The following is a 284,737-nucleotide window of genomic DNA, read 5'->3' as shown; positions in this document are numbered from 1 at the left end:
CACTTCTCACTTTACTGCGCACTGAAGTTTCACAGCCCTTAGCTGTCTTCACACGCATCGGAGAAGTGAATCAACAGCAGAAGAGTTGTGTCTTTGTAATTGTTCCTTATTGTTTCATTAAATGAAAATACAAAGTTGCTTCCCTCTTTTACTTCCAGTTTTCACTTGTGCTGAAATGGTCCACTGTGCTTTTCTACCTGTTAGGGTGGCTGAAGCTCTGCAGCATTCTTTCCGGAGGTGCTGGTGGAGATGTGTCAATGAACTGACTTCCCTCGAGGCTGATGGAGCTTATCAGCAATATTGTTCTTGTAGCTAGAACAGGAGATTCGACAGAACCATGGTTTTGTAATTTGTATTTCAGAAGCCAGTGGATGAGTTTGAGGCACTATATTTTCAGCCTACTTTTAAAAAAATTCGTGTACAGAGTAGCATGCCCTTCCCTTCGGAACACTTTATTATCCAACCTTTACTCTTAAAGCATGCTAAGGTCTCAACCAGGTTATACCATGTTTTGCTAGTCGTTGCAAAAAAGAGTATAAAAATCCGCAACAGTCCAAATCTGAATCTAACTGTTCTATAGAAGAGGCAAAGAAAGCAGGCTAAATGGGAAGAAAGGCAATGGAGAAACAAATCTGATATGTGCAATTAACTGATCAGGAGTAGAGATCATAGCTGGCCACCTGCTTAGTTGTTATCAAAACACATGTTTAGAACTATTCCCTCAAGGGAACTCCAGCAAAATAATTTCTAAGATCATGAAGTTAGTTTCAACCAAAAATAATGTTCTTATTTTAGACAAAATGATGTTTATAAATACTTATGTCTGATCATAGAGACACTGCAGTCACAGAATCACGGAATGGTAGGGGTTGGAAGGGACCTCTGTGGGTCATCTAGTCCAACCCCCCTGCCGAAGCAGGGTCACCTACAGCAGGCTGCACAGAACCTTGTCCAGGTGGGTCTTGAATATCTCCAGAGAAGGAGAATCCACCACCTCCCTGGGCAGCCTGTTCCAGGGCTCCGTCACCCTCAGAGGGAAGAAGTTCTTCCTCATGTTCAGACGGAACTTCGTGTGCTTCACTTTGTGCCCATTGCCCCTTGTCCTGTCGCTTGGCACAACTGAAAAGAGTCTGGCCCCATCCTCCTGACACCCACCCTTGAGATATTTATAAGCATTTATTAGGTCCTTTCTCAGCCTTCTCTTCTTCAGGCTGAACAAACCCAGCTTCCTCAGCCTTTTCTCATAGGAGAGATGCTCCAGTCCCCTCACCATCCTTGTAGCCCCCTGCTGGACTTTCTCCAGCTCCTCCAGTAGCTCCTCATCTTTCTTGAACTGGGGAGCCCAGAACTGGACACAGCAATCCAGATGAGGCCTCACTAGGGCAGTGTAGAGGGGAAGGAGAACCTCCCTCGTCCTGCTGGCCACACTCCTCCTAATGCATCCCAGGATGCCATTGGCCTTCTTGGCAGCCAGGGCACACTGCTGGCTCATGGTTAACCTGTTGTCCACCAGCACTCCCAGGTCCCTCTGCACAGAGTTGCACTCCAGCAGGTCAGGCCCAAGCCTGTACTGGTGCGTAGAGTTGTTCCTCCCCAGGTGCAGGACCCTGCACTTGCCCTTGTTGAACTTCATCAGGTTCCTCTCTGCCCAACTTTCCAGCCTGTTCAGGTCTCGCTGAATGGCAGCACAGCCTGCCGGTCTATCTACCACACCTCCCAGTTTTGTGTCATCAGCAAACTTGCTGAGGGTACACTCTGTCCCTTCATCCAGGTCATTGATGAAGAAGCTGAACAAGGCTGGGCCCAGTACTGACCCCTGGGGGACACCACTTGTTACCAGCCTCCAACTAGACTCAGCGCCGCTGATGACAACCCTCTGAGTTCTGCCATTCAGCCAGTTCTCAATCCACCTCACTGACCACTCATCCAGCCCACACTTCCTGCGCTTCCCTAGGAGGATGTTATGGGACACAGTGTCGAAAGCCTTGCTGAAGTCTAGGTAGACAACATCCACTGCTCTCCTCTCATCTACCCAGCTGGTCACATCATCGTAGAAAGCTATCAGATTGGTCAGGCATGATTTCCCCTTGGTGAATCCATGCTGACTACTCCTGATAACCTTCTTTTCCTCCACTTGCTTGATGATGACCTCCAGGATGAGCTGCTCCATCACCTTTCCTGGGATGGAGGTGAGGCTGATCGGCCTGTAGTTCCCTGGGTCCTCCTTCTTGCCCTTTTTGAAGATTGGAGTGACACTGGCATTTCTCCAGTCCTCGGATGACCACACTTCTGTCTTCGAACATTTGCTCAGTTTTGCCCTTTATTTTCACTTTGTAGTTCAGATTTTTCCCCATTTAAATGAAACACCCTCAGTCTGTCTGATCTTATACCACTTTTCCCTTCCTCTTCCCATTTTTCTGTCAATTTTAACCAGAGTTGGCCCTCTTTCCCAATCTTTTTTTCCCCTGCATGTAATCAAGACAAACAAAGAATGAATTTTCTTACCTTTTTTAGTCAGTGCTTTATTTTAAATTGTTTTCTAAAATACTATTTTATGCCAGAGCTTTGATTCAGTGGCCTATTTAGTTAAGGTATAAACCCATAGAATTGTAGGAGTCAAGATCCTCGCTAATATTTGTAGTTTCCTGTGAGTTATATCAGTACAGACCTGCTAACGATACCATTCTACTTTCCCTAATTTGTCATTACTTTGGCATCTGGGAGCTCACTTCAGTAGGCCACATGTGAAATCACATACTGCCTGTATCAAATCCTGTACTCCAAAGAACACATACTACAAACATAAATCCAAGTTGCTGTGCTGAGCAATTTCAGTTCCTTATGGAACGACTGCAAACTGTGGGTACTAACTCCCTTTGCAATTAAGATCCTAAGAGCCTGAACTTGGTCACTCAGAAGTTGATAATCATGTTGAAAAGTGCAAAAGGGGTAAAGAGGTGAGGTTTCTTTCATTCCATCCCTGTAGCAAGGTGCTTGTATGTCCATATCTTTAAGCAGGAGACAGTCAGTAGGACTGAAGTGCATGCATATTTCTGAACTGGGGCTTAGCCCATGTGTTATTTTTGGAGATTCAGGCACAAAGAGCCTTTCCTCAGACGATGATATAGTAACTGACTTGTAGAGCAGCATTGGTGTAATTATTTTTGACAAGTTTCACCTCCTAGAGAAAAATAGGCTTATTCGAAGAAGTTGAAGACAAGAAGATGTACAGATTGTTACCACTCTTATACAGGCAGCTTTAATAAATAGTGCTATCATTAAGGAGGCATCTGAACAGAATCAATGTCTCAGAAGAAATAGTAACTAGATCTAATCCCTAAGCAATTGTCCGCAGCCCCAGTTGCAATACATCATTTTTTTCACATATTCTACTTTGAAAGGGTTGACAGATTTGATTATTTTTCTTTTTTTTTTTTTCTTTTTCTGGTTATAGATGTTAAAGTATACTTTCCCTGTGTGATGTGATAGCAGCTGCATCCTACTGTCTATAAGAAAATTTCCATATTAGCTACAGCCATAAAAATGCCAAAAGAATAAGGAAAAAGATAAACAAAAGAGCATAAGCTATAAAAAAGATCAGGCTCAGCTGATACTTGCTGCCAGCTTTTTTAAAGCAGATGTCCTTCTGACAATCTGTTTTTAGTCTGGAGTTCTGTATCTAGTTTGACACACATTTCCTAGCTCATGATTTGTAAAGCTTTCATATATTCCCCCTAGACATATTATTGCACTTTTCCTCACCTTAAAACTCTTTATGCTTTTCTAAAAAAACAGAGAGCTATGAAAAAATGGTTTAAAACAGCCTAAAAATAAGAGACTATAAAGACTAAATGAAGATGACTCAGGAAAATCAATCATGAGTTCTAATAATATCTTCAAAGTAATAATATAAGTGATGAGAGGCCAGCTTTAAGATTTGATTGGAAAGGGTTATGAAGGTATAACAGATTTTTTTAATCAGGAAAATACTGTTTACCTTAGGAAAGGTAACAAAAAAAAATCATAGTCAAGGCTGGTGACTATCACCTAATGCACATTAATTCTTTACTGAAATTCCACAGAAAAATCACTTCTTAGAAGCCTGTTTATTCTGTGGAACATGACCTTGCATGACAAACTGTTTTATTTCTTGTAGAATCATAGAATAGTTTGGGTTGGAAGTGACCTTTAAAGGTCGTCTAGTCCAACCCTCCCTGCAACGAGCAGGGACATCTTCAACTAGATCAGGCTGCTCAGAGCCCCGTCCAACCTGGCCTAGAAAGTTTCCAGGGGTGGGGCATCTACCACCTCTCTGGGCAACCTGATTTATTCTTGATTTATTTTTGTGTGATGTGCTTGCTCTCTCTCAAAAAGTTGAGCTGCAGAAATGTGGCTCCATTATTTGTATGATATATTCCAGCTTCTGACCTATTCTGTGTACTTTGGTGTCAAACACATACTTTTATCAAGGAATGAATGGAACTTTACAGAATGGCCAAAACCATCAGAAACATGATAATGCCCCTACTGTTCTGCAGCTTAACATCATGCTCTATGAAGCAATTCCTCCTTTGTTTATTCTGGACCTGGTGACCTGTTTCCTTCAATACCCTCAAGTTCTTGTAATAAAATATACAGGGAATATTGGTTCCATGCCCACATTTGGGATTTTATTTTAAGTTTTCAATAATCTTTGCTTTTGCACTATAGAAAATACTGATATGAAACTACTATTTCATTTGGCACTCAGTATTAATACCTAGCGATTGAAGGGCTCCATGGTTGATAAGACATTGGATCCCTGGTATGCTCCGCAAGATCAGAGCAAATGCTTGGCCTAAGCCTTATGCCCCGTTGGACTCCTGCCCAATTGCATGTTCATGCAGCAGTGTCAATCTGAAAGAAAATCATCTGGAAGCAACAGACATAGGTAGGTGTGAAAAAACGGAGATATCAAAGGGATCAGATTCAAAGGGATCAGAGGCCTGTGTGGGAAGTGTCAATAGGTCGAAGATAGCAGCCTGGTAGCCTGCTGCAAAGGGAAAATCGGTTATTTGGGGAGCTGGAAATTTTGTAAGCAGGAACTGTGTGGAGATGCAGTCTACAAGAGGCTGCAGAATGGGAATGGCCGGCGATGATGGGCTAAATACTGAAATCACCATATCTCATGAGCAAGGGTTTTCAGAAATTTTAGGTCCACTGCTACGACAGCCTTAACAGTTTGTGGCAACTACAATATAGATCTTGTGTTCAGCTCCTCCTGGCTCTGCAGCATCTGGCCCTACACTGCCCTGGCCTTTCTCCTGCAACGCAGAACAGACGTTACTTGCACAGCCTCCATTCTCCAGCAGAACAAAGAGCAAAGGCTAGAAGCTCTCTGTGTTCTCAAGTCCTTTTCTCTGTCCTTTGAAACACCTGCTTCTTCTCAGAGCAGACTGGAGTATTCAGCAGGGAATCTGTATGTCCGAGAAGGGGAGAGGATGATGAAATGAGGTGCTGTGGGACAGTAGAGCCAAAGGAGGTGAACACAGAGGAGATGTCAGTGCTCTGAGAACCAGCTTGCTTTGCAGTGTCCACTCTGTTTTGAAGGAGAGGTCCTGGTTCCTCAGTGAGACCAAAGTGACTGCTCTGGAAGGGCACTGACCATTTGTGCAAAAGATTTAGCAAGACTGAAACACTTCTGACTTCATGATAACTGTTTGGTACTGGTATCACTGAATGATTCAAAAAGTATCATTCATCACTACTACTGGAAAAACATGTATGAAGGGATCTCTGACAAAGGTTTCTTTTTATTTCTTAATGATCTTTGCCGTATTTATTTACTTAACGTGAAGAAAGCCTATTATTTTATCAGCTTCTATATGTCTGTCCCCAATACGTTTGTTCAGATAAGGAAAACTAAGTCAGTCAAACCAGCTATAAGTACCTGCTCTGCGCAGCTGTGCCGTCCTCATATTCTGGTGAACTGCGGCTACGCTGATTTCTGCAACCCTGGTTAGGCACTAGGCTTCCTACAGCCATACCTTTTGGTCTGAAGTGCCAAAAAAAATTGTGCCACTATTCAAATTTCTTCACAGATTCTTATGGAAGAACCTGTTTGACCTTCCCTTTCACATGCTGGAAACTGTTTGAAACATGCCAACACCTAAAGTTAAGTAAAGCATGTAAGGCTATGCCCAGTCTTACTTGACTCCATGACCTGGGTTACAGCTGGTGTTGAAGAGCAGCACTTTCTTGCGGTGCCTCTTTCAGCAGGAGGCAGAAGGTCCAGAAACAATGTCGAGAGCTTTGAGTTCCCCTCCGGAGGACGCAGTGAGTGGCTGATGGGAGAACATGCAGATTGTGTATGAACTTGGCGTTATATCGACACCAGGTGCTGATTTTAATAGCTTTATAAACTCCTGTACTAAACTGTAATCAGAAGCAGGTTTGCTGATACAAAGTTGTCAGACTACGTGCAGGCGGCCATCAGTTCTGTCTTGCAGAACAGGGCTGGCAAGCATTACCTGGAGATATCCTGGCTGGAGAAGGAAAATCTGTGTTGCTGGGCATTTGCAAGGCAATTATTCCTGTGATTTATCCAACCTGCGTGAGCAGTGCTGATGAGCAAGCACCTGACTGGGACAAGGGAACAGCTAGGACAATCAATTTTATATATGTGCTCTTTGTTTCCCTTCCTAGCTCTGCTTGGTAAATATATATAAATAATTAAAAAAGAAAGAATGGTTATTCTTTCATTTTATACCTCTTCATCAGCCACAGAAAAGAATGAACTAACACTGGTAAGGATACAATGATAGGTCATCTGATATCTCTGAGACTCATCTGTCTGAGGGACAAGGGGGGATCTTCCTGCCTCCAGATGAACATACAGGACAACTGTTCTTTGTTAATTCAGAGAGCCCAACCCATTTTCCAGTGCTGTGCCTCACAAAGCTGTATGCTGTACCTGGCAGAAGATTTAATTACTCGAAGGCTTGTTGCTTGACGGTGCTGGAATTTTGGCTGACTAAAACAAGAAGGTTTTGTTCTCTAAACCTGTCTGAATGGTGATCTGTCTAGTACTTTTTGTGCTATTCATGCTGTCGGGAAAGAGCATTAACCAGAAGTGGGTTCAAGATAGTACCTGATGACAGGTGTGCCTTCAGGAACCCTCAGGATGCCACTACTACCTGGAGGAGTGGAAGGTGCTTTCTATAAAGAAATAGAGGTGGAGATGGGATGGATGTATCAAAACCTAGGAATCTGAGGCATTTTTATATGATTTCAAATAAGCTCTTATTTCCTGGGCTCTTTATGTTGACGGAATGTGCAGACAGAGGCCAAAAGCCATTACCTAGAGAGTTTAGTTTCAAGAAAGCTATCTTTTCCTGTCCTCGTATTATTTTAGGAACAAATGCCAGTGGAATATGTTAAATGGCTGGAGAAGGCCTCTAGCACAGAGGAAGTCAGTGGGCAGAATGGGAGGTGAACACAAATGAACGTGTTGAGATTTGCATGAAGGTGATGATAACCTGCAGTTAAGAGGTATACTGTGGTATTTATGAAAATACACAGAAGTTTACAAATTATTGCTATATTTTAATGCAAAACTTGCAGCAGAGCAACCTTGAAAAATATCTATAAGACCTTGCACAGTGTTAGTTACTGAAAGAGAGAATTACAAATAATAAGTGCTATAAAAGTTACTCTATCTTTTGCAGCGTAAAATGAAAGCTTCTGATGTTTCAAGAATCCCTCAAGATCCTTAGCGCTGTAACTAGCAGTGTATGTGATTGGTACTGTGATTTACTGCAACTTTTTCATACTGTTTTGAAAGTTTGTTTGTTAGGCAGCTATGGAAAAGTGACTTAATAGATTAACTCTGCACATCTGCTGTCCTTCAGCCCTGCTTGTTCAGCCCCAGTCAAAGCTCACTGATGCTTGGCCAAGACCTCACTAGGAGATTTGTGGGGGTGCTGGCTCTTTTGCCAGGGAACACCTAGCCTGCGTGTTGCACTCAGCAGGAAGATCTTCATCCTTCCCCTCCAAGCCACAACCTGTGAAGGCTCCCTGAGGTCCTGCCTGGCCGTGCTGGTGTTGCCCCGGAGTCATGGGGTTGGTGAGCATTGGCTGTCTTTGGTTTGGGATGTCTGGTGGGCCAGTGGTCCCCGCTGAGTCAAGGAGCAGGTGCTGCCTTTCATCCCGTAAAAAGGCAATATGCAGCATATTATGCGCTGCTTGGTTCTTTCTGCCTAACACATGGGGAGCAGTGTGGTACAGCACTGGGGGCACCACTTTGACTTGGACTGAATCAGTGTAAACAACTATACTATTTTCTGAGTCTCTAGTTCTTTGAAAATCATGTAACACTGCACATGTCTTACTGTTTTGATATTCACAGCTTTGGCGTGCCTCTTCCTCAGCATACATCTTTGAAAATAGAAATGCGTGTTGGAATAAGACTGTATAGAAGAAGGACAGTATAAGCTTAACATTTTGGTAACCGGTAATCTCTCTGGTTTAAAAGGCTTTGATAGCTACCTTTTAATTAAGGATCTGCAAACAGCAATTTTCATCCCTATTTCACAAGAAATGTAGTTGTGTTCAAAGCTGTCCTTTATGGCATGATACAATTACCCCAACTACTCTTTACAGCTAGGCTCTTGCTCCTCGTGCTGAAATCACACAGATATAGTTATTTTGAAAGACAAGGTATTGCGGATATGATTCACATTTGCCTGTCATTATGTCTATTTCATCTTCCTCCTTTGTGAATGGTATTTTATACTTCCAATAAGTAGTTTAACTTAACCACTGCCTTCTGCAGAAGCTCAGACTTAAACTCTAAATGTTATTTACTTCCCTTTCATTATAGAAATGCATTGGGTTAGTTTATAATTAAAGATAATGAGAACATCATTTGATACCTTGTGGTAAGAAGTTTAAATATTCCATGACCAAGGACCTGGAGGAAGGAGGGTAGCAAAGATGGCAGAAGTTTCTATTTTTCTCTTTCTCCTGGAATGGACAGTAAAGATAATAAACCCTCTGGCAAATTCAGTATGTAAACCAAACGTAGGAAGATGGTAGCAGTTGTAGATCCACCTCACGTAAGAGAAGAGAGGGAGCACTGAAAAGCACAGCAATAAGCTTATGTAGATTTCGAGGCCCACCTTCAGGACATCACCACCCCTACCTCACTGCTTGCACCCTCCCAGTGGAGACAGCAGAAAAGGGGCATTGGGAGGTTCAGGCCAGATCCACCTGTTGAAGCTGCAAGTAAAAATGGGTTATGTGAAGATGCCAAACTTGACACAAAAGTGGCCAAGGCCTTGTTGCAGGTCCCCTTGAAGGACTCTTCTACGCAGGAACTTCTTTCAAAGAGGTGGAAGAGGCATTTGGAGAGCCTAATTTTTTTAAGCCACCACAGAAATATACAGAAGTGCCTTGTCAGCACTCTTGAGTAGAAAGGGCCACTGCGGAATGGCATCTGTGCAGCCTCATGAGTGAAGTCAATATTGTTATAGACAAATGTGTATATGTGAGGAGGATTGTTAATAAATGGGAGGTTTGTCAAGCTTGAATATCTCTTGAAGAGATTGCTTTATGCCTGATATTCAAGTATAATGAAACTTTTATGTGTCTTTGCTAATTGTGTCTTCAAAGAAGGGGAAGGAATAAAGCGAAGGAAGGCCACTATAGTGCTACTCATTCACAGCTAATTATCACTGTATTGAAAAGGCAACATATCCCCCCACCATATGAGAAAGAATGTACATCAGGTGTTCCTGGTGTTTCAAACCATGAATTCTCAGCAATGTGACTAACGTGTATGTCACTCAGGAGGTTTTAAATTCCAGCCCATAAAACACTGTGCATAGGGGTGACTTTCCTTCCCTACCCAGTTAGAGGAGGATAAACCTGACTTGGCATTTTGAAGTTTGCTGCTATTTCATCTCCTTCCTGCTTCATATGTGCATGTATTAGTAACAATCTCACGCAGGAGTCAATCCATTTCAATGGAGTTCTTTTTACATCTGAATTATGCTGACATATGTCCAAGAGTGCTGGTCGCTCTTTAAACGTCACTTTCTCCATGCTCAGGAGCGGTGCATCCCCCTGAGAAAGAAATCGAGCAAAGGAGGCAGGAGACCTGCATGGTTAAAAAAGGAGCTTCTAGCGGAGATCAGGTGGAAGAGAAAGGTCCATGGAATGTGGAAAGAGGGACATGCCAACTTGGGAAGATTACAGGAACATGGTGAGAGCGTGCAGGGATGCGACGAGGAAGGCCAAGGCCCACCTGGAATTGAAGCTGGCAAGGGATGACAAAAACAACAAGAAGGGCTTCTTCAACTACATCAGCAGCAAAAGGAAGGCTAGGGACAATGTGGGGCCACTGCTGAATGAGGCGGGTGTCCTGGTGACGGAGGATGCAGAGAAGGCAAAGCTACTGAATGCCTTCTTTGCTTCAGTCTTCAGTGCCAAGGCAGGCCCTCAGGAATCCCAGGCCCCGGAGGTAAGAGAGGAAGCCTACAGAGAGGATGACTTTCCCTTGGTCGAGGAGGACTGTGTGAGGGACCGCTTAAGCGATCTGGATGTCCACAAATCCATGGGCCCCGATGGAATGCACCCACGAGTGCTGAGGGAGATGGCGGATGTCTTTGCTGAGCCACTCTCCATCATCTTTGAGAGGTCCTGGAGGACAGGAGAGGTGCCCGAGGACTGGAGAAAGGCCAATGTCACTCCAATCTTCAAAAAGGTCAAGAAGGAGGACCCAGGGAACTACAGGCCGATCAGCCTCACCTCCATCCCAGGAAAGGTGATGGAGCAGCTCATCCTGGAGATCATCATCAAGCAAGTGGAGGAAAAGAAGGTTATCAGGATGTCCTGGGTTTGGCCAGGACAGGGTTAATTTTCACCGGACTCCAGGAAGGGGCACAGCCGGGGGGTAGGGGCTGACCCCACCTGGCCGGTATTCCATACCATGTGACATCACGCTGGGTTCCGGTGGGGGGGGGTGGCACGGCGGGAACGCACTCGCGGCTTGGGGGGGCACAGCGCCGGTCCTGTTTCGGGAGAGTGGCTGTCTGGGTCGTACGGTTCGTTGTTGTGTTTTCTCCTTATTTGTATCATTGTTGTTCCTCTTTTCCCTCTGTTTGCTGTTCTGTTAAACTGCCCTTATCCCGACCCACCAGTTTCTGCCTCTTTCTTTTCATTCTCCTCCGCACGCTGGCGGGGGGAGGGGCGGCCGCGTGGTGCTTTTGTTGCTGGCAGCAGCCGAAACCAAAACATTATATTTGGCGCCCAACGTGGGGCAGGGATAACGGCAGGGCTGAGCAGCGGGTGTTAAAACTGCTTTCTTAGATTTTGTTAAATTTTGTTGTAGGCATTTTTTCTGTTACTTAAATAGTCGCTGGTAAAAATGTTTCTGTCTTTCATCAGATGGTTGTGGTTTTTGAATCCGTACTTGCTGTACTTGTTCCCTGTGGTGCTATTCATCGTCACGGGGAAAAGGATCAGGATTATGATTTTACTGTACTGTACGATATCGACGTATGACATGATAACGTCAATGTGCATGAAATTAGTCTTGTATTTGCATGCGGCACTGCAGTCATTTCCGTACCTCGGACCCTATGTCTTAGAATTTGTGAATAATCAAACCCAGCCTGTGGGGAAAACCGAAGGGGATACCTCCCCCCACTCTTTCGCCCCCCCTCTCTCCCTCAGGCTGGTCCTAACGGCTTTTGAGAATTTCGAGTACCCGTGGGATGCTCAGGCCAGCACTCTCCTTTTGTTCTGCCTCCTGAATGGGTTTCAGCTTTTGTTTAGGGTTAAGCAAGCAGTTAAGAACATCGTGCAGAGACCTGCCCCGGGGCCAGATAGCTGTGAGTGGCTGGGTGTGTGGGACAGCATGGGCAAGTACCTAGGGCAGTGGGCACCACTGGTGCTTTTTCAAACTCACCCTGAACAAATACAGAATCCAGACAGTCTAGTAAAATATCTGCAAAAAGTGTGCTGCCACCCTGGGAACTCCAGAGAGACACAAATCACTGCAACATGCTGGGGTCTGGCCCACGCCTACCGAGCTGCCCTGTTCAACACTGTTCAGTGCCCTAAAAGGGAAAAGGGGGAAACGAAGCGGCAGGCACTGCGACTGGTGCTGCCGCCCCAGCCGGCCCTGCAGCCCCTCCAGCGCAGCAGGCAGTCACAGCCCCCCCGACTGGCACCACGGCTGCTGCAGCCACAGCTGCAGGGTCTGCCTCGGTTTCCCTGGCAGGCACAGCAGCTGCTCCAGCCCCAGCTCCAGCTGCAGGCAGCGTGGCTAAGCCCAATGACCAACCTGTGCCGGTAGCAGTCGCCCCCGTAAAATTAAAGAAAGACGCAAAGAGAGCAGATCGCTCCGGGAGGGATGACGATGAGCCAGGGTCATCGCGGGAGATAGAGACAGAGATCATCACCCGGTCCCTGTCCCTGGGCAAGCTGCGAGACATGCGGAAAGATTTCAGCCGCCACCCAGGCGAGCACATTGTCACCTGGCTGCTGCGGTGCTGGGATAACGGGGCCAGCAGCTTGGAGTTAGAGGGCAAGGAAGCCAAGCAGCTGGGATCCCTGGCCAGGGACGGGGGCATTGACAAGGCCATTGGGAAAAAGGAACAAGTCCTCAGCCTCTGGAGGAGACTTCTCTCAGGGGTGAGGGAGAGATACCCCTTCAGTGACGATTTTGTATGTCATCCTGGCAAGTGGACCAATATGGAAAAGGGTATTCAGTACCTGAGGGAATTAGCTGTGCGGGAGCTGGTTTATAATGAACCAGATGATGACCAGTTACCCACAGACCCAGATGAAGTCCAGTGCACAGCATCTATGTGGAGGAAGTTTGTGCGGAGCGCACCCTCCTCATATGCCAACTCACTGGCAGTTGTAAACTGGAAGGGTAAGGAGGCACCAACAGTGGATGAGGTGGCTGTCAGACTCCGGCAATATGAGGAAAGTCTCTCTTCCTCCCTTGTCTCAGCTGTAAATAAACTGTCCCAGAAGGTCCAGCGACTCGAACAGAGTATGTCCTACTCCCCACCTGTACGGGCCAGTGTCTCAGCTATTAGGGGCAAGCGTTTCTCTGCTCAGGAGAGGGAATACAGAGGCTATACACCCCGGGGCACCCTGTGGTTTTACCTGCGTGACCACGGAGAGGACATGAGGAAGTGGGATGGAAAACCCACCTCAAGTCTAGAGGCACGAGTCCGTGAGTTGCGAGGTAAAACAATCACAAAAGGGGATTCTGTTAGGAAAAGTGCCGCTCCAGTTTCCAGAAGCCAGCTCTCCAGACCAGGTAGACAGTTTGACCTTGATTCCGATCCTCTGGAGGGGACCTCCAAGTCATTTTTACAGCAGGTGAGCAGCAAATTCTCTGACGAGGATTAGAGGGGCCCTGCCTCCAGCCAGGTGGAGGAAAGGGACAACTGTGTCTATTGGACAGTGTGGATTCGGTGGCCTGGCACGTCAGATCCACAAGAGTATAAAGCTCTAGTGGATACTGGTGCACAGTGTACTTTAATGCCATCAGAGTTCAAAGGGTCAGAGTCCATTTGCATTTCGGGAGTGACAGGGGGGTCCCAAGAGCTGAGTATACTGGAGGCTGAAGTGAGCCTCACTGGGCAGGACTGGCAGAAGCACCCCATTGTAACTGGCCCCGAGGCTCCGTGCATCCTTGGGATAGACTATCTTAGGAGAGGTTATTTCAAGGACCCAAAGGGGTATCAGTGGGCTTTTGGCATAGCTGCTGTGGAGACGGAAGAAATTAAACAGCTGTCCATTTTGCCTGGTCTCTCAGAGGATCCTTCCGTTGTGGGGTTGCTGAGGGTTGAAGAACAACAGGTGCCAATCGCGACCACAATGGTGCACCGGCGACAGTATCGTACCAACCAAGACTCCCTTCTCCCCATTCATCAGCTGATCCGCCAGCTGGAGAGTTAAGGAGTGATCAGCAAAACTCGCTCACCCTTTAATAGTCCCATATGGCCAGTGAGAAAATCTACTGGAGAGTGGAGACTGACAATAGACTACTGTGGCCTGAATGAAGTCACACCACCGCTGAGTGCTGCCGTGCCAAACGTGATAGAACTTCAATATCAGCTGGAGTCAAAGGCAGCCAAGTGGTATGCTACAATTGACATCGCTAATGCATTCTTCTCCATCCCTTTGGCAGCAGAGTGCAGGCCACAGTTTGCTTTCACCTGGAGGGGCACCCAGTACACCTGGAATCGACTGCCCCAGGGGTGGAAACACAGTCCCACCATTTGCCATGGACTAATCCAGACTGCACTGGAAAAGGGTGAAGCTCCAGAACATCTGCAGTACATTGACGACATCATTATATGGGGCGACACAGCGGAGGAGGTTTTCGAGAAAGGGGAGAAAATAGTTCAGATCCTTCTGAAAGCCGGTTTCGCCATTAAGCGAAGTAAAGTCAAGGGACCTGCGCAAGAGATCCAGTTTTTGGGAATAAAATGGCAGGATGGGCGCCGTCAAATCCCAATGGATGTCATCAACAAAATAGCAGCTATGTCTCCACCAACCAGCAAAAAGGAAGCACAGGCCTTCCTGGGTGTTGTGGGTTTTTGGAGGATGCACATCCCAAATTACAGCCAGATTGTAAGTCCTCTGTACCACGTGACCCGGAAGAAGAATGATTTTGAATGGGGCCCTGAGCAACGACAGGCATTTGAACAAATTAAACGGGAGATAGTTCATGCCGTAGCCCTTGGTCCAGTCTGGTCAGGGCAAGATGTTAAAAACGTGCTCTACACCGCAGCCGGGGAGAATGGCCCAACCTGGAGTCTCTGGCAGAAAGCACCAGGGGAGACTCGAGGTTGACCTCTGGGGTTTTGGAGCCGGGGATACAAAGGATCCGAGGCCCGCTATACTCCCACTGAAAAAGAGATTCTGGCAGCATATGAAGGCATTCGAGCTGCTTCAGAAGTGGTCGGCACTGAAGCACAGCTCCTCCTAGCACCACGATTGCCGGTCCTGGGCTGGATGTTCAAAGAGAGGGTCCCCTCTACGCATCATGCCACCGATGCTACGTGGAGTAAGTGGGTCGCTCTGATCACCCAGCGCGCCCGAATGGGAAACCCCAGTCGCCCAGGAATTCTGGAGGTAATCATGGACTGGCCAGAAGGCAAAGATTTTGGAGCATCACCAGAGGAGGAGGTGACACGTGCTGAAGAGGCCCCACTGTATAACCAGCTGCCAGAAGATAAGAAACAGTATGCCCTGTTCACGGATGGGTCCTGTCGCATTGTGGGGAAGCAGCGGAGGTGGAAGGCTGCTGTATGGAGCCCTACACGACAAGTCGCAGAAACTGCCGAGGGAGAAGGTGAGTCCAGCCAGTTTGCAGAGGTGAAAGCCATCCAGCTGGCTTTAGGCATTGCCAGTCGAGAGAAGTGGCCAGTGCTCTATCTTTACACCGGCTCTTGGATGGTGGCCAATGCCTTGTGGGGGTGGCTGCAGCAATGGAAGAAGAACAACTGGCAGCGCAGAGGCAAACCTATCTGGGCTGCCCCATTGTGGCAAGATATTGCTGCCTGGCTGGAGCAGTTGGTTGTAAAAGTCCATCACGTGGACGCCCACGTCCGTAAGAGTCGGGCCACTGAAGAACATCAAAACAACCACCAGGTAGATCAGGCTGCTAAGATTGAAGTGGCTCAGGTGGATCTGGACTGGCAACATAAGGGTGAACTGTTTATAGCTCGGTGGGCCCATGACACCTCGGGCCACCAAGGAAGAGACGCGACATACAGATGGGCTCGTGACCGAGGGGTGGACTTGACCATGGACACTATTGCACAGGTTATCCATGAATGTGAGACATGCGCTGCAATCAAGCAAGCCAAGCGGGTAAAGCCTCAGTGGTATGGAGGACGATGGCTAAAATATAAATATGGGGAGGCTTGGCAGATTGACTATATCACACTGCCACAAACCCAAGGCAAGCGCTATGTACTCACAATGGTGGAGGCCACCACCGGATGGCTGGAAACCTACCCTGTGCCCCATGCCACCGCCCGGAATACCATCCTGGGCCTGGAAAAACAAGTCCTGTGGCGACACGGCACTCCCGAAAGAATCGAGTCAGACAACGGGACTCACTTTCGCAACAGCCTCATAGACACCTGGGCCAAAGAACATGGTATTGAGTGGGTGTATCACATCCCCTACCATGCACCAGCGTCGGGAAAGATCGAACGTTACAATGGGCTGCTAAAAACCACTTTGAGGGCAATGGGGGGTGGGACTTTCAAAAATTGGGATGCGCATTTAGCAAAGGCCACCTGGTTGGTTAACACCAGAGGGTCCACCAACCGGGCTGGTCCTGCCCAGTCAAAACCTCAGCGCCCCGTGGAAGGGGCTAAAGTTCCTGTAGTGCACATGCGGAACATGTTAGGGAAGACGGTTTGGGTTAGTCCTGCCTCGGGCAAAGGCAAGCCCGTCCGCGGGATTGCTTTTGCTCAAGGACCTGGGTGTACCTGGTGGGTAATGCGGAAGCATGGGGAAGTCCGATGTGTACCTCATGGGGATTTAATTTTGAGTGAGAATAGTCCATAAATAAATTGTATAAAGTTAGTTGTTAAATAGCCCTGTCACTGTCTGTTATCACTGTTATAATTGTTATATTTTGTACCAGTAGTAGCATAGTAAGAATTCTCCAGATTAAAGAAGGACGGACTTTTTCGATGAAAACCTAGCAGAGCACGGCAATGATGGAACTGGACCTGGTTTTCAACAACTGCCATCCAGCAGCTTCATCAAGATCAACATCTCCTGCAGAATGTGGGCACGGGCCGCACCAGATACATCAGCCGTGAGCTCCGGATGCAGCAAGTGACCGCCCATCACCACACATCACCTCTCCTGCCACGGAAGACCATTACGACAGATGGAGCCTGAAGTCATGGATTAAATGAACTCAACGGACACTTTAGAGTGATGATCCATAGACTAAGGGAATGATATCTGGAGACAGGAGAAGTGGTGGTGATCAACTGGACAATGGGGGACCTGGGCATGACGTAGATGGTATGGGCTTCTTCAACTACATCAGCAGCAAAAGGAAGGCTAGGGAAAACGTGGGGCCGCTGCTGAATGAGGCGGGTGTCCTGGTGACGGAGGATGCGGAGAAGGCAGAGCTAATGAATGCCTTCTTTGCTTCAGTCTTCAGTGCCAAGACTGGCCCTCAGGAATCCCAGGCCCCGGAGGTAAGAGAAGAAGCCTACAAAGAGGACGACTTTCCCTTGGTCGAGGAGGACTGTGTGAGGGATCGCTTAAGTGATCTGGATGTCCACAAATCCATGGGCCCCGATGGAATGCACCCACGAGTGCTGAGGGAGATGGCGGATGTCATTGCTGAGACACTCTCCATCATCTTTGAGAGGTCCTGGAGGACAGGAGAGGTGCCCGAGAACTGGAGAAAGGCCAATGTCACTCCAATCTTCAAAAAGGTCAAGAAGGAGGACCCAGGGAACTACAGGCCGATCAGCCTCACCTCCATCCCAGGAAAGGTGATGGAGCAGCTTATCCTGGAGGCCATCATGAAGCAAGTGGAAGAAAAGAAGGTTATCAGGAGTAGTCAGCATGGATTCACCAAGGGGAAATCATGCCTGACCAATCTGATAGCTTTCTACGATGACATGACTGGCTGGGTAGACGAAGGGAGAGCCGTGGATGTTATCTACCTTGACTTCAGCAAGGCTTTCGACACAGTCTCCCATGATATCCTCCTAGGGAAGCTGAGGAAGTGTGGGCTGGATGAGTGGTCGGTGAAGTGGATAGAGAACTGGCTGAATGGCAGAACTCAGAGGGTTGTCATCAGCGGCGCTGAGTCTAGTTGGAGGCTGGTGACAAGTGGTGTCCCTCAGGGGTCAGTACTGGGCCCAGTCTTGTTTAACTTCTTCATCAACGACCTGGATGAAGAGTTAGAATGTACCCTCAGCAAGTTTGCCGACGACACCAAACTGGGAGGTGTGGTAGATACACCAGAAGGCTGTGCTGCCATTCAGCGTGACCTGGATAGGCTGGAAAGCTGGGCAGAGAGGAACCTGATGACATTCAACAAGGGCAAGTGCAGGGTCCTGCACCTGGGGAGGAACAACCTCATGCACCAGTACAGGCTTGGGGTGGACCTGCTGGAGAGCAGCTCTGCGGAGAGGGACCTGGGTGTCCTGGTGGACGACAGGTTAACCATGAGCCAGCAGTGTGCCCTGGCTGCCAAGAAAGCCAATGGGATCCTGGGGTGCATCAAGAAGAGTGTGGCCAGCAGGTTGAGGGAGGTTCTCCTTCCCCTCTACACTGCCCTAGTGAGGCCTCATCTGGAGTACTGTGTCCAGTTCTGGGCTCCCCAGTTCAAGAAGGATGAAGAGCTACTGGAGAGAGTCCAGCGGAGGGCTACAAGGATGGTGAGGGGACTGGAGCATCTCCACTACGAGGAGAGGTTGAGGGAACTGGGCTTGTTCAGCCTGAAGAAGAGAAGGCTGCGAGGGGACCTTATAAATGCCTACAAATATCTGAAGGGTGGGTGTCAGGAGGATGGGGCCAAGCTCTTTTCAGTGGTGCCCAGTGACAGGACAAGGGGCAATGGGCACAAACTGAAGTATAGGAAGTTCCGTCTGAACATGAGGAAGAACTTCTTCCCTCTGAGGGTGACGGAGCCCTGGAACAGGCTGCCCAGGGAGGTTGTGGAGTCTCCTTCTCTGGAGATATTCAAGACCCGCCTGGACAAGATCCTCTACAGCCTACTGTAGGTAACCCTGCTTCTGCAGTGGGGTTGGACTAGATGACCCACAGAGGTCCCTTCCAACCCCTACCATTCTGTGATTCTGTGATTCTATGTGTGATGCAGCACAAGAATAAGAGAAAAAGTCTTTTACACAGCTGTAAAGAATGAATGAAAATCAGTGTATTCTGGCTATGTGGGTTAAGTAAGTAATTTGATGAGCTTGTGGGATATACTGAAGAGACTGGAAAGCTTTTGTTGAGTTTGAAAGACTTTATTTTGTAAAAATATTGCTTTATGAGACATTGCAAATCTGCAAAAAATCTGTTACAGCATTGTTTTATCTACAGATTTTAGCTATTTTAGAAGGCAGTAAAGTTTACAGCTGTGATCACATTTAAACTCATATTTGTAATATTCTCTGCATTGTTTTTTAAACATTTTTGACAGGTGTGGTTGGTCCTTTGTGAATGCTTTCAGGCAGGGGAAGCAGGGCTATTAGTCATACTTACATTCTTTAAGTTCCCTGAATACCAAGAACAAGAAAAATACAATTGCACACTGACTCTAGAGAGATTGGAGAGGGCAAAGGAACTCAAATAACCCCTTATCTGAAAATGTCAAATCCTCTCCTTTGATGTGGGTTTGCCCCAGCAGATTCAGCTAGAAGTGCTCTGGGGGATTCCTGTGAGGCTACGTCTTAGCTCTGCCATCCTCAGTACAGGAAAACTGCACAGTAAGTAATGACAGCACATGAACAGTCTCTTTTCAAAATATAAAGGTCTTAAATAACGTAAGAAGTGAGGTTATGTATATGTTGCCACTGGGAGGTGTGACTGCAGTACGTGTGGGCATCCTGAGATAACTTTCATCTAGCTAACAGCAAGCTCCGGTAGCTGTATCAGTGAGTTAGCAGCACCGGCTCTACACCAGCCTCTACGAAGACATACGAGTACTTGGTTCGAAGTCAGTGCTGCCACACCGTTATTGATGTTGCTCCCCAAACTGGAGAAATTAAAGCTATCTAGGCTCTGCTTATGTAAGCTATAATTGCACCTTGCTGCAGTGAAAGCATACCTAACACTGCGAAAAGTAGTGAACTGAAGTTTTAGACAGGGGGGAAGTGAATAGTCTTCATTCTGTGTGTAGCATAGCCATGAAAACACTTTTAAATGTCTGTATTGGCCTTAGACAGTACTATTATTTAATGTTATCTGGCAGAAGACTCAAGCACAGACCCACCTTTTCTCTTTCTGGCAGCTGCAAAGAACCTTATATGTATCTCAGTGAATTGCTGCAATGGACAGAAGCGCTCTGAGAAATTTAGAGGACACAGTCCACAAAGGTTTTCCATATATTTGCAGTTGATGCATTTCCACTGATAGAATGGAGACTACTGCAGGTATTGCAGAGACCCATTTGCCCTTTATGCCATGTTGAGGGTAGGACCAGCTTTAATTGCCACAAGGTATTGTGTGAAGTACCAGTATTTGTATTTAAAGCTTGTGGTGTGTCTTCCAAGTAATTATAAATCCCTTTGTAACTGTTAAGCAGCAGCTGCTGCTGCTACAGTTTTCTTTATCAGGGACAGCTCTAGTAACTGTAATAGGTTAAGTCTATTTGAAGCTAGTGGCTAGGACATTTTAACCTACTACATTCACAGTTGAAACAGAATTATTTTCACTGTGCATGCTCCTACATGATAATATTATGACATACTTTGACTTACATTATTTTATTTTGTTGAAGTTTGCATTTACAATGGGCATAAGCAGCTGACATAGCTTAGCTAAGAAACAGCAACTTCTCTCATCTCTCAGCCCCGAGTCTAATGAGAGCCTTCTTTTACAATAAGCGTCAAAGAAAAAGGAATGCATTTGGGTCAGCTATCTGGAAGACCAGAAAGCATCTGACAGATGTTCCTCAGTATGAAGAACACTGGGCATGTACAGGAGAGTCTATGTTTGATGACAGGTACAACAGTATCACAGAATCATAGAGTATCTCAGGTTGGAAAGGACCCATAAGGATCACTAAGTCCAACTCCTTGCTCCTCGTAGGACTACTTAAAACTAAACCATATGACTAAGAGCATCATCAGATGCTCCTTGAATGCTGACGGGCTTGGTGTCATGACCACTTCCCTGGGGAGCCTGTTCCAGGGACCAACCACCTTTTCAGTGAAGAATGAAAAGAGAAAGACCAAAAAAGAAAGACTGAAGCAACTCTAAACAAGTAGCAGAAAGCTGGAACAGAATAAACAACACTGTAGTACAACACTGCAGACAACTATGTGGCAAAAAGCTTTTAGGCTAAGGGCAAACTGGTGCAGGATTTGCAACTATACTTCCCGTTGTTGAATGATATCGTGTCAGAGAACCGAGACCTTGCCCACTGTTTGTATCAATAAAATACCCGAATCTACTTCATAAATTCTTCACCTGAAAAAAGTGGCAACCATCAAAACTAGCTGGTAGGTATAGCAATATATAAATATTGTATGTTGTTAATAATATAAAGTATATTCCTTTTTTGATACCTGGAAATAATCTTCAGTACAATAGCGAGAAAAGGAACAAAGGAGTCTCCTCGTATGATGATTTTGTTATTTTTAGAAATAACATAGAAGATGGAGTCATAGTGACTTGTCTGAAGGATAATTAATTCTAAAACCTACTTCTTAAGGTTGCCTTACTCTTCTTTTCGTCCTTTTTACTTCGGGGGAAAAAACAGATCCTGATATTTAAAAACTCCACGTACTTGCAGAAATACATACAAGTTCAGCAAAGTCTGGACTTGTTTGATTTTGCTGGAGGACTTGTTTTTTTCCACTTTTCTCAGCAAATTATACTGTGTAGTCCCCCACTGTACTCAGTGACAAGACTACTGAGTTTTCTTCAAAGAGTTCCTTTCTCTGACTTCTAACTGTTCACTGAGTATAAACAGGTGATAACTAAAACAGCCTCTCATCCCAGCTTCTTAGTAGTCTGATGCTTCCTCGCTCACTGAATAAAAGTAGAAATTCTTACTTGGTTTAAATGCTTCTCTTCATAAATGAGAGCCAGTGAAGGACGTAGACTGAAAATAAAACAAAACTAAGATGTTTATGTTTATTACTCGAGTGACAAAATGTTAAGAGTGAGCAAGAAACACAGATGTTGGAAAATAAAATAGAAGTGTTTTAAATTTAATGACTTAAGACATTTTAAAGTATTTACGTTACAAAAGCTAGAAAACAGGCAATTTTGAATTTTCGTTGTTTTTGTAGCCACATATGCTGGTTGGGGTAAATGGAACTATTTGTTTTACTGGAAAGTAACATTTTATTTACCTGCTTTGAACTGTAGATTTCCTAATGTAAATTTTAACTTCAAAGTATTATGTGTGCAGTGTACTGAAGCACGTTTTCACTTGTTTCCCAGTAAGTAGCTGCTGCTCTCAGTAGGAGGGTGAGATAGAAGATACTGTGAGCAGAATTAGAAGGCTTTTCAATTAGTATGAACAATCAGGCCTGTTCCCATAATTTAAGTCTTGTACTTCCTGATGGATTTCAAAGTCTATTTTGTTCTGCCCACCCATACTGCAACTTGAGCTCTTACTAGTTAGAATTTCTGAATATTACAATTGATTTGTGTGATTTATGTTCTGTAAGTGCTGCTATCTGTTAGCTGTCATTCGTCTGGCAGGAATTTGCAGCCATCTGTCATGGCGTAAATACAGTTTGCTACACTGTCTTATGCTATGCAGCCTCATTTAATCTGAAGTGTCATGGTTCCATGTTTCATCTTTGTATTTTAGTTTACTATTCCAAGTCTCGTGCCAATGTAATTTCCTGAATCTTGACTCTATCTTGATGCAGACAATTGTAGTTCTCTGTTTTACATGTAGCCTCCCTCTTTTGCATGCGTATATAATTTCGTAGAAGGTGGAAGTGCATATAATCTGATGTAGTTGTTACACGCATACACCTACCTTTTAAGAATACTTTACATGCACATGCAGATGCCTGAGCTCAGAATTCTTAAACAGGTTTTTCTGGGTTATCAAAATGCCTTAGGTTTCTCCTTCCCATGGTAAAATATATGTGAGATATTCTTGGTTAGGAAACGGGTGTGAAAATCCCCTAAAAAAGTCTGTGAAGGTGAATAATACTTTGTTTGCCCTTCTGTTAGCTCAGAGACTCCCTCTCAAGCTGGTCAGATGTCCCACACCCTCCCTGGTTCATTTGGAATCCCTTCAATGCCCACCACGCATGTTTATTCCCAGGTCCAACTGAGTGCCCACCCTGCAGTGAGTGCAGGAGCGTGCCAGCTGGCTCAGATGCTGGAAACCATCTGAATGCTCAGCCTGGGGCAGGGACCAGCACAAATTAGCCTGGACTGAGCACCGTGCTGTCACCCTATGTTGCTGTTGGTGTCCAAAGAAGTTCTCTGCAAGCGAGATGGGTTATCTTCATTTCACATGTCAGTCTGCAGTGCTGGTGTACCCACTATCCACTGAAACACAAGGGCATCCTGGCTCTGTACTGACGAGAATGACCTGCAGCTCTACTGCATCTTTTTGGAGGATGCTTCTTGGCCAGTGGAGGAAGCCCAGTGTGCTCCCTTAGTCCTGAGTCTTGCCGTGTCAGCCTTGCCTTCTGCCGCCTGCGATGTGTTCTCCTGGGGGTGGCTGGGAGAGGGGTTAGTGGCAGAGATGGCCTCAAATGTCTCTTTTTCCAGAGGAGGTGGCAAGTGCTTCAAGCGTGGAGAGACGACAGCCACATGTGAGAAGTTCCCTGAAGGTATTGAGGTGGGCCAACAGTTCAAGCATTGTAGGAGATGATGTTCATTTAACAAGATCTTGGCTAGTTTGTTATTCACAGTGGTTTAATTTCTTCTGCCCTTTCCCACCCTACCAAGGGGTAGGGATTAAGAACTATTTTTTAGTTGATTGCTTTTGAATTTTACTGCTTTCAGTGGTGAAACTGGATGAGATATATGAAATGCATTATACTGCTTGCACTTTATGGCTACTCAGCTGTCTAGAGTCACACTAAAGCCAAACGGATGAGGACAAAAAATGCCATCTGCCTTTTGAAACCAGGTTTGTTTAAACACTTCCATATATCTTGTAGCCTGGGATAAGAAAGATTGTAGCCTTTCAGCTGTGACTTGCAAGCAATTCAGATGCAGTTCTCATGCCAAGACTACAGCACACGGCTGTCAGCAGTGCTGTCCTGGCATGGGACATTATCCTGGCTGGATAATGTGGCCTCTGGCTGCAGGCGGAGGTGAAAAAGCAGGAGATGGGGAGACCCAAAATCAGCAGGAAACATAACACAAACCTCTGTGCTCTGTGCTCCCCCAGATTACAGCAGGATAGGTGAATTCCCATTGCACTGTTATTACCTTCATCCTCTGAACAATCCTGGGAGCTTCCCCTGCTCTGCAGATCTCAGGCTATGTGGTGTGTGTCATATGGCCTTTGGTGCTGTGAATATTTTAAATGCTTTTAGGAAAAGGAAAGCCAGCTTGATGGCAGGTCCATAAAATGCTTTTACATAAAGGAATAAAAGCTTGCCTAGAGAATGAGTCTTGCGAGGAGCGACTGAGGAAGCTGGGGCTGTTTAGTCTGGAGAGGAGGAGGCTGAGGAGGGACCTTATTGCTCTCTACAACTGCCTGAAAGGAGGTTGTAGTGAGGCAGGTGTTGGTCTCTTCTCCCAAGTAATTAGTGGTAGGACAAGAGGCAATGGCCTCAAGTTGCGTCAGGGGAAGTTTAGATTGGATATTTGCAAAAATTTCTTTACTGAAAGAGTGGTCAGACATTGGAACAGGCTGCCCAGGGAGGTCATGGAGTCACCATCCCTGGTGGTGTTCAAAAAATGTGTAGATGTGGCACTTCGGGACATGGTTTAGTAGGCATGATTACTTGATGATCTTAGCGGTCTTTTCCAGCCTATGATTCTATGATTCTATCTCACTGTGTCTTCTATAAGTGCACTACCAACACTGCTTCCTTTTGATCATATTTCCAGAACATCACGTTTCACTTATTTCGCTGCTCTAAGTGACCCCTGTGTAAACGATTTTCATTTGGTCCAGTGGTTGACTGAAATATCAAGTCGTTTAAAAGGAAAATATTCTTGAGATGTTCTGTGCCTGCACAGCATTCTTGAAACTAACATTTGTGATGCTGGAATTGTAAAATGTGAAAATTGCCAGTGTATACACTGGCAAATTCATACATGCACATACAGACATGTGCACACTTGCAGACAAAAATACCATGTGGGAGAATATTACTATCATTTTTTTGCTGCATACTTGTCACATTGTTCTGTTTATATACGCTTATGCAAATTTCAGAAATAAAAAAGTTGTGTCTGATTTTCTAATGTATTAATCTGCTGAAGAGGCTTAGAAAAACATCCAGAAAGAGTGGAAATTAACGTTATGATAGGTGAGCACGCTGGGTGTGTGTTGCAACAGGTTAGCAGAAGACAGCTAAACTATTTCCAAAGTAACAGAAGTGCTAAAAAGTAAAATAATTAATGTAGAAGAATAGCACACATCCCTATTGATATAAAAATAGCAAAGAGAGCCAATTTGTTCTTGTTGGTATGCAAACAGCAAATAGAACTTCCCAATTAAATACAAGAGTAATTATGATAATAATGCTTCAAATTGGTGAACCTTTTTAGGTGAGGATTCTCAGTTTTACAAAAGAATAGGTCAGAATTATTATCGTAGGAACAACAAAGGAAGAAAAAAATCCCCCTCATATCAAAAATATCCATTCAAAATCTGCTGGCGGATACTAAAAACAAGACCAGATGTGCAGATGTAGAGGAATTGCTATATCCTTGCTGGGGTGGTAATTTATGGAGAGGATTTATTGTGGAATTCACCTCTTGCTGTAGAATTGTTGTCTTCATTCCGAGGGTGTGTTCACACTTGTGAAGCTACTGGAATTTATTGAAAAAATTATTCCAGAATAATTTGGTAAAGTTCCAGAGAAGCTCCCAGCCCTAGTTTAAAAATGTTTCTGGCCTTGAAGTTTGAGAAAAGATGTGGTTTTATTTGTATGGTTGTATGGAAATAGAGTTGTCTTCCTGAGCTCACAGAGAAAGCCAGAAATAATACAGTTGAGAGATGGGATCTTCCCTGTACTAGGCTTGTTTAAACTTTAAAAGGCAAGTCCACAGAGTAGTGCAGATGAAATGCAGATTGAAAGATGAAATAAAAACAATTCACTATCAGATAGCACAGAAGCAGCATTATTGAATGGTACAACTGCACGTAGCATTGTTTTATCTAGGGCTATTTTATTCTTTAAATATTAGTGCTAGAATCTCTTAATGTCTTTGTTTTCTTCTATACATTGCATACATATTGATCTCAAATGTGTTCATCTCTTCATCTTCATATTAAAACAGTAGCCTGAATTTTAAGGCTCTGTGAAGTTGTAGATTTCTGGCAACTTACACTCATGAACCGTAAAATTTGGGATCCTTCTTGAAAAAAAATAATACCCAGCTTTCTGCAGAGCACATGAAAGCTCCAACAAAAGCAATAGATTATGAATTGCACTTCTTGAGGTTTCAGTAGGAAGATTATCTTACTGGATAAAGCTACACATCCTTCCAAACCCAAACTGCTGTAGCTCTGTGTAAGAGCCTTATAACCTACAAACACACGTGAGTAACTCTTGATAAAGGCGACATACTCATGCAGGGTCAGTCAGGTATGAGGAGAAACACTGGACAATTCAACAGAATTCCTTAGGATGTAGAATTTATATTAGATTGGCATCATGTAGTCTCCAGAAATATTTGTAATTTCTATTCCACTTCAGTGAAATAAATTGTTTGATTTTAAACACATGCATATGTGGGAGAAGTTATAAAAAAAAGCTTAGTGTGTTGAGGTGGGCAATAGTGATTTACTAGTAGAATCGATTCTGATCTGTGGGATGGGGAATCTGCACTCTGTAAGAAGAATATCCGTCTCCTCTTTCTCACACCATGTTTTCTTTTATAAACTCTCTTATGTTCACTCTACCTGCTTCTTTTTTAAAAAATAATAGTCTTGATTTTTATAACATGCTTGATGTAGAATTTTTAATGCTGTCATTAGGTTCATTCTTTTCTCCTTAACCTATATCTTTTTTTAGGTAGATATGTAAAATATAATTCATCCCTCAAATACTCCGCATAAAACCATTGTTTTATCTAGGGGAATTTTATTTTATTCTTTAAAAATCAGTGCTAGAATCTGTTAGTGTCTTTGATTTCTTCTATACATTGCATACATGTTGATCTCAAATGTGTCCAACACTGTCCTGAAAACCTTTTTGTGGAAAGTTGAAGTTAAATTCACATCAAAATATATGAAAACTCAAAAAGTATGTTTTCTTCCAAAGGACATTAGCTTGTACAAACCTGCAGGAATGCCATTTGCTCTCCTTTTGCCAGCTGTCTACCTTCAAATAGCTCCTTCTGAATGCTGGGGTAATCACTTCTTGTTGGAAGGATTCATCTCATCTAACTTCCACTATCCAAAAGTTAGAGGCTAAACCCATAATTTACACTTTCTTAGTAGCCTGAGGAGGCAAATAAGGGCCTTCAGGAAGGGTTTCATCCTGCCTTCAGCAAGGTGCCCAAGACGAGTGGGGTGACCCAACCTCCAGTGGTACTGATCTTTGTCTACCACCTGCATGTAGGCTGTAGGGATGACCTGTGTAGACACCTAAGCTACTGAAATCCCAGAGAGTTTTGATTAGGTGAAGTGAGTATGTTCTGAGAGTCTAAACCAATCTAATGAGCTGTGTGCCTGCAACACCCTCAACAGCATAGCTCTTACAGCAGAACAGTGGGATCCTGCCTGCTGAAAATTCTCTTTTTCATTTTTTTCCTTTTGTTTTTAGCAAATATATATTTTATGGTTCATATTTTTTTTTAGTTCTATTTTTTGTTTTAGTGACAACAATACCTCCCTCAGACACCTTTCACACCTTTGAAAGTACTAGTACTTGAAAACAAGTCCTAGATAACCCAAAACCAATCCACTGTAAGTCAGCAACAGGGAGAAGGGGGTCACATGTCTGAAGGCTATTACCAGGAAAAATACTGGCTCTGGAGTAAATTTTTCAAAATACTACTACTCTGCTTACAGAGACCCTAACCGTAAGCATGTTGTAAATATTTAACAATGTAGCCCCTTTTACTAAACTTTTATGCCTCTTATGACAAATTTGAATGCTGCTGTTCTACTTGTTCTGTTCTAAAGAGTTCAGTGAGATCACGGGCCACTATTTATTTATTTACATATTCATTTTCAGAGGGCCAGTTCTGATTTGGTTATCCCAATTTCATGACAATTTTTAAATTCTCATGAAAGAAATGAAATACCATTTTTTAAATGACAGCTGCTAAGTAAACTTTTTGGCCGCCATTTGCCAAGCTCAGCTCTTCTGATTTGGGGTGGGGTTTTTTTGTTGTTTTTTTGTTGGTTTTTTTTTTATTAAACTAACAACTTTTGATCATCAGGCAAAACAGCTAGCTTGTACAACACTGAATCATTTTGTTTATCCATTTTAAATTATTTCGAAACCTGTGAATGAAGCAATCCAGTCCTAGTTTTAAGGGACTGACGCAAAGACATTGAAGTCACTGATTTCAGTAGACTCTGAGGATCTAAGTGATTAGTTTGTCTTAACTTGTTCCTGTCTAAAGTGTTTAAAATTAATGGAAGTAGCAGAAAGTTACTGCTGGGGATATTTATGTTTTTGTTTCTAAATTTAAAGTTGCTTTGATGTACAGATATAAAAGAATATAATCTAAAATATTCTACAGAGTACGTTATGAACTAATGATATTTTTCAGTTCAAAAAACCATTATACACTATTTAAAGACAGTTTTGATATATTTCAAATGTCAAAGTTTTTAGAAGTTCCAAGGAGTTATAGATAAATATGATTTTTTTTATACTCATGATTATCTTAATAGATAAAGATAAAAGGAGATTAAACACCTGTAATAGACTCAGAAATATGTAAAGCTCACTTCAACTTCTTTTGGGGGAAGGAAGAACATTTAAAATAAAAAAAGATCTTTAAATACTGAAACAATAGTGTATTTTTCTGTGCTATTGGTAGGCATATTTGAATATTTAGCATCAAGATAGTCTGTGTGAAAGATAATGTAAAAAAATTCTCAGAGCTCTTATATGAAACTTTGTACTGATATTGAGATGCATGGAGAAGAAGTAAATTATGATAAGGACAGATTGTGAATGCAGGATCATTTGAATAATTTGGGAAATTTACTATAAAGAAATCTTTGGGGACACTGAAATGTCCTTATGCTGAAATGGGTGTTCAGGCCATAATTACAGGTGAGGGACCTGGGAAGGAGAGACTCCGGAAAAGGCTTGAGCATCATGATGGGATGCCATGAACACCTCCCCCGGGTGAATTTGTGTGGATTGTCTCTGTGTGTGGATGCAGAAATAGTGACCTGAAAACAGCAGGCTGCAGAAAGAAAAATTATGTGTTGAGAAGTAGCATGTGAAAGTCTGTCAGGATCTGGGAAGATCTGGAGATTCCTGGTCCTGGTGAATCCACAAGAACAGATAAACTCAGGCCACCAAGAGCCTGTTCAAGGCTATCAGCACATGCCAGCACCTACAATGGTTATACAACACAGAACGTATTGAGGCAGGCAGTGGCTGCTGCGTGCAGCCTGGCGAAGCACAGGACCACGAGGGACTTGCGGAGCACCTACCTGAAGCTCCCAGAGCCTCAGTATGACCCTCTGTTTCTGAGCAAACCACCAGGACTGGCCTCCCAACGGCTGCTCCAGCTGGGTAGCGAGGAGTGATCGCAACCGTGTGTCTGGATGCTTGAATGCACCATTGTCTGCTGTTAGTGATAACAGCTTGATGCTACTGGTAGTTAAATTCATAAATGGTGTCCTGATAGACGTTGATTGTGATGTGTGTTGACCTGTCTTGGTCCCCTATGCAGAAAGTTTTCAAGAGGATTATCATCTGAAAATGATCCTTTGATTATCAGCTCTGGAGCCCCCAGCATAAGAAGGACATGGATGTTTTGGAGCGGGTCCAGAGGAGGGCCACGAAGATGATCAGAGGGCTGGAGTACCTCTCCTACGAGAGCAGGCTCAGGGAGTTGGGGCTGTTCAGCCTGGAGCAGAGAAGGCTCCGAGTGACCTTATAGCAGCCTTCCAGTACCTGAAGGGGCCCTACAGGAAGGATTGAGAGGGACTTTCACAAGGGTGTGTAGTGACAGGACAAGGCGGAATGGCTGTAAACTAAAAGAGGGCAGATTAAGATTAGATATTAGGAAGAAATTCTTCACCATGAGGGTGGTGAAACACTGGGACAGGTTGCCCAGAGAAGCTGTGGATGTGCCCTCCCTGTCAGTGTTCAAGGCCAGGTTGGATGGAGCTCTGAGCAACCTGGTCTGGTGGAAGATGTCCCTGTTCATGGCAGGGTGATTGGAACCAGATGATCTTTAAGGACCCTTCCAAACCAAACCATTCTATGATTCACAGAATCACAGAATCACAGAATCACAGAATAGTAGGGGTTGGAAGGGACCTCTGTGGGTCATCTAGCCCAACCCCCCCGCCGAAGCAGGGTCACCTACAGCAGGCTGCACAGGACCTTGTCCAGGCGAGTCTTGAATATCTCCAGAGAAGGAGACTCCACAACCTCCCTGGGCAGCCTGTTCCAGTGCTCCGTCACCCTCAGAGAGAAGAAGTTCCTCCTCATGTTCAGACGGAACTTCCTGTGCCTCAGTTTGTGCCCATTGCCCCTTGTCCTGTCGCTGGACACCACTGAAAAGAGCTTGGCCCCATCCTCCTGACACCCACCCTTCAGATATTTGTAGGCATTTATAAGGTCCCCTCGCAGCCTTCTCTTCTTCAGGCTGAACAAGCCCAGTTCCCTCAACCTCTCCTCGTAGTGGAGATGCTCCAGTCCCCTCACCATCCTTGTAGCCCTCCGCTGGACTCTCTCCAGTAGCTCTTCATCCTTCTTGAACTGGGGAGCCCAGAACTGGACACAGTACTCCAGATGAGGCCTCACTAGGGCAGTGTAGAGGGGAAGGAGAACCTCCCTCAACCTGCTGGCCACACTCTTCTTGATGCACCCCAGGATCCCATTGGCTTTCTTGGCAGCCAGGGCACACTGCTGGCTCATGGTTAACCTGTCGTCCACCAGGACACCCAGGTCCCTCTCCGCAGAGCTGCTCTCCAGCAGGTCCACCCCAAGCCTGTACTGGTGCATGAGGTTGTTCCTCCCCAGGTGCAGGACCCTGCATTTGCCCTTGTTGAACCTCATCAGGTTCCTCTCTGCCCAGCTTTCCAGCCTATCCAGGTCACGCTGAATGGCAGCACAGCCTTCTGGTGTATCTACCACACCTCCCAGTTTGGTGTCGTCAGCAAACTTGCTGAGGGTACATTCTAACTCTTCATCCAGGTCGTTGATGAAGAAGTTAAACAAGACTGGGCCCAGTACTGACCCCTGAGGGACACCACTTGTCACCAGCCTCCAACTAGACTCAGCGCCGCTGATGACAACCCTCTGAGTTCTGCCATTCAGCCAGTTCTCTATCCACTTCACCGACCACTCATCCAGCGCACACTTCCTCAGCTTCCCCAGGAGGATATCATGGGAGATTCTATGATTCTATGATTCTATGAAAAAGACAATTTCCATCTTCAGATGCATCAATAGGCAAGTATAGACTAAAAGTTTAGACTGAAATATTGACTGTGGCTTCAGATGGCCGTGGAAGTCAGAGAAAAAAAAAGTGCCAGAGTCTCACGTCTACATGTCAAGAAGGTGAAGAACTGTAGGAATGACCAGAGTCCTTGAAAACTTGCCTCACGGGCAGAGTCAATGAATGTGTAAGTACCTATATCAAAACCAGAAATTCACTATGAAAAGGCTTTTTGAACTCTTAAACAAACTAGCCTTTAATAACATCCAGTTGGTGCAGGATGAAGCAGATAAATGTAAACTACAAATAAAGCACACATTTTTAATAGAGATGTTAATTAAACTCTGGAACAGTTTATCATGGGTTGTGGTAGATTTACCATCACTGAAATCATTTAAATCAAGTTCATATGTGTTTCTAGAGGTCTCCTCCACTTGAAAGAGGAGTTAATTCAAGGCAGTCCTGTGGCCATTATTATTCAGAGTTAGGTCAGATGATCTCAGTAGTTTCTGGCCTGGTTAAATATTAATCTAACAAAAACCACTTTGTCTATGTAGAATGAGAAGAATTAGCTATAATCAGAAAAAAATAAGACATCACAAACTATTTGAAACATAAGGTAGCCTCAGAGAGGGAGCAGGGGCTGGACAGGTAGCTGGGGATCTTGCAAGACAAACAGTTAAAGATGTAAAAGAAACTAGGGATGTAAACCAGCCAATTCAATAGCATGAAAACGGAAAGCAGTAAAAACATTTATCTTCTGGAAAAAAACCATTGTTTTTTTACATGCTTATAAGGCACGATTGGAGGGAAGAGGGTAACTGTACATACAAGACAGATGAAGACAGCATGGTCATAGATTATTTATGGTATGTGGCAATGGGGGAAAAAATCAACATATTAATCTCCAAAATCACACTCCCTCTGTCTGAGTAAGGTGAAAATTAGTTGCACTAGTGTTGAAACACGTAGAGGTCTAAATTATATACATTTGAGCAGCAATGATCTTTCGCTCAGCACAAGTCACTGATGTCTATAAACTACTGCAAATGGTATTTATAGAGGACTAACAGATAACAGTAACAGGTTTTAAAGATAAAATTCCTGAATGGTTCCTTAGCTCAATAGCATATGTAAGACTTTTTAGGGCATATGTACTCAATTAGATTGTAAGGTTATGCAACCTTTGAGTTATCTTGTGTGCCATCCTTTTCTTTTTAATGATGCATTTTCCTAGGAATATATTCTAATACATTTTCTTTTGTACACATATATTTATTAGGCGTAAATTGTAATGTCCTTATTCTAATTCGGCAGGTTGCTTCCCAGTGATTGCCGTTAATGTAAGAGTTATCAGTCATGAGGATTTACAGAGCTGGCATAGCAATGAAACAAGGCTGCCTAAGTGTCTGTAACCAGAGCAACTGCACAAGTACCCCAAAACAATACTCCAAAATAGTGCAAAGAATCAAGTTTCCTATACGATTGGTTAATTGCTCTGCTCTGTAAAAGAGCTGCTTAGGACCCTGGGCTGTATTTGACACTCATGGAGGGGTGGGTTTAGCCCACCTCGTGGGCACCAGGCTTATGTGCAGGAATCCCTGCGTGGACTGGTCGTGGCTCCGTGTTGTCCATCTGACCCCAGTTCCTTGTGTGTGTGGGGGGGTGTTACTTGGGAGAATAATTTTCAGTCTGTACCCTGGGGCACACCTGAGGTGTCCTGAGGTAAAATGTAGAAGGGGATATCCTATATCTGGAGGTTGCAAAGGGATCCTCCTCCAATCCAAGCTTCTATGAAGGAGGTCACAACAACAAAGCTGTGGAGCTTGGAAATTCTCTTTCTAAGATAATTGTTGGGTCTTTAAATTAATTTATAGGAAAGCTTTAAGTGTAAAACCAATTAGCAAATCTTCAAAGTTGGATTTTAATCCAGGCTCTGGGTCAAAAGCACTTCTGCTTTGTAAAGGAGACCAGATTATGTCTCTGCACAACAGGTAGACTGGTGGGTTGCAGCCGGCTGCGGCAGCAAACGTAGCCCCAGGAGGTGACCAGCCTGCCTGTGAACTGAGGATGGGTAGCTTTATTTTTCAGTCTGTGAGACTCCCATGCAGTAGCAGGAACTCGAGTTCTGAGCATGGCCTGCGGCTCTGGCAGCTGGGTCACCTCTGCAGGGAGGCGGCAGCCGGGGAGGGTTGTGGCTGGCTGTCGCTCCCATTTCTCTTCACCACCCAACTGGGCTCTGCCTCGAGGCACACGCAGTTCCTTTCTCCTAAAGAAATCAGATGGGGGCTTAAGTGGCATAAACCCAAACCGGGATTAATTCCTTTGATCTTTGCTTCAGCCTTTGTGTATTAGCAGGTAGCATGTGGTGCTCAAAAAAGAGCTACCTGGGGACCTCCATAGCATGAAGAAATGTGTGCCCCTCGGTGAGGGGGTCCTAAGGACACGGGACAGCTGGAGTGGCACCTGTCCTTGGGGTTTTGCTCTAGCTCTGTAGAGTTAGACTTGCTCACATGTGATACTGAGGGCTAATTTGGCCACCAAGAAGCTTGGGGTAAAGGGACTGAAAAAGCAGCTGATACCCATTTTCTACAGCCATGTCTCCTCTGTACCAAATGTGACCATTGTACAGCTTAGTTTTATACACTGACACACACTCACACACACACACTCATCACCTTAAGATTGTATTTAGCAAATGTTATGGAGGCAACACACAAAGCCCTGGGTTTTTTTAATAATGCCCAGTTGTGCCTGCAGGTAGTATCCCAATAATTTAGTTTCTCTTGAAGATTGCATTTTTGGACACAGGAGTGCCAGTGACTCAGTTGTCATAAATTCTCTGTTATTCTCCTGGGACAGCAGCATAGCTAGCAGCAAAACGCATGCAAAATGAGAGCACAGAGCTTTCACTTGATGGCTGGCTGAGGACAGGAGAATGTACTTACCCCAGAAACATAACCTAGGATGCAGGTAGGGAAGTGCACAAAAAAATGTCGATTCTTTTTAAAATTGTAGATTAAAGTTGACATCCAAAGCGTTAAGTATCATACAGCTGATTAACTATTTATTTATTGCAGCTGCTTGCATAAACTTTTGTCAGAGAAAAAAAAAAAGTAACAAATGTTCATTTTAAAACCTGTTTTCTTTGGCCTTGGCCTTTGTGCCAGTTTTCAGGGCATAATGAAGATATCCTTTAAAGTCTGAGGTTTTAAAATTAAGTAATTTTTAAAATTACAAACACAAAAAGTCAGGCACTTTAAAACATGTGAAAACAGATGAAATTTTTATTTGCATCTCACTTAGTTTGATGTTTTTTCCTCAGAAGGGGCTGGGAAAAAAAATTCCTTAAAGACCTTTTCTGCATTCTGGCAACAAACAAGGAAGAAGAGACTGCGTGGTGGAGGGTGCAGGGGCAAGGAAGACTGAGAGAAGAAAAGAAAACTGAAAAGCGGAAAGAGGGAAACCTCATTTCATTGTGAACTTTGCTTCTGCAAATGTTGACACAGATACCGAGTTTCTTCTAATTCAGGTTTTCAAGATTGAGTCTTTTATAGATGCATTGCTAAGCTCTTAAGAAGCATTATTTTTTCCTACCTAGATTGTGGAGATGAAGTTAACATTGCTTATATTTTTCATGACACCTTGTATTTTTCTCATTACACTCCACAGATTCTTTACTAATTCCATCTTTCCTTTTGTTACAAGTTTTTATACATGGCAAAAGGTCTTGCATCTGCAGTAATTCATTAAGAGATACTAAATCTACCTTCTTCAGTCACTGACATTATATAAATCTGATCACTGAATAGCATAATTTGGATCAGTTTCCCAAAAGGAAGACGAAATAGTAGGAGACTTTGATCTAAGAAGAGATAACATTACGTTATGCACAAAAATATAAACATAATTGTGAAGGAATCTGGGAAATCCAAACTTCCAGCCTTTGTCCCGCCATGGTCCAGATGTAGGACTCCTCTGGTGTGTGCAGGGGCCACCTCCATGGCATTGGCCCTGTGGCTGGGGCTGGTTTCTTCTGCTCCCTGCAGAAAGCTCCCGTGTACCAAGAGGGAAGAGGGGAGCATGTGGAAATGGTCTGTGAAGCCTGGAGAACAGCCTGCGTCAAGGAAAGGTGAAAGCAGGGTGCTTTATGCACCACAGTCTGCTGCAGATGATCCACTTTCTGCAAAAAGAAATCCATGAGGGTTATAAAAATTGCAATTGGATTTCCCTTCAGAAACTTGGCAACGCTTGTTCCCTGGGAGAAATCTATGTCAAGACCACAGTAATTTATTCTTTCCTGGCCTGAGTTTTCTTTAGCTCTCACTGAGTTTGTCCTACAGTATTCTCTCTATTATAATAATAGTAGGTATGAAATTATCAAGAAATCTGTGGTATATTTCTTGGTGCTGTCAATTGTCAGTCTAATTTTTGTTAAAATAATTTATGCACAAATTCTGCACCACCTTCTAGCAAATTAACTTGTTTCTAGATGTCAAAGGTGGCTATTTTGCCCCCCTATTTAATGTGTGCTTAAAATGATCAAGATATTTATCTTTACTAAAACATGTAACTACCGTTCTGGGAAAATATTCAGCTCCCTTTCACCACCTTGTTAACAAGTTATAAATGGTTTTGAGTGATAGCAGTACATGACAGGTTGGAGAGTGTCATATAACATTGAGAAATAGCTACATATCTGAGACGGAGATTGAATTCAGCTCTCAGGAATTTTTGTTGCAGTTTCTGTTTCATTTCAAAACAGTGGAATAAGAGGCTAAGGGCTAAAATGAGTCTTCATAGTGTTTGTGCTTGGTACTGTTTATTTTCTGTGTCCTAAAGCCTGTGAGATGTTCTGTAGTCAGAACTACGTTGTCTCATATTAGAGTGGCACCTGAGTCCTCAAATGCATAAACTGCAGCTTTATTTCTGCATCCTTTCATCCCGCTCTTGACTGGCACCTGGTGGTGCAACCATAAAATGAGTATTACAGAAAAAAGGAAAAACGTGGAGAAAACAAATAAACAGATGTTTCAGCATATTTTCTGGGTTTGGCTCCCATTGCTTCTTCTAAGGCATGCATTGTCTCCATTTTCGATCAGTTTTAAGGCAAAGTTTTGAGATCTGCAACACGGAAATCATGTGAAGATATCTGAGCTAGCTTTTTGTAGACATTACGTTAAGTTTATAATTTATGTTTTTTTCCTGCCCTAAAAGCAGAAGAGACATCCTTTCCCGAGTTCACCTCTGCTGACCCATGAGATTGAGATTACACCTACTTGTGCCAGCATGGGCCAAGGGAGCCCTGGAGGGATTCACCTGAGTGCTCCTGCTGCCTTCCCACCTCCGATATTTCTGGATGAGTGGAGCAGCAGTATTTGATGAAAACTCCTTAACATCCTTCCACTGAATAAAGAGTGAGGAAAGGGCTAAGCCTCTTGCTTTCCAGCCACCCCACTTACACCCTCATCATAGCCATAATAGAGGATATCACGAGTGATGGTTGTTCTCCAGCAAGAGCAAGCCAGTCTCCAGGCTTCCCCAGCAGGGTAAATTTAGGCAGAGAATCAAAGAGCTGTAACTAGTTTCCCAGAGTTTCCAGCTCTGCTTCACTGATGGTAGGTGAAGCAGCGAGTCTGGCCCAGGATGCCCATTCCAGCTTTTAATCTTTCTGCTCTAAAGATGGGATAATCTGATTTGACATTCTCATGAAATGCAAACTACTATTTTTTAATAAAAGGACATCCCTATAAGTTTTTGGTACTAATTGTGGGAACACCTCATTCACCAGATGTGCAGTCTGGGGGTGAGGTTTTTCCTGTGAGATGAGTGTGTTCAAATGCCCTTGGACTGGCGGACACTTGGGAGATGGGTCTCACACCTCCTACGGAGCGCATCAGTAATTTTACAACATGATACAAAGCTGTACAAAAAGGACATAATAGCGGCATTTGCATAAAGCATTAATGCAGAAATACGTAACAGCTTTATCTTGCAAAAGCTGTGTATCATCACTTATGGGTTTTTTTTTGCTGAAGTCTTTACTCCGTGGGAGGCTTGGGTATGCTCTTCAGCAAAGGGTGTGCGCTTTACTCCAAAACTGTGGGATAGGGCCATGGGGCAAGGGACATACTTAAATAACACCAGACAGAATAAAGAAGTCGAAAAGCTCTCGTACTTCTTGGAGGAGTGCTCTGTTGCCCTGTTATTGTACAGAAGGCTTCATTTGGGGGATTTTTTTGAGATTTCACAGTGTTTTTGAGATGGCACATCAAGGAGAGATTTAAGGTTGGACCAGCTGGGTCTGAGACGGAGCGGTTTACGAGCAGATCGGGCAGCAGGGTGCTGTGTCCTCAGGCCCCCAGGGAAGACACTAGGACGTTCCCTGCTCTCCGGATTTCATGCTGGTTTGCGTATTTGGCTACGCAGTCAGTGCGCTGCCATATAAAGATCCCATTTGTAGATGCTTCATACCCCACCAGGTGGTATGGACACTTCAACATCTAATTTTGGGTAATGAATTTGAACTGTGCCTTAGCACCTAAATGTTCCTGTGGCATTGCTCCACAGCGGTGCTCCAAGCATTTCTCTCTTCTGCAGAGTTTGACATCAATGGGTATTAAAATGACATAGTCATGACGGAAGTGAAGAAGATCCTGATGAAGTGTGTTATAAGCAGTCCTACATAGCTAACATCCTTCCCAATATGATTTTTCAGTTAAGACAATTATTAATATTGCTTTGTGTTGTGTAGGACAAGTATTCTTCTCACAGTTGTGGGCTCCTTTTTTCTCAAGCAGAGGGGCTGTACATTAATCACAGCAATAAAACCATGAACTGAAAAGTCTAATACCATCATTAGATATATCATATTTGATTTTATATTTTATTTTTCAAAGGAACTGTATTTACAATTTTTAAAGCCTGAAGGCTGAATCACAGTATAGAGTATCTAGTTTCATATACCAGATAAGTGCTTAGAAAAAGATTAAGATCAATTATGCTATTGTAAAGTTTTAAAGTTCAAAGGGCTTGAGATCTGTAAGAAATGTTCAGGTGTAATCTTAAGGCAAAGAATTACGCACTTATGGCTTCATTTGGACATGTGCTCCACAATCACAAGTTATTTCATTCCATCAGTCTTAGCTTGTGACCCAGTACTGGAGTGTGTTAACAGGGGATTTGATAAACGTCTTTAGTGCTGAATTGTAGGAACCTTATAGTTGAAGTGGCAATGCAGCAAACGCCCTTTTACTTCCATTTAGTCAGCTTAATCCACAAAGAGATTGAAATATTCTATCGTAAAAGCCTCAAAAACTGTGGTTTTTTTCCTTGCAATATTCTACTCCTGTGAGCGGTGCTACTGAAGTCCAAGGAACAACATGCTGGGGAGCACACAGATCGCAGATATTCCTGCAGCAGCGTTAGAAGTACAGCACAGAGAGTTTGAGGGAGAGCAGCCCGCAGTTTAGCATTTGCAGACTTAGACCTTCACGTCTGCTGCTTTAGTCTGCCAGGCAAGCTGCGCAGCTGTGGGGATCCCTGGCTTCACAGACACATGCATCTCAAAGGTCGCCGCTTGAGGCTGTAGCACCATGAAGCAAGCTAAGCAGTGGAGCTGAGACCTTTCTAAGTCTGGGAGCTATTTTGAACACAGGATCCTGCAGCCCCTCTTACTGCAATCTTTTCATCTGGGACAGGATGATATATACAGCCATCTGTGCCAGAACTGAATTTCATCCATAAAGACTAGAGAAAGAAATAATGGTTTGCAGGTTTATATCCATATTCATCAGGAGAGAATTTGTTTTAATGAAAAAGGAAAAGGCTAAGGCTTTATCTTGGAGCCAGCTGTGTGAAATTCATTGGAAAAATAGTTCTGAGAGACTAAGAAGGAATGTATCTACATGTATATGGAGAACGGAAAAACACAGAATTCTATGCTGTGTATATATGGGTAGGCGTGGGCACTTGCAGCTCTGAACTCGCAAGACAAGGGCCAGCTCAGGGCTAACATCCATACAAACACGCTCGTGTAGTATAAGCTACTTAATTCTGCTTTGCAGGAACTTTTATTACCTGAAACTCGGGGCTCTGTTAATATAGCTTCATGGCTTGCCAGGCTTGGGCGATGGGTATGGCAGATGTGCAACTACTGGTACCAAAGTACATAGACATGCCCCCAAGCCTCTGTACAGCTGTAGGGAGAGGAGTGGACTCAGTTTCCTTTTAACTTTTTCATGGCTACCTTTTAAAAAAATTTTATTTGGTCCCTTTTGTTATTGTATCTCTATTCCTAGAGCAGTTTGCACCTCCGAGGATGCTCCCAGCCCTGCGAGTGCCAGAAAGCACAGTGTTGAGAGGCAGAGTGAGCCTCGAGCAGCCAGGTTGCATGGAAGGTGCGAGGGAGCTCAGAGGAGAGTGCCTATGGCTGAGCACCGTGCATGCTGCAAAGCCCAGCAACCTTTTCTCTTTCCTTCCCCAGAACCAGCTGGAGTGAAGTCATAAGGAGTAGACTTTATCCTGGGAATGAAGGCAAAACTACAGAAAAGTACAAATGAGACAGTAAAATTTGTGTTTTTTTTTAATAACCATTCTGTAAACCTATTTGTTATAGGAGCCTTCCTCCTCATATTTTTAATCTCCACTCTTCTTTCCCACAGCAGTTGCCTGGTTTCTGGTCTTGCCTGTATTCTCTGGTTTGGGGCATAAGAAGAGCTGGTGCTGTTCTCTTTCTGAGGCTCCCAGTATTAGACGGGAAACTTGTCGGGGCATACTCATACATTGCTCGTTTCATGTGAGTACACTTTGCTTCTGTGTTTGCAAAGTAGCACTTAAGAGAGTTTATTATTAATAGTGGTAAATTATTCTACATTTTCTTATCAGATAATACGAGATCAAGTAGCTGTCAAGGCATGTTGGGCAGATATCTACAAAAACAGTGATATCTGAAGATCCACAACAAAAAGGAAAAATTTGGAAGGTCTTCAGTCAGCTCCTAGCAGCTGCAAATTTTGCTTTGGATGAAATAAAGAACCCATCTAAGGGTCTCTTTCTGAAAACAGTCTCGCCAAATTGTACTTGTCAGAAGTTGTATTTGGTTTCTCACTTTGATATGTTCCCAAAAAAGGAATTGGAACAAGCACCAAGAACTGGGTAAGTCAGCAAGACATCTACGTAAGATTAGAGTGTATAAATAAGAAAAAAATAGTGCCCCTATATGCAGCTGGTTTGCAAAAATAAGACACTGGAGAAGTTGCTGAAGTTGCTTTGGTGTTACTTATCTAATTCTCTCTCTCACTATTTATATTCAAATTTTACACTATATAATATGATGTGCAAGATAAACCTCCAATCTGAAATCAGCCAATGCCCTTAAGGCCATGATACAAGTGCTTCTATTTGTAAAGTATTTGATTAACTATTATATTCCTCTTGTTATATTCCTCTTGTTTCATAGTTCAGACTTCTGTAATGAAAATGACTGGTATTGGCAATTAACAATGCAGAAACTAGTGAGGAAAAAAAGGATTAGTGTAGCTGCAAACACAGTGAAACAGAGGCAACTTGTTAGTACAGAATGTTTTATATTTGCCATTTGGATTACTGCTCCTTTTTTTTTTTTATTTGAGGATATTTTTGTGCATGAACAGATGGATTTGCCTTAATTATTATTTTCCTTTTTATTTTTGGAGACAATTGTGTCATCATGTATGACAATGATTTTTTACTTGAAAGTTGTAACCCTTTGTTGAAAAATTGTGATGTAGCAATAAGGATATTCTACTCCTCCATTGTTGTTTTACAGATGTGATTTATTGTATTTTGGGGCAAAACTGATATTAATTTTGCTAGTATTTTAATTATATTTGTATTTACTTATTTTTGCCAGACTTCATGGTTGATATCAGCCATAAGTTAGGGACATCAGCATAGTATGGATGGTGTATGTTAGCTGAAGGAAATGACTATGGGCTGTTCATATAGTGTGTCGTGGTTTAACCCCATAGTGAAAGTTGAAAAATTGTCACATGCCTTTGTGTATGTAAATGTGTGCGTGCGTGCACATATGTCTGTGGTAACCTGGTACCCACTCTTTGCATCTTCTTTCATACATGCCTCATTGCTTCATTTGTAATAAAGCCTTTCTGCATGCAGAGCCTAATGGACTTTATTAGGGTAGCCAAAAAGGCTTTTCCCAAAGTAAAAGACTCTAATGCTGTGTTTTGTATATATTCCAAATCTCGATTTATCATTATGAAAGGAGTTCATGCCCTGTGCACACGTATGGTAAGTGATCAGGGAGGTCTCATCTGGCCCTTGCCAGCTCACAGTTCATTTCTCGCTTGCTGAGAAAACCAATGACATACTGACTATATGCTACAAGAGCCACCAAGTCAGAGAGTTCTCAGGTAGAAAAGACACTATAAAATTTCGATGGCCATGGAGTCCTCATATTGACAGCATGAAAACCAACTGTGTTTTGTCCTTTTTCTTTCTGGCCCAGTAAGCACTGAGCTTTGAAAACCATATTCACGTATTAACTGGGAGGCTACTACCAGTTCAAACAGTCAGCTTTCTTGTATTCAGAAGGGTGCTGAGATGTGTTGCTGTCTAAATGAATAAACATCAGTTTGCATTGTGGAATGGGTGGCAGGCCAAGTTAATCAATAATTTAATTACCAGTGACCCATTTTGCTTACTTCTAGTTGAAAGGGAATTTCTGCATTCTTGCATAAGTTATCATCTATTCAACTTCTTACAGATGGATTCAGATGATCCTTTTCCTGCCTTGAGGATGAGATGAACTTAATCCAATATTATAAATGAAAAACAGGTGTCTAGATACACATTCTTTTCCTCATAGCTTGCATTGCATTTATTTACCTAAAATAATTCCTAACTCAAAATTTGCTGCCAAAAGTTTAACTTGCTTTCACTGAAGGTGAGTGTGGCTGTGGATGCGATTACAGCAACAGAAAACAACAATTAGCAATGATTTTTAAAGTTGCAAGCCCTTGTGAGAAGGCCAGTGTTCACATGTTGTAGCTATTATTATTATTCATTTTTACTGGGAAGGCAGCTGGCTGGAGCTCCAGAAATAGAACAGGTTTAAAGTGAAGCAGAAATTCTCATTTGTCTCTAAAAATAGGTCGTCTTCCAGTACGGAATTTGAAACTGCCAGTTTTTATGCTTTTGAATTCCCAAAGTTATTCTTCCTGGATTTCTCTACATACAATTTTAGTATGAACCCTTTGAAATTGGACACTGGCTGAAGTGTTTCTTTGGCTCAAAGTCTGCATTTCACTTGCAGTTGTTTTAGTTAAATAAAGAAGTGAAGCTGGATGAGAACAGGTGGTGCGACATATGTTTTGTTATAAGCATTCTGGATTTATGTGGTGTGTGGCATCGTAGTCATCACCACAGTCAGGTGTGTAGCAAAGAAGCATGTATCCTTGAGAGATTAAACTATTTTATCTGCTCTTTTGACTTCTGATACTATTATATTCTCTGTATAGATGCCCTAACACTTTGCAAGAAATTATTGTGCATGTATTAATTATTATACTGGCTAGAGATCTAAATAGAAATCAGAATGTTCGTGTCTTAACTCTCAACAAGGAAGTCAGGAGGCTGCTCTTACTCCAAACAAGCAACATGGACAGCACAATGGTCACATTAATACCTTCACTATGCAGATGAGAAACCTATGTGCAGGAAAACGTAAATTGTTGTCACAGAAGCACTAAGCCTATGTCTAGACACCATAAGCTGGGAAACATCTTAGTTTCTGAATCAAGATGTGCACGAATGCCATGTCTGGATCACATTTTGGGGTGAAACCCATGTGCATGACAGCCATCCGTCCCCAGATCCCTGGTTTCCATAGGAAGGACATCTGCGGATGCGAGCCAGGCTGGAGATACAGTGAACCCCAAGAGATGCCCAACCCGGCCGGTCAGGGAGCCAGATGCAGACGATGGAGTGCCTTGGTGCTTAGGTGTGCTTCAGGCAGAGCCACAAAAAATGAAAATAAAAACCTCCAACTTTTACCACACTAACTCCAATTCTTAGGTGCAGATAAGTCCTCTACAGGCCCAAACAATTACCAGGATTAAAATGTTCAAATGGTTCCCAGTGCACAGGAACGGTTTTTAAACAGAGTGATGGGGAAATGGTTAGAGTAGTTCCACTATGGTCAAGAGGCCCTTGCTGGATCCCGGGAACAGCACTTCTGTGCAGGCCCCCTTTTCAATGTGCAGAGATACAGAGGAGATTCATTAGACATTTTGGATTGTGCAATGTTTATTTAAAAAAAATAGAATGCTACATCATGGGTGGGTTACTGATGAACTGCTAGATATTTTAAAACTTCTTGAGTGTAAAGAAGAAAATAGATACTTCAAACTGAGAATCCTGCCTGGGAGCAGTGTGTTCTTCCTTTGCTGCTGCAGTAGCAGTGACCATTTAAGGTCATAAGCAAGTTCAAGTTTACGAATAGAGGTAATATGGTCTATATTATCCAAATATGGTCTTTATTACCTCTTCCTACAAATACTGTCTTTATGTATTTATTTCTGATCTGTGCCACTTTTAACATGATGGTCTGTAGCTTTTCCTAAAAGCTTTTATGATAAAGCTACTGCCCAGTGTAGCCTATATTCTGAAAAACCTTGTGAGCATTTGAAGCCAAGGCTTTACTGTTATTTGCATCTCAGCCTCCAGTATAGCTGCTGGATTTATGCCTGCTCAACTCATCACATCTTCAGAGAGCACATTACTTTCATTTAGAAATGCGCCTCGAAATGTGTAAATTCACAGATGTTAGTGATTACGCACATGTTTTGCCTTATTGCTTCAAAGCCAGCAAAGGCCAAATTCCTGTGTAATTTGTACTGCAGTGACGAGATTTGGATTCATATCTTTGAAATGAAAGACCCGATTCAGAGTCTCGATTCTTTTTGCAGATAAGGGGACATTTCTGGAGAAGGGAGTCCTACACTTTAGGTGATAAGGCAGCAAGAGGTTTGCTGCGAATGTAAAGTCAGAGATGTGCAGAGTGTCAGGGCAAAGACAGAGGACAGCAGGCAGCTTCTCTACCAAGTGACAGGACCTGGGTGTTGGAACCACCGTCTGCATGTTACAGAAGAGAAGGCAAAAAGCACAAATAAAGTGGCGGGTGAAAAGCACATTGATATCTAAATGTCACAGCACTGGTGATGTTTGCATACTACACACGTTCTGCTACTGAGACTTCGGCCATGCCCTCTGTATCTGTTTACATCATTTCACGAGTTTCCATGCATGAATATTTGCTGACACATACATTTTAAACAACACATTTTCGCCATTTCTATAGTAATTCTGACACCAACCATCACAAGGTAAGACACTGAAATACAAAAAAAATAAGAAAAAAAACCCTTTATACAAATACATGTGATCATAAATAGTTTAATAACAAGTAGAAAAGTGTGCCCTATGAAGAAAATTTTCACATGCTTTTCTTTCTTCGAACCTGACATAAACATATGGGTTTGTTCAAGTTCTTGCTACATAATTGCTAAGATTTTTAGAAAAAGCTAGGCTTCAAAACCCTTATTTGTAGTTGTATATAAGCCCTCTATTGCACTTTCCATTCATATTAGAAAGACCCACTAGACACTAACAATTTTCAAAACTTTAAATTATGTGTTTAAGTACAAAACAGCCAGACACAAGGCATGTGCTTCTGAAATTTTTGCTTTCTTCTCTGCAATAGCCCTTTTTAAGGGGTAGTTTCTATTTTCTGTAAGTAGAATTTAATCTGTGTATGAATACATATGCACACAAATATTTTTCCTGTCTCTGATATCAAAACAAAAAGCCGCTGCCGTGGTTAAAGCCACTCCTGAAAGGCATCAAGCCGGCACTTCACAGACGTAATAACTTGCTGCGTGACTGAGCTCCGACACGAGTCCGTGCAACCAGCGTGCTGTTGCCCTTTGGGAAGGGCACTCCTCACCCACTCCTCCGCAGTGACAGTTACGCGACGAACATGACTCCTGGCTCACTGCACAGTAGTTTTGCAGTAATGGCCACAGTCCAAATGCCTGATATACTTAGCATCAGAAAGTAATTCAAATTCTTTTAGTTCATGTCTTTGGTCTGGAAATTTATTCCCCACTTCAGTCACTCTTTAATGACAGGAGAACATTTTTCCTTTCTAATCAGCCACTTGCAAGGTTACTTCATTTCCCCCCTAGGTCATCTAGTACTAGAGCATAAGCGTTTATGACTAGCTGCATGCAAATACATGCATTCTGCTTTGTGTCTTGCAGCACACTGCTGATGTATGTTACTGAGGCATTGTACATTCATATTCAGGCTAATTCAGCAGTTTCAGTCGGTAACAATCTATCTACTTACAGAACATTTTCCATATGGGAACTAAGCAAGATTTTTGGGAAGCTTAGGAAAACAAACATTTAAGTCTACTGGACAGTATTCTTACAGTGTCCTAATCAGCAGTCACTTACGGAATTTTGGAGGCTGTGAGTAAACAGGGCATTTTGTCACAACAAGGCACCGCAAAAGTTTTATGCCAGCTAAAGCTGTTCCCCTGATGCAGCAATGATTGTAAATTACCAGGCTGAAGTTGTTTTGCCACAGTCTGAGACTCAGTTTGATGGGGGAAGAATGCAACAGGAGCCTGGATTCATCATCACTGCAGTCGGTGCAAACAGGCTTTGAGAGGCTTGGGTTAGAGAGACTCTCTACGGCTTTGACGCCTGACGAAGCGGAGCTCGCAGCAGGACTGGGCCCAAAGTAACCTACCTGCTTCTCATATCGTGCAGTATCACTGCAGGCAAAGGAAGCTGAGGAACCAGGTTTTCAGACACTACAAAGGGCACTATTGTGTGAACACTGAGGGTATTGAAGGGAGAGGTCCAATCCTGCACGGCATTTTTGCAGGTGCTTAGTTTCAAGCATGAGAATAACCATACTGATGTCAGTGAATCACTTATGAACCTAAAATTAAACACATGCTTTGCTGGATTAAGGCTAAAGCAGAGTCTTGACATATTTAGCCCCCGGTTCTTTCTAACTGTACAACTAGGCCGACCTGTTCCTCGCCATTCCCTTCTGCAATGCTGATTAGTGTGCAACCAGTTGGTCTCTCACATGACTTGTTTTTTTTTTTTTTTAAAAGATGTGTGACAACTGTTGAGAGGCAGTGTTGACCAAAACTAACAGAGAGGCTAATGTGCTGCCACCTGCACCATCCTTTCACGTTGACGAGTATCACGCAGATAGGTGTCGCTTTCACTACTGCAAATCATTGTTCGTATTAACAATCCGGCTGGAGCACACCCGTGCCTGAAGTCATCTGGATGCCTACCAAAATGCAGCTCAGAATAAGCTTCAGTGGAAGTGCATAAGGAAAGCGCTGTGTGAAAAGAAGATATAACGCACGTCCATTTGCTCAGGGCACCCGCTGGCACCCAGAAATTTGCACCGCCATTATAATTTTAAAAGTAACTTTGCGGGGAACTGACTGTAATTGGGTTTATCTGAAGGCTAGTGAGAGACAGAACATTTTTCCGAATCGTTCTGAATATTTGGTCAATGCCATTTTTTTCTCGTTCTGGTTTTGTTAGGTTTTTTAACTCACTGCCTATTCAAAGAACAACATCTATAACGTCAGTCTTTGAAACACAGTCATGTATAACTGCAAACATGAGACTACGAGGCAGGAATCTGAAAATGCCGTCATTTAAAACACCTTGTCGTGTAAAGGAGCTCCAAGCACAACCCCACGCTTTTGCCGACAAGCTGCGAGCAGACTCTGCTCTCCGCTGGGTCTTATTCCCAGTGGGATTCATTTTGGGGGGGGGGGGGGGAACAACGCCCTCGGGTCTCAGAGTCAGCCGCTGAGATTTAGCCGTCCCGAGCGCGACGGAGCGGTGCAGCCCCGGTGCGGGGCGGGGGGGACCTCTCGTGGTAGAAACCGAGGGAGCACCCCTCGGTCCCGTCCGCCCCGACACCCACGGCGAAGCCCTGCCCGCTGGTGAAGCCGGGCGGAAATGAGAAACGGGAACGCGAGCGCGGATGAACAAGAAGAGATTAAACGGCGCTGTGGCTGCTGCTTGGTGGTGTTGCTCGTTTAAACTTGGTCACCTGGCTGCATTTTAGAAAAACACTTTGCGTGAAGATTCATGCTTTTCTGAGTAATTGGTGCCTATATTCATTGTGTACATATAATTTTCAGTCGTTTCGGTGACACAGTCCAGACAGAAGAGATTTTCCATCCCAGTTTGAGGGACATGCTCCTTCACCCTTCCACAGGCAGTAACGCTGCCATTCTTTATCCCTTCCTGCCATATTAGTTTCATGGAGTTAAGAAAAAAAAGTGGTTTTATACTTATATAACTTAATATTTCTCGGTTTCTTCACTGCATTCTGGATTCCCCCCCCCCCCCCCCCCCCCAAACATACCTAAACTATGAGTTTGAAGAACAACACTTGAAGTACTTAGAATAGTCCAGTTGGAAGGGACCTACACCGATCATCTAGACCAACTGCCAACTACCTGATTCCAGTTTTTTTAAAAATCATGAACAATGGATTTGGTCCGGGAATAAAACTCCTTAGCCCTGACCAGAACTAGCCTTGAGGCAATCCAAGAACAATACCACATACAAATGTACACTCACAGACTACTCATAAAGGTTTGTTTATTACCTTCTAAGAGATCTTAGGGAAATGCACCTACAGGTGCATCTTCAAGGCAGATAGCCAAGATTCCCATCTGAGCTTCCCAATGGAGAGATAAAGGGGTTCTCATCATTGTTTTTTGACCTTTTTATGTGAAAGTAAGATAAAAGTGCAGTGGTTTGTTTGGGTATTTTTTTTGGTCAAGAACTACTCATAAGAAGGGACAAAGAAGCTACTCCTACTCTGCTTTCCAGAGAAAGCTATTTCAGCTGTCTTACAGGCAGGTACGTGGTACAGCAAGAGGTAGATCTGCATGCACGGTGGGAGGGAAGTGGAGCCTTTGCTGTGATGTCTGCCCAGAATTTTAATGGACTAGAGGGACAGGATGGTCATGGAGTATCACGGGATCACAGGACTGTAGGATAATTTACACAGAAGGCCTCTGGTCCAAGCTTCTCTTATGGCAGGGTCAGCTCTGACATTAGACCAGGCTGATCAGGGCTTCATACAGCCAGGGCCTGAAAATCTCCGAAGAAGGAGACTGCACCACCTTTCTCGGCAACCTGTTCCTCTGCTTGGGTGTTTTCATGGGGAAAAAACTTCTATCCAGTGGTGGTTTAACCCCAGCTGGCAACTAAACACCACACAGTCACTCACTCACTGTGAGGGGAAGAATTGGAAGGGTGAAAATGAGAAACAAACTCACAGGTTGAGATAAAAAGAGTTTAATAATTAAAAAGAATTTTTTAAAAAAAACGTTGTCAATAAAAAATCCCACCAAAACAACAAAAAGAATGGAAAATAAAACCCAAGAAAAAAAACCCAAGCCATGAAAATGAAAACAACTGCTCACCACCAACCGACTGATGCCCAGCCAGTCCCCAAACAGCAGTCCCCCGCCAGCCTCCACCTGTGGGAAACTATATAACTTGAGACAGAACAGCACTGTCTCATGACCCTGAAGAATCAGTGCATCCTGTGCCTCCCTTCTCTGTTCTCATGAGATAAGTTGTTTTCACACATCCAGCTGCAAAAGATCCCGGAAAACAGCAACCGTGAACTGGCACTCGCAAAGCCACGAATCCAAAGCTGATTGGCTCTAGTAACTATTGTATTAGTATATAAGGTATTCATTTGAGCAATAAAATGCTTCTGATCGAGCACGAGATTGGGATCCATGAAGTCATTCACCACATCCACTCCCAGTTGCATTGCTGAGCATGACATCAGATGATCTGGGATGACTCTTTGGTCTGGTGGGGTCAGCTGTCCCAGCTGTGTCCCCTCCCGACTTCTTGTGCACCCCCAGCCCACTCGCCGCTGGGGTGGTGTGAGGAACAGAAGAGCCCTCGACTCTGTGCAAGAACTGCTCAGCAGTAACGAAAACATCCCTGCATTATCAACACTGTTTCCAGCGCAAATCCAAAACATAGCCCTGTACTAGCTACTGTGAAGAAAATTAACTCTATCCCAGCCAAAACCAGTACACCAGTTTTAACCTCTCGTGTTTCAGCTTACACCTGCTGTCTCTCATGTTTCTTTCCTGCACTTCTGTGAAGTGTCTGGCTCCTTCTTCTCATTGACCTTCCTGTTGGCACTGGGAGCTGCTGTCAGGTCCCCTGCAGCTGTCTCTGCCCAGGCTGAACAAGCCCACTCCTCCAGCCTCTCCTCACAGGGCCAGTGTTCCAGCCTCCACCGTCTTGGTGGCCTCTGCTGAACTCAATCCAGTTAGTCAGTGCCTCTCCTGTATTCAGGCCCCAGGCTTGGACGCAGTAATCTAGATGCGGTCTAAGGAGTGCTGAGCAGAAGTACTCGGTTTCCCTTGGTCTCCACTGTTCACACAGCCCACGATGCTGCTGGCCTTCATTGCTGCCACGGTCACCGTTGGCTCACACTCAGCTTGCTGCCCACCAAACCCCAGGGCCTTCTCCACAGAACTGCCTTCTGTGCTCGTGCCAGGGGTTCTTCATTTCCAGGAGCAGGACTTTGCATTTGTCCTTGAATGTCATAAGGTTGGACCACTCCTCCAACCTGTCTAGGTCCCTCTGAATGGCCTGCCCTCAAGTGTATTCACTAAGCCTCCCGAATTGGTGTCATCTACAAAATTTAATTAGAAATAGATCCATGCATGTAGGCAATAGATACGGCTACGTGATTTCTTTGCAGACCAACATGAGCTCACTCTTTCCCTGCTCCAAGTGTTTATGTGGCATCCAGCCTAAGCTAATATACTTTGCCTCTCAGCAGAGCTTAATAGGTTGGGATCAGGATTGTGCTAATCACAGCTAAATAGCTTTTGGTTCAGAGCACAGGAAAATTAAGCTGTGTCTGCTCCAGCATCCCATGTGAGTGTAATACGTAAGCTCACCAAAATGCATGTTCCATTAGCTCTGGTGGAGCTCCTGAATGAGGAACTGGCAAGCCTGAAAGATGCAGTGCTGTGATAAAGTGGATCCAAACCCAGGAATGCCGTGAAAACTGAAAGTGAGAGTATTAATTAATCTGAAGTCACTTACAAAAACGCTGAAAAGAAACCATTATCTGTCACTAAAACTGAGGGCATGTTATCCTAGTTTTCTGATAGAACAGCATCATTGTTTGTGATGTCCAGTATGATTTCTGGCATACTGAATAACGTGCCTTCCAGCCACCCAGCAACAATTCCCCTCACTTTTGGCAGGCTTTGGGCTGTGTGAGTGCTCATGGGCATTGAGAGCGCTGTGCACGACAGAACTTCCAAGCACGCTGGTGTTGATGCTGATGGCAGCCTTGCTTCAGCAAGGAATATGCCAAGGAAAGGCATGTCAGGCTGCTGATACCAGCCTGTGATAACCTAAACAGATGTTGGAAGTGCAATGTTGGGAGCCAGGTGTTACTCAGGCCAGAGAGAAGCTGAGGCTTAGGTGAATTGATACTCCCTGAAGAGATGCCTGTTGGCTTCCAGAGGATGCCAGTTAGACCCAGAAATGGAAGGTGACTAACAAAATGCACAGATGTGAAGGGAATCCATATATTTATAGGAATGACCAGGTTAAAGGTAGAACTTCTGCTCACGCTTACCTTGCAACCCCGACAGTTTATAATAAAGAGTGGGCATTATGAAAAGTCAGTAGCTGATGTTGTAAACAGTCAAAAATTTAAACAAATACAGCAAGCACCAGTCTTAAAGTTTCACATTCATATGTAGCAGCTAGAAATGCAGTGCAGTGCTGCTAGAGGAGACATAGAAACAACTCTGGTACAAAGCCATCAGGCAATCACTGCCTAAGAGACGCAGGAATGAGAAGATGGAAAGAAAATATTGGAGTACCTATTAGAGATGGCACCCTGTGAAATCAGTTTTTTCTTGTACACCTCTCAGATAACTGACAGAAAGAAAGATTTTGGGTCTAACATTTTTGATGGGATAGGTCTGCAATGCTCACTTTGAGTCAAATCATAGGCCATTAGGTAACATCAGGAAGCAGCTGTAGAGTGCACCTGAGTACAGTGCTACCATTAAGCCTGAGGGCTGTGACAGCAGCGGAGGTAGGGGTGATGCTACGGCCATCATTTCATTCATTGTTTTATTTATTGTTTTGTTTATTGTTTTATTTATTATTGTATTATTTATTTATTTTATTTGAGTACTCCATCTAACATCTAATCCCTTAAGTGAGTCTACACTTTCTGGTAAATAAAAATATTCCTTGACAATGAAAAGGAGACAGATAGCATCACTATAAGATTATCATGGAAAATTGTCCACTACTCAAAATCCTCCCATTATCTCTGTGCATGTTTTGACACGCGTTGCAGCCAGTTTGTGGGTACGTGTCTCGGTGGCAGACTGAACGCAATGTAGGTGCAGAGGCACCTGGGGCAGCTCTGTTTTGGGAGCAGCAATACCATGGCCAGGCTGTGCTGAGCTGCTGGCAGAGGTCAGCGTGTCTTCAGGGCTCTCTGTGGCCCATGGTTGTTGTAGCCATTGACCGTTCCTTTCTGTTTTGCCTCCTATGTGTTTGTGTAGCCAGATGGTGAGTAGGAGAAGAGAAGAAACAAGGCCGGTTAGAAGCAAAATCCTAAGAAAAACTCTGCTTAGGACTGAGACATGTCTGCAGATCATGGAGAAACATGGTCTTCAGCCCCATTGGAATGACCTCCTGAAATGATTGCTTTGGACCCTCTAACTGATTTCAGGGGAAGGCACAAGGGGAGATGGAGGAGGAAAGATGGGAGAAGACCTCCATTTATACTTATCTAGTATGAAATACCAGAGGTCAGAAATAAAAGGCCGCTGATGAGGTAGAGCTCAAACACAATAAAACATGAGAGAAACTAAAAAATGGGAGGGAGTAGCTCTTGATCCAGACAACAAACAGATAAGGGAAGATGAACAAGATTTTCCCCATGAGTGAATTTTCTGATAGCGAGACCAATACACTGGTAGGCGACAGTGATGAAACAGAAGGTAAAAGGTGAAGCTGGTTATCAAGAAGGTTCTGAAAACTGATTTAGGATGGTTGTTTGAGGAGGAAGTACTTCTTAACGTTATGCTCAAGGGCCAGGTTCTTCTAAAAAAATGTGAAAATGAAATGTGGAATAGCCACACAAAAAAGGAAAAAATGCATGAAAAAATGAGTAGAGCATTTATAAACAAGAAATTAGTACTGTCCAGCAGCTTAAAAATATCTTCTGCTTCCTGGCTAGACACAGATATTGCTGATGATCAGTCATATTTTTAATTCACCTTCATCTGGTAAACAAAGAAAGCAGGTTTAATCTCTTCTTTCAAGGTGAACGTTGTTTTTCTAACTGTATTTCCAGGGCTTCTCTGAATCTGTTCTCTGTCTTCCTGGCACCCTGCTTAACCAGGGTTAAATCAGAATCACATAGAATCTTGCAAACAGCTCTCACTCTAATAACTTCCCATTTTCTGTCTCCAGTAGATCATACTTTCCTTCTTCATGGCTGTACCACACCAGCAGACAATGGTTATCTACAACCTTTATGACAGTGATTATGATTATCAAATTAATTTATAGATTTTTTAAAGAAACATAGTTATAAATAAAATACATAAAATTACATTATATATATATTTATCTATAATATACACGTATAATAAATGCACATTTTATATATTATTTTATTATTATTTATTATAATAATTAATAATTTTTCACTGCAGGATGGAGGCAGGGTGCAGGCTTGTTGACACTGCAGTCTGAACTCACACTACCTGTCTGTCTTCAAAACCCAGTTTAACACCTCTCATTTCACACATATGGCTCTTCTGTCATGATCCCCGGAGAGCACGTACAAGAGAAAAAGATAAAAGATCCCTGAAATGTTTTCCATAGCTTTACTTATATCTGTTGGGGTGTCTGGAAATTGTTACATATGGGTCTTTTAATCTTTCTCTCCTGAGTGTACTTCTTTGGCATTTAAATAATGGCAAATAATGCGTTAAACATGATTCCACACTGACTGCTGAACATAATGATTAATGCTAGCTGATGCTTATCTTACACTCCATGTGATACCATGTTTAAGAAGGTATTAGCTACAATTGCGTAGGTGAAACATCTTCTCATGCAGGAAAATATCCTTTCATAAATAAACCAAGAGTGGAAGTGACACAGCTCTTAGCTGATTACTGAGGAACAACCTGCAAAAGCACAAAACTAATTCTATGTAGTTTTTCAAACACTTCCCATAAAGCTCTTCCATGGTAAACAAAGAAAATAATCCAAATAGCAGGAAAAGCTGAATCAGTTATTTGCATCTATGTTCACCACAACAAAGTGCAAGGAAATCTCCATGCATGCATTCTTCCAGGTGAAACTACACAGAGTAGCTGCCTTGAAGCGAAGTATGTGTAGAACAGTAGATAAAATGAAGAGTAAAAAGTTACCAGAGTCAGATGTTTCACCTAGACATTTTCCAGAAGTCTATTTAAGAACTTGGGAATGAAATACCTGAATGACTGTCCATGCTTGTAATTTTTGCCTCAAACGCTGGAAAGTGACTGATGAGACCATTTTTCAGAAAGGGTTCCAAGAGAGAGCTGAGGAACTACAGACTGGTATGTTCAATATCTGTACAGGACACTTCCACGAGATTTCTAACAAAGAGTAACATTAGAGGACCATGAATAACTATGCCTTTGGGCAAAAGTCAACATCAATTTTATAAATGCAAATCAAACCTCACATACCTACTTGAGCTGAGAGAATCACCATATAGGGATATCGGAAATACTGTCTACCTAGATTTCCAAAAGCATTTGAGTTCTCTGTCAGGTTTTTAATGAATTTGAAGCGATCACAGGATAAGACCGCACGGATAACTGGATAGATGGTTATAAGACAGGACATAAAAAGTAGCAGTAATTGGTCAATATGCATGTATATATAGCTGCATATATGAATATATATAGTAGATAGTGTATATATATATATGTAGTTATATGAATCTTATCCTGTTCCTAAGAAGCAGTGTAGGTCCAATTCTGAGTTTTACACTCATGCTCTGAGCACTACATCCCAACTATCTACTGTGACATGGTTTCAGCCTCCTGTAAATAGCTGCTTCTGCATCCCTAGTTCTTCATGGCTGCTGTGGTTTAGCCCCAGCTGGCAACAAAGAACCATGCGGTTGCTCTCTCACTCTTCCCCCTCAGTGGGATAGGGAGGAGATTTTGAATTTTGCTTCATATTTCTCATAAAGGCTGGATCACCTCTTCTGAGATTTTCCACAAAGTTAAAGCAGTCAAAGCTCCCTTACAACTTCTGAACTGGGTCTGTTACGTCAACGCAGCACGTGGCCATTGTAGGGAGATTTCAGTTCCCCTCATTATGGCGATGACTGTGGGCTGCACGTGGATGATGAAACCATTTGCTCAGCCTGGAGTGCTGCAGTGGCCCAGTGCCTTGCACGGGTGGGTGACGGCGTGGGTTTTTGGCTGCCTCCAGACCAGTGGTGCCTGGTGAGAGTCCAAGGGGTGGCAGGGGTCGTGGGTTTGTGCCTCTCCCTCTGTGGGCATCCTGCAGAGGCTGCTGACACCGACACCAGGAGTGTGGTGTGAGAGGAGGTGCCCTGCTTGAAGAGGAGGGAGGTGAAATAAAAGAGGCAGAAAAGTAGGAAGAATGGTTCTGGCTGAGGGAGGAGGTGGGTGAACTTTATAAGGCATCAGCCTCGTGGGTGACCCATTTGAGTACCTGGCTGCACTGCACCAATAAAAGTTATACCAAAATCAACAGTGGTGATGAGCCTTCTAGTTTTACTTGTTTTTCACAGCTGGGATAGTGAATTCATCAATCAAATACTTATTCTTGCCTTTGTTTTAAAATGTCCCTTGGAGGGGAAATTGGCCCTTCCCCTGCTTCACTTGCAGGAAGCCCAGCTGCTCTTTCAGGCTCAGTTTCCAGACATAGGGCTGCCCTCAGCTCACGTTCTTCCGTAAGAAGATTGTTAATAGTGCTAGCCATTCCCAATACATTTTTTCAGTCTAGGAAGGGAATTTCAAGTGACGACTCTTCATGCCTGCTGCTTAAAAAGAATTAGAGCAGTTTGTGAGACAATATATTTAAAGCGCTCTCTTTTCAATGTCCTGTCCCTCCCATTGACTCCTCTCCTTGCGATGCTTTCCTGTGTCATCTGTAATTTCATTTCAACTCCCCTATATGGATTTTTTCTGCTTTCAGGGTATGATATTGATAAATAGGACTAATGCCACCCTGCTGATCTACGTGGCCAGCACGGCCCCGGGCAGTTGCAGCCAATACGCGTGCCCAGCTCGGGAATCGAGGCGTCATTCTCAGCGTGCCACCGCATTGGAGCTGACGCTTTCAGCAGCTAAACTTAGGAGCAACACAACAGCTGTGTGAGATCATTGTGCTGCAGGAGCTTATCCAGCAGGGCAATGTTTTGGAGACTGGCACTGCGTGTTTTCCTGGCTAAACCGTCTGCTCTGCCTGGTTACAATGCCCTTCTGTTTACTTGAACTCAGTGAGGAGTTCTCACTGTGACTGTGGTGAACTTTGGTAAAGCTGAGATGTGATGGCCAGAAAAATGTGTTTTCCCTGATGTCTGTGCTGCAAAAAGCAATCTTGTAGGGCCAGATTTGTTGCTTACTTATGCTCGATACCTCCTGACCTTTCACGATCAGGACTCTAAATATGGGAATGTTGGCCTCCTCTGATAAATTGTTTGTGGTAACACAAATAATTTCACTGACTATCAGATATACTTTAACATGAAAACAGGCTTCATTTCCTTGGAAGATTAATATATCCTTTTATAAAGTGCTGCAGATGCCTCTTAGTGTTTGCTGTGTTATTTTAACCTTCAGTATGAGAGAAGTCAGCCTCAGCTCCTTGGCAGGAAACCCTTTTTTTTAACCAAAAGCAGCAGAGTCATAGTAAAGTCCAGGAGTTCTCTAAGGAACGTCCTCTGTCTGTATGAAGCTGCAATAGCACTGTGTTTTCTTCCTGTCAGTATTTGTTTTCTGTGCCTCTGCAGGCGTTACCCTGTAGGCAAGCTATTTCTAGCGCATCTTCTGTGCAGCCAAGGACTGCAGAGGCAACAGAGAACTCCAGATTCTCTAGAAATCCCTCATTTCATACTTTTGTCAGTCCTGAAGCTCTTGTGAAGTGCTATATTAATATAGCATTTTAAATGAAGACTGACAGAGGTTGGAAGGGTGTGTTTGTGGTGGTGGGTTGCTGGAGCATGGGGAGGGACAGCACTCTGCACTGACAAGTCCCCGAGGACTGGCAAGATCAGAAGAGCTCTCAAAGGAAAGGTTTCTTGGTTTTGCTTGGAGGACAACCTGACAGGTTAACGTGTGGCTAAGGTGAGAGAACAAAAAATCTTGGAAATGCCTTAAATGGTCCAGTCTTTGTGTCTGCTCAAGGCTGTATTTGAGATCGCTGATTCTTCTGAGGTCTGCTTTATGCAGAGTTGATAAAATGAATAGGAATATGAATGCGAAGTACATAAGAAGCTAAATTTTAAAATGCTAAGTGCTAACAGCTACCTGTGCCAACTTGGAAAAGAGAAACCAAACTCAGGATGCTACTGGTAGCACACAGACTTCTGAGCCTTGATGTAATCAGCACCAAAGAGATTAATCTAAGGCAGTCCTAAAGAGCATGAGCATAGCACACTGTTGGTAAAGGAGAGAGGCAGAAGCAGAACAGTAAGGGTATTTACTAAAGGTGCTATACAGACAGATGTTTCCAGAGGAGACTTCAGATTGTGAACATTTTAAATGTAAACATTCTTTGAGACGGCTGGATAGTTCAAGCTCAAACTAAATAGACAGAAAATCTGTTATTTCTAGTGTATAAACTGAAAGAAATGCAAAAAGTGAAGAAATAATGCAACATTACGTTAGGAAGTAGGTTTGAATGAAACAGAACAAACCACAAAATTGGATCTGTTACAGGAGATACTTACTTCAAATGCAAGTTATGTCGGAATAGCAGCTCTTGAAAATGTGCTATTTTGGCCTTCATTCTGTTCGATGACCACCCCGTGCCTGGAGTTTGTATTGTGCTCCTGAAACCCGAGATTAGTCGGGACCATATCTCTTTAAAAAAAAAAAAAAAGCCCACACAAAGAAAGAAGAACCCACGCTGGGAAGGGGGAGCTAAAGCCTCTGCTGCATTGGGCTGTGTGGATACATCGTGGCTGCAGCAGCGGTCACGCATCCTTCTGCAGCACAGAAGAGGGGGAAAAGGGTCACTTTGCAGTCCAGATGCTGTCAAACACAAGCAACCAATGGAAGAAATGGCACAATGAGCAGACAAGCATGTGGAAGCAGTTTATGAAGAAATAGTTCAATACCGAGCTAATCCCAGCCGATGCTGTAAGTACGAGCTCAATGGCAGATCCTGTGGTCACTGCAGCTGTTTGTGGGAGAGGTTTTATGAGTGTCGCGATGCTTTTAGCACTCCCAGCTGGAGGTAGCGTTGACTGTGACACGTTTAATAATGTATTTAGGCAAATAACTGTATTGTCGGTGTCTCTACAGGATTTTTGGGTGACCCACGAGCTGCAGTGCGCTGGCAGGGTGGGTGAAGCATGAGACTTTGCACATGAGCTGGGTCTCCTTTCCTGACGGCTCATCTGGGCTCCGCTCTATAGACGTGCTAGCAGACTGCTGCAGTACCACCCTCCCTGTGCAAAGGCATCTTCCTGAATTTCAGCTCTGCCTTCAAGCTCTGGGATACACAATACAATTTTTCACGCTACACTGGCTGATTTATTTTACAAGAACCCTAGAATTACTTGTTACACAAGCTTAGTTCATGTCAAATGCTCTATTCTTAATTTTTTCTTATGCATGCCATTGTAGAAAGCTTATGAAATTCCAGTAGCTTTGCGTGTTACTATTGGGAGACTGGTTCTTAACATAGCCCTTCCAAAGAGAGTGCCAAGTATGATTATTACTCAAAGGAATGAACATTTTCCTGTCTTTGGTCTGCCTCTAGCTGAAGTAGATGTACGTATTTTTAAACATAAACATTTGTTCTTCAGGAAATCCCATGTCTTGTTCTTTGGCAAATGATTTGATGCTTTTTATTCTGCATACACCCTAATGATCTGGCACAGCTTTAAAACCAAGTAAAAAAGCAGAACTAGAGCAAATTTATGGCACTTAATTTCTCAGCAAATTGTTTTGGTAATGAGGAAAAATTTTTTATTGTAGCTAAAACTATGCATGTCAGAAGAGTGAAAAACTAAGTAATGAGTATTATTTTCCTCATTGTTTTAGAAGAATACTGATTTTGCTTTCATCTGTCTAAGTACTGCATAAGACCATGGTGATTCGCTCTAAAACAGAGTGTATCACCTAATTGATGGCCTCTGCGGTTGTACCTTGGTATTCACCCAGCTGCTGCAGAAACAGCTGGGAGATCTCACTCCAGTAGCACGGGAGGTAACAGCAGGGTAGCTGTGATGAGCAGCCTGTGCTGGCACGTTAGGGAGGATGAGTAGATGATGCAAGGAGTTGTCTTCCTTTGTGCATCTCTCTTGGGACCTGGTAGAACTGCAGCTCCTGATGCTGATGCCTGCAGATCACTACACGCTTCTGCCCCCTTCACACTGATCGCCTCAGTGGGGACATAAGGCAGAGCCTCCCTTACACAGGGAAGTTTTCCCATCATTTCTTTTGGACTTGCCCTCACCTCACATTCTCAGAGGTGTTACAGCTCTGTCAGCTGTTTATTTGCAAAACAACTTCTTATTGCTTGCTACTAGAAACTGAATTATAAGAGGCCCAATTCAGCCCTTAATCAGCTTACAAGAAAATACTGTTACCTAGGGAGTGCTCCAGCAGTGAATGTGAATGCTGAGGCTGTGGTATCATCAGTGTCCATTCTGGTCCCTTCCTTTCCTGTGTCAGGACTGTCACCCTCCCAACACCAAGCAGCATCTCTGGTTTGAAACAGTATTTCCAAAGACTGAGAGAGTAATCATTTGCATTATCATATGAGGGTTACAAGAATACAAAAAGATGACAAAAACCCAATCCCACATAGAGAATTTCTGTTCCCATACTGAAAATGTGCAGGACCGTGACACAATTTAATTAGATAAAATTGTTTTATAGGCTGCCTACTGTTGTGTGAAGACAGTGGGAAAAGTTCAGCTCCTGTGTACTTCCATTGTTTTCAGCAGAATTACACTGGGGTCAATTTGGCATTTTCAGGGCCAATTTGAAAACCTTTTCCTTCTCCATCCGTCTTTCTTAATAGCTTTCCCGTTTCTCAGCCATGATTTCTTATGGCCTTCAGGGCAACAGGCCCAGATTCATAAAAATATAGTATGGAGGACCTAAGATGCTCAAGTGAGGATCACACTTGCCTGAGGCTCCCTGTAAAGTCCAGGGAAACCCAGAGGCACTTCCAGGAAAACTGATATACCACCTACCTAAAATTAGCCAGTGGTCACTGTGCTTCACAATGTTTGGGGCTGCTTGGACCCTACTCTCAAAAGCACAGTTTCTAAAATACTGGATGAGTTTTTATGTTAAAATATATTAGTGTAGCTTTTTATAATCCAAAGTAGCATTTTCTTGAAGAGTTTAAATGGTGTATAGCTATGCAGTTTGTATGAACCCTTGGAAATACACATGGAATTGAAAAAATGTATGCTAGATTTTGAAGTATTTTATCTTTTGGAAGATTTAATCTTTTCTGAAATAAGTGTTAACTAGTTCAGCAACATTTTTTGTTATTCATACAATCATGCAGCAATTATTTCTGCCTCAGCTAAGAAATATAAAAGTCACACATTAATTTGGTACAGTAGGTTTTCTCTGTAGAACATATTCAGATTTTTCTTGTAAGTGTGTGTTTAATAGATATATTTGCATTTTAGCAGTCTTGAACTAAAGCTTTAAATGGGGTGGTCTCATTTATTAGCATTTTTCATCTTTTTGACCAGCTCAATAGAAGATGGTCATTGTTTGGAATTTTTAACAAGTATGTTGTTGGTTGTGATGGAGGTACACCAGAGCTGTGTGAGGAAGGAAGGTTTCACACTGCCTGTGAAGACCTATGTGTGTTTATGTACAAAGAAATGTGCAGCCATGAAGGTCAGACTAGAAATGAAAGAGACTTAGTTGTCTTCCCTGAACTTACCTATAGAAATTGCCTCCACCCAGGTGAAACCAAAGTCAGGCAGCATTTCTGGTAGGAGATGACCACACTCGGGACATGATGGGGCAGGTGTTTTTGAGCTCCTCTGGTGACCTCTCAGGAGGGCGTGAATGTGCCCCAGGCTCTCTCAGCAGTAAGGTTTAGAATCTTTTTTCTTACAGGAGAATGATACAGCTGGGTGCATATCCCAGTCACCAGCTATTTGAGATAAGACAGCTGGTGGAAAATCGTGAACGTCAGAGCTTTAACTCTCTGGTGTCCCATGAAGAAGGAAACAATAATAATGTTAGTATTTAAATTACCAGTTTTAGTGAAAGCTTCAGTGAAGCAAAAGGAGCAGCTTGTACCTTGTTTTAGGACAGGCTAATTTACCTGGCTGTCTCTTTATTAGTTATATACGGTACATGGTGGAGCTTTGCAGCATTAACAGCAAAATTATTGTCAGGTTTTAACTAATATAAGCTGAGATCCTGGAGAACATGATAGTAGCTTCATAGTGGTCTCATGTGCTTTACAAGCGGGCACCAGCTGTCGCCAAGTCCTGTTCCATAAAATCATTCGCACTATGAAAGAAATTGCTAATGTCAGGAGATGTCTACAAACCCTTTGGGAGTGAAGGGGAATTGCAGTACTGTGCTCTCAAGCCTTGCTTATGCTACCTGCCCTTTCCCGTAATCTGCCCTCTGTAAACCTCTCCCTTCCTTCTCAAATTTCTCCCTCCATATTTTTCTTTTTCTCCTTCCCAGGCCAATTCCTACATGAGTTACCACCTCTGATAAACTCTTATGAGGTTTTTTTGTAACAGCAGTGTCCCTGGTCTGCCCTAATCTTCCATCAGCATCTCGCATTTCTCCTACTCCCTAAGGGTGAATTTGGAGGCCCTGGCCATATATGTGCTGCTAAATAAGAGAGCTAGGGAAGAAAAATCTGCTCAGGTCCTTAGCTCTCTCCTTTGTGCTCAGAGGTGCAGCCAAGCTCATGCCTGCATGGGACCAGGATAAGCACATGCTGAGCCAGGCTCTCTGTCTGGAGCAGTCCATGGACGAGAGATGGAGCAGGCTGTGCACTAGAGGGTGATTTGTACACTGTAGAGTGACGTGGAATCTCTTTCCAGTTGCTGACAAGTAATTTTGATCTCATTACCTTCATCTTCTTATTGGACTGGCATTGGAAACACTTCCCTGGCTCTTGGCATAGGCTTGTGTTACCCCAGCAGTCCTGTGCCATGCAGTGTCTCAGCCTAACAGTGTTGATCCACCACAGCGAATTAGGTTTAAGAGTTGAAGAACTTAAAGTGCTTTCTGGTTTCCTTTGGTTACTTCTGTCAATGTTAAACACATCTCTTTAAATCATATTGGTTGTTGGATGTTTTTACAATGTGGACAGCTCATCACTTTGGGACATATACAGCTATATACAATAAATTATTTGGCTGCCTATGTTAGAAAGCACGCTCCTACTGCAGAAAAATGGGTCATTAGACCTGAGGGAGCTTTTTCAACTCTTCTGTGATGCCGTAAAACCTGATTTATTTCAGTTTCTCATTAGCTGTGACAAGGATGATGTCAGACAAGTTGTGCATGCCCTGTCTTATAAATAATAAATGAGAAGAACCACGTCTCCTTTTCCTCTAATGGATCAGTGCTATAGCAGGATAGAAAAGGCACCACCTTGCTTTATGTGGAGTATATTGCATAATGGAGTAACAAAATTGCTCAGACTCAGTTGAGCGTATTGATCCCAGGAGCTCCTGCTTGACCCTTCATCTTGATCTCTAGCATCTCCCTCCTCATGTTGTAAAATACTGTGATTAAGAGGAATAACAATAAGCTCTGAAAGTTTTAGAAAAGACTAGAAATACTAGAACAAAGTGCATGTTCAGTTTGGTCAGCCTAAAAAATCTTCCAAATATCCTTTCTGTAGAGCTTCATTTATTAATTTAGCAGCTCCAATCTGAAATGTGCTTCTTCTTTCTTTCTTTCTATTGCAGTGCCTGCAGAGAGAGCTTTGTTGTTATAAGCTTCTCATTAATCATAATTTTCACTAATAAGGTGCTGTTTAATCAAGTAGTTCAAAACACTCCACAAACACTTGTGAATGCAGCTTTATGATGCCCCTGTTGCTTAATATAGCTGTTTGTGAATAACGTTATTTCTGTTTCACATGTTGAAATGTCCATATTTGGTCTCTTGGTCATCTTCTTTCAGTGTTAGGCCACCTTTTTAAACTTTTTAATGAGGACAAAAATAGACCATTGAAATACGTATTCAGAAAGTAACATCTAGAATTAGGTATGTTGTGAAGCAATAGAAGAAAAGGAAGAGATGTCAAGTCATGGGCACACCAAATCTTGGCAGAGTTCGTCTAAGAATCTTTTCAACAGTTGCTGTGGTGAATGACACCTGCTAAACAAACAGGCTACATTTCACACTGGTTTGCAGCATCAGCAAAGGAGTTCAGTATGTTCAGCTTTCAAAAAGTTTTCTCCCCACTGTTTTGGTATGCTCTATCAAGCCAAATCTCTACGTTAATCTTGCTTCTGCAACAATTGGCATTCCTAGAAGAAAATTTTCAGCATAGCATGTCCCAGTTTAGAGACAAGCCCTCCTACTTATGAAGAAGAAATTCATATGGATAAATTCCCTGTTTAAAAGCATACTAGTCATGGACAGAAAATCCCACACCATTTGTCATCAATTTTGGCTGACAAATGCCATAGAGTTGAAAATACTTCTGGCCATGTCTGTCAAATTCTATCCATACTTGTGTAAGTACAAAGTGATCTTAAGAACCCCTTCTTGCTGCTTTTATAAAAATGTAGGCTTGGAGGAACTGAAGAGGATAAAGAAAATTTATTTATTTATTATCAATATTAGTAACTGAAAATAAAATTTGGCCTTACAACAAACACTTCAGAAGTATTTATCTGTTAATCTGAACAACATCCTTTGCCAGGTAGATGAACAGCACTCATCGGAGCTCATCTCACTTTTGAGTCTATTTCTGAAACAGCTCCCTGTATTTTGTGGGAAGATTTGTCTGGCTGCTATGTGGAATTGTTCTGGAGAAAGAAGACAGCCGGTAAGATATTCCCCACTTCTTTCTTATGGACCTGTCTCTCTCCTCAACATGAGTTATGGAGGCATGCAGCATTAAGTCTGTGGTAGTGACCTTATGCTATCAAAGCAGCATTTTTACACAACATACCCATCATTATTTCAGGCCTTTTGACCTAAAAAGAACCTACTGTTCCTTCAAAGTCCCCACAAATCTGCCAAGACCACAGCGATGTCACATGCGGCACAGAGACCCAGGAGCAGGGGTGCACACTGGGTGTGGGGCCCAGATCTAGCCTGGTTCTGACCTTGAGCACGTCAGCCAGTATGCACCATTTACACTGGGGACCAATTGCTGCTCTTGGAGCACAGGGCTGTAGTAGTGTAGGCACAGTCCAAGCACTGCATACGTTTCCAAGACAGAAAGCGAGACAGCGTCCAGCTGGTCTAAAGGCTATATACATTTCTGTAAATAGAAGTGGTCTTTTATGGGTGGAATGCGAACTCTTCTTAACCCGTCTGCTCTGCCCTGTGACTGTCTCTGATTTTCTCCTGTTGCATAAAATGAATTTTCTCTCTGTCCTGGATCTTAAATATAACAGCATCCTTTTCTGTGCTTTTCTAGTTACAGTCATGCCCTGCTGATACTGAGCCAGATGCTGTTGTGCAAATGATTTTCCTGACTTGCCGCTGGAGTAAGGCTGCCCTGCTCTATACGTTTCTTGATTTCTCTCTTTTCCTAAGCATCAAGCATGACCTGCCTGTCCTTACTTTCTAAGCCTTTGCAGCCCTTGTGCACACTCTTCTCCAGCACCATGAAGCTGACTTCCTTTTTTGGTTGGCTAATAACAACTGTCTCTAATGTTCCTGTGTTATTTTTCCAATTGAACCTCTCAGTATTTTCTCCCACAAAAGTCTGGAGGTTGATATGTGCTGATCTGAATCAAGTGAGGATGATGAGGAGGCACTGGGCATCTTGTGTCTGAAATGGCATTGCATAATGTGACCATATGTCGCTACTGGCTGGTGCTAATGGGAAGGAACAAAATTGTGGTTGCCTTTATCTGCTTGCTGCCTTTCCTCATTACTGTCCTCTTCCAAAAATATCTTCAAGAACTCTAGTTTGGTAATGAAGTATGAAAAATGGACAGTCTTTCAGCTGCTTCAGTGTCATGGCAACACCGTGTCCTGCTAACAGGTACTGCAGGCTCTGTTTCTAGGACTATGGTTCTGGGGTCTCTACTGGGGTGTTGCAACTGTTATTATCAGGGGATTGGGAATTGCTGTGAAGGAAGTTTTCTGAGAGACCTAGCAAGTCTCCATACTGCAAGGACGCCATTTTTTACTCAAGTATTGTAGCGACTAAATACCAAGTATTAATCCCACATGGCAGTCAAGCCCTAGGTACAAGATACTGTAAATCGGGTGCTGCCTGGTTGGCCCTGATGGCCACAGTCTTTAATGGCTTAGTCTTCGAGGCTGAGATGGCCAGACTCAAGAGCTCTTTAAAGAGGGAAGCCGGAATTAAAGATGGCTGCTTCTGTTATCCTCAAGTGCCTCTGGGTATTGCTGGAGCTTTTATACACTTTTCCATAGGTCAGGACCAGTCTGCTCCAAAATAACATCTCCTCTCCTCACAGGTCTGGTCTATTTGTTCAGCCTATGTATTTGCAGGCTGCTTGCTGATTATGTGATTCCTTCTAATAGCTGTAGATTGAGTACCTTTATTCCAGATTTGATATTGTTATGCAATTATACTAAACAAACAGCTGTTACAAAATATTTTGTTCCTGTCCTAAATCAGGCAGTCCTGTGGTATATCTGGGTGCAAGGCAAAACAGATGTGTTTTCTGCCTTAAACTGGGCAGCCTTGTGATATGCCTGGGTGCAAGCAAACAAAATAAAATCATCAACATCAACAGACTCCTGAACTGACGGAACAACAGAGTGAGCTTCCGTTTTAGGAGACTACACTAAAAGAATTTTTGACTTAATGTATCCATTCATTTTTGGTTTAGACCCATACATTTGACAAATCTGAGATGCACAAGTGAGCATTCTTTAAAATAAAGCTTTGTTGACACTATGTTTACAACAAAAAACTATTCCCAAATCACAAATACAAGATCATTTAATTCTAGCTAGTACTGTGGAAAAATTAGGAGCGAATACAGTGACCTGGAAAGATGCTCCACAGGCCAGCGAACTCAGTTGCTCTCAGGTAAGCGGGTCGATGTGAATTTCAGAGTTGAGAGCTTCTCCCCACCCCTCCCCAGCCACTGTTTTCCAGATACACAAATTCAGACACTGTCAGCTTCAATGTCCCAAGCGATTCCCAGGGCTTGGCTGCATGCAGAGGAGCACTGTGGGGTTGGACGGGATCTCCTGAAAGAGAGCAGTGCTACGATGTCATAGGCTGTCAGATCCCTTTTTGGAAGAAGGCTGACATTTTTCTCTGCTTGCATCTCCTTTTGGAGGGCTGACTGAGAACCTCATGGCTTTTATTACTCATTTTTCCCCACTGTAGGCTAAACTTATTCCAGAGTAATTTAAACCTATATATGTTGGTACCCACTGGACCTAATGTGTTAAAAAGCACTTCTTGCTTTCCTGTGCTCATCCATGTAGCAGATTTACAATTAATAATCTCACCTTTTCTTTGCTATCTTCACTTTCATTCTCCTTGGGTAAAGTCTCTGCTTAGAGGACAGGCTGTTGATTCCCTTGACTGTCTCTGTGGTCTCAAATCGTGTCTGTGGGGAACTCTCATTAGCTTCCTATTATCACTTGCCATAAAGCTAGTTCTGTATCTAACATTGTTGTAATTACTTCCATCTTTGCCTCCTTAACTAATAGTTTTCAACATGTTCAGTGTTTCTAAACTTCAAGAGATGAGATGCATGCCATTTCCTTTATCTGGAAAATATTTTTTCAATGGAAGATACAAGGTTGATTTTGCATATTTTGTTGTTTTTTAACTCATTTTGCATTTGTTTTCATGTGTTTAGTCTTTCCTTTCTAAAGCCTTGCACACTATTGGTGTTGCACAAAGGATCTGTAGTTGCCCAGATCACTTTTTGCCAGTCATGTAGTACTAACCTCAGTTTGATTTATGAAAAATATTTCCTACTAAAACTGCATTTTTGTGTTCCAGAGTTCTTAGACAGAGATAATCTGGTTTCTTCCAACTAGAATGAGTTAACTTGAACTCTGGCCTCAGTTACAATAGTTTCTACCTGTTTTTTTCTGCTAGCCATGTCATCTTGGTCCTCATATTGAATTCTAAGAGTAAATGGGGATGCTGCTTAGCTCTGTGACATTACCTCTGTCATGGGTTGTGCATGAGACTTTCTAAGTAGGAAGGCCATATCTCATACTGTGCCCAGAAATCATTTGGAAGCTGTTGCGGAGTAGGAGATGAATCATTCGGTGAAGTGGTACACTGCACACAGTCTGCAGTCCAAAACTGCTGTGAAGGTCCCCGACACGATGAATCAGAGCTCAGTTTTGTCAGATGCAGTTGTGTCAGCAATACACACTTGTCTCACGTGGAGATCCCTCAAACCAGGGCTGCCTGCAACTCTCCTACCTCCTGAAGGACAGAATGACATGCCAGGCTGATGATGTTATCAAGATTACCTCATCATAAGCTTTCCAGTAATACAACATGAAAAAAATGTTCTTTGCAATAGTAATTGAGGACAGGATAAGTATTAGGAGAAGCCTTGGCTTTTTGAACTTTCCTTCGAGAGCTGCTAGTATCTTCCCCTCTATGAGAGTATTGGGAATATTCTGTAACTGTAGACTTGAAATTTCCTTGTCAGGCTTTTGTCAGTCAAATGCAGATTTCTGAGTTGCAAGTATGAATTTCAATATCTACTTAAACCTTAAAGAAGGAGATACTGCAGAACATATTCATACAATAAATAAATCTATCACATTTCTGTATATCTGATTCAGGTTGTTGTTTTGTGGCTATCAATCTTGCCTGAATCCAAGTGTCCGTAAACAAAAGGGGGAACCTCCATACAATAATAAATATTTATTTAACGAGAGACGAAAAAATGAATTCAGCAGTTGAAACAGCTTTGCTTCTCAAGACTTTCAAATTACTGTGATAAGCAATTCTTTACAATCTTCATTGCATTCATAAGAATACTAATGAAAAAGACCCTGAACTGTCCTTAGAAGACAGAAAATCCAACTAAGAACACAACTGCTCCTAACAGCAGGCTAACATCCTTCCTTCTCGGCCATCTGTGTGGCAAGGTGATCAGCGAGGAAGCTGCTAGGCCGGAGGAGGTAGTGAGGCCAGCTATCATTGTGATAGCCGAGGTTACACTGTCTGCAGGGAATGGTAATGCTGGAACCACACATCAATTCATTTCACTGACTGAAGACAATTTTTTTAAAGATCTGAACCCATCTGCTCTTAATTTAAATGCTGAAGTAAGATCAGTAAGAAGATTTCAATACAGCTAAACCCTTCACTTAAAGGTAAAATAACAATTATTTTAAAAACATTGTGTGAAAGGATAACTTTACATATATATGTGTTAAATTATGATAATTATTTGGAGTTTGATTTACTTAATAGATAAGAAATTTTCCTAAATATATCTTTTTCTGCTTTAGAAATTTGAATTTAGACACAGACTTAATTATTTGTGGTCATCTAAAACAAATAACACAAGCTGTATTCTGATTCAGTACACTTAGCCCTGAAGTGTATGTTAGTAGTTTACAAGGTAGGAGGCAAAACAGATAGAGAATTCAGATACCAAGATTAGGTATTCAGAATTTAGGGCATAACTGACTTTACGGTAAATAAACATTCTTCCTAAGTTAATCTTTAAAATAAGTTCACTTACCGTTTCATCTTAAATGCATTTCTGCCAAGTGCACTTCAGGTGCACTCTTAGGCTTCATGTATCTGTTACGATTGTCTTCCGTATACAGCACTGGAAAGTGCCTTCACATACCCATGAAGGGTATTTGGTTTTCCTCATATTTGAGACAATGGTAATGTCGCAAAACAATAATCAAGGTGTGAGTTTTCCATGTTACTCTTGAAGTGCTCAAGTGAGATATTTTTGTAGCTAAAAGAATAATTTTAGCAATCCAAACAAAATCTAATTAAAATAAAAACAAAGAGAAGGAAATCTGTAAAAGTACTCACCCCACCCTGGGGAATCATATTTTCAGAACACCTGACCAAGTACTTTTCCTTCCAGCCCTGTATCATTTACAGAGACTGACTTCAACAAAAACTACTGCTGGCATAATTATTCTGAAATTTCAGTGTTTTCTGTACAAGGGCTCAGTTCCTATCCTGTCCTTCATCTCGTTTCTCATCAGAGACTCCTGAGACTGACATCCTACTGTCAGATAATTCATAAACTCTTCTATTGGCAAGTCTGCACGGAATAGTGTGTTGCTATGGTGGATGGTCCAGACTAGCTCAGATAGTAGAAATTGTACAGCTGCATTAGTGTTCAGCTCAGACTTAGTGCACCCTGCTTTAGAGCAAGCAGAGCCTATCAATTAAGCTGGCTATCTCTAAATGGCATTGTATTCTGCAATCAAGCTATAGCCCATATTCCTGCTATTTTTTTCTCTGGCTAATAGCCCCTTTGTTCATAGGTTTGTGACTGCAGAGCTCTTTAGGTTTCTGTATCACGGTTCATAGACAGCCTCAATTTCCCATTTCATTGGAAAACCCATTAAATGGTTCAGAATAAACTCTAAGCTCAAACGGTTCTACTTCTGCTTATCCTTTTGCATGCCACCCACTGCTTTCAGTTTCAGAGGAGAGGTCATAAAATCTCCAAGTTTCTGGAGAACGGCAGTGAGGTTTTAACCACATGGCTCTTTCCCTCAGTTTGTTGGGGTTTTTTTATGCCTCTTTCTCCACCTGCTATGTACTATTGAGAAATCACTTTGAGACATTTTCATTAGGTATCTAAGTTTACTTCATTGGAATTTGATGAAAGGATTCTTTATGCATAATTCAACCACGCAGTCCCAGATGGTTACTGTAAGATTATTTGAATATTACAGAATAAAACTGTTAATTAGTCGTATTATTAAAAATAATTTTTAGAGCTTTCGTATTGTTGCATGTAGTCATACTTTGTGAGTCACCTTTTCCATAAGTGAAGTATTGCAGATCTTGTGTCAAGCATATTTATTTGTTGAGAATTGTGCTTTGAGCAAGAAACAGATGAAGCTGGCACAGGACCTATATTTTGGTTTCAATTAACTTAAGTCTTATCCTTGAGAATAAGCATTGTACTTTTTTTTTTTGGCCCTGGAGACACATTTCCTCTACTCCATGGCTTTGGGTAGCAGTCATCTTAGCTGATATATCCATGCAGCATTGAGCTGTGAGGAGATACTGCCTTCATCTTGAGAACCACAGTGATGCCGGCTCTGCTTACTGCGGCGCTGGATTGTTACTGCTCTGCTGCTTCTGGTTTTGGAGCTATCACCTGCTCCGTTTGCTCAGGTAGCTCTGAACTGCCTTCCAGTATGTGCTACAGATGTATCCATACCAAATCTACTACTTACCATTATGGCCTGACTTCACTGTCTGCTGCTGGAGGCTGTCATCTCTCTCTTAATAACAAAGAAGTTTTCACAATTAAAAAATTTCAATGACTGTCAAATGACCACCACACTGTGAGGCAAAGAGCGGGAAAGGGGGTTCACTCAGCTTGAGGGAACTACGTGACCTTGCTGCAGACAACAGACCTTAACGTTGCTTCGAACTTGCCCTGGACTCTGGTGCGTGTTTTGACGAGCAATGTGTCTGCACTCTCACCCACGCTCTTGTTGGTGCAGCACTTTTCTCTGCTAAGTCTTGTGGTTTGAGTAGGTGTTAAAACTGCCTAAATGTAAACCAGCTGCCATTAATTCCTAGAATACCTTCACAAACCAGACTTCTCTCAAATACCTGGTTGGGCCCCTGGTTCATGCAGTCAAGGTTAAACACATTCACAGATTTGTGATTAGCTCGGCAGAGTCTTCTTTTGCCCCCTTCAGTCCCCATGTGGCATATAGTCATCAGTTCAGGTTTAGCTGGGCATTTTCTTTGTTTATCAAACTTTCTGCTATTCAAGGAACCTATGGCAATTATGGAGTTGCTGGTCAGGGATTGTAGTGCTTTATGGGATCTAAGAGGGACAGCTGATGCTCTTTCTCTTGCTGGTGTGGCCTTGGAAGGGGTAGGCACAAACAACTATATTTGGTCAAAAAAACCCAATGACTACAAAATTTGCCCCGTTTTTCATCTGTTAATTGGTCGTGTTTCATCAAAAAGGAACAATGCCTACTGTGCCAAATGCATCAAAATCATCACTGTCTAGAAAAAGAATCACTGTTGTACAGCTACTATCAATCTGTCCTCTATATAAAAATCAACAAGTGTAGCATTTTTATTCATGTTAATCTTAATAGCACGAATAACATAGTATTCATAGTATTGAAGTGTTGGAATTTCTGAAAGCTTTTAGTTTACATTTAATCTTAAAATTGTATGTGATGATAAAGCACGAAAGCTCGTGCAGTGCATAACAGTATAAATGCAGAGCCATATACTTGGCTGATGGTAGTGATTTATATCTGCTCCTGGTCTGGACTACTCTTTTCAGTTGAATGTGCTACACCAAAACTGTCTAGGCAATAAACATATTAAGGACATATCTACTTTACTTCCAGTATTTCTAGCTTGCTGGCACATTATTACATTACACTGTATCAGGTCCATCTCAAGTTTCTGCAGAACAGCTGTCCCTGAGAAGCAACTCTGTACATTTGTGTGGTACCTGCAGTTGTGTGATAGCCTGGAATTTAATTTAGGTTTGTAGAAATGAATTTTGAACCCAGCTAGTATACTTGTGCATTGACAAGAAAATTTGTACTTCAGAGGTGTCTGTCCTCTCAAAATGTTGATACCTGGATGGTCTTTTTTTGAAGGTTTAGCTGCTTCCTCTGGACTGTGCCTAGTCCTTGTTATATTACTAGTGAGTGTGGTCCAGGCTCATTCAGACCTACTGTTGAAAAATCCCACATGGAGTGGGATTTTAATTATGAGAATTAAACCTAGCATATGCTCCTGCCTAATAAATCCAGGAGAAAGCAGAATTTAGTAAAACAGTGGAGCCATTCTGTATCTGTAATGCTATAGAGGAGATTACAAATTAGCCCTGAGATGACCCCATACTACTTGAGATCAGAGCTTACACCTTGGGCATATCTGGTTTCCAGCTTCTTCTGCTTCTCTTGGCACTCACTTGTCAGCCTTCAGTTTTGCCAGATATCCTTGCTTTTTCCATTTGAAAGGGATATTTCTTCCATGCTAACAGGTTTAGAAGAATGAAAGTTTTTCGTTTGTGTCACAAGGCGCATCTCCCTGTATTTGCTGGTAAAACTATTATTGGTAAAACTGAAATGATGTCATATGTGTGAGATACGAGTTGTACATCATATTCATTAAACTTACAGTTTACTAAGAAAGCATTCTGTGGGGAGAGTGAAACATCCTAAAACAAAAAAGTACTTTTCCCTCATCCTATTTACACATGGACTGTTTGTAGCTGCGATACTGCAAGGAGCCACAGCGTGAGGGGATTGCTTGAACCTTCAAGACAAATGCTAGGTAAGCCGAGGCTACCCATGGCTGCAGCAGATGGACATGGTACCTTTGGGCTGTGCACATCCCACCAGTGACCAGCCACGCTGCAGCTCTGGTCACCTCAGCTTGCTTTTGTGCTATGCTGCTCACAACTGCTCTCCTGCTTGAGGATATATACCTCCTGTTGTTGTGGTCTTGTTTATTCCAGCAGAAGTCAGCATAAGCAATAATGGTTTTCTGATCAAATTGTGCTTTTCAATTGTTTAAAACATAAATTGAGGATTAGTGCTGCTGTGCTTTGTTCACAAATTTTCTCATCTAAATTTTGGATTATGTTCGGTAATTCTGATGGTTCTTACATGCTTCCCATGCTGCTGGATGGAGTATTAACAGGTTTGATTTAGTTGTAATTGTTGAGGAAAGAAACTCAGTGCATGTGCAGTTTAGACTGTATGTAGTAGAATGTGAAGTTTAGACTGATCCCAATATTAAAAGGATGGATGAGGAGTGAACAGCTAGATCATCAGATAACCACTACGGGTTTTCACACCAGAAATTTCTGGAACGGTATTAATATATATGTATTTACCTGATTTGCAGGCAAAATTACGTATTTGCATAGCTATGCCTGTGGCTTCATACCTACAACTAATCACAGGCATCCACAAAACTAAAGATTGTTTTTACAGATTGACTACTAAACCTCCTCCACCAATTCAATTAAAGACAGACATAAAATCCTCCAGCAAAGGTGTTTCCTTTTAAAAACTCATAAATCCCACAGTAAAACGTTGTCATAGGCAATGGTTGTAACTGTTTTTTTCCCAGGAGAGATTTATGGTTATGTCTATACTAATAAATTCAGTGACAGAAAGTCCTCAGATGCTGCAGCTCAATATCGTAAAAGCGATAAGGTAACCTGTATGACCACTGCAGGCACTGAAGAAGCGTAAGGTCAGAAAGTTACTGTGCCAGGGTCTGTCTGTATCTGGTATCTGACAGCCAAGCTGGCTCTCTTTCTTACCATGGGAGACAACATAGGGATGACCGTGTCAAAATCTTTCTAGGATTGTAATGTGATCTGGTAGCAAACTGACAACACCTTTGGGTCATGTCCATACCAGCAAGACCAAGCTCCCTCGAGGACTATCAGAATGATTTGCCAGTACAGAGGTGTCACTTCATGCTGTGATATAACTTGCGTTTCTGCTAAGCAAACTATTTATTGAATTAATAATTTTTAGGCTGCTTTCAGGTGCTTTAGACCTGTCCATTTTCTGGACAAGGTATCATTGTCAAAAATCCTAGAAAATACTTGTATTTTCCTAGAGTGTGTCAGTACCAATAGCAAGTAATGTATAAATTCTTTGGAAACAAGGGGCTTTTCTGTGTCCTGGGAGAAAAACAGCATTGCTGAGTTACTAAGATAATGGATTTAGCTAGAGTCTCGTCAGCATGCAAGTCATGTACAGTCCCTATGTGCGAAATCATGCACAAAATTGCAATGACTTAAAAAGCTTCCCCACAGCAACATAACAAAGGACAATCTTTGAAAGGCCAAGCCTAGAAATAGAATGCAGTCTGAGAAAGTGTGTCACTTACTAATTACGGAAAGGCTGTCTCTTAAAGTCATAATTAGCTTTCTATTATAAACTTCTTTTTTCTTTTTCCTTCCCCAAGACAACTGAAGCTTCTCAAATAACTTTAAACATTTTTCATGTGTGATTTTACTAATGATGTTTTAGGGGAAACAGTACAAGCTGGCCTGGTCTTCCAACTATGGCTGCACCACAGAGTGCCAGGAGCCAAAAGGCTTCTCTCCTTGGTGCTCCCCTCCCAACTGCAACCCATTATCCAGTGACTGCTGCAGTGGTTCTGCTCTCTATGGAATCATTCATACCTGGGCAAAATAAGGGTGGATTTGCATGGCTTTTTGCTAAAGTCTGTATTACTAAGCATGACTTAAGTGTGGAACTTCTCTTTGGATTATGTTAGATACAGATCTCTGTATCCGTAGAAAGAAAAATATATGTTGAAGCCACTTAGTAACAAACTATGCTAAGTTATATTCTTTGTGATGCTTCTCATGGTAAACATACGCTCAGAATTCATCTTCAGTCTATATACTCTGATACTTCATTTACTAACTGAGTAGGTAAATTCCTAAGTTTAAAAAAAAAATAAAATCAAGCCACAGATTCTACCCTCCTTTCTTTCATACCATTTGTATTTCAATATCATACCTACATAGCAAACCAATTCACCTTTTGCAATTTAGCCACAGTCTTTTCCATTTCTGGGCCAGGAAAGAATGTCTCTGCTTTACTGTTTGAAGAGGGACATAGGCAACTGCACATTATGAAAAGACTTGCCAACACTGTCAGAGGCTCAGAGGATTTACATTTGCACAGACCCAGAACAACACCGGAATACCACTGTCATCCTCCCAGTTCCCTCAAACAAATTGTCCTTGGATAATAACTTAATGTGTATATTGAATGAAACATTTTCTGCTGCTTGACAGCACATGCCTTGCCTCACTTATAAGCCATTCTGGTGCTACAAAAATTCTGTGTGCCGGCTTGAAGGAAACAGTTCCCGAAGGCATGTGCAGCATAGGGTAGATGTTGACCTATATAGCTGGGAGTGGGGATAGCTGGGAAGACTTTGAATCCTCCCTATGGAAAGTCATTGCAAGCTAGTTAATCTCCTCCCCTACCTGCTAGCCATTTGAATAGAAAGGCAAAATCCTTCTTCATAAATGTTGTGCCCAGACAGTTATTTTCTTTGATGGCATAATTTTATGTTGAGACTGTAGTATATGTCCTGGAGCCTTTTTTTTTTTTTTGAGCAGATACTGATGCAAAGGAAGAAACTGAAAAATTGCCCTTTTATTCAGCATTCTTACAGCTATATGTGTTAGTTACTGTACTGATTGTACTATATTGTACTGGAGGAGAGGCAGGAAACCTCACTGCTCCTTTTCAGTTCTCCATGTGCTTACAAGTACTGTAACGCACAAGGCAGTTTATAATTAGCATCATGACTCACTTAATACTAGTAACTACAACTATGCCCTCAGAGGAAATGACTTTTCCATACTCTTTGCTTCAATTCTGTTTTGTATTAATGACCTACCCATTTTCTCTTGTGTCTCTTCTTCCAGTACTCCTGAGCTGATATTAAAAAGTGGCTTCTAGCAGGTGTGAGGGAGAAGACAAAGCAGACTTTGACCCTCACAAATACTCTTCCAATTGTGCCTGCTTCTAGAAAAAAGGAAGGCAAAGCAGAAACAGCAGCTTCCAGAATTCCACTTCTTCTCCAGAAGAGAAATAAAAATCAACTGCACAAGAACATAGCCTGAATCCAGTTAAAAGACATGAAGCAAGACCTCCTTGCTTTCTGAGACCTCGCCTTTTAAGTCTATTCCTGATTATAAGAGAATGAACTTCTGTGAACAGTTGCGCAAGAGGCTTTAAAAGAAAACTGGAGAAGTAGCAGATGGTGAGGCACACAGACATCTTCGGGAATTCAGGGATGGAGTGAACACTGAGTGGAGTTTCACGTGCTTGGGCCTTCTATTGCCTACTGAAGAGATGATGAGTCACCAAGCAAAGAAAATTAAAAAATAATTTGATAATTTATAAAGCATATATCTGCTTCATGTTTCTATCGAGAAGATATCAAAGAAAAAGAGACAATGGAGATCGAGGATAAGAACAGGTAAAAAAAATTAACTCCTGAAACAATTTTCTGTTAGGCTGACATGTTCTTGCTCAGACTCCCATGGTCAGTAAGTTAAAGACTGAGTCTGAAACTTGCCTAGAATCTGTACAAAATCGCTACTTTGAAAGGTGAAATTAATTTCTTAAGTTACAAAATTGTCCATTGGTGCCAGGTTCAGCTGAATTTACTTATTAATTGTCTCTGTGAAATTAATGAGAACAGCTTGAAACAAGGAATCACTCCTGTGAGTAATGGATTCATAGTCTAACTTTCAATTTACAGGTACAGTCTACATTCACTATAGCACTTTTTGAAAACAAGTGAAAGGGAAAGTTTTCTTCCTGCAGTTGCCTAACTTTGAATACAACATATTGCTTTACTGGGAAGAATGTATAATCTCGCTAACAGCTAAAAAGCAAAGGAAGTTCCTTGTGTGAACAGTGTCTAAAGAAATCTTATGAGATAAAAGCTTATTTGGATGTTAAGTTGTAATTAGCAGTGTTCTTATTTGCTGTCAGTGGGCTTGCATCACGATGACAGCCTCCACCCTCCGCCTTGTAATGGGCAGCAATCCCACTGATGTGCAACTCTAGAATGTGCAGGATCTGCTTTTTCCTGTGGATTAAGAAGGTGGGCTTTGCATCATGTTAGAAAGTTGTTAGCAACACCTGACTATTTCAGGATCTGTTCCACTGGCTTCCTGGGTAATTTTATGATAATTCATGAAAGTTACATATTTCTATTGCAAGATGTCTGTGGGACAGAAAATTTGGTGGTTTGAAGCTCTCTCTCTTTCTTCTAGATCAGTTAACTAGGTCCTTCTAATGCAAATTTTGTACATCTGGAAATCTCTGCAGTTTAGACATTGTGCAAATTATCCACACAGCAAGCTCTTCTATAATCCAGTAAGACATGAAGGTCTCTTGTAAAAGACCTAGTCTGATGGTCAACTTGATTGGCACCAAGGACTGAAATTGAACCAGAGGTGAAACTACAAAACTGTCAGCAGCAAGAGCTGCAAAGTATGGATTGTCCTAGATGGAGCTGCAAGGCTGATATTCAGGCTGGAGATTGTGCATTGGACAGAGCTGGGACTAGATAAATCAGGCTTCAGAGGTGGGGGAGGCAAACAGACTTGACACATACTTAACTTTTACATATGAATGGCTCAATCTGTTTTGCTAAAAGCAGGTTTCTTGCAGTGAGCATTATTCATGCTGCCAACTATTTAAAATTCTATATTTCAATATTGACATTCTTGGATGCTATTAAATGACGGGCTTTGTTCCACCAAGATCATAAATGACAAATATCTTGTCATGTCAGTTACATAGTGATTTCTGCTCATTTGGTTACACAAAGTTTGTTTTTTATGGAAGTCTCAGATAAACTGAGTGTCCATTCTATGCCTATGTAGTGATATTTCAGAATACTCAGTGGAATTTTTTTTTATTCCACTATGAGTCAGTTATAAAAAATGACAGATCTCAAAGATTTTGCTAAAGTATTTTACCTGAGGTTCAACTTTAATATTGATATAATACCTAACTATTTTTAATGGTAGTCGAGTGTCAATTTTCAAATCTGTGTGCAAATTTCAGGCTTTAGATGCCCAACTTGAAGCAAATATCTCAGTTCTAGCAGACTCTTGTGTCCTTGTGATGTTGCACCAAGTTAGTTTGCTTCTTCAATTTTGGTGTAGACCCTTCCTCCAGCATGTCTTTAGTACAGTGCAAATTGATGCTTTTTGGGGCAGGGCCAAGTCTTTATGCTTTTTATTTTTTTTTCTACAGTGTCTCTAATAACAAGACTGTGCTCCCAGTTGGAGCTTCATGGAGTCCGTGCAACATATATAAAGGCAGTAGCTACAGTACCGACTTCCAGTCCAGGTTCTGAATTGAAGTTTTAGAAATTTTCTCTTTACTATATATATTTGATACTGTTAAGTACCTGAGTTAATTAATGGTACTAGGGGTGCAATTCCCTTAACTTCCCATCCTCATTCGTCTTTCTATCAATATGCAGATGCAACATAAATATTTATTAAAAGAAATTTAGCTAATTGTAATGAACTTCTCCAGAAAGGCTTAATTGATTACACTGTAGATAGGTTTTACTGCAACATTAGTTTGTGTTAAGCACATGCTGCCTTTAATCTGGTTACTATGCATCTACAGAAATCTTCGGGTACTGAATGCTTTAAACCGGTCATGATGGGATGGAGGGAGTACAGTCATACCACAGCTTTAGTTACCATGACCCATCAGCTGCTAATCCAGTCTTCACTGACTGTGAAACCCTTTACTGCTGCAATTATTTTTTTTTTTTTTGCAGTGTGGCTGCTTCTGCTCAAGATAGGCACAAGCAGGCTAACTGAAGAGAAGTTAACACAGGCTTAGTTAACTTCGCACTTCAGTTATACCCATATTTCAACAGAGAGTTTACATAAATTACAGTAATAGACATATTATACCTAATCAAGTCTTTCCATAAGTATGTATGTGTAAATATGAATACATATGCATAATAAATAAGCATGCAATCTGTTGTACATTTAAAAATCTAATCTGTAGCCTCTGTAGGTGTCCTGTTTCCCATCTCACTTTCCTTAACCTTTGTAGAAAACTCCCTTGACTTCTACATTTCCTGCTCCTCTTGTGTCCAAACATACAGAGGTATGCCAAGGGGCATACCGTATCTGTTCTGTCACACTGACAGAGATGTAAACAACAATGACAGCATTTTCAAAATCACCCTGCCCCAACTAGTGAAAGTTTTACCATCCACTTCAGTGGAAGCAGTTAGGATGTCTTTCTGTCTTATCCTTGCTGAAGCTACAGGCTAGCATACCCTCCATGCTGAAGATACCACAGCTGCTTTGTGCTTTGTGTCTCAGCTCTGTCAAAATGAGCCAAATTAATTCCAACAGTTCAAGTAAGAATTTATTAAATTTGGTAATACCATATGAAGGGGTAATTATGTAAGAAGTTGCACGAATAAATCGGAAAGAAGAGTGAAATGCAGTGGGGGTGTAGGAGGCTGGAGGTACTTGATGTCTTACCCCACACTACCTTCTGTAGGACAGGACATGGAAACACAGCCTCTGATTTCCAACAAATGATTCTGCAGCTCTTGTGTATGAGCTAGTGTTTGGAGCAGTATTTACTTCCAGCTATTGCAGTTGTGTGACCAGGCTTGCCACGTAAGCCAGGAATCCCTTTCACCACTTCCCTGTGTTTTCCCAGAAGAGGAGCCCCGTGTTGTTTCTTCCCCTTTTCCTCCCTTCCTCTCACTAGGCCTTACATATGGCTCATGTTTCTTCGCCTGTGCCACCCATCTTTCTCGTCTGAAGGATAAATTGTTGCTTGTATTTCTGTATGAAACCGTGTTATGAAGGAGACAGAATGGATACAGAGCTGGTAAAGAGTGAGCACTACCTGAAAGGATATTACTCAGTATCATTCACTATCTGACGTACAGAATCTTGCAGAGGTGCTTGAAATTCTGGCTTTTCATAATTTAAGAAAATTACTTCTTGTATTTACTTCTGTTTGATATTCTAATTTTCTTCATATACACAGGGCTCTGTTCACTGATGCCTGGAAAATATTATGAAACTTTGGAGCATGATTGGATGCAGTATTCAAATGCAATAGCAGTGGAGAAATACTTCTTAAAATGTTAATGCTTGTGTAATCTGGGGCCGCTGATCTCATTTTAGTTATTGAGTGGATTTTTCTCACTTATGTAGGAAGATAATAGCTTCATTAAGTACTCTGGAGTGAAAATAAGAAAAATGTCTTGAGGTAGTATGGAAAAAAAAATCTTTGATAAGCTGATTATTGTGTGTCCTAAACGGAGGCAAAAAAACTGGGCCTGGATTATTTGTGGTATTTAGGAACCTACATTAGGCACTGAAATCAATTTTCAAATTCAGGCTCTGCTTTTTTGATGTTTCAAAGTTAAAGTGGGTGTTCTAAATCTGGCCCTTTTATTGGCACCAAAGGCTGTAAGAAACCACCCCTAGTAATTTAACAAATTGTTTATTAAAAAATGTCTGCCAACAGCAGTGCTTGCAACACTGTAGTCCCTCCTAATGCAATTCTCTAAAGAGTAATTGAGTTTATCTTTATCACTATTTTGGTTCAATCTTTTGCATAATTTGAAATGCCAAGCATTTTGTACTGGTACTTTGTTATTTGTACCATCTGGAATCGAAAACCCTGTGATTCTTAGCAATTTGGATTTGTGGAGTAATGGTTATTGCACTATAGTTAAGCGTAAGGTTAGGTCCTCTCTTTGAGGACTTAAAGTAGTCTCTTCCTAGAGGTAGATCTAAGAGGAAATTTTACTTTGGCATTCGAGAAGATTCAGAAAACTTATGATTTATTTGTGCCTTCTTGCTCTGCTCTTTATTTACAAAGAATAAACTGAAACAAGTCTTACAGGTCTTTTAAGTGCTTTCCATCAGCATTTGCTTAGTGCCATCAAGGAACTGGTTTGAACATTAAAGCAAATAACTGAGAGATCAAAATGGTTAGATGGAAATAAATGGCTGTTCCTGGCCTCTGCGCCCTTAACTCTTTTGTTTGTTTTTGGTAGTATTTCAAAAGTATTCTCTTCTTTTGATAGCTGACATTTAGAAATATATCAGCTTGCAAAATGAATAATACTTTCCTCCAGTTCTTTAATGTTTGACTAAGTCACAATCACACGTCATACAGATATTTTGCTTATAGAAGCTGCCAATAATGGTTTCACATGAGGAGTGCAGAGTAGGAGAACTGATTTAAACTCACTGCATCAATCTATAATAAAATAGTTTCAGCAAATTACTTAAATTGTGTAACACATTTTAGGGCAAAACTAGATATTGTGTTTGAATCAAATGCTTCACAGGCCAGAGGGTTTTTTTTGGTCATTTGTACTAGATAGAACTATAGCCACTTCAGTGATTTCTTTTAAGTAAAAAATAAAAAAAATTGTTTTCTGTTAGTGGAGCTATTAAAAAAAAATAGGAACTTTCTAGTAAGGAGTGGCTTTCCAATGACTAGCACGTGTGTCTTCGGCAAATGGCAGGTTTATCCTCAAAATTCTTGAAAAGGCATTAGTAAGCAAGGGTAAGGCAAGCTCCTGGCAGTGACTACAGACCAATGCAATCTGTCACCTCCGGCTGATGTGGAATATATATAACGTAATGTTTAAAACATCTGTTAGAAACACTTAAGGAATTGATTTAAGAATGAAGGTAAGTGCTTACTGTGTTGTAGAAAGTTTTGATTCGATGTTTGGCATGCACTGCCTCAAATCTAGATGTAGCTGTTGAGTCACTGCCACTTGCCTGCCAGCACTGCAGAATGTTGTTTGCTGCACTGGAAGCTACTGTATTGCAGTGGGTTTCCTCTTGCATTAGTGGCCTAATCATGTTTGTTTCTTATCACACCACACACTCCTTTTGCAGACTCCATTCCATCTTTCTAAGCACACTGATAAGGAAGGAAGGGGCTTGCATCTACCGTTTCCTGATACTGCAAATTTATTTTAAATTATTCATTTAATTTATTACCAATCAAATCAGAGTAGGATAATGAGAAGTAAAACCAAATCTCACAAACACATTCCCCCCACCCCTCCCTTCTTCCTGGGCTCAACTTAGAATCATAGAATCATTAAGGTTGGAAAAGATCTCCAAGATCATCAAGTCCAACCATCAACCCAACACCACCATGCCTGCTAAACGATGTCCTGAAGGGCCATGTCTACACTTTTTTTGAACACCTCAAGGGATGGTGACTCCACCATTGCCCTGGGCAGCCTCTTAACTTCACTCCTGTTTCTCTGCCTCTTCCCCCTGAGCAGCGCAGGGGGACGGGGAATGGGGGTTGCAGTCCGTTCTTCACACGTTGTCTCTGCTGCTTCTTCCTCCTTGGGGGCAGGACTACTCACACTCCTCTCCTGCTCCAGAGTGGGGTCCCTCCCACGAGAGACATTCCACCTCGAACTGCTCCAGCGTGGGTCCTTCCCATAGGTTGCAGTCCTTCAGGAATAGGCTGCTCCAGCGTGGGTCTGCTGTGGGGTCACAAGCCCTGCCAGCAAACTTGTTCTAGCGTGGGCTCCTCTCTCCATGGGTCCACAGGTCCTGGCAGAAGCCTGCTCCAGCGCGGGCTCTCCATGGAGTCACAGCCTCCTTTGGGCACATCCACCTGCTCTGGTGTGGGATCCTCCATGGGCTGAAGGTGGAGATCTGCACCACCATGGACCTCCATGGGCTGCAGGGGGACAGCCTGCCTCACCACAGTCCTCTCCACGGGCTGCAGGGGAATATCTGCTCCAGACCCTGGAGCACCTCCTCCCCCTCCTTCTTCACTGACCTTGGTGTCTGCAGAGTTGTTTCTCTCCCATATTCTCACTCCTCTTTCCCACTGGTGTCATGCAGCAACTTTTTTCCCCCTTCTCCACTATGTTATCCCAGAGGTGCTACCACCGTCACTGACGGGCTCAGCCTTGGCTAGCAGCGGGTTGGTCTTGGAGCCGGCTGGTGCTGGCTCCATTGGACATCGGGGAAGCTTCTGGCAGCTTCTCACAGAGGCCACCCCTGTAATCCCCCTGCTACCCAAGCCTTGCCACGCAAACCGAGTACACGTAGTATTTTAAAATTCTCTGATCAGTCCCAATCCTTTTAGATTTAAAAGATATTTTTTTCTAACTGCCATGGCTACAAAAATCCCCCCTGCTCAGGTCAAATGGATTTTTTTTTTACATTGTCGTGTACAATCATTAATGGTAGTTCTGCATAACAAGTATGTATGTTGATAGCATTAAGTTCACTAGGATTACACAGCTTCCATTGTTCTGTTTTCCAAAGGGATAAACAAGATTAAAAATAAAGTTGGGGTTTTTTTGTTGCAAAAATCTGCAAACTGGAACACGTACTCCTTGTTGGTCAGACAGTGTAATTTCTATACAGTCACCTTCCTAGGATATTATTATTTAGATATCAGGAAAAAAAAAAGGTATACAAAGGTTGCTGTCATAAGCTGTAAAACCAAAAGAATTTGATAACAGATAACAGAATATGTACAAATCACTTTATAATAAAAAAGAGATTTATATTCTACATTCCTTGCCAGATGAATGGCCAGGATGTTGCTGATAGAAATCAGCATTGTAATTAATGCTGTAGGATTGGCTTTAAATTCCAATTAACTTTCTGCAAAGAGGTTTCTACTGAAACTGTACTTGGAATACTTCTACTTTTCGTGGAGTTTGAGAAGAGCTTGTTTTTCCCCATTCTTTGGATCTGCTGTCAGTATTGGTGTTCATTTTCCTGATGAAAAATGAGTGTTCATTAAAATGAACAAAGTCCTAAAGCGAAGAGTTATATCCATCTTGTTTAAGTTAAAATAGCTTTTTTATTATTTCTAGTGAAAGCTTCTAGTGAAGCAAAATTTTTAACATTTTCTTATAATCCCGTAGTATTGAATATACAAATACTGCTGATGAATGAAATAAGATGTTGCAGCACTGGCAAAACTCTGTCTACCTAGATACTGTGTTGGATCCTGATCCTTCTGACCTTTGTGGTTTTTAAGCTTCCTTCCATTTTTAGTGGGCTCATCTTTTCTTAGCTTGATACACTTTCTGCCAACAGTTTCACTGCATCTTTTTCCCCTTCCACAGAAACTCTGCTATCTGTTGCTGCCAAGTAATGGTTTTAACTCCCTGTCACTGAGTAAAGTCATGTATGCTTTAGTTTAGTCAGGGACTGGAACTGAGAACCTTTTGGAATGAAACGGAATTGTTGGCTGGAGGTCTGTAGTCCATCTTCCTGCTGAAAGCAGTAGGATCACCAATACTGGATCAGATTAGCCATGGCTAAGCCTTGAAAATATTCCAGTATGAAGAGTGCCTCTAGACAACCTGTGCCAGTACTGCGCTACTTTCCTGGTGACAGGTTTTTTCCTGCTGTCCAGTGTGAACCTCCCAAGCTGCAGGTTGTTGCCATTGCCTCTTGTTAGTCTTGCACTACTAAGAAGAGTTCAGTTCCATCGCCTTTGTAACTGCCCTTCAGGTAGTTGAGGGATGATACTATACTGCACCTTAGTCTCCTTCTCATCAGATTAAGCAAGCTCAACTCCCCCATCTTCTCCTTGTAGGTCACATTCTTTGGGCCCCTGACCGTGTTAGTAGTCCTCTGCTGGGATCTGGAACTGAGGAAGCCCAAAACATCACATTCTGGTCACAATATCCTAGATCCAGTCTCACCAGCACTGACCAGAGACTCACTTCCTTTGATCTGCTGGTCATCCTTCTTTTAGGGTCGCTATTGCCTCACATTCAGCCTGGTATCCCCCAACTCCTTTGAAGCAGGGCTGCTATTCAGCCCACCACTGAAGCACAGCCTGTAGTCCCAGGTGCAGAACTTTGCACACAATGAAACTTGGAGGTTTCTGTTGGCCACCTCCACAAGTTTCTCAAGGTCCCCTTAGCTCATTGGGATCACAGATAGACTAAAGCTATTAGAATCATAGAATGCTTTGGGTTGGGAGGGACCTTTAGAGGTCATCTAGCCTAATCCCCCCTGCAGTGAGCAGGGATATCTTCAACTAGAACAGGTTGCTCAGAGCCCTGTCCAACGTGGCCTTGAATGTTTCCAGGGATGGGGCCTCCACTACCTCTCTGGGCAACCCGTTCCAGTGTTTCACCACCCTCAGTGTAAAAAATTTCTTCGTTATATCCAGTCTAAATCTACCTTCCCTTAGTTTAAAGCCATTATTCCTCATCCTATTGCAACAAGCTCTGCTGAAAATATTTTCCCATAGGCCCCCTTCAGGTACTGGAAGGCTGCAATAAGGGCTCCCTGGAGCCTTCTCCAGGGTGAACAGCCCCAACTCTCTCAGCCTTTTGTCACAGGAGAGGTGTTCCAGCCCTTCGATCATTTTTGTGGCCTCCTCTGGACCCGTTCCAACAGCTCCATGTCTTTCCTGTGCTGACGGCTCCAGAGCTGGATGCAGGACTCCAGGCGTGGTCTGACCAGAGCGGAGCAGAGGGGCAGAATCCCCTCCCTCGACCTGCTGGCCACACTGCTTCTGATACAGGCCAGGATAGGGCTGGCCTTCTGGGCTGTGAGCGCACATTGGTGGCTCTTGTCCAGCTTTTCATCCACCGGTACCCCCAAGTCCTCGGCAGAGCTGCTCTCAATCCCTTCATCTCCCACCCTGTATTGATAGTGGGGGTTGCCCTGACCCAGGTGTAGGACCCTGCCCTTGGCCTTGTTGAGCCTCATGAGGTCCGCACAGGCTCACTTCTGGAGCTTGTCCAGGTCCCTCTGGACGGCATCTCGCCCCTGAGGCGCGTCCCTCAGGCCAAGGGCAGCCTCCCCCACCAGGTCTGCGGGGCCTCCCTGCGCGGAGGCAGAGCGGGGAGCAGCGGGCCGGGCCGCCACCGGCCCCGGGGGACCCGCTGAGGGCCAGGCGCACCTCTCCCCGCAGCCGCCGCTGCTTCATTCAGGGCGGCTTCTGTCCCCGCTCCCCCCTCACCTCCCTCCCTCCTTCCTCTTCCTCCGCGGCGCAGACCTCAGGGCGAGCCCCGCCCCTTCCCCGGGTGGGGAGCGGCGGCGGCGGCAGCGGCGGGAGCAGCTAACGGTTCTTTGTGTGCCGCGGCCGGCATGTGAGTGGCGGCGGGCCGGGCCGGGCCGGGCCTGGAGCCGCGGGCGTGCGGCGCTGCGGGAGTGGCTCCTTCTCCCCGGGAGAGCGGGGCAGGCGCCCGCCCGCCCATGCCGGTACCCGCGTCCCGGGCCTCCGGGGTGCCCGAGGGGGACGGAGGGCGGGCGGGGCCGGGTCAGGTCGCTGCGTGTCTCTCCTCAGCTGGTGCCTCTCGTGTCGTCGCAGGTTGGCCCGGGTGAGCGTCCTCCATGACTGCCTGGGCTGCAGGACCTTCGAGCTGCCGCCCTCCGCGGCTGTGGGCAACGTGAAGGCGCGGATCGAGGCGGAAGCGGGCTTCCCCGCCGCCGAGCAGCGGCTGTGGCACGGCGGCAGAGAGGTGAGGCGGGGCGGGGCGGGCGGCGCGGGCAGCGCCGCTTCCCCGGGGGCCTCGCCCGGCCGCTTCGTGCGCCTCGGCCGGGGCTCCCGGTGCGCGGGCAGCGCGGTGCGGGCCTGAGGGGAGCGGGGAGGCCGCTGGGACGAGCAGCCAGCCCTCGCGCTCCTCTCGATGGTGCTGGCTTGTGTCATTGGGGTTTTTGTGTCCTTTTATGACATAATCCATATGGCTTACCCTCATTTTTCTGAAGGGGAGCAGAAGATTCACCGGAGAATGCTGATGCGCTTGTTCTGGCTTCCTTTCGATCTTTAATTGATTTTCTACCTGCTCACCAGCTTCAGCAGCAGGGTTGATGCCACCCTGATGGGAAGCTCTTACGGGAAGTTAGAAGTTGAGATCTGGGTCCAGGAGAGGGGAGTCAAATGACCTTGCTGCGCTGAAGGCATCGGCCTGGGGTCACCATTTCGGTACTGCTTGCCATGTTTCTAGCCATGGCCTTGGGAAGTGGGAACCTGGAGATAGTGTTGGGATGGGAGGAGTAGAGGCAAGAAGAGGGGAGGGAGAGGAGGTTGGAAATTAGGGTTAAATAGGGCAAGGGGACTTGGAAATGCATAAAGGAGAAGAGAAGGTTCCGTGGAGACCTTATTGTGGCCTTTCGGTATATAAAGGGGGCTTATAAGAAAGATTGAGAGAGACTTTATACCAAGGCCTGTAGTGATGGGACAAGGGGTAATGGATTTAAACTGAAAGAGGATGTATTTAGGTTGGACATAAGGTAGAAATTTTTTTAGGGTGAGGGTGGTGAGACACAGGAACAGGTTGCCCAGAGAAGTTGTGGATTCCACCGTCATTGAGAGTGTTCAAGGTCAGGTTGGATGGAGTTTTGAGCAACCTGATCAAGTGAAAGATGGCCCTGCCTGTGGCAGGGGGGTTGGGACTAGGTGGTCTTCAAAGGTCCCTTCCAACCCAAGCCATTCTATGATGCTAGGAAAGAACTAGATGTATTGCTCAAGAAGCTTTTAAGAACCTACATGGGGAACACAAGCAGCCTTTAAGGGCTCGGGTTTGAAACAGACTGCCCATGTAGTTTTGCCTGATTGTGTGTGTCGTTAATTTTGTGCTCTGCAGGCCTTCCTGTTTTGTGAGGAAGGAGATCTGTGCATCACTTTCTGAAATTCGTCTGAGATCCAAGCAGCAATCTGTCTGGCACGGAAAACTATCTTTTGGCAGGGAACAGTCAGTAAGCAGACTGTAATAGCTATTCTGATTTTTTTTTTTTTAAATATTAAACTAGAATACATATGGGAATATTTATTCTGTACTGTAGCAATTTTGAAAATCCTCTATCCTTTGAAAATCCATTAAAATTTTTGAACTCCTGTTTATTGAGATCAAATTATTTTTTGATTTACTGAAGTAGTAGAATATTCATCAGTAAATATTTTTTTTTCAATTACAGCTGCTACGTGCAGTTTACAGATGTTAAGTAGAATCCATTATCTCTTTATCTCATAGTTACTTACAGTGTTAAACTATTATTTTGAGTCTATTCAGTCTCCTAGTTTCTGCTGGTGTTTTGGTACAAAAATCCTACCTGAGAAAATTCAGTTATTCTATGGCTTTAATACTTGGTGATGAGTTATGGTGTTCTGTGGATTCTTTTTTATTTTAGTGAGTCCTGAGTAGGTGGTATACCCAGTGTCAGTTATTTTACATCTTAAGACAAGATCAGCTAACGTATAACATTTCTGTAGGAATTTACAGGAAATGCACTGTTGTTGTAAGTACTACTGAAAACTGGTGTAAGTAAAAAGTAATATTTTTTTCTTATTACTGTTTTTAAATTATGACTACATACTGTGGACTAGGACTGTCTTTTGCTTATTAAATGTAGTTAGACTGTAAGTGTCTACGTCTGTGTAAGCACCAACTTCTTTCTGGTGACTTGTATTTACCCATTGAAGTGAGGAGGTAGTCCTGAGCTTTGCTATAAACTGAGACTAATACAATAACATAATTTCACATAATAAAATTTTAATACAGTTTACTATAAAGGAAACTAATTTGAGTTGGTTAAGTTTCTTCTTAGCACAGCGCACCTTCTACATTTGTTATCGCGGTATGCAGGATAACATCACGTCATATATGACTATTTTAGCATCACAATGTATGTGACTGGGACACACATATAATGTGAAACTAGAATTGCAACAAATCTGTTATGTGCTGTGATTACTAAGTAGTTTTCCTGATGGCTGCTAAGGAATTTGCTGCTTAGTTTGCCTCAGTTTCTCTGATGTTCCTGGTGAGTCCATAGGTCTGCATGTAGAGGTAGTGGGGAGATGAGGCTGTCAAATTCTTCAGGGGTGTTTCTGTGACATCTTTTTGTCTCTACTGTATTACTAGCTGATTTGAGCTGATACTGCTTAGTTTAAAACTCCTACGAAATCGCATACCCATATGTACTTTCTGAAGTACATAGACCCTATACTTCCTGTGTACGTTTATTTTCTTTATGGGCATGTACCTTAGAACAATAACTGCTTTAGTTGTATGCTTCCGGAAGTTCCCAGAACATGGGACTTTTCAAATGTAAAAACAGGAGGCCGTGGATTGCTCTTAGTATGCTTCTATAGGCATTTTTTCCACCTGATTTGTTAGCAGCCATTTTTTTGGTCCCGTAACTAACAAACTGATACTTCATCTGAGGAGTATCATTACACAAAGGAGGCCACCCTAGACCCCAGGGACTGAAAGTGCTGCTCAAACCTAATACTGGATGTTTCATGGTGTTTGTATACTTTTAGATGAAACCAGTTTCCATAGAATAAATATGTAGGTAATGAAGCTACAGTAAATTATTTATGCTGCGGAATGTTCTGATGAAAATGTGTTGGTTTTTTTATTTTATTTCAGTTATCTGATGGTATCAAGATTGTGGATCTTCAGAAGTCTCAAAATCAAGTTTTTCTGAAGCTTCGGTCAAAAGGATTGAAAGGAGGAGGTACAAAAATACTTGTCTCTGCCTATAAACTGGAAGGTCAACATGTTTTCTAATGCAATCTGGAGTTAATTGAAATTGAAAATTGAAATTATTCTCTTCTTTAGATGGCGAGCAGTTATTTTTCTTATAAGTCCTAGGTATCACTTCACTTGTTCATTATGCCAAGGAGTAATGGTTTTAAGGTAAAAGAGGGTAGATGTAGACTGGATATATGGAAGAAATTTTTTACAGTGAGGGTGGTGGAACACTGGTACAGGTTGCCCAGAGAGGTGGTAGATGCCCCATCCCTGGAAACATTCAAGGCCAGGTTGGACGGGGCTCTGAGCAACCTGATCTAGCTGAAGATGTCCCTGCTTACGGCAGGGGAGTTGGGCTAGATGACCTTTACAGGTCCTTTCCAACCCAAACTATTCTATGATTCTTTTAATTCTGCTCCAGGAAAATTAAACTTCTCATTTGAAGTGTCTTGGTGTTTAGTTTTTTCTTTGTTGTTTCATGCATAGAAGTTAGAATATTGCTGTCCTTTGGAATCAATAAAGCTTGCCTAGAAGTAGCATTAGTAGCTGCCTTGTCTCGTATAAAGTAATCTGAGTACTTGTATTCAGATACTGAAAGGATATCATTTCCGTAACCACTATGTAGAAAACTATAACACTGATAAAAACCTTTGGATTTCTTCTGATTTTTTTTTTTGATTATTATGTTTAGTCACATTTTTATTACAAAAATTGCAGGTTTATCAGTTTGTATGCTATCTTGAATTAGATAATGATACCTGAATATCTTCAAAAATGCTCTAATTAAAATCTGTAATGATTATGTTACTTGGTTGCTAGCATTAATATTCTTTTAACAATATTTTTAAAGGGGTGAAGTAAATGCTAATGAGATGATAGGATGGAGAAGGAGACCATTCTTTTCATGCAGATATTTTCTTTGGTGTCACAAAATGTTGTATTTCCTAGCCAACATAAGCTGTGAGTGCGTAGGGTTATAATTTTCTAGTGACATAGGGAAGAGAAGCGTTCTTATATATGAGCCAGAAGTTCATGTTCACATTCTCTAGAACCTGCAATGGTTAGAAAACATCTATGAAAATAGACCCCAGTTCTGTTGCATCAAATGTTTTTCTTTCTCTCATTCTTGACTATTTCCTCTGATAATTTTTTGCTGTATGTAGGCTGTGATAGACTAAATAAAAAGAGGGTTTTTTTCTTCTCTGGGCTGTTTTTTTTGCCATGCAAACGTGTGGAGAAGGTAGTGTAGTAGCCCTAAGAAATCTTCCATGGGAAAGAAAAACTGCTGCTGTTTTTTCTGCCTATGAATGGAATATTTGGCTCTGAGGTTTTCTTGGAGATACTGCTCTAAGCAGTCCATGTCTAGATAAAGCACTTAACTTTTTCTGGCCCACAGCTTCTCTGATGTAAGTCTATCTAAAAGATCTGAAGGATTTAGTACCAGCTGTTTGTGTTCATTCTGGAGCCTTTCAGTTCTGAAATCTTTCCTTACGGCAGATGAATCAAGGAAGGCCCTGAATTTCTAACTTCAGGAAGTGCATGGTCAGTAGGGCCAAGCACATTGGTTGCTGAAGTACCCTGAAGATCACCCACGTCACCTTTGTGTTCAGTCATCACTGGTGTCTGTCAAATAATGCATGATCTTTTCATATGATCACAGAATAATTCATGTTGGAAGGGACATCAGGAGGTCTCTACTGCAACCTTCTGCTCAAACCATGGTCAGCTCCGAGGTCAGACCAGGTTGCTCGAGGGTTGATCTGGTCGAGTTTGGAAAACCTCCAAGGATAAAGACTGCACAGGCTCTCTGGGCTTCTGTTCCAGTGCTTTGGCTGCCCTTACTGTGGAAAAAATTTCTTCAGATTTGTGGAACCAGTTTTGTGTTAAATATGATTGACTCTAGTACTCGGAAGGATCAGTTCAGCATTTGATAGCATGCAGTAAGTCATGATCTCTAGACCAAGTAATTGTTTTGACATACATAGAGCAGCTCTGCTCTTAGATGTAAAGAGTTAGAATAATGTCTATCTTCAGTCCTATCACTAAAGTTACTTATCTCTTCTTGTGGTTCCTGTAGTGAAATGTGTAGTTTAAACACTCCTCCTGCCTGCCCAAGCTAGATTTAGAGAAGATCGTTTTCTTGATTTTAGAGAATTTCTCCTAAGAAACAAAACACCCAAAGTTTCCTACTGTTGATCAATTCACATTATTTTGGAAGTTTGCATATTGCTTGCTGACTTTCATATACTTCTGTGTACTGTAAAAATAGTAACAAAAGTTATAAAATACTTTACACACTTTCAGCTGTGATTTGCAGTTTCTTGTTTTTTTTTTTTTTTTTTTTTTTCCCCTCCATTGATGCTATTAAGTTACCTTAAATAAAGCGCGGTTGTAAAGACAAGAAGATGTTTGATGTTTTTACTTGATGTCTTCTCAGCAAATATATCTCTTATCTATCCCCTTTTTTCCACATTGCTGAAGATTCTGTGGTGGAATTTTTTGTGTAATGTATTGTTCCATAATATACATAATGTGTGTGTGTTTTGAATCTGAATACTTCATAAACACATATATATGCAGAAGGGAGGGGGAGAGAGAGAGAATAATTACTTCATTATTAACTTTACAAGGAAGTGATAGATGGGGCATCAGTAGAGTCTGTTTTCCTTGTGTGGATTACATCATTAATATTTGTTTGAATCACATGTTATCGAGGTTTGGATTTGGGGAGCTGTGCTTTAGTCTCAGGCTGGAGTTTGAATTGAAGAGTACTGAACCTTTAATTCTGTGATAGACACTTTCTCTTAGAGCACTGTTCTGCTACTTAAAAAGTAGTAGTCCTTTAGAAGTTGCTACATTTGTACAATCAGTAGTGGCAGTTAGGGTATAACTGATGCAAAGACTTAGCCCCCAAACTTATTTCATCTAGATAGGAAACAGTACATTGACAGTAACATCAAGACTGCTATTTTAATTTTTTTAATAAAAAGATTTATGATGTATTTTTACAGTTGATTTTGGAATAACAAGAGTTTATAGTATCAGGCCTTGAGTTAATTAAAAAAAAAATTTCCCAGTAATTGTTTAGTAAGTATTTTATTTTTTTTTTTTAGTCTGAAATTAAATGCATAATAGATTTTTTTTGTTTGTTTGATTTTAGGTCGCTTTGGACAAACAACTCCACCACTTGTTGATTTTCTTAAGGATATTTTGAGAAGATACCCAGAAGGAGGACAGATTCTTAAGGTATACAATGAATGATAGTTTTAGCAGTCATTGATTTAACATTTTCCAGCAAATCTTGCAGTTGTTGTACCTCATTAGATATTAATTCTAATACAGGAGATACATGTCTGCATGTCTGTGGACAAGGCAAAGTGAGTTCTGCCTTTGTGGTGTTTTTTTGTGTGTGTGTGTTTAAGGTCTCTGAGTTTGCTTGTCACAGATGCCATTGTAATTTATAAAAAAGTAGAGATAAAATGCAGGTATTATAATTAAATCAGAGACTTCATGATGTACGTTGTGTAAGCTATCTAAAATGTTTATTTTGCTTACTATCTTATTGTTCATCTCTGCTATAAGCTATAGTAAAACCATATAATAGTATATAAAATTTTAGGAAGGGATTTTCTTAGTATAAGACTGGGATAAGCTGGAGACTTTAATACAAGAGTTTGCTGTGGAATTTCTTGGTAGCTAAATATATTTTCCTCAGTGAACTGTGACAGTCACAAAGTTTCAGCATTAGATTAAGAACACTTTTGATTGCAGTCTTTGAGTGGCTTTTGTGAGACTTGCTTTAGAGTGAAAAGAATAACGAACCCATTAATTTTGTATGGGCTGAAAAATGTTTTTAGTTTAGACATTGGTTCTCGTAACAAAAGAATGTTACAGGATTTTCTGAACTGTGGTTAGTGTTCCTTATGGTGTTTTACCATTGGTCCAGGAGACTTCAAAGTCTGCAACATCGGCATGTAATATTGTCGTGCTCCAATTTTGAGTGCAGAGTGTTACATGTACAACCCTAACAACGGAACTGACAACATTAAACACTAAAAAATTTTTCAGTAAATAGGATGGTGAACTGGTAGAGTGGCATTCACCTCACCGTACTTAAGACATGGCTGGAAACACCTGTCCTATGAGGAAAGGCTGAGAGAGTTGGGATTGATCAGCCTGAAGAAGAGAAGGCTCCGGGGAGACGTTATTGCAGCCTTTCAGCATATGAAGGGGGTTTATAAGAAAACCCCCTTATAAGAAACATGGAGAGAGACTTTATACCAAGGCCTGAAGTGACAAGACAAGAGGCAACAGTTCTAAAGAGGGTAGGCTTAGATTGGAGTTAAGGAAGAAATTTTTTAGGATGAGGGTGGTGAGACACTGGAACAGGTAGCCCAGGGAAGTTGTGGATTCCCTATCATTGGAAGTGTTCCAAGTCAGGTTGGATGGGGCTTTGAGCAACCTGATCTAGTGGAAGGTGTCCTTGCCCATGGCAGGAGGGTTGGACTAGATGATCTTCAAAGGTTCCTTCCAGCCCAAACTATACTCTGATTCTGTGACTTGAAAAAATACAGATCGTTCTACATTTGTCAAGTCCTACAGGGGGGAAGATAGGTACCTGTAGAAAATTTGTCTGATTTATCATAGCTTCCTATGCTAACATCTGGAAACGGCAGTTTGATTTTTTTTTTTTTTTTTTTTTTGAAAAGCATCTGGGGTGATTAGTTCATAGTTGGATGTTAAGCAACTCATCCAGAAGACTTTATCACATGGATGCTAGGAGATTAATTTCCTTAGTATATGGGAATACTGGATTCTAACTAAGAGGATTTGGTACAGATGTATGTATATATTTATCCATATATATAAAACACACTAATACAAATGGTGACAGATGATGACAGTTCCTGCTGTTTCTTGGAAGGTTTTCTTTGCAATCGTGAAGCTAGAAGTTGATTAGTGTGAATGCTTAAGATAAGCGTACCTTCAGTTATTTTGGCAAACCGCATCCTGGATACGTTCTGAGCAGTGTCTGTTCATAGGATGGGTGCTTGCATTTTTACTGTTTCCTAGTACTAGTTGAATCTGTAAGATACGTTTGAATCGTGAAGGGTTCAGACCTTCTTAATAATTTAAAACCAAATTTTAATTCTAACTTGAAGAAGTAAGATAATGTCCTTGGAAATCAGACAGGTAAATCTAAAAGTAGTAGTGTTTCTCTTTTCATCATTTACAATTTAGAGTTAACAGACTATTAGGGAGGGATTACTACCAGGAATTTTACTGATCTGTTAGAATTGATCTCACCATTTGGATTCTTCAAATACAATGCTGTTACAGCTGAATGTAGCAGACGCTCTGTGTGCCACAGCATGAATGCAAGTCTCTGACTACACGGTGGTTCCATACTTAATATTTCTAGAGGCTTTGGCTAGCTTTCTGTATCTTCTTGAGTGATTGCCATGATTATTCTTTTAGAAGAAAAATTGCATGTTTTTTGTAATTAAATACCTCATGGAGATTCTTCAAACAGTTATTATTTACACTGAGATGTGGGTATATTTCTTGCTCTCATCATGCTTCAGAATTATGTGGAAGTGACAATATAAACAATATGTTTTGTTTACTTGTGTGATGTGCCTTATAGATGGAACATGTTTTTTGTAATTAAATACCTCATGGAGATTCTTCAAACAGTTATTATTTACACTGAGATGTGGGTATATTTCTTGCTCTCATCATGCTTCAGAATTATGTGGAAGTGACAATATAAACAATATGTTTTGTTTACTTGTGTGATGTGCCTTATAGATGGAACATGTTGTCACAAAGTAAAAAATTGAGGGGTTATAGTTTTGAAACCAGATCTTAGATAACAATGAGCTTATTTTACCATCAACAGTATATTAGAATGCAACCTAATCTGAAATAATCTGCTGTTAGTTGATGCATTTTTAAAGTAAAGATTCATCTTGCTAGCAAGTCTTTTATGCCTAACTAAATGAAATTTATGTTGTGTGAATAAATTGGATGTGATGTATCTATGTAGGTTTTCAGTTCGGCTGAGATATGTCCTTATGCCAAACATACATATACCCATACAAACATATACGTGTGTGTGCATATATATATGTATGAGTGTGTACCTTTGGAGCCCTGATACACTTTGATGATTCAGTGTAAACAGAGAATGGGGTGAAGCTCTAATCCTGTAGGTATTTATAATCATGCTTATGTGTCTGCAGAGTATAATGCTATTGATGTAAATGGGACTGGATTGGCATATTTTGTTAAAGGTAGTGTTTACAGAACTAGTTTGTTGACATTTTAATTGTTAGAGTTTTCCATAGCTCTTACCACTACTAATACTATTTGACAAATACTCAATCTTAACATAAGCCTCTTTCTAGTCTACGGGCTTCATTCAACATGTGAGCTCTGTTGGTTCATGATTTACAGTTACTGGTCAGAACTGTTTTGCAGCCCTTTGCTGAAGGGGTATTAGAAGTGAGTGCCGTGGCTCTTGAACAGTTGGTTCATACAGAGCTCAATTGATATAGAGTGCTCTGTATTGCCCTTTTATGACTTGATTCCTCACTGTTCTCTTACAGCTGTTGTGTGGACTTAACAGTAAACTTTTAGGGTTTATTTTGTTATTTTAATTTTTTTTTTTTCTTCTACCATCTTGCATTGTTTTGAGACTTGTATAACTCTGCTTTGGGATAATATAGTAGTAACAGCTTAGTAGCTTATCTCTCAACCTTGTAACTGCTTGTGTGTGGTGTCTGAGCTCCAAATTCAAATCATGTTTGTAGTATTTGTCTGAATATTCCTTTTATAATGATGGCTGTTTTCATTCAAGTAAACTGGATAAAATAATTTTGGTTGAAAATTATGAAAACAATTACGCTTGAGACAATTGCTTACTATTTTCTACCATGTAAGTTGGAAAGCCATTGCTAGAATATGTGCAACATTACTGCATTATACTTTGTTTTTGTTTGTTTTTTTGCTGCCTCAGGAACTGATACAGAATGCAGAAGATGCTGGTGCCACAGAGGTTAGGTTTTTATATGATGAAACTCAGTATGGAACAGAAACTCTGTGGTCAAAGGACATGGCACAATATCAGGGTAAATACAAATTTTTTTTTTTTTTTTTTTAAATTTTGGCCATTATTCTTCAATATGGATGTGGTTCTGTGTTTTTCTCCTTGCTATATGGAGATGACCACCTTACTAGATGTATATTTTGTCTGTGTTCTAACGTTGATGATTCTTTTCCAAAGCTAGTTTGCTTTTGAAGGCCTTACGCTGTAGTCTTGCAGGTTGTCAGTAGCAGCTTTCCAGCTGATTCCAGTTAATGCTATTTGAAAAAGCCTTCATCTTCAGCTTTCTTCTAGGACACTTCTCCCTGCATGACTCTGTATCCTGTTGCTTATTTCATTGTGTTCATTCGGTATCCCAAAATACAAGAGTTTTTAGTAGAGCAAGTGTAGAAGAGTTAATAAGTAAGACCTAGGATAAAATAATGCTTAGGGTATTAGACAGTAACTTTCAGATTTTCTGCATACTGACCTCTACCTTTTGAGAGCTGTCTCCAGTTCTTAATGTAAAGGTAACTGTAGCAAGTTACATTTTAGCATTCTCCAGGCAGTTCTGTTTACTTCCCCATCTCTTATTCTCTCACGCTTGCACCATACTTTGCCTCATGCTGCCTGTATACTGCAAATGTAGTTTCTTGTAGCTTTAAGGTTTTTATATAATCTAATGTGGCTTTACGTGATAGAGGTCAGTTCATCAAACAAATTAGTCTGCATAATCATCCCAAAAGGCATTCAGTCATGATTTGAAGATTTCAGTGATGGATGATCCACTGCTACGTGTTTCTAGCTTTTTTTCAGTTGTTAATCATCCTCATTGTGTCTTCTAATTTGATTTTGTCTGTCTTACTTTCTAGACACAGGTTGCTGTTGTATCTTGCTATGTATCCCCTTCCAGTGGAGGTGGTAATAGACTGTGATTAGTACGTCTTTCAAATATCTCTTTGGTAGGCTGAACAGACAGAGTTTAAGCCTTGCGCCACAGGACACTTCTTTCAGAAGTTTGTTGTTTTCTGCTTTCTGTTCAGTTTTTCAGAATGATTCTTTTAAAATATGGACACCAGAACTAGATACCACATCAGAATATAAATCTCTTAAGTACCATATACAGAGGTAAATCCATCTCCTTGCTTCTGCTTTTGCTGCCACTCTATTCCTCCCTTTCATCACCAAACATAATCTGATTGTCAGCTTGAGTCATAGATTCCCGATTAAATTTGCACATGCACACTTTAAAGAATACTTTCTCAGTTCTGTAAGTTTATTTCCTAGAAATTTTTAACAGTAAATAGTTTTCTTCTGCCTTCTTTTTAACACTTGCGTGTTTAATGTAGGGCCAGCATTTTATGCATACAATGATGCAGTTTTCACTCCCGAGGACTGGCATGGTATACAGGAAATAGCAAGAAGCAGGAAGAAAGATGATCCCCTGAAAGTTGGAAGATTTGGAATTGGCTTTAATTCAGTTTATCATATAACAGGTACACACAAGTAGATATTTTAAAATGAAAATGTTGAAGTTTTAAATTGTTTAATTATTTTAGATACTCATCAAACATTTAATATTTTCTCTATAGTGCATTTTTTAATTAGATCCCCGGCTAAGCGTTCTTAAGAAGTGTTCCTATTTTTCTAAAACCCTATAAGGTATCCTTTGGATTTTGAAGGTTTTTGGAGGAGATTTCTTTCTTCTAGTAACATCATTGTGTACTTAGTCCCTTATATTGAAATGAACATTCCTTTACACTATTACTTCAGTTATGCACTCCTGTGCATATTACAGATTCCCATAATAGCGTGTAGATATGTAAGTAGAAATGTGAAAGTTTAGAATAGACTGAAACTTTTATGTGGGTTCTTTCCATAATAAGCAGTGTTTTTATTTCATGCTAGGAATTATATTGCGTAATAGAGGTATATGCACATTTACATTTGAGAGAGACAGTACATACTCTTTCACAGACTGGTAATGTTCAGTCTTGAAACCTATTATTCTGGCAAAATGTTTTACTTGTGTACAGAAGAAGCATATAGTGTCAATAGTGCTTACAGTCTACACACTTACAACAGTACAGTGAAGTAACTTGTGAAGTGAGTTTGTAAGACACGGGATGTTTTTTTCATAATATTTTACCTAGTAGAGCATCAATAAAAGTTGAGTTAATATGTTCAATGGTTTGATAATTCTGGGAATTTATGCTTCTAAATGTACAAGATTACTGTTTGCAAGCCTTAAAGATATGTAAAGTATGAATGTAATAGAATACATCTTTAGTAAATTAAATTGTTTTTTTTCCTGAAAATAATGGAAAGATATAAGTATGTAGTTGAAAAAAATTATACTTTCTGTTGCTTACTGTTTGCTAGAATTCAAATAGTTGGATGACTGTTCATATATTTAATTGCATAATGGGGGTGTGCTTGTTTCTTCCTGTCAATAAGCACTGAATTATATGTTATCAGAATCATAGAATCATGCAGATTGGAAAAGACCTTTAAGATCATTGAGTCCAACCATAAACCTAACACAGCCTAATCCACCACTAAACCATGTCCTTAAGTGCCACATCTACATGTCTAAATACCTCCAGGGATGGTGACTCAGCCACTTCCCTGGGCGTTACACTCGGTTCATCACAGTTGTGTAACATTTTTTTCTCTTGCCCTATTAAAATTTGTCCCTTAAGACTGTATTTGAAAACTATGTTGTTTTAGGATTATTAATAGTTATTGTTTTTTATGTATACAGATGTCCCTAGTATTTTCAGTGGTGACCAGATTGGAATGCTTGATCCCCATCAAACCCTTTTTGGACCTCATGAATCAGGCCAGTGTTGGAATTTGAAAGAAGATAGCAAGGAAATCAATGAACTTACAGACCAGTTTGCACCTTTCATCGGTGTATTTGGTAGTACTAAGGAAACCTTTAAGAATGGAAACTTTCCTGGTACCTTTTTTCGTTTCCCGCTTCGTCTTCAGCCTTCCCAACTGAGCAGCAATGTTTATGACAAACAGAAGGTTTTGGAGCTGTTTGAATCCTTCAGAGCAGATGCAGACACAGTATTGCTTTTCTTGAAGAGTGTTCAGGATGTTTCATTGCATGTTAGGGAAGCTGATGGAACCGAGAGGCTGATTTTTAGAGTTACCGCTAGTGAGAACAAGGCCTTGAAACACGAAAGACCCAATTCTATCAAAATCCTAGGATCTGCAATAAATCAGTATTGTAAGGGAGTTCCAAGCAATAGCATAACATGTGTGACATACCATGTAAATATAGTTGTAGAAGATGAGAGTGTTAAGGATGCACAGAAAACGTCTTGGTTAGTATGTAATTGTGTAGGTGGTCGAGGAATGTGTACTGAACTGGATTGTTTAGCTGATGACTTGAAATTTGTCCCTACTATTGGAATAGCCATGTCTTTATCAATTAATGGGGAGGAAAAAGGAGCTGTAGCAGACTTTTCAGGAAGAGCATTTTGTTTTCTGCCTTTGCCTCCAGGTGAAGAAAGCAAAACTGGACTCCCAGTTCATGTTAGTGGTTTCTTTGGTCTCACAGACAATAGGAGGAGTATCAAATGGCGAGAGTTGGATCAGTGGAGAGATCCAGCAGCTTTGTGGAATGATCTTCTTGTGGTAAATATAGTGCCAAAGGCATATACCACCCTTATTTTGGAAGCTATCAAACGAATGGAGACTGAGAAGAATTCAGATTTTCCATTGTCAGCTGAAAGAATTTACGGGTTATGGCCGGATGAGAACAAAATCAGGGTACCCTGGAAACCAATTGTAGTACCTCTCTTTAAAGAGCTGCTCCAGCACACAGTTATTTACTCAGTGAGTAATCAGTGGATAAAAGTGGAACAGGTGCACTTTTCTGAAATGGATGAGAGTTTGGAGTACACACAGTCTGTTCTCAGCTACCTCCAGAATTCAGGGAAGCAGATTGCCAAGGTACCAGCAAATATTGCTAGTGCAGTGCATCTTACTATTTCTACTGCGAAAGCTGTGAAAAAAGTGACTCCTGCTGTAGTACGGCAAGTACTAAGGAAATCTGGACACAGTGGACCTGCTGCAGAAAAGCTTCATCTTTTAGAATTTGTGCTTTCTGATGGAGTCTACAGTGAACTGATTGGATTGGAACTTTTGCCATTACAGAATGGGAATTTTATTCCTTTTTCCTCATCTGTGTCAGAACAGGATGTAGTTTACATAACCTCAGAAGAATATCCCAGGTATATTTAATATTTTAAATACTGATACTTTTTTTTTTTTTAGTTTAAATCTGAAAACAGAGCTTTAGACTGTTACTTGCTTATCAACAAACAAGAAGATATGCAGCAGTCTGTAACATAATGAAATAATGCACAGACAGAACTCAGTTTTCTGTATATATGTACATGTTGTGTGCATACTGATTCGAAGATCCGGTAGGAAAAACCTAACAGTACAATGTATACTGTTAAGCAGGTATTCTTCATTGCGGCGCCGGGCACACGGGGCATTTCTCCTCCAAACGTGCGCACCAGACACCCTGTTGCTTCAGGTTAAATACAATCACATATGTAAATATTCATTATATTTCTAAGAACTAATTAGCATATGTAAATATCTTTCACGCATATCTGTTAGCATCTTTGGGTGGTCTTCGGTGGTCCCAAGATGAAGGCCCATCCTCTTCATCACGCTGTTCACTGATTGACATTTATTTCTGCGCAGACTCAGTTCTAGGATCATGTACATCATGTCCTTCAGGTTGTTTGGCTCCAGTCTTGTTGCTCTCTTGGTGCCTCCTTATCTCTGTAGCTTGGCGCATTTGCCCTCCCAAGGCCGAGCTGTCTGGAGTAGAATTATTTAGGAGTCTCTTTTATCCCACAATTATCCCAATTATTTGGTGAGAACCAAGACCACTTTTGTTTCACTTAATTATTTTGTCTAACGACTAAGTGGTAGCTTGTGCCCATGTCCTTCCACTACATTCCTTAATGAGAAAACAGGGATTAATGTAACAGTTACATCGTTAGATCACTACGCATGCAGGAATACAAGTTACAGTACTAAAGACTACTAAAAACTAGAAAATATTAAGGCTTTTTTGTTATAGCTTCACGTTTCTTACAATCCTCTCGATCAATACATCTCATTTGAAAAGTTTGACATTGTAACTTTACTTGCCATTATAACTGTAGAGAATCGTGTGATCTAGGCTTTAAGGGAGTACCTCAAGATACCTTTCAAGTTAGCTCTCCTATGAGAATTATAAACGGAGGAGGTTAGAATCATGCATACTAGGAAGTACATCAAATCAGGTAATGATGAGAGCTTTTATGAAACTTAAAGCTTGAGATGACTTCAGGCTTTTTTTTTTTTTTTTTTTTTTTTCTTCACACAACATTCTTACTTTCAGTGAACGGCTTAGGAAAAGCTACAAGTGTTTAGTAAAACACTTAGTGGTTTCAGGAAGTAAGCAGATACTAGCATGGAAAGAAGTGGGCTTGTCTTTTACATCTGCTCTCCCTTTGTTCTTTCCAGTCCCTCTCCAATTAATTTTTTAACTTGCTTATTTCCCAGCTGCATCAGTGTTCCAATTTGGATTATGTTTCACCAGCCAAAAAAGTTTTCACTGACACTGGGGAGAGGATAGCAAAGAGCAGGCTAGCTGGAATAAGGGACATTCAGGTCACTGGGGAGAAAGCACGACTACTGCTTTTAATGTCTGTACTGGATTCTGCACATATAAAAGATTTATTAAGTTTGGGCTCTTCTCCAAATAAGCTCTTAAAATGTACCACTTGAAGTCACTCAGACACACCAGATGTCTTACCTGTAGCTGTTACCCGTATGGATGTTCACAGTCACCCTTCCTTCTGCTTTCCCTCAGAGTTCCACTAATTTTTAGATCCTCAGCTTCACAGAATGTGACACGTGGCATGTGCTTTGTTGCTTTTACTGCCCTATGGACTATTTGTAAGGGAGGTAGAGGTGGATTGGAGTGTGCCAATATAGGTATTAAGGTAAAAAGTGCTTCAAGTAAGGTCCTTATGTAAATTGTGGTTTGAATATATGTGTAGACAGCACATTGTCAAGAAGCTTTAAGTATATGTATAGACAATAAATCTTCAAGAAAAGCAGTTGGATGCAGGTCTTCCCATGTTGCTTGAGAGGAGCTTGCTTTTTTCCCAAGTCTGCTGCTGTTCTTTTTCTATTACATTCTAAACCCATAATCTTTCTTGTTCTAGACAATTCAGGCTATTTATCAGGGGATTAACAACACTCAGATCCTGTGATTCCAGTGTCTTCTTTAAAAAATAATAATAATAAAAACATTTCTCTAGCATCTGTTGTGAGATGATTTGTCTTTTGCTATTTTTTCACTTTGTTTCTCTTTCCAGAGGTTAAGCCAGTATACTAATACAGAAAACATTCCCATGATGAGACTAACAAATTACAGCCCTGCTTCAGACTAGTCACAAGATACTTTTTTAAAAACTTTATGATACAACTGTATCTTACTCAGTTCATTTTCTGTTGGTAATGGACTTAGTTTGGTTAGTCTTGTAAGACTGATACAAAAGCTTGTTATACCAGGCATAAATCTACTTGCCAGCTGTGATAATACAGAAATTTGAAATAGTAATGCTTTATTTGCCTCTCTTCTTGCCTACAGTAATAGTTTCTAATTCTAATCTTATAAATATGATAAATGTCTTGTTAGATGTTTTAAAATGCATTCAACCTAAGTGTTTCAGTCTTCATGTGTTCAAATATGGAGCCTGTTAAAAAAGCTGAAATAAGGTCTTATGAATTTCTTTCTGTTAACACCTGTGGAAGTAGAAGATTCTGTGTTGATTTATGTATAATTAACATACCTGCTGTCAGAATTAAATTGGATAGTTATTTTTGATTTCAGGAAGAACAAAGCCCTAAAAAACTAAATAGTTTCAAGTGCTAACATAAAGGAAGGGAAGGGCAGGATGGGACTGACTCTTGGCTACAATAATCTTAACCACTGTCTGCAGATCTTTTGGAATCCACAGATCTGTGTGAAGTCCTAGAATTACACGTTGTACTTTTTTGTTTGCTTTCACATAGAATCTTTAAGAGACATAGAATAGTAGGTGCTATTTTACCTTTTTTCTGTTAGAATATAAACAAATGAAAATAATTTTCTAATCACAGTTTTTTCTGTCAAAAGAAAATTTGCTTAGACCTGCTTTGAAAAGAAGAGTAGTTGGAAAAATTAGTTTCATACTACTCTGTGCTTCTAAATGTATGATTTTCTCATTTATAAGAAAACGCCCCCTGAAAGCTCTATTTTACATATGTAAGCAATTGCTTTGCATGCGACCTGTTTTACCATGATGATTACTAAGCTGGTTGTGTCTGTGCAGCAACATAAATAAATTAGATGCTTTGCTAAAGTGTGTTTTGGGTTTTCTTGTTTGTTCGTTTGTTTTATGGTGTGCTAGATCACTCTTTCCTGGCCTGGAAGGAAGGTTACTTTCTGATGACCTGAAGCCTGAGGTTCTAGCTGCTTTGAAAGAAGCTGCCAAAAGCAGAGGTAATATGTCTTTTGTATTCTCATGTAGTGAAACAGCTTTCTAATGATTGAACCCTAATAGTTCTAAACCCAAGTTTAAAGTAATGTCTCTTTCAAAATTGAGTTCACATAAATAATTTTTTCATCTATAAAAATATTCAAGAAACAATAGACTATCTAGTTTGAATTGGAAATAACGCAAATTAAAATTATAAACGAACAAAAAGGCTGAAGGCAAGGGAAGAAGGATGAAAATTTGCAATAAAAGAATAGATATTAACTTAGTAAAGCACATAATCAAGGTTCAGTAATTTTGTTCAAGTAGTATTCCTCCACTGTAGACAGCCTGAATTTTATTTTGCATTTGTAGTATTTGCGTATGCAATAGCTCTGTCATGGTTTTGGTATTGTGGATCATCTCTTACCTCACAATCGCAAGTGATCACATCAGTGCATTTTCTTTTTTAAACCAGATGAAACCAGCTTCAGCATCAAGTGTCAAGCATACCGTAGATCATATAATTTCATCAAATGTTTCCCAGGTCTTAGTTCATAGTTTATGGTTGTGTCAATGTGAACCGACTGAAACACTTCCAGTCTTGATCAAAAGACTTGGTGAAGCATGCTGCATCTGTAGATCAGATGCTTCTATGTTTTGCTGCCTTCACAACTAAAATTTTTTGCCTCTTTTCTACTTGGAGTTTGTCTATGTTTACCTTTCCACCCTTGCATTTCACTATGCATTTGATTGGTAAATTTGAAGTCTGAGTCTCAGAAGTCTTTTCACGTAAACACAAGTTGCAAACAAGTCACTCTTCAGCTTTTAAATAGTATGAATATATGGTGAGCTGTTCTTCAATGCCTATAAAATGTGCTTTTCAGAAAAAGATTCTTGTCTCTTTTTAAATTGCTCAATTCATCAGAATTCTTTTTTAGACTGAAGACATTAGAACCAGACATAGAATACTATAAATCATTGTCTAGATTTGCTTTTCCAGATACCCTTTATCATGGTCTTCAGTCATTCAGTCACAGTCTCTATTTCTTCGGTCTGTTCTGACCTTTATTCTGCTTCAGTCCTTTGTGTTCTCTGTTTATTATTCTTCCTGTTCAGTTGGAAACCTGCTCCTTTCTCCATGGTTTGATCATTGCTTCATTATCAAAAATAATAGAAAAATAAGACAGTTCTGAGGCAAGATGAGGCAAAGCATCTGTGAAAAGATTGAAAGAATTGGGAGTGACTTATTGCACAAACAGTGTAAATATTTAAAATGATACAAATGGTATAGAACATAGGAAATCAGTGCTGGGACTTTAATAGAATATGAAGAACAGCAAGTCTGAAACTATTAAAAAAACCTTTGTTCTAGAAAGCAGAATTGTCAAAGCCTTATGGGCATATTGTATGATGCGTGTTGCGTCTGTTGTTGCAGGCGAATATGCTTCTTTACTCTTTTTTTTTTACTGTTCATTTCTGCCAGTACTGTTTTTAATTTATTTTGTTTTAATACAGGCTATAAACTGTTTACAGTAGTGACTGCCTTAATTTGTGTATCCAGATAATGAATATTCTTAATCTGGGACAGAACCATAGAGAACTACTCCGTCCTCCAGTAGTAATTGCTGGGACTTTACAAGAACAGAAATAAATAGGGATCGAGACAGCCAGAGTGAGATTAGATGGATGGAAGATTGTATGGAAGACAGGAATGTTAGCTTAGAAAAATGCCAGTTCCTCATGAGGATACCTTAAATTGACTTTTGAGATCATAGAATCATAGCGTAGTTTGGATTGGAAGGACCTTTAAAGGTCATCTAGTCCAACCCCCCTGCAATGAGCAGGGATATTTTCAACTAGATCAGGTTGCTCAGAGCCCCATCCAACCTGGCCTTGAATGTTTCCAGAGGTGGGGCATTTATCAGCTGTCTGGGCAACCTGTTCCAGTGTTTCACCACCCTCATTGTGAATGAATTTCCTCCTTCTATCCAGTCTAAATCTACACTCCTTCAGTTTAAAACCATTACTCCTTGTCCTATTGCAACAGACCCTGCTAAAAAGTTGGTACCATCTTTCTTATAAGGCCCCTTCAGGTACTGGAAGGCTGCAATAAGGTCTCCCTGAAGCCTTCTCTTCTCCAGGCGGAACAACCCCAACTTTCTCAGCCTTTCCTCACAGGAGAGGTGTTCCATCCCTTGGATCATTTTTGTGGCCCTCCTCTAGACCTGCTCCAGCAGGTCCATGTCTTTGCTGAGGGCTCCAGAGCTGGGTCTTCCCAGGTACAGAGGTGAGGTTGACAGATCGGCAGTTCACAGGGTCCTCCTTTCTAAAAATGGGTGCAGTGTTTCCCTTTTTAAAAATGGGTGCAATGTTTCCCTTTTTCCAGTCACCGGGGACTTACACCTGACTGCCATGACTTTTCAGGTATCACAGACAGTGGCTTGTCAACTACATCAGCCAGTTCCCTCAGGAGTCTGGGATGCATCTCATCAGGTCCCATGGACTTATGTATGTTCAGGTTCCTCGGGTGGTCACGAACCTGATCTTCTCTTACAGTGGGAGGGGCCTTGCTCCCCTCGTCCTCATCTTGCAATCCGTGCACTTGAGAGGTGTGGAAAGAGAGGTTGCCAGTTAAGACTGAGGCCAAAAAGTTGTTGAGTACCTCAGCCTTCTCATCTGTTGTTACCGTTTTTTCAGTCTTGCCATTGGGGGAGGGGGGGTATGCTGTCTTTGATCTTCCTTTTCTGGCTGACATACCTGTAGAAGCCATTCTTACTCTTTGCATCCCTTGCCGAGCTCAGCTTCAGGTGTGCCTTGGCCTTGCTGAGTCCATCCCTACACAACTGGGCAGCGTCCCTATACTCTTCCCCTGCTTCCACTGCTTTTGCATTTCCTTCTTATCCTTTAGTTTGACCAGCAGCTCTTGACTCAGCCATGCCGGTCTCTTCCCTTCCTTGCCTGATTTATTACACCTGGGCATCAAGAGTTCTTTTGCTCTATGGAAAGCATCCCTGAAGATCTGCCAGCTCTGTTCTGCTCCCTTGTCCCTGAGGACAGTTTCCCAGAGGATCCTATTGACTAACTGCTTGAAGAGCTGGAAGTTTGCTTTTCTAAAATTCAGGGTCCTGACTTTAGTCTTTGACTGACCCGTATCCCTTAGAACTGTGAACTCCACCAATGCATGATCACTGCAGCCCAGGCTGCTTCCAATCTTGATGTCACTGATTAGCTTACTTGCACTGGTGACCAACAGGTCCAGTATGGCATCCGCTCTGGTAGGGCTCTCTGTTACCTGGATTAAGAAGTTATCCTTGATGCATTCCAGGAGTCTTCTGGATTGCCTACAGCTTGCTGTGCTACTTTTCCAGGAGATGTCGGGGTGGTTGAAGTCATAGCCATCGACAGCCATACTCCAGTGATGGGATTTGTCCCACCAAATTTCAGTAATGGCAACTAGGTTGTAGCTTTCTAGCAGTACAGTTGCTTCAAAGTCCTCCTGTTGGTTTTCTGTGCTGTGTGCATTGGTGTAGAGGCACTTCAGCTGGGCTGTCAGCCATGTCACCTTCTTGGAGAAACACCCCTTAATTCCTTTGAGGTATTTCACTGGTGTTTTCCTGTTGGCTTCTATTACCTCAAGAGCCCCTGGCTCATCTCCATAAGGTTTCAAATGTGCTGCAGTGTAGCCAGATGTATTGTCCTAGATCATTTCCTCCAAGTGAATGTCACAAAGCAGTCCAAAATCATGCTTAAATTAAAAAATCAGAGCAAAACAACCAAAACAACATACCGATTTGTCAGACTATATGCTTAAATACATCTTAAACAGTAAAAGTAGACGTGAGCAAAATGAAAAAAACCCCTATGTATTCATAAAGCACTCCCTTGATGAGTTCTTCTAGGACAGTCCTTCACTTCCAGGCTTGGTCTCTGAGTTGCAACAAAGTCTATCTAGTCTTTCTAGTTCCTTGGAAGATTTTTGGTCACATTTAATGTCTTGCTTCTGTGTCTCTTCTTCCTCTGGCAGTTTCTGTGAACAGCGTTTTTCTAGGGACTTGTTCTTGGTTGGTAGTATGCCTCTTATTGATTAGAAGAACATATTTTAGTAAATGAACATGACAAGTATAATTCTTCTAAATCTTCTAGAAATTTGTAAGGACTTCTAGATTATCTTTTGCAAGATGGTAGTGGCCTGCTTTTTGTTCTATCTCCTCCTAAATTATTCTTCATTCTAAGAGTTTGTATAATGGTAAAGTATAACTTCAGTACCATAAAGGTTGTATGTTGTTATAAATAATAAGCATTAGAGGGGTTTTTTTACAACTTTTGAAACCTTACTTGTCAAGAATTTTACTTGCATAGCTGTAGAATCTACATTGGAGAGATTCCTGATACAGTTGCAGAAATAGAAACTTCCTTGTGTTATTTCTTTGAGAAGATGGGATGCAATTTTTTTAATGTGTTGTACAAAGACAACCACATCTTCTTTTTTTGCTCCCATAAGTTGTGTGCTGTATTTTTCTAGTTAATAACTGTTTCTATATTTAGTGTGTTAATGTGTAACTCATGAGATGTTTTCTAAAAATAGATTTGATTATGTTCTAGCCCAACAGCTTCTCTGGGGATTTTCAGGTATGGTTAACTGAAGATGTACTGGTTTGGATTGAAGCTTGATATTTGTGTGAAATTGGTGATTAGCTATTTTCATTACCCCAGCTTTCTTGTAAACAAAACTTGCCAAATAGAGCTGCCAAAAGATAGCTACCAAAGATAATTATGAAAAGAGGTCTGAATGCATTTGAGGGGAAAATGCATATTGATGAAGAAAACCTTGTAGTTATGTTACACTGAAATGATCAATATTTTTTTAATAATTCCCATGCAGGAAGATTTCAAGTATTTTAAAATCACATGTATAGATTTTAAAGCAATATTTCTAAAGTTCTGTACTTAAGTAGTGGGATTTAAGCTTAGCTTTTAAGTAGGTTCTTGTTGGTCCACTGCTGCAAGTATTTCTCACTTTCACAAACCTGCTCTGATTACTTGTGTTTTCTGTTTAGTAGAACTAACAGAATACATGGATCTTTAAGCATGAAATGAAAGGAAAAATTTTTTTTCTGAAGGATGTCTTACTACTGATTTCCAGCAGAGCTAGGACAGTAGATAATGTCTTTGATTTGACTGATGCTTTTAAGGAAATGGCAGTGCTATCTAGATGGAAGAAATATCTGAAGTTCAAATAGCAGTTGTTTCCATTTCAGTCATTGTTTTTGATGTCGCTGGGAGGTAGTGGTGTTTTTATATCTGTACTGTTTTCTTACCCCCAGATGTTCTGCAGTTTTAAAGTATAAACTGTCTTAATGGTAATTAAGACAAGAGTGTTAACATATATTTCTTTTAGTGAGGGTTTTGATAATAAGAATCAAAGCATGTATGACTTATTTTCAGCACTCCTTGCACAACTGAGTTTTGTTGCTTGTCACTTTTAGTGTAAGATTATCTACATCTGGGCTGCTCTTTTCTATATGTAATAAATAATCTTTCAAATCTATTTGAATCTTTGCAATTATAGACAAACAAATAATGGATTAGATTCTTACTTGCTACTACGCAAACAAGTAGTGTAAAGAATCAGCCAAACAAAGATACGTTTGAAGCTTCCGCTTTGATTGTAAATCTGTAGTTGCTATGTATGCCTGAGAACTCTTGTGTCAATTAACAAATGAAATAACATATTGATAATTTCCAATTTGTTTTTATTTTTATACTAATATGGAATGTATTCACTTCTAATTAACCCCCGAAAGCAAGGGGAGCTGGTATCTGCAGTTCTATTTAACAAACAGTTTTTTCCACAAAAAGAAATGGCAGGGCATGAGTGACTTTTTTCCCCGCCCCCCCCTTATTATCCCCCTTAACATCCAAAAGCACTTTGTTATGTAACTCTGCTCTGTGATTTTCATGGCTATGCCCTTTTGCTATAATTTCAGGAAGGCCATGCACTCAGCTGCAGCTTCTGAACCCAGAAAGGTTTGCCCGGCTCGTTAAAGAAGTTATGAATAGCGTGTGGCCTGGAAGAGACATGGTGGTACAGTGGTATCCAGGTTTGGAAGACAAAAATCACCCATCAGTTTCCTGGCTTAAGATGGTCTGGAAGAACCTGTATATACATTTTCCTGATGACTTGAGTGTGTTTGACGACATGCCGCTTATTCCCAGGACGCTGCTGGAGGATGACCAAACATCAGTGGAACTGGTTAGATTTAGGAATCCATCACCTATCGTTCTGGAAGATGAATCTGAGACTCAACTCCCAGAATATTTAGCTGATATTATTCAGAAAGTTGGTGGAGTTGTACTTAAGAAGCTGGATATTTCTATCCAACATCCACTTATAAAAAAATATGTGCATCCACCATTACCAAGTGCTGTTTTACAAATAATGGAAAAAATGTCCTTACAGAAGCTATGCAATCAGGTTGCATCATTCCCGTCAACACATAAAGATGCTCTTAGGGCGTTCTTAGCTAGTTTAACTGATGCAAGTGAAAAAGAGAGACGAATAATTCAGGAATTGCTAATATTTAAAAAAATCGAAAAATCATCTGATGAAAGTGTCCCTGTTTTTACTGGGCTAAAAGGTAGTAAGGTATTACACCACACTGCCAAAATTCCTCCTGGTCTAAGATTTTCTATTCCAATAGTTGACAGCAGCGATGAAGCTACTATTCGCTTAGCTAACCTGCTGAAAATAGAACAAGTAAAGAGCACAGACTGCTTGAAGTTTGTTATACAAGACATAAGAAATGATTTTTATTCGTACGATGAAACAACACAGATAATGCAATGGGTTCTTGAAAATCTGACTTTTCTGAAAAATGAGAATAAAGATGTAATAGATTGGCTGACATCACTAAAGTTTATTAAGATTTCACAGGAAAAAATAATGTCAGCAAATGAACTCTTTGATCCTGAGGTAGAACTTCTGCAAAATTTGTTTTATGCTGAGGAGGAAATTTGCTTCCCCCCTGTTATTTTTACGTCTTCAGATAGTCTTCATTCTCTGAGACAAATAGGCTTAAAAAATGAGGCAAATCTTGAGGAAAGTGATATTATGAGAGTGGCAAATAAAATTGAAAGTTTGCATGCTAACTCTAACACTAATCATGATTTGCTGTTAAGAAAAGCTAGAACTCTGTTGATGATTTTGAACAAAAACCATACACTGCTTCACTCATCTGAAACAAAAGCTGTGCTGAAAAAACTAAAATGGATTCCCGCATGTAAGGAAAGACCTCCAAATTATCCAGGATCCTTAGTTTGGAAAGGAGATCATTGTGATCTGTGTTTGCCACCAGAAATGTGTGATATATCTCATGCAATTTTAGTTGGTTCCTCAGTTCCTCTTGTGGAAAATGTGCTGTTGGATATAGAAAAAGCACTTGGCATCCCCACCAAGCCCAGCATAAAAGCAGTCTTAAAACATTTCAAGGTGGTGGTGGATTGGCACAGTTCTAAAACCTTCAGTGATGAGGACTATTATCAATTTCAGCATATCTTGCTTGAGATCTATGGATTTATGCATGATAATCTAGAAGAAGGCAAAGAAGCTTTTAAAGCCCTGAAATTTCCTTGGGTTTGGACAGGTAAAACATTTTGCTCCCTCACACAAGCAGTAATAAAGTCAGTACCTGATCTTGATCTTCAACCTTATCTACATTATGTGCCAAAAACTATGGCGAAGTTTCACCAGTTGTTTAAATGTTGTGGTTCGATTGAGCAGTTAACAGCAGACCACGTTTCTATGGTCATTCAGAAAATATATCTAAAAAGTGAGCAGTCTCTCTCGGAACAAGAGAGTAAACAAAATCTTCACATTATGTTGAGCATCATAAGATGGCTGTACAGCAATCAGATTCCTGCAAGTCTGCATACTCCCATGCCACTCTACAGTGGCAAACTTCCTTATAAACTTGCAATGAGGCCAATTCATGAGTGCTGTTATTGTGATATCAAAGTTGATGACTTAAATGATTTGCTTGAAGATTCTGTTGAACCAATAATTCTGGTGCATGAAGACATACCAATGAAAACTGCTGAGTGGTTAAATGTCCCATGCCTTAGCACAAGATTGATTAATCCAGAAAATATGGGATTTGAACAATCTGGGCAAAGAGAGCCTCTAACTGTAAGAATTAAAAACATTTTGGAAGAATACCCTTCCATTTCAGATATCTTTAAAGAGCTTCTTCAAAATGCTGATGATGCTAATGCAACAGAATGTAATTTCCTGATTGACATGAGAAGAAATATGGATATAAGAGAGAATCTTCTGGATCCAGGAATGGCAGCGTGTCATGGTCCAGCTTTGTGGTCATTCAATAACTCTGAGTTTTCCGACTCTGATTTCCTAAATATAACTCGATTGGGAGAGTCTTTAAAAAGGAGTGAAGTTGACAAAGTAGGAAAATTTGGACTGGGATTCAATTCTGTTTATCATATCACTGATGTTCCTATTATTTTGAGCCGGGAGTTCATGATTATGTTTGATCCAAATGTTAACCATATCAGTAAGCATATTAGAGATAAATCTAACCCTGGGATCAAAATCAACTGGAGTAAACAACAGAAGAGGCTGCGAAAATTTCCCAATCAGTTTAAGCCATTTATAGGAGTTTTTGGTTGCCAGCTACCACTGACTGTAGAATCTCCTTACAGCTACAAAGGAACGCTTTTCAGGCTGTCTTTTAGAACTCAGCAAGAAGCTAAAGTGAGTGAAGTCAGCAGTGCATGTTACAATACAGCAGATATTTACTCTCTTGTGGATGAATTTAGCATTTGTGGTCATAGACTGATAATATTTGCTCAGAGTGTAAATTCAATGGTTTTGAAATACTTGAAAATTGAGGCAGATGATCCCGGGGTGGCACAAGATGTTGTCACTATCAAAAAAAATTTGTGTTCTTCCAAAGCCTTGACTGCACCAAATGTGAGTGTTTTAAAGGAAGCGGCTAAACTCATGAAGGTCTGCAGCAGCAGTAATAAAAAGCTTCCCACTGAAACACCAAAGTCCTCGTGTATCTTGCAGATAGTAGTAGAAGAATTTCACCATGTATTTAGGCGGATTGCTGATCTACAGTCCCCACTTTTCAGAGGTACAGAAGATGATCCAGCTTCTTTCTTTGAAATAGCTAAATCTGGACAGATAAAAAGATCAGCTGATGAATTGCCACAGAAAACAGTAGATTCAACCACATGGCTTATATGTTCTTGCATGGACATTGGAGATGCTTTAAAATTTTCATTACATGAAAGTGGACGAAGACTAGGTCTTGTTCCCTGTGGTGGAGTAGGAGTGTTGCTGTCTGAAACCCAGGATCAAAAGTGGATTGTGAAACCTAATTGCCACACCATAGGTGAAGTATTCTGCTATTTACCTCTACGAATAAAAACAGGCTTACCTCTTCATATAAATGGCTGCTTTGCAGTTACTTCAAATCGGAAAGAGATCTGGAAAACAGACACAAAAGGAAGATGGAATACGATATTCATGAGGCATGTTATTGTGAAAGCCTACATAGAAGCACTTTGTGTTCTGCGTGACATGGCAATCAATGGTGAGCTAATTGACTACAGTTACTGTGCAGTGTGGCCAGATCCTGATTCAGTTCACGATGATTTTTCTGTTATTTGTCAAGGGTTTTATGAAGACATAGCTCATATGAAAAGCAAAGAAGGGATCAAAGTGTTTTCTGATGGTTTCTCATGGGTTTCCATGAAGAATGTAAGGTTTTTAGATGACTCTATACTGAAACGACCAGATGTTGGACCATCAGCCTTTAAGATCTTTCTGAAGTACCTTAAAAAAACTGGTTCCAAAAATCTGTGTGCTGTAGATCTCCCATCCTGGGTAAAGACAGGATTTGAAGAAGCAGGATGCAAATACATATTATTGGAGAATACTTTCTCTGAGAAACAGTTCTTTTCTGAGGTATTTTTCCCTAATGTTCAGGAGATTGATGCAGAACTGCGTGATCCTTTGATGCGTTATGTTCTCAATGAAAAAGTTGAGGAGTTCTCAGGAATTCTACGTGTTACTCCATGTATTCCCTGTTCACTGGATGGACATCCGTTAGTTACACCATCAAGACTGATCCATCCTGAAGGAAGAGTTGCAAAGTTATATGATGCTGAAGATGGAAGATTTCCTTACGGCACCACTCAGGATTATCTTAACCCAATTATTTTGGTTAAACTTGTTCAGCTGGGAATGGCTAAAGATGATGTTTTATGGGAAGATCTGATAGAACGTGCTGAGTCAGTAGCTGAAATTAACAAGATTGATCATGCTGCAGCTTGTCTCAGAAGCAGTATTATATTAAGTCTTATTGATGAAAAACTGAAATCTAGGGACCCTAGAGCTAAAGAATTCGCTGCAAAATGTCAAACCATCCCTTTCCTTCCTTTCCTTAGCAAACCAGCAGGCTTCTCACTGCACTGGAAGGGCAGTGATTTTCAGCCTGAAGCGATGTTTTCAGCAACCGATCTTTTCACTGCTGATCATCAGGATATAGTTTGCCTAATAGAACCAATTCTTAATGAAAATTCCCACTCCTTTAAAGGTTGTGGTGCTTTGTCATTAGCTGTCAAAGAATTTTTAGGTTTACTGAAGAAACCGGCTGTTAATTTGGTCATAAATCAATTAGAAGAAGTTGCAAAGTCATTTGATGGAATCACATTATATCAAGAAAATATCACTAATGCTTGTTACAAATATCTACATGAAGCAATGTTACAGAATGAAGCAACAAAAGCTATGATAATGGAACAACTGATAAACCGTAGTTTTATTCTGGTTGAGAATGTGTATGTTGATCCAACAAAAGTGTCTTTTCATTTGAATTTTGAAGCAGCACCCTATCTCTATCAGTTGCCTAATAAATATAAAAATAGTTTCCGTGAGCTATTTGAAAGTGTGGGTGTAAGTCAGGCTTTTACAGTTGAAAATTTTGCTGTAGTTCTGGAATTAATAAATCAGGAAAGAGGGATGAAACAACTAACAGAAGACAACTTTCAGCTTTGCAGGAGAATAATTAGTGAAGGAATATGGGGCCTCATTAGAGAGAAGAAGCAGGAATTTTGTGAGAAAAAATATGGTGAGATTTTGTTACCCGATACTCGTCTTGCACTTCTGCCTGCAAAATCTTTGTGTTACAATGACTGTCCATGGATTAAAGTTAAAGATACAACTGTTAAATATTGTCATGGTGATATTCCAAGAGAAGTTGCAGTAAAGCTTGGAGCAATACCAAAACGCCATAAAGCTTTAGAAAGATATGCATCCAACATCTGTTTTACTACCCTTGGAACGGAATTTGGCCAGAAAGAAAAATTGACAAGTAGAATTAAAAGCATTCTTAATGCCTACCCTTCAGAAAAAGAAATGCTGAAAGAACTCCTTCAGAATGCAGATGATGCAAAAGCTACAGAGATCTGTTTTGTGTTTGATCCTAGACAGCATCCAGCTGATAGAATATTTGATGAGAAATGGGCACCACTTCAGGGACCAGCATTGTGTGTTTACAACAACCAGCCTTTTACAGAAGATGATATTCGAGGAATTCAGAACCTTGGAAAAGGTACGAAAGTAGGAAATCCCTGTAAAACTGGACAATATGGTATAGGTTTCAATTCTGTTTATCACATTACTGATTGCCCTTCTTTCATATCTGGCAATGATATACTTTGTATTTTTGATCCTCATGCTAGATATGCACCGGGTTCAACATCAACAAGTCCTGGCCGCATGTTTAGAGATTTAGATGCAGATTTCAGAACACAGTTCTCAGATGTGCTGGACCTCTACTTAGGAAATCACTTTAAACTGGATAATTGCACAATGTTTAGGTTTCCTCTTCGAAATGGAGAAATGGCAAAAGTATCAGAAATTTCCTCAGTTCCATGCTCAGATAGAATGGTCCAAAATCTTTTAGATAAGCTGCGTACAGATGGAGCAGAACTCTTAATGTTTCTGAACCATATGGAAAAAATTTCTATTTGCGAGATAGAAAAAGCAACAGGAGCGCTGAATGTGTTGTATTCTGTACAAGGCAAAATCACTGATGGAGACAGACTGAAACGAAAACAATTCCATGCATCTGTAATTGACAGTGTCACTAAAAAAAAGCAGCTAAGTGAGATACCTGTGCAACAGATTACTTACACAATGGATACTGAAGACTCTGAAGGAAACCTTACAACTTGGCTAATTTGTAATAGGTCGGGCTTTTCTGCCATGGAAAAGGTATCCAAGAGTGTGGTTTCAGCCCACAAGAATGAGGACATTACTCTTTTTCCACGTGGCGGCGTAGCAGCTTGCATCACTCATAATTACAAAAAACCTCACAGAGCGTTCTGTTTCTTACCGTTATCATTAGAAACTGGATTACCTTTTCATGTAAATGGACACTTTGCTCTGGATTCTGCAAGAAGAAATCTATGGCGTGATGATAACGGTGTTGGAGTAAGAAGTGATTGGAATAGTAGCCTAATGACAGCACTGATAGCACCAGCCTATGTTGAACTGCTGATTCAGCTGAAGAAACGGTATTTCCCAGGCACTGATCCTGCAGTGTCAGTACTGCAAAACACACCTATTCATGTTGTGAAAGACACTTTAAAAAAATTTTTGTCCTTTTTTCCCGTCAATAGACTTGATATTCAGCCAGATTGGTATTGTTTAGTGAAAGCAGTTTACAGTTGCATTTATGAAGATTTGAAGCGTCTTTTACCTGTTATGCGCGCTCCAAATATTGATGGTTCTGATTTGCATTCTGCTGTTATCATCACATGGGTTAATATGTCTACTGTGAACAAAGGCAGGCCATTCTTTGACAATTTGCTACAGGATGAATTGCAACACCTCAAAAATACAGAATACAACATCACAACGCGGAAGACAGTTGCTGAAAATGTTTACAGACTCAAGCATTTACTCTTAGAAATTGGATTTAATTTGGTATATAACTGTGATGAAACTGCAAATCTTTACCACTGTTTGGTAGATGCAGATATTCCTGTCACCTATGTGACACCTGCTGATGTCCGATTATTTTTGATGACATTTTCTTTTCCAGACTCTAGTTGCCACATTGGAAAGCTACCCTGTCGCCTTCAGCAGACAAATTTGAAACTCTTCCATAGTCTCAAACTTTTGGTTGACTACTGTTTTAAAGATGCAGAAGAAAATGAAATCCAAATTGAGGGCTTGCCACTCCTTATTACTCTTGACAATGTTTTGCAAATTTTTGATTCAAAGCGACCAAAGTTCTTAACAACATACCATGAACTGATCCCATCTCGCAAGGATCTCTTTATGAACACATTGTATTTGAGATACAACAATATTTTACTTGGCAGTGAAGTAGCGAAAGTTTTTGATATCAGAAGTTTTGCTGAATTGTTATCATCAGTTCTGCCTAGAGAGTATAAAACTAGAAATTGTATGAAATGGAAGGAAAACTTTGCAAGTGAATCTTGGCTTAAAAATGCCTGGCATTTTATTAGTGAGTCTATAAATATTAAGGAGGAGCAAGAAGATATGCCAGCAAAATTCAGTGATGTTGTTGAAACTTTGAAGGACTGGACTTTGCTCCCAGGTGTAAGGTTTACTGTCTCAGCTAATCATCTTGTTGTGCCAGAGTGTGATGTTTTGCTGCCCCTCAGCATTATGCATATAGCTGTTTTTCCAAATGCTCAGAGTGATAAAGTCTTTCATGCTTTAATGAAAACAGGCTGTATTCAGCTGGCATTGAACAAAATTTGCTCCAAAGACAGTGCTTTAGTGCCTTTGTTGTCAGGATGTACAGCAAATATAGATAATCCTTCAAGCATTCTGAAAGCCATACAATATATGGTACAGACATCAACTTTTAGGACTGAAAAGTTAGCAGAAAGTGACTTTGAGGCTCTATTAATGTACTTCAATTGCAATTTATGTCATTTGACATCTGAGGATGACATTAAAATTTTAAAGTCTCTTCCATGTTATAAATCAATTAGTGGCCGATACATCAGCATTTCAAAATATGGGATGTGTTACGTCCTCACAAAAAGCATCCCATCAGTAGAAGTAGACAGATGGGCACAATCGACTTCATCAGCTTTTCTTGAAGAGAAGGTTCATTTGAAAGATTTGTATACTGTGCTTGGATGTGTCTCTGTGGATGATCTTGAAGTGTACTTGAAACATCTTTTGCCAAAAATTGAAAGTCTGTCTTACGATGCAAAATTAGAACACTTAATCTACTTAAAGAATAGGCTAACTAGCATTGAAGAAACATCAGAAATGAAAGAACAGCTGTTTGAAAAGCTTGAAAGCGTTTTGATCATTCATGATGTAAGCAATAGATTGAAACCTGCAAAATATTTTTATGATAAGACTGTAAAAGTGTTTGATGTTATGCTTCCTGAAAAATTCTTTATACCTCCAGATTTTTTTAAAAAACTAGAGCAACTTACAAAGCCGAAAAATCAAGCTGCATTCCTTCCGTCATGGGTAACTTTTCTACGACATATCGGATTGAAATTCATCATTTCACAGCAACAGTTATTACAGTTTGCTAAGGAGATCAGCATGCGAGCGAATACAGAAAACTGGTCTAAAGAAACACTACAGAATACTGTTGATGTCCTCCTCCATCACATATTTCAAGAAAGAACTGATCTTTTGTCAGGAAATTTTCTGAAAGAACTATCATTAATTCCTTTTCTGTGCCCTGAACGAGCTCCAGCAGAATTTGTTAGATTTCATCCTCAATATCAAGAAGTCAATGGGACACTTCCTCTGATACGATTCAATGGGGCACAGGTGAATCCTAAATTCAAACAGACTGATGTGTTGCAGTTGCTGTGGACTTCATGTCCCATTCTTCCTGAGAAAGCAACACCTTTGAGCATCAAAGAGCAAGAGGGAAGTAGTCTTGGCACGCAGGAACAACTTGAGCAAGTCTTAACTATGCTGAATGTTAATTTGGACCCTCCCTTGGACAAAGTTATCAATAACTGTAGGAACATATGCAATATAACAACTTTGGATGAGGACATGGTGAAAACTAGGGTCAAGGTCCTAAGAAGCATTTATGAATTTCTTAGCACAGAGAAAAGGGAATTCCGCTTTCAGCTTCGAGGAGTTTCTTTTGTAATGGTGGAAGAAGGCTGGAAGCTCCTTAAGCCTGAAGAGGTGGTAATAAACCTTGAATATGAATCTGATTTTAAACCTTATCTTTACAAACTTCCTTTAGAGCTTGGTACTTTCCATCAGTTATTTAAACATTTGGGTACTGAAGATGTTATTTCAACAAAGCAGTATGTTGAAGTTCTAGGTCGCATATTCAAGAACTCAGAAGGAAAGCAGTTGGATCCTAATGAAATGCGCACAGTCAAGAGAGTAGTTTCTGGCTTGTTCAAAAGTCTTCAGAATGATTCTGTCAAGGTTAGGAATGACCTTGAGAATATGAGAGATTTTGCCCTGTACCTTCCCAGTCAAGATGGTAGGTTAGTAAAATCTAGTATCTTAGTTTTTGATGATGCACCACACTACAAAAGCAGAATCCAGGGTAACATTGGTGTGCAAATGCTTGTTGATCTTAGCCAGTGTTACTTAGGCAAAGACCATGGTTTTCACACTAAATTGATAATGTTGTTCCCTCAGAAATTGAGGCCTCGCTTACTTAGCAGTATTCTTGAAGAACAATTGGATGAAGAGTCTCCCAAAATTTGTCAGTTTGGAGCATTATGTTCTTTGCAGGGAAGATTACAGTTACTGTTGTCTTCAGAACAATTCATCACAGGACTCATTAGGATTATGAAGCATGAAAATGACAATGCTTTTTTGGCTAATGAAGAAAAAGCAGTAAGACTTTGCAAAGCTTTGCGGGAAGGTTTGAAAGTTTCCTGTTTTGAGAAGCTGCAAACAACATTAAGAGTTAAAGGTTTTGCTCCTATTCCCCACAGCAAAAGTGAAACATTTGCATTCCTGAAGAGATATGGAAATGCAGTAATACTGCTTTACATACAGCATTCTGACAGCAAAGACATTAATTTCCTGTTAGCATTAGCAATGACCTTAAAATCTGCAACTGACAACCTGATTTCTGATACCTCGTATTTAATTGCCATGCTGGGTTGTAATGATATTTACCGGATCAGTGAGAAACTTGACAGTTTAGGAGTGAAGTATGACTCTTCTGAGCCATCAAAACTTGAACTACCAACGCCTGGCACGCCTATACCAGCTGAAATTCACTATACACTTCTTATGGATCCAATGAATGTATTTTATCCTGGTGAATATGTAGGTTACCTTGTTGATGCTGAAGGTGGTGATATATATGGATCATATCAACCAACTTATACCTATGCAATCATTGTACAAGAAGTAGAAAGAGAAGATGATGAAAGCCCCAGTTTTCTAGGGAAGATTTACCAGATTGATATTGGGTATAGTGAATATAAAATAGTGAGCTCTCTTGACTTGTACAAATTTTCAAGACCGGAGGAAAGTTCTCAAAGCAGGGATAGCACACCGTCTACGCCAACCAGTCCCACAGAATTTCCAGCACACGGACCAAGGACAATTCCACCTCTCTTCACTGGTAGAGAGAGCCACAAAACAATGTCCTCAAAACATCACTCTCCGAAAAAGATAAAATCGAACTCGTTGCCAGAAATATTAAGAGAAGTGACATCTGTGATTGAACAGGCTTGGAAGCTTCCAGAATCTGAAAGAAAAAAGATTATTAGGAGGCTGTATCTTAAATGGCATCCAGATAAAAATGCAGAGAATCTTGATATAGCTAACGAAGTTTTCAAACATTTACAGAATGAGATTAACAGGCTAGAAAAACAGGCTTTTATGGATCAAAATATGGACAGAGCCTCAAGAAGACCATTTTCATCCTCTGCTTCTCGATTTCAGTCAGATAAATTTTCATTTCAGAGATTTTACACTTCATGGAATCAAGAAGCAACAAGCCACAAATCTGAAAGGCAACAGTATAAAGAAAAGTGTCCGTCTTCCACGGGGCCATCTTCTTCGCAACGCTTTTTCGTCCCACCTACATTCAGGTCTGTTGGCAATCCTGTAGAGGCACGTCGATGGCTTAGGCAGGCCCGAGCTAACTTTTCAGCTGCAAGAAATGACCTTCATAAAAACGCCAATGAATGGGTATGCTTTAAATGCTACCTTTCTACTAAACTAGCCTTGATTGCAGCTGACTATGCTGTGAAGGGCAAATCAGACAAAGACGTAAAACCAGCAGCCCTTGCACAAAAAATAGAGGAATATAGTCAGCAACTTGAAGGGCTTACAAATGATGTTCAGACACTGGAAGCTTATGGAGTAGATAGCTTGAAAACTAGGTATCCTGACTTACTTCCTTTTCCACAGATTCCCAATGATAGGTTTACTTCAGAAGTTGCTATGAGAGTGATGGAATGTACTGCATGTATCATAATAAAACTTGAAAACTTTATACAACAAAAAGTATAAGAGATTTGAAGAGGTTAGGGAACTGTTGTGTCAAGAGCTGAAGTATTTCATGTGACGGGATACAAATGCGATTGTGCAGATTACTGAACATCCAAGAGGTTACACATGGCCAAGCTGTTCAGAAGCATAGTGTGCAAATGTGGATGGTACCGAAGTACTTAGAACTGAAATGTATTTAAACAGGATTTTTTTTTTAACTGAGCCTGCTGTATAAGCAAACTGTAAAACATGAATATTTTTTAAAATTTACAAGGAAACTGAGCTGCAAAAATGAGCTGTATGTACAATATTGTGATTAATTGGCATATTATTGAACTGCACTTTATATAACCAAAGCTTAGCCTTCTGTTAGATGAAGCCTGTAATTATAACTCCATATTAGTTTTTATTTCATTTAATAGAATGTTTCCAAAACGGTAATGTCAGTTTTCAATGTACTAATCTTAAGACTGGACATACTATGAAATGGGAGTTGGGACAGACATTAAAATAACTTTGGAGGTGTTGCTCCAAAGCATTTCTGTATTCTTTTGTACTCTGTGGACATTCATGTCACTCATAGTAATACTCTTATCAGCTGGATCTGATTATAAATTTGCTGCAGCATCACATTGTGAACGTTTAAAGAATAGTTTAGTACCTCTGAACTGGTACAGTTACTTTAATTCTGAATAATCATACTTGATTTAACATGCAACTTTATGTCATGCATTGATTGCATTTACTTTATTATAAAATAATTAAGTATTTAATTTGCTTTTTTTTTTCTAGAGCCTGTCATCTTTTGTTTAATGAAAAATGCATGTGGGTGATACAAAATTGGTGAATATTATTATATGGTGTTTTATGTTTTTTTTTTTCTGAACACCAAACCTCATTTTTCAGATGTCTAAAACCTTGAGTTTCTTTATTTTTTCCTGTGTGTGTGCCTTTGTGTGTGTACATATATATATTTTTTTTCCACAAACAAACATTGATAATAGTACAATTCAGTAACCCATTTTTGGTGTACACTGAGCACTGTTTTTTGTTACATGTGTAAAGGTGCTGCAATGTAATGCTCTTTTTATTTTGTTGTTCACTACGGCCCTAGGGAAGTCTGATTTTTAGTTTACACTCTTTCTTTTATAGTTCATAATACTTTTGGTAATGTCATGCAATATGTTCAACATTAGCTATTTGTAAAAAAAATAAAAAATAAAAAAATATGGAAGGATAATGCTAAGTGGAACAATTTTTCTTTGCTGGATCAGCCACATTTAACATAAGTGTTAAATATGACATGCTATTACAATTGTTTACTTGACAGCACAGTGAAACTGTAATTTAACTTACAGAGTACAAAGGACAATAAACAACAGTGAGCTTGCAGGGCTGTTACAGCTGCAATAGTATTGTAATCCAAAAATAAAAAATAGTGGTGAAGGCTTCTTCAGTTTTGTGCAAATTATAAATGGATTGTTCTCTTCTGAAAAATCTTGCCAATTGTAGTGGGAAGAAATATGATGTTTGAAAAATGATACTGCTTCTGACTGTGAAGCCCTATTATTATTTCTGCTATTAAGTGCCATAATTTTAATAAAGAAAAATGCAAACATATATTTCGGTCTGTGTTTTGGTTTTATAAAGTATACTAAATTTACCTGTTATTTCAAGCTTTCTTTTACATAGGTAAATACACATTCTCTTTTCAATTCTAAATAATTGTACAAATATTAAAATCCTATTAAAAACAAAAAATGCTTTTTTCTTGCAATGACAAATGTTTGCAATTTTCTCAAAGAAATTGTACATTTTGCTGATTTTTTGCAATAAATAGCATATAAGTAAAAGATAAATCCTGGTGTGCCATGAAATAAATCAGTTTAGTTAACTCCCTATGTTTTTTAAAAAGATTCCTTTGTGGCTCTTAGTTTGTGCATTAAGTCAGATGAATAGTATTCAGTGTTAGCAAAATACTTACAAAAGGAAACAGTTCTTGTGGTTTTCAGTTTAAACAGAGCTAAAATACAAGGTAGCATGGTAGCATGAAAACAAGCAACAGAAGCAACATCAACACTTTCCCATTTTTAGGTGAGTTCTGGAGGAAGGAAATCTTTTAAGGACGTAAATATGTTTTATAAGCAACTTATGTTGCCTTCCCAATATTATTAGGAATCATTAAAATGGTTGGGCAGAACTACTAAACTCTTTTCTTATATTTTTATTTTGTATATATTGTTGAGTGCTGACACTGTGAGAAAGAAAATGGTCACAGTTCTGAGGAAGCTAATGGTCTGAAGTAATTTCAAATATTGAACCAAGCTGAGCAAGAAAATCTGAACGACAGAAAAATTAATTTGTGCTACTATTCCTGGGTTGATACTGTCAATCAGTTACAATAAAATTTACATATGGATGCAGAGAGACAGCGAAGAGTGGTGTCTCAATTGGAAGTCTCTTATTTTCATTTTTTATTTGCTTAACTCAGTGTAACAGATAACCTAAATAAAGAGGCCTTATGAGAGCAGGAAACCATATTGTGATAGAAATTGATTTCATAAGTCCCATTTAATCCCCATTTAAAAATAAATAAATACTTAATTCATGCTTCCTTTTGGGTCAGCTGTGAGCTTTGGGAAATGCGGAATAACATACTTGTTCCTAAGTTGGGCGTGGCAGCCCAGAACAGTTAGTACGTGATGATTCCTTAGTAAGGGTCCGTAGAGGGAAATGTTAGCATGTAGGTTCCACAGAAATACATTTTACGATTAATTCTGCACAGTGCACAAGTTCACAAGAGAGAAAAGATCTTTTCAGCCAGGTATATGTCCTAGTTATCTTCCACAGGTACCAGGAACGTGTCTAGGAAAAGCAGCTTCAGTAGTTCTGTCTCCCAGTGTCATAGCTGTGAGGCTTAGCAAAGCTCAGTGGTACAGGAAACTGATTTAACTGTGCATTTAGTAGCTTAAATCTAAGGAAATGCAGTTGTAACAAGCCTTGGCAGGTTTGTTACTGTTTATCTTCTTGTGGAAGCTTTAAAAGTTTTCCTCTAAAACAATGGCGTTACACCTGTTCTGAAAAGCCCTGGTCACTTGCCTCAGCTATTAGTGACAAGAAGACAACTTTCTGAATTTTTTTAAGGAAAAAGATTTTTGTGTAGCCAATTACCAAAAGAAAAAGAAATGGTTTGTTGTATGAAGAAATGCAGTTTTGCAATATTTGTACTCAAATCATCATCAAAATAAAGTTACTATGGTGATTTGAAAACTAGAATTTAAGAAATATTAGCATAAGGATTGCATTGATTTGGTACTTGGATTGCTATACATGAGGCTTTAATAAAATATATTGTAATTGCTCCAACTGAAGTAAAGGAGGGTAGTACCAACTTTGAGTTTTCCTATTGCTGGATCTAAACACTGAGGATGGCTGGACTGGTATTGTGGAACACAGGCAGAAGTAATAGTTCAACAGTAATTAAACTTGACGGCCAAAGTACATGTTTTCATTTGAAGAAGACACATATTTTTGTCACATGGAGGTGTTTGTCAATGAGTTTTTCATCAAAACTGGTTATCTTTTCTTTGGTTTGCTTTCTGGAGGATTAATTCAGTAGCACTGGCACAATGTTTTGCTTACTTTCATCTACTACAGATGAAGACAAAGGAATTCTAGGTGTCCAGTGAAACCTAATTGCAAAGCATTTTCTAAATTCGGGAAAGTAAAATTTTAGTTGGGGCCAAGATTTTTAAATAATGTACGTTTCACATTCTTAGGAAGATAATTTTGTTTCAAAACCGAAAACATCTATGTAAGCTGTGTTTCCATTGAACACAAAAGGAGAAGCAGACTTTTCAAAATGTATAAAGTTTATTCAAGAACTCAGTTTTTAGTTCTTCCAATTTCCTTTTGCATAAAGCTATATAAATATAAGACAAATGTCAATATTAAAGGACTGTGAAATGGAAACAAAGAGGGTTGTGCTTGGGCAATCACCAATAAAGTTTTGCTACCATTTTGATATTTTTACTCTTCCACTGTGTAACAATCCCAACCAGTTACAAGAACTGCTGTAAATAATTTATTCTGAGGGGACAAAAAAAAATGCAAACAATACAGTTCACTATGCTGGGTAGTGGTGTTTTTTTCTCCATTTGGATAACACTTTTAAAAATAAACTGGAGAATTTCATACTCTCACTTTCCTGTGCCATAATTTTCTGTTAATCTGTAACTTTTTACTAAAGTTTGATTCAAGTAGAAACAATAATTTTGCAGTATTAAAGAGAGATGGAAAGACATCCACATGGAGATACCAAAAAATGATAATTTAGTGATGTATGAACTATATTGAGATTAACAATTCAGATTATTTCACTGGCTGATTACACTATGGTAATTTTCATATAAACTTTGTTTCTCCACTAGCCGTAACTAAAAGAAAAAAACCCCAAAATGTTCTTCAGTGACAAGAAGTTGCCATCCATGCTTTAAAAAACCTTCTAACTTCTGTAATGCAGCTGTATTTTCAATGTGAATTTTGTAATGTAATGAAAAGAAGAATGAAGCTTAAACAACAAAGAGGGGCAAGTTGGTGATCTGGATGATGGCAGAGCTGTGGATACAGCAGACCTGTTTAGTTTTCTGTACTGCTCAGAAGCCACCTGTGAAGTGAGGCACGTCCAAAAGGTTTGTCTCCGCAAGAAAGGCAGTAGTGACTGCAATGTCAAACTGAGGTGCCATAATGCTTAGTAGTGTTACTAGCCAGGAAACGGCACCCCGATTTCCCTGTCTACCACAGCTTTGTAAAAAGGTTAATGAAAACAGAGCAACTTCAATGAAAAAAGTTGCAACAGAAGTGACTTCCGAATACCCACTAGTTCAGGGCTTAGGTTACTCTTGTGATACATGGAACACCTGGATTCAGTCCCTTGCTCTGTATTAACTGGCAAATCACATTTGAAAATGTGCCTCCAGAACAAAAGCTTAACATGCATAACTTGAAATGCTGCGTTTCCACTGCCAGCAGAATAGGCAGACTGTAACTAATGTGCCTGACTAACATCTAGGGATTAGATTAGGTGAGTGAGTAGTTTGGCACCACATGGAAGTGGGTGTATGTTCCTTGATGTCAGAAACATAGGTATGATGACAATTCAAATGCCTTTTAAACTGGATAGTGGCTGAATTCTCTAAGGACTGAAGTCCTGGTTTTGCCGTTATACCCCATCTATAAAGGACTGTAGACATTACAGGCCTCCAGGTTACTTGTAGCAGTTTTTAGGTATCTGGCACACGCAATGGAATTTGCTGTCCTTTATTTTAATACTCCTACTTTCTATCCAATGAATAAGCCCAGTCTGCTCATAATTTGGTCTGCAAAAGCTTGCCCACGGAGCTGGAACCGCCTAAACTGACTTTAAAGGAATGCTGAAGACAGTTTTTTGTTAAAGCCTGCTTCAGCTGAGGGCTTAGCTGTAGACAGAGATATAATTGAGACATACAGAGAGATGCAGTTGAGAGATATAGTTGTAGAGATACATATTCCTCTCTTTAGGGCTAACAGCCCTGGACTCACTCCTGAAGGTAGATGTCTAAGCCCAGGAAAAGGGAATTTCAGAAATGGAAGATGTGTGGCTTCCTACGTCTCCCTTTTAGGTGGTATGTTCACAGTCGGAGCACTCTCCAAATAACACGAGAGACCTTGATTCAGTTGCCTCCTTTGTCTGAAGGGACCCAAAAGCTTGGCTTAAGCACATCTCCTACTTTTCCTATTGAAGCTCTTCCAGTCTGCATTAATTGCTGAGGGCACCACGCTGCTAATGAAGGGCAATTTCAGTACTGCACATTAGACTCATTGGACAAATTACAAAGGCAGCCCTTGAGGCAGACTGCCTGGGGCTTTACTACAATAACAGCGGATACTGTTAACTGGGGGCTCTTTCTCAGCTCAGCCTTTTGTGGGTATCTGGGATCACAACTGAGCGTTGGGTTTCTTTGCTTGTCCACCAGAGCTGAAGTAGCAAGCTTAAAAAATAGCATAGCCTTAGTCATTCTTTTGTTCTGATTCTCCTGCTTTAAGGATTATAATTCTTTTCTCTAAAGGATGGACATTCTGTTGTTTAATAACAATTATGTTAATTATGTTGTTTAATAACAATTACAAGTTAAATTCTTTCTGTAAATAGACACCAAGGCACTATGTGATAGCAGTTCCTACCTGGGTAATAATATAATCAAGTACATACAAAACAGCATCAAAGGAGTTAAAAACCCATGAGGTTTAAACAACAGACTATTAAATACAAATCCTGCTACCCAGAGGTGTGCAAACAATTTATTTGTGTTCAGTGCAACACTGTACAAGGGAATGGGTCTGCAGTTGTGTTTCTCTGCAAGGTCAATAAATGGTTTGTCAACTCTGGTGAGCATTTATTTTGTATCCAAAGTCCTAATGTAAAAACTAATAAAGAGTAGTTTTACTCCCTCCATTTGTGATGGAGTCTTGTTCTGACAGGATCAGAAATATCAGTTAACAGCTGCAGATGAAAATGAAATGGTCCTCCTCTTAATTGAATCCCATGGGCTGCAGAAAAGGATTTTTTTTTCCCACCGCCCAAACAGTTCCTTGTGTCAGACAATCTGGAGCCACATTAAGGATTTTTTCTTTTTACTAGTCCAGCTGGCAGAACAAATTCCCTTGTTGAATTAGCATGTCCTAAAATATAAAAGAGTTTACATGAGTATGATGGTGCAGGCAGTACAACAAACTATTGCTATTATAAAATATACTAACATATTTCTCTGTTGTCTATTGAACAGATTTGAGACACAGGGAGGTGTAAATGACTCTTGGAGCTTTTTGTATAAGTTATTTTTATACGAATCTCAGTAATAAGCCAATCCACATATATGTTGCCAAATTAAAGTAGAAAGCTACTAGCAATTTAACACCTTTTACACAGAATTTATACAAATACCACATTTTTCATATCTTGTGTTATTGCAAGAACAAAATTGCATAGACCATTTGCTGGCACTTTCTGAATCTTCGCAAATAGTTCAAGTAGTTCCCTCAATTTAATTTCACCCACTAATGCAGTAAGTGTTTACATGTAGTGAGAGAAAAAAAACACAGAGCTCAAAAATATTAACAATGACATAATTATGTGACTGAATAATAGTTCAGCAAGGAAACATATTCCTTCTATTTATTTTTTACATGCTCTCTGTAAGGCTGTATTCAAAGTGTCACTGACAGAACATGTAATTTGTACTTCTGAAGTTGAAATGTCATTTGTGCTCTTCTTCCCCTTTCACCCTGTAGTCCAGAATTGTAGATACAGACTTGTTTCCTAAACTGAAGTACTTTTTTTTTTTAAAATTCTACAAATTCTGCTTTTGGTAATGCTCTTAAGCAATAATATAAAACTCCGACTCGCAAGCGGGTGTGTGGCCTTTCCTGGTGCCTCACTGACAGACACGGCTGAATTCTTGGCAAGTGGAGCCCACGCCAGCCACTGACAAGTAGAGTTTCCCATCCGGACAAACGCAGATTTCGTAGAGCCCCTGAGAAATACCGGATCCACCCCTTGTACCCTCAGGCAATTTGGGCAGTCGCACAGTTTCAGCATCGAGCAAAAGCTGCATAGGAGAAAGCAAGACAAGTGGGCTCATTAGAGATAACAATGCAAGAGCGCGCCATAATCCAACATGACTTTGCCTCAGCAGTGGTTTGAGAAGCCTTCTGCCCAGAGTTGTTATTTACAAAGCTGCTCTCAGGCCTGGGCTCTTGCCAGACGCTGGAACGCTGGAGAGGGATGAGCTGGTGCCCATCCTCTGCCTTAGCTCGTAGCTAAGAGACAGGGCGCCTGCCTGTACGCTGAATAGCAGGACATGAGCACGGCTGCTGCTGCTCCATCCCGGACCGGGTGCCGCAGCCTTGCAGCCGTACCAGCTGGTTAAGAATGGACACACAGGTTGGTCCGGAGTTCCTCTGTGGAAGAACGGGCACTGTAGCGCCTTGTAGAGGGGATAAATAGGCTGTGGCATGTAGCGTGCTGTTGCTGACGGTGCAGTTTTCTGCAGAGCTTCACTCCTTCAGTTAGCAAGCTCTGGGGCCGAGTGTCTGCCTCCGGGCCATGGACCCTGCCAGGGTGCCTGGGGATCACGGTGCCCATGGGGAGCCCAGCGCTACCGGAGTTTTATTAGAAAGCATTTCTCTAAGCTAATACAACATTATGTCAATTGGTACTATTATTTAATCTGACCCAAAAATAAAAGTCTTATTATTGGCACCATTAATATCCTGTCTCCTAAAATCTGAGGAATTAAAGTAGCAGAACTTGAAAAAAGACTTGAAATTATTAGTTACACGCAGACAGAGATATCGACCAGAGTTACAGAAACAGAAGGGCTTGTACTCACCACACCATCACTGCTGTGTAGTTTGATATCCATCTGGGAAAGAGCTTCAATATTCCCAGCTTGCGCTTTTATATTAATTCCTCGTGGTGCATCCATGCTCAGAGATCGAGTCGGTGATTCCAGCCTGAAAGCAGGAGCAGGGAATCTGACAGTAGCACATTCTCACATGTTCCTTTAGTTTTTGAAACATAAGTAAACTTTGAACAAGCACTTGAATAATCTCGCCTGAAGTCATATAAAAGATGCAGCTTCTTTTTTCTTCAGGCAGACTTGAAAAAGGAGGTAGCTATTTAAAAACACCAAAGTATCCCAAACGAAAACTATAGATGAATTCATAAATGTCCTGATTTTGGTTACAAACGCAATGCGTTATTTCAGCAAAAACTTCAGATTATTTCAGTATGATTGTAATTTATTCTTTAAAACTGAAACTCATTTTAATATTCTCTAGTTTGAATATATTTTCATTTTTGACATAAAATATTGACATTAATACAATTAGTGCAGTCTGGAAGTCTTTTAATCAACAAGAGTTTTACACTGCTGTCAGTCAATGCACATATGTTTAACTAGATGGCATTTGAAACTTAAAAATCAATAACTTGGTTTGAAATAAAAATTACACAATATAACAAAGCTGCAAACACTCCAGTGCCACAAGATGGCAGGAAGGTACTGTCTTAGCTAGGTAATCACCTCGTCAGTTCAGCTGTGCAGGACTAATGATTTTTATTTTCCAAACATTGCTTTGTTTCATCAGAATTTTGGTATAATTTCCACGGTAAGTAGCAGGGATATAAGTAGTAATTAAAAATCATGAGAAGGAAAGAAAAAGCCTAAGCTCAGCAACAAGCTAGTGGTTATATTGCTTCTTTTGACCATTACCTACAACTGCTTCGTCTGGAGGCACTGGGAACGCTGCAGGATCAGAGTTGATACGTACTGTGTTTTGTTCCTGTATATTGGCTCACCCTTCCTGATGACACCAGCCTGAATTTTACAGTATCAGCCAACATTAAACAGGTGAATATTAAGGCCAGAGAAAATGAATCAACCGGTGGTCCCAGTTTACTTTACATCCACGTTACCTTCCTTATTCTGTATCTTTCCTGGACACATATAAAATAATATTGGCTACGCCCATAACACAGAACTCAGAGGTGTGTCCCCATTCCCAGGTCTGCAGGTGCTCACCCACTGCGTCTTCTGGAAATGCAGGGCTCTCTGTGTGCGTGTGTGTGTGCGCGCGCACACGTATGCGCATGCAGTCCCAGCAGACGCTGCGCTGTCTCCGTGCGTGCTCGACAGCTGCCAATCTGGACGATCTGTGCCCCAGCAGGTCCTTTACTAGGTGTGCAGCCTGCTGTAGGTAACTCTGCTTCGGCAGGGGGGTTGGACTAGATGACCCACAGAGGTCCCTTCTAACCCCTACCATTCTGTGATTCTGTGATTCTGTGTGCGTCAGGTAGGCAGTCTAGACGCTGACTGCTAATCACATGCTAAAGGAATTAAACAATTACCCACACTCCTGACGTAGCACTCGGATGGATTTAATTTACTCAGGCTGCTTCAGTTCTTCCTTCTTTTTGGAGTTACTTCATTAAAAGTAGAATTTCAAAGAAGTCACTATGTGCGTGTGAGAAGTTGTATCTTAGAGTTCTGAAGGAGCTGATATCTTAAAACCTAAACCCATGATATCTGAGCACAGTCAAGCATAGTGACTGAAACATTTTTTTATCCCCAAATCTGAAAATAACTCAGGCAATACTGGCTTATCACTGCTGGCCAGAGGTAGCAGAAGATTTTATCTTCTCCTATCTTCAAAGGTCCCTTCCAACCCAAACCATTCTATGACTCTATGTTTCTATGATCTGCCTCTCCCTGACATTTTCTGGGTTAGTCACCTTCAATTAGTTTGAACTCCAGATTGATAATTTAAATTCCAAACAATGGATAACTGCTTCATGGTTCCATATCAGCACCATATCCATAAAATAATTTGATGCCTTATCCCATGACTCTGATATGGCACAAACTTCTGTCATGAACATGCTGAGAATAAGGGCATGAGTATGAGTCTGTTCTGCATCAGACATCTGATGTAGTACTAGTAATCTTTATTAAGCAGTGTTTGTGATTTAGCAACTTTTCTACGACTTCTTGCTTTAGATCCTTAGATTTACACTTTTATGAAATGGGAAATCAGTTCTTCCCTGATTTACATGGGAGGTCTGCTTCATGGCAATATTTTTCAATGCACATTTGTATGCAATATATAAAGAAAAATTAATCAGAGTTTGTAATTTCAATATTTAAAATTTAACATATTTTCATAAGTTAGTGTCAAGGTAGTTGAATGTAACTGCTGCCACTGTCTATTTTAGCAAAATGCTATAAACATTGAATAGTTCATGTTTTCTTGTGAAAACCTATGCAAGTCATCTATATGCAGACATAAGTTTTTATTTTTAAGCTCTATTGAATATTACAAGAAGGCAGACTGGGACAGATTTTTGAAAAGCATACCAGACCTGGAGTTTGAAAAGCAATCAAACACTGGAGCAGTATTTCTTAATTTCTAACAAAATTAATGTTGGCCAGAAGCCTACAGACTACGGAAGCATTTACAGATTTATGATATGACTTACATATAATTTAAATTACATGGCAGAATTACATTTGCTGTATTAATCACAGTCCTCAATTTCTGCTGTTTATATAGGTCCTATTTCTAGGTTAACTAAGGGTGGATTTACCTAATTAGGTAAGCCATTGGAACTTCCTGGCAATGGGAACTGCAGTGAAGCTTAAGCAGTGATTCTGAAGCCTGCTGGAACTATTATGTGTGAGATTTTAGCAGAAGCAACATTCAGTAACACTAATGATGTATTTCATCATACAGCATTCAAAGGTGCAGTGCCTCAAGTCCAGATGTACTAAAAGGCAAACAGGCACCTAGTGTAGAAATGATGTGACTGAGGTGAACCTTAACTTTGAATGTCCCTTCTCAGTCCCCACTTGGTCCTGAAGGCGTGACTTCCTCAGCCCCTTGGACATCGGCCTTAAAGTCACCTAAAATTCTTCAGTGGTCCAGGCCATGAGACACTTCCAGTTTGTCACTGGTGGGAAGCTATGCACTTCTCCTGTATGCTTAAGGGTCTGGGGACCACAGAACTGCGCTAGCAGAAGAGCTGAGTGATGGAGATTCTTGTGTAAACTCAGGGTGTCTCGGAAAGGTATGAAGAGAGCACTGCAATTATCAACACTGGTGGCGTTTTAAATAGACATTTATAAAGCAAAATGGGCATTTTTTTTACCCGTGACCAGTAGATCTGCTTAAAATGTGATGGGAGGAAGTTGCTCTGCACTGCGAATGCTTTGGGTCAGTCAGGAAGAAGATACACAACTGTGTGCAGATAATGGCTGATAAGAAAGTTTCAAGATCTCTTCCCTAGGCTATAAATGGAGAGAGTAGACTGGGCTGAGCAAAACATTGATGTGCACCCCTCAAAAGTCTTGGAAAAACATGGATTCAGTTTGCTTGCAAATGTTGGAGGGTGCTTGGAGACTCAGAGGACAGAAGTTGATTGTCTTAGGAGTTTTTGGTCATTTTATAGTGTTTCTTTGAATTCAGGCAGTAGAATGATGAGGGCATATATTGTTACCCATCACTTTTTTTTTTTTTTTTTTTTAAATTACAGACATATAAATTACACTGAACAGAATGGAGTGAGGATCTTTATAATCTAGAGGAATTAATCTATGTAATGTGCTGTCCTAAATGAGACATCTGTCACAGCCTGTATCCCATTTGGGAAGATGGATTCTGTACGTACAAGTAGCTTCTAGGTACTGAAGTAGCTGCCAGGGGTCTATTAGCAAGTGGTGTGGTGCAAGAGGAATTAATTGGGACCGCGCAACTTTTGCTGCCAAGGACCTGACAACCCCGTTACATGTGTCCTGAGGAGTACTCTGGACTAGCTGTTGCCTGACCCTCCAACACTGCATGCCCAGAAAGGTTGGAGCATGTCAGGCATTCTGTAGGACAGCACAGCTTTCAGGTTAATTTAATCCAAATGTCATCCTGTTCACGTGCCCCAAACAGTTCCACAATGAGAAGCAAGATGCGGGGAGCTCAGGCAGCTGGGACATTTCCCTCAAAAGCATGTTTCTACTTTTAGTCAAAACACTCATGTACACATATCCATGGAACATGAAGCAACGGAAACCATATCCAGGCCCATTTGCAAAGTAGGAATTTTGCCTTGCTTTCCTTCACCCTGAGCCCTGCAGCCACCTGGAGGTTTGTTGGCAAAGTGCCGGGAAACTGCACAGCGCCAGCTAATGAAGGGCAAGGAAGGGTGGGGGAGTAAGAGGCCCCTGATAATATTTCACAGCTCTGTCATCTGCTGGACGTTGGTCCTCCAGCAGTCCATTGCAACTAAAGCAACTGATTACAAGGAAGATAATATTTTTATGCCTGTCTTCTTCTTTATTGGTAAGAGAGTTCCAGAAGTCGACTATACTGTCTTGGCTGGCTGCCAAGGAAATTTGGTGGTGAGGTGTGCAGAATAATTCATGAAGGACTATGTGAAAGTCTTCTGAAGGAACCTGGGCAGCATCCAGGCTCTGGATCTGAAACCATCCCAACAACCTAAAGGCTTGGAGATTCTCACCTTTTCCTAGAAGCATGTTGCTAATTTGTGGAGACACCAGAGCACCAGAAATTGCTCAGTTGGCTGTTCAGGGAGGATGTGAGGGGAGTGACAGCCTGCTGCGGTTGTGGTAAAGAAGCAGCTGATACTGCCTGTGCATGCCGCAGGAATATCGATCTCTTCTGTCATCCTGTTCTGGCAGGAGATGGAAGGATATCTTGCTGATCCTGTAAGTACCACAATGCATTAGAAAGCTGGTCTTAGTACTGCAGAAGTACCACAGTATTCTGGAGTCCAAGTTTCCTACCACAGTGTGGGGTTCCTTGACTCTCAGAGCAGGACAGAGAAATCAGCTGGCTCTTGCGAATGTGGGGAACAGTTTATTCCTTCCTTCTGGCCACTTTTTGTCCTTTCCGTCTTACATGTCAGCATCTCTCCTGAATTCAGTGAGGACAGAATTCCTCGGTATGACTTTAGATAAAAGTTCCCCACATGTATACATTCCTCCCAGCACCTACATGAGTAAGACCAGGGTTACTGTAACTGGACTGGATAGGTAGATGGACACTGCCTCTAAAATTGTGGTGCACCAAACAACTGGTGTGCCCCTACATACCTACATACAGCTAACTCCTTCCCTCCTCCCTTCCCCCTCCCCTCACCCCCCGCTTTTTGGTTAAAATAGCCTGATCAATTTTACCATACAGAGAAGATTTTATGAAATGGAAACCTGGCACTAAAGTGTTAAAGGTATGGTAAAGAATTTAGCAGTGTATAGTGTATTAAGTATTTGAGTTATATATGTTCTTGTACCAGTAAAACACTTATGTAATTTAGCCCTGACTCAGCTTTAATTAAAAAAGGGCCCTTGTACACAGAAGAAAATAAAATGTCAAATATACTGGACTTGATTTATTTTACTTTATATCAGATTATTTCACAGCAGTATGTTTGCTAAGATCATTAATAAGATATTGGTCTGGTGTTCACCTACATGGTGTTTTCTTTTTTGTGAAGCCCTTTTAAACACTGAAAGAACATGAGGTGGATCCAGGCAGAACCTAAATGCTGGCTAATTCATAATGCCTTTTCATTAAAAGTTTTTCACAAAGATTTCTCGTATTGATTTTTATGAGAGTTCATAAAATATACTAATCCATCACTTCTACTTCTCTAATATGCTCAGTCTTACTCCCATAGTGCTTTAGTATAATTATAATAACAGGATCCATGCAAAAGGGCCAAATATGTATATTAAAAGTTTGATTTAAGAAGCAAATCATATGAGGGGGCAGAAGACGGTGAAAGATCCCACATCGCTTTCTTTCTGCCATTTAGTCTTTGTAGGACTGAAGATGCTGCTTCACACTCCTTCCTAGGCACTGATATGGGAGCATGCATGGAAAATACAGTATTAGAGAAAAGATTGAAGAATATGAAGAAAAAATGGTACTTGCTCCACTGGTGTGTATTTCCATGTTGTTCTTGTTTCCCCTGAACTTCCATGAAGATGCTAAAATTGAACCTGATGACCTCATAAGGATGTCTGCTACTCTTCTGAGTACACAGCTGTTTGACCCACCTCTCAGTAAATCAGAGAATCATAGGTTGGAAAAGACCTCTAAGATCATCAAATCCAACCATCCACCCAACACCACCATGCCTGCTACACCATATCCCGAAGTGTCACATCTACACGTTTTTTGAACACCTCCAGGGATGGTGACTCAACCACTTTCCTGGGCAGCCTGCTCCAATGTCTGACCACTCTTTCAGTAAAGAAATTTTTCATAATGTCTAATCTAAACCTCCCTTGATGCAATCTCCGTGACTTCTCAGAGTTAGAAAACATTATAAAGAAATGAAGTACTTTGACTAAATGGTTCCAAGGCCAAATAAAGCCATCACAGTGAGTTCAGTAAGGTTGCCAGTAATGGCACTGAAGATCTGATCCTGCAAAACTGCATTCCTGTAAAGGTAAGCACTGTGGAACTCTGTCTGTGCATGTGTACTTCTGAAACTAAGCTTGTCTTTTTCTGAGATTATGAATATATATAACTTTTCATTCCTATTTTATTTTCATAGAATCATAACATAGTTTGAGTTGGAAAGAACCTTTAAAGTTCACCTAGTTCAACCTCCCTGCAATAAGCAGGGGCGTCTTCAACTAGATCAGATTGCTCAGAGCTCCGTCCAATCTGACCTTGATTGTTTCCAGGGAGGGTGCATCTACCACCTCTCTGGGCAACCCGTTCCAGTGCTTCACCACCCTCAGTGTAAAAAATGTCTTCCTTATATCCAGTCTACATCTACCCTCTCTTAGTTTAAAAGCATTACGCCTTGTCCTATTGCAACAGGCCCTGCTAAAAAGTTGGTCCCCATCTTTCCCTTCAGGTACTGGCCCCCTTCAGGTACTGGAAGGTTGCAGTAAGGTCTCCCCGCAGCCTTCTCTTCTGCAGGCTGAATAACCCCAACTCTCTCAGCCTTTCCTCACAGGAGAGGTGCTCCAGCCTTTGGATCATCTTTGTGTCCTCCTCTGGACCTGCTCCAACAGCTCCATGTCTTTCCTGTGCTGAGGGCTCCAGAGCTGGATGCAGGACTCCAGGTGGGGTCTGACTAGAGTGGAGCAGAGGGGCAGAATCCCCTCCCTCAACCTGCTGACCACGCTTCTCTTGATGCGGCCCATGATAGGGTTGGCCTTCTGGGCTGCGAGTGCACATTGGTGGCTCATGTCCAGCTTTTCATCCACTGGTACCCCCAAGTCCTTCTCGGCAGGCCCGCTCTCAATCCCTCCATCCCCCAGCCTGTATTGATACCAGGGATTGCCCTGACCCAGGTGAAGGACCCTACCCTTGGCCTTGTTGAACCTCATGAGGTTCATGTAGCCGCACTTCTTGAGCTTGTCCAGGTCCCTTCTGGATGGCATCCTGTCCCTCAGGCATGTCGACCACACCATTCAGCTTGGTGTCATCTGCAAACTTGCTGAGGGTGGACTCGATCCCTCTGTCTATGTCATTGATGAAGATATTAAACAGTACTGGTCCCATTACGGACCCCTGAGAGACACCACTTGTCACCGATCTCCATCTGGACACTGAGCCGTTGACCACTACCCTCTGGATGCGGGATTGCTCATCCACCGAAGAGTCCCCCCATCAAATACATATCTGTCCAATTTAGAGAGAAGGATGTTGTGGGATCATGTCAGAGGCCTTATAGAAATCCAGACAGAGGACACCCATAGCTCTTCCCTTGTCCACTGATGTAGTCACTCCATCACAGAAGGCCACTAGGTTGGCCAGGCAGGACTTGCCCTTGGTGAAGCCATGCTGGCTGTCTTCAATCACCTCCCTGGCCTTCATGTGCCTTAGCATAGCTTCTAGGAGGATCTGTTCCATGATCTTCCCAGGCACAGAGGTGAGGCTGACAGGTCGGTAGTTCACAGGGTCCTCCTTTCTACCCTGTTTAAAAATGGGTGCAATGTTTCCCTTTTTCCAATCACTGGCGACTTCACCTGACTGCCATGACTTTTCAAATATCATTGAGAGTGGCTTGGCAACTACACCAGCCAACTCCCTCAGGACTCTGGGATGCATCTCGTCAGGTGCATAGACTTATGTATAAGTTCAGGTTTCTTTTCTTGAGATAAACAAGAAGGGTTAGGAGAGCAATAGCTACAGGTCTTGTTACAGTCTATAAAGACGCAGAAGCATTGAGGTTGCATAGGGGACAGGCTGTGAAATGGGGCATAGAGCATCAGATACTGTTGGCACATAACCAAAACAGCTTTTTCACATTGTTAAGTAAGGAAGAAACCCTCTATGCCTCTGGCATACAGAAAGGAGTATTGCCTTGACTTGAAGCCTGACTTCGGAAAGGTGAAAGGGGAACAGAAATTAAAATAGGCAGTGATTGGAGGTCATGGAGCAGAGGAAGAATAGAAAAGGTAAGAAATGAAGGAAAAAAAACATGAGGAAAAAAGGTGGAAAAGGAGAATCTTTAACCTGTCAAGGAACTAATGTCTTGAAAGTCAAAAAAGCAACCTAAAGGATTCTGTGGGCTTAATTTGCCTTGGTTCTCTGTAGGCATCTGCTTTCAGCCCTGCTTTTGGAATGCATGTTAACCTTTAAAAGGCAATAGCAGTATATTGGCTTTTTGATTAGTCTGAAAGCAGTCTAATTCACTGGCAATGCGGCTAGACATTGTAAGAGAGTAAACCACAGAGAAAGCATGCACTAGTTACACCGCAAAAAGAGATCGTCAGCATTTATTTATGGTCCAGTATACAGAATTTTAAACCACATTCTCTCTTTGTGACGAGACTGGATTCCTGCTGACATGACCTGAGCAAAACTAAGCTGGAGTTGTGGAGGTGGATAGCGAGCAGCAGGCACGCACTAATGCCGGCTGCCCATTCCTATCCACACTCACTCATCTCCCAGCAGCTTGGTGTTCTGAGGTCAGGAAAGTGGGGAGGGTGATCAGGATGTAGCTAGAAGAATATGACTACCCAAAGCTATGGATCTTGGTGTTCTGCCTTGTGGCTTTTGTTTCTTTGCCAGCAGATCCAAAGGCAAAGAAGGACAAAACAACAGGACTGAGATCTCAGTCTCGGTATATGCCTCATTTCAGGTTTGTTTTGTAAAATTATTTTCTTTGGAACGGCTCCTAAAATTACATCTTCTTGCAAACAGGAAAGATGAGTTTCACAGCATGTTCCAACAACTGTGTATATCTTAAGGACACGGAAGTATTGGTATTCAACAGTAAACTCAGATAGCTCTTACTGAATGTCAAAAAATACAAAATACTAATGAGTCATTAAATCTTCTTTCCTGATCAGTTTCTGCACAGTAATGGGAACATAGCAGTTACTTAGTCAAGCCTTTGTGCAAAATTCTGATTTGACATAACTATCATAAATCCTTCAAATGATGACTGATTTTTCTTTCTAAAATGTACCATTTTGTATCACACATATTGAATTTCTCCATTTAAAGATGGAATAATTGCTTCCTACCTAGATGATGCTGTCTTCCATATTTCTTCTTTCACTTTGATACTCTAAGTCTGAACTTCACTGAGTTAAACTAAATGAACTATAATGAAAAAAAATTGACTGAAAAACAGCATCCCTTTTCCCCTGTCGAGTCCATTAGTTCGTCAATGGTTATATTACATCATCCCAATTTTTGTAGCTTAGTTCAAAGAAACGATTTTCCAAAGCTTATTGCTCCTGGGAGTTGCCTGCACTAGGACACCTATTCTGTTTCAGTAAGACTAATGTCAGTATCTATAGCTCCTTTACACTGAATCCCAAGTTAGTCTATTATTAATGCCACAATAAAATGTAATATGCAAACCAGCATGTTTTTAATGAATCAAAATTAAATAACAATTATTTGAAATTAAAAAAATAACTTTTTTGCATTTTCTTCCAAGTGCATCTGGCTATTTAATTGCAGACAAATTTACAGGAAAACTTACAGTAGCACAAGATACAGCTTAATAGTAAAACTGTGCTTTCAACTTAAGTATGCCAAGGCTAATACCTCTCCACAATAATGTGCCAGTAATAAAAAAGACCACCAGCATCTTGTGAAAATACAGAAAAGTTGTCTGATAATATGAGAAGAAAACAAATAGGGTACAATCGAACTCAGGGAAACATACTATGAGGGTGTCTGTTTAGAGGCAAGCGTACATACATAGGAACTGCATTTAAAAAAATTATTTGGCTGGAATGAAGCAGCTGTACACAAAGCACCTCATTTTTCTAGTAATTCTAAAGCTTTTTTTTTTTAATCTTCAGTGGCACTATGTTGCAATTTAAAGACTAAATTAATGGAGCAATTTGTTGTAATTTGATTTTTAAAGTCACTTTTTTCTCGACTCTCTTCTGCTTATTGCTTAAACGCATTAATGAAAATGTCATTTTGGAAGGTCCATCATTTTGTCTTCAATCACTTGGGAAAGTCTCAAAATGTGCTGGGCTTTGCTGGCCGTTTGTAACATCTCTGACCTCTAAAAAATAGACACAAACGCACATTGTAATGCACTGAAACATCCAAAATACTTCAATAGCAGCAGAGTTACTCTGAAATAATTACACAAGGGTGTAGCAGACTCTGCTTTTCCTGATAGCCTTCCTTCTTGGGACAATAATGTTCTTGACATTTACATATATACATATACTGACCATCCTAATGTGTGAAGCACCAGCAGTTGTTACAAGAGGCCTAGTAATAGCAGTATAGGACTTTTGTATGGCATGTGTAATGTTGCTGCAGGATTCTTTGTTTTAAAAACATGATTCCTTTTGGAAAATAAAAATAAGATTAAGTCAATTATTTTTGTCGGATATCAACAAGGTACAAAGTGTTAATAGTGTATGGTTACTAAGATTAAAAAATAATGGAAATCTGTACTGGATTCTGTATGATCAAAGAAAATAATATCCTTTAAAAAGCTGCTGTTACCTTTACAGCTAGATTTTCTGGAGGGCGCAAAGTTTATTAGATTCCCCTCCGAGATCTCTGTGTTGGTAAGGGCTAGGAGCACTTCATTACTCGACCACTTCAGGGTTGAGTTCTCCATTCTGGAGGGGAAAAAAAGATCATTGAAGCACTTTCATATTTCCCTTTCTGCCAGCTCTCAGGAAGGGGCTGTAATAATATGTGACACAGCTGAGCTTATTGTGCTTGACTGGAATGAAGGGGAGCCACAGTTCAACGACAAAATCCCATTGCTAACAATGGAGTCAACATTTCATGAACAGCTGCTTCGTGGTGGAATGGAGAAACCAAGAAGTCAGATCCTAAGTAATCACTAGGCTCAACTAAGCATAGGTCACCTCTAGGGAATGCATTTTCTAAAGCTGAAACAGCTTATAATGACCTCATAGAATCTTGAGCTACTGCAGTAATGGATTGTTCGAGTTCTTCTGTGTTTTACATTAGACAATCATTGGATAGAAATAAAATAATAATTCATCAGATTCTATGGATAAATTCATATGTCCATAGAGAAATTTATCCATTTATCCATGAATCTTTATTAAAATGATTTTATTCATAGACTTATTATGACCTTGTAACTCAAATGGCTTGGTTATGGAGTCAAGTCTGTTAGTTGCTCTACTGCTGAATCAGGGTGCCTAAGTTTTAAGCACTGGAACATCAGAGCTGAACGACCCAAGAAACCAAAATGGATTGTGTTCCTCTAATGACTTCTCTGTTAAGAACTCCATGAAAGAAAAGCACAAACAACATAAGATTGTTTCATCCTCTGTTATGCTTCAGGCTGTGGCAATGGAATGATCCAGGATTAGAAGAAAAGAGAGACTGTGCTGTTTTCCTGAAACAAATTTGCAGATTTGTAAGCTTTAAGAAAGAAGTAAATTACAGGAAGACACTGGAGATTAGTGGTGCAGAGCAGTACAGAAAATCAGAAAAACCCTAAGAACAAGAATTGCTGGAGTCAATGGAAAAAACTGTAGAAGATAATAAATACACATGTAAATACAAACATTGGAGGCTGACACACAATTACTGAGATTAATACAAAGTAGAAGTCTGAATTTGATGCAGAAGATCTGCAGAAGGTTTTGAAGAAAGAAGAGATTCAGAAAATTGTTAGCAATAAAAACATTAAAACTGTATTTTGAAATTCTCAAATTCTTTAGTGAGCATAAGATAACTATGGATTTTTACCAAGTTAGAAAAGACAGTTATTTTAGGTCAATATGATGGTGTCATGACTTTCTTGAAAAGATAAAGTTCTAGCGTGGCCAGGGCCTCCAAGCTAATTATTAGCTTGGAAGAACTCATTACCTCATGCCTGATATCAAACAAGAGCCAGTAATTGGCAGCATTTGCTAATCCTAGTTACAAGGTTATATAAACTATGATTAATAATTTTGATGAGTTTATGGAATATGGGGTTAGATGTGGAAAAGCTTTACTCAGGGATTTGAACATTTCCCAGGACAGTGCATGGCCTTGTTTTTTAATGATGAATTTTAATTTCTTCAGAGCTTAACCAGAGATGGCACAGTCGATAAGTGCGCGATTCCTCCAAACAAATGTAGTTGCCTATTGTGAGGAGTATAGGTGATCCCCCGTGCACCCTTCAAAATGAATAGAAATAGGCACTCCTAAGGCATAATTAATCTGATCTATTTTACATGTCTCTGTTAGGATAAAATGTAACATGCCCTAACAGTTCCTGTTGCCTTCCAGAAAGAGGTGATAAGATCTGATGTAGATAGCTACACTCTAGATGTCTAAATGAGTTGAATCAATTCCACCTGAACTATCTGCCCGAGCAGTTGTAACCTCCTGGAGCCATGCTCCAGGTATATTAGTCTCTCTGAAAGTGCATCTGTGTGGGTGGTTTGTGGGAGGATCCCTTCCCACTTCAGTGAATGAATGAATGAATGAATGAGTGTTTCTGCTTGTCGAGAGGCGAGTTCTAAATGTGGACGAGCATCTGAGATGCATCTGTGTATTCTGGGCACACAGAGGTCCTCTAGGTTTGGACTCTTGTATGAATGCAGCCTGACTATGTAAGAGTTGAATGGCAACCAGAAACGTGTGCCAAATTATCAGCTCAATCACACACACGAACAACAAAAAAATCACTAAGGACCAGAGTGTTAGGAAGATACAGATGAGGGGGTTTGTTGTTTTTGTTTTTTAACCCTACTCCATATGTATTGGAAGTGTGGTTGATTTTTAAATAAATGTCTGTTGGGGCTTTTTTAAGCTTGTCTTGTCTTATGTTAAAAATTATCAAGGACAAAGGGCAGATCCCTGAGGCACTCCAATCCTTTTGGGTGGCATTCTTAAATGTTGGGAGTCTTTGCTGTCCTTGAAAATGTCTCTGGTATGTTTTTCAGCATATTATCCTTTCCTTTAATTTAAATTAAAAAATTCTCATCACATTTTTATTTCTTGAAACAGCCTGTGTTTCAAATTTATTCCATATTTATGTTCTAAATCTGAAACAAGTGGTAACAGACAATTCCCGTAAAGCTCAGTTATGATATTCTGGATTCAAGGGAATTGTTCAGCATAAGCACAGCAGGCACCAATACTGCTTATGGCTTAGGGGTGATCTCTGCGCACAAGTGCAATTACACAGATATGAATAACAGATGTTTCCAGTTCCCAAGGTTTTGCTTAACAGAACTTGTTTTATGTAAGCAATACAAAAGAAGTGTTCAAAGTTCTAGGACAAATGCACTTACATGTTAGTCTTAAAAAGCAAATAAAAGTGTCCAGTTTTAACAGTACTTTGAAAAGACTATAAAAAAATTAAAACAACATTTATAATCTATTAAAAAAACATAGCAGATAGGATTATTAGTGTAGTTATTTGTTTACTAGCTCTCCATCCATCTTAAATATTGAGGTGTTTTTGCCTGTTTGTCCACTGTCACTCAGTGCAGAGTTGTTGAAGAAACAAAGACTAAAGATCAGAACTGAGATATGATTAAAATAGAAGCTTCTCTCAAGACTGACAGTTGTGATAAAGAGTGGTAAGCAGAGCTAATTCAAAAGAGGTCTCTCTGATGACCTCAATTTTATGATCTGCTGAGTCTCCAGGTAATTAAAAATGGCCAAGGTCCCACTGAATGTGATTGAATCTGGCACATCACAGCTGTTTCCAGCATGGCTATCTTTTTCAAATGGCTTTCGTGATTTTGTAAAATAACCTACTGCATTATACAATTTTACTCTCATATAATAACACTTTGCATCACTGTTGTAAAAAATCTGGTTACTATTTTCATTATGAGTACTTTCATAAAATTATCTTCCAGGTTGAAATTTGCTATGCCTGTCTTTTATATACCTCAAGAAAATTTTTCTTTAATATGCAGAAGCATAGAAAGATTTCAAGTAACTGGAATTCTTCAGTACACGCTGTTCGTACTGTCAACTTGCTCTGCATGGAAAGAAACACTCAAGTGAAGAGGTCTTTGCTGACAAGCAGGTCATGCCCTTCCCTTCCTGTGATTCATCAGTACAGTGGCTGAATATGCCACGCTCTCTCCAGATTCCCCACAACTGAAGTCTCACAGCTGCACACACAGGCGGAGGAAGAGGGGAAAGACAGTGAGCAGTGACAGTGCACAGGTGCAAAAATCTTGAAAGAACTACTGTTATTAGGGAATGCTTCCCTTTCTTCTTCCTCCAGCTTTTTCGACAGGCACATCCTTGCAGTGGGTGACGCCTGTTTCATGCCTCCCCCTCAGCTCCCTTGATACATGTGCAGACAGGTATGTAAACGAAAGTCAGTGTAAGGGATGCTCTACCCAGCTCAACACTATGTCTTAGACCAGTGACAGCACAATCATAGTTTTACAAATAGAGCTCCAGGTGGTCATCTGCAAGGTGTCTGTTTCTGTGACAATCATTAATGAAGTTTTCACGGTAGCTTGCGCTCCGGTGGAGTATGCCGTAATCACTGGTGACAAGATCACTTTCACAATCTCACCAAGCAGTCTGATATTGACGGGTACCCAGGTCCAACAGCGTAGGGGTAGAAATCGTTACACCTTTGGTTTTTGCACTACTGACATAAGCCGCCATGGAAAATACGTAAATGACTGTCCTGTACAAGTGGCAGAAACAACTCCTATTGATTTTAATGTGTTGACATCTCTGAAAAACTAAGGCTTTAGGAAGAACATCAGCCGCCTGACTGGCTTAAGTGAAAGTCAGTTATGACAGTGGGCAGAAACGCGGCACACGTTCTCCAGGATTACCTGGCAAAAAGGCCACCAAGACTGGTGAATGGATTTCCTCTCCTGCTGTGACTGAGGTACCTATGTATCTCTCTCTCACTCACTGGTTTCAGAGACAGGCAGTCCTTCGAAATGGGAAACGTGTTGTAGGTGCTCAGGAGAGCAGCTCTGACTGCCAACACAGGTTCGCTGAGAGACCTGAGGCTCTGTTCCCACTGGTCACCAAGTGTCCCACCTACCACGTCTGTGAGAGCAGGACAAAGGCCCTCTGCAGACTCCAAATTACAGAAGGGAGAGTGATCTAATGAGCAGAGGTAAGTCTATCTCCTAAGGTTATATTGTCCAGATGTACAACCATATATATGCCATGCAGGTGAAGCACTGTAGTTTGTAAACTAAACTGCAATGAACAAGTTTTTGCAAGAGCATGGGTGGACACAAATAGCTAGTAATGCAAGACAGCGAAAACAGACCGTACTTGGAAAATTCTTTCCACTTTAGGATTAATATATCCAAGAAAAATCACTGCTTGAATGAAGATTAGATGTGAAGTAGTACCCAAGCCTTTGCTAGTAAGATATTTTTAAATATCTGAGTCAGAAATGTTTCTGAAAAGTTGATAAATATGTCTTGTACTGTCCGATCCATTTAAACTATGCCTTTTCACAGATTTGAGTCCATCAGATGAACGGACAGAAATTATTTCAGCTTCCAAGAGAAGTATTTGATGGTGTTCTTCGTTAAGCCGAATGCAGTAAAGTATATGAATACAAATTTATATCTAGCAAATTAATGCCAGGGGTCATAAAATTACATTCCAGTAGAAATATCTCACTAGTCAGGGAGCAGAGATGCTTTATAAATACTAAGTCATAACCATAGACTTACTGTTCTGTTACGTAATTAATTCTCTTCTGACTGACTAGGCTTTTGATTTGCATAATGAATGTAAATAAAAATCACTGTACTTCAATTAGTCAAATGATATTTTTAGGCAATTAGCATGTAAGCATTAGTATTACAAATATGATTAAGCAAAGATTTAGAAATATTTTTACCCTATAGGCTTCCATACATCTCTTTCTAGATTTCCTTCATAATTCTTACTCACACCACTACAAAACCCCACAACTTCATTTTCCAGCCTTTCTCTCTGTCTTATTATACAGTTTAACCCTAGCAAATACTTTAAGTGCAAAGGGAAATCATATTATGCATGGGGAATGGAAAGGATAAAAGTAAGCCTTCATAAAGAATCAGAGAGAAGTAGAAGCCATAAGAAAAGTGGAGTTATGCAATGCCACGGAACAGAAGTAAAAATTAAAAGCAACATATTTATTCTCAATATATTGATAGGGACGTCCACCAGCAATCCACCAGTACAGTAATTTACCTTAACCAAATACCTAGAAGGTGTATAATTATGCCCGCTGTAAGGGGTTTGCATGGCAAGGTTTTGGTAGCGGGGGAGACTTCAGGGGTGACTTCTGTGAGAAGCTGCCAGAAGTTTCCCCCATGTCCAATGGAGCCAAGCCCAGCTGGCTCCAAGATGGACCCACTGCTGGGCAAGGCCGAGCCCATCAGTGATGGTGGCAGCACCTCTGGGATAACATAGTTAAGAAGGAGAAGAAAAGAAACTGTGGTAAAACAGCAGTGAGGAGAGAGGAGTGAGACGATGAGAGAGAAACAACTCTGCAGACACCAAGGCCAGTGAAGAAGGAGGGGGAGGAGGTGCTCCAGGTGCTGGAGCAGAGATTCCTCTGCAGCCCGTGGAGAAGACCATGGTGAGGCAGGCTGTCCCCCTGCAACCCATGGAGGTCCATGGTGGAGCAGATCTCCACCTGCAGCCCGTGGAAGGGACCCCATGCCAGAGCAGGTGGATGCCTGAAGGAGGCTGTGACTCTGTGGGGAGCCCGCGCTGGAGCAGGCTCCTGCCAGGACTTATGGACCCATGGAGAGAGGTGCCCATGCCGGAGCAGGTTTGCTGGCAGGGCTTGTGACCCTGTCGGGGGGGGACCCACACTGGAGCAGCCTGTTCCTGAAGGACTGCAGCCCGTGGGAAGGACCCACGCTGGGGCAGTTCATGGAGAACTGTCTCCCGTGGGAGGGACCTCACGCTGGAGCAGGGGCAGAGTGTGAGGAGTCCTCCGCCTGAGGAGGAAGGAGCAGCAGAGACAAGGTGTGATGAACTGACTGCAACCCCCATTCCCCGTCCCCCTGCGCTGCTTGGGGGGAGAAGGAAGAGAAACGGAGTGAAGCTGAGCCCAGGAAGAAGGGAGAGGTAGGAGAAAGGTGTTTTAAGATTTGGTTTTATTTCTCATTACCCTACTCTGATTTGATTGGTAATAAATTCAACTAATTTCCCCATGCTGAGTCTGTTTTGCCTGTGACAATAATTAATAACAGTGATTCGGCAGGGGAGCTGGACTAGATGACCCGCAGTGGTCCCTTCCAACCCCTAACATTCTGTGATTCTGTGATTCTGTGATCTCCCTGTCCTTATCTCGACCCACAAGCTCTTGACCCACAAGCTTTTTGTTATATTTTCTCTTCCCCATTCAGCTGAGGAGGTGGAGTGATAGATCAGCTTTGATGGGCACCTGCCACCCAGCCAGGGTCAACCCACAACACCCTCAAACTATCAGTATTCTATAACATGTAAATCACAACCTAATAAATAGATATTTTGGTGCTTTTTGGGGCTGGACATAGGTATTTCATTAGAATATGAACCAGTGCTTCTTAAATGATATATTTCAAGTTTTGGTCAATGCCAATATTATACTTTTATTTAAAATATGTCTGTTTACCTGGGAAATACTGAAATCTTTTCAGAATATACCCATAAGCTGTTAAATAATATGTTAAATGATAACATTTTATATATATATTTATAACCATAATCTGACAAATGTTGGCGCTCTGGAAGAGTGACATCATTCCTGCTATACTGCTTTTCAAATCCAAGAAGGGTGGAATGATGTGGGTCACTTTTGAGCTTGGATGTAAACCTTCAGTGGAAGACCTGGTAAAATGCCACAAACTGACTTACTAAATGTGATTTCCCACAGGATTTGTGCTCAGAAAGGCACAGCCGCTGGCTGTCGGACATCCATTTATGCCAAATGCGTGAAAAAAGCTAGTACTCATCTATGAGCACTATATTCATTATGCATAGTGTACAGTTAGTTAATAAATGGAAAGATATCACTGAGTGCTCAGTTTAGAAACATTGTTTTGAGATTTACACAGCTTTGCTGATGCATTATTTTCCCTTAGAAAACCACAGGACATGCAGATCACAAGAAGTGAACAGTATTAAAATCACAAAAATATGTATGAGTTATGTGTTATTCCAGGCTATGAAATACAGGAAGAATCGAATAATATTCTAAATAATATTCTAAAGTGCTACAAATTATCAGAAAAATATCAGACTGGAAAAATGTCTAAACTGAGACACTAGGTTTTCACAAAGAGATCATTATTTGATGACTGGGGATAAAAGGGTATGTGTGCTGGCATGAAATTCTGGATAATATCAGAGGAGGCTACTTCCAGTACCTAACATGGAACCCGGGGAGAAGGTGGCTTTTAGGGAATTGGTATAAATGTCTCTGTCTACAGCAGTGAGTTCCATTAGTTATTATTACACATTTCCCACCTACATTTTGGGTCACAAGTTACGTGTCTGAACATGGGCTTCTATAATTCTGTTTAGTTCCTTCTTTCGGAAAGCAAGGTACCTGGCTGCCATTAGAAATTTGCTGTGATCCCATTAGGGGCGGCAGATAAAGTCCATGGAAGCCATCAGGAGATCTGATTGAGGCAAGTTCTCAACATGCCAAATACACACCAAAGCACAAGTGCTGTGACCACTTTCAGGGAAAACCACAGAAGAGCTAACAGTTTCCATCTTTTCATAATATTCTAAATAATATATAAAATATATCTTTTATATAATGTCATATTACATATAATACAATCCTATTGATTTTGCTATTCAGCAAGGAATTATGAAGCATCGGTTCAATTCCCTCCTCATCTTGAGGGGAATGAAACCTTATCTGTTACCTCTATTTACCAGACTACAAAACAGTTTGGCGGGAGTAAAGAGCTGGATTATGGCCATCCCTGGGTTGAATGTCAGTCTTTGCAAAGCCAAGTAATCCATCAACAAACAGAAAAAATAAAGAGGAGATAACCTAGGGGTCAGGACGTTCATCTGGTTCTTCCTCCAGGATTACTTTTTAAATCATAACTGAAAAAACCCTGGTCTCCTCCTGCTTTTGGCTGAATGCCCTAAACACGAGAATAACTCTTGCTTGCTCTCCTGTGGTCCCATGACCATACAGAAGAACAGGTTCAGCCTAAGGGAAGGAGATGTGACCTAGCTGATAGGCACTTGCTGTCAAGAAGCACTCCTGCACCTGGAAGCTGTGTAGGCCCTTGACTATACCAGGCAACTGGATTGCAGAGAGAAGTAGGCGTCTAGACATATTTCTGTTCTTATTAATGGTAATTGGCTATTTTTAATCAGGTACCCCCTCAGCGGTGTTTGTCTGGGGAGGTTATTTCCTGATAGATCCAAATCTTCCTGTTGACTGGAACTATGCCATTGAGATGTTTATCGGACACGTATTACACGAGACCCTTTTTTTAGGTCTCCACTACGTCCTAAAATCTTAACAAATTTTGTAAATGAGAACTAGGTATCTTATGTAGAGATAAGAACTCCAGGAAAGGAATTCAAAAGTGGCAATGTTATGTTAAATCCAGGAATGCTTCTGTTTTGAAATGTAGATTTTGTTATTACAATTCTTCCTACCAGTTGGAAGTCAGTGCAAGCACATCTATTTTTCTTTACAGGTGAGTCATGAATTCAGTCTATTAGACCGAGAAGGACTCTATATACTTCCTTAAAATGACAGGATGAAAAGACAGTTACTGACCACAGTATAATTGCATTGCTCTGTCTCCATTACTTAGCTATAAAAAGGTAAGTTCTAACACACTTCTCTCTTTGTTTCTGGAAAAGCAGTCTATCTTGAAATTTGGCATTTGCCCGGGAAAGCCAGCAGAATGCATAAATCAGAAGGCCATGTGTGTCAGCTTTGTTTGTGATACTGCCCTAAATCTGAATGACAGGAATGAATGTGGCCGCCATTCATATGGCACGAGCCAAAAAGTTATGAGCGTTAACAGCTTTCCAGTTAGCTCCTTGAAACATGCAACTAGATTTGCAGTGGATGGGTTTTCTTGAAGCAGTATTCCCTATATTTAATGTTGTGTACCATGACGTTTTATACCACGTTCACCCAGGATATCACATTAATGTGGCACAGCACAACCACTTAAGGAAAAACAGAGGAAAAATATCATAAGATTAATAAATGGTGAAAGTATGGAGATAAAGCTTGAGGTCAGCAAATAGGTTATATCACCTGTAACTTGATACTCACTATCTTAATCTGGAAAGGAAGCATATTCAAATTTAAAATAGAAAAGTAATACTTAAAATTGCATTTTAAATTTTCATATTGGAGTGCTTTTCAGTAAGTAGCTTCCTTTATTTAACAGCGTGGAATGAAACAGAATATTTCTAAAGCATTACAAAATTGCCATTCATTGGTAAACTTGTCTCAGCCCCTTCACAACAGAATGCATGAATTTTGTTTACAGTGACATTTAAGGTTACCCTTGAAAATAACCTTTTTCCAGCATGAGCCTTGTAAATTGCTCTTCTCTGTCTACATCCTAACTTAGCATCTGCACTGCAGACAAACACATTTGCTTCTCCACCCTCCCTGGAAGCCCTCCATGGAATCACTGTCATCTCTGCTTTCAGATTTGACCCTGCTTACGGATGGCAAAGACAGCAAAAAAAATAATTACAGGAATGAGGCATTGTGGGTAAAGTCCAGGTCTTCAGGGCCAGCCAGGACATGAGTGAGTGCTGTATTCATTGCACAGCTTCATGCCCTGATAGTCAGCATTTTTCTTAGGGTTAAGCTAACTCGGTTTCTAGCATGGCTGTTTGGCAGCTCTGGATTTATGTCAGATATTAATGTCAGTTGCAACTGTCAGTGTTGATGTGGCCACGTAGGTACTTCTTTGACATTATACTAACTATTAGCATAAATTCTGTAAATTCCTGAAGAATCTGTACTTCCCACTATTTTAAGTTAATGGAAGACAGAACTGAACGGGATTTTAACTACTACACTCAAGCTCTGCTAACACATAGCAACATTTTAGATCAAAACGTGCTTATAGTTTGTGTGGTGAAAATCACAAACAGATAAGCTACAACGTAAACTCATCCATGCAGCAGAACTTTAGAAACACTTTGAATTAACCTCAAGGTTTTCCTTTAAATGATATCCTATTTCAAAAACAGATGAAAAATTTATAGGAACAATAGTTGTATGTAGTCTGAAACAGTGTAATTGTTATTAAATGAACTGCAAATAAGAACTTAAAATGTAACACAGCATAATAGCTGTAGGATAAAACTATTAGCTTTAAGCCTATTAAAATATTATTAATTGATGATCCATTTGAAGCAAAGCAACTACCATAGAAAATAATTGATATGTATCCAATTAAAACTGCAGAGAGCTTCTTGGCTTTGTAATTAAAAAATTCTATGTTCTACTTTATCAAAAGTGAGATAATCACAGGAAATAACAAATTTTCAATGTAATGAATGCACTCCCTCCAAACCAGACAATGTTCACAACAATGCAGAATCCTACATATTGGTCGAAGTCTGTCACATGCAAATTCTACCATAGTAAAAGAAACACATTTTTGAAAGTGGAGATCAACATGTAAAACCTAACATCTTAAGCTCATTCTGCCTTCATATGCAAGCACAAGGTACCTTACTGTAAGTAAATCTTAAATATCAAGGAGAAAATTTAAAGTACCCTAATACTCTCCCTCAATTTGAGATTTCAGTCACCAAGATACTGACAATGTTCTTGAAAGCTATAATCATCTTCTGCTACTCTCTAAAAGTTATGCCAATTGGAAGAGAAACACTAAGAAGAGAAATTATGACAGAAAGTAGCAGACTGCCGAGGTACAAAAGGACAGAAGTATAACTGTTAAAGAGATCCTCTTTCATTGCAAATCTTTCTTCGAACTGGCTTATAAAATGAAACATAACATGGTCATGAACAAAACGCAAATTGAGTTTATTACTTCATCATAACCAACATATTATAAACTAATTTGGGATACTCAAAATTACATAGAATAATGCACAAAGAAATGCTGTTCCACAGTTAAGGAGCTCTGAAACATAGAAGGTACTTTATCATGATTTTCTCACCCCAAACTGCTTTTTAGTTATACAGAGCTTTGCATATTTCCAAACTTTTCTTACTAGTCTGTTTCCTCAGATTGATACTAGTTTCTACAAATCTTGACTAATTATAGGTTGATGACCTACTGCAGCAAGCAAATTCTATTGTGGAAAAAGTCATACTTAAATATTTCAAAATGGAAAAATAGAAGTTTACAGAAAAATTTTCCACAGTATTTTATGTGGCTTTAAGCAATAAATCATTAACAATATATTTCAAAATTGCAGAGCAACGTATAATTTTCCTTCAAAAATAGTTCATCACATAAGATACAAAAAAGTTATTAGCAGTTCTGTTCTAAATGCTGTTGAAAATCCCTTGTTCAGAAAAATGTGAACATCTATAGCAAACATTTACTTACTAGATTTATGTGTAAATTCTTACCTAAGCTGTTTAAAAGCTTCTGCCTTCACAAGTGGTGTTTCTACAGAGTGTTCAAAAAGTGCTCCTTCAGGCCCTGAAAAAAAACCAACTATATTGTAAAAGTTCAAATGTAGAAAAAACAGCAACAGTGATTTATATAGCAACTTCAATATCAGAAATTAAGATACAAACCCATATATTAACATTTAATGAGACAACTGAAATGTACACAGTCCTACTATTACAGTATTGACTGAAACAACAGAATACACAGGTAGTGTAAAAGTACAGGTGTAAATTCTTGAAATGAAATCTAAAAAGACTGAAGACAAAGAAATTTTAAACTACTTGGGCAATAAAATAAGTAAATAAGATTTTTACAATGTAACTTCCATTAGAGTTAATAGACATAATTAAAATCCCACAAAACCTTCGCAAATATTACAAACTTAAATAATCATATTTGTTTTAGACTATTCTATACACAGCACAAATTCTGGCATATAGTTTCATCAAAGATTTCCCCATTTTTAGGCAGACTTGCTGAATATAAAATGGTATTTATGCAAGTAAAATGGTAGCGACTGTGGGATCAGCCAGTTTACCTCTTGAAATAAGAGTAATTTCATCCCAGTGGGGAAGAAAAAGTGTGGTGGTCCATGTGTAGGTGGTGGTGGTACACATGTAGGTGGGGCAAAGAAAGTCATCAGCATGAAAGGATTATTTGTGTTTTGCTGCTGCAGGCAAATACGTCTGAAAGCCCAGACATCCAGAACCCAGAAGTTCATGGTTGCAGATCCCTGAACTGTTCATAAGATCCTTCCTGTAAAGAGGCTACTATGTAGCCTCATCATTGTAATATCAGTACTCTCATCTCAAGGAGAGGACTTAAAAAAGCAGCTAAACACCACCGGCAGCAGCAAGGGTGGAGTGTCTCACCTTCAGTTCATTGGCTTTGTGAAGGCACTCATTCAAAATTGGGGAGGCCTTAGTGAGAGATCTTCTACGGTTTAGAAGATTAACGTATCTAAGCACTTTTTGGGTAAATATGTATCATAGAATCATAGAATACTTGGGGTAGGAAGGGACCTATAAAGGTCATCTAGTCCAAACCCTTTGCAATGATCAGGGACATCTTCATACACCAGGTGTCCCTGGAGCTTTCTCTTCTCCAGCCTGAATAACCCCAACTCTCTCAGCCTGTCCTCATAGGAGAGGTGTTCCAGCCCTTGGATCATTTTTGTGGCCCTCCTCTGGCCCTGCTCCAACAGCTCCATGTCTTTCCTGTGCTGAGGGCTCCAGAGCTGGACACAGGACTCCAGGTGGGGTCTCACCAGAGTGGACCAGAGGGGCAGAATCACCTCCCTCAACCTGCTGGCCATGCTGCTTTTGATGCAGCCCAGGATATGGTTGGCCTTCTGGGCTGCGAGTGCACATTGGTGGCTCCTGTCCAGCTTTTCATCCACCATTACCCCCAAGCCCTTCTCGGCAGCGCTGCTCTCAATTCCTTCATCCCACAGCCTGTATTGATAGTGGGGGTTGCGCTGACCCAGGTGCAGATCTTTGCCCTTGGCCTTGTTGAATCTCATGAGGTTCACATGGGTCCACTTCTAGACCTTGTCCAGGTCCCTCTGGATGGCATCTTGTCCCTCAGGTGTGTCACCACTTAGCTTGATGTCACCTGCAAACTTGCCGAGGATGCACTCGATCCTGCTGTGTCATTGATGCAGATATTGAATAACACTGGTCCCAGTACGGACCCCTGAGGGACATCCCGTGTCACCTACCTCCTTGTGGACATTGAGCTGTTGACCACTACCCTCTGGATGTGACTATCCAACCCATTCCTCATCCACCGAACAGTCCCCCATTAAATCATATCTCTAAAATTTAGACAGAAGGATGTTGGGGGGGACCATGTTGAAGGCCTTACAGAAGTCCAGATAAACGACATCTGTAGCTCTTCCCTTGTCGACTGATGTAGTCATTCCATCCTAAAAGGCCACTAGGTTGGCCAGGCAAGACTTGCCCTTGGTGAAGCCATGCTGGCTGTCTCAAATCATCTCCCTATCCTCCATGTGCCTTAGCATAGCTTCTAGGAGGATCTGTTCCATGATCTTCCCAGGCACAGAGGAAGCAAAACTATATATGTATATGCAGCACACATACACACACACACACACACACATGTATGTAGCAAGGCAATATATATTAATATCTAGGGTACTACCCAACACAGCTTTTCTAACTGCTCTTTGAATTAAAGTAGAATGCAATAACTGCCAGAAAAGAATTCTGGGCTGGAGAAAGCCTTAAGTCAGGACTTTTGACTCCATCTAGAGAAACAAACTCTTAAGACGCCTCTTCAGCTGTAGCCTGGTGAATATGCATACATGCATGTGCATGCTTATTTAAATATTAATATTATCATAGTTAACCTAGTAAATGTAAATATATATGCAAACAAAAGAAAACTGGTTTTTTTTGTGTGTTCTGTCTGGAACACCAGATGAGATTGGGATAAAAAAGTGAAAATATATGTAGAATCAGGCAGAAGGAAGGAAAGACGAGGGGAAGTGGATGATTAGAAGGTATGGTGTAGATGGTATAGATGTCGTATTAGATGGTATTAGATGCGGTATATAAGGGAAAAGGGTAATAAAAATTAGTTGGGGAAACCACAGAGTACATGGTAAAAAGAAAAAAAGTGAAACCAAGAGATACCATTAAAAACGAATGCACTGCTGAGCCAGCTGATGGGAAGACTGTCACTTCGTGAGGGCTAGGGGAAAGTTCTCAAGATATCCTAAGAAAGCATGAAATGTACTGCTTTTTGAGAAGAGCTCTAGCTAAAATCATGGTTCCTTAGAATGAAATCTCCTTAGCTTGGATGGAAGAGAAGTACACAAAATACAAAAATTACCATACCGAAACACTTCACCACTTCAAGGAAGCATGAATTTCTAAGCTCCTATTTAAATTTTATTTAGCTGTTGATATCATCAATTTAAACAGATGAGTCTTTCTGGAATCTGCTAACTGGCATGAATATTACAGTGGAAAATATAAAATTCATTAATTCAGCCAGGACTTCAACCCTTCTTCATTACCATTAAGATTATTTTGCAAGATAAAACCTAATGTTTGGCCGGACATAGTTAATCATTCTCCTGTTCCTGTATTTGTTGCTGGTGGGTGTTACAAGGTGGCAACCTTACACATCGGAGATGATGAAAAAAAAACCCAAGGAATTAAATAAGTTTGTCAGAAAATGCTGATTTGGTACAACTAAGATTTTTTGCAGGGATATGCTGATCTGTCAAATCCTCTGATGTAGTTTATTTGCCAGCTAAAGGTGGCAGCGAATTCAAGCTTTTCTTTGCGCAGAGACTGCCTCAAATGCAATTCTTCTGACACGGTGGTGCTTTGAGAATATATCATGCTCCCTCAGTGTCCTTCATCATTCCACTATGTCCTACCTAACAATTCTTAGCAAAGCAAGCATTTAACTGTTTTCCTAGCTCAGATTTTCATCCTGGATTACAGTGAATGAGTTGTAATTTCAGTGAAATATATACTATCATAATGCCACCTGTGCTAACAAAAGACTTGTCAGTAACTTTGAATGACCTCCAAAACCCACGATTTATCAGGGGTGATAGCTTGATCTTAATGTCTTCCAACTGTAGTTCTGGGAAGTCTTTAGATATGTTTGAGGTGCTGAAGCGTGTCCAAAGAAGGGCAAAAAGTTGGTGAAGAGTCTAGAGCACAAGTTTTACGAGGAATAGCTGAAGGAACTGGGATTGTTTAGCCTGGAGAAGAGGAGGCTGAGGGGAGACTCTATCGCTCTCTACAACTACATGAAAGGAGGTTGTAGTGAGTTGGGTGCCAGTCTCTTTCCCAAGTAACTAGCGATAGGTTGAGAGGAAGTGGCCTCAAGTTGCATCAGGGAAGGTTTAGATTGGATATTAGGAAAAAATTTCTTCACCAAAAGGGTTGTCGAGCATTTGAACAGGCTGCCCAGGGAAGTGGTGGAGTCACTGTCCCTGGAGGTATTTAAAAGACATGTAGATGTGGTGCTTGGGGACACAGTTTAGTGGTGTCCTTGGCAGTGTAAGGCTTACGGTTGGACTCAATGATCTTAGAGGTCCTTTCCAACCTAAATGATTCTATGATTCTATGTCTACATTAGGAGGCACTGTGACCTGAAAAGAGTGGATTTATAGTGATATACTTGGTGCTAAAGATGTGCTGCTCATACTATGTACATCTAGGGGATTTTACTTTGTACCAGCTCTGGTCTCATCCTGTAGACTTAAAATATATTTGCAGTTTTGATGAAGTAAATGCATTCTTGGAGCCTGTTTCTCAGTTCAGTTTAATCCAAAAAGAATCCACTGTTTTCACTCCCTGACTCCTCCATGGTATAAACCAGCAGGACACGAGAACTGTCAGAACCATCAGACTTACAGTAAAAGTGCAGTTCTGATGGAACAAAATGCTGCTGTAGATGCATATTTTGGCTTGATGACCTTGAAAGGCATTTTTTAATTTCCTTTTTTTTCCCCTTCCTTTTTCTTACTCTTGCATGCATCTACTATACCTACCCTAAGTTCTATGGTATGCTCTTCCACTTGGGTATGGTTTGGAATCCAATTCCTTTTCCATTAGATGGTTGTTACAATTTTTCATCAATTTTCAGTACCAGCTTAGCTGTACTGTTTCATAGGATGAGGTATAATGAAGATACAATACAAGGGAATTCCCATTCTTAGATAAGCTGCATAGCTTCTTATAATGCCAACTGTATGAAACAGAAGAGTTTGAAATTTCATGTCTTGCTACACTGATGCATGTCCTTACATACAATGGCCACAGTGGTAGCATTTGACTTTGTGCCAATTTCTCGATATCTAAAAAATACTGTCACATAGTGAAGATCTTGGCGCAGTTTCTGGATACAAGATCCACTTCCATCTTGTTTTAAGGTCTGTAGGAAAAGCTGAGCATTTGATAACACTGCTATTCTGGATAGAAAGACACATCAATTATCACCGGGCTTCTTCCAGTTGTCTGAAGAAGGCCTCATCTGCTTCTTCCCAACTAGGTGGTCTGCAGTACACACTCACCATGCTGTTGCTCATCTTGATCTGCTCTCTAATCCTGACCCATAAGCTGGCTCCTCATCCATCCCGAGGCTGAGCACCATGCATTCCTGCAGCTCTCACACATAAAGGGCAACTCTGCCCTTGCCCTTCCAGCCTGTCCTTGAAGAGCCTCTATTCCACTGACGTATGTTGAGTGGCACATTTGTAAAGCACCTTAACTGTTTGTGTATTATAGTGTGTCATTACTGTAGTTACAGTCCTGAGATTCAAAGCACTGAAACAGTCAGTACATGCTGGAGCATCTCCATGGAACTTAATGGTACAACACTGTTTTACTGCTATTAAAAATCTAGTCTTACATTTTTATAGACATTTCCTGCTATGTCCATGTGTAAAAAGAAAAATATGTTTTTTTATTTAGTCCACTTGCTATAGACCATATAGTTTCAATTATTAGAAAGATTAGGGCAGGAAATCATCACTTACATTAATATTTTGCAAAAGTAACATTAATGGTTATTCATAGAATCATGAAATGGCATATCTAGCTATCAGAGTAATAATCAGAGTAATAAAAGGTAAATGGAGCTTAGTAGTTTAACTACATGAACACAGCCTGTTATCTGCTACTGCTGACAAAATAATAAATATTGACTTCAAAAGGAAAAGATGTGTCTCTAAAACTCAGCTGGTGTGTTTTGTCTCCACGTTAGACATCAGCAGGTGGGCAGACTCTCAAAAGCTCTACTCCATGCTCTGCTTGATTTTTATATAATTCCTCTGTCATCTTTAGAAATCCATACAATCACTATAGCTCATCATTATCGATTTGTAGTTTCAAAACTGACTAAAAGTGGAATTAAAGGTTGGAAGTATCTTTATCGGTGGCTTCAGGGAAAAACATGAGAAATGGAGTCCTGCGTCCAGCTGTAGAGCCATCAGCACAGGAAAGACTTGGACCTGTTGGAGCAGGTCCAGAGGATGCCACAAAAATGATCAGAGGGCTGGAACACCTCTGCTATGAGGAAAGGCTGAGAGAGTTGGTGCTGTTCAGCCTGGACAAGAGAGGGCTTCAGGGAGACCTTATTGCAATCTTCCAGTACCTGAAGGGGCCTACAGAAAAGCTGGAGAGGAACTTTTTACAAGGGCATGTAGGGAGAGGACAAGGGGTAATGGCTTCAAGCTGAAAGAGGGTAGATTTAGATTAGATATAAGAAAGAAATTCTTTACTATGAGGGTGGTGAGGCATCGCCACAGGTTGTCCAGAGAAGCTGTGGATGCCCCCTCACTGGAAGTGTTGAAGGTCAGGCTGGATGGGGCTTTGAGCAACCTGCTGTGGTGGAAGGTGTCCCTGCGGATGGCAGGGTAGTTGGAACTAGATGATCTTTAAGGTCACTTCCAACCCAGACTGTTCTATGATTCTATGCTGATTCTATGAAATTCAGTAGCACTCCTTCTCATATACTCACTCTCACTGAGGTGAAAGTCAAGAAACTGAGGTACCAGAATATGAAAGACAAGCACAAAATACTGAAGTTCTCTAGCAGATTAATTAAACATCATCTTCTGTACTTCTCGCACCTTTTTTGTGTGCAGTATAGCACTGGGCATGACATTATTAAATACGTTTATATCTTTGAATTGAAAATGAGGTGCTAAGCTTGGCTGATAAAGGTAATAGTAAGGGTGTAATAAAATTCTATAGGCATTTACTTTGATATCACATCACATTTTGATTAAGAGATTACAGGAACACAAATCAGCCTGGAATCCATTATATGGATTAAAATTGACTGATACATCTTAAAACATTAATTGCAAACAGAGAACTATGAGTGAGGGGATGTGTCACTAGTGGGGCCAAATGTGATGTAACATTTTATCATGGACTTGGAAGAAAATAAGTAATTACTGATGATTTCAGAAGCCAGACAGTGGGAAAGAGGTGATGGGAAAGAAAAGTACAAGTCACTAATAAAGGGATCTCTCAATTATTTGGCAAATATAACTTTATCAGGTCATCCAGGTTTAGGCTTACCTCTCTGTGCATGAGCTCTCTTCTCAATTATTTAAGCTCAAACTAACTTGTCTAGTAGTATTTTCTCATCCTGATTGCTTTGCTTTGACAACATTCGTAAACTTTATTACTCAGAAATCTTCTTCTCTTCTAACTAAAATTCAGAATGCCCTACTGAGTCTTGAGGTCACCTTTAAAGCCATCCTCAAAACTAGGTCTGCAGCCTGCTCATGAGTGGGCTGACAGGCTGCTGGGGGATGCCACGTGCCAAAGGAGCCCTCACGATGTCTTGCTGTGCGATGTGCAGTGCTGCAAGGCACAAGGAAGAGCTCAAGGCAGTGGAGTGAAGTCTTCTCTCTCACAGGCTTTCCTAATTTCACTCTGGGACCTGTTTATATACAGCCTTTTGTATTTCTCCTACAGCACCTTTTAGACATAAGTTCACATTTGGTGATACAAAAACGAATAGTGTTTGTTTGCATTTGAGATGTAGCTTGGTAAGACTATAAAAGAAACTCTATGACCCACTTATCTATGAAAGGGATGTGAGCTGATAAATCAGATGCCTCTTCTAGTCCAACTTTTACATTCCAATTAAGGCTTGGACTTTATGCATTAAAGATGACCAAATACGCACACAGAGATGTCAGCAAGAGGAGCCTGGCAAAACTGATTGGAGCAGGGGAGCGAACATCTACACAAAGAGAGATTTGTTAAGGCTGAGTGCCATGATGGCTGCTGAAGCTCTGTTTGAAATAAATCAGAAACTTGTTCTAGGGATCTGCTCCTGTCTCTCGGTCCTGGATGGCAGGTCTCTTGGTCTAAGCACTACTGTGGCTCAGAATCAAGGCAGAGAGAGCAGAAAGACCAAACTCCCCAAAGGAGCCCAACTGCATCGCTATTTCTCAGCCTGTGCAAACCAAGAGCATTTGAGTCAGCACTTGAACCCAGCAATTACAGCATTTTAATTAAAAAGTAATTTCCAAACGCCTTTATAAAACAGCACTGTCATTGGAGAATTCCTTCCTCACTGGAGGAGACTGAAGCCTATGATTAGCAGTGAACAACTCCGGCGATCTCACCCTCTGCTTCTCTTTCTGAAGGTGAACCATGAAAGAGGAAGACGTGAGGGAGCATGTAGCCAGAGGCAGAGCTTCGTTTTGCTGACAGACATCAAGAGTGCTTGCTCTAAGCTGTCCCCTCACGCTGGGCACCTGACATGTTGTATGGCATTACAGAGCACCGTCCTGGAAGGTGGGACTCCAGGATTGATGTCTCCTGGGCCATGGAGGGAATTCAGCCTAGGCCTCCCACTTTCTAAAACAGACACCCTGCTCTAAAAGACAGGCAGGTGGTAACAGAGATAGCATCACTTGCATGGAAATCATAGAATCATAGAATCATATGTTGGAAGGGACCTTTAGAGGTCATCTAGCCCAACCCTCCTGCAGAGAGCAGGGACATCACTAACTAGATCAGGTTGCTCAGAGCCCTGTCCAACCTGGCCTTGAATGTTTCCAGGGATGGGGCCTCCACTACGTCTCTGGGCAACCCGTTCCAGTGTTTCACCACCCTCAGTGTAAAAAATTTCTTCCTTCTATCTAGTCTAAATCTACCCTCCCTTAGCTTAAAGCCATTACTCCTTGTCCTGTCGCAACAGGCCCTGCTAAAATGCTTTTCCCCACCTTTCCTGTAGGCCCCTTTAGGTACTGAAAGGCTGCTATAAGGTCTCCCCGCAGCCTTCTCTTCTCCAGGCTGAACAGCCCCAACTCTCTCAGCCTGTCCTCATAGCAGAGATGGTCCAGCCCTCTGATGGAAGAAAGCCAACTGGAAACATCAGTGTTAATTGTAGCATGGGGGTATGTGGACGGATGTGGTGTAAGAGGGAATGAAAACACTTATTTACACATTCTAGAGCTGTCACTTCCAAGGAAGCAACCTTGCCTTCCTGTGAGAAAAAATTCTTTATCAAACAGCATGAAGTCTGAACAGTATGACACGAAAAAAAAAATAACCTCAGGGCAAATTTTCTTGGAAAATGGCCCTAAATTGATTTCTTATCTACATTACCTACTTTATCTCTTAAACTGTAAAGGAATAACTTTAATTATGATACGAATATTACTACATTTACTATTTTATATACTATTGTTTATGAATATAATGTAATTTAATCTTAAAATACACAAGATCAAGATATAAATTTTCTTTATGAGAGGATCAAAGTCAGCAAGTTTCATTAACACTGCCCCACACACTATCAAGCAACGACTATCTACCTCTTCAAAGTCTAACAGAATGTTTATTCACATCCTCAAATTCTCTCCTACTTAACTTGCCTTCTGAGCAGAAGTGTTTAAATTAAACACACATCTTCACGTTGCACTTCAGTGTTAGCTACTTAGACTGAAAAACCTTTCCATAGAACAGAGCACTAGAAAATCACCGACAATATTCAGCAAATACTTTAAGAGATTATGAAAGACAAGCAAGCAGAAGGACAAGTGGTAAATTGGAGAAAAGGTGATATAATATGCTTCTGCATAAAGATACTGATCCGCTCTGCCTTGTCAGCTTTTCTTCAAGAAGAGTGGAGGCTAAGCAACTGCCTTCTATTAATTTCTTCTCTACTCATCACCAAAATACTCCCCGATACAACAGTCATGATATATAAATTATTATTTGTACTTGTTAAAAAGTTTTTTTTGTGCAGTGGTTGAGGCCATTTTATAACTGCTGAGTTCTATTGTATATAATTTTATTTATGTGAGCATATTTTCTCCCTTCTGTGGACATCCTTCTAGGTGGCAAGTTGCAGAGCAGGCAAGGGAGTGGCAAAACACGACTCCTACAGGCAGGGACTCTACCTACTTGTGCAGACGAACTTTGTTTCCAGCCGGTGCTGTTACTTCACTCCTTCTGCTACGACAATATTGTTAGTTATAAAGCTATTGGCTCTTTGCCAGCAGATACACTGTTACAAGGTGGGTTTAACTGTCACAAATGCCACCTGTATATATAAAACCCTCCCAGAACAAAATGCTGATGTTTGATACCCCTGTAGCAGCATAACACATTTCTGCAAACGATGCAGGTCATTACTGAAATAATATTAAAGAGGATGTAGCTGGAGTACATGCTCCTTCAGGCAGCATTTACTGTCATGCAGGGTTAAGTTCAGCTTTGGTTTCATAGACTTAAATTTAAGTGTCTATGATGTAGGTGTCACTGATGAGCTAGAGGCAGATTTTAGTTGCCTCACCACAGGTACCTACTGTCATCTAAAATACCCTCGTACATCCTGACTGCCCTTCAGCTGCCAGGATCAAAGCAAGCACATCCTGTAGGTACAGCGATACCATGCGGGGTCTCATACACCTTAAGGTGTTTCAAAACACTGCTGGATGCTTATGTTTAAGCATCTGAACTCAGCCACTGTACTCAAGGGAGCTGAGTGAGCCATTGAGCTCATCCTAAAGTAGACAACCGCATTTGGTCGGCAGAAGAGCTCTCCGCGTGCCAGGACTAGGTGTCTCCTTCAAGGTGAGATGAAGCACGCTCTAGGCTGCAATGACAGTGTTGACTGGGCGTTCAGTTCAGTTGTCTGGACATGGGCATCCAGACCCATCTGCGACCCTGTGGGGTATCTGAGACACTTTGCTGATTATGGGTTTCCCCAGGCATTTGCTATTCTTAGGAGAATAGAGAGAGAGAGTCTGCCACAATTTTATTCTACCACATGGGCTGGAAAATGTCTGAACTGCAACAGTATGAGGTCAAACGCACTAAATTGTGGGAAAATGACAATTCCTGAGGTGTTTGTTGGGTTGGATTAGTTGATTCTTAGACTTTTTCATTTTTCCTGAAATACCATGAATCATAGACATTTGCACTCTGCCGTATTATATTTTAGTTGAAAACTGTCAGGTTGTCTTACAAATTGCTACTGAGCTTTTCATAATTCACATAAATAAGAAGAAGTAAAATCAAATAGTTCACTATACTGTACACAAAAAACTGAAAACTGTTCTTTACATATTTTAAGTCTGAGGTAGTCTGTTTCTTATGGTATGAACTTTTCAAAATTTATTTCACATTGATCTTGTTCTCTATCTAAAATGTTTAAAAAATTGTCTCAGTATGCAAAGTATTACTAATCTATCCTTCATGCTAATAGTATCATTTAAATCACAATTTCAATAAATTAATTTGAAGCAAAGTAGACACAAATCTCCTCTCACTTATATTAATTTTACACTGAAATAACCTCAATGACTTTAATGGGTTTGCTTTTGAATTTCACTACAGTGTAAAAAAGACACAAGCAATGTGTCTTCCTACATCTACTAAAGTAAACAATTACCCTTGCAGTGTAAACATTAATATTGGACGAGTCAGAATACATGTTTTAGCATAACAATTTTAACTCGTGTATAAATGATTTTTACTTACTTTGAGCACAGATAGACCTTTTCTAAATCAGTTAACAATTATGCAGTTTTTCATATCTTTGTTAAACATGCTTTTCTATTAAAGTTTAGCATCCCTTGGGCAAACAATAATTATTTGATATGGTTTCCTGGTTAAATAAAGTTGTAATTTCAATTAGGTTAAAAAGTAAAAAAACTTAAGATAAGACCCTCAGGCATAAACAAAATTTATTAACACATTTATTATAACTTAACTTTGTCTTTGAGACACTAATTGTATAGTTACTACCACATTTGTAGCTTTGCATAGTGAAAAAATATGCATATATCCATTCAGACTAAGACCTCAAGGTTTCAGAGGACCAATAATTAGCAAAAGTTAAACATGATAGTTGCAATCGGGTTAAAAAAATTAAAAATGTATTTGAAAACAAGTTATAGGATAATCTCAGTATTTCCTTTGATGGATTCTTCCACTGAAAGAGAAATTGCACCTTGAGTATCTGTTTTAATGCAACCTTACACCTGGAAAATGAAGGTCATTTGAAAGGAAATAGCTTTTCATGGGATAACTTTGACTTGTTAACTCTGTAAATGAGTACGTTGGTGAGTTGCAGAAATAGCATAAGACAAACTCGTCTTCTGACAGATGACATTTTAAATATACTACAAATACCATCCTGTGATGTATGTGCTACACAAAGAGCAGAAGTACAGCAGCTTTCACTTTGAAAGATAAAACCATATAAAAATACTAGAGAAAGTTTAAAATGTTTTCACAAATAAAACTCAATACCACTCACACTGGAATATCTACAATTTTTTTCAGCCTCAGTTAAGAGTGTGCACTGGAAATGTTAAATAATTCAGAAAAAAATGCACCAGTACAGTTCCAATTACTAATGGCTTTAAAATAAAATACACACATACAGACATATATAAATATTTATATATATATATTATTATTTTACTGTTAAAAGTTCTTTCTGATTATTCATTGAAAACGGTCAGAATATCTTCAGATTTCTGTTTCCTAATGTGGTAAAACCAGAACCTGTGTTCACACACAATTAGGCATTTTAAAATACCATTTTTATTGTGTTTTTCTTGTGGCTGCTATTTGGGCATTTCTTAAACTGTTACAAACCTGTGACTCGAAGTTTATCTGTGCCAATTACAATCTCATTTTCATCCACTGTGAAAAGTGCCTTGCCATCCATTGAGTTGATCTGAAATTGCTGACCGTGGAATTCTACCATTTTAGGACCTGCAAAGCACAGTAGAATAATGGAATAATTACATCAGCTTTCTTCAACCTTCTGTATTAATTGCTAATAATCTGAATTGTGGTCTTAACAATTTAGTGACTCATTTAAGTACATTAAGGATCATGAAGCATGCAGCTATTCTAAGGATAGTGGCCCTGTAAGTACTGAAATTGGATAAGTCTACATGATCTGATTTGTTGTTCAAAACTGTGTCTGGAGTCATGCTTTCAAATTGAGTTTCCAGGGAATTTCGGAAATCCCTCACTAACTGATCCAGGCAAACATTCATGTTCTTGGTGTTGAAACTGCCAAGATTCTTTAATCAGTATAAGTGTATAATTTTTTTTTTTTATTAAACACAGAAACTAATTATTGAAGTCTTTGCAGCATCATCCCTTTTGACTAGAGAGGCTCAAGTGCTTTAAAATTGCAAACATCCCATGTAAGGGCAGGACTCTCAGCTCTTCATAACAAACGCCAGTTTAGCTCCACACATCTAACAAATGTTACTGATCACGTTCTTAAAAGAGTTTCAAAAAGCGGCAAGAGTATTTCCAATTGGATTTAGTACTCAAAAAATTAAAGTAACTGTGTGCAAGAGAGTCTTTATATATGACCAGATCCTAAATTCAGGAAAGCATTCTGTTCTACAGTATTGGCTTGGTAAGCAGATATAAATCAAACCCTTAACATTCCCCTTTCTAACCACCTGATCAATTAAAAATTCACATCACATAAATTTGAATGTCTATTTGATAGAACCACCATCTAAATCTGTGTTCAGCATTAAAATTACAGAGAATGGTCAAAGCAGTTAAGACTCCTTTTCAGCACTAGGAATTTTTGTTAGTTCTTACATTAAAATGGCATTAAGTGATGAATGATTGATTCTGCTAAGAAATACATTCAGTACTTCCTAAAATTTGCATGGTAGCTGATGCGAGAGATGCACACTCTAAGTCCTATACAAACTGCATATTCCTTTACACAGCAGATGCAAACTATTGCTTTTAATTGGTCACCAAACACGGAAACAGCTATAGAGGCCATAATGTCCTGAACTAGGCCATAAAACCAAATACTGATTCTGCTTGGAAACAGTCAGGCTACAGGGCTGAACTCTGCAGTACATTACGCTCTGTGGGCCATGTGCACCCAGGCACTGCCCCATTGATCTCAGTTTGGCTCTACTCTAAAGCTCCACTGAAGCACGTGGCTTGATTTCTGAGCAGTGTGTTGTAAAACGTGAGCTCAGAAAATATCTTCATTCAGTGAAAAGGTGTTAACAACTTTTTTTTTTTTTAACAGCAAAAGAAGCAGTTCAGGGTAAGCGAAGCAAGGATGGATCCCTATCAATGCTTTCCTAGAAAATCTTGGTCAGGGTGTTCTATTGTTCCTATTTCTACCCAGCAGCAGTACTGAAACTGCCCATTTATGTAGTGTAGGTAGATCCTTGTGTATTCAAACAAATCAAAGGCCTGAGTAAACTGGCTGCTAACAACCTTCCTGGCGCTGCAGGGGCCGGTTCCTCTTCTCATCCTTCCCACTCATCCAACACCACGATTAGATTACAGTGCTCAGCACAAGTGTGGGAAACATAGACTAAAGCCTCTGCTGTCTGATGTGACACAGCTCGAGTCATTCAGGCACACTGAGGGTACCATGTTTTTGCTGAAAGGGATTTAGGAGTGATTCGCAGTCTCTTCCGCTGAAGATGTTTTACACTGAATAGAAAAGGAAGGTACTGTTTGGAGCCTTTATTTCCTCCACAGGAAGGCAACTCAAGTGTCCACCTTCCAGGGTCAACACGCTGGCTGTAGGACTGCCGGAGAAAAGATGCACCACCACCTCTCCTTCCTCTGATGCTACTTAGTGTCAGAACTCATTCTAAAAAGCAGGCAATTAAAATATCTGCTGGATTAGACTGAGCAGATGAGATAGAAATGAGAATGCTTACTTTGCAGACTCTGACAAGGTTAAGTATTTTTCTTTTCAGTGCTGTCAATATTTTAGTAGGTCTGACATGCTGGAAGCAAATATTTTTATAAAGCTATAGAGTATTTATTGATTAAAAGAATTGGTAACTGAGTGAGGATCCTGAAGACTTGCATTTCAGGTTTGTGTACTTTAAAGTAAAGTAGGTGCCCAAGAACTTCCACAGACTCAGTTCTAAACTGTGAGGTTTTACAGTGCAGGTAATCTTTAAAATACTAATTAGAAACTGCTGTAATGGCATTTGTGCAAGTCTGCAAACAATACACAGCAGTATCTCTAAAAGACAACTCAGAAACATATACTGTTAATTTATATATAATTGCTGATTTTTTACACATGGTCACAGAAAAATACTTTAGTCTAATGAAATACTGTATGTTTAGAAGGAAAGCTATCTACTGATCTCCTTGGTACAAAGGTAGTGAGCTTTGAAAACAAAATTTCTGGGCCTGAATAGTGGCACTTCTGTTCTTTCCTTTTCAGCATCTTGGTAGACACAGAAGCTTTCGTTATGAAGCACTGGAAGAAACAGTGGATCTGAAAGAACTGGAGAACTGTGACATGATTTGCACCAGGCCTAACTTCATCTCCTCTAGGAGTATGCTTATTTTATCTATTTGCTAATTTGCTGAATCTATTCTATGAGCAATCTTGTCAAAGTAAGATCTTCCATGTTTCTCATAGTAAGAACAGGAAAGAACTAGCTCAAACAGCATGAATCGATTAATTTGATTTCCACATCTGCATATTGCCAGAAAATTTACAAGTTTTTGTTAATTGGCTTGTTATGGAATGTAGACTAGTTCACAGAGAGATGTGGCATGACCAAATAAAATAGTTATAAAATATAGGAGGCAGCTTTAACTGAATTTAGGATGAACATATACACACTAAATAGCATTTACATACCTTGGACCAAATTCTTTTTCTCTCACCAAAGCAAACGCACTCATATCACGTAGACTGACTTTTTCGGCTTTCCTCTCTAACGCAAATTTCAGGCACGGTGTCCATACAAAACATCATACTGATAGAACTGGTGATGCGATATATACCAGTTTAAGTAAACTGGTCCATGTATGCACTGACCCCATTCCAACAGTGATCAGAACAAGGCTGGGATTCAGCCTTTCCACTCCCAGCTAACTGTTTTTAACATTAGACCACAGAAGCCCATTCTTCATTCCAGGCCAATATAAATGTAGAAAAACAAGACGCCAAAGAATCTTCTATCAAAAATAGGGCCTGCCATAAAATACATATCCACAAAGACTTACTGTCAATGAAATTGGTAACGTGTAGGCAGACTCTTCAAATCTATTTAGTTCTGTGAAGTACTAAGCACTTTTAGTGTGCCTTTAGCTCTTTCAGAAGAAAAGGCTTTCCAACACTGAAGGAATTTCTTTAATTTCAGATATTTTATTTTCTTACTCTCTTCTGCTAGCCATTATTTTTGATAACCTATGGCTGTCACCTACTCTGTATGCTTCATTCTTCTCGTACAACCTAGAATCATTGAAGCGTTGAATACGAGCCAAAGTCCTGAGTGCTTTGGGATATTGCTATGCAATTTCATTTTTAGTTAATTTGTATTATATTAAAGCACCTTACTTAAAATAAGATCTCATTAAAAGTGTACTAAAAATGTAATACTCCTACAGATTCAGTTCTAGCTCCGTGAGTAATACAATACCAATAAATGTAAAGTCATTACTTTCAGAAGCATAAAATTAGTCAGATTTTTCATATGGAATGGTATGGAAGCACTTGCTGGTCTTTTATCAGAACAAGCACATCATTACAGAGAATATGCAGCATGTTACATATATACATTTTATGTCCATATCATACATCTCATTTCACCTTTAAAAACATCTCTAATATATTAACAGAACACTTGCTGCTCCTGTTTCCTCTTTTTCTCTCAGTTCTCCTTTTATGAAACGGATGCAACAATTATGCCCTTTCAGATCAAAGTAAGGATGCCTTATTGTCAGCACTTCTTATACTTTGTTGTTCTTTATGGTTGAACACAAGTCTAGAGATCTTTAAAAAATTGGTTCTGAATGATCATTGCAGACACTGATTGTGCAGACACTGGCAGCTCAACCTAGTATTAGGTATTTATGTGGTAGTACTGTCCCCTCTCAGAGTGATTTAGGTAACTAAATGTCTTTATCTATCTAGACATTATCCTTTAAAATACTCTATTTAAATATAAAAAAACCCCATAAAATACTTAATTGTAAAATGGATTACTGCATGTAGAAACTGTTGCAGGAATAGTAGATCACGTTTCTCATGGTGACTTGACCAAAGGCTACAGTGTCACCTTTTCTCTCAGGCCTAATGAATCCAGAATTTCTTGCATGATGAATAATTTCAACAGGAAATGGTGAAACACACAGTCCTCCGACAGGGAAAGCAAAAACGAAAGCACTAATGTAGATGAACATGATAATCTGAAACCCTGTATGCAGAGAGGACCGCTGATCAGAGTCTCTCATCCTTGAGCGAATACTTTAGTCCCTCTATCTTCTGTATAAACAATATATATATATTTTATTTAAAGAAAGCTATGAGTGTATTTTCATAAAGCCAACTTCGTCACTGTGTTTCAGGAGTATTCTATGCATGCCTACTGGATCTGGGAAGAGGACAATGCCAGGGGACCAATTAAACAGATGGGGCGTGACTCCATTGCCTAAGCACAGCTGTCTACTGCCATTATATGTACTATGGCGTTCCCTGCCTGGCCTTCAGCTTATTTTAGATGCCCTAGAGTATCTAAGACTTCTACACTGGGCTAGAAAATCTGAAATGGGGTCTGTAAGCAACCCAAGCCTTTCCAGATTGCCAGCTGAAGACCGGGCAAAACAGAATCACAGCAGAATGCAGAAGTCAGTCACCTCTGGAGGTCACCAAGAACTACCTCCTACTCACAGCAGGGTCAGCTTGGTTGGGAGTTAGATGAAGGTGCTGAGGGTCTTGTCCAGGTGGAATTTTAATATTCCTGAGGAAGGGGAGTCAACAGCCTCCCTGGGCAACCTGTTCCCATGGTTAACCATCTAACAGTGATGCTTGTCCCCTCCTTTTATCCGGTTACATTCTGTCTCACTGCAGCCTATGACTGTTGCCTCTTGCCCTTTTGCTGTGTACCTCCGAGGAGAGTTTGGCTTCATCTCGTCTCTACCCTTCCTCGCAGCAGGCAGCAATTAGAAGCCCCCCTTTAAGCCTTCTTTTCTGCAGGTTAAACAAACACAATTTCTTCAGCCTCTTCATGTGCTCTCACTCCCTGACCATCTTAATGGATCCCTGTGGGAGTCTCCTCAGTTTGCTCCCTGTTCTGTTCTACTGGAGGGGGCAAAGCTTAACACAGTATTCCAGGTCAGACCTGCCTGGACAAGGTCCTGTGCAGCCTGCTGTAGGCGACCCTGCTTTGGCAGGGGGATTGGACTAGATGACCCACAGAGGTCCCTTCCAACCTCAAACATTCTGTGATTCTGTGAATAATACAGCCCAGTATGCCATTAGCCCTCATTGCCACAAGGGTACACTACAGACACATGTTCCAGTAGTCCACCAGGATGGGAGGTGTGTCTTCTTCTGCAGACCTGCTGCAAAAAGATAGGGATCTAGCTCCTTTTTTGGCCACTAACTGCCACTGGAACTCTTGTTAGCTTTGAGAAGAAAGTACTGTTACATTTGAAATGACTAGGATTTTAGATGTACTTAATTATCCAAATTCTGTAACAGATTATAGTCACAATAAATTTCAGCTATTTTAAGCTAACCTTTACAAATTCATCTAGCGCTAATCAATGCAAATAATTCGACCTTCTTGTTACTTTAAAGGAAGGAAGTACAGGAACTGCCTTCACCTTTAGCAATAAGTATTATCTTCAAATTATCATCCAATGACTTATGTTAATGTTTACTATACCATATGAACCAAAATATGTTGTTCGGGATTGCAAATTTACTGAAAACTGTGGAAGTTGAGAAGGTTATAAAGTACCTCATAATTCCCGTTTTTTCACTTATTTTGAATTCCTTACTCCCATTGAAATAAGCAGAGATTACTCAGGTGAGTAATTGCTCTCTGATGAGAGACAGGTATCCACTATCTGTTTTTTTTTTCTAAATAATAAATAACTTCCCAAACATTATTTTTTTTTTTTTTTTTTTTCAGAGCTAAGCTCTATAGTTTTACATGCATATTGCTTTTCTCTTCTTCTAGACACAGTTAGAGTGACAGCATAGGATTCAAATCCCCCTGGCCAGGTTAAATTTCCCCTTAACTGTGATGCTGGCGTGTTTAAGCAAGATGGCAATGCACATAACTACCTGATTAACTTCTAGAGGATGTTTAAAGTCTGACTTCAGTCAGCATTGCTGACCCTGAACATTATCACATATTTCTTCACAAAGATGATCATATTTGGGGACAGGGTGTGTAAATCTTGCTATGGTAAGCACCTTACTATACACGGTACAGACATCAACAGTATTTTTTTTGCAGAAGAGGATACTTTTCATTTGAGTCTAAATCTTAAACTGTAGTTGTAATGACTAAATTACTCTTTTCATAAATAAGTTTTCATAGCAATATACTTAGCTAGTTTTAATTTAAATGTATGTTTATTACTACTTACTTTTTTCTGCTATTTGTTTTAATTCTTTTCAAAATTGTATCCATTTAAATACATAATGGTCTCACAAAAGACTAACAGCATATGCATTTAATATAGAACAGAAACACATCTGCCATGATTTAAAACAGGAAATTAGAAAAGAGGATCGGTGAAAAAGCCTGTAAGATGTTTTAGCAGCCACCTGTCATTCTCTAAATTTTGCTTGATCTGAGTCAACTAAATTTCACTTTTAAATAAAACTAGAGTGTATGTCTTGATATGATCAGATTGGTAGCTAAAATTTTATACTTCTGGAAGTAAAAATCCCTACTGCAATCCCCTTGGAGCAAATTTTGTAAGTTCTTGATCACAGGAAGACTTAATCACCTCAAAAACACTTCAATGAAGTTTCCAGTTTATCTTTCTATTAATTATTCCTATGTTGTATCTTCCCTTCTTATAGCCCAGCTGGACAGCAATTAAAGTTGTGCAAATAATCATCTTCCTGCAGTACAAAGATCTTCAAGAAATATGTTCTGGCTTTTATCTTAAAGATAAGAAAGAACTTATTTGGACAAAAATGGAGTTTTTAATGAAAGCCTTCTGGGAAAAAATAAAGAAGGAAAAGCTAAATGATTTTACAATGTCATTAATTAAGTCAAGTTTACGAAACTGGCTTCAGGGTTTTTCCTGTAAAAACACCATCAAACTCTTCTTACATACATCATGCTTCATTAACACTGTTTTCTCCCTATTATGTCTCTGATGAAAAAATAACATCACTTGAAAATTAAATATCAAAATGCTGATAAGAAAAGCAGAAATTATTTGACATTGGAAAGCAGTAGTTTATAGATAGCAATTAATGATAATGAAGCAATATATATTAGGTAGTGACACTTGCCTGTTTCCCTAGAATGTTGCTCCTGTTTGAAAAAAGAAGGGTGGGATAGCACAAATGCTCTCACTGTAACAATTGTTCAGATTAATGTGATGGACGTGAAAATAGTTTCTAGGCAGAATTTTGACAGTAATTCCGTTTTCAGACTGCATAAACCAGTTTGACTTTTACCATATTCCTATGCTTTCTAAGTGATGCTGATTTCATGTTTCAAAGTGCAGAACAGCTTCATAATACAGCTAAGTAAGTAAACTCCCTCTAGCTTTAAATGCTTTAAACTGAACCCCTGACCTGAAGCTCATGACGTTACTGTTCTTTGGTGTAAATGATTGAACTAGGAGGAGGACCAGCAGTCCACTGTACTGGAAATCTGTTCTCACAGACCTTGCATGACTTTGGAAGTCCCTTTCCTCTGTGCTTTTCTTTCTCCTGAAAAAGACATGTTACAGTCAGAACTTAGGGTCTTCTCTAGGTCAAAACTTCCTTACATGATCCTTGAAAAATTGATCTTTTCAAAAACTGGCCCTACTTTTCAGTAAAGATAGTTGGAAACATGTTGCTTTTCATCCACTTTCTTAATATTCGGCACTGGAACGCCGCAGCAAAATCTGACTGTATTATATTCATCTGCTGGTAGACTGTATATGTAAGCATATGTTTGCTTAGGTGAAGCATCATTTAGTGTTTGATATCAATGCTTAAGTATTTGATAATTGACTATATAGTCTTATATGTTTGTTTTATATATATTATGTATTTGTTATCATTCATTATAGAAAAACTGATAATATTTTTATGCTAAGTTGCTTTATTATGGCTCAGGGTGTAAATCAAAGGTGCTAAATTTCTTTTTTATTCTAGGACTGAATAAGACTTTGAAGCAGTAAGAACAGGAATCTTGGAGATGATGGTTAGCAGCTTTTATCAACTGCTTTCTTGGATTATCAAAGTTCTAGATATTTCCATTCTGAAGGTTGATGAGCAAGCTGTGATAATGGCATCTGAATCTTACTCATGATTTTAAAGACAGAAGCTATTCTAACAAAAATAGTTACCATCTGTTCTGTAGACATCCCTGCCTTGCCTACAAGCATCTCTCTCCACGGTTTTCTTAATTCCCTCTGACTCTCCAACCTGCACCTTCCCAAGTCTTTGCCTTACTTAGATTCCTTCCTTGCTGTCTGTTAGCCAACATCCTTTTTTAAGTCCCACTTCTCCCAGAAATACTCCCCAATGAATCACAGCCCCATAATTCCTTAACTAAATGTCCCATTTCCTTTATTGTTTTAAATTGTTATTTTTAAAATTATTTACTTGGTTTTAATGAGTTTCTTTGCTCATATATGAGTTTTAAATGATTTTGAAGAATATCTCAAACAAAATGGATATCTTTGTCATCCAGTGGGCTACTGAAGTCAAAAATAGTAAAGCACAGAACTGGTTTGGGTTTTTTATGATCCCTATTATTTTGAAAGTATTCTTTTCCCGGCAAGCAGTTAAACATATCTGCATTCAGCGACGCTTCTGAAAGCAGTGTAATTGTGGAACACAGTCCAAAACACAACAAGACATTGAGCTGCTGGAGCGTGCCCAGAGAAGGGCAACGATGCTGGTGAGGGGTCTGAAGAACAAGTCTTAGGAGAAGCGACTGAGGGAGCTGGGGCTATTTAGTCTGGAGAAGTGAAGGAAGGGGTTAAAAGGGATATTAATAGAAGTGGCATTACCTAATAGTTGCTGTGCATTTAAAGAGAACAGATAGTGCCTATCTATTGTCTAACTGAAGCAGAGAGTCTTGTATCTCCATACAAAGGGGTTAGTTCCTGATAGGGGCTGGAAGTCGCCTAGAACCGGTTAAGACCGACCCTGCTGAATGGATGGGATCCAGAAGAGAACTGAGTTTGCGCAGAAACAAAGGTCAATCAGCGAACAACGTGATGAAGAGGATAAGCCTTCATCTTGGGACCCCCAACGACCACCACCAGGAGGCACTGCGCAAGTGCAGCCGGGAGGAGTCTATGGAAATTACATCTTGGAACTAATTTTAATATGGAAATTATTTCTTGGAACTGATTTTGATACGCAATGAGGATAGATGCATATTTATAGGTGTATTGGGAAATCTAATGTATATGTAGTATTTGATTGTATAAATTGAAGAGACACGTTGCTGCTCGGGACGCACAGCTTTGGTGGGACTACACCCCGTGCCGCCCAGCGCTGAATAAACATACCTACTTTACAATCTTACAGATTGTGGAGTCTGCTTTCCACATGTCAGAAGAGGAGGCTGAGGGGGGACCTTATTGCTCTCTACAACTACCTGAAAGGAGGTTGTAGTGAGGCAGGTGTTGGTCTCTTCTCCCAGGTAACTAGCGATAGGACGAGAGGAAATAGTCTCCAGTTGCATCAGGGGAGGTTTAGATTAGATATTAGGAAACATTTCTTTACTGAAAGAAAAGGCTGCCCAGGGAGGTGGTGGAGTCACCATACCTGGAGGTGTTTAAAAAACGTGTAGATGTGGCACTTCGGGACATGGTTTAGTACGCATGGTGTTGTTTGGCGGACAGTTGGACTTGATGATCTTAGAAGTCTTTTACAACCTATGATTCTATGATTCTGTAAGATCTACTGCATATTTAAAGAGCTACAATGTCCAGATAACTCCTGCAAGAGGTATGTCCTGCAGGTGAACTGAGGAGCATGTAGGAACTTTAAAACAAGAGTGCTCACAGTGGAAGTTGCTTGCATTTGATGTTATTTTACTATATCTGTGATTCATGAGGGAAACCTTTTTCATTCTTGCGTAATATGAGCCTGTTATGCTCATGTGAGGAATTTCATAGAAACTCCTCAAGTAAAGATTTGTTTCACATCTCTTTTGTGAATTACTTCTACTGAAGATTGGGTATTTAAATCACTCTTAGTAACTTTTTAAAATATTTTAATGGATCATTTGAATCACAGTCTTCTAGGAGTTAAAAGGTACTTTTGTTATGATCTTATAAGTGATACTATATTATATTGTCATCTTTGGAACGATCCCAAACATATCTATACAGCTGCTTCACAATGGCAACTACTCTTATTTATAATATGAATAGACTATTAAGACATAATTCCAGCATGCAGCAACTGTGGAAGGCATTAATTCTTTAGCAAAGGCTTATGCATATGAAGTAAATCAGCCACACACCTATTTTTCACACTTCTTCCAAGGGAACATCATCTTACATGTATGCATTTTATGACTGGCTAAGGATAATGGCAAAAAACACCAAGCTGTGTACAGATCGTCCTTTACTTTAACAGACTGCCACTTACCCCAGTCACTGTAGTTCGACCATATCTTTAGTTATTAACAGAGTTCTTTACAGTATTAAGTTTTTAAAGCTTTTTCAACATTTTTCTATCAGTCTAAAATTAGTATGATTTAGTATTACTAATATTTCATCTTAGTATTTACAATGATATCAACTATAGAGGACAGCATGAGACCAATTGTTAAGGAATTCAATAAGTGGAATTGCCAGTCAGAAAGAGATTACTTAAACATCAAATATTTCAAATAATATGCAAATACACTTTAGCACTTCCTTTTGATGTAGTTTTGACTCTCCAAGGCTCAAATCATTATTTCACCCTCTTCTCTAAGCATTTCTTGTAGAGCAAGCCAGACTGCTGTCAGAATTTTCCCACCTCAGTGTTGAATTTGAATTGTCTTTATACACTGAACACTGTAAAATTTGAGATGCAGGTCTTCCAGTCTACACTCTGCTCCTTCCTACTGCTTTTGCCACATATCGCCTAAGCTAGATACAGCCTCTCTGAACAGCCAGACAACTTTTCATCTGGACAACACGAAGTATTTGGCTTTCCCTTTGGAAAGCGTTAAAGAGGCTTGAGATCATAAGGTACAAGAACACTGAACTGCACATTACTGGGAATAAGGCCAGAAAAGCCAGGTGATGAAAAGTGGAGAAACAGAATGAAACTACCAATAAGGACGGAAAATATGAAATATGGGTGGTACTTGCTATAAACGACTCACTACTGACAAGACAGTTCCCATCCAGCAGAACTCTCCCCCCTAAATACCACAGTCCTTGTTCTAAAACATGGATTTGTATTGACCCTTGTCTGTCTATCCGGTCTTCATTGTACAAGTTTTCTTCAATCTAGATGTCTCTAGTCATACAGAGCAGATATTTTTAACTTTCTATTTATTTGAGGCAGCACATTCCATCTCATTTTCTGTACCGCTCTTTGTTAAAGCTCTGAGAAGAAGACTAAGTGGTGACTGGGAAGGGGAAAAAAGAAAAGAAGAGATGGTTTGACACTTGTTGTTATTTTTGCCAGGCTTCACTTTCCTAAGGTAAAATCTATACCCATTGGATGGCACAGCAACTAAAATATCTTTCCTTTCAGTAAAATATATCCTTTACACTGGTTTCAGCACTGAAGCTCTCTGTTAACTGGGAAGATACACTATGGGTGAATATCTCAGACTGCTCATTTATGGACCTCAGTTACAATACAGGTGCCAAAGTCCAAACGAGCAATTCATCTACATCACTTTTTTTTCCCAACAAAGTTTCTTAATTGTTCATGCAGAAACGTTGCCTGAGAAGCAATGCACCTTCCCCTGCCAAAGGTCCGTCATGTTTCCAGCTTGAAATACGGAGGTGCCTTATTTCCACAGGGACACAGTCCTCTAAGTGCATCATGAGTATATTAAAATCATAGAGTCATAGAATACAATCATAGAATCATTAAGGTTGGAAAAGACCTCTAAGATCATCAAGACCAACTGTCAGCCCAGCACCACCATGCCTGCTAAACCATGTCCTGAAGTGCCATATCTACATGTTTTTTGAACACCTCCAGGGACAGTGACTCGACCACCTCCCTGGGCAGCCTGTTCCAATGCCTGACCACTCATTCAGTAAAGAAAGTTTTCCTAATATCCAGTCTAAACCTCCCCTGATGCAACTTGAGGCCATTTCCTCTTGTCCTAGTGCTAGTTACTTGGGAGAAGAGACCAACACCTGCCTCACTACAACCTTCTTTCAGGTAGTTGTAGAGAGCAATAAGGTCTCCCTTATGCTATGCTATGCTGCATGAGGATCTTAGAAGAAATAAGTTAGTAAATTGTTACATTTTTCTCCAGAGTCGAATAAAGCTTAAAAAATATTAACAAAACTAAGAAAAATTCTGTTGTATCTGACACATATTGTTGCCATTCTTGCCCTAAAAATATGATTTAGAGTAGTGTCTGTTTTTTCTTGCTGTCACGATCTATCACTTACATCTGTCTAGATCTATTGATTTCACTCAGTAAACCAATGTATCTTACTGCTACCAAATATAGTAAAACTTGTACATTTTCGAGTTGTGAACTTGCATTTTTTTTCAGGACATCTGCTTAAACGTATTAGTTTCTGGAATGCTAGGACCTTTCTCACTATGTTCTCCTGTGTTGCATTTTCTTAGAAAATGATTTGCAACTATCAATAGATATTTACACAAGACAAAGAGTAACTTCTGCAGTGACCTTTCTTGCATAACTCTGCTGTAAGTAAGTGCTTCAAATATTTACAGAATTAATACTTAACTGAGAAACTGAAAATATACTCTTGGTACTTAGTGAGTGGCAGCTGGACTACTCAAATATGGCCATAACAGTAAAAAATAATCACGTGTTTAGTGCTTTATATCCTCTAAGCTCCTTGCAAATATTCATTATAAAGTTTTCAAAACAGTGAACAAGCAAAAATCACTTAGACTTACCCACATTTAATCTTCCTGTGACTTCCCCATTTGAATTGCGAGCATTCACAGTCACGTTGTGAGTAGACTGGAGAAGCAGTGATGAGTCCTGAAGTATGGAGCAAAAAAAAGACATTCAGCAGAATAATTAGAACTGTTAACAATTTTCAAAATTTAGTCTAGATTAGGTCAGTCACTGAAAGAGCTCTGCAGCTACAACCATCCACACATATCATAAAATAATTTGGGCAGATATTTTTGATTACTTCAACTATATCAGATTTAAAATAAGAAAAAAAAATTGTAGATAATAATTGAGGTAAACAAAATCTTTAACTGATAAGAGTGCCTAAGCAGATCTCAGTTGTCAAAATATTAGGGAATATGTGATATGAAGAGAGTATTAGCAAGCTGCCTGCTTGTGACCTCAGAGGGGACACTCATTCCAACATAAATTAGCAAGTTCCTAATTACTGGAATACTGTTAAAGATCAGTCTCTTTCACATGTATGGCTTTTGGTACTTTTCCTGGACTCAAGAGAGACATGCAGCACCTTGAAGGGCTAACCACTGAAAGTCATTCCCAAGTCATGTTCCCTTCGTAATTTAATGCTTAGAGTATGAGATAACCTGAGAATTTTGAACACATTTTACATGAATTTTACTACAAACACTTCTCTGATAACACTGGTAGAAGCAATACACAGTTTGGAGTCCAACTTACAGGCTTTTTTTAAAAAAGGATATCTTACAAGTAGGAAAAGAGGCTATCTCAAAAGAGGACACTAAGTGAGCAAAATAAATGAATTTCATTTTGTACATTATATCAGGAAGAAGTGAAAGCTAACAGAATTAACACAAATAATCAAAAGTCTTAGGAAAAAAGCAAGCAGTATGTTAGAATGAAAATTAACAGCAACAAGTTAGTATGAGGTGGAAAAGGAAAGTCAACAAAGATCAGGTAAATATATTACATTTAAGTAGATATGCTAAATGACCCACAAATCTGGGCAATTTTATTACATTTATTTGGCTGCTGCTGGTTGATTTAAAAAATGTTAGTAATTTGTCACATCAAATGTAAGTGTGAATAAACTGTATTCTAGACCTGCAGCTTCCATACGTGTGTTGTTGACTAATTAAAATCTAGTAACAGATCTGTAAATGCTCATCCTTTATCTTTCCATGAATATGTATTAGCTAAGATGCAATGGTGTTGCTCACAACTCTGTGTTGGACTCATAATGAAGGCATAAACTTGCAACAGGCTCCAGAGATGATGCACAGAAAGTAGATTTTCTGCTACATATTTTCTTAGCACTTTGGAGACCTCATTAGGTGAGAAAAGCTGTTAGAGGACTGCAAGGAGAACACTATTAAGGCAAGGGAGAAAGCTGCTGTGATAGCTGTGAGTGGCCCAATTCTCTAACAGGCAAACTTAGAAAAAGAAATCATAATAAATACGCAACTTTATGACAATAAAAATACAGATGGCACTCCAGAGATCAAGCTACAGGCAATTAAGCCTCTAGAGAGTTCAAACATTTTAAAAAGGAAGCAAACAAACAAACAAACAAAACACCTCTGATGAATTATCAGTTCATAGGGGGCAGAGACAGGCAATACCCTGAAGGCTCTAATTAATGCACGCTACTAATGATCACAATAGGTCACTAGACAGCTATGCTTACATTAGATGCTGCCATACCTCTTTCTTCCTGTATTGTACTAAATGTATTAAGAACTGGAAGGAATATTAAAAGAGCACAAATGGTAGCTTAACACTGCATAACGATTTTTTGGGGCAGAGGGAGTCTTTAAGTATTAGCTATGCCGGTCTTAAAAAGTTACATGTCTTAACGGATAAACAACATCAAGGGAAATTCATTCAAGGGCATAAATAGTTTTCGCACTGCCTATGAAGTAGACAAGAATACAGCATAAGAAACAAAATGGAAACACAGATTTAGCAACGGAATTTCACTGTCTAAGAGCTGTTCCTGCTACTGGAAATACTTGTTGCAGAAAGAAAGAAAAAGAAAGGCTTAATAGACATAAAATATGTTGGCACTGCTTAAATTTCAGTAATCGAGCATTTTAATAATCTCATCCTAAACCCTCTATCGACCATATTTTCTGATAGATTTATTTACACTTTCTCTTGCTAAAGCGATATAAACACTAACTTGTCCTCTAGTTTCAGAAAAGTCTCATAGCTGGCTATTTCTTCTAATGACTTGGTGAGGATGACTACATGTTTGGAGTAACGAAAGAGCTATATTCAGCTTTTACTCTCATTGAACACCACTTTATACAATGAAATGTCCCATTGGTTGATGACACTGTTCACAAAACATGGCTTAATTTTGTGCGAGTTTAGATTACAAACAATAGTTCTGAACAATCTTCATTTTGTTGGCCAGAAACAGATATTGCTCTACAAAAAAATCACCTAAGTTTCAGAGTTCACCTGGATAATTAAAAACCAACTCAGATTCTCTCTTTCTTTCTCTAAACACAGTACTTGAATAAAAATCTGTCATTCCATACCATTCTCAGTGCCATTGTAAAGTTTATCTTCTTAATAAACATTTTCCTTTACCAAGTATGCTATTCCTTTTTACCTCAGTAATAATAATAAAATTTTCTGTCTATGTAAACAAGATTCAATCCTAAATCTTCCCATTTAGTCTTGTAGATTTTATATACTTCACTATATAAAGAATCATACATTTAGTATTGTTGTCCTAGACGTGACAAAACCTGAACTTTTTAAAGAAATTGTCACTTTTCCACTAAAATTCATTAATTTTAGAGATATTTAAACTATTCCGTAATGACTGAATATACAAAACAAGCAGTTTCACAGAGAAATCTGCATTAAAAAATGATCTCAGTAAAAATAATTAACAACTTGCTATGCACTCTTAACATTGTGGCATTGCTTACATACAATGACCATTATAATTCCTTTTTGAGCTATTTCTTCTCACATGCCTAAGAGAAAAGTGTTAATTCTGCCATAGTATCCGAACATTGACGTAATGATCATGCTTGTAAAGCATGCAACAATATGTGTGTACACCCGTATACACACACATACCTATATACACACATATATATACAGACATTTCCATGACAGATGCCTGGACTTTGCCTAAATTCAACTGTTCGTAAGTGTATTGATTTTATTCTAGCATTACTGAAAGATTATATGCTTACCACTCGAGAATGGATTTCTTTGGCGTAGAGAGGAAATAAGAATTCCGATTCCCCTTCCAGACGAAGGCCTTCTTTCGTAACACGCAGGTGTCCCATTCCAGTCTGAGGAGAAAATGCAAGAATTTTGCAGATTTTATTATTATTATTGCTGCATTTATTTTTTGTTCTTTTAATAAACTCGAAATTTCCAGAGCTCCCTGCCTCCAGTCCATCAATAAAGACACCCATACTAATGCACCTAAAATTTTGAGAATTCCTCATTTCTTCCAGGAGTATTTTTCTTTAACAAACTGTAGCTTTCAAGAAAAAGTTATTAAAGTCCGGATTTTTTTTGAGGAAAAAATACACTATTATAGTGATTAACTTAAAAAGAAGTGCATGTGTACTGGCTGTGCTGAAATACTCTTTGTACTTGCCTTCTAAAGATCTCATGAACAATAAGCTTACATAAAAACAATAAACTAGCATACAACGAACCTTTGTTAACTTCTCAAGGTTTATTCTATCAATAATGTATTTTACAAGGAAAGTGATACTTCTCAGTCTATTGAAGAGACAAAGAGGGATTTTTATTTGCTTCTGTTTTCAGTAATTACTTCTTTCTTTTGAACTAACTTTTCATTCCTTGGTTTATTTTTTTTCCTCCTCTAATGGTACATCAAGGCTCTACCTCTCACACTATCATCTTCCTTTCTCTCTGTCACCTGCTTGTCAGTATTTGTGCCTTCCTCATTCTCTCTTACTCGCCTCCTTGCTATTTTAACCCAGTTACATTTTCCAGCCCATATCTTATTTCATTCTTTTTACTTTCTTTCATCATTATAATGGAATTGATAACACGAAAAATGAGTGAGCAATTACTTTAGTAAGTACATCTGAGGACTTGAGGCTTCAGCTGCAAGCTATTTCACAGATATTTAGCTATTTTGTAAAGGATTCACCCTTCCCCCTGCCATAAAAAGTGACAAGAAGCTCGGTAAAAAATTTGCAGCCTTACACCTCGGCCACACACAAAAATATTTCAAGTTAACTGCTTCAAACTACAAGGAGTAGGTGGGAGGGCTAAATAATAAGCAATAAATCAAAAAAAGTATTTCCACTCCAAATATTTTTCTGGTTGTTCTCTATGTAAGCAGAGAAGAAAAGATACCTGAGAGGCTGCTGCTGATACATCAATAACCTGTTCATCTAATGAATGATGCCTACCACTCCAAGAAAGCTGGAACTCTAAGAGACTGTAATCATTTTCAAATATGGTATGTTCCAGCCAATGAGATTATATATATATATTTATATAAATAACATGTCTAACCACCTTCAATGAAAAACTGTAGCTATTTCCTTTTAACAGGCTTGAAGAGAGACAAAGAGAGAAACAAGCTTTTCTTAAATTCTGTAAGGTAAGAAATGTTTATGTCAGCAGTTCAGTCCACTGGAGAGCACATCTGCGATTCCTCCTCAGTAAAGATTTATTTCAGGAAAGAGGCTTTTAGAATAGCTATTTATGAAATCTGTTATTCAGTGTCAATTATTTTACTGCTTTAAAATACATAATGTACTGACTTCTCTCAGTGGACGTAGATACAATTTCTAAATTCTGGACCACTGCAAAGCTTTTAAAAAGCATCTAGTATATACTGATACATCTCACAAGACAAAACCAAAATAAGACCTATGATAAGCCCCCTGTGGCTTTCATAATCACAATTCCCAGGCAGCACTGAGTGACTTCGAAATACATTTCTCTAGTGAACACATGGACAGTTTTTTCTACCCTATAACACAAAACAGAGATCACTTCAACACCATAAAAACACATGGGTTTTAAGACAAACACTTTTGAAACAAATGATGTGAAGTGTTAGGATATTCTAAAGGAACTCCATTAACAAATAGCTCTCATTTCATTAACTAAATTTAGGATTCATTATAGCTCTGATCTCATGCCTTTTCTCATCAGGTGAAAGCAGATTATATTAATCATCAGGTTTAAACAGAGTTTGCATATTTTTCCTGGAATATAAGGAATTAAATAAACAGCATATTATAGAATAAGTATAAAAATGACATTGAGATTTAAGAAGGCAGAGGAGGAAGAAGTAGCAATTAATTCTTGCTCTGAAGCAGATTGGGGAAAATTAACAAACGCCTGGGTGGCAATCTCTATCCTGCCTTTGGCTTTGCCAGGAAGAAACATTTAGCAGAGGCAAAAAAACCTATAACTGATGTTGAAAAAGAAGATTATGCAATTTACTCAGCATACTCTTTCTAATGGATTCAGATTTTTCAGCAATGATTATTCTAAAAATGCTATATAGACAAAGGAATGTCTTTGACATCAAGAATAATAAGGCATGTGAGAAACTTAGCACTTTAACTTACCTCTAAGTTCTTACTTTTCAGTAAATCCAGTCATACCACTCAGGATTACTTTGTATAAGTATGTCCTATTTTCTTCATCAGATATTTGATTTAAGCATTGACACAAAGCTCACTTTCTCACACATTTGAATAAGACCCTCATTATTCATTCTTATTGACCAATCGAGAAGCGCAAAAAAATATGGAAATTTAGACTTGGATTACCTGCATAACAAACAGATAAACTCTAACACGCATGAGAACAACAAAAATGTGGATTTCATATAATGACCCTCATTTCTATTAGCATTGTGACTGTAAACAATTATTATTTCCTTAGTACCACGATAACTGAGCATCTCGAGATTGTAAAAGTACTGAGTTACACAGTACTGTGAGATGGGGAAATTCTATTATCCCCCTTTTATAATTGGCAAAATGAAGTTACAGGGAATGTAAAAGAAAGGGGTTTAGGATAAACAACCATCCTAATGCACTGAGATCCAGTGACAAGTTCCATAAAAAGAAGTGTAATAGTTACATATAATGTTCTCTCAACAACCACTCCTCTTCTTATATTACCGTTTAGGAGAAGCCCATTATTATTTAACGAGTATTGTGACTTCCTCAGTGATGAACAACCTTGATGCTTTCAGTTTCAAGGATTTGATTCTGTTCCTATTCAAATCATCAAATAAAAATATTTCTGTTGACTTGAGGAAAGGTTCCAAATGTCAGTTAGACACAGACTTTGATGCAGTTATACAACAAGCTATTGATTAGGGGGGGAAAAAAGCTTCATTAAACACAGTGGATGTGTGGCAAGTCTGGATTCTTGCTGTCCTGATGCTTGAGTGTGCTTGGCCCTGAGGTGTAACCCATTGCTGTGCATATAACCCTGAGACTCCCACGTTCCAAATAGTTAAAGCCCTCAGCGAGGCAGGGATTGAGCCGGACAGAACAGGAGAATGAAATGACATCTCTGTGACACTAAGCAGACTTTGCTATTGCTGCAATGAGTTGACTGGTGTGGGAACTGCTGGCAGCTGCCAAGCCCTTATGCACCAAAGATGCAATTTAGCGTTAGTCTTCACAAAGGTGTAACCAGTTTTCATTACAAAACTGCTAGGCATATTCTCATTGGAGTAACAGGATGACTTCAACCTTATTGATCATTTGAAAATGCTCTTGAGGAGGTAATTGCGTGTAAAGAGACAAGGCCTTCTATAAGAAATTCAAGCTCTGAGTGGGTTCAAGCCTCATAAAAAGCTAGCAGAGAGGTGTAGTATGTCCACAAGCTGTGGAAAGGTCCTTGTTTCTTTCAGAGGACTATGGAAGGCCCGAGTCCTTCATCAGGACCAAAATGTTCCGAAAGTCATACTAATGGGTCTGGTGGTATGGCTGCCTTCTTCTGGCTATGAATATCTATGTTGAGGAAAACACAGATATGACTAGATAAAGCAAATTTGACAGGATTGGTATACCTAGTGTTAAAGGCCTGTCTTCTTAAAACAGGCTGCAAGAACTTTCCCGCTTTCACCTGTTGTCGTAACAGGATCTGCTCCTCGGTCTCAGCACCAAGAAAGTCACTTGGAAAAAGATGCACATTGCCATGAGACTACTAGAAGTGGAAGCAAGCAGCCATAGCTCTAGGGCTCTTGCACTCACAGTGACTTGCTCTCAGGCAGCTGAGCCTCATGCGGTCCATGGCTTATGGAGTCAAAAGAGCATCAGATGATATATTTGGGATTTATCTCCCAAGTCAATACAACAATGTAGAAGTCTGCTGGTGTAGGCATGTGGCCCTTAGAAATGAGGATGAGGCATAAGGAACACTCATTCAGTTTATGATGAGCATTTCTAGTCACCTAAGCTCAATCAAGAACTGTAACTTGCATTTTCCTACCAACACAGAAACGGATAGATGGGGGGAGGCTTACTATATCGGATCAACCACTCTTCTTATTGTATCATATCATCACTTTTTCTGCACTTTCTCAGCATTAGACTCAATTCCAGTGCTCAGACTCCTTTGAACAACGGAAATTCAACATCTAGTCTATGTATCAGCTAATAGCTGCACAGGAAGATGTGTATTTTCCTCTTTCGGGGAGAGATCAAATACTGGAAAGACAGGCATATCCATATATTAGCATGGTTACAACAATAAAATCTCTAGGTTGATTCAATCATTAGCTTCAACAGGCACTCAATTCACATTAGAGTAGCTCCTGTCTCAGGAGTTAACAACATGTTTGATTTCTAATACCTCCTTCCTGAATATTCAAATTTTCCAAATATTAGAAGTCCACACATACTGTAGTTGCTGACTGGAACTGATAATGATATTAACTTCAGAGTAGACAGGATGTAGCATTTCCATTCAGATTACACTTTTTCTTACTCACAGGATACTTACATCCTACTTTTGGGCCAGCTCAGGGAAAGACCTTGGCAAGTCCAGACCAAGACATCATTTGTTGTGCCCCAAAGCTAGTTCAATTAATGGCTTTATAGATCCAGCTTTCACTGCCGTACTTCTTGCAGCAATTACTATTTAGAGAACTTGCTTTGCAAACAAGAGTGTACTGTTTCACTGAGATAATAGGGCTGTGGGTAGAGATTGTTAAAGAGCAATCAGCAAAACAGGATTGGTAATGAATCTGATGAAACTCTGTTTGACTTACAATATCTATTTTGGAGCTAAGTACGTGCTTGGTATGATAACATTACTGATGCCTCATCTCATTTTCTGTTGCAAGGACTTTATTTCCTGGGTTCAGACAGAGAAGGTTATCCGACTCCTCTTTTTAGATGACAGTGGAGTCTTTTCTGTCGAAGACATTGGTCAAATCAGAGCCCCTAGTAACAGCAAGCACTCCTGGTATAGCAGTTCGTCTCACCAGGCTCAGGGCTGGATAGGGACTAAAACACCCTTTGTGGATATGACTAGAAAGTGGGTGGGTAATACTCCATGATCTAGAAAATCAGATGCCCACTTTGAACTCCACAGGTTTCTAAGGCAATGGCTATGAAATATGTAAATTCATCATACCATTGGCATTTGCTTAGTTTTGATGAGATTTCTTTCATAAAACAGGATTCATATCTAAGATGCATACTTTCAAGATATTTTCAGGTCCTCTTTATCCTGATATATAGAACAACAGACTTTCTTACACAGATATTAATTACAACAGGTATTACTCTAGAGGAAAAAACAGCTTCTCAAAACAGCTTCAGTTCCAGCTTCGTTTCCTTGCTCAGCAAGGACTAAATTCTGTCTCTGGCTTTGTACTGCACAGACATTTCAACGCTGGGTAATACTCTGCTAATAAAAATAGCACTACATCTGGCATTACATCTTCTGGGACTGATTTACTCAAGATTAGAAAACTACACTGCTGCTCCCATTGTTACATATATTTATTCAAGAACTGAGTTTTTATTAGTTGGCTAAAAAAATATATTAATATTTATAATTATGTAACTTAGCTAAAGAAATTGAATTAAATCTTTTCTTTTGATTTGTAAAGGTTGTCAAAAGGATTTTCTGCTGAACAGCAGTGCATGTTTACTTCTTGAATTACTCTGAGGAATCAGGGATATCTGCATGGTGTATATGATTACACAGATTATGTATTGATTTAATATTGTAAATCCTATCATTTGTACTAGGGAATGTTTCATATTCTATGTGAAATGTCTCAGCACTCTATGCCTTGTGTAAGCATACAGTGACAAGCACCTCCACCTTGATAGATTTTGCTGTCTAAATAGTCAAGATGACTGATTAAATAAACTTTAAGAGCTGAGTTTTGGTTACCTTTGCTAAATGCCATCATGACCATTTTTTTATTCATAGTTCAAAAATTTATAGTGACCACAGAGATTTTACATGTAAAAATATAATCACTTATTATGATGCTTCTCTAATGGCATTACTGATAAGTGCATTTTTATAACTCTTTTCAAGCAAAACAGAAAAAAATCTTTTCCATTTTCTCTATAGTGCATCACAGCAAGCTCTACTCTAGCACTGACAGTAATATCATCTTTAAAATAATGGCATAAATATATGCTATGCATCAATAAAATGATAGATTAACATGTAGTTGTATAAATTAATTATGCAATATACCTAAAAAATAACAGCAATGACAAAGAAATGAAATATAATGTTGGAAAGGGTGAGAGCTTTTTGCAATTCCTGCTGGGTTACATTCAGAATTTTTGACAATTTCCAATCCACACCCTACTCCATAGCTAGGATCTGATCATACACTTTCAAAGATAGTAGACTTTTTCAGTTGGTTCATGATGAAACATGAAAATTAAAAAAAAACACAAAACTGTTCTGCACTTATGAAATAAATTTTTCAACATAAAAAGTCAGGAGAATGTTTTAGTGCAATTCATGTATTTCCCAGCACAGCTAATGAGGAGTTTTTAATTCAATTGCATTTTTATTGTATATTATTTAATTATTATCACACTTCATTTAACTGAATTCTCCACACAACTTTACATATACAGAAATTCATATTTGAAAAAGTTTAGTAAGCAGTCAGTACAGCTATATATTAGGCAACTTTAGCATGGAGGAATACGATTTCTCATAATCATTTTGTCTAAGCAGACATTAAGGCAAAGACCAGAAAAAAAAGACCAGAAAAGAAATACTTTAAAATATATGAAGCCATTATATATGAATTCATTATATATGAATATATTAAGCCATTGCAAGATGTACACAAAACAGGCATGAAGATGTCACCAGGACGCTTACTAAAAAGGGAGAAGGACAACTATTAGAGGAAAAAATGAATAGACAAAACAGGTGATGGAGGGCCTGGGTCATTAAGGAAGTAAAGGCATGAAGATCTGATATGGAACTGTGAAAGGCCTTTGAGAAACCAAGAACATAAGGATTTTCCATTTACTTCTGTGGACAGTGCAGGCAGGTTTCTTAAAGTGAAGGACTAACAATAGGAAAACATATGCTAGATAAAAAGGAATGGAAGAAATCACAGGAGTGATCATCTGCTTCTGGAATTCACAGGCTTGGGAATTTGTAAAAACAGTACTAAGGCTACTAGTAAGATCTTCATTACATATCTGAAAGTCTTCAAAGATCTGTAAAAGATCATAGAAAACATGGGATTTCTTGTTAGTTCACACCAACGGAAATAAAAACAGTGAACAGCTTAGCAATAGGATATTGTATGATTCTTCTGAAGAACGATACATTCCATTCTGAGTCTAATTGTCTTCTGCATACTGGTCCTCCATGAAAAGCCGGTGTGAAAACACAGTTTCTATGTGGGGTAAGAGAGAATCAATAGAACTTCAAACGTGTAATTCAATATTAATACTCCTGAAATTGTCCAGTAGCCAGATTTCTACATTTTAGGACAATGGCGTTTTAAGCTTGGATTAGTCTTATCAAAGGTTGAATCTGTTTAGTGGGAAACTGCTTGTAACATAATATTTATAACATTTATTTTCCTGTCCTAATCTTGTCATGCTTACAGGTCCCAATCTGGATGGAGGTCTTGTTGCGCTAGACATTGCAGAAACTCAGAGAAGGCATTTACTAGCGGCAATTCTGAACACACCAGACAATACATGAACTGGAACATGACATATGAATGAGGTAAACAACATACGTCTTGGGGAGCCATCATTTAAGTACAGTGGTTACTTTTCTGTCTCACTGATTTCTACCAGAGCTTGGCAAGCTCAGGTCATTTCAGTGCCAGTCTCAAAACCGACATGTCCTAAGAGTATCACATAGAAAAATGGCAGTTGAGGAACTCTGCACAGTGAATGTTTCTGATCACATGGCTGGATTTCATAAGTAAATATATATGCAATTATTTGTATATGGAGAACAAAAATAGGAATTAAGCCCAAGTTGTTCACTTTATCCATCTCACGTTCACTTCAGTAGGCTGGGCTTGACTCTGGGTACTAAATTGCAGAGCAGGTGCATGCCACAGTGTCCCCCCATCACCCATGTCAGCACCCCTTTGGGAAGGTGGATTTTGAGCAGTAGAGGGCCTACAGGTACCACTCCTGTAAGCACTTCGGCACCTGAGATCACACACAGGCAATCAGGGTGTGCACTTGGATCCGGGCACTGGGAAGTCCCCGGGTCCCACATTTTGGAAATGCTGTTTCTTTTCATCAGTGTCCTCAACCTCAACCATTCTGTGTCAATTTATATTATTCTAAGAAATGCTACAGTAAATTTTTACTGAGTATGTGAATCTCAGTAATAGTGTTGTTGAGTATATGATGATCTAAAGATATATATAATGTCTTTTGGGAGATTTAATCTCTTATATGAAGTCAGATGACAGCACTAGAAAAAACAGACTAAGCTTCATTGACAGAGACCTTTTTCAAGCCACTCTTGAGCTACACACATTGTAAATTTCACCAGGTCTATCATTCATCATTCCTATTTCCTACATTACAACACCTCTCTTTGCTCCTGGGAGCAAAAATACGTGCTAAAACTTCAGAAAAATGTTAAAAAGTTACTGATTGTGTCAGGGCTCAGAAAAGAAGGTGGGTAGTCTGGTCATGAGACCAGAACATCTGGTTTTGCTTTGGCAGAAGGTTTCCCAAGAGCAGCTTCATTTAAGTTTCCCCACACAACTTAAAACTAGCAAAGCAGAATACGGAGCTGCCATCAAGCCCTTACGAGCTCACCTGTCCACAGTTCTTAAACTTGTGTATACACTATAATCTCACTGGACTCATTTTAAAAAAAATCTATATCAATATAAATTATTCCAACAATAGTAAACTTAGATTTTTTTTCATTTAAACAAGTGTTCTTCCACACTCTTTTACATACACAAGTTGATTCATAATATAATTCAAGCAAATGCTTTAAAAAAACTATATATATGTAAGTATATATCACACTACTCAGAAGTCTGACTTCCTTTGAGAACAGACTTTCTGCAGTAAGTATCTCAATATCTTTGTTTTCAGCTATTACTCTTTGCATAAAATATTTAAATATTCATTGTCTGATAGAGAAAATGGGAATAACTGTGCCCTCATTGGATGCAAATTCTCTTTAACTTCATAGAAAACCAGCAAAATACAGCTGTTCAGGATTATTCAGAGTAGAAGCTATGGAACATTGGTGTTCTGACTTGAAAATATTTAGTAGAATTCAGGATGAGAATATGTGAATAGTTAAATAAATATTTGATTTCATTTGAGTATTTAAAAATGTAACATTCTCAAAATGGCAACTCCTTCCCTGGAGCATACACTGTTAATGATAAAATGCATGGAAAGACTGTATAAGATCATTAGTGTACACCTTTGCAGCAAAGGAGAACTCTTGCTGTGAATGAGTGTTCTTTACCATACATTTTTATTGCTGTCTCGTCTGGTTTTAAATGTTCCAAATGATTTGGCGTCTCCAATATAACAAGGCATGCCATTACACAGTCTAGTAAGTCTCACTGTCAGAAAATATTACCTGATTTTCAGTTAAAATTTTGCTTTCTTAATTCATCACATTCCTAATTTCATATTTTTCATACTTCCTTAAGTAAGCCCCTCCATCTTCAGTGCCTGAAATTTTGAAGTGCTTACATAGTTGTTTCTGTAAGTATTTGATTGTAAAATGCATATACTTATAGATCTAGACCGATATAATGATCAGCCAACTAATGTGTACATATAGCCATTGGTTGTAAGATTATACATAGTTAGTATGTTTTCAACATTTTCTTATACAATTAAACATAAACGAACTGGCATTGCCTTATAGAAAACTTTGGAAAAGAATTAAAAATAATTTTTAATACTTTGTCTATATTTGTTACTAATTGCCCATGAGAACCCAAGAAGATTAGCACAGTGGTATGTCTGTGATAAGTTTCTGGGAACAGGTATATGGGTAGAGCACTCACTAATTACAAGTAAGCCAAAAGAAGAAAATACCTGTGAATAATATTTAGAATATTTGCTTGTCCAACTGTAGCAACTGTCAGATTTATTCCAGTGCCAGACCTAACTGTGCATAAAAGAGAAACTGGAAGTAAAGACCACTCTCAAGCCTAAATGTGCAGAGCCCTTCCCATTTCTCATTGCTTACATCTTTCGGCCCAGCTGAAGTGCAGCCATGAGCAGGCTAAACATCTGTCCTGTTGTTAAGGAGAACCATGCTTAGAATATGCACTGATGGACTGGACATTGTGTGCTTGTCCCTCCACATACCATGTTCATTCTTGTCATGATAAGGTGATCCACAGGTTTTTCTTAGGCTTAGTGTTAGGGCTTGACCTTCCTCTTGTTAGGCCCTCAAACCCAAGTAAGGTTTAACGTGGATGGCAGAACATGGGCTTGAGTGCAGATTCGTCTCCAGTTTGACCAACAGTGCATCTAAAACTATAAAAACCTATCTGCCTCTTAATCTGTGCTTAAAATTTTTTGTCAGAGAAGAACCTTCATGCCAAACTCCAGACTGGAGAAAGGCAACTAGTTATCCAGGGAAAACACTCCTGTTTCACGACTGTCTATCCTTATCAACAGGAAACTGGACAACTTTCTTGACCTTTCTTATTCCAGGACACTGTGACAGCTGTGGTAGCCATGAAAACCCATGGAAACATGGGTTTCTCCATCAGAGGTTAGGAATAAACTTTGGCACACAACTGTTCCTGGCATTACGATAATGTAGCATAACCTGAACAATATCATAACAGAATTAATGTGGGGCTTCTGAACAAGATTTCCTATTGCATCAGAAAGGGTAATCATCTGATCTGGTGCATTTTTCACACGAGTTTTAGAGTACCACTATGACAATCTATGAAATTCAATAGTGACCTAAAAGTTCTGGTCCAGGTCTTCACTGATCATAGTGTAGACACAATGGATCAGTATTATGGGTGAAGTTCTGAGGATGTGAGTACGAATTCTCTATGTGACAGCAGGATAGGATGGCTAAAGCTTGTTATATTCAGGAGAAAATGTGAAATCAGTCTCATGAACTTAGTTTTCTCTAAGAAATACAAAGATAATGGAAAAGTATAAAAGCAAAAAACCCCCAACAAAACCCTCAGAAATCACTAGTCCACAGCAATGCAAGCAAAAGATTACAGCTGTGAAATCATATCAGTTATGTAGCAAACTAAGAAGCCAAATACCTCTTGTTAATGCCTCCCACTGAGCAGCTAATCCCTATAAAGCTTTCAGATGCTCGGTGTTGTATAAAACACTGTTATACAGATTAGCTGAACACCGTCCAAATTGTTTGCCAGTCATGCAGCCTTCCACAGTCATGTCAATATGGAATTTGTACGTTGAGCAATTAGTATGGGAGATACTTAAATAATTTAAGAATCAAATTCCAAAATATAGATCCTCAAAAGTCCTCTTCACGTGTCCAACAGATCTAGACATACTAATCTTCTTGCATTTAAACTATCTGGTCAACACTGGACACGAACACAATCAAAATTTCGTAACTGACCATCTTATGCATAACGTCTACAAGGATAAAGAGTGGCCATGTGAAGAGGTACTGATGTCCTTTTACCTAAGAACAACTGGTTGCAGGACGCAGCTGGGTGGTTGCGCTCCCAGATTAAAATCCCTCCTTTCCCTTGGGAAAATCTGACTTTATATCTTCTCCCCAGAGATCCATGTTCTAACCAACAGATTACAGTACATTGGACATTGGGATTCTCTTAGTCTCTCTTTTTCTAGTTCTTTCTACTTCATATAAATTCGTTAAATATTAAATGGAGCAGAAGCTACAGCAGAAGTGCTGTAATCATCTGACAGCTAAAGCATCTGTCAGCTCCAGCCCACTAAAAAAAGTTATTCCATATAAATCAAAACAGTCTCAATTAGAAAGACTGAGAAATGCCCAACTCTATAGTCTATACCACAATAAGGACTTGGAAAAGAACAATGAGAGTCAGGAATATTCTTGAATTCAATATATTCCGTTCTTTTCTAGCTAAGTATTTTAGGATCTGATAGTGTCTAGAAGGATGAATTTTCATCTCATATGATGGCGTCTAGTCTAGTATAACTGATGGCGCTGAAATTAAAATGATATAAGCCAAGAGTCAGTGGACCATTTTAAAATTACAGCATCATTTTCAATTAAGACAACAAGGTAGAGGAGCAAACTACTGTATTTTTTCCTGTGAAGCATTTCTCTTTGTCAGAAGCGTAAGAAAGATTAATAATGAGTTTTTCAGAGGAAATCACTAGTATAATATTATTTGTAGAAAAAAAAAGAGATTTTGTCTTGGCAACGTCATATAGCCAACCACAAGACAAAACTTAAACCCAAAAATGATACTAAAGTTTGCCAATGTCTCTCTTCTGTTGGAAGGCTCAAAACTGGAGGCTGTGTTATACGTGTGTCAAAAGAGTGCTGTGTAAAGGGGGATAATCACGTCCTGTGGTCTCTGTCCCTATTCACACAGCCCAGGAAGCTCTTGGTCTTCATTGCTGCCAAGGTCACTGTTGGCTCATGCTCAGCCTGCGGCCCACCAACCCCCAGGACCTTCTCCACCGAGCTGCCCCCAGCCAGGCAATCCCAGCCGGTGTTGATGCCAGGGTCTCTTCCTTCCCAGGAGTGGGATTTGAATTTGTCTTTCTCAAATTTCACAAGGTTGGACCATTCCTCCAGCCATCCTAGGCTCCTCTAGATGTCAGCTCAAGCCTTGAAAGTATTGAACGGTATACCCAAATGGGTATCATCTGCAAACTTAGCGAGCAAGCATTCTGTCACCTCTTCTAAGTTATTGATAAAGTTGTTAAAAATGACCAGTCCCAGGACAGACCCCTGCAATGCTTATAACTGGCCTCCATGCAGAGTACAACGCATTAATAACTGCCTTCTGAGCCTGACCATCCAGCCAGTTTGTTTTTTACTCATTTGGTTTTCCACCCTTCATGGCAGTAATGGCCTAACTAGGGTACAAGAATATTGTGGGAGACTGTTAAAAGCCTTACTAAAGTCAAGGCAAATGACATCTTGTGCACTCCCATTATCTACAAATCCAGACATTTTACCATAGAAGGTAATCACGTTGGTCAGGCATCATTCACCCTTGGTAAATCCATGCTGACTGTTCCCCATTCCCTTATTCTCCCTTCATGGGTCTTGAAACATCTTCCAAGAGGATTTGCTCCATCGTTTTCCCAGGGACTGAAGTGAGGCTGTGCACCCCATAATTCACCAGACTGTCCTTTTGGCCTCTTTTCTTGAAGACAAGCGCAACACTTGCGTCCCTCCACCACTGAGGGTGGACCCCGTCTCCATAACCTTTCATACGTGGCAGAGGGTGACTATGCAAGAGAATCAGACAGTTCTCTCTGCACCCACGGATGCAGCCAATCTTGTTGCCCTTGATGTCCCTTGCAAGTCTTCACTAGAGATCAGCTTTGGCTTTCCTGACACAGGAAGCCTGACACATTTCCTGGCCCAGACAATGTTTCTAAATTTGTTCTTTGTAGCCCCTCCTTGCTTCCAACTCTTCTATGCTGCTTTTTGCATTGGAGTTCTGTCACAAGTAAGCTGTCTAGCTAAGCCAGGCTACTTACCTTCCCAAGTATCAGGACAGATCATTCCTGCATGTGGATAATACTGTCCTTGAACACCAGCAAGCTTTCCTGAGTAACTTTACTCTTCAGATCTGCCTCCCATGAGTAGCAGATCCAGCTGTGTTGCCACCCTTAGTTGTCCCATCTAGCACATAGCCAGAAATTATCCATGACTCCCTCTAGAAATCTTCACTGTTTCCATCCTGCATGTTTGTTCTTTCAGCAAATGTCAGGGACATTAAAGTTTCCCTCTTTCAGACCTGTCAGACCCTCCAGAAATGTCCACAGGACTTCTGACATCCTCGCCCTGTTGCAGCCCTAAATCCCGTAAGATTCTTAATTTCTAAACTCTTAGGACTAGCAATCCCCTTTAGCTCTCAGAAAGCCTCAATACATTTTGAAAAAATCTAGAATTTCCACTTCTAGCAAAATTTTGATATGTTATGTCCAGGGAAAATAAAACAACCTCCATTTCTTTTGAACTTTCTAATTTTCATGCAAAATTGATTCTAGTTTTTTAATTACTCAATTTCACCTTATACATCAAGCTCAAGGCATAATTATTTGATCCTGTCTTCTCTAAAACAGCTGAATATAATGAATCCACAGCTTTCTTCTCTCATGCCCCCCCAAAAAACTTAAGACTCTGTCCCCCTGAACTCCAGGAGACTAAAAGAAAAAAAGAATGAGACATATCTGAAACCCGTGAACCAATATCCACAACTTGGGGATGCTTATATGTCATGTAATTGGGGAAGTATGATAAAAGGAATACATTCTCTGTTCAGGTTGTTCCCTTTTAGTTTAGATTTTACGAAATGAAATGAAATGAAATGAAATTCTGTTCAATTTAGTCATGTTTATTTAATGCAGAAAGCGTCCCAAACAATGGAGCTTAGAAAAGTATTCATCTTTTATCATCCTTCCAAATTTCTACAAGAAGATTAAAATCTATTCATCTTGCAGCATGTCTATGTGTGGTTCACATTCTCCTTTATCAGCTTAGCTTGTTTGCTTGTGTTTATCACACTGTCTGTTTTTTTGGCTTGAGACAGAAGATGTGTGCATGGATTAATTCTATGCCAGAGTTTGCGGAAGCTCGTTTATAGTTTCATTATTATTTTAATTTGGATCTATGAACAGACATAGCATGTGATTTTTGTATACTGCAAGCTATTATTTAATAAAAGCTTTAAGTATGCTTTACAGAAAAAGAAAAAAAATTCATCCTATAAAATAAATTTTGAGGTCTAAATAACAATTCTGCCAACACTGAGTGGGCTCATCAAAAGGGCTATGCCAATCAACCACTAAAGCAGCAATAACCTTATGCACTATACTGCAAAAATGTTTTCCTGATAACACCACACACTACAATCATGTTACGTTTTCTTTGAGCATAAACTCTCTTCAGAACTGTACTACAAAAATACCTTTTAAAATGTTTATCACATTTTCTTTATAAACATTAGAAAGAATAGAGCTTGTTGTGTTCTTATAGAGAAACAATTGTTAATATTTTATTAGCTATTAATATTCTAGTATTGCTATCAGGGATAACATTTGAATGTATTGTTTTAAAACTAGGACCAAATACTTTTAAGTACAATCTCTACATAATATACCTACAACATACAATTAATAAATTTAAGAAGTATCATCACATTCGACAGACTAATATTTGCCAAGTAACTGATAACTGCATAGGACAGCATTTCACAATTACTTTTAAACTCTTCCCAGTAATGAGTATGTTTAATTGGGTAAGTAGAATATATATGATTCAACTGATTTCCTAAAAAGCAAATACTTGTCAAGCTTGGAACTCAAGAACCCTAAAAATCTATTCCTGAGAACATATTGTTACCTCTTTTTCAAACAGTAACCAAAAACTTGGAGGCATAAATGCTTATTTCTGTTAGGAAAAGGGTTTGATGACAGTGTTGGGAATTTCTATGACCCTCATTCTTTACAAACAGTATTGCCTTAGACACAGGAAAGGACCATGATGCTTCACTTACACTTCCAGACTTTGAACATGCAGCTAACCCCTATACTCTTTCTTAAGAGTTTTCTTAAAGGCTAGCAGTGCTTCTCTGGATGATATTTCTGGTATCTTCAGAGTTATTTTGTCTTGAACGATCTCTGTTAAAACAATACCCAGCAAAAAAAGATCTCTGTTCTTAATGACCCCACACATACTTTTCCTGAGGATTGTGACACGCACACGTACTTTGCACAAATGTTCTTATAGCTGATATTTAGCTGAAGTATGGATATTTCCCCAAAATTATCCCAAATGAATGAAGACATTACAGTTAAGTCACTATTTAATTGGGTATGTCAGGAATACAGATTCTTTAACAGAGAATTAGGAAAACCCTTATAACCATGGCATTCACAGTCCGCCCTGTGAAAGAATGTAAAAGCCTGCACCACTGGAGCTGTTATTCCACTGCTCCTGTTGCCAAGGCAGAAGGAGACTGTGCTGCAACAGACCAAGGCATTTGGTATCTTCCTCAGAGATAACTAGTAGCAGATAAGAGTTTCTAGAAGTGGAGTTTCTGATGCTATTTTTTCAGTCCTGACTGATAGTGGAGAAGAAATACCCAGCCTCATACAGTGAAACTAAACCAACAGAAAATAATTTTTAAGACTCCTTAAAAAATATTAATCTGACCCACAGAAAATAATTTTAACAGTTATTCATGTTCTCTGTGATTCATGATGTGCAGTCACTAAGTGCACATCCATGTAAACTGTGTAACAGAAAAATTGTATGTGATCTAAGATGTTCTGCACTGTAAGCTGTATGACAGTAACAGTGCTGAAAAGAATTAGCGTTAATTATTCGCGCTTAAAATTAACCTACTTTCTTTACAGTAAGAGAAAGTAGAGTATAGAAATACTTCTATGAAGATAAAATGACCTTCATTTAGTGACAGAGGCATAACAACAATAGATAATAGGAAATTCAATATAACACTTTCTTCAGTAGCAGGGGTAGAGCTGTAGGAATTTACTATTATTGTCTTTCTTGTAATGAGTCTGTTCAAATCATCTGTGTATCATGACTGTGTGTTAGGAACAAATTAGCTGAGCTTCAATACTCACTGATGCATTTTATTGCATTCTGACTAAAGCCACATCTTGCAGACTTCTGGAAGTTATCCTTTAATCTACTACACGCAGAATTACATTATAAATATTAAAATACATATGACACTGGAAAGTTACTAAATTTACTCCTGAATAACACACCAGAAGGCTGTGCTGCCATTCAGTGAGACCTGGACAGGCTGGAAAGCTGGGCAGAGAGGAACCTGATGAGGTTCAACAAGGGCAAGTGCAGGGTCCTGCACCTGGGGAGGAACAACCCCATGCACCAGTACGGGCTCAGGGCAGACCTGCTGGAGAGCAGCCGTACAGCGAGGGACCTGGGTGTCCTGGTGGACGACAGGTTGACCATGAGCCAGCAGTGTGCCCTGGCTGCCAAGAAGGCCAATAGCATCCTGGGGTGCATTAGGAGGAGTGTGGCCAGCAGGTCGAGGGAGGTTCTCCTTCCCCTCTACTCTGCCCTAGTGAGGCCCCATCTGGAGTACTCTGTCCAGTTCTGGATTCCCCAGTTCAAGAAAGATGAGGAGCTACTGGAGAGAGTCCAGCGGAGGGCTACGAGGATGGTGAGGGGACTGGAGCATCTCTCCTACGAGGAAAGGCTGAGCGAGCTGGGTTTGTTCAGCCTGAAGAAGAGAAGGCTGAGAGGGGACCTAATAAATGCTTATAAATATCTCAAGGGTGGGTGTAAGGAGGATGGGGCCAGACTCTTTTCAGTGGTACCCAGCGACAGGACAAGGGGCAATGGGCACAAACTGAAGCACAGGAAGTTCCACCTGAACAGGAGGAAGATCTTCTTCCCTCTGAGGGTGACGGAGCACTGGAACAGGCTGCCCAGGGAGGTTGTGGATTCTCCTTCTATGGAGATATTCAAGACCCGCCTGGACAAGGTCCTGTGCAGCCTGCTGTAGGTGACCCTGCTTCGGCAGGGGGATTGGACTAGATGACCCACAGAGGTCCCTTCCAACCCCTACCATTCTGTGATTCTGTGATTCTGTGATAATACAGCTGTTTAGTCTCAAGCATGAAGTAGTAATTATTACCTCTGAGCTGTAATTAATTGGGCAAATAAATTGTTAAGTTTTAGATGCTGATAAATAGGAGAAGGAAGCTAAGAAAAACAGCAACTGTCAGCCATATTTTAATACTAAGGAATTGTGTATCAGATAAAATTACAGCAAACACATTTATAGAACATGAACAGAGACTATGAGACAACACTAAAATACATTCTCTTAAAATGGTCACAATTCACTTCAGTATAATGTATCAGCAACTGCAGTATTTTAAAGATTATTACCAATACAGGAATTACAGATCAGTAAGTACGTTCAAGATAGATATTTCTTATATACTCTCAACTGAAGTACAAATTACAAATAAGAAGGAAGAAAAAAGAACCATCTATTACATACAGAGAAGCTGATGTACATACAAAATAAGTGAAGTGGAGAGGCAGGGAAAAGAGAATATGAAAAGAATGGAAAATTAAAGAGGACACTTACTGGTGAAAACCACATCACTTTAAGAATCCAGATTGTCAAAGAAAAATTCACAACAAGGATGATAAGCAGGAGTAGAACAAACAGGTAGAGGCAACGCTTTCTCCAGCCATAAATTCCAATTTTGTAGATGTATTCATTTTTCGGCCTCTCTAGGCTAGTGCCTGGTGTTGTTGTAGTGTATTGTTCACGTACCATCTGCTATGTAAAAATAAAAAAAAGGACTGCTTAGTTGTTTGAGTTAAATTAAAATATTTATATAAAAACTGAAAGAAAATATGAAGAGATAGTTTTAATAGCAAGTTACTAGAAACTAGAAACGCTTATGAAGTTTTACCTGGAAAGCATTTTCATGATGTCCCATTCAAATTACACTTACAACTTACTTTTCGGTATACATGATGTGATGTTTTCACATATAAACTGCATCATTTGCCATTTTCAGGAGACTTAAATTTATTTTATCCTACATAGAATGGCAACACTTTCCTCCGATTTTTTGCAATATTCTAATTGTCTCATCACAAAATATTTCACCGGATCGTATCACACGCTGCTTCTCACAGAACAATATTATTTTACTGTAAAAATAGTTACAAGTGGTAACGACACCTTGTAAGCATAGGTTTAAAAACACTTCTACATATTCTTTCCTCAATTCAGTAACAAAAAGCATTCTTTGTGTTGCAAAACTTAACTGTGTATCACTGGAATGTCAAAATATGTTAGGCTTCAGAATCTGTATATAAAGAAATGAAATGGTTCTTAATAACGTAAAGGAAATAATGACTTCTCAATTTATCAGATATTCATATTTCAAGATATATTAGCAATAAAAACATTACTTACCGGGTTATAACAACTTCCTTCACTTAATCTTATTGTTCTTAAATAAGCATTCTTTGAATTTAAAGAATCTTACCAGGTTGCACTTCCTTAAAACATGAAGTTAATCACTAATTTCCACCTCTACAGCACAGAGATCACCAACAATTCAAACCATTCATTAAAGCTTACAAATAAAGCCAAGAGAACAAAATCTCAGCAGCTGAAGCTGCTTTTCTAGAACAACAGTAGGCAACATCTGTCTCATTTCCACCAATATAAAATGAAAGAAAAAAACCCAATCATGGTTGTCAAAAAGAAAATCGATATTGTAAGTTCAGACACTTCCCATGAGCAAGTACATCCCCAGGCATCTTACATGATGACCAAAAACCGGTCAACTTTCCTACAATATAATGTTCCTAAATGAGCGTGCCTCCCGATCGGTTTCACACAAGGTCTCCTCTCAATTCTGAATTTACTCCTGGAAATGAGATCACTGTGCTCTGCTCACACAACTTTCAAAACGTGATTAAATTACATCCTTGCCCAGCTGCTGAATTACTACTCTAAGTCCTTAAAGATGCTCCTTTGAAGTCTCCTGCAGAGCCATCTTATGTCTGTAACAAGCTTGTGGCTGCCAGTTCTAACCCTCATCTTTAGAAAGATGTCATCTTTTGTTCCTGCAGCTTCCTTTCGAACTACAAGACAGAGGAACACAAGGTAAGTTTTCAACTGAACAGAAGTTCATGCACTATCTCTTTGCATATATGCAGTACTAATCTTACTTCTGCACTTCCATTCAAAAATCTTTTACTTTGTTGTTTATTTATTTTAAAAAATGAGACTTCATCATCATCAGTTCACAATGAAACTGTGCTACAGCTATTATGGGACAATATTCTAATTAATTTTTTGCTGCTATCAGTCTCAGTTGCTCATGATACTGTGTGCATAAATATTTTCATCTGCTGAAAATGCTGAAAATAGTATAATGATTTATTAGTGGAGGATCATAGATTCTGAAACAACTTGGCTTAACATTACTGCAAAACATTGTAGATTTACAAGATGTTACTTAATATTCACCATATGAACTATGTTTGTTTAGAACTATTAGATTATATTTTTCAATTCCATGTATTACTCAAGCACCTAGTACTGATTATAGGATATTGTTTATATATGAGCTGCTATTATTTTTTTGCTGTTTTCCTGCTAATCATTGTATAACAAACCATACCACTCACAGAGAAGTTGCCCTTTATCTTAAATCTACTTTACCATGCTCTGCCAAGTAAGACAAATTGGGACATTTATACATACAATGGGTTTCATAAAATGCTTAGAAAGACCTTTACCCTTACTTCTACAAGGATTTTTCCTGAACACCGTAAGTTATGGGATAGGATGCAGTACCTGTTATCTGGTGACACCAACAGATACACTTTGAGAAATAACCGTGCAGTTCTTGCTCAGGTATAGCACAACTATCTAATATCTGAACACAGGGTATCCCCTGAGTTTCTTACTGTTCCCTTCACTGCACATACTTGTTAAGTGTCAGTGTAACAGGAAAGAAGATAGATGGCAGCTACAGGAATTTCCGTAGTAATAGAAGCCCCCTTCATGAGACAGACTTGCCTTTTTTTTAACGAGATAAATAAAATCCACTTCTAAGAACAATTAAAAGGTTATTTCAATAGGGCTGTGGGAAAATGGACCATTTTTCAGAAACTGCAGAGTCTCCTGAAGTTACCTGAGCCTTTGACAACAAGTCTCTGGCTGTGGCATCGAAGCTTTGCCTGTTCCTTGTGTTACTGTCCGCTACAGCTTCAAGGTAAATATTGCAGTAGAAACACTGTTTATGATAAAGAGTAAATGAATTCTCAGATCTTTACATTTTTATGTCAGCCTCACCATAGTGGTCTCTGAGGTTGGGATTCATCTCATGGTGGTAGATACCACAGATTTAGCCTTCAATATCTGAGCCAGTCAACATGGACGCCCTTTATGGTCAATGGAGATAAACCTATCCCTGCTGGGAATTCTTTATCTGACTTATTTTAGATGTGTATTTCAGACATCCAATGAACTGCACCTTAGATGTGCTTAACTTCTCTCCACAAAAAGAGAAATAAAGAGAGCCTGGGATGACTTTTTCATATGTACACACCTACATGGCTTAGGCATACACATTTGGTCAAATTAATTCCAACCAGAATGATTTCTAGAAGCATGTAATTTAAGAAGAAGATAGGATTCTTTTGATTTCTGTTCTCCTCTGTTCCATTTTTTGACCTGTTGTAAAACATTTATTGTGTCAGCTGAGAGTTTTCTATATAATGTATTATGTGCTGATGTTTAATGAGGTGAGGTCAAAATCCATTATGCATTTCACTAAAAAGCCTGTGAGTTTTGTGGTTGTTTTCAGCCCTTCAGAAATTTCACAGGGGACATCTCCCAGTGCAGCGTTGCTCCCTGCACAAATTATTTTTTCTTAACAGAAAACAGTTTTGTTGTTCCTGAGCATTATTAATACTGCTGAAAATTGCTTTGGTCCTAGCAAATGGGTAATGCTGGCCTAGACAACTGACTGCTTTGAAAAGGACTTATCTACTTAATATAATATTTCACGATTTTTAAGAGAATTAGTGGCCCAGTACCAAGTAATCACAGGGGAAATCCTTTAAGAATTGATACTGTTGGACTGTTTGAATCAACTTACCATATCACTTATACGTTCATGGGCTGAAATCACATAGGAGAATAAACTCAGACCTGTCTGGAGAAGTCAGAGAGAAATTCTTTTATAGGTTTGGGCAGTTTTAGGTAGCTGGGCTGAAAGAAAACCTTAGACAGGCAGAACTCGTAGTTGGCTGATGAAGTCTGCCACGATTCAAGAGAGACTCTTAGAAGGAAAACAACAGATCTTTAGTACTATGATGAAAAATGTGATTTTTTTAATGGAATAACCACGAAACTGTAAGTTGGTTGTGTAGGAGTATACTAAACAGACACCAAGAAGGAAGTGGTTCCTTAGATGTCTGGGTGTACACTAGTTGGAGAAGCAAGAAGTTTGCACAACGAACAATGACTTTGGTAACTGTTATCTTTATATTCTTTTACAAGCAGGCTGCACACAGTCACAAACTACAGAGAGTAAGAACACTCCTGGCAAACTATAGTGCAGATAGAATGGCAATTTAGTTTCAGAATGAAAATTCTGACGTCACTCAAATGGGCCATGAAAACATGTATTATTTGGATGATGTCAGTAGTGCCATAATAATAAAAAAATCTCCTACTTCATTGGAAGTGGAATTTCTTGGTGTTCCTACTTAGGGGCCCACACAATCAGAAGTCAAAGAGGATTAAGGTCAACTACTCACGTATTCCTTACAGATTTTTGTATATGTGGCAATAATTCATGGGATCAAGCTCTATCATGCTGGTTTGCTATCTGAAAGTATTTTCCAATTGCCATCACCTGTTTTACTGAGATCCATTTTTATCCAATTACTTCTTGCCCATTTGCTGATTTAAAACATATACTGAATGCTAATTAGCTGCCAAAAGATTTGTCACAGATTTTAAATGATAGATACAACTTGTGTATTACTTGTACACTTCAGATCTTTTGACCATGTGAGATTTTCTCATGTGTTCAGGCATTACTTGTAAGTGTTGCACATAATGCATGAAGTTCATGCCTACAGGATACACATAAGCTGCTGACGAAAGAGCTGTATGCTCTTTACATTGCGTTACTAAAGGTGCCCCCTAAAAATACTTACATGACAGAACATTTCCTTGGATTGATTCCATCTTTTTCCATGCAAGACTTGGAGACTGGCCTCTGTGATTTGCAGGATTCAGAGGCCCAGGAGATTTTTATATTAATACACAGACATTGAAAAACTGTCCATCAACAATGTTACTGTTGGATTTAGGTTAGTTTAGGCATCAAGTTCAAAAAACTATCCTGACAGTTCTGTAATAATCAATTAAGACAGCTGTGTTTTGAAGAAGGAATTTGCAAACTTATCAGCAAGCCTACTTGGGAAGGCAAGCCTGAGCAGAAGCTTGTTAATCATATTATGTTCAGGAATTAATCCTACAGGCAATTCGTATCTGTAGGAATTACTGAAGTCAGAATACTATTTCAATTAAAATAAGCAATCTCAGTTTATCTCAACTGTACAAATGTTTTCACTGTTTTTGTTCATAAATAGCTATGTTATTCTCTTGAACATAAATAAAATTCTCCTTAATGCACAGTTCAGAATTCAAGTACTTTGTCATGTTGTCATAAAGCAACTAATAATAAAAAACTATTAGAAAGCATAATTTAAATAAAACTACTTGGTTAATACTAATATCCAACTATGATTCCAGTAATAATTATATAATTATTAGCACTTGGTATTTTTGAACTGTTCCCAACTGTGTTGGTATTTTCATCAAAGACACAACAAGAGTAGCACTCAGAACCTTTTCAAGTAAGAGTTAAGATGAACTGGTGAGGTTTTATGAAGATATTTGCATCACTAATGCTCATACTATAGACGTTCTTTTGAAAGGAAGCTTCAGTGATCAGTGCTTCTACTCTTCTCTCCTTACATGAAGGATATTCATTTGCAAGCAAGAAAATTCACAGTACGTGTGGGGATGAAAGAGGTGATATGCTAAACTAAAACAATTCAGCAGGAAGACCATTTTAATTATTTAAACTAAATTCCTGTGCCATTAGATACAAACTGTAAACTGAAACAAAACAAACTGTCAACTCAGGCAAGTGAGAACTACTTTTATGATCTGCATACAGTATCATCATGGAACATTATGTTTATTAATGTTGTTTCTATATAAGGCATTGAGCTAGATGGGTATTACTATATAGTATGAACATCAGAAGTACATGAAGACTTCACACTTTGGTGGGACTCAGGCATGCCCACTTTTGTCTTTGTGGAGAACAGAAGCAGGAAACATATGCAGTTGCAGCATTTTCCTGACAGAGGAAAAACTCTTGAGGCAAACCTGTTGTTCAAAGAAAAAAAATTAGAAAAGAAGGGAAACTTTTAGAATCCATATGGAAAAGCTTTCAAGACAAAATCAGAAAGGCAGGGAAAACTCAAACTCTCATGACTAGACAAAAATTTTCTATTTCCTTTCAACCCTCCCTTGTTCCAACACACTGTATTTGATCTTGCCCAACCTTGTCTTGCTGTGATTTGAGTATTATATAGTATATTACAGTCTGAATTTTAAACTGGTCTCATCAGCTAAAAAGAGCTCAATCCATGCAGTGTAATTTGTCGAATTTGGCAAAAAAAATCATAAGGCCTAGTTAACTCTTTATATAACCTGCAATGCAAATTTATATAATAACTATGACATGGTCACAATTAACAGCTTTGCACATTTTAAGTACCACTGCAACAACTGAAAGGTAGTCACTGACAGCACAGGATGAAGCGCTATATTAAAAATGATTATTTGTCTAATATCTGTGTACCTATAAATGTCCTTTACAGTAAAAATGTTTTTGAAACTTTGTTTTCAGTTTTTCAATTTATTTATTTCTCCTCCTTTAATAAACTCCCAAAACATTAATGGGATTAGAAAAAAGTCATGTTCATGATACTTCCTTCAGAATCTAAAGGCCAACCAAGAATACTAGACAAGTTTTTTTTATTATTATTATTTTTAGTTTTTGCATATCGTACCAACATTTTAAGAAGTAGCTAGTTTCTGGTATGAGAAATCCCATGTCTCCCCTGTAGAATGCTTAAAATGTTTTAATAAAAAAAAAAAAAGTGAACCTTCTCTCTGAAATTCTGTCACCATTACAGCTACATTCCCTTGAGTACTGTAAAAAAAATTAAAAAACTGTTTAAAAAATGTATAAAAAAATTAAAAATCTCAAAATTATTTACTTTCCTGAGACTTCCAACATATATGTTACTCCATCCTGGTAAACAACAAAAATCCTTTCAAGAACACAAACAACTTTAGAGTAACTGACGTAGAAGTGATTGGATGATGATGTGGGTGAGACACCCACATCTAGATGAGAAAGCTACTGGCTAGACCTCATGGCGCTCTCTTACTATTACAGATTTTAGAAAGAAGTCTTTCAGAAGAGAGCAAAGAGCAGCCTGTAAAGCCATTGTTTTCATCTAATAATGAAAGACTGAGGTCCACTAATGGAGTCAAGATCATTTAAGTGTTTACACAAAGGACTGCAAGTCCACCAGGAGAACAGAAGATACGTAATGGATTGCAGTCAATGTCAGTACAGAAATTATTGCAGGCTCTTCTGGCTATGAGGTTTCTCTCTCTTGCTCTTCCTTGGACTTAAAAAACTTTTACATGTGAAGCAGAAGCCAAAATAGATTCATTACACTAGATCTTTCTTTTTCTATAGTCACACTTCTAACAAAATATTTATAATTAAGCTAGGTACAAACTAAATGACTCAAAATTATGAGTCATTTAAATGCGTTCAACTAATACAAATAGACAAAAGTAGGAGACTGCTTAATCTGCCTTTTTTGTCCTCTACAGTATGACAGAAGACAGGGGTTTGTTATGGAATGATGGTGTACCTCTGTTACTGCATTCAGCTGTTCATGAGGTGATGAGAGGTAGTCTTTGATTTATCATGTAACAGGTTTCCCAGAACAGAATCACAGAATCACAAAACATGAAAGTCAGAAGGGACCTCTGGAGATCATCTAGGCCTATTCCCTGCTCAAAGCAGGGTTAACTTTGACATCAGAATTGGTTTCTTGTTCGAAAAAAAGGTACAATCAGACATCAGAGCCGGGCAACATTATGGAGCGATTTGTCCTGAATGCGCTCACCAGGCATGTGAAGGACAACCAGCGGATCAGGTCCAGCCAGCACAGGTTCATGAAAGGCAGGTCCTGCTTGACTAACCTGATCTCCTTCTATGACCAGGTGACCTGCCTAGTGGATGAAAATAAGGCTGTGGATGTCGTCTATCTGTATTTTAGTAAGGCCTTTGACACTGTTCCCCGCAGCATCCTCCTGGAGAAACTGGCTGCCCATGGTTTGGATGGGTGCCCTCTTCGCTAGATAAAGAACTGGCTGAATGGCCGAGCACAGAGAGTGGTGGTGAATGGAGTTAAATCCAGCTGGTGACCCGTCATGAGTGGTGTTCCCCAGGGCTCAGTTTTGGGTCCAGTCTTGTTTAACATCTTTATCAATGATCTGGATAAGGGGATTCAGTGCTCCCTCAGTAAGTTTGCAGATGACACCAAGTTGGGCGAGAGTGTCGATCTGCTTGAGGGTAGGGAGACTCTGCAGAGGGATCTGGACAGACTGGATTGATGGGCCAAGGCCAACTGTATGAGGTTCAACAAGGCCAAATGCCAGGTGCTGCACTTGGGTCACAACAACCCCATGCAATGCTACAGGCTTGGGGAGGAGTGGCTGAAAAGCTGCCGACTGGAAAAGGACCTTGGGGTGTTGGTTGACAGCCGGTTGAACATGAGCCAGCAGTGTGTCCAGGTGGCCAAGAAAGCCAACGGCGATCTGGCTTGTGTCAGGAATAGTGTGGCCAGCAGGAGCAGGGAGGGGATCGTGCCCCTGTACTTGGCACTGGTGAGGCTGCACCTGGAGTACTGTGTTCAGTTTTGGGCCCCTCACTACAAGAAAGACATTGAGGTGCTGGAGCATGGCCAGAGAAGGGCAACGAGGCTGGTGAAGGGTCTAGAGAACAAGTCTGATGAGGAGCGGCTGACGGAGCTGGGGCTGTTTAGTCTGGAGGATGCTGAGGGGGGACCTTATCGCTCTCTACAACTACCCAAAAGGAGGTTGTAGTGAGGCAGGTGTTGGTCTCTTCTCCCAGGTAACCAGCGATAGAATGAGAGGCAATGGCCTCAAGTTGTGTCAGGGGAGGTTTAAATTAGATATTATGAAAAATTTCTTTACTGAAAGAGCAGGCTGCCCAGGGAGGTGGTTGAGTCACCATCCCTGGAGGTGTTTAAAAAACGTGTAGATGTGGCACTGCAGGATATGGTTTAGTAGGCGTGGTGTTGTTGGGCGGATGGTTGGACTTGATGATCTTAGAGGTCTTTTCTAACCTACGATTCTATGATTCTGTGATTATCAGGAATTTATTTTCTTCAGTAGCCTTAGCGTCTCTGAATAGTCCTGCTAAATTTGGATTGTCCAGAGTCTCTGTGGCAGCCTTGCATGCAATTTGGAAAAATATTCATGTTTTTTTCAAAATTATTAAATACTGCCTGGACTCCTCTACTGTGTTGTTACATGTAACTTATTGGAGTTTTGATCCTTTTTGCCCCATTTGATGCAACTAACACGTTTTTACAAATACCTTCCTGCTTCTAACAACTTCTCTTATCCTGCTTTTTAGCTATACTGGTTTAGCCATGTCTTTTAAATATGTATTCACTCTGAGCATCTGATATGATATTTTGAAGTAGTCACATGCAAAAATTTGTTTCCTTTTCATAGGCTGCTTCCTTTTTACACAGTGCCCTTGTTAAAGTTAAGAACGATGACTAAGATTCTTCGGCTCCTATTACTCCATCAGAGATACTTACTCTAATATCAACATGGCCAATATTACAATACACTCCCTGATAACAACATGAAAAATACCTTGTGCACTGCTAAGAACTAAGTCAGGAAACGACTCTGCTTTCTGAGACTCTGCTCCCAAACCCAGTCATTTGTGGGATCTAAAAATGTGGTCTGAATGTTGGACCTAATTATGACATTTATACTACAAAGTAAAAGAAAAGATAGTTTCCTTTCGTAGTGTTTCTGATCCACTACAGCAAGTCACAGTCATTGTAATCACCCTGGTGACATCATTGGCAATACTGTCTTTAATAGTATCATTCAAATTCATACTGTTAATATTATTATTCTGTTTAGATTGCACATTTCAGTCCATGAGTATGTTGATATAACTGCTGAGTTGTTGATATAACTGCTTTATCAATCTGTCTTTACAGTAAACTTCCGTTAACACATGGTACCATTTGCATGTCCTATTCTGTCTTTCCCGTATGTTTTTAACTTGGTGTTACCCACTGACTGTTCTCCTTCTGTTATGTTTTCAACATGACTGTTCAGGTTCATTTAGTTTCTTAGCCTCCTTAAAGCCAAGCATTTTAATTTTCCTATCTTATTTTTAGGCTATAGTAACTCGTGTAACTTTCTTTCATTTCCTAGTCTTCTACCTCCAATTTAAATGTGACTTTGTTTGTTCATCATATCCTACTGTCAGGTTCTTTTTTATCCTGTAGCTAGAGATGTATATTTTTTATGACTTCCCTCTTCATTCATTCCAAATGTGCTCCTCTGCACTGTTCAGCTTTCTGTCAAGCTTAAGTTTGAAAAGCTCTAATCTTCTTAAAGTGACAGGTGCCTGGTTCTCTTTCTGTTAAAATGAAGATGTCATTCCTATTATTGGCTCCCTCTAGTTCAAAAATATTCCCAGCTCTTAATGAATCTGAGCCCTTTTTCTTACTCATGTTCTTTCCATATGGTCTTACATGTGGCAGCAAAAATATTTCAAAGATTGCTACCATGGAGGTCCTGGTCTTCAGTTACTCATACCTCAGTCTAAGCTTTGCCTTCAGAACCTCTCTGCTAGTTTTCTAGACTCTCAGTGGCTTTAGTGGTTCCCCCAATTTCCAGGTTGCAGACATGTAGCCTCTCCTGTGCCTAATTAACTGAATCAGCAATTTTCCACAAAATGTTGCTGCCTTCCTTTACCTATCAGCCAAAAGATAAAGTTTCCTAAACACCGACACTAGGTATAAACAACCACTAATGTTAATCAACTTAAATCCAAGTTACTTGCTGAGCAGCAGATACAGCTTCCCCTGCCTTGAATACAGTGCTGGAATTACTGGTGATATAACAGAATTCAGAGTCAAGAAATGTGCTGCTTTCTTCCTTCTTTGTCAAAATTCTAGATATATGGCTTGTGCAGATCTGAAATCCAGCTGCAGTAGCTGGATTTCAGGAGGGAAGGAAAAAAGATAAATCAGCCAGCTATACATGGAGCAGAGTTTAAAATGTGGTTCTGCTGCAGTCATAGAAGGATATCCTATCCCAGTTCACTTGACTAAGATTCTATGCTTAATGAATTTATATAATTTATAATTTTTATAATTTATATGCTTTCTGCATATAAATACATGACATTTCATGGACCTGCAGAAAGCTTCATTCTACTTAAGTGCTACTAACATATATACAGATGAAAATGGTGATTTCCAGTTTAATATACCAAGATAAATTTTCTTCCACATGACCTCCACTCTCTGGAAATTTTCTTTCCTTGCCCTGCTCTCTCTCTGCTTCCCCCCCTCCCCCCAATTTCAGGACTGTACTAATGAAGTTTGTTCTCTATCCCAAGACACTGCTTAGTGTAACTACTGTATTTGATGATATTCTTGCCAAAGTTGCTTTTTTGCACGGATGCAACTCGTTTTTTTGAACACTGACCCTAGTGGAAAATTAAGAGGTTAGAAAAATGAATGAAACGGGCAAGGTAACCCACGCAGAACTTCCTTGGCATCCTCCTCTTTCTTACTACCCTCCTAATAAGAGACTATTTTAATTTAAGGTGCTTCTATTGTCTTGCAAATTGAGCTGGGATGAGATTAAATCATTCTAGCTCTCACTAACCTTCAAGCATGCAGAAACATTACAGTGGACTCTGGTATCAGTAATGTGTTAAGCCTTGCAGGACTTTTTAGTATAACCTTCATTTCCTCTTAAATGGAGGAGGAGGAAACCAGAGAGCTACACTTGTTCACTTCCTAACTACAGAACATGCTATACACTGGCACTGCCTCCCAGCCAGGAATTCTCTACTTGTGCAGATATTTGAGGTCTTTTGCAACTTGTCTGCTACTCCATGATTCCTTTTAATAATATTTTAGGGAAAAACTGCTTATAGTTCACCCACCTGAATGAAGGTCAAGCTAGGTGTCATCAGTGGAGCAAATTTTAGAGAACTGAAATTAAGAATTCTTGTTTTAAAGTATTTGCTCAGGACGGGAGAAACCCAAGGGACTCTAGTGTAGTCCACTTAGACAATGGGAGTCAAATTCAGGATAATAGTCAAGCCCAGATCCTAAAAAGCTCTTTAGCTCAGGATCCAGCAATAGCTCAACTGAAAGTGTGAATTCCAGTGAACTCCAAACTTGAAATTGCTTTCAGATTTTCTAGTCTAGGGTAGTTACATATGTGTTCAGAACTCGTGCAAATGCTGACAGTGGTGAGCACATAAAAAATGGCAATTCCACTGCCATAACCTGCATCCTTCACTCCCTGACTTGGTGCATTTTCTCCTCTCCTCTACTCATAACGCTGAACAAGTCAAGAAGGAAAGAAATACGATTTCTGCCGAATAAGAAGGAAGGACAGTGCGAGGATGGTGCAACACAGCTTGCAGGGTAAGAGGGAAAGGCAACTCCCATTGCTCATGCTGGGAAGGGATGCCTGAAGCACAATGAAGATATTCCCTTAGCCACCACCTCAGGAATACCTGGTCCACAAACTGAGGCCTGAAAGTTAAACATAGCAATTCACATACATTTACTATTTTAGCTGGTAAGACTTGTACAGCTCTGCATCTTAGCAGTGCCTTCCAAATACTAGAATGAATCATAAGGAGATGATTATCCATTACTTTTTCATTCCTTTTTCTCTGTATAAGGGGAAATACAAGGGCAATATGAATGCAGAAAATGCTACTGTTTAAAAAAATCTTTCTTGGTAGTGCTAATAAGCCTATTTTCTGTAATTAAAACCTCAAATGTATTCCTGAAGAATAAATAATACATCATAGACTCTTCAAAAACCCCACAGTAATAAATACCCTTCTTAATTGATAAACAATGTATTTTGACATGGAAGTTAAAAAACAAAAACAATGAAAGAAAAGTAAATGGACTGTAAGAATGAGTAACACCATAGTTAAATCCAATCCTAGTACCAAGCGGAACTGTTTAATTGGCTGTGTTTATATGGACAAGTCTTAAAATTATTAGCTTGAGCCCTGCAGCACCTATCTTGAGACAGGTGGAAGAAAGGAACAATTTCATGCAAGGAATGTGGAGAGCTATGTGCCCTTATGGAAAGGCTAGCAGAACTGACATTCTTCCTCTCCTTAAAATTGAACAAAAATCCTGTCTTTATGGGAAATAAGAACAGTGTGCATTTGGTCTACTGTGTAAAGAGCTTTCTCACTAAGAAGGACAAAACAAAATTAAACACACAGGGATGACTTGAGGATCTAATAAGTTTTCCACCTATAAACTATAAAATTCTAGTCTTTACAGGATTATAAATTACACTGAGAGTTGAATACTGCATCCTCTCTTATTCTGATCATTTGATCCTTCCAGGTATCAAAGGGCTTTTCTTCAGATGAAAGTGGAACGTTTCCCTCCGGGTTGTCATTCTTTGCAAGTAATATAGCTTTACAATGCAATCTAGGTGTTTCTGACACTCCAAGAAGAGAAATGCAGAGAACATAGCTAGCAAATTTACAGAACTTTTGCTATAATCTACCAGAGGAAGTTTTGTTCACTAGGGTTTTAGTTCTTTTATTCAGTGACAGCTAAATGATTCCCTTATTCAGAACAGACATGCACATTACATTGGATGCAGATAAGGCCTTTCTATTCCGTTCTTATTACAGTAATTTACTGAAGAAGTCTGGCATTGAATTCTTAAGGTGGTTTGCAAGTAACTTGATGGAAAAAATTCTGAACAAAATACCAAATGATAGAATTTTGGATATGTAAAATCAAACAGTTCTTTTAGTTACCCGACAAGACTGTGACAGTTACTGTCTACAGTACAAAAATTATATTCTTACAATCTGCGATTGCAGACATCCAATTTAAAATTATTTAAAAAAGAAGAAAAAGAATTAATAATCAGGCAACACAAGATCAGTTGAAATCAGAAGTTAAACATGACGATTAAAATCAAGTATTTAGTGAAACCAAGATTTAGCAACATATTGCTGTACATCTAACTACCCGTCAGCCAATAATGCAAATTATTAACAGTACCAGCAGCTGTCAACACAACTTGATATAAACAGTTGATTAATCTCAGTACTTACCAATATCTTTGAAAGTATTCTGAATTTTCAATAATTATAGGGATTAAACTTCAAGGAAGATATTTTTTAACTGGTTAACATTCATAGCAACAGAGGAAAAAAATGGAGAAATAATTCAGCATCAACTAAGAACTAGAACATGCTTGTAATGAAAAGATAATTCTGAGATACAGTTATAACATTACAAAGTCTTGTAAATTGTTAAAGTGTTATATAAAAATCAGTGATATTTTTAATGTATTGATCTGCTTCTTCATATTTTAACAGTATTTCTATTATTGGTGTTCAAACTGTTCTGAATTCTAAGATCTATTACTTTTGTAGTTCCACAGTACTTGACAGTGAAGCTGTTTACTACATGAGTGAATGCAATTTCTTACACCAAGTCAGCTCTTCAAGCATGTAAATATAGAAGAAACAATTTAAGTACTTTTTTCTGTAACAGAACACTCTAAACCGCAGAAAACTGGCACTGAAGCAAATGGGAATGTTGTAGTCTAACAGCCATTAGTTTCTGAACTACACACAATGAGACATACTATGCAAAGAACACAAATTATCTCACAAGTCAGTCCTTCTCTCTCCTAAGAAAACTGACATTCAAAAATAGATGATGTAATTACAAATCTATGGAGAAAAAGTGACAGAACAGTTCTTTTCTTTGCCACTCTGCTGATCCCTGCTTGATGCCAACCAACACAGAACATACACGGGCTGGAAAGGCTGAGTTTTTGTAAATATTCTTATCAGACATTTAATATTGTCATTGCTTTATTACAATTAATAAATGATAGTATGGTTGTGCTACTCTCTTTTAAAGTATAAGAGAATTTAATAGTATGAATGCCAATCACTTTGTTCCTGTTGGACTCTTCCACAGGAACATCTGAATTAGCAGTACAGATCTAGCTCTTGTTTTATAATTTTTAAGTACTTGACTTTGCTACCTTTAGAATGCTCTAAAGTCTTTTTGTTTCATATAACTTCCTAGATTAAAAGAAACAAACCAAACACAAAAGAAAAAAAAAAAAGAAAATATAGCATGCTATTCACATAGAACTCACTCATCTGTCGAGTCCTCATCTTTAGTTCTCACATACAGACCTTGGTAAAACTGGTTGCAGACGTAGACGTTAGTCGTCTCTATGGACCAGCACTAGGAGAGAACCAGATATTGTGGCAGCGCATTTCCTACTTGTTTTTTTACAGCGGGACAGTGAGAATACTAAGGAACCCTTCTGATCATTAGGTGGAAGAGTCTTTCTCTCCACCTGTCCCAGAAACTGTACTGTTTCTTCCCATACAAAACCATCCATATCTCTGTTCTTCGTTTTCCCCATCTCCATGCAGTAAAGTCTCAATTTCTTACTTATTTTAGCCAGACCTAGTCTCTTTTCCTACCAATCAATCAGCTGCATTTCTCCCAGGTTTTGTCAAATCTTTCACCTTCCCTACTTTCTTACAGTCTTCACATTTTTCTTCCACTCTTTATACAATCTCAGTCTTCTTTCTCATCTCTTCTTTGCCACTTTCCCTCTGCTCCAATTTTCTGACTCCTTCTCTCAACGTATTTATCCAGCTACTTCATGTTTTCACTTGTATCTTAAAATGTCTCCTCTCCCTTAAGCTTCACATTTATTGGTAGCTCCAGTCTCTCTGTCACATCTATCTCTAGAATTTCTTCCAAATCCAACCATCTTGGCTGACCAGACCCAGTTCTAATTTCTCTGGAGGACCAGCACCCTGTATTTACCTTCTTCTTTCCTCTCCTTGCTTGGCTTTTGTGCCCTCTGCTGTAAAATCAATTCTTCCTCCATCTCCCCTGCAGACACCAGCAGAGCCATAGGCAAACACCTCACTGAGCGTATAGATTCTTACGGAAGACAAGATCCCAGCTCTCATTTCCCATTTCCAGACCCAAACCTATTGCAGGGAAAATTGTGCTTCATCTCTATATTCCTGCCAGAATTGTAACTACTCATTCTGTGGTGATGGCACATTAATCCAGTCTGGAGAAAGGCTGAAAGAAACTGAAGTATAAGCAGAAACTTAAAAGACTGGCTGAAACACTTCTCTCAGGGATTCAAAACTCACTGTGAATTTTAGGGTTAAAATATTAGTTATGTTTGGACAGATTTTTACAGGGTCATAAAATGCGTACTTCACCGTCATTGATTTGCTGACCCAGGCCATTTTTTAGGCTAAGAATTATCCTACTTTGCATCTAGAATAGTAAACTAAGCAGGGTCAAGGCATGTGCTGTGACCATCCACGCTGTTCCACCGTCAGCACAGAGTAGCCTGGTCTGTACCACCCGGCACTGTACCAGGCACGGCCACGGCTGCTTTACAGACTGGGGAGGGCACAGAGCGGGGCTCCCAAGAGGGCACTCCATTTTGCTGGCAATGAGAATTAGTTATACAGATGCAAGCTGTATCATGCCATTTGCTGAGGAATAGCCTTTGCTAGCACATATGTGGCTTACTCAAAAAATAAAAAAATAAACATAATAGACATTTCATTACCTTTCTTTTGAGGAGATTACCAAGATTACAGAAACCCTGCGTGGTGAACAAGAATGCCATCTGCTACACAGTTTCAAACTTACTTCTTGCTTTTATAAAAGGGAATAATTCCTCATTTGAAATAGAAAAAGTTTTATCAACTTGTGACAGTCCAGAGAAAGTGAACTATTTTGCATCATGTGGTAGCTCCGTCGGGCTATTTAATACAACTATAATTTCTGGTTTTACTTAAATTTGCATGTAGGCACGAAAGATGTCATTCTAGCTGACAGAAATTCTGGAATATGCTCCAATATTTATAGGTTCATTTTTCTTTCTTCCCTGCTACAGTCTTTTGAGTAACTACTCCAAACTGAAAATTATTTGAAAATTCTACCAAAGGTAAAACATACTTCTGCTCTTTAGAGATATATTTGTTGTTTGTATTAGAAATTGGATGCCTGGCAAAAAATTTTACATTTCAGACATTTCATGAAATTCAAATTCTTACTCTTGCTATCATATTTATACACCACAAACTGTTGTACCTGCAAAAGCAACACATGCAGACCTGCAATAAAGTCCCAGCAAAAATTAAGGACATGTGAGTCTGCCACTGATTTCCAGACTGCACTACAGAACTATTCCTGTATTCTCAAGTATACATTAAAGTCTCTACTGTCCTCCAGAGAAAATCTTTTTCATTTGGATTTACAATATCATTGGGAAGCCCAGGAAACTACAGCTCTTCTAGGACAACTACATAAAATATGTATTTTTAAGACATTGCCTTTGTTCTTCAAGTAAAACTGTTTCACATTGCATTACAATGGACTAGGAAGATGTCCACAATACCTTTGGAAGTTTAAGCTTATAGGACATTCTCCTCCTATTCAAGTGCTGTAACTTAAAACATTCTTTTCCAATTGCTTGCAAACATCTGACTGTCTACTTCACATTTTACTTATTCATAAGAGACTCTTCCTTTAAAATCCCTTTGTAACCATTTGTAAACAGAATGAAGGTCACATTTTGGCTTAAACTGACATTATTACTCATTTATTTGTACAAAATATCAAGATAGAGATAAACTGCCTGGGGTATCCTACCCACTCTGACAATCCTGAAATTCTTTCTGCATATAAAAATTAATAGAAATTGCATAATATTTGAAGATCTATTTGTCTTTCTTATCACTATTCTACTTTGTACTCCAGCTCTTTGAAGAACAGACAGTGGGAATACACTGTTGATTATCAATACCTAAATATATTGGAAGCTCTTGGGGCAGAAAATTAAGATGAAGACGTGTTTGATGCTCTTGCTTCTTCTACCAGAAAGAACACAAAGAACTTTTTTCCTTCTTAATATGAGTGAATACCATCTGGTCCTGGTGACAGAATAATTATTGATTTTACTGATTTTTCCCAAAATATCTTCTATTGATATTTTAATTTGGGACACTTCAGAGTCCTTCTCCAAATAGAACAGGCACACACAAAGATTTCCTAGACCTCCTCAATGGGGAACACTGATGTTAACTCATTTAAGATTCTTTTTTTTATATTTTTGTTCAGGCACATAAAATATAAATCTCCAGTGTCTATCAAGTACCCAAATGTATATTATTAATATACACAATACAAGTCAATAGAAGAAAACCCACAAAGGAACTGAATGCATACTGTGGACTGCATGAACACACATCAAAATGCTCCTGTAAAGTATCAGGTTAACTACTTGCAGCATCGCTCAGCAACAATATTATCCCCTGTATTTAATAATTTTTAACATCAATGATAACATTGTTAGAAGGTATCTAACTCTGCACATCTGCTGAGGAAGCTATTCAGGCCTACATTCACTGGCCATTCTCCTAACGTGTGAAGAGAAAAAAAAAAAAAATCACTGTCAAGACAGTGATTTAGGTATGTCTAGGTACACACGAAGTCATTTAGGAAATACCACACAGCAGTCTGTCTCTATGGTCCCCTGATCAGTCAGCAGTAACTTTACACCCACTAAAGCCGACTCGTGATCCAGAACTGGAACTCTGAGATGTTACAAACAGCCACAAGGCATGAAGGACTGGCCCTCACTACCTCTGAACTGTAGCAGTTCAGACATGGTATTTGAACAGACAGTACATCTTTTATGAACACAGCAATAATATTCAGAAACAAACTCGGAATTTGTGTTGGCAGGTAAGTGTTTCATCTAGGAGGAGCACTGGGAAGCAGCAAACTAGGAAGCATAGCTTATGCTTTCCACTTATATTAGCAGCAAAGATGAAACTGAAATTAGTGACAGTGTACAAAGGGAATAAAAAGAGAATCGGGTAGAGGGCCTGGGTATGTTTCTGCTTTCAGTTGGGCTTAAAAATCCTTTAAAACCATCAAAGAAACAGTGAAAGCTTAATGATTTGTACTATAAACAGAAGTAGTAATGAGGCTTAACTGTACACAGATTTGTACCTTTTGTTCTTCAATTATCCACATCAATGCAGTAACCTTGTTACTTTTGCTCTCTCCAAGTAGTTTATAAAAATTCCCTGGGCAAAAGATAATACATCCCAGTACTAGCTAGCTTGAATTGTGTGTTCTGACCCAGGAGATACTATTCACATGCCAACAGAATGTACCAGGACAGAGCGTTCCTTTAATGAGGGCACTACCACACAAGAAACTTTGCCCAAACTTGAAAAAACTTCATTACCCTGAAATCCTCTATTCTTCCATTTTATCATACTCCAATTTGGCTGCAAAGTGAAAAGAGATGGGGGTGGGGGTAGCAACTTTGAGGTGTACAAACAGTAAGTAGGATTTCATCAGTTTAATTTATTAAAAAAAAAAAACAACCCAGAATGAAATACTGATAGATGGAAACAATTAACAGGGTAATATTTTACACAGCTTTTACAAACAGGTTTTATATTCACACACCTACTTTTCCTACAAGAACAGAACATGTGATAAATAATGAAACAATACGAAATACTCAAAAAATATTAGGAAACCTAATGACTGATGTAATTAAAATAATTTTTCAGAAATGTTTTCAATTTTGTTTCAGTTGCTTTGTGTTACTATATCCTATTCAATCAGTAGATCCTACCTAATAACAACGAATTGACCTACACAAATACTCATTTTAAACGTTTATTTTCTTATAGATGAGGTTAAAACCATAAAAGAGACAATACTAGGGCACACCTATTAGCTCAGTAACCTCTCTCTGATGGTGACTAAAAGACGATACTGATGAAAGAATGGAAGCCTTCTTGCAGATCTCCATCAAATTGTTCTCTATGACCCCACTCATTTCTTTTCTAGGTTGTGTTGTCCTCCTTGTATCAAAGCTGTGCTATTCCTTCTGTGGCACACATACCTTCCTCTTAACTTACTCAGTTCTGAAGCGCAGAAGGAACAAAAAGCACACACAGGATTCAAAAGGCAGGTAGATTATGCAGTTATACAACATACTCTCTTTTGATCTCTACCATTTCCCCATAAATTCCAAATGTTTCATTTTCTGACAACTAGTGGGTGCTGAACTGGTGTTTTCAATGAATCATCTATTATAACCCCAGGATTTCACTATGAAGTTATATAATAGTTCAGATACCAACACTTTGCATTTGAAGGTCTTTTTTGCGCCCATGTGCAAAACTTCCCATCTACCTAGACTGGATTTTATCTGCCATTTTCATTTCTGATCATTCAGTCTTGAAATGCCCTTCAGTGAAGTAAATAAAGATGGAGAGTGGTAACCTGCACAGGCAACTGGCAGGTGACAGTCACTGGAGGCTTCCTTCACCAGGAGACGGAAGCACCCATCCGCTGACCTGACTGATGTCCTGGGAGTTCTGCTGCTTGCTGAGTGATCAGATGCAGGACATTGCAGAGACTTCTGGGGCTTACCCAGCCCTTGCTGCTCACCACATGGGCAGCAATGATACTCCTGAGGGTGAATACATGAAGAGTGACTATGGAGCTCTGGGAGAGGGGCAATGGTTATAAGGGCTGGCTGTTTTTTTTGTTCAGTCCTTCCAGTGAAAGAGAAAGGTTTATATATATAGGAGTGGACATATCTGGCCTGTTAACACCTTAGCATGTAGCTGGTGTCAGAGGCAGAGCTTTGGCTTTTGTGACACAGGACCCTATGGAGTGAGAACTATCGAGAAAAGATGGGATCAATCTGACCAAATTGGGCAAGAGCATCTTTGCTAACTTGGTGAGGAGGGCTTTAAACTAGGTACACCAGGAGAGGGTTGCTATAGCCTTAAAATAAGTGAATGCATGGGGGACAGCAAAGAAGCACCCAGGGGACAGCATGACAGAGAAGTTTCTTTCCCTGTCTTTATAAAAGCAGTATGACTGCGGCCCATCTCTGGTGTCTGTACATGAATGAACACAGCATGGGACACAAACAAGAGCAATGAGAAGTTCACACACAGCTGCAGAGCAATGATCCCACTGGAATTACAGAAATACACTGGACAGCCTGCACGACTGGAGTGCTGCAACGGACAGATACAAGCACTCGGGAAAGAAAAGCGGGGGAGGCAAGCGGAAAGAGGGCTGCCCTGTGTGCAAAGGGCTGAGGCAAATGCATACAGTTATGCTCTGAAACAGAAAAGCAGACATTGAGGAGGTTATGGCAAAGGCCAGAGGACAGTTCAAAGGACAAGTGATGTTCTGCTAAGAGTCTGCTACAGACTCTCTGACCAAGTACAGCAGGAGAGTGGACTAGATGATTTCGAGAGGGCTCTTCCGAACTGTATTGATCTAGGATTCTGCAGTCTTCAGAGCTGGCCTTTTATCACCATTAGTAGTTAATTTATTTTATTTGTGAGTTCTTTCAGAGGTCTTTGGTGAGTATCTTCTGACTTTGAAATATTACTGTATATTTTATCTACATGTCCCCTATAGATAAGCTTTTTCTATGGTCCTTTTAATCTGAAATAGATCCTTTGATGAGTACCCCATAAAGTGGGGTTCTAGCACAGAAAGTGCTCCAGTTTCTTCCATAATTAACAGAAATATAATTCATTCATTTTGCATACTTCTTGTATCCTTCACTTCTCTGACTATTCGTTTTATAGTCTGATCATCCATTTACCAGACAAACTACCTGGCAGGTTTTGGTGGTTGTCATGTTTGAAGAAAGATTTATCATCACTTCTGATGTTCACTGTTCCTTAAATATTTTTGCCCAGCTGTAAGAATTAACCTGCCAGAGTTCATGGCCTTTTGTATTTTGTTCATTTGCACATAACTTCAGATTTAGGAAATACGAGCTCTTGCTACTATTTCCCTTAATCTGCTGATTTGCCATGCTGAGTTACTTTTGCCCCCTCAAACTTGATAGAGAGCATAGATCCAATCTGTCCTTCCAACAAAACACTCTTAACTATTTTCTGGGATGCTTTCAGCTTACTTTTTGGCAAGCACCTTCATCCTTACGTAGATATTTTTGAAGCTGAGCACAAGTCGGGCGTGGATTTTTGGCTTGAAATGTACACAGTGAGTATGTTTTACATATTTGACATGTATAATAAAATATCTTATTCTGTGTTGGAAAGTGGGTGAACCTAATCTTAGATTAGGTTTTGCCAATATAAAATAATGATAATTTTGTATTGCAATAACATCTTTCCATGAAGAATACATAATCTATGTAATTTCACAAAAAATAGTTTGCCTATAAACTTAAGAGTTTATTTATCTGTCCAAAAGACAAACAGAATTTGCTATGTGTTTTTGACCACAATTTAAAGTGTTTCAAAGCAGCTAACCTGCTTCTAATATGCACTATTGCACCAAGTAATTCTGACAGTAGTTAAAAATTCCTGTCTTCTCTAGAAGACATAGCAAAGTCATACTAATTTGAAATGAAATAATATTCCTTCATAAAAAGAGAAATAAAAACATCATCACAATTTTAAGAAATAGGAAATCTAGATGAACAGTTCAAAGAATAATCTTAATACACTTCTTTTGCAGTACAAAGTATACAGTTTTCTATTTATTTACAGAGTATTTATTTAGCATACTGCTTATTTGGAAAGAACATCTTAGAACTCCCCTTAAGTCGTCACATTCAAACTTTTATTATATCAGATCATCAGTAATGCTCCTAACCTGGGTGATTAAACAGAATTCTGGCTACTTTCGAGTGGTTTGTATGTCTCTGGGTATCATAGATGTTATGACAAAATGGATATACCCATGCTGTTTGTATTGCTATTTAAATTGCTACTCTCAATTACTTCTTCTTTTACTGTATTGCTTGGATGCTCTCAATTACTTTTAGTTCCTCCTTTACGATCAATGTACTGTATCTCGAGAAAAGAAACACCCCAAAGTTTTACTTTTACACATCGTGAAGTTAAACTTTGCAGACAGGATCTGGTAGTTTGTAGCTTTGAGTTGCAGTGAAGATTTGGTTTCTGTGTACAAAATCTCATTTCTTAAGGACCATTAAATGCAAGTAAGAATTGTTTTTGTGGCCTTCAATTTGTCTTCACTGGAGACAACACCAGGAATCTCAAACCACTGGCAAGCATGAACTTTTTAAAAACTTTTTTCTCATTTGTCATGCTTTTTCTGGTTACTTCTATATGCAGGGGAAGTGTGACACATGTGCCAGAACTGCAAAGCTAACTTACGGGGAGGAATGGGGAAATCATCATCATTGGGGTTGTTGAACATACAGAAGGGCTTGAAGTTCTCTATAAATGTGAAGGAAAGGAAAGCAATCCCTCTGATGGATACAAATCACGAAAGAATCTTTGCTATCATAATCTTATGTGGATGTCTACCAGACAAAGAATAATTTTAGATACTTTTAAAAAATGCTTTTTAAAAAGCAGTTACATCTTTTTCTATTTAAAAATACTATTTTAAAAAAAGATATCTTTTTATGTTCTAGGTGTGTGACAGTGGATCCTTTCTACCACAAAACAATGATTACCAGCAAGGCCAAAATGTGTCATGTAGAAATACTTTTCCTAATGCAAGTCCCACTTGGACAGAGCTTTTAGCAAAAGTCCTTTAACATTATCCTCAGTGTCGTTCTCAGGAAAAGTATTTCATGTCATCTGTTCTGGGAAGAGGTACTCACTGTGAGAGCAAAAAGAAAGAGCTCTATTTAAGTACATAAACACGTAGGCATTGGTATAACCTCTTCTCTTTTTCCTGTTCTTGCTGCTGCTTTTATGAAAGTGCTACTTCCAGGTAGCATGCTGTTATCTCTTTTGAGGCATACTTCCAGTTCATACAGTAGACTTCGGTGCAATAACAAAACAGAAAACAACTTCTTGCTGTGGTGCTTTCCTATGTTGGTTGAAGACCTTGAAAAGCTGTCTATTTATCCTTGCTAAATGATTTCACACAGTAAACGGAGTTATATTCCTATTCTGTGAAGTCTTTTTTTTTGGATAGTGAAGTGAAAATACACAAAAGAAACAAGGAATGGAACTAGACGCAGAGGCTAGAGATGAAAATTAGTCTTCATGTCTTCCCTCCCTAATGCAAGTGATTGATCACAGATATGTTTTAAAAAATAGGAAAAGAATAATTTGACCTTGCAACTAGAAAGTGACAACTGTACCTTTTTTGAAAAATCACATTAAACTAAAAATTCAAAATTCACTTTCCTATTCAGTAGCAAGGGAAGCAAAATGCTTTCCTATTTATACTGTGTCCCAACATTTATTTTAAATATCTGCCCTTTTCTGATGAATTTTAAATGTCAACGAACACAAACTGATATACTTCTGTTGCAATGCAGTACTGGTCGTAACAGCTTTATTACTCATTTTTACTTATGCAGGGGAAAACCAGATTAGTTTAAATGTGTGTTAGACACATAAGGAAAACATCAGAAGACATGTGCTTCAGAAGCCTTTTTTGGTGTTGTTGACTTCAACTGTTTAAGCAGCAACCGACTCTGAAGTCTCTTCAGCAACCGTGACAAAGCAGTAACGTAATGCAAGTAACACAGAAGATGAAGAACACAGCAAAATATATACTGGTTTTGATCAGTATGCCACTTTTTGGATTAAAGCAAATAGGAAAGACATAGCTGAACTTTCAATTAGCTGTAAAAACAAATGAAGCATAAACAAAATCCAGGAGTACATGTTAAGTAAGTACGCATCTGAAAATAAACTAAGAGCAAAATCTTTCATTTGACACAACATATGTACTGCTTGTATCTCAAAGTAGAATTTTTCACAGAAAGTACTTCATCCGAAGAGGAAATAAGCAGTTGTTATTAAAATTCTTAACTTTCAATTAAAGTTGATTTACTGGTGTAAATCAAGCACTGTAATCTGAAAAGTAAGACCTATTTTTGGCCTATTTCTTCATTTTAAAGATCCTAATTTGGGAAACTGGAAAACAATTCCTTTCTGGATGAAATAACAAGCACATTACATTCACCAGGAAGTATGTCTGTAGTTTCTAAAGTTACTCTTTGGGCATACACAGGAGAAGATATTCATGGAGCACAAGCATAACTTCTCTTTTTTAACTCAAATTACACAGCTTGTTTGCTCATTAAACATAGACAATAGTGCCAGACATGTCGATCAGTTTTTGTAGTTGGAGATCTTATTAGAGAACCGACCCAGAACATAAAAATAAAAGGGGTATTACTACACAAAAGTCTAATAACAATATCAGTATGCTATTTTCTACCTATGCACCCACTGCAGCATTAATTGCAGTTTTGACCATAAATAAGGAGCAACAGACTAGCTCCAAAACTTTGAAAATTTTAACCATAGTTTGTGAAAACAGAATTAAAGACATTAAGACCAATTCCCTAATCTGTTCCTTGTAGGTCTGAAGAGAACTGCAGCTCATGATGAAGTACTAGTTCTGATATGCAGTTAAGAAAAAATCTTTGTGGCTTTTGTGCGCCCTTAGATCCTTTACTACCTGCACTGTAGGCTGGATTAGACCCCTATTTCAGGAGAACAACTCACTTTAATGTGTAGGGATCACTAAACCTGAAACCCACTTTCCAGTCTAGCAAAGGCTTTACTTGGAAAACCAAGTTCCACAACAGCATAAATAGAGGTCCAATGTATGTTTACAAACATCCTCATCTGATATGTTTGGCCGATAAGCTCCACTGCAAGTCAGAAGCAGGCAGCAAAGCATTTATATTTTGATTAAAGCCCTCTGACAATTGTCCCTACAATAAATGAACATTTCACTGATCTCAGAACAGTGGTGTTATCTTCTCATGTAAGCATTTTTCCAGGAAGAGAAAGATCTGCAAATGAGGCTTTCCTAAACTCAAATTCTGGTAAAGTCTATGCAAGTTTCTAATGGCAAAATAAAGATAAATGATGCTAGATCTTAGTTTCTGCAGGTTCACCTAGTCCAGGTTTGCAGGTGGTTTGGACTGTTCCTGACCATCTGGGCAACTAAATTCTGCCTAGCACCGATTTTAATTCCTTAATTGGCTGTTGAAGAACAACCTTACACACATTTCTGGAAGGTAATCATCCATCAGAAAGGTTTTAGTTCAATATAATGACAGCTGAGAGATTTTTGTTAGCCTCTAGAGTACAAAAGTAAAGAGTGTCCTCATGACTTCAAAATCCACTACTTCAATCTAAAAGAAAACACTGAATAAAATTCAGCTGAAACTTAAAATCATCTACCACAATGTTGAAATCCAGGATGGGAAAACTGTCTTGTAAATTTTCTCATTTCTTTTTAGCCATGGATTAACAAAAGATGAAATCAGACATGCAAAAAAGAAAAAGTCTTGACCCTAAAAAGTGCAGTAAATTAAATCCTGTGAGTAGACTCTTGGGGTTAAGAGAAAAAGGTTACGTAGTGGGTATACTCAGGAAACAAGCATGAGAGACACAAGTGAAGACTGTGAACTATGGTGAGAAAGTGCCCAGGGAATGCTGAAGAAAATCAAAAAGAGAAGGGAAAGGCAGCAAAAGATGTAAACTTCTGATAAAGCAAAGGAAGAGAGAATAATTTTGCTTTCTGCTGCCTTTACATACTAGTCATTTATATGCTTCACTTAATAAACAACCCTAAATCAAAGCTTATTTCCAGGTAATTTTCTGCATGCTAGTTTTGAATTTTTTTCTGAGTTACAGTCTTATGTTACTAGGTACCTGAGGATTTCTGATACAGGAAGACAGTCATTTTAATGTGCTTAATTTAAATAGCATTTTAGATGTTTTCAATACGGCTAAGGGGATATGGCTTTGTCTTCCATGAACATGATTAAAATCAGTTCAAACAAATCACCAAGTGTGAATCACAACACTATCAGTTCAACAGATGTTTATCTAAAAGTAAAATTAACAAAATATATGGATCTAAATGTAAAAAAGTAAGTACTTCTCACAGATTGTGAAAGTTGTCACAGAATTTCAATGAAATGCACAATTCAAAAACAATGTGGGGCACTCATAAACACACAGTGGCTTTATCAAACACAGCTTATAAACAGTTTATTCTGTATTATGACAATATAATAGTCTTATACAACTTCATGAATATAAGAACTGCATTTCTGTTCAAAAGCATTACCTTCATACATGCATTGAACATAATTATTAAATGACTCACGAAATCATGCAGAACAAAACAAACTATTTCATAATGCAGTTCTGTGTTTAAGTAAGATAAAAGTTTGCAGAAGCCTTCTTCAGTATTTCCATTAAATGGAAAATACCTACCATAACACAACAAAACTAGAAGTAGAATGTTACGGGGAAGAAAATTTTTCTGCATAAAAACCCCCACCTTTTATTACACCAAACAGCAGGACTGAAAAAGCATACAAGTTTTTCAGTATATAGGCCCTTTGTCAGGTCTGTTTGAGCATTTCAGACTAGAGAAATAGCCTGAAAAGTAGTATGGGCAGCATACGACTACCATCTCCTATCCTGTTCTTGCTGCCCATCCCACAGAAAGTTTGGCTCCATCTACATAAAACGCTATACTACATCCATCCATACTACATAAAATTTGGCTCTGGGTGCCCTCTGAGTAAACTGCACCTCTTTAGCCCTCACGACTGTCTTTTTGTAGAACCAGGACATATGCTAGAAGCCTTGGGGTGTAATATGAAGGTACAGATTTTATCAGGATACTGTTACAGCAATGAGGAGGGAACCAAACCCGACACAGCCTTGTCTGCCTCATCCATGGTGACTTTTGGGAGTGTTGACCATGCTCTCTCTCTCTATCTCATTTGGCACTCCGGCCAAACCCAAATCAATCTCTTCCTCCTCCACATACTGAAATCTATCTTATAATTTTCTTATTCCTAACATGAAAACTTTCACTCAGGCAAACAGTAACTACAACCTTTTCTGCCAGTCTCCCAAATGTCCTCCTGTGACTTTTAAGTTCACAGGGAATGCTGCTATTAAAACAATCCTCACTGTTACTTTTTTGGCTTTAAACTCTGAATTGGCCCACTTCCTTCTTGTATTTCCAAGTAAAATTCAAGTCCAGTATTACAGTAATTCTTACTGATTTATACCAACTTTGTGTGGGTCCAACAGGGACTCGAGAATACTGCTAGCTACCCATCTCCCATGATGTATCTGCTTTGGTAATCTGTGATGCCCTCCTCAGACTGAAAGTAGACATGAAATCTGAAACACTGCAGACTGGATCAGCTAGTAAGACAACCAGAGGAGTAATCAAGACCACTAGGCAAATAATAATAAGAAAGGGAATATTCAGGAAAATCCTTCTGAGCAAATTCTAAGAATCACAGAAAAAATTAGGGTGCAATGGACTCCTACAGATCATCTATTCCAGTTCAAAGCGGGACTGGAACAGACCTTCGGATGCAGTTTCCAATCTACAGCCTTGCCAATGCAGCCCAGTCTGTTGTTAGGGTTCATTGCCATAGCTGAGCTCTGACGACTCAGCTTCATCCCAGAGCATTTATTTTTTAAGACCTACTTTCATTTTATTCTACTTTCAATAGTCCAGAGTCACCATAGCATTGTTTTTTTTCTTAACACAGCCCGTCACTTCAATCTCCTTTTTCTCAAAACGGAGGAAACTGGATGCAGTGGAACTTTGCAGAGAAGTCTCCTTCAACCAGTAGCCATCACTGACAGAGGCTGCACACTTTGAAATTCAAAGTAGGACCTCCAGGAAACTTTACCTTGAAACAGAGGCTCATGTACAATACACAGCCAGCCTATTCTGAAAGCCAACAGTATCCAGAGCTAATAAACCAATGATGCAAAAAGTCTGCATAAAATTTAGTATCTGCCACTTGCATTACTGGAAAAAGCTATGGCAAAGAAAAGGTACTGAAAATTCTTTTGTTCCTCACAGCACTGACCACACAGCAAAAGAAGAAGGGGGAACTGAAGAGTTTTAACAGGCATTACTGTAAGATGATTCCACCTCTACATCCCATTACCAAAAATACATATATATGATTCTTACAGACAACCTTAAGGATATACATATGTACACACAGAAATAAACAAACGTGATATGCTTCAGTGAAAACTATGTATTTTATAGCTAATACCAGTAATTTCCAACCTTTACCATGTACCACACTCCATTTTTAAAAATACTGAAGTACTTTAGTTTATGGTTCTCTTGACATTCTTATACAGAAGTAGTACTTCATCCACCACAGAAACATGACCAGCCCCAGCATGGAATGCAGCAGGTGCTTAACAGCTTTTGGCAGATAAACAGAAAGGTTTAATGAGAAGACTGGCCCAGGCAGCCAAAGTTACAGATGAATTAAATAGTGAGAATGTTGTTACCCAAACTGAAAATCTGACCAGGATACTGAATTAACCTGTTACCCAAACTGCCATGATGCTTTTAGCCTGATTTAATAAATAAAAAAGCAACCACACTCTATGTCACTGTCTAAATCATCTGTCTCCTATTCGTTTCCCTCCCTCCTACAACAGCTTCTGAGCTTCTTGGCCAATTTTAACCAAATTCAATAGACAAGTAGAAGTATTAGAAACACTACATTCCTACAAACTCTCTGAAAATGAGACAGAAGAGAGCAGAAGAAACCCCATTTATTTCTCCACTGAGAGACTGCAATGGGCAAGACGACCTTATTAGATATCAGAAAATCTGTATCAGAGAAAGACCTCTAAATGTCTCTGTTATAGAAAGTCTTCAGTCACTGCTCATTAAACATCTAAGACAATCAACTTTGAGAAGTAAGTCCATGGGAAATCCAGCTTACTTAATTCCAAGTCATGAAAATAATTAAAAACTGTAAGAGGTTAGGACCTGGGATTTGTATCTCATGTAAAAGGCATTACTTTTCACAGGAAGGAATAATCTTACACGGCTATTCAAGCAACAGGATCTTGACCAGACAACTTTTAAGTGCCTTTTGACAGAGGCTTGGGTTTGTATGATAAAATATATCAATTTCTTCCTTTCAACTGTTCCTCCAAAACTCTTTTCCCGTACCTTAAAACACACATTTTTGCCTGAGTCTTCTCAACACTAAGTATAGTCATACATATCTGAATAATTACAAACGTATTACAGTAAGGATGAATATTGTATCTTCATATCACTACTAAAGCCTTACGATTACAAATAAAAAATGAAATATAACCTGCTTGTAAACAGTGAGTTTTCAACCAGGAAAAAGTTGTGTGTTATTAGTAAAAGTGTAAAGATTCAGAAAAGATTTTAAATGGTTCCCTCTAATGCTTGGCTTAATTTAGATCCTTTTATTTTTAATCTAACTTCATGCAGTGGTTCTTACCCTTTGGTGATGTTCTAGGACCATTTGTTATTCATTACGTAATGGAAAGTATGTCTTTATGCAGTATATCACATTTGTTTAGAAGAAAAACATACATTCATCTCAGCCAAAGAGGCATCAGTTGCGACTACGCATACAACCAAAACTTCCAAAATCATAGAATCACAGAATGGTAAGGGTTGGAAGGGACCTTAAAGTTCATCTGGTTCCAATCCCCCTGCCATGAGCAGGGACATCTTCCGCTAGACCAGGTTGCTCAGAGCTCCATCCAACCTGGCCTTGAACACTGCCAGGGAGGGGGCATCTGCAGCTTCTCTGGGCAACCTGTTCCAGTGTTTCACCACCCTCATGGTGAAGAATTTCTTCCTAATATCTAATCTAAATCCGCCCTCTTTTAGTTTACATCCAAAGTTAGTTTAGTTTACATTACAAAATCTTAAATGACTGCAAACTTTCAGAACTTCATGGCACAAAGTCACTACAGTTCTCTCATGGATTGCTCATTTCAGTGTGGCTACACAGGCCAGAAATCATCTCAGCAAATACAGATAACATCAGCCATACTTACCCAGGCTCCCTCCACAGACAATGCAGAGGCAGACACTTCTGGGACATGATTCATCTCCTCCTCAAGTAGAAGCAGATCTAAGATAGATAGGGTGAAATCACCCTTCTCTCTAGAAAAGGAGCTTAGTTGACTGGTGTTGATGCAGTCAAATCATATTCCTACACTTTGAGAACACCATGTTTTAGGAACTTATGTGCTCATTCTGATGCATGATTAAATATGCAGTGTGAGCACCTGTTTGTGGAGAGACAGCAAGTATCATCCAATAAATCATCTGACAATGAGTCAGTAACCTATCAATACCCAGTTAGTAATTTTCTTTCAGTCAGTGAAATCATCCAGGAGAAAATGCACTTGAATTCCAGGAGCCTAAAAACTTGTTAAAGGAGTTCTGTATACACATAGTTGGACGCTCCATATTAATTCAAATACGCTTCAAAGAAGTTAGAACTGAATTTGGTAACAGTTCCTCAGATGGAAGGTTCTTATCACACTATCAAGCCAAAAAGAAGTGCTCGGCAGAAGCATGGATCCATTCTTGACTAAAATTAACTTTGAGTATGTGATACATAAACTGAGAAAAAATTAAGAGCTACAAACCTCAGAAGTATACTACTGCAAATCAGATATAAAAATATCTGTATATATCTATAAGTATAGTAATATCTCTGTATGGTCATTTACTGTAAAAGATTTAAAAAGTACTAAAAGTTAGCTTCTTCATATTACACAAGTGCAAGTTTAAACTATGCAAGTTAACACTGCATTTAATTGTAAAAACAAGCATATGTAAACTATCAGAATCTAAAATAATAATTCTATATAAAAATGAACACTTAAATTTAGGTCCTAAAACAAATCACATAAGCAGCAACATGATCCTTAAATGAGGACAGAATGAGCCTGAAATGTTGCACAGAAAATCACATGGGGGAGAAGCTCAATACATCCATCTAACAAGTACAGAGCAAACAAAAAACAACTCAATTATTAATATGCTAATATTTTAATACAGGTATGAAAAGAAATTTTAAAAATTGTTGCTTACCTTAGAGATCTGAAAAAAATGTGGACTGCTGAATAAACTACAATCACTTTCTTCCCAAGAGGGAATTGTCTAACTTTTCCACTACTTTCAAATCTGGAGTGGAAGATATTTTAGGCCTGGCCAAGTATCACTGGAAGAAAATTCGTTCACATGTTTGGCTGTGTTTTGCATTCCATCCTGTTGCTTTGGCATACAGACACAGCTAATTATAATCTGTGACATAAGCAGCTAATTCTACCGCTAAAATGGTTGTGTACTGACTCCAGAAAGGAACTGCCCTGCTGTAAGACATAACCAATCCATAATGCATACTAACGTGGCCCAACCTGTCATATAACGCCAAATGCTTTACTAAGATCTCAGAATACGAGACACTTCATAGAATCTGCACGTAAAAACTATTAACCTAGTTAGCTGCTAATGTCATACAATGCAAAATTAGAAACAAAAAAAGACTTCTGCTTTCTTTTCTGAATCCATATGTAACATCCAACTGAATTTTAATAGTAATTTTCCTGAAAATTTTTTATTTTAATGCTAATTTTATTGTAACTACATTCTATACTGGCTGGTATACAAAGTCTCTTTAAAAAAAGAAAATACATATAATATACCCGTAATAGCACATATAACTGCTATACAATAACTACTTTAACAATTACCAACCTTTCCAAAAAGTTAAGTCGTTCTTGGTATTTAAGAAAGATACATATAAATACCAAGAGCTATATATAAAAAAAATTGCATATATTACATATTTTAAGATGGTATTATAGAGATTATGAGACATCTTTTTTCAGTGCCATTTAAACTTTGAGTTCTCAAATGCAGAAACAAGAACTCCAGCCCAGTGCTGCTTACATTAGACTGACTATACAAACAACAACCAACAGACCTTCTGTTCAACATATGATATTTTAGAATCTGTGCTGGTTGCTGTCTGAAATTTAAAAAGCATTAAAATATACATTTGTAACATTTACAAAATAAAAGTTTTGTGCTGTGTGAAGCACTGCAATCATCATCTATACGTTTGGACAATTTCATTTCTCAAAGCACAACGTTTCCTTTTTTCTAGCCATGCACTCACACTGTTATCATGCTTTGGAAGATGAAGCTCCTATCAGACATTTAACAGCTGCAGATCATAAATTTAGTACTGACACAAATCCAACTGATCACAGGCTTACAAGATACTTTTTTCCCTTTATGAATTCTGTGGCCATTAATCCTTTATCAGCCTCTGTTTACATACAAAAAATGGAAAAGTTCTTTTCTATACAAAGCAATTAATTCACTGGTATCTGACAAAAACGACAAATATTTTTCATAATAAAATATTTATAAATATCTTTAAAACAACTTTTCTGTTTAATCTCATGGATTTATGAAAGATTAACTGAGACAGAAGCATTTGTATATTGTTGTTCTGGTTTCAGTTGGGATACAGACAATTGTGTTAACACCAAAGCTTTTCTTTAATTGAAAATCCCTGTAAATATTAGAGGAAAAAACTTATAAATGCCAGACAGTTTTGAAGGGTTCATTACCTAGTCATTATTTCGTCGACAGGTTATTGATGTCTGGGATTTCCTGCACAATTTTTTGTCCATTCTTGGAGAAAAGCAGAGTATCAGATAACACTGGATAGAAGAGCCCCAAAAAAGCAACATTTTAGCTTAGTTTTAATATGTTTTCTTTTGGCATATTTGCAATTATTTCATTTCCCAATTTCTAAAAAAAGATTGACTAACATAGTGTCCAGCTACAGAAAGAGATCAGATTGGATTAGATTGGAGCACTGGACTGTGATTAATGGAATGAAATTTAACAAGTTGAAATGCTGGATCCTGCACCTAAAATGGAGGATGGAGTAATGCCGGGCATAAGTATAAACTGGGAGGTGAGAGGCTGGAGAGCAGCCCTGCAGAAAGGGACCTGGGGGTGCTGGCTGGCAGCAGGCTCCACAGGAGCCAGTCCTGTGCCCTGGCAGCCCGGAGGACAAACCGCACCCTGGGGTGCACCAGACACAGCACAACCAGCCGGTCAAAAGGGGGGATCGTCCTGCTGTGTTCAACATTGGTGCGGCCTCACTGTGAGCCCTGTGTGCAGTGCTGGGCCCCACAATTTGAGAAGTTGTGAAGGTCCCTAAATGTGTCCAGAGGAGGGCAACAAAGTTGGTGAAGGGGCTGGAACGATATCCTGTGAGGAGCAGCTGAGAACTTTGGGCTTGTCTAGTTTGGAGAAAAAGAAGCTGAAGGGCCACCGCATGGCTTTCTTCCTTCTCTTCCTGAGGAGGAGAAGTGGACAGGGAGGTGCTGAGCTCTTCTGCCTCGTATCCAGTGACAGCATGTGTAGTAACGGTTCAAAGCTGCACCAGGAGAGGTTTAGGCTGGACACCAGGATGCATTTCTTTACTGACAGGGTGTCCAAACACAGCAACAGGCTTCCTAGAGAGATGGTTGATGCCCCAAGCCTATCAGTGTTTAAGAGTTATTTGGACAATGCCCTTAACAACATGCTTTAGCTTTTGATCAGCCCTGAAGTGGTCAAGCAGTTGGACTACATGACTGCTGTAGCTCCCTTCCGACTGAAACCATCCATTCTATTGTGTTCTGTTTCTGGGATGCATTAGGAGGAATGCGGCCAACAGGTCGAGGGAGGTTCTCCTTCCCCTCTACAATGCCCTAGTGAGGCCTCATCTGGAGTACTCTGTCCAGTTCTGGGCTCCCCACTTCAAGAAAGATGAGGAGGTACTGGAGAGAGTCCAGTGGAGGGCTACAAGGATGGTGAGGGGACTGGAACATCTCTGCTACGAGGAGAGGCTGAGGGAGCTGGGCTTGTTCAGCCTGAAGAAGAGAAGGCTGAGAGGGGACCTAATATATGCTTATAAATATCTGAAGGGTGGGTGTCAGGAGGATGGGGCCAAGCTCTTTTCAGTGGTGCCCAGTGACAGGACAAGGGGCAATGGGCACAAACTGAAGCATAAGAAGTTCCGTCTGAACAGAGGAAGAATTTCTTCCCTCTGAGGGTGACGGAGCCTGGAACAGGCTGCCCAGGGAGGTTGTGGAGTCTCCTTCTCTGGAGATATTCAAGACCCATGTGGACAAGGTCCTATGCAGCCTGCTGTAGGCGACCCTGCTTTGGCAGGGGGGCTGGACTAGACGACCCACAGAGGTCCCTTCCAACCCCGAACATTCTGTGATTCTGTGATATCACCTAGTAACTCTCTCTATAGACAGAACTTCAGTGTTATTTTCTGCATATGATTACTCTTTTTCATCTAGATACATGATGTCTTTTGTCTGCTTTTCTACCTATGTAGTATCTGCAAAGTAGAAATTCTAAAAATGAAAAGAACAAATAAATACCTCAGCTAGTAACTTCTGAAGTTCTCATGAAGTAGGACTGAAGCAAGAGCAATTGTCAGCGAGTTCTGTATCATCTGAAGGCAGCTGTCCTCCTATTTAAATGCAAACAATGGAAAGAGAAAGGAAAAAATTCCATGAGTATGGGGAAAGAACGAGATATATTCCTGAACTGCCTTCCTGACTACTTCAACTGACAACATCTTACAAGCGATGGACCAAAATCCACAGATTAAAATTGTGGAACACTCAACACCTGTTTGGACTGCAAATGTTCATGACAGCACAGTTTACAGTAAATGAGAAATAAATACTAGTCCAAAACCTATGTGAAAAACAATAAAAAACATTTCTGTTGCAATGTTCAAATTCCATCTAGCATTAGAATGCATCAGTCTAATGAACAGTTACTTCAATTATGGGGTTTCATGCATCTGTAGAAAAACTAAATTCTTCTCCCAGTCAAGTAATTATCTTCAAAGGTCAAGAACGCTGATGTCCCATTCCTCACCAAAAACTGCCAATCTCCTTTTTGTTTGGATTTTGGAGGTCAATAACTGACGATTTAGTCCTGGAAAAGTAACTAAGCAAACCTATTTACCTTCCACATGGAACATGAGTACACGTATACCAGCACTTGACTAAGTACAAGTACATGCAAATTTGTGCCATAAAAAAGCAATGGAAAAAGATACATAAATTGTGGTTTGAATATTATGCCATTAAGAGATGTCATTTTTTTTAGAGCAAAAAATGATAATTTTGACAAAAACTCTGTGTATACCCACAAGATTTCAGTAACATCTGCTTATCCCTCAAAGTACAAGACAACACAATGGTGGACAAGACAATGACGATCACGCATCAGTGTAACTAATTCATCTAACAAAAAACAGACATAGAAGCCATTTAGTCATCTCTATATCAGCTCTAACTTATTCAAATAATTTTCACATCTCTGACATGTTTAAAGAGTGTGATAAGTATTTATTAAGCAAAGGGCATTCAGGACAAAAGAAGGATATTCTAGCCACTATGGAAAAACAAGTTATCTTAGAAATAACATACTACACAAGAATATTACAGTTAATAATAATAAATTCTAGCTTTATTTTAATTCTCCATGTTAGATTTTCTCTGATTACTTGCCAAAAGGCAGTATGTGTCAATAGAAGCTTATATACTGTAGTCAGGAAATAGATTCTTAGACCATCTATGCAGTCAAAAGAGTATCTGGCTAGTACTGGACTAATGCTCTTACTGCATTTGCAGTATCTTTCTCTTTGTGGTCAAAAATTAGTCAGTGTCAGTCACAATCCCTTCTCAGAAAAAAAAACAAAACACAACAAGATATCCCAAGCCTCTTGTGTCCCCAGAATTACATTGGAAGAAATAGTTAATAACGAAGTTAACTAAGAATAGAAGTCCTCCACTGCTGAAAACTTTAATTATGTGACAAACAGTAAATATAGCTAAAATTAGGATGTATAATTCCAGATTAAACAGAAGGTTTGCCATGTGAAAGATTAAAAGATACCTTGATACAGATTCAGAAGGGTCAAATAGTACAGCAAAAGTAATTTACGTTAATGACAAAATGGCACATACCTTGGGAATAAACTAAAATTCATCTGAAAATACAGACCTATTAGAATTACCAAATGAAAAAAAAAAGAATCACACGCAAATATTTACCTATTAGAATCACTGAATGCAAAACCCAAACCCATCCAAATCTCAAGCAATTAAAGTGGGGGGTAATTTTATTAATGGTCAGAAAGCATAAAAAGTAGTTAGTTACTAGACATTTCTGGACTTCCAGGAACCAAGGGAAAATGTCCAAGTCTTCTCAGTTCTTGTTCTGGTGCATGATAGTTACTTGTGTGCTTGAATAATGATGCAACAGAAAAATCACCTTTTCGTAAAAGATTTTTCCAGTTCTCCTGACTTCCCACTGCTCATAGAGGCTCTAACATGACATGAAACAACAACTGCTTGAAACTATTTTTTCTAGTGTTTCCCTCCAAAGCCTTTTGAGTTGGCTATGTTTGATGTGCTTTTTAAATCTGTAAGGGATAGGACAGCAGGCTGTTTACTGATAGATTGAGACCTTGCCCCTTCCTAAGTACAGGGCTACGGTGAATATCTAGAAAGGGATGTCATCTTCTAAATCTGAGCAAAACAGTGAGCTAAAGGGGGACTTCATCTTTCACATATAAATAGAAAGAAACATTTTAAAGTTACTGTTGTGCCTATTAAAGCTATAAAAATGTAATTGTTGTCAATAGTTACTTAAACAAGGTGGAAAATATTCCAAGAGGAACCTTGCAGAATATTAACACAGGACCATCAAATATACCAGGCTTTAAGGCAGATCTGCCAAGACCGTTTCATTACATGGTATCTACAAGGAGGTTCAAAACAACTTTGAAACTTAGAATATTTATGCTCTATTAGAGTATGAACAACAATAAACTAAAACAGAAAAATCTGAAAATGACTATGCAAACCAAGATAGAAATAAAAGAACTTCTAAGTAAGTATCCAACTGCCCAGCGTGTCAGTGCACAGCAGGTCCTTGTGTCTGGTTTCTAGGGATTTTTTCCAGCTGTGAGCACAAACAGCTGGCTGTAGCTCTATTGCCTGATCATCCTGGCAGTATTCCAATCTCCACTTCAGCTGTTACCTCCCAGTTCCTTGCTGCCATACTCCTCTATTCCTTTTTTTGCCACATTCTGTCACCTGGACTCTCCTCCTCCCTTTGGCTCGCTGTTTTGTTCAGTGGCTCCAGAACGAAACCCTTTTTCAACTCCTGTTCACCTGCTCTACTCACTCGCTTTTCAAATTAATGTAGGTACAAAACGAATTTATGTAAAACAGATTCAAACTGTCACAGAGGGCTAGTTGAGGGGTGGGGGTTGGGTGTGTTAAATGGTATCTTCTGCTTGGATTGCATCTTCACACAATTTGATTAAAAATTATTTGATTTCTGTGAGGTTTATTCTGTATGATTCTTTCAAGAGGCTAAGTAGTGAGGCAGCAAGTGAAAAGCTGCATGTGTACTTTGTGTTCACTGTTGTACTCTGTGCGAAGATGAGCCTGACAGGTGAACTGGAATAGATGTAAGGTGGGACAAATTGCTTTTCTAAGAGCAAACAAGAAAGCTCAGGTTTGCAGACCCTTTCAAAGCATCAAGTTAAGGCGGGAAAGACTAATATGGAATCTGTGGCTTGCGTGCAGACTAGAAGACACAATGGAGAGACCTTGCTATAGTAGTATCTTAAAGGCAGAAGATGTTGCCTAACTTAATACCAATGAGAAAAAAAATCACCAAAAGTTACGTGTCCTAACAGATTTAGAATTATTTTGTCCTACTGCATGGTTGGTACGATTCAAGCATTCTCCAAAGTATGAAATTAACCACTGTTGGCTTGAGGAAGTTAATTGTTCGCTTTTTCTCAGGAAGAAAATCAGAAATATGTACTTTGGTTTACATGAAACTCTACCATATTCTGGACAGGAAAGTGGAGTAAAGCACTTTTTAAGAGGTTCATTATTTTGAGCACTGAGATTTTTATTTTAGGATATGATTCACTGCCCACCTATTCACAGCTCCATCCGCAAGCACTCTGTAACAGGTAGCATATTGACAGTTGTATTCTGTACAGTATGTCAAATCACTTCTACAACAGATGTCAACAGCACTAACAATCAAAAAAGAACCATGTTTCATATTCTTTGGTCATAATATTTCCTTTTACATGACTTGTCATTTACTAAAAACAAAAGCAAAACCCCCAAGTCCACTAAACTTCTAGAGCAGGATAGTCTAGTCTTCTGCCTTGGGATATATGAACTTTGAGGAATTCAAGTGAAACACATGGCTGTCACCCAGTATAGGTGACTGTATAAAAAAGAAAACTGAATCACTGTCCCTCCATGGGTGAACAGGTTTAATAGTTCTTGGAAGCTCTGTATCTGCACCCACATTCTCATATTGCATACAGGTTTGTACAGATACAAACCCTAAAGAATACGATGAGTTTACCACCCTTTTTTGCTTTCTTCCTACTCCTTTTATCTCCTTCATTTTTGTTTCCTTCCCTACTCACAGGCAGATCAGAAGTATAGCTGACCGAGAGATATAAAAGCCCCCCATTTTCTTTTATCATTAGATGTATTTTTCAGTAACATATCTTTAATTCTGACATAATAAAGCAGGTGTATCTAACCTGCATTTGAAATAAAGCATATAAAAGCATCTAAAACTGTTTAAATCCTGTGATTCAGTGTCTACTTCATTAGTTAGAATTTTTTTTCATTCAGTACCAGTATGCATCTTCCCAGAAAGAGAGGAAGCATGAGAGGAAAAAAAAAGAAAAAAAAGAGTTAAGGCATACAAGAAAAATGTTTCCTGTTCCAAAGGATTTAGCAGAAGAGAAGTGGAAATATGAAAATTACAGTGCTTTGGCCAGGACACTATGAAAAGGAACCATGGTCCCAGAGCTCATTCCATGACAGACTCCATGCCCAGAAAGTTTTAGTGGATTGCTTTAGTGGATTGCAATTTTATATTTGGAGCAACTGACAATTAAATTATTTCTATAGGAGGAACCTGCATTACTTTACTTTTCTTAAAACTGCAGTCATCAATAACTGTGATAAAAAGATGGAATACAAGTTCAACATTTAAGAGAAAAGATAGCATTATTATAGTGCTTCTTCCCTGTTTAACAACTGGAGAAAGTTACTGTGGGACAGTCATACCACAGACCAGCATGCATGCTCAAAGACAGAGCATGAGTAAGACTGGCTGTTTAGATAGCCTAGATTAAATCAACACATTCCTGATAATCTGTTAAGAGTCCTAAAGAGAACTGCCTTCATTTCTTTTGTTGCACAGGTTTAACTTTCAAGATCTCAGAAGTACCTCCAAAAAATGAACTAAAATTTAAAAGTTAACAGAAGAAAACAAAAGAAAACAAAAGAAAACAAAATTGAAGGAGGAGTTAACCCAAGGGTATGTTTCACCTAATATGTAAAGTGCGGTCATTTACCTAACTAAATCTTGCTCCAAGAAAAATGAGGATGTTAGTTCTACTAACATCAATGAGTGAGCAAAACAAGCATATAGAGAATCTATATCCTATTTTTTATTTAGCAATAATCTAGACAAAAAGAAGTTTTAAATATTTTCAGTTTACATGACTGCTTGTGTTCACATGTTCTGATGAATATTCAGTGTAAAAGACACACAGGAATAATGAAGGCTTCAACTGTGTAAGAAAGTTACATGAGTTTTCGTGACCTATTTCTAAACAATTTGTCTTTATACTTACACGTATAAAACAGAACTTTGAAGTGGATCTGTTTAAAACTTTCTCTTATAGTGAGCTCCTCAAAGTAAACCAGAAGTTTTTTAATCTCAACTACACTATAAAATATAACTTGTTTGTTTGTTTGTTTTTAATAGAGAACCTGGAAGCAGCTAGGTAACACAGACATAAATAGGAGACAGCTTATAAACAATTAATTTCCTGCCCATTTCTCTTTATTTATAAACTGTCTCCTTGCTTTCAGACCTGATCTCTGTCCCCTCAGTAATTACAGGAGTTGCAGAAAACCCTGAATTTTCCTGCAGAATCAAGGAAGTTTCCACTTCATCACCTGTGAACATGACTTGCAGCTCTGTGGCCTTTGCAGCATCTTCTCCTCTTGACTGTTCCTTTAGATCTGCAGGCTCCTAGACCCTTGTTGTGTTTCTCGCTGCCTTTTTACTCCTTGGTAAACTTGTGTTTTCTGAAATCATCTTTTCTGGAGTATTTTTCAATGTCCTTAAGCAACGAACAACCTTCTCTGCTTCCATGAGCTCCTACCTGATTCAGTCAATCCTATTAACGAAACACAGCAAGTACGAAGAACAAAAAGCCCCCAAGTTAGGCAATCTGCCACATTCACCTGTGTTTACATTAGCATCCTATGCAGTAGGATGAATTAGCTAACAGACAAAGGCACACACTTTTCTTCAACAGTTTGCACAGTATATGCCACATTATAACCAAATTATATGTCCTCTGAAATCAGGCATATTTCCACTGTTAGTGAATTAAACCATTTCTTTTAGACTGTGTAGGAAAAGTTTTTATCCAATACTGATTATCTTTCGTGGTTTTTTTGGTAGCCAAGCAAAAGCCATGTTCCCAAAGCATTTTACAAAACTACGCTATAAAACACTGAATAATTAATGATTTTCCATTTTACAAGTTGCTACTGTAAAACTGTTCTGAAGTAGATTACTCTTCATTTTGCACTCAAAATCATACTACACCTTATGACTCACTAAAAGAATGTCACGGAAAAAAGCCTTAGCATTTTAAAATACCAAATATGGGGGGGAGAGTGAGAAAAGGCACAATAAGAAGCATTTTTAGTGCTATAAAGTAAAGCAGCCTAAAACATATATAGATAACCTACTATTTTGGAAACTAGGAGTATTTTGTAGAGCTTCCATTTTTCACTCTGGAACTGAGTCTGAGTCCCTCATTTCTGAACTGCTAATGTCAGCTTAGACCTGCACCACACAGGTACAGAGTCAACCCAGCAAAACAGTTCACAGAAAGAATTCCTCATCTTGAAGGCTTGGACAATCTTTGGTTAAGAAAATGCATCCACATTTTAAAACATAATTTAATTGATGATTTCCTGAGATCACTCTATGGATACTCTGTACTGAACCATATTTAAGAATGCCAGACTGATGTACTTAATCCACAGTCACTTTTCTAGATCGAGACGATTGTCCTCATCAGGCAGACAATGGAAGCTCAACATCTAGCTGAGATCCTCAGGAGTTTTTACCCCTCCCAATGTCCTAGGAAGACAAAAAGGCAGCCAATAAAAATGAAGTAGAAAAAGGACAAACAACTTTTCTGATCAACCACCATAATAAAATAGCGATTTGTGCTTCGACCTTCTGTGGAAAAACACTCAAACAGCATTTAAAGAGCAGGGATAAAAGTGTACAGCAAATCATTTTTCAGAGTCTGTTTTGAAGGTCTGAACTTGTAAAAAAGTAGAGTCTCAGTATCAAAGGTTAAGTTGCAGCCCTTGATCAATCGGATCCTTTTTGAGATACCATTCACTACAAAGACTGTAAAAATAACAATTATTAATGTTAATAATATACCCCAGCAATCTGTTGGCCCTACTGATATTTTAGCTTTGCCAAAATGTAAGAAGAAAAATTAGGCACATAAGAAGTGTATTTAATCAGGAACTTACCATCTGGCATAAGCAAGTAAATGGTAAGTGTAGCCCTTTTAATATAGAAGAAGCTATAATCAACCAGGGAACAGACCATAAGCTATTTCTTGTTTGATTGAAATGTGTAAATTAGGTATGGGAATAGAGTAATTATCCAGTATTTTGATGCGTTATCCACAAGGCCGAGCTGTGGGCAACCACAGCAAGCAGAGTAACCATAGTAAAACCACTGACTTAAAATCGACAGATATAAACTGAAAATTTTGGCAGCCTTTAAATATCTGACACCCAACCTTATTAAGCAAAGTTAGAATACACTTAGAAAATAAATAGCTGAATTAGTTTAAACAAGGAATGAAAGCATGCCTAACATTCTTTCTGGAGTGCTATCTGGAGTAATGTTTATTATAATTGGGCATCCCATTCTGACAGGTTATTTTGAAAAAAATAAACAAAAGCCAAGTATAGAAATGGGCAACAAAATGAAGTAGGCTCTACTCAGCTGCTCTCATTATACAAAACGGGAGAAAATTGGTTTGGTTTTAGGAATAAACATCATCAACAACTGCCTAAATTTCTCCTTTAGTGAACCTGTGATTCGTAATAGTTTCAGAATTACTAGCCAAAGTAACAGAAGTTATGGTTACAAGACCTCTTCCCTGTTATTTAGTCAATACATTTTACTTTCCATCTTTACTCCTCACGCTTAGTTGGCTTTGCACCAGCTAAAGTGAGAACAGCTGCATCCTACTTGGTAGGATCACCTCACTCATTGTCCGGGTAAGCACACTACCTAGGCAGGCTGCTTCCTTTGGAGCGGTGCAGTCAAACACCCAGCCCATCAGCTGTTAGCTAACAGCTGCTGTACCAAACATCAGGCCAAGCCACAGACCAGCCCCTCCAGCAGGAAACAACTTACAGAAATTCACTGACCATTTCCTAAGATAAAGGTGTCCAACAGCCTCTGACCTACTCTTTTATTTTAATCCCTCGGAGCAGATAAGCATCAAAATCAGTGTATAAGTGTGCTGTCGCCATGAGCTACTGTACAAAACAGAATGGACCCTTTTATTCACAGTATAATTATCCGCAATACCCAGCTTAACCATGATTTACAGCTATCTGTACTGTTTGTAGTATCTTCTAAGGAAATATCCTTGTTGTTTCCCAGAATATCGATAGGAAGAGGCCTTAAAGGATGACCAGCAACATATGAGTAGTCAGTGCCAAGCCTTTCAGACTTTCAGAATGTGCACACATCTTTGGGGGGTCTTTTTCTTTAATTGTGGTGGTTAGACTTTAGAATTAACTGAGTTTACCTGCCTCACAGGATCCTTAAAATTCCATGCTTGGCAAAAACATCAATACCAGACCACTTAATTTTTGTATCTTCAAACAAGCTCTAGTAGATACTTATGTACTTTTCTTTTCTGATTAACTGTGCTTGATGTCCCTGGATTTTAAGCTTTCTCTAAAGTCAAGGACATACTCGTTTACTGACAATAGCTAGTAGTTCTTTTTTCTTATACAATTGAATACTCCTTGGCTGCCACCTATATAATAGCCCCAAAAGAAGAAAAAAAAAATGAATGAAGCTGCATTTTAAAAACAGACATACAGCCTGATATATACCTGGGTGCACAGTACAATACGTATCCTTCTCTCTCCCAAAACTTCCCCACAAGTACCTACTGGTTGCCACAGAACAGAGCAAACAAAAAGGACGGTGTGTTTTCAGGCTACTGAAATAGTTCCAGAAGAAAAGATCTGGCCAATACTATATTCAGATTTTCTCCAGAGAATGGTACAGGAAGAGAAGAAATATTTTTGGATACTTGTGTTGTCCTAAAATTTTGAAGACAGAATCAAGGAGGGATTGGTGCTTTGACAGCTGGGGCTAGAAGATAAGTTGCCTCCAGCCATACTAGTTTTCATGATGGGGTCCCTAAATATGCCATTAGCTGAAGACTGGGAAGTCAGGGAAGAGAGAAACCAATTTTTGATATTCAGTATCCAGCAGTACACAGGAATACTCCTCCTGCAGCCACATGGATGGCCAAGTGACTGTGAGGAGGTGAAGACAATGACTGGCCTTCAGGTTACATACTCAGAAACTGGAAGGAGTTGAATGTAAATGTGTTTGGAGTGTTGCTGGGGAAGCTGTTCAGTCCTTGGGGCAGATTATAATGATGCTTCATGTGAAGGCCATACACTGACAGACCAGGACATGAGCCGGCAGTAAAGTACCGTAGGAAAGTTTGACCTTATTCTGACATCAACTAATGGAGGTCATCTCACTGCCACAAGAGACAGATCCTGAACAAAGGATGAGTGCTCTGAGGCTGCTGTTTTAATAGCCAGTCTGATGTAGGCAGATACCCCTTCTGCTCTTAATGCTTAACATGGAGGTTACAGGTCAAGGAGCATAGCCTTTAAGATTTGGAAGGCTAACTCTGCAAGCAACAAATCCGTACACATTGAATGTCTTCCAGAAACACATTCCACAATATGACACAGGAAATTAGTACACTCATTTAATCATACAACGTAATCTCTACAGGAGAGGCCAATAGAGAAAAACAGATTCTTCTACACTTTAATTGTATCTCTTTGCTCAAGTAGCATTTTATATCCCCATATATTGCAGGGATCTTGTATCCTTCCCTTGTTTTTCACTGCAAGAGAACAGATTTAATACATCTCTCATTGTGAGTCAGTGATTCTCTGGCGAGTACCAGCTGCTCTTTTCTGCTAATGAAATGGGTGGTGGTGATGGTGTTTCTTCACTCATGTTTAAATAATCTGAGATAACTACATGGGTAGTCTTGGGTAGATATCTGGTTAATCGTCAAACCATGGCTTAGAATGGACAGGTCATATAAGGATCTATATATTGTATCTCTTTATTTTAATCAAACAAACATGGATCAGGATACAGAGATATGTATGAAATGGTCTGCACTAAGCACTATACGTAGGTATTGTGATATGGACTTTAAAGAAACAGCAATCAATTTCTGATTAGCTAAGTTATATTCTCTTTGCTTCAATAAAAAGAATGAAATAAAGAAAACATCTAATTTATGTGAATTCCCTCTAAAATTTGAAGTATTCTCTTAGATTTTTCTAAATAACACAAACAAGTCTGTCTCTCCATACTGCACATTTGTACTTTACACTCTAGACTGGACAAAATACCATAGATCATATGCCTTAAATTTTAAACAGTTTTAACATTCACAGATGCATTAAATAATTTTAAAACTAATCTGAAAGCTTTAGTTGTTACACTGTGTTACGCCAAATTACTCACAGTGACAAAACTGGTTTCTCAAGCCACAGTCTTTCAGAGATACACACGTGAATTAGATCATGTATTTTCTGTACTTCGTAGACTGCACTGGGATCACTGGCAAACATAGTAAAGTAAGGATAAATTTCAGTTTTCACATAACTGCACTCCATTTAATCATCTGTTTGGTCCACATCTGGCAAGACAATTTTCAAAAAGATACACCAAATATATTAGTATGGTTTCATGGATTTACATCAGTGGGTTTTGTTTGGTTGGTACCATTATTTCTACTTGTGGCATATTCTTAAAGTAAGCCTATACCTCAAGATAGCTTGCTTTATTTTATCAACATAATTCATATTTACTTACAGCATGAGTGTTACACGCCCATTTATAATAAAAAAATAACATAATTAACAGAAAATATCTTCGGCTATATGAATTTTTAAACAGCATATTAAGAAAATAAAGACGACAGGCAAAGACAGATTCATAATCCCACTTCCATGCTTAGTAAACAGTAAAGTGAACATATTTACTTACACTCCTCTAGGAAAAATCTAGCTATTTAAAAATCATTTTTTCAAATGCTTTTACTGGAAATACCATATAAAATCAATTGCTTGTTTTGTGTAGGCCCAAGGAATAGAACCTGAGGAGGGACTCAATTAGCAAGATGAGCTAAAAAAGCAAGACAAACAGATGGACACATATGGCAGCTAATAGTGTGTCAATTTCTTATGAACGAAAGTTAAAAAAAAATCCCACCACTCTGCATTCCCAAAAGATAACTAAGCATAAATGAGCCGTATTTTTTTTTGTCTTATTGAAATGATAATTTCCAATTATCAACACAGTTCTGTGTCACTCCCTCAGAAGCAATAATCATTTCAAAATTTGAGATACGTATTTAACACGCTTGGTGCAGAAGAAGCACTACTGATAACTGGCTACCTCTGAAGGATGCTTCCCTGTATTCAGTAGACTGCAGTACAGCATCTGTAACAGTATCAAGTAATAACAAATCTCACACCTCATTCCTAAGCCAATCCCATGCAATTAACTACAATCCTGGGTTTCACCTGCCTTAGTAAGGATCCACAAATATCATCTTTGTGAGAAAACATTCAATTCCCCATATTTATGCTTTCCTGAATGTGAATAGTGTAAGTTTTTCAGGAAGTTGGGTCTATCTCAGTTATCACAGACCTGGTGACCTGCCTTTGGAGGTATCTGTAACTTTTATTTTATTATAGACGGATGCCTTAGTCATCTTGCTTCTTTTTAGCCACTGTGAATCTAACGATTAATCTTAAGAGAAAAGACAAGGATTGAATTTAAGGCAGAATGTTCACAGTCATTAGAAAATCCTGATTTCTAGAGAACTGTTAAGATAAATTTTATCACAAGTAACTCTAATAATGAAAATGTAAAGTACAATTTTGTGGGTGAAATTACCAAAAGTCTGCCTAGTACATTTGTGTTAGTCTGGGCTAATAATCGGAAACAACAGTCTTTTTTATAAGCTATGTAAAGATTTCAATGCTTCACTTAATCATTAAATAATCATTAAAAGAAGGATAATATTGATTCTATAACAAAAGAAGCTTATGAAGTTACTGAAAATTTACACTAAAAAAATCTCCAAAATAAAGGTTGACAAATTAGTATGCTTTGAAAAATTTACAGACGTCAAAGCAGTTAAGGCTAACAATTTTAAAAAATTATTCAAACTATAGCAATGCAGAGAATTTGGCTGCTATAGACCACTTGATGCATGTTTTCTATTTTCTTTACAGAAAAAACAAGATGAAAGCAGAAAAGGATTTTATGACTGTGAGGTAGTCACAGACTCTCACATCAACAGCCCTAAAGAAACAGAAAGCTCCCAAAGAGAGAGAATTGTGGATGTGCCAGGTGTTCCACCTGGAAAGCAGAACTGCAGTCAACCTATAAAGTAGAAACAGGTAACTATAAAAGTCCCAGACAAATTTAGGGAAAAAAAATGAAGTCCTGGTGTACCACATCAGTCCTCCTGCCGGAGTTCACTCACTGCCTTAGTAGCTACTCAGCATGTGGCTAGAACCTAGGTCCTAATATAGGAACAATTAAAGAAACACCAGGCCCCTGTGTAGCTACAATATGACATCAATCTTTTTCTTTTTCCTTAAATAACCAGAAAACAAGATGTCTCCTTTGAAAGGTATTTAAGTTCCTAGAAAAGCGTTTTTAAAAAGTGAGTTCCTTGAAGTTTCCCAAGTTGTAAACAGTATATTATCTTCCACTGTCTATAAACTAAATTTTATTTTCCACCGTAAATCTGATTTGATGAGTAGCTATTGAACTCCATTTGAAGTAAAATTTGCTCACGCCATATTTTCTTTTCAACTGCTTCAACTAATTTACAAAAATATAAAAAAAAGGTAGCATAAAACCAAAATATTCACCATCTACCATGCATCTGTCACTGAAGTAGATTACGTGACAGCTTTTTAGCATCAGGCTTAATTCAAGACAGAAAAATAAATTCTCTTTTCATCAAGCTCCTGCCTGTGAAACTCTAAATTCAGCATTACATCTGGGAATTCTCCTATTAGCACTCATAAACACAGCACATTGTAGCTAGGTAGAGAAACAAAGCTTATCTCCAATGTTTTTTTTACCCTCATCCAACACCTTCCACAGCTTCCAACTGAAAGAGCTGTTGTATCTCCAAGCCCTTCTTTACCCTGATATTCTTGCTTAGTTGCATTTTTGAGGCTTCTGCTTGTGATTGTAGCTTTCAATACCAAGGGGGGAAATCTGCTTACCAGTAATGGTGTTTCTTCCTTGGGTAATTCACAAGCACATTTTAACAAAAGTTGTATTTATCCTAATTACAAAAGACTGAAGTCTTCCCTTGCAGTGTGCACAGGAGAAATTCTCTAATCCCTGCCCCACTAACACTGCATGAAACAGAACATACCCACTGCCATTTTTGTACTACTGCAACCTTCAAGCAGTTCCTTTCAGATGCAGAGACACATGTAGAAAAGACTTGCTGTTTCTGTCTAATGCATGTACAGACTTGAAACCACTTTCTCTGAGGAGCTCACGTAAGTATTCTAACACGGGCTGATGGCATGCACTACCCAACCATCAATTAGACAGTGGTGGTTTGACAAGTTCCATTATAAATGTGACTGTAGACTTTGGGAATGGCGCAGTGCTTGATATGTGACTTTAAGGCAAGATGTCTGAGGTAGGATGTTAAAGAATACAGCTACTGAGGTCACTCCAGTACTGATAAAATGCTGGTATCCCAACAGGTCCAAACACAACACCATATATGTCAGGACAAACTGCCACACTGAAACAACAGAATCCACTTACCACAGTGGAAATGCAGAGTTTGGGAAATTTCTGTAAGGCTTACACATGCAAAGGTGAAGTACGAACACATTTTTGATGTTGAGCATTTAACAATACAGAGCTAGCTCGAGAAGCGTAAGGCCAATGAAGAACACCGGGAGGTGAATCTCCTAGATTAATTTAATGGCATTTTGATGCAATGAAGAAAGCATCAAGGAAACACATTGAGGGACTTTCTGTCTTTCATAAGGACAGCATGGCCGCTGGAGCAGATAATCACTGGAGGTCCCTTCCAACGGAACTATTCTGTTCTATCCTATCCTAACACACCTTACATTTCCGTAACCTGGATTTCATTTGCCATTCTACTGTCTCACCACTCATCATGAGAAGGTCCTTCTGAAATTATTTAACTGATCCTAATTCTTACTTCTTCCAAAACATCAGACCTCCAAACCTCTACATAGCTCTTTTTCCAGCTCTTTTCTGTGTTAGTACAAGTCATGTGCATTGCGCAAGACCTGTGTTACGTGAACAGGTCTCAGCATGGACTGCTGCAGATCTCAAAAGCCAATGTTCCTCCACTGCAAAAATTTAGCATATATTCCTACTCTCTGTTTTTCAAGTTTTAGCCACCTGTTTACCCTTTCAGTACCCTTCTACTTGTGCCACAGCTGCTTAGCTTCTTAAACTTCTGGTTAAGGAATCTCTTTCTGGAAATCTAAGGAACCTATAATCAATGAGATCATTTTTACTGATTTAATTTTCCACGTGCAGGGACACATGATGTCATACACCTAGAATGAAACTTTAAACTGGAATTGCTCAAAAGACTCATCTAAATTTTGAAAGCAAAAATATCTAGACAGATTCCAAGTCAAAAGTATACCATCATTCGCTTTATTCGGTTCTTTTCATGGCTGCTTTGCCTTCATGACACTTATTTCGGAAATTTAAGAATTTTTCTCATTTTTTCCTTCGCATGGTACAACAACAACAAAATTCATGTCAAAAAACTTTCAGATGCATCAAAGAACAGAAATTACACATGACAATGCTAAAGACTGACAGAAGAAGCTTCTATTTTAGCATCCAATTTTCTAAGAATTAAAGAGCAAGTATCAAAGTGGTAGCAGTATTAAAATGAAGGTTGAAAACTGTCAGCTTTTGATAGGAAGATTATTTTTAAAGTGTTAGAAACTAGTCAGACATTCCTAAGTCAAATGAGAGCAAATTAACAGCTTAAACATTCAGGTTTACATGGGGTAGGTACACACTGAAATACAAAGAGAAAAGTCTTTAAAAAGAGGCAGCTTACACTTTACAGAAAGGCAGAAGAGGCTATTATACCAAACAAAATTCCATAGAACTGAAATAGGTTCTATTGTAATTGGAATTATTAATGTAAAGGAACATGCTACTTTATTCATGTAGAGTTACGTTACCTATTTCATGAGCCAGTGAAAGGAATTCTGAAATCTACTTTGGCAACCTATGCATGGCAATTTAGGCACTCATCATTCTTCTAGCAAACAACTTTGTGGATGATCTGCATGGCTTTAGATTCTGGACATAAAAGACCATAACTATCCAAGCATCTAGATTACATGATACAACTTGGTTTCAAGGGAAAACAAAGGAAAGACAAAAGAGAAAGAAAAATGCAGGTTCATGAGGGTTCTGGGTAGCTCTACTGAAAATGAAAGTACTCTCAGAATTATTTAGCAGTCCTGATACAGAAAAATGGAAGCAAACTATAAAGGTGTATTTCAAGATGTAAAATGGTCTCTAAACATTCCTAAGAGAGACTGTATGTTTCTATCAAGGAAATACATCAGGTAGTTAATAGGCTCTTAATTTGTTGGCTATACCTTTCAACAAATCATTCCTGTCTTTCAGTGTACATTTTTTTTTTCTTATGAAGCTTTTTTACCTACTGTTCAGAAGTATTTTGTAAATGTGATGAAAGAAACATTACTCACGTATACTTCTTTGAAATGGGATGCTTTGCTCACATTCAGGCTCTGTGCACACTTCCTGTGTGTTGGTGTCTGTGTACAGATGCGGGTGAACTAGCATTTCAGCTGGATGCCTTTTGCATCAGTAGCAATAGGCATCACCTTACCTTACGGCATGAAAAGCAAAAAAAGAAAAAAAAGACAGTGATCATCACTGCATTCTCAATTCCTTCTAACCCCATGTCTCCTAGTAGGAGGAATTCTGAAGGAGCAGAGGTAAAGAAAGGCTAGTGAATGTGCATTCAAGCAATATATACATATAGAGGAACTTTCTCAATTTCTTTCTTTTTATTTCTTTTAGGTACTTTCTAAATGTACATTCACAATGTGAGCAAGCTCACAAAGCTCTACCATACTCAGTAAATAGGTGGAACTTGATTTTAAAACCCTCTGAGGAAACCTGCTCCGCCAAACAAACACAGCATCAGTCCTGCATGCCTCCACAATAACAAACTGGTCACTAAAAACGTGAATGGAATTAACAATAGCCATTCTACAAATATTTAGGTTTTGTATCTTTTTTTAACAATTCTGCTGATGTGGTCTGAACACAGAATAGACTCAAACTGACAGAGCCACTTGGGAACCTTTTAACCATTTAGATAGCCCCTGAACATAAGTGGTGATGCCCTTTCAATTTTCTGGTAACAGAAACTGCTGTGCAAAATCAACAGAAGTAATCTTATCTGCCTCTTTTTTGTAAAACCCAGACAAATACTGTATGAGGAACTATTTTCCCACCTCTGCCCCAAAAAAATCCCAACCAAACAAACCCACAAAACCACAAAGAACCATTAGGTTTGGGTGAGAAAACAGACATTTTAACACCCTGATTCCATCCTGGAATTTCAATGCAGCTTTGGAATTTTGAAAGGATTCTCAGAAAATCCTGGCCAGGGAAAACTACTGAATACAAAGGATGACGCGTAAGAGAGCTTACATACCTCTAACTGTAGCTAAAACAGAAGCCTGTGACACCTAGAAATTATAAGTGTTCTAATCAGGCTGTAATTATTATTAGTTTGCCTTGAACCCAAACGTGTACTAGAACAACTGTAAACAAAAGTGTAAAGTAAGCGTACTGCAAAAAGTGTGCTAAGACACTGTAATCCAAACCAGTATGCAGGTATTTTGTAACACTGTGATGACACAGCCAGACACAATGCATAAATAGTTTATGTAAGTATGTGAGCAACAAGACCAAAGGGACAGATGAAGCTATGTGTAGATGCAGTAGGCCTCCAAGTTACAATAAATTGCCAAAGAATAAAATAAGCACAAGATATTAACATGACAGAGGACGGCAAATAGGCAGAACATCCTGTCAAATACAGAAGCAGCACAACTGGAAAGGCAAAGAAAATAAGCTAAGCAATATCAGGAGACAGTAAGACATCCCTTCCCCTTTTTTAGGGGAGAAGGCAAGGTGGATAAAAACGTGAAGAGGAAATACAGAAGAAAAAACAAGCCTGCTTCAATTCTGGTTTCTCTCAAAGGGCTCTCAAATCTGATCACCTTGATCTCAATGACCGAAACAAAAGACCACAGTCATCAGTGCTAACTGTATGGTATCATCCCTGTGGTTTTATATGTACACAGCTAACCTGGAATATGATTGTTAAAGACTAATATTTTCATATATATAGTGATAATGCTGTAAGTACTAACAATTAGCACATGCCGTGTTGTTAACGAATGAATGTGTCAAAGTTTTGCTTTAAAACTTAAAACTGGCCTGATCTGTCAGTCTTCTAAACAATCCCTGCCATTACAGCAATCTGCAATTCCCTGACTGCATATACGCATGTCCATACATACATCCACATATACACACACGCGTATGTATATCCATGATTACACACATACACCCACTGAGCTACAAAAATAAGAACAACATATTCTCAGATTGGTGGAATTAGGAAGTGTGAACCTGAAGTATTCTTAACCAAATCTCAGTTGGACAAGGGATTCCCAATAGCTTGAAAAATCTAAGCAATTGTTCACACAACTGTAGCTATAGTATCACTCTGTTCACTGCTTTTCTGCTTTACAAGGCTGCCATAGCTCATGAGAGAAGACCTGAATGCACGGTGTTGTAGGCATAGGGGTTACAGAAGAGTATCAGACTGGATTTGCCATTTACCACAATTCCAGAAGCCATGTAATTCACAGAAAATAAAGCTCAGGTTTTGCAAAAACTGAAATCTCTGGTTCAAACAATGATGGAGAAAGTGCAGAGAGAAAATGAGGCAACACAGAAAGGATGTCAACAGCCTATCTTTTTGTCGCAGACTGTGGTAGTCTCTCTCTACGGAAGAAATTCAAACGTGGAAGGAGATTAAGCTACCATCATGGAATAGTGAAAGACCTACACTGATAAAATGTTCATACACAAATAGTTGGTCAAGGTGGGTTGATGACAAGTGGGTGTACTGGTTTGGCCTGGAATGGAGATAATTTTCTTCACAGCAGCTCATATGGTGCTATGTTTTGGATCTGAGACCAAAACAGTTTGTGTTTTGTTTGTTTGGTCTGTGTTTCAGCTATTGCTCAACAGTGTCATGGCCTTCTCTGTTTCTCACACTGTCCTGTAGTATGTGGGCTGGAGGTACACAAAAATTGGGAGAGGACACAGCTAGGACAGCTGACTCCAACTGACCAAAGGAATATTCCATACTATATGACACTGTGCTCAGGAATAACAGCTTGGGGAAAGAAGGAGGAAAAGGGGAGGGCATTTGGAGTTATGGCATTTGTCATCCCAAGCAACAGTAACACATGATGAAGCCCTGCTTTCCTGGAAATGACTGAACATCCACCTGCCAATGAGAAGTAGTGAATGAATCACAGAATCATAGGTTGGAAAAGACCTCTAAGATCATCAAATCCAACCATTTGCCCAGCAATACCATGTCTACTAAACCATATCCTGCAGTGCCACATCTACACGTTTTTTGAACGCCTCCACGGATGGTGACTCAACCACCTCCCTGGGCAGCCTGCTCTTTCAGTAAAGAAATTTTTCCTAATAGCTAATCTAAACCTCTCCTGACGCAACTTGAGGCCATTTCCTCTCATCCTATCGCTAGTTACGTGGGAGAAGAGACCAACACCTGCCTTTCACGTAGTTGTAGAAAGCAATGAATGAATTCCTTATTTTGCTTTGTTTGCATGCACAGCTTTTGCTTTACCTATTAAACTGTGTTTACCTCAATTCACAAGTTTCCCACTTTCATCCTTCTGATTCTCTTCCCCATCCCACTTGGGGAGAAGGAGCAAGCAGCTGTGTGGTGCTCAGCTGCCTACTGAGGCTAACCCACAACAGTGGTAAAACCAGTAACTCCTCGATGTGATAGCCACTCTGGACTATTTTAGGAGACATGGTTTTCTTGTCAGAAACCACAGCAGTAACCCTCTGTCCTGTCCGTGCTCTGCCTTGTGGCTAGCAGCATTGTTATTCTAGTAGACACTGACGTAGTTAAGTCGCCCATGAGTAGCAGGTTATGTGATCACGTGACTCCCTCCAGCTGTCTAAACTATGCAGAAATATAAAATAATACTCATACATCTTTCTAGATAGTGATTATTTGTCCGATCTTTGGATTGCAAGAATACATTGCTTATCTTTACATCACTAATCGTCTACTATACTACAGCTGTTAATTCTGAATTGTCAGGCAAATGAGACAGTATTTTATATCCACAGAAGTGAAAATACATAAAAAGGTAGCAATGCCCAGAATTTCACAATACAAGAGTATCCAAGTGAGAAGAATAAAGGACGAGAGGGAAAGGTGTGTAAGCTGGCTGAAAGCCCGCCTGCAATCTCAAGAAACATCTAATTCCATTTCTATGCTCTGTTAACTTTCCCAGTGCCAGTCTCCTCTCTAGGCATGATCTGGTCCAGGGACTGGTAAATTCACAATGTTGGCACAATTGCCATTTTAGGACAGGGTGAAGGACTTTTCTGTTTAGCAAAGAAGAGTGGCACTCTACTGCTGATCTCAAGGGCCTAATCGGCTTTCCAGAAGATGTCTAAAACAGCATAGCTTTTTTATTTAGTCAAGGTAGACCACAAAAATACAAATGGCTGCTAGACCAGTGCCTCCCAGGTAGAAGACAAAAACCAGTTCTTTCCTTCTCTTTTCTTCCTTCACCTGCAGAGCTTCAGTTAAAAAAAAAAACCCACACAAAACCCCACCACCCAAACCTGACCTCTGCCATCTCTCTTGGGATCACATATGGTCATTTACTACCAGCTGGCACACAGTCCTAGTCAAAGCAATGTCCAAGTTATTTATATATGTGATCTGCAATGGAATGATTCCAGCCTAGATATCCACGCAGAAAACTGCATTTGTTCTTTCTCTGTGTGTGCTTCAAGATGCCAAGCCCAGGAAACATAGTGCAGCTACTCAGGACTGAAGTGTCTGGTATCATTGCCTCCACTGACTCTGATCACATTTCAGACCATGGCTTACCAGTATCCAATCTCTATATGCCAGTCCATCTAGCAGGAAGATATTTGGCAAAGTACCTTAGACTGAATTACAGTATAACTTCCAGGGGACAACAGAAACTTTACTGAGTAAAGGAGGATTCTTTGACCAAACTCCAGGCCCAGGGCAAGGAAGAAGAAAAGGATTGAGCCTGACTTCCTTCACTGTTTTCATTGGGACTTTCTGGAGTACGAAACTAGTGAAAACATGCCACAGTACAGTATTATTTCAGAGCAAAGAGTAGGCACATCAAATGCAATGATGCCTCTAGATAGTACATATGCTAAGAATTTAGCCAGACTGAAAAAGGAAAGTGGACAAATTCCTGGATGAGAACTCTGTCTAAACCTCACATACAAAGGCATAGCATCCAGCTCTGATAATTCCTGAAGTATGTATTGCCAGAGTGCAGGAGACTATTCTGGGGAATATCACTAAAAGCTTGATGCTTCCTATCCTTATATTCTTTCCTAGGCACTTGTTGTGAGCCACTGTCAAAGACTACTGGGCAAGATGGAGCTGTGGTATTTCCAAAATTTATCATAAATACAGTACTGGAGATACTGGCACCCCACACACCTCTCACAGTCCTCTGTTTTATGTTAAGGTGAGCGAAGGTATAATTAATTTCTACCTGCAAGAGTTTGAGACTGAGATGTTGTCACTGTACTGGTTTCAGTTATCAAGGAATAGCTGTCCCCTCTAGCAGGGAGCAGGGCATGAGTGGCACCCATCACAATGCAGACTAGCATTCTGAGACTGATAAAGACGTCTCAGGAACAGCAAAGAATGCTATCCTGTCTATCCTGGAAGGTATCCAAATCATTACAAGAAGCCCTACATATACAATGTATATTCAGCTGATAAAACCAGTCAGGGAGTCCACAAGTCTTCCTTGGCAGTCCACAAATCTCTGTGGAGACCTATGCACTGCAGTTGCCACAGTTCTAGACATTACATAGAGAAAGCCATATAAACAGACCCCATCTACTACCCCAAGACAGATGGGAACTCCCCTTGAACATATCCCTTATAAACTTGGTTGTTTTCAATATGGATGATTTGCAGATATATTTTCTACAATTGACTATGAAAAGACTCACATTTGACTCACTTAGGTTGAAGTCATTCCTCAGGTACAAGCCGGGGGTTGGCACACTCCAAAGAAAAGTATAATGCTTCTATTCAACGGGGACAGGTGCCCAGAAAACGGAAGAGCAGGTGTCAGATATCTTAAGCTTCTAAACAGAAAAATTCTAGACCCAATCCTGATCTCACCTCAATAGGACAATCTAGTTCAATTTTCTCAACCAACAGTCTGTGTAGCAATGGCTGACACTTCATGAAAGCAAATAGGCAAAGAGAATCATCCTTGGCAAGACAGCCGTTTCCTCCAAACTTTGCAGCACAACACAACCACAGATGCCAAATGACAACATTTCATGTTAGCTCACGCTGCTGTATCCCATAAAACTGCATAACCCTAAATAAACACTCTGGGATCACAGCTTCACCAAAGCTGACAGTTACAACATCACGTCTAGCCAATTACTGTAAATGAATGGCTTGTATAAACATACTGTTGCCATCGTGATGCTTTCAAGAGGTAAGCAGTTCAAGAACAAAGAAACCTATATTGTGAGAGTCCAAAGTGTTCTGAAGTAGCTGCTACACCGTCGTACACTCCTGCTTATCTGCAGCAGGCATGCAACTTACCTTGATGAAGAGTCTCAGGCTTGAGAAGAACAGACGTGAGCCAGTCCCCACTACTCGTCTCAAGGAACAGGTACAGTCAGTGAACATGTTTCTCTCTGAAGTCCTTTTCTGATTATACTGTAATGTCATGTTCCCTGTTACTTATTCTCTCTTATATCTAAATCTTTCATTCCTTGCTGCAGAATGATCCAGCATGAACAGACTGGCTTGCGAGCGAACCAATCTAATATTAATCTACAGTCTGGCTGTTAGGGCATTCTCTTGGAAGATGAAGTAGCACACTCCAGTAGCCACTAACTTTCTGAATTTGGTTTTCCACTTCCCTGTCCTTTCTCTAGCCTATGATGAAAAGGGTGGATAGCTCATCAACTTTACCTTTTTTCCAAGTTATATTAAATAAAAATCAGCACTCTCCAGTGCAAAATACCTCCTTTGCTTCTGGTCTGGAGAATTTTGGACTTCTAAAATTTACAGCCACTGCACTATATATGTCTGTTTTACATTAACCATATGTGCATTATACATCAAGTCATAAATTATTTTAAAGACCTTTTGAACTATGCACAGTAGCTCATATTTAGCACAGGCAAATATCTCCCAAAATATTCCCAATCAGATGCACCCTTGAAAAAAGGGATACCTTGCTAGTCATTGTGAAAAGATTAGCCCTCATTATGATACTGTATTTCATTTTGTATTTTTCATAAGTTTGTATGAAAAAGTTCAATGTTACACACAGTATCTCCTTTCTTTTAATCTAGTAAGAATTAGATTATATTTAGCTTGTTTCTACTTAGATTGCAGCAGGTAAATTGCAATTCTTTATGGTACTCACATTTAAATCTTTCAAGAACTTTAAGAAACATAGCCCATAAATACAATCTAAATTCTTAACATATAATCTTGAAACAGTCTGCCAAAACACATCAATATGAAGAAATTTACCTTCATTTGGTTGTGACCTGTAATTTTTCAGGATGACAGCTTTGGCATGTGATATATTTGCAAAGATCACGTATTCCCCTCTGAGAATGACAACTTCCATAGAATTTAACCCGTCCTTGACATCTGCTAATGTTTATGTCCATTATTACCTATGTATGCATCCTGTACCAAATACTTCTCATAATAAACAGGCATGATATATTTTAAGAATATCAATATTCCAAACATATAATATTACAATTATATAAGATTTGTTGTAAGACTGTGACTTTCAGTGAACTCAACAACAGAATTTGCCCTTTTATCTATGCAATGTATGTGAGAGATCTACTTTTACAATTTCTTGGAATGGGTGACTGCTCACTACCAGTGCACGAGTATAATTCACTTCATGCTTAGCCTTCTCTCTAACAGCAATAGTAGGCCAATGCACTTCTGGTACTTTCTTTTCCCAGGATTGTTGGGACAGAAACCAAGCAATAACCACTGTACTGGACAAGCCCTTCTGGTGGCGGCAACATTTCCAGTGGGCTGATGTCCAGAGGACCAAAGGGCCTATCTCCTGCCGCAGTGGCAAATGAAACTCATGCCAAAGGAGGGGCCATGAGTTTTCACAAAAAGACAGTGGCTGAAACTAGCCAGCCATCACAGAATCATCCACAGCCTTTTCCCTGTCATTGTCCCACAAAGATTTTTGGGAAAAGAAGAGTTCAGGAGTAGGGTTAATCAATTGGTTTTGACAGCAGCAGCTCACTCCAAGCTACCTGGAGTAGCACACATGAAAGTCTGCAGTGATTATGGAGTAAGCCTAATATTTCTGGAGTGGGGAAAAAAAATAATTAAAAAATTACTCTAACACTTTATTTTCAGCTTTGCAGCAATATAAGGCAAAAGTTTAGGCATGAGGAGTTTACAAAATATTCTCCCCTTGGCCAGTTACTGTGACCTTGCTTGTTACTTATAGAGGAAAACAAAGATAGAGTATTTTTTTTCCATTGAAATACTTGAACCACCTGCTAGGATTGCTTTTGGTTAGTAATTACATGCAAGGTCAAGCTGCTTTGCCACTGTGCAGTTTTAATAAGGTGCCTCCCATGGTAAAGCTACAAAAACACTGTGACCCTAATGTTAATATCAAGTTTGACATAAATGTGAAAAATTTATTTGCGTAGCCATGAAATATAACATAAGAAAATGTATCAGCAGGTCTAGCTAAGAAGTAAAAATGTAAACAAAATATAACAAGTATATTTTTTATATATATATAAAAATATTTTTTATATATACACATAACAAGAAGGGGCTTGTTTCTTGAAGCTTCTTCTGAAGTAAAGTTTACTGTATTACAGGATTCCATTCTGCCGTATGTCGCTAAAGGTAAACAAGATAACAGCAAGGACATGATAAAGCACAACAGCTTTTATTCCAGTTATAAAAATGTTAATTCTGTCACCTATCTGCTAAAGTCTGTGAATTCAATTTCAACATAGCTGGTCACAAAAAAAAAGGGTAGCAAAAGTTAAAAAAAGATAATTGGATCCTTACCTCATTGCAATATAGTCTGACACTTCTGAGGAACACTGTATCTTCTGCCAGTGACCAAAAGGTTACACGGCATGGGAAGTGTCTCCTGTCACTAAATAAGCTATTGCGATTTATCCACTTGGAAAGCTGGGCCTTGTTTAGTCTGTTACAAAAGTTAGAACATCATGATTTTATTATAAAATTAGACTCATAACCAGAGTACAACTTCTCAGTAACAAATTACTATGTATTCTCTGTATTTACATGAAAACTATGTTAGATTTGCTACTAAAATATAAGGCAAATATTCTGAGAAACACGAGGCAATCCTAATGGCATGAAATGTCTTACTTGAGTATTTACTTCTACAGACAAAAGTCAACTATTCAAGAACAGTAAGTCATCAGAACCACAGCTTTAAACATATTTCTTTAATTCTGGGCAGAAGCACTAGTTTGTAGAATGTTCTCTTGCCTGTAAACCGACACTTCTGTAATGGAAGAAGTCCAAAGATCTGTTAGTGAGACAGACTACCACTCAATAACGATAATGAAGACAACTTATATAAAATTTAGAACTATCAAACTCACTGAAGCAAACCTCATAGTCTCTTATATGAGAAAGACTATGTATTAATTTCCTACAGTATACTAACTGCACTATAGACTCTTTGGTAAGGCAAAGCGCAAGAAAACTCATATAACAAAATGTTTTACCTCTGTCTTACTTAAAATTAACCTGCAATGACCTCCTGAAACTGCTTAATGAGAAACCTTCCTCTAGGTTAAGCAAAACTTCCTCTGCAGTTTCTCCTTCCAGTTATTGGAGCTCACTATGGAATTCTGCTATGAAATAAGGCCAGACAGCTTTTCACAGGGCTTTGAAAATTCAGTTGGCTTACACTCAGGCAATGAATAGAAAGCAAAAGATCTATGCTAAAGAGAAGTGAGAAGATTGCTTTATGAGAGGTAAGAGACATGAAGACAGGGAAACAACATACAAAAGTGAAACCAAGAAACAGGATGAAATGAAGGGACTGAGAAAGGGTGAAGACGGAAACAATCTGCAGCAGTCAAGCTCGCTGGTGAGAAACAACTACAGATAATGAAACAGGACAATATACAGAGAAAGAGGCAGAAATATAAAAAAAAGGAAGACGAAACAGCTAGGTGGAAAGACACATTCCCACGAACAATCTGAAATTCAACTCAAAATTCTCAGATCTTGAAGTGTTTTGTAAAATAGCTGACTTCCAGCAAATCTATTGAAAATTATGTTTCAATGCCCTAGTAATAACACACACAGTGGAGAGGACAACCTGCTAATGCCATCAGTATCTCTGTATACTCAAGTGATATGCTGTGTAGTATAGGTATGGATGATGACTGTCAGTAACTCACAGGAGAAGACAATATAAAAACACTTACAGTTTTTATTGATCAGGTTTTTAAATTACCAAGAAAAGAAGACATAAAAATAATAGAGAGGTCATAAAGACAATGACAGTCACTTTAGCATTACATAAGCAAAAGCTATTAAAATGTTTTATGCCTGAACAGAGACTATCAGGAGTATCCCATCAGAAAGGAGACAGACATCCAGTAATTCATAGGAGCAGATGGAAAGTACTTGCCACTATCAATTATTGGAAGCTTAGAGAAGTTTCCACTTTCCTTAAGAACTGAAGGGGTTTGGTACAGAAGCTTGTCCATTTACATGATCTTGTAATGAGTAGAGACAATTACTGAAATTTCAACACTACTTAGCAAAATTAAATAGTACTAAAAAATTGGAAAGCTATAAAATTTGTCTTGCTTAGATAAGTCAACACAGATCACCAGAACTACCACCTCAGTATTAACCTGCAGTATCACCAAAATCACTTCATTTAAGTTCTTGACTGAATAGTAAACACTGTAAGACTCAGTTACTGTGAAACAAAGTCATTCTTTTGCTGTTTGTAGAGGTGAGCACACCCGTGTCTACCTACAAGAAATTAAACTCTGCTTTTCCCTTTTTTTCCACAAAAGCATTTTAACTACTTCCACTTCAGTATTTTCTACACTAAACATTTGAGCCTCATAATTTTTTAAAACATTACTTATAATGAAAATCTAAACATAACACATGAAAAAGAAATTTAAACTTCTCTGTTTTCAGCTGCTCTGCTACCAGTTCAAATCCTAGTTTTAGAATCCCCTATTAAATTTTTCTTAATAACCCAAGCCTTTCTCAGTATCAGGCAGTTCTTGAATTTAAAGTAGTTATCAGCATAAATAGAGAATATGTAACATGAAAGTTTAAATTATATTGACAAATACGTATGTTCAGAAATACAGAATTTTATTTTAGTTATTTAATTAGTTTCATGATTTTATAAACTGTTTCAAGAGTCCTCTTTGAGTAACATCATGTTTAATAGTGTCCTGGTGTAGCATGTTAAAACTATGCCAATAACAATACATAAAGACAGTGCACACATCTTCCCATGGCATTGTGCTTGCTGTGTCTAACAGACTTACACTGCCAGCATAGTCACAGCAAATTCTGTAACAGCTGCTGAAACTCAAACACCTAAGTATATCTGCACATAACTCTATACAGACAGCTATCCCTAACTCCTAATATGGTTCTCTCCAATTATATCTAAGCTACTGTATTATCCCACACTCTTTTGGGACACACTGTCCACTTAGCAGAGATATAAATACGTTCCCTCCATGTTAAAGGATACCTATTCCACCTACCGTAAGAGTACACCATTCCCAGAACCGTTACCACAAAATTATTATGATTTTAATACCCATTATGAGTTGATAAAGGAAACTGCACTGAGTATCTTTCAGACATTTTTTACATACCACTGTTGTGTTCTTTCTATTATCAATACATTGTTTTAGTTTAAGATTCCTACTTGCTCCTGTCAACTGATTCTAGAGAATAATGATATAGTGTAAGATTGTTCTACAAGAAAAAGAAGTAATCTTTTCCTTCCATCAGAATCATTCTGTTTCCTTAATCTTTTGTGACTATTGAAGATATCGCCAGTTGTCCCTGTTTCTCATGCAACACCAATTGCCTTCTTGTGACAAAACCCTGGTGCATCTCAATTTTATCTCATTAAAGACCTAGATTGTGAAAAAGCATAATTCATGTACTTCATGCTAAATGAGTTTACATCTAAACCTAACAGGAGGAAAAGACATGCCAGCATCTCCTTTAGAAGAACGTCTGCATTAATAAGCTATTCAAAAGGATGAACAGAAAGAATTAATTCATTTTCTGGAGTTCCTCAGAGAAAGTCATGACAGACTCTCCAAATATTATTAGGATCAGGCAACTTCTATGTGATGTCTGTTGCAGCTGATTGCAGAGATAGCCTGTTACTACAATCGACTTCAGTCAATCCATATTGTCAGGTATGCATTTTCTTCTTTTGTCACATGACTGAAGATAAAATATAGCTTTCATATAGTCATTGTCTTTGGAGAATACTGTACAATGGAACAGAATTAAGAAAGAAATGGTTACTTATAGCTTATGTATTTTTTTTATTGCCACACATACATATTTTCCATTTTTAGCACTCCCATTTTTATGCACCGCAAAAAGACAATCTGGTAATTTTGAATCAATGGGGTCAACTGGGGCAGCATAGATATCTCATGCATTTCCAGAACCTGGAGGACTATCTCCTTTATCAATAAAATCCTGACGAACTCAAGATTACAAACTTAGAAGACTGCAGGTAGAAAAAAGGCAAAGAGAGGCCAAGATATGAAACATATTTGTGTTTATACACATAAATACCTGTTTACAATGCAGTCCCCAAAATAATGGCTCTTATCTATAGTAACAGCACTTTCTTATTCATCAAATTCATGTTCACATGCATATTTTACTATTGAAAATTTTCAAGACGTATCATTTTGGCTTTGGGAAATCAGAGTGCAATTCACATCAAGATTGGAAAAAAAAATCTACATGGACATGTCTACCTGTCAGCCAAGCTGTACTTTGTCAATGCAGGACTTTTTCAATTGCCTAAAAAAATGTATTTTGGGTGCATTAGAGTATCTGAAGTATCTACACAGCGCTACCAAATATGAGAGACTCCTTTCCTTCTATTGCAACAACTACTGGCCAGATCCACAGGGCCCAGATGCCCATCTGCAGTCAACTCAATTGCGCCCTGTCTACTTTAAAAGTAGTCTTAGAACTCTTTTCCTAAAGTTTTTATCAGCTACAAACACAAGCGCAGTATTTAACAAATCTGCAAACTGACAACTTGTTGTTCCTCTGGTAAATAAGATGGAAGCTGTCAGGAAGATTACTTCTCAGAAAGAACACCACAGCAGTTCAAGGCCGAAGACAGTGTGTGTGTGATAATCTTTGAATCCTTCCAAAATTTTAGCAGGTTCAGTAGGCTGAAATTAGATTCGAAATTCCTTCAGAGTAAGTTAAAAATTTACAGAAAGGATCCTGTTTGTGCAGATAGTTATGCTGGTTGAGAGATACCTATCTGAGATGAAGTTTCAGTAGGACCTTGATCCCTATGAAAAAAATGCATATGGGAGACACGTCAAAAACATTTGTAGCTTCCTTAGCCCCTGCAAATAATATTTGATTGTTGCAACTCATAAGTGACAGAAAAAACACCTAGCAGCACAATCTGCCAAGACAAATCCAGGTTCCAAGGAGCAGTCTTCTGCCAACTAATAAATCTGTATTATCTTTTTAGAACTTCTTGCCACAGGAATAAAAGCATAATTGCCAGGAAAAATTAATGAATTGTAGACATAGCTGTGAGGTAAGCTTGTAGTGAACTCATCCAAAGCTGTATTCCTATAGCTTCTCTATGTACTCCAAACCTCACGGAGCTACAATTTAAATGAAAACAGGATTTTATATGCAGCCATAAAAATTATTTTAGTCTAGTCACTTCTGCTGTTAATTACGATTTTCTGCACACTGTGCAAAAAGACTCTTTTGAGTCCATGCTCATCATTTACACAGTGAGCTGGAAGCTGCAGTACTCATGGTAAAGAGACTGACCCTGAGTCAGAGATTATATCTGAAAATGACAGTACAATCAATAAACCCTAATGATGGATAGATGAGAAGCAGCTTTCACAGATGGCCTCAACTCTTGGATATTTGCATGAGGAGCTGATTTCCAGATAGGCATGGACCTTGAAGTAAGCCTGACAGCCAAGAGTGGACGCAGCAAAGCTCTGCTGGAAACATGGGCTGGAAAAATGAGAAAAATTTTCTGCACTTGTTCACCAGCTTGATGACAGAACTAAGGAAAACACACAAATCAGCATGCATGTCCAAAAATTATTATCTGGCAATACAAGGTCTACAATCAGTTTTGCATTCATCATGGATAAAATGCTCAAAGACATATGTGCAGGTGCCACGTATATAACCAACCTGAGATAAGAATTTACTGGCTTGCTTGGGCACACTTGCATTTTTTGTTGGAATGGAGGACTGAATGGATTTGTTATTACCATATTTTTTGACTCAGCTGAGAAAACAATAAGAATAGATGCTGGTTTTGGATTACTGACTGAACTGGCTGCAAGTTAACCTATATAATTCAGACACACAGACAAAAAAAAATTAAATCCTAAATATAGATCTTGACAAAAGCTGCCATAATTCACAAGAACTTTCAAAATATTCCACAGAATTGAGTAAGTTTTGTGTAAGAGACATTGTATAATGATAGTAACAATTCCAAGAAAAAGTGTTAGATATCCTTGTGTCTTAGATAGATTACCACGAGAAAAGATAATCCCGAAACTAAGAACAGTTCAGCAATCACTAAGTTTAACTAGAAGGTAACAGAGATACACAGCGCCATACTTAATGGGAGGGAGGGATGTTTTCTTTTAGTACAGATATGTCACTTATTTCAGATTTGAGATTAACCTTCACTTACAGGAATAAGAAAGCAAGGAGAGTGAAAATCCCCTTATGATCTATACATATTTCCTTTATTGCTCAAAGGCTAGTGTTTAAAAACATACAAACTCTTCCTGTTCTCATAAGAAGAGTCTCTAGGTAGGGATTAGAAAGGTAGGTGCAATCTGGACAAAGAGCAGAATCATATATATAGTTCTGAAGTGTCTGCGGTAACTCGTCAACAAGGGTTATTGGGTTCTTAATACTTATTATATAATGACTTCCCTTAAAAAGGCAAATCTGAGGAGACTGCTATTATGCTCTCGGCCATCAGTCAAATTTGCTGTTAAGAATACAGCATATGCTAACAAAAGGGTATTATTAAAGAAGGCAAAAAAAGACCTTTTCCCCTAAATGTGTACGCTTTCCTTGAAGCCCCGTTATTTTAGTGGGCGGTAGGGGGGGAGGGGAGTTTCTCTGCTGGTCTGAGTAAAGTCAGCTTTGCCTTTCTTTTCAGAAGTTAGAATTCAAGATTTCAGTAGCCTCCAGTTTGCTATAATCCTAAACATACAATGCTTAATATTAACATGAAACCAACTATACTCCTTAAAATTTCTTACTGTATGCCCTTGCATTAGAATCAATAAAGACCTGTGCAATACTATAGCACTGTCATAGATTTCAAAGTAATGTTGAGTTGCATCAAGAACTGAAGGACATCTAGAGTGCTTAACCTGAAATAATATTTTGGAACAGGGAAAGTCCTTATTGATATCTTGGGTAAATTCTCGACTGAAGTGTCCTGGTAATTCTACCCTTGGAAAAGTAATGATGAGGGAGTCCACTTACCCGCAAACCACAGCTTTTTTTGGCCTTTTTTAGTGTCTCACAATCCATCAAACTGAACACTTTGCTTTGAGGTCCTTTATATATGTGCCCGCTATAGCATCTGGTGGCAATGAATTTGACAGTTTAATTACTTAATAATGTTTTCTTTTACTGCTGACTGATAATTTCACTGAATGTTATCACACAATGAGAAATGGTGAATAACGAGCCTATCTTCACCTTTTTTCATGCCACTCAATGTCACTCCTGTCACATCACCTTTTAGTGCCTCTTTTACAAGCTGCAGAACTCTAATCTGTTTGATCATCTGTTGAAGTAGGTATAGCATCTCCTTGACATGTTTTCTGCCTTTCCCTGAATGGTTTACAAACTTGTATCTTTTTTTGAGATAGAGTAACTGTAACTGCCTATGGTATTTAAAATTGACAGAAACATCATCATTTTTTTCCATTTTATATATATATATTTTTAATATTGGTCTTGGTTCCTATTCTATTAATTCATAATACTCCATTCCCTTTTCTGATCATCACTGAGCATGAACTCACATTTTCAGAAAGTTACATTCACTAATTCCAGTACTCCTCTTTGAGGACCCAACAGTGTTCAAAAACAGACGTCTGAGGGCATACATAAGTACCCTCTCACTGCCAGCAAAAGAGATGTATCAGATTTGGTACAGGAAACTCGGAAAGTCCACTCCTTTAAATTTTAAAGCAGCTCTTTAAAAGCATACACTCATTCTAAGTATGTGATGGAGGAGGAGGAAAGCAGCAGCAAGAATCAAAATCACTCTTTGTAAAACAGAACTTTAAACAGAGAAAGTAGAAGCAATAGATGACAACATGACAAAGGGCTTCTGTAGGGAATTTGTGTCTACAAATAGGGCCTTGATAGAATGAACTGACAAAGTGATCAAACCCCAGTGTTGAAAAAAAGTGTGCAAAGTCCGGAATACCAAAAGATCTGAATTTGCACCATCAGCAGAGGACTGGGTAAGAGCTGCTAAGATTCACCTCTCACTGTGATTCAAGAGGTTTTCAGAGTGTCTCCTGCTTTCTTTATTTGAAACATCCATTTTTCCTCTCTATTATAGAATAAATGGAACAAAGATGCTCATCATCCTTCCTGCTGATGCTGCTCACAATGTTAAGCAGAAAGCGAGCTTCATAAAACCAGCAAATGATTCATAATGCGTACAAGGTAGTTCTGCTCTGTCAGTTAAAAGTGGAACCTCCCTTAGAGCATGCAGTTTTCACTTAAAAATATATAATTTATTAAAACATTAAACAGTCTTGAAAGTAAAGAATCATCCCTCCCCTGCAGATTGCTCTTCATAATTTTTCGTTTGTTTAGGAAACTGGGTGCTGAAGCCAAAGCATCAAGTGCTGTGCTAAAACAAGACACACGTATTTTTAAAATTGCAATGATAAAGTTAGTTGCAACACACATATGAAGTGATTCGTATAGCTGTGTGGCTTTCCCCAAAGCAAAATCATGAAAACATGCAGAGTAAATAATTTTTGCCTGGGACAAACTGCTAAAGAAATTACCCTTTCTTTTCTTTTAGAAAAATCTTCCACTGTATTTTGAATATATTAATGCTTTTTTGAAAACAACAAATTCATATGATCTATGGTCTGTCTTTATAACACTTCTTGGGATGGAGGAAAACCTCCACAATTTCCATTAGCTCATTCCGCTTGCAAACATACAAATATTTGCTCTTTTGAAAAGCTGTTGTATGGTCAACAACAAAATCAGTTTGATGTTTTTCCAGCCTTTTCAATTAAAATTTTTCTTTAAAATTTTAGAATCTCCTTTTTAAAGAATTAGCCTGACTGCAGACATCTAGCTCGAAATATTTCCAGACTGGCTGATCTCCAATTCCTTCTATGGATGGAGCATCCAATTTATGTGACAAAATATAGTTTTTCCAGTTTGGCAAAAACAGTAGAAGGAAATAAAATCCTGAGAGGAAAAAAACCTAACCAAAATAAGGTAGTTTCAAAAGAAACATGACTATAAAAAAATCCCACCACCCCCACCCCCCAAAAAAAACCCCAAAACTCGAAATCCTGTTGAATTCATCGGTAAGAGTTGAGGAACCAGGTAAGCTAACTGATAAAAAGTTAATTTCACTGGTGATATAACATATCCAAAATATCATGTTTTCTTCACAAAGGAGACCCAGTTCCCCTCGCTTTTTGGTTTACATAGTACAAAGTACAATCAGTTCTCAGCAGCAATTCCTGATGTTGGTGTAAGAATAATTTGTATGCATTTTGGACTTCTTGAAACTCGAAACACTGAAATGAAGCAACGGCTTCTCTAAACACCAGTGATCTTGATTCAGACAAGTCCCAACCGATGCAGGAAGCATCCATATTTTCACTGACTGGGAACACTGAAGCAGCATACTGCCATGAGTTTGGTTAACCTGCCAAAAAAGGGAAGCCCTAATGTCTGAAGAGGTAATCCCTCAACGTTCAAGCAGTTACCATCTGAGTGAATTTCCTCTAAAATGTTAGTTGGAGAATTTCAAGCACCAGGAATATGCATGCTACTGCTACATGCAGTACACATACCAGACACTATCATATATACCACGTGGACATACAGAAGTAATTCCCCAACCATAATGGTTTTTTCCCACCAACGCCCACTGGTTTCAGGCCACTACAATGAATCTGGTGGAATCACAACATGGGCGTCTGTAATTGCGTCAAAGAATTTTAGGAACTGATGGAAACAGGAGAGCATTCTTCACACCGACAAGACTGTTAGGGTTGTTCGACTTGTCTTGCACTGACAAAGGAATTAAAGAACAAGGCTTAGTGAACTCATCACATGCCTGAAAAGATCCTGAGAAGTCCTCTTGACTTCCTTCCAGGTCCGTGAAGAGCACAGGTCATGTAATGATGACTGTCCCAACAGAAGTAATAACAAAAAGACAGCTCTGACCAGTGCCAAGACACAGCAACTGTTTTTCTAAAAACTGAACCTTCTTTCTAAAGAATAGAAGGCTTCAGAACCCAGTGTCAGCTCAGATAACAAGCAGGAGGTGGCAAGCCATCTCCGGACTTCCACAATGGCTACCACCATACTCTTTTCAAGACTGGTTACAACCTTCTTTCTCAAATGATTTTGAGGACTTTGTTTTTGAAAGTGGAGTGGGAAATTGGAGAAAAATTTATTTAATCAGCCAGATCTTCCCATTTCGATTCTTTTTTCTTGGTGTTTGTTTCCAATACTTGCAGGTTTTGAAATCGGCACCAGGAAAAGACTGAGTACTTTTTATTTACATGCACGTGCACCTCTGTGAAAAATATACATAAATAATATGGGTGTGTTCAAATCTCCTAGCAAAAATCTTCATGCAAAACTTCATAGTCTGAAGAAGCGTTGTGTCTAAAGAAATCAAGACAGGGAAAACGTATTATGCTATGATTTTTTCACATATTAGGTTTTTCACAAATAATGTTGCAAGTTAGTTTATAATTCCTCATTAACAAAGAAACTCTAGTTTTGAAAAACTGCCAGATATTTATGTAAAGAATTTCCTTGTTTCTGAAATTAAATAAATTTCTGGGCTTAGCATAAATTCATATATATATATATTTATATATGCTATTTTGTTGGGTTTTTTATTTAATGCATATTTTTGTTTTGTGCACATTCTACAGTTCCTTGAATCTTGAAACTTTCTCCTCAGAACTGTCCTATTCTAGAAGCTATCTACTTTTCTACAACACAAACATGTTTTTACCAGTAATTTCTATGATAATATAGAGTAATGATGTTCACTGTACAAATACAGATTCTACAGATCAACCCTTGGAAAACAAATAGAAGCTGTCTCTCCAGGTTTATATGCACATGACATTATTAAGTTTTCAGAATTGTTTATAATAAATGTTCATTTTCAGAAGTAGTGAATGCTTAATGCACAACAAGTAAGTAATTTATTTGTGTATGATTTACTTATGTTTCAGTTTACAAAAGTCTTCCATTTCAGAGGCTGATAAATATTATGTGACTTAAATCAACAGCAATATTGACAAATATATTAATTTGGAACATCATGGTGAGTCTCTCCACCGAAGTGGAAGAAAAGATAATTAAATGTTCTGTATCACTCTGTTAAATCTAAACCTCCACATATTAGCGGAAAGCAGGTAAATTTAATAACAAATTCAATATAATAACAATTTGTTAAGAGACTTTAGATTGCTAAGATTTTCAGGGACATACACCCCTAACAGAGACTCAGGTTTTTTAACACTATTTGTAGTTTTCCTCTAATGTTTTCATAAATGTGTACAAACGTTGACCATGTATAACCTTTAGAAATTATCTAAAACATAATAGTTAATCAAACAGATCAATAATTTGACATATTATTCCCCATTATTTGCTGACTTAAGTCACTTACTATGAATAATTGTCAGAAACCAAAAAGTAAAACTAGCACTTATATTACCTTGGTAATTTTCATGAGGTTTGTGAACAGCATTTTAATTACAAATAGTATATGTGATATGATTGTAAGGTACACTTCCCAGAAGTATTCTGACCTGACATTCAGGAAAAGGTTATTTGGTTGCTCAGTGAAAACTACTGTATTAAAAAGAATTTCTAAACTAGAAGCTTCAAAAGCACTTTCTTTCTTTGAAAACTGTGGTGTTTATAATGAAACTTTTATAACAGACATACATACTACTCCTGCTTTGGGCTTTACAACAGTTGCTAAAAAGACAGTAATACCCATACCTTTACACTCAAATAGTCCCCATACACTGAAATCCATTGCATTGATTTTATTTTAAAAATAGGTTACAATACCATATTCATAGAATCATTATTACCAATCCATCGACAAACTGGAAGACTTTCTTAAGAGAGATACCAGTCTGTTCTGATAGATAATATTTATCACTTTATTAATAAACTTAAATGACAGAATATACTTGTTGAATCTGAGCAGGACATTAGCCCAAGGAGAGCTAGAAGTCAGACAGTATACTGGACAAAATCAGAATAATCATGCTAAATTGAAGACATGATCTAGGAGAAAATTAAGATGCAATTCAATGAGGTAATTTAGCTGAGAATAATCAACTGAGAAAGTACAGGATGAGGACAAATAGCATGTAGCTATTCTTCAAAATGGTATTTCGGTGGCTAGTTATGAAGAGCTAAAAGTGATCAGCAATAGAATATTCTTGCATAAAAGACAACACACTGCCTTGAAGTGTAAATTAATCTTTACAGTTTACAGCTTTATTTTTTTATAGAGGATACTCTACCTACAGAATACAGAAGAACTGAAAGGAATTCAGCAGAAAATATTAACTAGCAGAGGTCTAGAAAAGGTGACATAAAAGGAAAAATGAACGAAACAGGAGGCTTTCAGTTGAGAGGAGACTGAGTGGAGATGTAACAGAAGACAAACACCCAGAACGTGCACGCAAAGTGAAAGCTCACTCTGCTTATTCTGCAGGAATACTACTTGTTTGTGGCCATCAGAAGGAATTCTTTCGCAAAAGCTAGCCCTCACTTTCTACTGATTTATAGTATGTAGTCCTCAGTGCCTGGGTGTTGAACTTGTAACTAAGATGGAATTTTCTTTAGTATTCCATTTTGCATCAGTCTCTTGATTCTACAGAAACATTACACTCAGTTAACTAGATTCACCATGATTTTACCTAGTCCAATGACACCAGATAGAAAATCTGTTACTCCATTGTAAACCTATCATGGGTCAGGAGAAGCCTTTTTAAAGTATAGCAGTACAAGGTTTGCAAACAGAACTACAAGAAAATGCTATATATATGCAACCCCAGTTTTCAGGTAAAATCAAATACCATAACTGTTTCTCCAGGTATACCTTCACCCCAAACACTCAAGGTATGCATTATCTTCAAAAGCTAGTAACTTAGTTTTTATGGCAAAAGTTGATGCCCAAAAAATCCTCAATTCCTCCTCTTTTTTTCCCTTTTACCAAACTTCCACACATCCATACCTTAATGGCAATTTATACACCTTCCTTGCCTCACCTGGCCATTTTCATTGCTTCAGATTTCACATGCTGTAAACGAACATTTGTTCGACAATGGCTACATTTAATCTCCTGAATTCTAACACAAGCTCAGCTTTTGATAGTAATAGCTACATACTATTTGGACATCTTGTCAGAACAAAAAGCTTATTAGCAAACAAAGCATTTTGCTTCAGTAAGGCAAAAATCCACACTCTCCCTCCGTGTAGCTTAAGCACTGCTGCATTGACAGTGACTTTAACCGAGATGCCAACATGAAGAAAATTAACTCGCACACCTGTCTGCAGAACTAAGCACTAAATTCATAGGCATCCGAATATTAAATCTGTACTCAAAATCTTAAATTAGACCCTACATTACTACATTAGTTACTTCTTGCCTCTTAGTTACATCCTATCAGTCATTTTACAAGTGATACATTCACTTTCACAAAAACACACTGAAAAGTTAGTCAGTGACAGTTTAGAATGACACCTTGTTTTAATGCACTATGCACTACACATGCTCGCTCCTATGCAAACCAAGTTTTAACTGTCATGCTGTCAAAAAAAATGGTAATTCCCTAGTCATATCCATCTTTCAAAGGAAGTAAGAACTACAGACTGTTTCACATGTTGAATGAAATCTGGCACTTGCATGAAAGCCCTGAGAGGTTACATTTGAAGCTAACAAAAAAAACAAACAAACAAACAAAAAACAACCCCAAACAAACACCAAAGAACAAGACATATCAAAGTGGGAAGCATTTCAAGTTTTATACATGCCTATACTTCTCTTTCCTCAGCCCTCACTCAGCTTAATGTAAAAGTCCATTAATAAAAAAATCAGCGTATATAGTCTCCAAGCTGCACTGGGTCATTAACTGTGATAGACCTTCTCAGGGAACATATCTGTGTGTTCATTAAGAAAAATCCCAATCTGAAAATCACCTTAAGTACAATGCCTTATCGATGTCCAGTGAACAATCATGGGCATTACCTGCAGTAAGAGAACCGTGTTGCTCGATCTAGTCTTCTTTTCAATGCTCCCCTAAATTTAGTTCCAAATTTCTCATATTATTAAACACAAAAGAAAATGCTACACACTCTTTCCTGATCTAACGAAATTAAGCTCATTGCACTTAAGTTTTTCCTTTGGCTTTTGCAACAAACATTGGGGGATTACCTTGGTACTTCAAAACTCGGAAGTAGAACAGAACTGCAGCTGAAAATTCTTAAGGTAGATTATCTCCAATTTAACCAAGGGAGTTAGTGCATAACATTCACTACTAGGGGGACCTCGCCTTGTCTGAAACGACTTCAACCTGTTCACTCTCAGGGCAGTTTGCAATGTACACTTCTTTCTTTGGGCTGGTAAGCAAGGGGGCTTTTGGAGGTATAGATTTTTTTGTTTTTGTTTTAAGACTGCTGAATGTTGTTTTTTCACTCTGCAGCAAAGGTTCCTAGAACCTCTGCGGGGCACTCTGTTCACTTTTTACTCAAATGATTTTAGAAGAACTGATCAAAAAATATCAATCCGCCTTATTGTGCTTTGTATAAACTATGAGCAAAAGGGGAAGAAAATCGTTGTGAAACACCTGAGGTGGGATTTCATCTCTAATACTGTTAACGATAATCCACTTCTTGTATTAAAAGTTTACACTTAATCCTCAAACTTTCAGTTAAGAAGCCCCAGCAAAGCACGAAAGAACAGCAGTGCATTTAAGTGTAGATGTAAGTTTAAGTGTCACAGAACACAGCACACTCGCTGAAGTCTCAGGTGTACCGCTTCGCGTTTCTTTCCGGTAAGATTTCGTTGTTTGTTTTCCTTTCCTAAACGCACCGAGGCTGACACAAGGAGGTAACCCAATTCCACAGGAGACCGAAATGCGGCTATTAAAGACGCCAACGTGACACCCCTGCGGGTACTTAACCCTGCCTCTCCGCAGCGAGCGGCACCCGAGGAGGCCGGAGCGGAAGGAGCTCAGCGAACCGCAGCCAGCACCGCTCCCGCCGCGGCACTCACTGCCCGCAGCGCCCCGCCACAGCTGCGCCTCCTCCCCGCGCCCCCGGCCCCCTCCCGCTCCTCGCCGCCCCGCGGGAAACTTTCCGCCGGCCGCTGCCGAGCCTCCGGCACAGGCGCTGCGCGGAAAGCGCGGCCTCGGGGACCCGACCGAGCTCCCAGAGCGCGAAGCGGGGTCTCGCCGAGGGCTGTCACCAACCGGCGGACGGATTGCCGCCTCGCCTCCCTCCTCCGCCCCGCGGCAAGCGGCCGGAGCCGAACTTCTCCGGCGGCGGGTCGGGACGGCTGAGGGGGAAGGCGCGCGGGGCGGTTACCTGGGGTCCCCGCTCGGCGGCAGGGCAGGGCAGAGTCCCCCGCGGTGCCCGTCATGCCCGAGGGGCTGGCCGGCCCGCCCTGAGGCGCAAGTCTTCATCCAGCTCCTTCCCTCGTCCCGGCGCGGCCGGCCGCCCCTCTCGCAGCCTGGCTGGCGCGTCGGGGAGGGAGGAGGAACGGGGAGGGCGGAGAAGCGGCCGAGCAGGGGGCGGGAAACGAGCAGCGCCCTCCCCCTCACCTCCCCACGCCGGAGCGCCCGGGGGGCAGCCCCTCTTCCCGCGCCGCCGGCTCCCTGCTCGCCCGGCCGCCGACGGGCTCCCGCCCTTCCCGCGTCAACAGGCGCCCGGCGCGGCCCCGCCGGCAGCAGCTCCGCGGCTCTCACAGGGCCCGGCCCTGGGGCGTGCAGGAGGCTCCCTCCGAGCGCCGCTGCACTGCCGACCCCTTCCCCGAGTCGCAGCCGGCCGGGGCCCGCCGGGCAGGGAGCAGCCGGCGCCTCTGGGGGGCGCCTCCGCCCCACTTGGCGCTGCGCAGAGTGCGGCTGCGCGGGTCGGTGCGGGCGTGGGAGACTTTTACTGGAAAGGTTTAAATTGAGGGGGGGGGGGGGGGGGGGGGGGCGGCGGCGGCGGTAGGGCACGAAAGGAGTGGGGGGTGCATGTCGGAGGACTTTGGGGCAATGTGGGACTGGGAGGTCTGTGGGAAGAAAAGGGGGTCTGGGAGGTAAAGAGGGAAGTTGCCTGTGACAGAGAAGAGGAGTGACTTGTAGATTGGGAAAGATAAGGGATAAGTATGGGGTTTTTTCTGGCAAATTTTACAACAAGGGTGTTTGGAAAGGCAGAGAGGAGTGAATACCAATGGGATGACTGAGAAGGAGAAAGGAGTAAGGAAAAGGTTGTCAGGGAACAGAGGAGAAAATGCGTGGCCTAAGTGGGCAGAGGCAGGGCTCCAGGAGGTGAGGAGAGTGAGGAGAGAAGGGGTTTGGGAAAGCAAAATTGTGCGGGGCTTGGGAGGAAAGGCACGTGAAACTGGGGTGGTGGGTGTGGAGGAGAAGTTTGGCTGCCTTGTCATGGAGGTTAGAAAGTGAGCCATCGAGGAAGAGATTTTAATTTAAAAGGAATTTTAATTAGGGGGAATATGCATGAGTGAAAGCATTGCAAAAGTAGGAAATAAGGGAAGCACTGCAGGAATTGTTGGACAAGAAAAGACAGATCAAAAGAACATGTCACAGCTTGAGAGAGCGGGCAAATCTGAGCAGCACACACAAAGTATTGAGTTGAAAGGAGGGGGAATATTGACTGTGTACGGAATAGAAATTACACTGTCCTTGAACTTTTGCCATAAGAATTGTACAGTGTATCTTGCTGTTTTCCAGCAAATCATCCCATCCCACGTGGGCAGTGGAGAGGTGGTTTCCAACTCTACGAACTGAACTCACCTTTACAACCAGCTTAGCAAAGTGGATCCCAAGCATCCAGGAGTAGCCGTAAAAGCAATATTGCCTACAGACTTCATGTCATCCTAGCCCTTGGAGAACTGAATTGAGTTTTAACTTTTAGCCAACCCAGTCTGAAGCACAGATGAGCATGTAGATTCATCGCTTCTAGTATTTGCTAATGACAAGGGAAGGTAATGCTGCTGGACTGAATAGCTGATGACAATTCAAGAGTGGCTACTGTCCCTCAAATGGAAAAAAGCAGAGATATGAGATGGGATATGCACAGTGATTAATTAAACTAGAGTAGAAATCGCTGGTTTTACACTGAATTGTGTAAAGTGTTTACTGCAGAAATGAGAGGAGCGAATGCTGAACGTCATCTTTTCATCCAGGTTATCATTTATGTATGGATATGTGTGGATGTTCGCATATATGTGTCTTCCTCCATTGACTTTCTGCAACTTTTTTGGCATGACCTACAACACTTTAAACTACTTCTCTTTTTCAGTCAGAGTCTCATTCTGATCTGTTCCAACCCCTTGTATCTCAGCTATTCTGGAACAGCTGTAGTGAACTGCAGTGAACTTGTGTCTGGCACAAGACTTGTGCTGTATGAGTGACTTATAATAATGAAGGTATTGTAGGCACAGACTAGCCAGGGTACAGATCGGATTAAAAACAAAAAAATCTTGCCTGCTTTAGTGTAGGACTATGTAATCCAGATCTTTCCATTTGGTTTTCTCCATTATTCTTTCTGCCTTCTATTGTGCAGAATCTTTCTTCTGGTTGTGGCTCATCAATCCCTATTGCTGTACCAATGTCTGAAAATAATTTAAAATACTTTGTTTGTATAGATATTTTTGCAAAAGTTACCAAAGATCTAGAGGATGATACTTTAATAGCCGTCTCTTGCATACAAATGGTGTTCCAGTCTGGAATTCCAGGTGCTGTTGTAGTATTGGTGAAAATAATAATGGTTGATAATATGTGTTTAGCTGTTTGTTCATAGGAGTTGGAAGGTCCCTGGGAGTTACCTCTGGAGCTGCTGCTCAGGACTGGTGAAAATTCTGGACATATGAAAGAAGGAAAGATCAGCATTTTCAAGTTATTTCAGAGATTTGTTGTCCCTGTTTTTTGGTGGTCATGGAGCAACCAAGATCTGTAGCTAATTGTGAAATCTTTTGTGAAAGGCCCCACTCCGGCATGCTGTTTGCTACCAGTTTGTATTGTGTGTAACAGATCTCTTCTTCTCCCTTGAACTGCAATGTGCCTGAATTTGAGGTAATGTACTGCAAATTATTTTCCTGGATACACTAGCGAGTTAAATCAAAATCAGTGGAAAATTCAGTCATTTTCTTAAAGAAAAAAAAACAAAACAAAACCCAAAATACCCACTTTATATCATAGAAAATGTTACTAGTGATCAAATTAAATCTTTCTTGCAGAAAAATATATCAGAACAAGAACGACATGCTGGTAAGTGAAACTAGTTTAAGAACATTCAACTTGCTAGAACATTGCAAGTTTTGCGTATATATATTTAGTGTATTTTTTCAGGTAAATTTATCTTCATAAACTCTAGTTTGTCATATACAAGCATATTTTTCTACAAGAAGCAAGTAATACTTCATTTGCTTTAGCTTGTTTCAAAAACTATTTACCTGCTAACATATTGTAATATACATGGATTTGTACATCCAAAATAGGATTTTAAAAATCATTGGTGCAAGTAAAATGTTCACAATATGATGTTTTAATCACTGGGACAGTGGTAGAATTTGATGCATTGATCACCTAGACTTAAAGGTAGTAATAACTTGCGCATAAGAATCTGTTCTATAGAAAATAAAATATCATATTATTGATAGCAACTATAAAATCCCTGAAGAAAACTAATTTATTTTGAGTGACTGTGTATTCACTTGGATTCGAAGACAGATTGCATATACAATGCAATAAGAAATGAGTGAGACAGGAATGTAAAGACATTTGATTTTGTACTGAAAAGTACTTGAGGCCCCATCTGGAGTACTCTGTCCAGTTCTGGATTCCCGACTTCAAGAAAGATGAGGAGCTACTGGAGAGAGTCCAGCAGAGGGCTATGAGGATGATGAGGGGACTGGAGCATCTCTCCTACGAGGAAAGGCTGAGGGAGCTGGGCTTGTTCAGCCTGAAGAAGAGAAGGCTGAGAGGGGACCTAATATATGCTTACAAATATCTCAAGGGCGGATGTCAGGAGGATGGGGCCAAGCTCTTTTCAGTGGTGCCCAGTGACAGGACAAGGGGCAACAAGCACAAACAGACGCACACGAAGTTCCATCTGAACATGAGGAAGAATTTCTTCCCTCTGAGGGTGACAGAGCACTGGAACAGGCTGCCCAGGGAGGTTGTGGAGTCTCCTTCTCTGGAGATATTCAAGACCCGCCTGGACAAGGTCCTGTGCAGCCTGCTGTAGGTGACCCTGCTTTGGCAGGAGGGTTGGACTAGATGACCCACAAAGGTCCCTTCCAACCCCTACCATTCTGTGATTCTGCGATTCTGTGACTGAACTGGCTAATGTGTTGATCAGTTAGATTTTGTGGCATCTAAACCATCATATAAACAGTTGAGTTCACCTTCTCCTTCTTCACCTGTCCCCATCCCCCATTCATTGGCGATGTTGTTTGTCTTTTTTTGGATTCCTACTCAGGTGTAACAAGCTAGGTGACTTTCCCAGTAAAGAAGCTGAAGGTCAGAGTTGGGAATAGCTCATACTGAGAGCATGGATGCACCTGTAATCAGCTGGCTCATGGCAGCTTATTCATCGTTCTACAGAGATACAGCCTTTGGATTATTTCATGACTTCTCACCGTGCTGTCATGCATCATGGTATCATTAAGCTGCCAACATAGCCCTGTCCTGAGTGCCTAACTTCACAGATATGTATACTGGACTGTGAAATAGCTGTGATGTTTCTGGGAAATCTCTCTGGCTCGTGCTAGATATCGAGTTTGAGCACTTAATAAAAAAAAAAAGAAGCGGGGCTCTTAATGTTTTGAGGGATTATGCCTGAGTGATCAGCTTCCCTCTGAGAAAGAGTTTTGGGTATTTTTGAGGCCATCTCCCTGGACACTATCCAAACTGTCTAAGTTCAAGGTCCAAAAAATTCAAGGTGGTCTATCTCAGGACTAGAGGATGCAACACCTGTTTTGAGGCTATGTGTCATCATCACCTACTTCTTCTTTGTGGAGCTATACAAAATATAGGTGCCTTCTAGCAAGCCCTTAGCAGCAGATTATTCCCTCCAAGACAGAGAGAGCTTTGTCTGAGCTCCATGATAAGGTGTCAGTTATAGCTTCCCTCTGGAAATTAGAGGAAAGGATGACAGGGTGTTTCTTTGCATTCTGACCCGGTATCCATGAAAAGGAGCCAGCCTAGGTATGAGCTGCAGAGGGCTGAAGTCCTTGGGGGCCACTTAGAAGTATGCTGACTTCTGTTATAACCTGGTAGCTATGAATATATTAGTGTGGAGGCTACCTTTCTCCACTGGTGCTAAGAAGGCTCAAAGATTTGTAGGCTCTGGCATGGGAACTCTTTTGTAATTAGACACTAGTTGGTTTCTGGATCTGGCAGAGGATCTAAGAGCTGTGGTGAAACATTTCTCAACAGCTTGGTTTGTTACTTGAACATTTTTAATCAATCTCTATTTGTACACTTGGAGTCCACACAATTGTACTTGTGTTCCCATATTTATCTGTAGGGTCTTTAGTTTCCATCCCTTGCTTCTGCTGTTGTACTTAGATTATAAGTTCTTAATGACTACCTTTTTGCTCTTTGTATAGCATTTAGCACAAAATGGTTCTGGTTTCTGTCTAGGACTCACAGTAACTATGGTAATAAAATGATAATACCAATATTAGTGACAACGATAGCAGTATTTATACTACTAGAAAATTATATGGAAAGCTAGAAGATACACAACTTCTATTGCTCAAAGTCTTGTGACAAAAATAATGATAGTTTTTGCTCATAGTAGCAGGTTGTTGCACACACATTTGTATATCGTCATCTCTTCTAGTAATTAAGAGGATGAGGATCTGAATTTACAATGAAAACATCCCTTCTTTTTCAAGCATCAGTTTGGTTTTGCAGCTCAGTTGTTATTGACAAAAAGAGAAACAAGAGACAGTAAAAAAAACCCTAACTTGACATGTCTCAGCTTTCATTTTTTGTAGTACTTGATGTCACAAATACGCAAATAATCATGGAGTCTTTCACAAAAGATTTTAAGCTGTAACATTAAACATTAGACCCATACATCCTGAGGACATTTTTTGTCTAAAGAAATCAGGATTTCATCTTAGAAAAGTAGAAGGGAGCAAAATTTTCTTATTTATTCCATGGCTTACATTCAAACTGTAACCACGTAGGCTACAAAAAACCTGATATTGCCTCTGAAGAAGTCTCATCATTGCAAATTCTCTGTGGAAACGCATGCCTGAGGCTCAGTCCTGAAGCCTGAGGCATGTAGGAATTGAGATATATGCCTCTTCAGTTTTTCTGTTGCCTATTGTATTCCTCATGCAGCATCTGGAATCTATGACTGGGGGATGATTTAGAGAGCTGGAACACCTCTGCTATGAGGAAAGGCTGAGAGAGTTGGGCTTGTTCAGCCTGGAGAAGAGAAGGCTCTGGGGAGACCTGATTGCGGCTTTCAGTACTCAAAGGGGGCTTATAAGAAAGATGGGGACAGGCTTTTTAGCAGGGCCTGTTGTGAGAGGACAGGGGTAATGTGTTTAAACTAAGAGAGGGTAGGTTTAGACTGGATATAAGGAAGGAATTTTTTACACTGAGGGTAGTGAAACACTGGGAACAGGTTGCCCAGAATGGACGCTCCATCCCTGGAAACATTCAATGTCAGGTTGGACAGGGCTCTGAACAACGTGATGTAGTTGCAAACGTCCCTGCTTATTGCAGGGGGGTTGGACTAGAAGGCCTTTAAAGGTCCCTTCCAAACCATTCCATGATTCTATGATTGTCTCTCAAAGTTCTTGAAACTCTTTATCTAGCCTACAAAAATGCAAGTGTGTCATTTGAGCATCCTGGAAAATGATTTTGGAGATTCCTGTCTACACCTGTTGAATCGACAGGAGCTTAGGCAATAATCTGAGGATTCGTTGGTAAGTAGCTGAGGTTTGCAGCTTTTTCTGGCACCTTCTCCACTGAGGGGCCCCAGTGTGTAGGCACAGGAAGTTCCGTCTGAACATGAGGAAGAACTTCTTCCCTCTGAGGGTGACGGAGTACTGGAACAGGCTGCCCAGGGAGGCTGTGGAGTCTCCTTCTCTGGAGATATTCAAGACCCGCCGGGACAAGGTCCTGTGCAGCCTGTTCTAGGTGACCCTACTTCGGCAGGGGGGTTGGACTAGATGGCCCACAGAGGTCCCTTCCAACCCCCAGCATTCTGTGATTCTGCGATTCTGTACTGGTTCAGTCCTAGGCTCCTTTCAGTGCAAACCTACTGGGTCCAACCAAGAGGAAACCCAGTCAGGATAGTTTCCTTGGTGTTCATTCCTTTCAGGCAGTATCAATGAAGGCCATTCCAAATTGCATTCCCTGTCTAGAACAGTTCTTCCAAATTATCCCTTCAGACTTTGCATGCCTTCCTTGTTCCATTTTTTCCTCATTCCTCTTCTTTTTTTTCCTTCTTATTTTTGAATGTATGCTGAAGATTCCCTGCTTCAACTGAATTTTATTATAATTTATTCAGACTACACATCTTGCTTGTCTTTTTATAACTTTTAGATCTGACCAATATGAATGCATCGTTAGCAGAGTGTACACAGTTCTCATTTCTACCAGTTCTGTACCAGTTTATATTGTGTCATTTTCTCCTTGGTTGCTGTTTTGCCTTTTTTTTTCCCTCTATCTATGGGCCAAGGGGCAAACTAATTAGATTTTAAATGCCATATTGCAGTTCTAAATAAGGAAATATTCATTAAAAATAACCTTTTATTATGACACATCTTGTTACAGTAGGGCATACAAAGATAAATTTTATAATTTTTTAATTTTTTTTTTTATTCATTCTGTCTACTTAAAGCAAGTCAGTGATACAGTATAGTTGGACAAGTGTTTTGGTAGTATCTTGGTAAAGGTGGTTCAGAAGCATGAAAATTCTATTATAAAGCAATTGTAGTAGGGTGGCCGTTGCTTGAAAAAGTAATTTTTTCACAATGATATATGTTAAATAGTGTATTAAATTTGAACTGGTTTAATACAACAAATAAGACTTACTTGTCTTTTTTTTTAAAAATGGATTTATCTCCTGAATTTATAATCTGTGTTTCTGTACTGGTACAAAGAAGATAAAGCTCTGTTATAGGTATTCTATAGTGGTTGTAAACAAGCCTTTTAATGAACAGCTGAAAACTGGGTTTACAACATTGTTAACAAGGTTTTTTTGTTTGTTTTTTTTTCCTATCTGAACTGTACTTTGTCTCTTGCCACATTGCTATGGACATACATGTAGCATAACAATTTTATTTTCAAGTCTTTACTGTCAGCCTAACCTCCAGGACACTATATAGGGAAATGGGAATTCCTTGGGGTCTTTGTAGTGGTAATCAGCACTTTTGAAATCTCTTTTGCGCCGTTACCCAAACTTCATCAAGACGTCATGTGGTCCTGAAGAGGAATAATTTTGTTTTCTTAACTCACTAATTCCTGTGTCATCCAGATGAGTGCATGCCCACTGTATGTCTTTTAAATGTACTAAGTGATGGGTAAAAGTAATGGTAATAATAAATCTAGTGCTTCAGCCATGTTACTACATTGAAATGTTATTTCACATCATTCTTCTACTGTGCAGTAGTTGTGCTGGAATTACTTCCGCTATCATGTGTTATATCTGTTATAAAATTTTGAGTTTAATTTATATTATGTGCATCTATGTTTCACTCACTTTTTACTTCTAAGAATATAGATAACACATGTCTCTGTAAGGAGCACAAGGAAAGTAAAGAAAAATAAAGAAACCAAATACTGTGCATTACAAGAATCCTGTGTTCCAGTCTGTGTCTGTTTCCTCTCATCCTACCGCTGTGCACCTCCGAGAAGAGTCTGGCTCCATCTTTCCTGTATCTGGTGATCAATTCAACTTTATTTACATAAACACATTATTGGATACATTCCTAAGTGATGAGGGAGCCAAATATCCTTTTATTTCTGTAAGCTATTGGGAGAAGCAGAGCCACCACTTTGCCTTCGTGTCTTTAACAGAAGCACTTGGAGTGCTCTGTGCAGAGCTTCCATGTTGGGTCCTTTGGGCTGCTTGATCTGTTTCGCTTCAGCT

At 39.7% G+C, this 284,737-nt stretch overlaps 2 protein-coding genes across 13 annotated transcripts; one reads left to right on the top strand and one right to left on the bottom strand.

The window, feature by feature from the left end:
- The first annotated feature begins 57,842 nt into the window (after positions 1-57,842).
- On the top strand, positions 57,843-125,384 carry SACS (sacsin molecular chaperone). 2 transcript variants are annotated; one of them, XM_075419209.1, is made up of 10 exons: positions 57,843-58,039; positions 75,697-76,253; positions 86,147-86,297; positions 89,211-89,298; positions 92,476-92,561; positions 96,337-96,448; positions 97,752-97,898; positions 99,167-100,649; positions 103,884-103,975; positions 109,940-125,384. In XM_075419209.1, the coding sequence occupies exons 2-10, from the start codon at positions 76,231-76,233 to the stop codon at positions 121,498-121,500; spliced, it is 13,743 nt and encodes a 4,580-aa protein (XP_075275324.1). In that variant the 5' UTR covers positions 57,843-58,039; positions 75,697-76,230; the 3' UTR covers positions 121,501-125,384. The 2 variants fall into 2 exon arrangements, with proteins under 2 accessions (XP_075275324.1, XP_075275332.1); XM_075419217.1 differs by lacking the exons at positions 57,843-58,039; positions 75,697-76,253 and adding an exon at positions 85,846-85,925.
- On the bottom strand, positions 125,334-276,167 carry SGCG (sarcoglycan gamma). 11 transcript variants are annotated; one of them, XM_075419235.1, is made up of 11 exons: positions 275,978-276,167; positions 260,861-261,002; positions 236,232-236,323; positions 231,813-231,889; positions 200,978-201,175; positions 182,394-182,495; positions 179,193-179,280; positions 165,755-165,874; positions 153,074-153,146; positions 129,909-130,032; positions 125,334-129,125 (listed from the first exon to the last, which is right to left on the bottom strand). In XM_075419235.1, exons 4-11 carry the CDS (start codon positions 231,864-231,866, stop codon positions 128,952-128,954), a joined length of 933 nt encoding a protein of 310 aa, XP_075275350.1. In that variant the 5' UTR covers positions 231,867-231,889; positions 236,232-236,323; positions 260,861-261,002; positions 275,978-276,167; the 3' UTR covers positions 125,334-128,951. The 11 variants fall into 11 exon arrangements, with proteins under 11 accessions (XP_075275350.1, XP_075275341.1, XP_075275381.1 ...); XM_075419226.1 differs by lacking the exon at positions 260,861-261,002; XM_075419266.1 differs by lacking the exons at positions 231,813-231,889; positions 260,861-261,002 and adding an exon at positions 216,023-216,114.
- Positions 276,168-284,737: the final 8,570 nt, after the last annotated feature.

The sequence above is a fragment of the Opisthocomus hoazin genome, chromosome 1, assembly GCF_030867145.1.
Source record: "Opisthocomus hoazin isolate bOpiHoa1 chromosome 1, bOpiHoa1.hap1, whole genome shotgun sequence".
NCBI classification, from domain to species: domain Eukaryota; kingdom Metazoa; phylum Chordata; class Aves; order Opisthocomiformes; family Opisthocomidae; genus Opisthocomus; species Opisthocomus hoazin.
This window is presented reverse-complemented; position numbering and strand designations above follow the sequence as displayed.

Bases quoted from the DNA above. Each gene is read 5' to 3' on its own strand.
- SACS (XM_075419209.1), top strand. From the start codon at position 76,231: ATGGAGATCGAGGATAAGAACAG. The intron at 89,299-92,475 runs GTACAAAAATAC...GTTTGATTTTAG, and splicing joins AAAAGGATTGAAAGGAGGAG to GTCGCTTTGGACAAACAACT. The intron at 96,449-97,751 runs GTAAATACAAAT...TGTTTAATGTAG, and splicing joins GGACATGGCACAATATCAGG to GGCCAGCATTTTATGCATAC.
- SGCG (XM_075419235.1), bottom strand. From the start codon at position 231,866: ATGAATCATGTCCCAGAAGTGTCTGCCTCTGCATTGTCTGTGGAGGGA. The intron at 165,875-179,192 runs GTAAGTCTAAGT...TGTGCTTTGCAG, and splicing joins CACAGGAAGATTAAATGTGG to GTCCTAAAATGGTAGAATTC. The intron at 129,126-129,908 runs GTGAGTACAAGC...TCTCCTATGCAG, and splicing joins TACACAGCAGTGATGGTGTG to CTTTTGCTCGATGCTGAAAC.